The sequence below is a fragment of the Bubalus kerabau genome, chromosome 7 (assembly GCF_029407905.1).
Source record: "Bubalus kerabau isolate K-KA32 ecotype Philippines breed swamp buffalo chromosome 7, PCC_UOA_SB_1v2, whole genome shotgun sequence".
NCBI classification, from domain to species: domain Eukaryota; kingdom Metazoa; phylum Chordata; class Mammalia; order Artiodactyla; family Bovidae; genus Bubalus; species Bubalus kerabau.
Genome location: NC_073630.1, coordinates 121591572 through 121876112, shown reverse-complemented (window position 1 = coordinate 121876112; position 284541 = coordinate 121591572). Strand labels below are relative to the sequence as shown.

Here is a 284541-nt window from a genome sequence, read left to right as displayed (position 1 = left end):
AGAGCCGCCTTTCCCACCCGACCCCTACTCTGCACTCCGTCCCCCACCTTCTCGCGCGGCCCCTCATCCCCTACCACCGGAAAGGCCACTGGGCCCGACGCCCGCCCGGGGCGCGCCGCCTTCCAGACATTTTTCCCTCCCTACCTTCCCATCCCGCGCCGCACGCTTGGAGGAGAGGCTCACGAGGCGGGCAGGGAAAGGCGAGGCCGCGGGGCGGGGCGGGGCGGGGCGGGGCGGGGCGGTCCCACCGCGCCGCTCTCGGAGCCGACTACGTTAAAGATCCTTCCGCAGGTTGATCTACGGAAACCTTGTCAGCTGATCTGTCTATAATTCAGGGTTAGGGTTAGGAAAAGGGTTAGGGTTAGGGTTACAGAAATACAGATGACCTGACCTAGGATCGACATGATATTCTATAGAACCAGAGAAAATTGGTTAAAATAAAATTTTTTTTTTCTCTTGGAAACCGTAAAGCTGGTTCTTTTGCATATGCAATTAAAAACAATTAGCTTGTTAAAATGGCCTGCCTAGGGCAAAGCTTGAAGTTAACCCTTTCCTTGAAAAACACTGCCCACTTTACCTGAGACCTTCAGTTCAGTTCGGTCGCTCAGTCGTGTCCGACTCTTTGCGACCCCATGAATCACAGCACGCCAGGCCTCCCTGTCCATCACCAACTCCCGGAGTTCACTCAGACTCACATCCATTGAGTCAGTGATGCCATCCAGCCATCTCATCCTCTGTCGTCCCCTTCTCCTCCTGTCCCCAATCCCTCCCAGCATCAGAGTCTTTTCCAATGAGTCAACTCTTCGCATGAGGTGGCCAAAGTACTGGAGTTTCAGCTTTAGCATCATTCCTTCCAAAGAAATCCCAGGGCTGATCTCCTTCAGAATGGACTGGTTGGATCTCCTTGCAGTCCAAGGGACTCTCAAGAGTCTTCTCCAACACCTGAGACCTTAGCCTTCCGCAAATGAGAACTTCAAGCCCCCACACCCCAAAAGGGAGGTCAAAGAAATATTTTAAATCTTAGGCGGAAAACTAGATCTCTGTCTGTCTGTCTGTGTGGATTTATGTATGTCTCAGTGTGAGTCTTCTGTTTTTTGATAATATTGCTGAAGTTGTGAGTTCTTATTTAAATAATCGAAAGAAAAGGAAGCCCTTACAAACCAAACAATTCTAAATACAATTAAAAAATTGACCTAAATGATTTTTAGATTTATGTGAACTGGGAAATAATCAATATTAAATATATAGTATTTTTTTTCTAATATAGGCATTTCTGAGAGTCATTAACATTAAGCATAAAATTTTCATTGTGCCTAGGTTTATTATAAGTTAAATATTGCTGTATTGTTATATCTGTCACAAACTTGTCAACAAAATACCTCTAAAAACAAACAAAAAAAACTCCTAAAAAATGTAAATGCGATATGAGCTTTTAGATAAACTATTAAAAATAATTATACTTTAAAATATGTCTATAATAGTCTCGATTGAAGGCAGAGGAGAAGGGGACAACAGAGGATAGGATGGTTAGATGGCATCACTGACTCGATGGACATGAGTTTGAGCAAGCCCCTGGAGTTGGTGATGGACAGGGAAGCCTGGCGTCCTGCAGTCCATGGGGTTGCAAAGAGTCAGACACGACTGAGTAACTGAACTGAACTGAACTTACAGTAGTTTCTCCAGATTTTGGTTACCCAAGTTTCTATCCTTGTGCTAAACTAAGTGACGACAGTGTATTGAATAGCTAGGTCATTTCCAAATAAATTAAGGTTCTGAAACATTCACGACTTGACAGGACCTTCCTCTTACACAGAAACTAAAGAGATTTTTGACTATCCTGAATAGTGTCTGGTGCCATCCTAAGATGTTCACTATAAGAAAGCAATTTTTTTTCCGATATTATCACTGATGTGTATGTTCACCAACTTATAGAATGCCAATATAAAAGTCAGTTCTTGGTTGTTTAAGGAAAATGTATGTCTTGTTATTAAATAAGGTATGAGGAATGAAATCACATTTTATGAAGGAAAAAGAAGTAGTTCTGACTTACAGGTGGCAGTTTCAGGATGAGAGAAGCAAAGGAAGGGATACAGAAAGGGATAAGGAGGTTTTATGGAAAGTGGACCCCCAGAAAAGAGTTTTGTGCCTGCTACAAGCTTTCTTGAGATGTTGAACTGCCTTTGCTAATGGATTTTAAGTTTCTTTACCTCTTAAGTGATCTGTTCTAGGCTGACCTTTGAAATCTTGTGTTAACTTCGGCTAAGTGGAGAAGTTTTGTTTCACAGTAACTTATGTGATCCTATCTGACTGTTATAAACCCTTTTGATATTTATGAACAAACCTTCCTAAATAATTGACTTCTATCTAACTTTGGGATGCTTCAGAGGGCCCCTGAGACCTCCCAAAGAGAGATATTAAACAACTTGAGTTCATTTGGCATGTTAAACTACATGGGAAGTGTTGTCAGAAAGACTGATGAATCTTCTCAAGTTATATTGTATGGTTAATGATACAGATCATCAACCATATAGATATCCTAGTAATATAGATATAATATATACATATCCTAGATAGATAGATATCTCCTAATATAGATATCCTAGAAATTATGTGACATTCATGAAAATCTGATATGTTCTGGTAAAAGGCTGTCAGTTACATTTCTAATTATCATACTCAAGTGTTTCAGGGTACAGCAGTGACCAGATCACTTTGCCAATTTCAGTTTAATCAGGTTTTAAACATGCCGTCTATGGTTTCACACTGATGCCTTTCAAAAATACTGCTCCTTCAAGATATATGGAAAAGACTTTTCTAAGCTTACCCATAAACATTTTTGTTTGTTTGTTTGTTATCTGATAAGCTGGTCAGACTGGAATTTAGTCTACTCTCTAGGTTAAGAGAACACAGTTTTCTTAGAATGAAGCTGTCGACCACAGATTATGAATTTCTTTACCTTTCAGTGATTTATATTTGTTTTTATAATTTTTTTTTACTTTGGTAAAGTAAATAAGCATTATTTAAGATTATGGTACATGTAGGATGGACCAAGCTTTCCCCACTCCTGCAAATTCCCTTAACCCCTCAGATTCTTCTGATGGGACCAAGGTCTCACTTCCCTCCAGAGGGACAATCCAAGCTTTTTACCAGCTGATCTTCCCCTGATATCAGAATCAATCTGAGCATTATTTGGTCTATAATTTAGGCATGAAACTATGACTACATAAAGGAAAGATGACTTTTTGATGCAGGATGGCCATGATATTCCTTGGATTTCAGAGAAAATTGGTTAAAATGAAACTTTTTTTTTCTTGGAAACTGCAAAGCTGGTTCTTTTAGCATTTGCAGTTGAAAACCTCTAGGTTGTAAGGCCAGTTTTCATTCCAGTACCAAAAAAAGGCAATGACAAAGAATGTTCAAACTGCCTCACAGTTGCACTTATCTCACACGCTAGTAAAGTAATGCTCAAAATTCTCCAAGCCAGGCTTCAACAATATGTGAACAGTGAACTTCCAGATGTTCAAGCTGGATTTAGAAAAGGCAGAGGAACCACAGATCAAATTGTCAGCATCCACTGGATCAAGGAAAAAGCAAGAGAGTTGCAGAGAAACATCTATTTCTGCTTTATTGACTATGCCAAAGCCTTTGACTGTGTGATCACAATAAAGTGGGGGAAATTCTTAAAGAGATGGGAGTATCACACCACCTGACCTGCCTCTTGAGAAATCTGTATGCAGGTCAGGAAGAAACTGTTAGAACAGAACATGGAACAACAGACTGGTTCCAAATAGGAAAAGGAATATGTCAAGGCTGTATATTGTCACCCTGCTTATTTAACTTATATGCAGAGTACATCATGAGAAACGCTGGGTTGGATGAAGCACAAGCTGGAATCAAGATTGCCAGGAGAAATATTAATAACCTCAGATATGCAAATGACACCACCCTTATGGCAGAAAGGGAAGAACTAAAGAGCCTCTTGATGAAAGTGAAAAAGGAGAGTGTAAGAGCTACCTTAAAGCTCAACATTCAGAAAACTAAGATTATGGCATCTGGCCTCATCACTTCATGGCAAATAGATGGGAAAACAGTGGAAACAGCGGCAAACTTTATTTTGGGGGGCTCGGAAATCACTGCAGATGGTGACTGCAGCCGTGAAATTAAAAGAGGCTTGCTACTGCTGCTGCTAAGTCACTTCAGTCGTGTCTGACTCTGTGCGACCCCATAGACGGCAGCCCACCAGGCTCCCCTGTCCCTTGGATTCTCCAGGCAAGAACACTGGAGTGGGTTGCCATGTCCTTCTCCAATGCATGGAAGTGAAAAGTGAAAGTGAAGTCACTCAGTCGTATCCAACTCGTAGGGACCCCATGGACTGCAGCCCACCAGGCTCGTCCGTCCATGGGATTTTCCAGGCAAGAGTATTGGAGTGGGTTGGCATTGTCTTCTCCAAAGACACTTACGACTTGGAAAGAAAGTGATGACCAAACTAGACAGCATGCTAAAAAGCAGAGACGTTACTTTGCCAACAAAGATCTGTCTAGCAAGGCTATGGTTTATCCATGTGTCATGTATGGATGAGAAAATTGGACTATAAAGAAAGTTGACCACCAAAGATTTGATGCTTTTGAACTGTGGAGACCCAACCACTCCATCCTAAAGGAAATCAGGCCTGAATATACATTGGAAGGACAAATATGAAGCTGAAACTCCAATACTTTGGCCACTTGATGCAAAGAGCTTACTCATTTGGAGGTCACTTTGATTTGCCTGTGAGTGTTGGGAGCCCAACCTAGGTGCAGGGCCTCAGGGGCAATTGCTACTGAATAATGACATTAAAGCAAGTGCATTCCAGCCCTGTGTGACTCTCAGCACACAAGAGACTGGGAAAGCTATCTATCTTGGAGGAAGGAAAGGCAGGCCAGAGAATGTGTTTTCAGGGCCCTCCTCGCAGCTGGGGTTTGGTTCCTCAGGTCAGCCCACCAAGCCTGCTCCCAGGGCCCCAGTTCCCAGGTCGGGGCCGTGTGCCGCCTACACCTTCCGAGCCTTGCAAACACATTTCCAGGTCAGCGCAGCACTGCCCGTGGGGAAGGAGGCTTCCGGAATGTATCAGCACCACAGCGGGCTGCCATGCTGGGGTCACCTAGCCGAGGGCACCTGGCACCTCCCATGGGCGTGCCATGCTGGGGTCACCCAGCTGAGGGCACCTGGCACCTCCCATGGACGTGCCATGCTGGGGTCACCCAGCTGAGGGCACCTGGCACCTCCCATGGACGTGCCATGCTGGGGTCACCCAGCTGAGGGCACCTGGCACCTCCCATGGGCCCCTGGCAAAGAGTGGCAGGCAGAGCCCTGGCTTGCAAAAAACCGAAGCAGAGAGCACAGCTAGCTCTGATAGAAGGAAGCAAACAGCCACAGGAGGCCTTTGCAGGCAGTTGATGGGCCGCCCCGCGTTAGGGCTCCCCAGGCTAAAAATGCCAGTTGGGGCCCCTAGGCCCCAGCTCTAGGTGGGCGCCCAGGTTGTTCTGCCCACAGAAGACGAGCATGGTGCAGACAGGCCTAGGCTTGCAAGCTCACTCCTGCAGAGCAAATGTGATGGAACAGCCGTGTGGAGGTTGCCTGGACGTTCCCTGGGAGTGTGGGGGCCCTCCCTCTGCACGGGGCCCCAGGGACCATTCCCACTGCAAAATGACCTCCCAGCCAGCGCTTGGCAGCTGGGGGTGACTCTCAGCCCACAGGCAGCTGGGGACGCTAGCGTCCTTGGAGGCAGGAAAGTCAGCCCCAGAGAGTGGGTTTTCAGGCCTCTAGCGTGCAGCCAGTGTGGGGATCCTCAGACACCAGACCTCCGGGCCTGATCCCAGGGCCTCAATTCCCGAGTCAGGGCCAGGTGTCTGCCTGCACTCTGCAAGCCTTGCAAACACATTCCTAGGTAAGCGCAGTCCTGCTCCTAGGGAAGGAGGCTGCAGGAGTGCGTCTGAGGCGGCCAGGTGCCATGCTGGGGTCAGTTGGCTGAAGGTACCCAGCACCTCCCATGGGCCCCTGGTGAGGGGTGGCAGGCCAGCCCCTGGCACACCCAATGCCGGGGCAGGGAGCAAAGCTAGCTCTGGCAGAAGGAAGCAAACAGCCATGGGAGGCCTTTGCAAGCAGTTGCTGGGCCGCCCGGCATTAGGGCTCCCCAGGCAAAAAAATCACTAAAAATTTGTAACACCAATTTAGAAAGTATTCCTGATTATGTGTTGAAAATAATTAATGTAAAACTATTTGTTGCTGATCACTCACTCAGTCGTGTCTGGCTCTTTGTTGACCCCATGTGCTGCAGCATGCCAGCCTTCCCTGTCCTTCACTGTCCCCCGGAGATTGCTTAAACTCATGTCCATTGAGTAAATGATTACAAAGAACTCTACTTTTTAACGTATGTGTAGTCTAACTCTAACTACAAGTGTACTTTTTCACTTTTAGAAAGAAGTATTTGAAAATGAATAAATTACATAGGAATCCAAAACTTGCCTAATTCACAAATAGAAATATTTTATTTCCTCCACTTTTCTATCCATGGAATATCCTGTTTAGCTTTGTATTATATTTACCATAATGAACATTTGTTAAAATAAATGTCTATTAAAACAAATAAAATGTTACATATTAAAGTTTTACTTCACTGATAAGTAAATATGGGAGCAGGATATTTTAAAATGTCTTTATTCTATTATTTAATATAACTAAAAATAATCTACACCTAAAATATTACATATATTTATAAACATTATTTTTATCAAACCTCAATTTTTGGCTTCAGAAATTTATAAATAGTCAGACAGGAGAGTTTGAGATGGGGTATGTTTATTTGTTCTGATATTCTGCTTCAGAACTTCTGCAGAACTTCCCTGGTGGCTCAGACGGTAAAGCATCTGCCTGCAATGAAGGAGACCTGGGTTCAATCCCTGGGTCAGGAAGATCCCCTGGAGAAGGAAATGGCAACCCACTCCAGTACTCTTGCCTGGAAAATTCCATGGATGGAGGAGCCTGGTAGGCTATAGTCCATGGGGTCGCAAAGGGTCACACACAACTGAGCGACTTCACTTATTCTGCTTCAATGAGCAATACTTTCTCAAGTTAAAACACACACGTTTTGGCATCTGATGACAATTCCTTACTCCTGATTAACTTATCTGTCTTTAACTTGTCTCTTTTCAGCAGTTCAGAGACTAGAACACATTACTGAAGAGAACATTACCAGGGTGATCGAACTCATTCTTTTGGGTTTTTCAGTCCACAGAGAGATTGAAATGCTTCTCTTTCTTCTCATTTTAATGGTATATTCTCTAACTCTGGTGGGAAACATTGGCATCGTTTCCTTAATCCAGTTGGATCCTCACCTTCACACACCCATGTACTTTTTTTCTCAGTAATCTGGCCTTTGTAGACTTTTGTTACTCCTCATCATATTTGTTACTCCTCATATAGCCCCAAAGTTCCTGGAGACCCTCCTGACCAAGAATAGGTCCATATTTCTCTATGCATGTGCGCACAGCTGGGCTTTTTCCTGAACTTCTTGATTTTGGAGACGTTCCTTCTTGCAGTCATGGCTTATGACCGCTCTGTGGCCATCTGCGATCCTCTTCTCTACTTGGTGATCATGTCCCAAAAGGTGTGCATGCAGCTGGTAGCAGGCCCTTACTGATACAGCTTTTCTGTTGCTTTCCTTCACACAGCTGTTACTTTTCAATTGATCTACTATGGCCCCAATGTTATTAATCACTTCTATTGTGATGATGTTCCTTTGACAGCCCTTGCCTGCTCAGACACCAGCCTCAAAGAGATCTTGATTTTTATCTTTGCTGGATTCAATATAACCAGCTCTTTGACCATGGTCCTTATTTCTTACCTATACATTGTGGCTGCCATCCTGAGAATCCAATCTGCAGAAGGGAGACGCAAAGCATTCTCATCCTGTGGTTCTCATCTGACTGCTGTCACTATATTCCAAGGGACTCTGAGCTTCATGTATCTTCAGCCCAAATCAAACCATTCCCTTGACACAGACAAAATGGCCCCTGTCTTCTACACAATAGTCATTCCTATGTTGAATCCCATGATCTACAGCCTGAGGAACCAAGAGGTAAAAAATGCCTTGAGGAAAGCCTTTGAAAAATGTTATTTCCTGTCTCTAATAAACATTAAAATGTATCTTGTAACACTGACTGTCTTGGAACTATGCCACACGCAGATGTGTTGTTTTTATTATCTTTGATAGGTTAATTTTATTTCTACCATTTTTATATGAGCAAAATGACTTTTCACATGTGTTCTATTTTTCATATAATTTATAAGTAAGATAAAAGGTTTAAAAGATTATAACGCACATTTTTAACAAATCGCTACTATTTGCATCTGTGACACTTGATAGTTTTGGCCTGGATAATTTCTATTTAACTGATAATAAGATTTAGCCGCTGCTTTCAAAAATGCTTCTATTTTATACATTGTGGAGTCAAAAAAGGAAGGTGGTAAAGTAAATTTCTTGTCCATCCCCATGTCATTCCATGCAGTAGCTGTTCCTCAACTGCACCCTGTCTGCTAAAAATCATTCCTCTCTGCTTCTGACTCCCACTAGATTCACTGTCGGTCACTCTCTGTAATTCCATGGTTCTCGTGTTGTTTGAAAAGACGTCATTTTTAGACATGCAGATCTGGAAATCAGGGTCAGCTTTTGGAAAGTCATACTCTCTTTTTCTGTATCAAAACAAAAATGCAGACATACCCCTATATTCCCTCAGCAAAGCTTAAGATCCTTTTATATTTTAGGGATTTGAAGAAATTACAATGGTTTGACAGGAAGCGGTAGTTTAAAACCAAGTTATAAACATGATTGCTGTCAGATGTCAGGAATATTGTTCTATGTTGGGGTGGTTGTAAAGTGATGCAATCTAAGACCCACTTAAACCATCAACTGGAATTTTTTTTTTAATTCAGATTCAAATGTTTGGTGTCTACCATGGGGGTGATATTGTGAGCTATTCTCATAGGGCAAAATCAAAAACATTCCTGAATATGCTGAATAGTCTGCTATTTTGGAAAATACTGGCAAAAAATTGATTGTATAAGTTATTTAGAAACAGTTTAGCTTATTTTATCCAAGTTATCTTAGTAAACATTTTATTGTTAAATTAGGTTTCACATTTATGTGAAGACATCAATATTGCCATGTTAAATTATTTATGTTAAACTTTATTTTAATATATGCATCACCTAACCTCAACACCATTATTGAAGCAGCAACAAAGGTGTTTTAAGTGGATGTAAACTGTACAAATTCTGAAGAGAAGCAATGAATTGCAATCCTGATTTTCAAGTTCTTAAATCAACTTATTTTGGGGTCAGGGAGTACAGTTGCAGAGAAATTAATCTTGGAAATCATGATTGTCAATTGCCAAAGATAAAACTCAAGAGAGGAGAACATCTTTGTTGTTGCTATTTTTAAAATAATTCCAAAAGTATAATTTAAATAGTTAAAAGCAAAGCAGCGAGCTTCTATAGTAAACTACAGATTAAGGGCTGAACCTGAGATTGGCAATGTGAGAAGGGTTTAAAGGTTAGTGAATCTTTCTAAAGAAATCTGGTGCCCCTTCTGGATGGCACACTGGATTCAGGGGAGGTTGCTGCAAAACCACATGTTTACCAAAGAAACTTCAGATACATTTGAAGAGCTCTTAGAGCAGAAAGGATGATAGCCTGGGAGACTAAGAAAAGCTAAAGTAAAACCAAAGTTCTAACATTTAAACGATACTGTAAAGAAATATATTAGTTTCATCAGTCTACATTAACAAAGTACCACACACTCATTGACTTAGAACAACAAAAATTTATTTTCTCGCAGTTCTGGAGCCTACAAGTCTGAAGTCAAGGTATTATTGGAACCAGGCTCTCTATGAAGCTCTAGGGGAGGTTCCTTCCTTGTTTTTTCCAGCTTCTCATGATCCCAGGCATTCCTTGTCTTGTAAGCATCTTTCCAGTCTCTGCTGTCTTCTCATGGTCATCTTCCCTCTACATCTGTGTCCAAATTTCTTCATTCTTGTAAGGACATCACTTACACTGGACTAACGGTCCACCTTACTTCAGTATGACTTCATATTAACAATTGCATCTTCAACAACCCTATATCCAAATAATAACCCTATAACCCAATGATTCTATAACCAAACTCTGAAGTTCTTCAGGTTAGGAACTTAACACATCTTTTGGGGGAACAATTTCACTCATAATAAGTGCATGTAAGTGTGTGCGTGCTCAGTTGTGTTCAACTCTGTGTGACCCTATGGACTGTAACCCACCAGGCTCCTCTGTCCATGGGGTTTTCCAGGCAAGAATACTAGAGTAAGTTGCCATTTTCTTCTCCAGGGGATGTTCCCGCAGGGATTGAAATCATGTCTCTTGCCTTGCAGATGATTCTTTGCTGCTGAGCCCTTGGGGAAACCCCACTAATAAGTAAGGACAGTTAAAGATGTGCTGGCTCAAATGTGCAGACAAAAAACAGCTGAGATTTCCTAAGCTTAAGAGACCTGTAAGTACCTAAAAAGGCTAGCGAAATGGCCTAGATGACGGGTCAAAAGGGATCCAAAACCAGTTAATGTGACAACTGGAGTCTTAAAGGTCATAACAAGACCAAGGATTCATCAAGTAGTTAGGACAAAGGGATATATAACCTAATATCTAATATAGATCGGAAGCTTGAGTTTTTCTCCTTCTGGTTAAGACAGAAGACAAGATGCCCTTCTCTCAATACCAGAATAGTTTCTGAAGAGACTTGATCATTCTCAGATAAAAATTATCCTGGTGAGTGGTAAGATGCAGAGGTGAAGTGCCAAGGATATGTTTATGGAAAGTATTATAAGGGCAAATATAGCACTATGGCTAAGTGAACTCCCAAGATGCAGTAACTTAATAAAGTAATTTATTCCTTTCTCAGGCAGCAGTATGAGTTAAGGGGTTTGGGAAAGGCAATTAGACCCTCAATATGTGGTTTCCATCTTTGTCTAAAAAGTGGTCATTTCAGTGGCAACAGTTTTAAGTGGGAAGGAAGAGAAAAAAGTCCATATCTAATGGCTTTAACATAGAGAAGGTGGTCTCTAGGTTTCAGGCACTACTTTCTACTGACGGCTCATTGCCAGGACTTGACAGCATTCTGTCTCCCACTGACGGGGGCGATGGGGACGTGGTGAGCAGCTGGATGACAAAGGTTTTACTTATAAAATAAAACATAAAACAGTGGACACTGAGGTCTATGTCTGCCATAAGGATCACAGAAATGTGATCTTAAAGGGTCAAGTTATAATGATCTCTGTCCGTACGATTGTTTCTTGAGCAGCCTATCGTTTCATACTTGACACCAACTTGTTAGAAGCAAACTCGGGTGATTTGAAAACATTAAAAAAAATGTTAATGTAGTTTCCAATACTAATCAAATAGTACTTTTTCTTCCTGCTCAGAACCTTAAAGTTATGAAAAAGAACCCTCCTCCCACCATCTGCTTTTTCGGAGAACCAATCTGAGGGAATGTGGCTTGTGGGCAATTGGTAAATTAGCCTGAGTAACAATACTTTCTGTGCTTAAATGAATCCATCTTTCCAGTGATACTACCACAAGTAAGTGTTACTTCTCAGAGTCTTTCCACACATGTTCAACTGTGCAGCCCTCTTAATTGGATTAGCCCTTAAACAAGAATAAACTCATTCATGAGAAATTGCTTCTGCTTCTGATTTGCTTTTATGCTGGTATTATTAGCAAGAGTCAACAAGGACAAAAAATGGATTCCACTTATATTAAGAATGAAGGTAGATTAAGTGGACACCAATCAACATAAATTGAATCGCAAACGTGTAATCAGATCCCAATGGATACCAGTTTGAGCTGTGCTGATCACATTTTAACACATGTCCAGTGCAATGACATTTGGTTTCACACAGATTCTTATCTGGTTGATCCACTCTAGTTATTAAAAGCTTGACTTAAGGAGCTAAATACGGACCTAAGAATGTAATGTTAGTGACAAGAATTTGGAATCAAACAATACCTTCATCATAGCAATCAAATGTTTAACAGGACATTCTTCTGATCAAAAGTTAGATTTTAAATGACAAAAATCCATACTGCTTCATCTTTTTAAACTATAAGAGGACATGATAGGCTTTACTCATAAATTTTTCACCTATTTAAATTAATGAAGAGAAAAACAACTAGCCAAAATCCAAACCAAAGAGTAGAATTACGGTGAGTCAACAGATTGCTTGAAACACAGATAGTGTTAATTATAGAGCAATACATACTGAGAGCTAACCTTCTGATTGATTCATGACACTAGTTGAAGATTATGAATACATTTTTGTTTTCAAAAGTCCATGTATGTATGAATGTTATTGAAAGCTTTTTTGATAAATGAGGATCCACCAACTTTTATAATCATGGAAAAGTGATGAAGTCTTAATTTTTTCTCATGAAATTATGTATTACTTATAAAACAAGTGAAAAGCAATTATATATAGAAAATATCCTAAAGAAAGCATATTAAACTCTTACAAAGATACCTCCAAATTAACATGTGCTTGCTGCTGCTGCTGCTGCTAAGCCGCTTCAGTCGTGTCCAACTCTGTGCGACCCCACAGACAGCAGCCCACCAGGCTCCCCCGTCCCTGGGATTCTCCAGGCAAGAACACTGGAGTGGGTTGCCATTTCCTTCTCCAACATGTGCTTATGCAAATGTATTTATGAGTTATCCAATGACTACACCTAGCACAATTTTACATACACTGTGACTAACAGTAATAGGTCAGGGTTAGTATGTTTGCATATGTAGATAAAGGAGGCTTAGTCCTGAGAGTCCATTCATGGGGTAAACCATCACTGTGTTAGACTGGACCTCTTAGTACATTTAAATGTTGCCTGTATACAGTCTATTTTAAACAGAGAATTTATATGCCTGGACATTTATAGCAGGAAGCGGCATACACGGAATTAGGTACTGCAGGTTCACTGCCTCAAGTCTGCTTTGACGATTGCTCTGTTGACCACCTCTTTCACATCTTTGTTCCTCAAACTGTAGATTATGGGATTCAGCATGGGAATCACTGTGGTCTAAAACACAGCCACCATCTTCCCCTGCTCCACAGACTCTTCAGTGGGCCTCCTGAGATACATGAAGAGGAGAGCCCCATAAAACATGGTAACAGCTGTCAGGTGGGACCCACACATGGAGAATGCCTTCCTCCTGCCATCGGCAGAGCACATGTGCAGCACGGCCGCTATGATGAGTGTATAGGAAATGAGAACCACTGAGAGGGAATATGTGAAATTTATCCCAGCAATAACAATCATGGTGCATTCTTTACTGTGGACCCCTCCACAGGCAATCTTGATAAGAGCAGGGTCAGCACAATAGAAGTGGTTGATTTCAAAGTTTTCACAGAAGCACAGGCCATATGTCCACAGTGTGCAGATTAGGCTAACAGAGAATTCATTGATATATGTCACAGAGATGAGACGAGCACAGACAGTCCTGGACATTTTACTGCCATAAAGCAGAGGGTTGCAGACAGCCATGTAGCAATCAAAGGCCATCACAGCCAAGATATATACTTCCACGTGGACAAGGGCTGTGAAGAAGTAACACTGCACCAAACACCCCCACATAGGAAATGGTTTTTGTTTGATAGTAAGTTTTCCAGCATCTTCAGAGTGACATTGGAGGAGAACCACACATCCACAAAAGACAAATGACTCAAGAAAAAGTACATGGAGCTGTATACCTGTGGCGGATTCATTTTGATGTTTGGCAAAACTAATACAATTATGCAAAGTTTAAAAATAAAATAAAATTTTAAAAAATAAATTAATTAATTAAAAAATAATAATAATAATAATCATACCAATGTTCCCTATCAGAGTGATCATGTAAACTACTAGAAACACCACAAAAAAAGAGAACTTGAAGCTCCTGATGACTGGTCAACCTCAGAAGAACAAATTCTGTCACATCTGTGAAATTTGGCATTGCCTTCACTTAGACCCAGTCTGCATTGCCTATGGACAAATTAAAAGAAATGAATGGATTTATTTTATTCTTGAAAATTTTGAGTCATGTTTGTCAGTATTCTACTTCATATAATATAAAAATCAACGTAGACTTTGCACAAAGTTTAATATGAGTATATAATCACATTTATTTCCTTTAATAGGACTTATAGGTAATTATTACAATATTTATTAGTTTCTTAACGCTAGAACAGACAATTACATTCATATACTACTAGTATTAGACACTTATTTTTGCTAAATTATTTCAATGATGCTAACATAATAGAGTGCTAATAGAAGTAAAGCTAGACTGAGAGTCATCAGAGAATGACCAAATCCATTTCAACAAATTGTCTTATAGGAAATGACTTGAGACTCATAAATGTAAATATTCAATAAGTTCAGACAACTACTTTGTACTGAACAGGGAAGTAATAAGAGTGAATCATTGAAATTCTATTTCCATTGAATACTATTTGTGTGTATGATGGTAGCCTCTCATTTTCTATACTAATACAAATGCACATGTAATATTAACTTACTCATTTCCCTATGACTGGAAGATATCCTTTTTGAAAAATGTATTTATTTATTTTTGGCTGTGCTTGGGCGCCTCTTGGTTGGGGTGTGTGGGCTTCTCACTGCAGGGCTTCTCCTGTTGTGGAGCACTGACTCCAGGTGAGCAGGCTTCAATAGTTGTGGTTCACAGGTTCTAGAGCGCAGGCTCAGTAGTCGTGGCTCTCGGGCTTAGCTGTTCCATGGCATGTGGAATCCTCCTACAACCAGGTATCGAACTTATGTCCCCTACATTGGTAGGCATATTCTTATCCACTGAGCCACCAGGGAAGTCCAGAAGATATCTTCTTATATACTCGATTTTATGGGATGATTGTCTTAAACCTTGGTCTTACAATCTAGTCATTGACATAGTTTTCTACATTATGCCAGCATATGATGTAAAAAGCTTTAAACTTATGAAAACCCTAGTCATGTTTTATTTTATTTAGCTATATATTTCACTTGCTTGATTACTGCTGCTTGCAGGATGAGGTAAGCAGTATTTAACAACACAGACTGTATCAGTTTAACAGTTATCTCAGAAAAGTAAACCGCAAATAGATCAATCACCATATCAAAATTATATCAATAGATAAGTTCTATATACATATAAAATTCAGGTGCCATGCTTTTAAAATTATTGTCTTATTTCAGAGTCTACTGCTTTTCAGCAACAATCCATTTTATGTATAATTATTTATTTTCAAATGCAATGTCATTGCAATTAAAATGTCCACAAGGAATGTCTTCTCTGTTTAATACACTTCCCCAGATCAGTCTTCTGAGAAGTAAACTGCTCTGAGTACTTAGGGATGCATCTGTAGGATTAACATCATCTCAGGAATTTAAGATCCCCATAATAATATTGCTTGAAGGGAATATTATGACATAAAATGGGCTGTAGTTCTAATTTCTTATAAGAATTCCTTTACAAACATCAAAACCAATGTTATATCAAATATATTTGCTATATTATATTTATTATTTATTACATTATATCTAGAAGTAGTCTAAGTTTTGTAATATGAAATTGAACAAGCTACACGGGATTTTGGTTTGCATCATAATTGATTCTTTTTGAAAAGGAGTGAATGAAAAATACAGAAATGAGACAATCTAGGGAATGGAACCACTGTGAGATGAAAATGGAGCATGCTGATAAACACAGAAATAAGAAGAGGCAGGATGCACACAGAGTGGTCAAAGATCTCTTTGAGGATGTGACTTTTCAGTTACTGGCAAGTAGCCAGTTATGTAAAAGTATTGAGGAAAAAGAAAATAAAAATACAAAAAGTTAGAAGAGGAACTATTTTAAAAAGTGTATAAACTCTGATTGTATCATTGCTCCCTCCAACTAGTAGCAACTCACAATTTGGAAGTTGATTAATCTCTGTAAACACTCTTCCTACCCCTGAAATTATTCGTATGGGAATTAAATACACCATAGAGAAAATGATCTGGGCACGTAACATAGTCACTGATATTTCAGTTCTGGTCTGGGTTCACCTGTACCCTATATTTTCATGATCATAGATCTTCTGGCTTCTAAGTGCGGATAAACTAAACCAGATGAGAGTTACTGATTTTGACTGGGAGATAGAGCTAAGACCAAGAATTTTCATATATAAAAACTCTTATCTCTGCTTGGTGAACCCATAATTACCTAATTAACAGAGTTTGATTTGGATTATTGGTACAACTAATTATAAGAGGATGAGATCATTAGATAGCATCACCAACTCAGACATGAGTCTGAGCAAACTCTAGGACATAGTGAAGCACAGAGGAGCCTGGCATTCTGTAGTCCATGGAGTCTCAAATAGCCAAATATGACTTAGTGACTGAACAACAACAGCAACTAAATATATATAAAAAATAATCAAGGCACCTAAGAAACATAAAGTAATACTACTTCTCCAATTTCCCTTCCTGTGTGATATGTGGGTTTTTCTCCACTTTTCATAATCATTAGCTCTGTGATAGTAGAGTTTGTCTCATTCATTTTAGAACACTTCAAACTGACTACATTATATTACTGACTACGTTATATATTGTAGACATTCAGGGATATTCACACATTTTTTAAGCATCCTGATCTCCAGATCAGCTTCATAGAATGCATTACTGTGTCCATAACTAATAAAATCTCTATTTAAAAAATTGTTCTAGTGGCAACAGTCTCAGTTTTAAGGTAAGATAATAGCTAACTTTTGTTGAATCCTTACACAATCTTTTATAAATAAAGGTCCCATGAGAGAGGTTCTAATTAGCATATCTTTCTGAAAAATGAGAAAACTGAAGCACTGACAGACTAAGAGGCTCTCCTTGGATCCAACATCTGCAAACTGGCCAGATGGAAATGCAAACCAATTAACTGAAGTCTAGGGGTACACTCAATAACTTTATATCACTACTGCCTCTTTGATAACGTTTTCTAATATTCTATTTCTCTACATTTAAAATGCAGTTTGATTATCATCCAAAAAAGGGGAAAAGTTATCCTTTTGATAATTCATGCTTGATGAACCAGAAGAGCTTGACATGGCTATAGAGCCTGAAAAACAGAGTTCTTGGACCACCATTATCTATGCCTCTCAAGGTTAAGTGATCCCATAGTCCTAGGGCCAGATGACCAAAGTAACTTCTCATAGAGAGCCACTTTATTAGACAACTGTGCATCATCTTTTAAAGCAATTAAGCATATAGAATGTATAATTTATAAATTTTAAAAAATCACTTTCATTAACTTTTCAGGAATTTTACACACACACACACGATACAGCAAAGGTATAATTATTTCTTCAATATAGTGAAAGACAGGGAAGCATGGCATGCTACAGTCCATGGGATGGCAAAGAGTAGGACACAACTTAGTGACTGAACTGGGAATAACAATCATTCCCAATGACACAATACTTTCAATTCCATTCAGATACATTTTAAAACACAATGTGAAAATCACTGGGTTTGTAGGGAAGACATAAAAGGCAAAACCTAAAGAGCAAAAATTCTTGTAAGTCCCTATGGTAGCAAGATATTCTTATGAATTTTTATATCAACTATTAATATAAATAATAATATTTCCCAAGTATATAATTCCAGACAATAAAACACTGTGATAACAAATAGGTCCACAAGTAAGGTCTTAGTCTCTTCTTCAAAAAAGGGCTAAAAATTAAAGATGTGACTGCATTAATCTCTATTGCAAAGAGTATAAAATTTGCAGACCTGCCTTCAGCAGCAACAAGAAAACGATGATAATTCCTCACTATTTATAATAGAATCTTGAACACTGCACACATTGAGAGCATCTCCCCAAGGAACTATCCAGATAATGATGAAACACATTATAATTAAAATTATAGAAACATCTCAGGAGTAAGGGAAGTTAAGGACGTTTAATCAGAAGAATATCTTCTGATAACATTATGTGACCAGTATCCTTAATATCATGGGTATAATCTCTCCCATCTTTACATGGTATAATATCTGCCTCAGGAAAGCACCCTTGGTTTGCATTATACAATGTTGCTCAGTCACTTTGTTTTCTATTGTGCTTTTAGTTCTAATAAGCATTATCTTTCAGGCCAAACACAGCAATGCACACCCTATGCATCTCATGGCTGTTGAAGAGATCCCAGGTGCCTCAAAAGTACAGATCACATGGAAACATCTAGGGAGAATGAGTACAAGTAGAGGTCATCAGTGGAGAAGTTGACTGTAGTAGAACAATTTATCAGTGAACTTGGGCTCTTTTTGGAGTCAGTAGAGCATCAACTTCGATGTCAGTCAGATCGGAAATAAAATCTTCACTCTGCACCATAATTAACTGCCTGTCTTTGGAAAAGTAAGGATTCTCAGTTTCAAAGTTCATGTGTAGAAAAAGAAAACTGCTGTCTCACAGTGAGGTATGCGGATCACAGACAACATTGGGAAATTCCTAGCACAATGCCTGTCTCTGATGAGGCAGTCAAAAAATTGAAATGGGCTGTGAAGTTTCACCTATTAACAGTTCACAAGATCTCGCCACCTATTTGTGATCGTGATCACTATTATCTCTGTGTTGAAGGGTAAAATAAAAAAAAAAAATTTTTTTAAACCTATGTAAAATAATTCTGAGGTTCAGTTTCTTCACAAAATATGGATAGTAGGGGCTTCCCTGATGGCTCAGACTGAAAAGAATCTGCCTGTAATGCAGGAGACCCAGGTTTGATCCCTGAGTCCTGAAGATCCTCTGGAAAAAGGAATGGCTATCCACTCCAGTATTCTTGGTGCTTCTCTGGTAGCTCAGACATCAAAGATAGCTAGCAGATTAAATAATCTGAATGGAAACCAAGATTGTTCATAAACTCCCATTTGTACTACCTCAATTTTGCTGGAAAATCATGGACAGAATGATACTCAGGCCAAGTTTTCCTCTTCAGTGCCCAAGGATCCCAGACTCCTCCTTAGTTCCTTCTCACCTTTTATGGAGAAGCTACATAAGGCAAATTCATTGGCACCAGATTATTATAACTTAACTTGCACTCCCTCGAGAAAAAGGGAATTTAAAACAAGAAAGCACTGTGTGTGTGTGTGTGTGTGTGTCTGTACGTATGCGTGTGTGTGTTAAAGAGGGAGAGAGCAAGGAAGAGAGTCAAGGTTAAATACATTTTATACTAGAGATGCTTAACTATAAAAAAATTTATATATATATATATATAAAGGTATGAATGAGATCTATTTTTTAAAGTGCTTTACAGAACTATCCTGGATTTTCTGCAAATAGCAAAATTGCTTTAAATTCTCCAAAAGAATCAAGATTTGGAGAGATTATGAGCCAGAAGTGATCTTGGAGGTTAGATAATTCATCCTAAAAATTAACTGGATGAATGACACAAAATGAGTGGTTCAAGGTCACCCACAAATTGTTTTGAAAATTGGAAACTAAAACCAGGAACATAACTTAACCAAAAACCTTGACATCATCATTCTTCATGCAACACTGAAACAAATCTCAAAAAAGTAAAGAAAGTGGTTCATTGGAAAAAAAAAAAAAGAGAGAGAGATGACAAATATTATCCAAATCCATTTGCCAAATTCACTTGCTAAATTCAGACTTAAATTGGAGAAGGTAGGGACAACCACTAGACCATTCAGCTATGACCTAAGTCAAATCCCTTACAATCATACAGGGGAAGTGACAAATAGATTCAAGGGATTAGATCTGCTAGACAGAGTGCCTAAAGAAGTATGAACGGAGGTTCATGACATTGTACAGAAGGCAGGGATCAAGATGATACCCAAGAAAAAGAAGTGCAAAAAACACAAAATGGTTGTTTGAGAAGGCCTCACAAATAGCTGAAAAAAGAAGAGAAGTGAAAATCAAAGGAGAAAAGGAAAGATCAGTTCAGCTCAGTTCAGTTCAGTCGCTCAGTGGTGTCTGACTCTTTGCGACCCCATGAATTGCAGCACACCAGGCCTCCCTGTCCATCACCAACTCCTGGAGTTCACTCAGACTCACGTCCATCGAGTCAGTGATGCCATCCAGCCATCTCATCCTCTGTCGTCCCCTTCCCCTCCTGCCCCCAATCCCTCCCAGCATCAGAGTCTTTTCCAATGAGTCAACTCTTCGCATCAGGTGGCCAAAGTACTGCAGTTTCAGCTTTAGCATCATTCCTTCCAAAGAAAACCTGGGCTGATCTCCTTCAGAATGGACTGGTTGGATCTCCTTGCAGTCCAAGGGACTCTCAAGAGTCTTCTCCAACACCACAGTTCAAAAGCATCAATTCTTCTGCGCTCAGCTTTCTTCACAGTCCAACTCTCACATCCATACATGACCACAGGAAAAACCATAGCCTTGACTAGATGGACCTTTGTTGGCAAAGTAATGTCTCTGCTTTTGAATATGCTATCTAGGTTTGCCATAACTTTTCTTCCAAGGAGTAAGCATCTTTTAATTTCATGGCTGCAGTCACCATCTGCAGTGATTTTGGAGCCCAAAAAAATAAAGTCCCTCACTGCTTCCACTGTTTCCCCATCTATTTGCCAAGAAGTGATGGGACCAGATGCCATGATCTTCGTTTTCTGAATGTTGAGTTTTAAGCCAACTTTTTCACTCTCTTCTTTCACCTTCATTAAGAGGCTTTTTAGTTCCTCTTCACTTTCTGCCATAAGGGTGGTGTCATCTGCATATCTGAGGTTATCGATATTTCTCCCAGCAATCTAGATTCCAGCTTGTGTTTCTTCCAGCCCAGCATTTCTCACGATGTTCTCTGCACATAAGTTATAAGCAGGGTGATAATATACTGCCTTGACGTACTCCTTTTCCTATTTGGAACCAGTCTATCATTGCACGTCCAGTTCTAACTGATGCTTCCTGACCTGCATACAAATTTCTCAAGAGGCAGGTCAGGTGGTCTGGTATTCCCATCTCTTTCAGAATGTCCCACAGTTTATTGTGATCCACACAGTCAAAGGCTTTTGCATAGTCAACAAAGCAGAAATAGATGTTTTTCTGGCACTCTCCTGCTTTTTTGATGATTCAGCAGATGTTGGCAATTTGGTCTCTGTTTCTTCTGCCTTTTCTAAAACAAGCTTGAACATCTGGAAGTTCACGGTTCATGTATTGCTGAAGCCTGGCTTGGAGAATTTTGAGCATTACTTTACTAGCATGTGAGATGAGTGCAATTGTGCAGTAGTTTGAGCATTCTTTGGCATTGCCTTTCTTTGGGATTGGAATGAAAACTGACCTTTTCCAGTCCTGTGGCCACTGCTGAGTTTTCCAAATTTGCTGGCATATGGAGTGCAGCGCTTTCACAGCATCATCTTTCAGGATTTGAAATAGCTCAACTGGAATTCCATCACCTCCACTAGCTTTGTTCGTAGTGATGCTTTCTAAGGCCCACTTGACTTCACATTCTAGGATGTCTGGCTCTAGGTCAGTGATCACACCATCGTGATTATCTGGATCATGAAGATCTTTTTTGTACAGTTCTTCTGTGTGTTCTTGCCACCTCTTCTTAATGTCTTCTGCTTCTGTTAGGTCCATATCATTTCTGTCCTTTATCGAGCCCATCTTTGCATGAAATGTTCCCTTGGTATCTCTAATTTTCTTGAAGAAATCTCTAGTCTTTCCCATCCTATTGTTTTCCTCTATTTCTTTGCATTGACGGCTGAGGAAGGCTTTCTTATCTCTTCTTGCTATTCTTTGGAACTCTGCATTCAGATGCCTATATCTTTCCTTTTCTCCTTTGCTTTTTGCTTCTCTTCTTTTCACAGCTATTTGTAAGGCCTCCCCAGACAGCCATTTTGCTTTTTTGCATTTCTTTTCCATGGAGATGGTCTTGATCCTTGTCTCCTGTACAATGTCACAAACTTCAGTCCATAGTTCATCAGGCACTCTATCAGATCTAGTCCCTTAAATCTATTTCTCACTTCCATTGTATAATCATAAGGGATTTGATTTAGGTCATACCTGAATGGTCTAGTGGTTTTCCCTACTTTCTTCAGTTTCAGTCTGAATTTGGCAATAAGGAGTTCATGATCTGAGCCACAGTCAGCTCCTGGTCTTGTTTTTGTTGACTGTATAGAGCTTCTCCATCTTTGGCTGCAAAGAATATAATCAATCTGATTTCAGAGTTGACCATCTGGTGATGTCCATGTGTAGAATCTTCTCTTGTGTTGTTGGAAGAGGGTGTTTGCTATGACCTGTGCATTTTCTTGGCAAAACTCTATTAATCTTTGCCCTGCTTCATTCTGTATTCCAAGGCCAAATTTGCCTGTTACTCCAGGTGTTTCTTGACGTCCTACTTTTTATTCCAGTCCCCTATAATGAAAAGGACATCTTTTTTGGGTGTTAGTTCTAAAAGGTCTTGTAGGTCTTCATAGAACCATTCAACTTCAGCTTCTTCAGTGTTACTGGTTGGGGAGGGCCTAGAGGAGCTATTCCACGTTCAAGGTCAGAAGGGGTGGTGATGAGGAGATACCCCTCATCCAAGGTAAGGAACAGTGGCTGCACTTTGCTGGAGCAGCCGTGAAGAGATACCCTGCATACAAGGTAAGAGAAACCCAAGTAAGATGGTAGGTGTTGCAAGAGGGCATCAGAGGGCAGACACACTGAAACCATACTCACAGAAAACTAGTCAATCTAATCACACTAGGACCACAGCCTTGCCTAACTCAATGAAACTAGGCCATGCCCGTGGGGCCACCCAAGATGGGCAGGTCATGGTGGAGAGGTCTGACAGAATGTGGTCCACTGGAGAAGGGAATAGTAAACCACTTCAGTATTCTTGCCTTGAGAACCCCATGAACAGTATGAAAGGGCAAAATGATAGGATACTGAAAGAGGAACTCCCCAGGTCAGTAGATGCCCAGTATGCTACTGAAGATCAGTGGAGAAATAACTCCAGAAAGAATGAAGGGATGGAGCCAAAGCAAAAACAATACCCAGTTGTGGATGTGACTGGTGATAGAAGCAAGGTCTGATGCTGTAAAGAGCAATATTGCATAGGAACCTGGAATGTCAGGTCCATGAATCAAGGCAAATTGGAAGTGGTCAAACAAGAGATGGCAAGAGTGAATGTCTGCTGGGAGCCAGCATGGGAGTTCCCACCCATGACAAAGGTCATGTGGAGAGGATCTGACATGCAAAGGCGAATCAGAACTCAAGAGGCCCCCTGAACCTGCCCGAGCATCTACCCCAAAACCAAAATCTTTCTGTTTTACTATTTCATGACTTTCACCAACTCCTCTGACATTAACAGGGGGCTATCCCCGACCACCTTTCTCTGTAAAAAAGTCAATTTAAAACTCTAGTTAATAAGTCTCCTGGGCATAATAGGAGTGTTTCCATTCAAACCCCTCTGATGACTTTCTAGCTTGTCGGACAGGTTTGTTCAGATTCACAGCCTCCCAACCACGAGAGGCATGGGAAGCTTAAGATATTCCAACAATGCAGAGCTTCTCAGAGACTAAAAATTGTTAAATAGAACTAGTAGAGGATTTCTTTGTTGAGCTAATGCTTGCTGCCAAGTTTCCATATCCCTTACCTACTGTGTCCCTGGGAGTGTATTGGTTAATATAGTTGGTGTATAGAAATGCAAGTAGTAGTTTTAATGTTTGTAACCTTGGACCCTTGAGTTAATTCTTTTCTGTTATAGCCCACCACGCTTTTGCCCTATAGGAATGCAACTTTATCTAATGCTTTCGGAGGGTGGCACCTGACTTTAGAATAATCACCTTTAGAGAAAAATAAGTTTTCTGAAGAAAGGGTCATAAAATGTTAACAGGCCTCCTGGCCAAAACATGATGTAAATCACCTAAAGCTTTTGCATATGATAAGTTTGCAGAAAAAAAGCCTGGCTTCGATAAGGATCAAGGACTGCTGACATTGCATGACTCTTCCCCCATTATCCTCTATGCACAACTTAAGGTATAAAAACTACTTTGGAAAATAAAGTGCGGGCCTTGCTCACTGAAGCTCTTTCTCTTTCCTTTTCTTTTTCAGGCTGATTTCCCTGGAGTGCAGGGGCTCTCTGCATTCAGTTTCCTGCCTGAGCTTCTAAGACCCACTCAAGAAGGTGCCTAAGGTGGGGCACCTTCCGCGATTCGAGAGGGCGCCTGTGGCCTACGTGAACAGAGCAAGTCCCGTGCTGGGGCTTTATTGGCTTTCTGCATAAACCAAGGAATATAAGCCTCTTTTCTCTCCTCTATTTTCTTAACTGCAAAATTATTTCCTTATCTCTTTATCTATTCTTTTGCCAACGCCGTCTTCCGGAGGGAATCCCTGGATCCAACTGGGGCTGGTCCCCAGTAAACATCGACATTCTAGGAATCAGCAAACTACAATGGACTGGAATGGGTGAATTTAACTCAGATGATCATTATATCTACTACTACGGGCAGGAATCCCTCAGAAGAAATGGAGTAGCCATCAAGGTCAACAAAAGAATTTGAAATACAGTACTTGGATGCAATCTCAAAAACGACAGAATGATCTCTGTTCGTTTCCAAGGCAAACCATTCAAAGGAAAGATATACCCATTCAAATGCAGAGTTCCAAACAATAGCAAGGAGAGATAAGAAAACATTCCTCAGCCTTCCTTGGCAAAGAAATAGAGGAAAAAATAGAATGGGAAAGACTAGATATCACTTCAAGAAAATTAGAGATACCAAGAAAATGTTTCATGCAAAGAGGAGCATGATAAAGGACAGAAGTGGTATGGACCTAACAGAAGCAGAAGATATTGAAAAGAGGTGGCAAGAATACACAGAAGAGCTGTACAAAAAAGATCTTCATGACCCAGATAACCACGATGGTGTGATCACTCACCTAGAACCAGATATCCTGGAAGGCGAAGTCAAGTGGGCCTTAGGAAGCATCACTGTGAACAAAGCTAGTGGAGGTGATGGAATTCCAGTTGAGCTATTCCAAATCTTAAAAGATGATGCTGTGAAAGTGCTGCACTTAGCATGCCAGCAAATTTGGAAAACTCATCAGTGGCCACGGAACTGGAAAATGTCAGTTTTCATTCCAATCACAAAGAAAGGCAATGCCTAAGAATGCTCAAACTACTGCACAAGTGCACTCATCTCATTTGCGAGTTAAGTAATGCTCAAAATTCTCCAAGCCAGGCTTCAGCAGTACATGAACTTCCAGATGTTCAAGTTGGTTTTAGAAAAGGCAGAGGATCCAGAGATCAAATTGCCAACATCTGTTGGAAAAACATTGAAAAAAAAACAAGAAAGTTCCAGGAAAAAAATCTATTTCTGCTTTAATGACTATGCCAAAGCCTTTCACTGTGTGGATCACAATAAACTGTGGAAAAATTCTGAAAGAGATGGGAATACCAGACCACTTGACCTGCCTCTTGAGAAATCTATATGTAGGTCAGAAAGCAACAGTTAGAACAACAGTCTGGTTCCAAATCGGGAAAGGAGTCTGTCAAGGCTATCTTGTCATCCTGCTTATTTAACTGATACGCAGAGTACATCATGAGAAACACTGGGCTGGATGAAGCACAAGCTGGAATCAAGATTGCTGGGAGGAATATCAACATCCTCAGATATGCAAATGATACCACCCTTACGGCAGAAAGTGAAGAAGAACTAAAGAGCCTCTTGATGAAAGTGAAAGAGGAGAGTGAGAAGGTTGGCTTAAAGCTCAACATTCAGAAAACTAAGGTTATGTCATCTAGTCCCATCACTTCATAGCAACAAGATGGGAAAACAGTGGAAACAGTGATAGACTTTATTTTTGGAGCTCCAGAATCACTGCAGATGGTGACTGCAGCCATGAATGTAAAAGACACTTACCCTTTGGAAGGAAAGTTATTACCAACCTAGACAGCATATTAAAAAGCAGAGACGTTACTTTTCCAGAAAAGGTCCATCTAGTCAAGGCTATCATTTTTCCAGTAGTTATGTATGGATGTGAGAGTTGGACTATAAAGAAAGCTGAAAAAATAAAAAATAAAGAAAGCTGAGTGCCAAAGAATTGTTGCTTTTTAACTGTGGTGTTGGAGAAGACTCTTGAGAGTCCCTTGGACAGAAAGGAGATCCAACCAGTCCATCCTAAAGGAAATCAATCCTGAATATTCATTGGAAGGGCTAATGTTGAAGCTGAAACTCCAATACTTTGGCCACCTAATTTGAAGAACTGACTCATTTGAAAAGACCCTGATGCTGGGAAAGACTGAAGGTGGGAGGAGAAGGGGACAACAGAGGATGGGATGGTTGAATGGCATCACCAACTCAGTGGACATGAGTTTGAGTAAACTCCAGGAGTTGGTGATGAACATGGAGGCCTGACGTGCTGCAGTCTATGGGTTGCAAAGTGTCGGCCACGACTAAGTGACTGAACTGAACTGAGTAGAATTTACTGATAAAAACATGGGCTATGGCATGAACTTGTTGAATTCCCATTCTGGCTTTAACAATTTTGATCCATGCACTCTGGACAATGTTTCTTAATATTTCTGGGCTTCATCATTTTTTTTTTTTTTTTTTGGTCAAAATGGATTCCTTATACGGGTAGGTTCATTTTGAGGATTATGCAACAGAAAGTATGCACTATGGAACATACGGTTCTCCATACATGTCTGTGTGTGTTTGTGTGCATGCTCAGTCATTTCTGACACTTTGTACATTCATGGACTGGGCAGTCATCAATAAACGGTAGCTACGAGTCATTAGGAGAAGGCAATGGCACCCCACTCCAGTACTCTTGCCTGGAAAATCCCATGGGCGGAGGAGCCTGGTGGGCTGCTGTCTATGGGATCGCACAGAGTCGGACACAACTGAAGTGACTTCACTTTCACTTTTTGCTTTCCTGCATTGCAGAAGGAAATGGCAACCCACTCCAGTGTTCTTACCTGGAGAATCCCAGGGACGGGGGAGCCTGGTGGGCTGCTGTCTATGGGATCGCACAGAGTCAGACACAACTGAAGTGACTTAGCAGTAGCAGCATGAGTCATTAAGTAAAGAATCATAGAGAATGGCATTCAATATATTCCTTACCATCCACCTAAATGACTCAATGAATTATATAAGTAATAGTACCTAAAATAGTAAATATCCACATTTTTCTCATCATTGGTATTTGCTTTTTCTTTCTTGTCATTTATGAATCATAAGTCTAGTTTTGGCACATGATTGCCCAAATAAGAAAGCAGGGTTTTGATGGTTATAAATAAATGTATAATACAGAAGTCTACATACCTTTGAAGGAAGAGCCATTTTAGAAAGAGCATCAGTGTCATGGCTCTTCTGCTGAATAATGCAGGCAGGATTTATATATTTGTAGATTAATGCCATTTCCTTAAGAGATTATACATATAGGTGAGTATTAAGTAATTGCTTTGTTAGATAGTATTTTGCACTAAATGAGTTCTCTGGAGAAATAACAATTGGGTACAATGCAGATTTGCCATGGGGCCCAACTGGTTTCTAGTGCTTTTCTTTTTCAGATTCCGTGTCAATATTTTCCTTCACACATTAGGAAGTCTACATCATAATATTGATGTCTGCCATCGATACTCATGCCATATTCTGTTACCCATAACATTTGCTTAATCCAATTTAACACAATTTCTTCCACACAATTATCATAACTTTGTGCCACAACCTATTACCATCTCACTTTGGGTTATGAGTTGAAAAGTTTATTTAATACCCACATATCAAAATCTTGACTTCCAGTACTTCTGAATATGACTGAATTTGTAGATATAGTTTTTAAAGAGGAAATTAAATTGGAATCGGTTCAAATAGTGCATCCTAACCCAAGATGACTGGTATCTTTTTTAAGAAAGGAGATTAGAACACAAAAATGCACACAGGAAACACTGAGAGACACAGGAGTGATGGGTGTCTATAAGCCAGAGAGAAGCTTCAGGATGAAACCAACCCTACTAACATTTTGATCTTGAATTACTATCCTCCAAACTGGAAGGAAATCAGTCTCTTTTGTTTAAGCCACCCCAGTCTGTGGTACTTAGTTATAGCTGCTGCTGCTGCTGTTGCTGCTGCTAAGTCGCTTCAGTCGTGTCCGACTCTGTGAGACCCCACAGACAGCAGCCCACCCAGCTCTCCCGTCCCTGGGATTCTCCAGGCAAGAACACTGGAGTGGGTTGCCTTTTCCTTCTCCAAAGCATGAAAGTGAAAAGTGAAAGTGAAGTCTCTCCGTCATGTCCGACTCCGAGCGATCCCGTGGACTGCAGCCCACCAGGCTCCTCCATCCATGGGACCTTCCCCAAAAGAGTACTGGAGTGGGTTGCCATTGCAGCCCTCGCAAACTAGTATGTTCTGCCTTCAGTAGACAAAGAGACTGCTTTCATATTCAAAGGAGGTTTTGCTTCTTTGAAGAGTAGTATCATTTTAAATATATTTCAAACGTTTACAGTACACATTCAAAATGTGCACAAAACATAAGTTAACAATTTATTGAATTTTTTCAAAGTAAAAATGCCTTTATGACCAAACTTCTACACCAAGTAGAAGACCAACACTACATCAGACAAACTTCTCCTCTTCTCTCTGAGTCAGTATTCCTCAAGTTAGAGGAATCTTTACTTTTAGCACTCTACAAAGTTTGTGTCTTTTTCTGAATTTTACACAAGTGCAATCTAACAGAACACATTCTTTCATGTATAGTCTTCTGGTGAAAACTGTTGATATCTGAACATTATGTTAATGATTGCTTTAGCTTGTTTGGGCTGTTATAGTAATTATAACATAAGCATTTATTTATCACTGTTCTGAAAGCTGGAAGTTTAAGATTGGATTGGGTTATGATGAAAGCATTCTTCCTGGTTTGTAGATGGCTGTCTTTTTGCTGTGCCCACACATCACATGGGGCAAGGAAGTGCCCTGGGCTCTTTTATGAGGGCAATAATCCAGTTCATGGGCTTTCCTAGTAGCTCAGAAAGTAAAGAATATTCCTGCAGTGCAGGAGTCCTGAGTATGATCCTTGTGTAGGGAATGTTCCCTGGATCAGGAAATGGCAACCCACTCCAGTATTCCTGCCTGGAGAACCACATGGACAGAGGAGCCTGGCGGGTTACAGTCCATGGGGTCACAGAGTCGGACACGACTAAGCATGAGCAGGCACTAATTCAGTTCATGAGGGCAAAGCCAAGCCTTCGTGCCCTAGTGACCTCCCTAAAGCCCCGCTTCTAAATGGCAACGGTTCTGTTACTACTGTAAGTGTAGAGATCAAGCTGACAACCTTCACTGAATCATGGAGAAAGCAAAGGTGTCCCAAAAAACATCTACTTCTGGATTGTACTCCAACTATACCAAAAAATCTGGAACAAACAACCTCATTTAAAATGTATAAATCTGAACACCTGGCCAAAGAAAATATAAAGATAGTAAATCAGCATATCAAAAATACTCAAAATCATATATCATAAGGAAATTACAAACCAAAACAACAGTGAAGTAGCACTGCACACCTATTAGATCCAGTAAACTCAAAAAAGGGGGGCACAGGGTGGGACTTCTCTGGTGGCTCAGTGGTAAAGAATCTGCCTGATAATGCAAAACACTCAAGTTCGATCCCCTACCCAGGAAGATCCCACATGCCACAGAGAAACTTAACTGGATTTTTCCTCAGCTAAACAAGGCTCACCTGTGACCTGAACACTACATGTCTAGTACTTAGTAAACAGCTTTGAAAAAATGTCCAGACAAAAATTATCACACAATTATACACAGGAGCTCTACTTCTAATAGCTAAAAACTTTCAAATATCAGGATGTCTTCGGTAGATGACTGTGTAAGCAAACCGGGATACATCCAAAGTGAAGGGGAGCAAATGCTACCTCAAAATATACCCCTTCAGCGTGAGAATTAGTTGGACTTAATTAACTTTTTTTTTAAAGAGGGCACATGATCACCTCTGAAGCCCAAGTTCAAGATGGCTCTTCTGAGTCACATTTACAAGAGAAATCTCATTTCAAAGGAATTCTCTGTATATATCAGATAGAAGGATGACAGTCTTGTGAAACTCTTTTTTTATCAATAGAGAAAGCTAACGTGTAAATCTGTACAACAACCATACCCTTCCTTTCCTTTGGTTTTATTTTTTAATATTTATTTGTTTTTTTATTTGGATGAGCCAGGTTGACCTTCATTGAGGCAAGCCAGATATTTAGCTACAGCATGCAAACTCTTCGTTGTAGCATGGGAGATCTAGTTCTCTGATCAGGGATGGAACCTGGGCTTCCTTCTTAAGGAGTGTCCAGTCTTAGCCACTGGACCACCAGGAAGCCCCTGTTTTGTTTTTAGATGAAGACGGTATCTAAGGTGACATCTTGGGCCATTTCAGTCACTGACTCAGTTTCCTGAGTTTCTCCAAAGCATGTACAAGGTGCACATTATTAAACTGGTTTGCAAAACAAGTAAAGGTAGTTCATACTACAACACTGTATGTTTACAAATATGTAAATGGTAAATGGCATGTTATTTATTTTTAATTACTATGGGGGAAAAGAATGTAGTATTGATACATGTTACAAAATGAATAAACATTAAAAACATCTTTAGTGAAAAAAATCCATATAGAAAAGGCCGCCCAGATCCCATATTCACCATGTCTGCTTTACATCCACCAAGTTTGTCCAAATGTCTGAAAATCTCAGTAACAGTCTAAAAAAAAATTGGATGAGGATGGGAAAAAAGATACATTCATACAATTGGGCAATTGCTGAAAGTGGAAGTGGGGCTGTGGATTACATTATAATGTAGAAACTATATGACTTCCTGATTTTGGAGATTATGTGCTGGTTCCACAGGAGAATGCACCCGTTTTGGGTAAAACACATGGAGTATTTAAGGTGATGTGGCAAATGTGAGTTTTTCTTTTACCATTATTAAGAGTTTCCTGCACATTTTAAGTTACTGCAAAGTAAATTATTTTTCAAAACAACCATATCAATACCACAAAAGGAAATCAGATCAGACAGGCTTGAAACTTTCTTATAGAGGCCAAGACTTACCCAGACGAAGTTCAAGGGAAGTTGTGATGTTCATTGCCCTTGAAGGAGTCCAAATGGAATTTACAAATAAAATTTCCCACATAACTTCACAAAAAGTTGTTAGAATACATTCAGAAAAGTTGAATACTTTGGGATCAATTTACAATCATATAAAATACTACAATTTACCATCTGAATCAATATACAAAAATCAGTTGTGTTTCTATACACTAATAACAATCAGAAACAAAAATTAAGAAAAAAACTTAACCAAGGACATAAAAGACCAGTAGTCAGAAAACTAGAAAGTACTGATAAAGAAACGAAAGAAAACACAAATATTCCATGCTCATGCACTGGAAGAATGAGTTATTAAAATGTCCATTCCAACAAAAGCCATCAGCAAATGCACTGCAATCAAAATATAATATCCAACGGCATTTTTCATAGAAATATTCATAGAATATTCCTAATAATATTCTGCAACAACTAGGGACCCTGAATAGCCAAAAAGACTCTGAGAAAGAAGAATGAACCTGGAGGCATCTTCCTCTCTGACTTCAAACTACATCATGGAGCTGCAGTAACCACAACAGTGAGGGACTGGCACAAACACAGGCACAGGGACTCGAGGAAAGAATAGAGAGCCCAGGAATAAAGCCACATGTTTGTGGACAGTTCATGAAAAGCCAAGAACGTGTGAAGAGGAAAGGACAGTCCTTTCAAGAAACAGTGACAGGAAAACTGGCCACCTACACCAAAGAACATCACTGGCCATCCTCTAGATCATACAGAAATCTAACTAAAAACCCACCGTTTTGCACATGGAGCTCTTTCCTTCCTGAGTCCTCTGAGATGGACCTCCAGTCAGCATTCAGCTGGACACAGGAAACGTCTACTTCGTCCTCATTTCTCCCTCTTGCGGTGTTGCTGGTGGGCACTGAGGCAACCCCGCTCCTCTCAGCCTGGACGCAGCCCCGTTATCCAGAAGCCTGAGCCCTGGTGGTCCTGAGGAGACAAAGCTCCCGCCAGTTGGTCACCGAGCAGAGTCTGAAGGCAAAGCGTCCTGTGCCCACGGGTCAGAGCGGGGGTTGGCGCCCCCTGCAGGCCACCAGAGAAGAGTGGGCAGCCCCGCGCTCACAGACCTCAGAGGGCTCATCCAGAAGCAGCTCTGCTGTGAGCGCTCAGACTGAAAGCCCAAACTGAAACGGAGCCAAAAATCTCCAAGACACTGCTCAACACACGGCCAGGGAGCAATTGATTAAAAACCATACGGAATGAAAGGAACATAAACACAAACTTTGCAACGGACACCACATTTCAATTAAAAACTATAAACATTTTAGAAAACAACAAAAGATCTACATGGCCTTGAGACTGGTGATGAGTTCTAAAACACAACAAAAAAGCCAATATACAAAATGTTTTAAATAAATTAATTAAAACACTGACTTTTAAAAGTGTATACATTCACTCCCTTACTCAAGAAAACCAAGGGACAAAGTGTTAGGGGAACCACTAACCAAAACCACCCGCCCATCCTTGCCAGGCACCAGAGAAACCACTTGCAGGAGTCATCTTACAACAGGAGGTCCTGGGTAAGGAACAAGGAACTAACAAGCTACCACCAACCAGAAGAATTCAGGAAAGGTCAAAGGAGATAGGAGACTCCAATCTGTAGGTCTTACCAGCCTCCCAGGATCTTCCTTGCCATAATCCACCTTGGATGAGTGATGCATATGCCACCAGGAAGGACCCCAATTCAGAATGACTGGCCAGAGACAAACCAGAAACTAATCCAATGCCCATAAAGCCTGAGACTGTGAGCCACGTGGCAGAGCAGTTCTCTCAGCTTCCCTCACCCTCCCGCCCTCCACCCAGGCAGCCCTTCCCAATAAAATCTCTTGCTTTGACAGCACACATCTCCTCAGACAATTCATTTCCAAGTGTCAGATAAGAGCCTGCTCTCAGGCCATGGAAGGGGTCCCCGCTTCCTGCATCAAAACCACAAACCAGGAGAAAATATCTTCCAAATGTGTATCTGTGCAGAAGGAAATGGCACCTACTCCAGTATTCTTGTCTGGGCAATCCCATGGACAGAGGAGCCTGGCGGGCTACAGTCCAACAGCAGGGCATTTTTGAAAAGAGGAAACAGTCCCAGGAAATTTGAGGAGCTTACCAAAGGCCCCAAAGCTTTCGATGGCACAGCCAGAACTGTGGCTGAGCACCCCCAGCTCCCAGGCCTCTTGATACTGGCCTCTCTCATCAGATACAGGTGTGGCAAACTAGAATCTAAAACACGGCTGAGGGCTTCCCTGGTAGCTGAGTATTAAAAATCTTCATGCCAATGCGGAAGACGCAGGTTGGATCCCTGTGCATGCTGTGGAGCAGCTAAGCCCACGCACCGCAACCACTGAGCCTGTGTTCTAGATCCCGGAAGCTGCAACTACTGAGCCCATGAGCCCCAGATCCTGTGTCCCACAACAACAGGAGCCACCAGTGAGAAGACCACACACCACAACCAGCGTAGCCCCTGCTCGCCATAACTAGACAAAAGCCCACACGATGAAGACCCAGCACAGCCAAACATTAATAATTTTTTTAAAACAATGCATATCTGATAATTTGTACTCAAATTATACCAAGAACTCTAGAGCAAACAAACCCATTAATAATTAGTAAAGACTGAAACAGAAACCTGAACACAGAGGGTACACTGATAGTAAACAACCATGAAAAAACATACTCAAGATCCTGGTGGGATGCGTGCACAGCCACCTTTGGAAGACAGCCTGACAGTTTTTTCCAAAGCTAAACAGACTCATCTTAGGATGCAATGCTACACCTCTTGTATTTAGACAACAGCTTTGAAAAACTGTTCAAACAAAAACAAGCATAAAATAATGCACAGTAGCTCTATTCTGGGTTAAAAATTGGTTAAAAACTGAAAGACATCAGAATGTTCTTCTGTAAATGAATTCATAAGCAAATTAGGGCACATGTACATCAAGGGGAGCAGAATATGCCACCCCAAGTTGTGTCTTTTTGATATCAGGATCATTCTGTACTGACATTTAAAAAACAGCAGATTCAGGACAATGTTTGAAAATGCCCTTTTAGGAATTAAATTTATATTTATTAGGGAAATCTCCATTTGTAAGGCTGTCTCCACCTGAGTACCAGAAATGGAAGGATAACGAAGTCTTAAGAGAAGCTAGTCCATGGAGATGGCTTGGATGTAAATCTGCATACTATCCAGACCCTTGTTTACTGTGTTTTCCTTCCAAACCTCCCAAATCATTCCGTCTCCCCCACCAATATCTTTCTTTTGTTCTTAGCTAAAGACAGCATATAAGTTACAGGCTTGGGCCATTTCAGGTTTTCCTAGGTACCTTACAAGCATATAGGGGGTAGGCATGGTAATAAGCTTCTGTTTTCCTCCAGTTCATCTGCCCTTCATTGCAGGGGAAGGTCTCAATGAGGAAAAGAGAAATATAAAGGGAACATTATTTTTCCTCCAACACACATGAATAGTATTCAGAAATATAATGGAATTAACCGTCAAACCAAGCAAAAACCATGGATGAATCTTACATGTATATTGCTAAGTGAAAGAATCCAGTCTACACACTAATGACACCATTTATACGACATTCTGAAAAAGGCAAAACAGACTTAGAACAAGATTATGAGGTAGGAGGTTCAATATTCCATCTGATACACTACAGATGAGATGGTTGGATGGCATCACCGACTCCATGGACGTGAGTTTGAGTAAGCTCCAGGATTTGGTGATGGACAGGGAAGCTTGGTGTGCTGCAGTCCATGGGGTCGCAAACAGTCAGACACGACTGAGCGACTGAACTGAACTGACATTACAGATGAATATCTACCACTGTGCATTTGTGTAAACCCATAGAACTTTAGACCTCAGTTAGTAAATCATAATCTATTCAAATTTAGTTATTTAGGATATTAGAGTGTCACAGAATGGAACACAGAATGCAGCAGAGTCTAAATGACTCAGAAATGCATGGAAAAAACTGACTCTTTGTTGGTGGCAAGGACGGCATAGGCTGACAAAAGTAAACTTTGGAAATGAACATAATCTGCTGGTCAAAGGCAATCTATACCATAGATAAACAGTGCACTCTGAATCCTTTCCCAAGGGAAACAGGAGCTAACAGTACTGAAACTACTGTACCAATAATCACATGGAACAAGCACTGAATACAATCCATGACAAGTGGTGGAAGCCAGGCTTCTTACCACTGGAATGGGAAGTTACAGATAAACAAAAAGATTACAATATCCATGTCACAATGGACCAGGTTGGAGACATCTTCATAAATTACCTTTAGCTGAATACTTTTAATGATAAGCTGGAATGCATGTATATATTTCCATTAGGTTTAAATGTCAGCTGAGTACATTGGGTCCTATATGTCTGTTTTTAATATCATTCTCTAATAAAAGGGGAACAGGAAACTTCCCTGGTGGTCCAGTGGTAAAGAATCTGCCTACCAATGCAGGGAACACGAGTTCAATCCCCGGTCCTAGAAGATTCCACATGCCCAGGGGCAACTAAGCCTAGGTGCCACAACTGCTGGAGCCTGCAGGCTCTAGAGCCCAAGCTCCGGAACAAGAGGAGCCATCGCAATGAGAAGCCCAGGCACAGCAAACAGAGAGTAGCCTGTGCTCACTGCAACTAGAGAAACTCTGAATACAGCCACAAAGACTCAGCATAGCCAAAAATAAATTAATTAAAAAAAAATAAAAGAAGTTCTTTGAAGAAATGACTGAGACTAGGACTAAGACTAATTATATGAGCCAGAATAATCTTAAAGTATGAGAAAGTAAAGAAACACAAAGCAAAGAAACCCACAAAGAGAAATGTTAAATGAAAACAAGAGGCAATGGAAGTAGCTCTCAAAAGCCAAAACAAGAACAAGTAACCTAATGTACTGCTGGATTGTCACCAAAAGTTTAAATGAACTGTTAAGTTTTCCAAACTGATAAACATAAATGATTACATAGTTTTATCTGTATACACCAGCAAGTAATAATCAGAAAAGGAATTTAAAAAACAATTCCCTTTCAATAATATCAACATTAATAAAACAATTTCGAATAGATTTAATAGGATGCCAAGACTGGCACACTGGAAATTATACATGATTGCTGAAAAAAAAATCCTAAATAAATGTAAAGATATTCCAGTGATTGAAACACTTAAGATGGCAATAATGTGTAATGCAGCTTCAATCTGAAATGAAGATTCAATACAAAGATTCACTATGAATTTTAAAAGGTCTTTAGGAAGAAATACACAAGCTGACCCTAACATACAATTAAAGGAATTAAAAGGGACTCCAAAGAGCAAAAACAATCACATGAGTCTACAGTGCAAAGGTCCTCTGTGTGTGTGCTAAGTAGCTTCAGTTGTGTCTGAACTTTGTGACCCTATGGACTATAGCTCACCAGGCTCCTCTGCACAGGGCATTATCCAAACAAGAATACTAGAGTGGGTTGCCATGCCCTCCTCCAAGGGATCGTCCCAACCCAAGGATCAAACTCTTACCTCTTCTGCATTAGCAGGTAGGTTTTCACCACTAGCGCCACCTAGGGCAAAGGTGCCTAAATGGAGATTGGAAGTGAAACTGAAGTCGTGTCTGACTCTTCGTGACCCCATGGACTGTAGTCTACCAGGCTCCTCCCTCCATGGGATTCTCCAGGCAAGAGTACTGGAGTGGGTTTCAATTTCCTTCTCCAGGGGGTCTTCCCAACCCAGGGATCTAACCCGGGTCTCCTGAATTCCAGGCAGATGCTTTAACCTCTGAGCCAAGATTAGGGAAACCCAGTTAAGAGAAGGGACTCAGTCAGGATCAGGAAAGATCCTGATAATTCATTCCTGGAACCCAAGCCTCTTGATGGGGAGGGGAAATATCCCCCAGGCCTACTCTAAGGACTAGATTACAGACCAGATTAAAACAAAAACATGTCATTGCTGGTTTTCAGTCAAACAGACAGGTATAATGAAGGAAGCAACCCCTAGCCTTGCAGGATTCGTCTGGGACCTAGTCTGGGAAATTCTTACACATCAAGACACGTATCTGAACTGGATTTCCACAAAGAAGAGTATCCCATGCAAAGGACAACCCCGCAGAGTTCTGTGCCCATCAGACACAGGAAGAGACTGGCTGCAGGCTCCCAACAGCTCAGCATTTACAAGTGACCTCCCGGGGCCTTTGCCAGACTGCAGGGGCACCTCTGGGTTTTCAGCTTCCTTCCCTTTTCTGACTCTTTTCTCGAAAAACGCACACCTCTTAGAATGCCACAGTGGTAGGAAAAAAGGCCTTCAATTTTTAGACCTCAATTTACAAAAAACTGAGAAGTTCTAGGGGTTTTGTTTTTAAATTAAAGGACCACATAATTTAGAACTTTTAAACGTTCTAATTATTCAGTTCCAAGACACCAAACTCATTGCACAGAGTCTCCCCATGGAAAGGACCCTGTCAGCAGGACGGCCACTGATTCCACAATGAAAGAGCAGGAAACTGCCGTCCTCCCCTCTCTTATGCCCGGGTAACCAGGGTTTTTTAATCCATGCCAGGCTAAGGTGCAATCCTTCCCTTTCCCATTCCATCAGGTGGCCAAGGGCCGGCAGGACGGCAAAGGTGCAGGAGGCAGGGCTGGGCCGGCCGGCCAGAATGGGGGTTGGGGGTCCCAGCAGGTGACAGCACCATGCAGGATAATTCCCTTGGACTTCCCACAGGCTAAAGGTGACTCAGACCAACCGCTCTCAGGTTCTGCTTGCAGAGACCTCGCTGGGTGCAGTAGAACCGTGAGAGACTGAGCTTTTTGCGATGGAGTAGGTTCGGGAATGTCCTCAAAGCCTTTATTCCAAAGGCGAGCCCTTCCTGCGACCGCCAGGTTAGGGTTAAGGTTAGGGTTAGGAAGCTTCGGGACTGTGCCAAGGGAGGGTGTAATACGAGTTTCCCTGCTCCACCCTCCGCTTACCTGCGGTCCCCTTATCTGTGGTCCGCACCCGACCCTGCTCCGCACACAAAAGGGGCGCTCCCAGCCGCCTGGCTCAGGCTCCCAAGACCCCTGCCAGCACGCTGGGACCCAAGCTAAGAGCTGGGGAGAGGCGCACCAGGTGCGCTCCGCCCTGACGCCCACTTCCGGAAGAGGCCCCGGGCCTCGCTGCTGCGCCCAGGTGAGCCACAGCCAGTGCGAGCAAATCCAGCCCCGCCTGGGCCGCGCGTCCAGGTGGAGCCGCAGATTCCCCACCAGGGCGCCTGGGGCCTGGAGGCCCCTCTCCTGCAAGAGCCAGGGAGAAAGTGCAGCCCCTGCAACGCCGCTAGCGACCCCCGCCCCCTCCCACCGATCCCCAACTCCCGGTGCAAGGAGACCAGGCCAGGCTGGACTCACCAAGATCAATGCCACCAAGAGGACTGCCTAGCGGACCTGACTTGGGCCAGGGGGTGCTGCAAGCCCCTGTAAACAACTCAAATTTTCAAATGCAAAAAGAACTTGGATAGACCCTTCTCCAAATAAAACACAAATGGTCAACAAGCATGTAAGAAGTTGAGGTAGATGGTGAAAATATGTGTACAACAATGTGATTGTAGTTAGTGCCATAGAACTGTACACATGAAATGGTTTCCATGCTCAATGTTTTGTATTTTTAATTGCAATGAAAAATGAAAGAAGCAGTAATACAGGTTACAACATGGATGAACACTGAAGACATTAGGTCAAGTAAGTCACAGAAAAGGCCAACCAGGTCATAATCATCCTGTGTGCTTTTAATCCACAAGATTAATGGGGATCACTATGTCTTGGGTGCTGTGGAAGACATGGTCATAGTGGAAATTGGAATATCTGGAATCTAGTTTTCCACATCAAGCCAGCAAACAACTATTAGAATACATGGATTCGGTAACTCTGCCAGGTACAAAAATCAATACACAAAAATCTGTTGTCATTCTATACACTAATAAGGTGCCATTAGAAAGAGAAATTAAGCACTTCCCTGGTCAGTGGTTGAGAATCCGCCTACCAACGCATGGGAAGATTCCACACGTCACAGGGCAACGAAGCGCCTGTGCCGCAAACACCAGCACCTGCACGCTGGCGCACACGCTTCTCACCTATTTAGGTGGAGCACACGCGTCTCACCTATTTAGGTGGAGCACACGCGTCTCACCTATTTAGGTGGAGCACACGCGTCTCACCTATTTAGGTGGAGCACACGCCTCTCACCTATTTAGGTGGAGCACACGCGTCTCACCTATTTAGGTGGAGCACACGCGTCTCACCTATTTAGGTGGAGCACACGCGTCTCACCTATTTAGGTGGAGCACACGCGTCTCACCTATTTAGGTGGAGCACACGCGTCTCACCTATTTAGGTGGAGCACACGCGTCTCACCTAGGTGCGCCCCTCACACAGCTGCAGCACGCACGCACACAAAACCCAGCACGGCCAGCAGATAAACAAAATGTTTTAAAAGAAAGAGAAACTAGGAAAACAATCCTATTTACAACTGTATCGAAAAATACCTTGGAATAAATTTAATGCAGAGGACTTCCCTGGTGGTCTAGTGGTTGACACTCCATGCTTCCAATGCAGGGGGCCTGGCTTCCATCCCTGGTCAGGTAACTAGGTCCCACATGCTGCAACTAAGACCCAGTGCAGCCAAATAAATAAATAAAAATAGATATTAAAAAAAAAACAAACAAAAAAAAACTCAAAGCCCACAGGGCCTCCAGGCTGGGAAGAAGGCTTTTTAAAACTAAATAAATAACTTTAACTGAGGCCGTGAAAGCACACTGAAAGCTCTACGACAGGGATGAAAGAAACTTCACAGACACATAAATGAAAACTATCCTGTGCTTAGGGACACAAAGACAATTGTTAAAATACTGTCAGGAACCCAAGTTCAGTCGCTCAGTTGTGTCCGACTCTTTGCGACTCCATGGGCTGCAGCACGCCAGGCCTCCCTGTCCATCACCAATTCCCGGAGCCTACTCAAACTCACATCCATCGAGTCAGTGATGCCATCCAACCATCTCATCCTCTGTTGTCCCCTTCTCCTCCTGCCTTCAATCTTGCCCAGCATCAGGGTCTTTTCAAAAGAGTCTGTTTTTCACATCAGGTGGCCAAAGTATCAGAGTTTCAGCTTCAGCATCAGTCCTTCCAATGAATACCCAGACTGATTTCCTTTAGGATGGACTGGTTGGATCTCCTTGCAGTCCAAGGGACTCTCAAGAGTCTTCTCCAACACCACAGTTCAAAAGCATCAATTCTTCAGCACTCAGCTTTTTTTAGAGTCCAACTCTCACATCCATACATGACTACTGGGAAAATGATAGCTTTGACTAGACAGACCTTTGTTGGCAAAGTTATGTATCTGCTTTTTAATATGCTATCTAAATTGGTCATAACTTTTCTTCCAAGGAGCAAGCATCTTTTAATTTCATGGCTGCAGTTACCATCTGCAGTGATTTTGGAGCCCAAGAAAATAAAGTCGCTCACTGTTTCCATTGTTTCCCCATCTATTTGCCATGAAATGATGGGACCAGATGCCATGATCTTAGCTTTCAGAATGTTGAGTTTTAAGTCAACTTTTTCACTTTCCTCTTTCACGTTCATCAAGAGGCTCTTCAATTCCTCTTCACTTTCTGACATAAGGGTGGTGTCATCTGCATATCTGAGGTTATTGATGTTTCTCCCAGCAATATTGATTTCAGCTTGTGCTTCATCCAGCCCAGCATTTCTCACAATGTACTCTGCGTATAAGTTAAATAAGCAGAGTGACAATATACAGCCCTGACGTACTCCTTTCCCGATTTGGAACCAGTCTGTTGTTCCATGTCCGGTTCTAACTGTTGCTTCTTTACCTGCACACAGGTTTCTCAGCAGACAGGTCAGGGACCCAAAGAAATATTCAGATGCAAAGCAAGCTTCGTCAAAGCTCCAGTGGCATTTTCCACAGAAATAGAACAAACATTCTGAACACTTGTGTGGAAACACAAAGGACGCTGAATAGCCAAAGGCATCGAGAAAAGAGAGCAGACTGGAGGCATCTCCCTCGCAGACTTCACATGACATGATGCAGCTAGTTCACCAAGAAAATGTGGAATCGGCACAAAAATGGACACAGGGGCCCAAGGAACAGAACACAGAGCCCAACAACAGCGCTGGTCACATCCTCTCCCAATTTCTAGTAATGTCCCTACATTCAAGATTTTTCTTTTTGTACCCCCCAAATTCTATCTCTCAGATCTGCATTTATGCCAAATAATAAATATCTGGTAAGTTACAATTATATTAAACATTCCTGCCAAAACTTTTCTCATCTCCAAGAATTAGAACACGATGAAGCAAGAAGAATGGTTGTGATTTTAAATGATTTCTAGACCCTCTTAAAAAAATTAAACTGAGAACTTCTAGCACCTTTTCAGTTCAGTTCAGTTGCTCAGTTGTGTTCAACTCTTTGTGACCCCATGGGTCGCAGCACACCAGGCTTCCCTGTCCATCACCAACTCCCAGAGGTTGCTCAAACTCATGTCCATCAAGTCAGTGATGCCATCCAACCATCTCAACCTCTGTCATCCTCTTCTCCTCCTGAAAGAGGCTACACGAGTATGTACAGGCTGATACATACTTAAGTAGATAGCAACAAGTTGGTAAAGTGTAAACAAAGATGAAGCATTTATCTTTTTCTCTATATCTGATGCTTCCAGAACTTGGCTTCTCCAGTTGGCTCTCCTACAGGTTTGATGGTTTATTGTGACCAGATTTCAAGTAATTATACTAATCATTGCTTTGATTTGTTCTCCTTGTTTTAAAATTTTTAATGCTTTCTATCTCTCTCTCCTGAAGCATGGTTTGATTAATGTTACTAGCTGTAAGACTTATGCTATCTATTTTATAAGACTGTCACTTGAATTTTGCAATGTGTAACCAGACTTCCAGCAAAATGAATGATGATTAAAAGTCTTGAGGCAGTTGATACATTTATATCTATATGTATATAGATGTTTATAGTTAAATGTTTAGAGATATTTAGAGCTTTTCTGGGTGGCTCAGCAGTAAAGAATTCACCTGCAATGCAGGAGATGCAATTTCAATCCCTGGGTTGGGAAGATCCCTTGGAGGAGGAAATGGCAACTTACTCTAGTATTCTTGCCTGGGAAATCCCATGGACAGAGGAGCCTGGTAGGCTACAGGCCATGGGGTCACAAAAGTTCAGACATGACTTAGCAACAAAACAACAACATAGAGATATTTATATCTTTATGTATCAGTTCAGTTCAGTCCCTCAGTCGTGTCTGACTCTTTGCGACCCCATGAATCGCAGCATGCGGGGCCTCCCTATCCATCACCAACTCCCAAAGTTTACCCAAACTCATGTCCATCAAATCAGTGATGCCATCCAGCCATCTCATCCTCTGTCGTCCCCTTCCCCTCCTGCCCCCAAACCCTCCCAGCACCAGAGTCTTTTCCAATGAGTCAACTCTTCACATGAGGTGGCCAAAGTATTGGAGTTTCAGGTTCAGCATCAGTCCTTCCAATGAACACCCAGGACTGATCTCCTTTAGTGTAGGCTGGTTGGATCTCCTTGCAGTCCAAGGAACTCTCAAGAGTCTTCTCCAACACCACAGTTCAAAAGCATCAATTCTTTGGTGCTCAGCTATGTTCACAGTCCAATTCTCACATCCATACATGACCAGTGGGAAAACCATAGCCTTGACTAGATGGACCTTTGTTGGCAAAGTAATGTCTCTGCTTTTGAATATGCTATCTAGGTTGGTCATAACTTTCCTTCCAAGGAGTAAGTGTCTTTTAAATTCGTGGCTGAAATCACCATCTGCAGTGATTTTGGAGCCCCAAAAAATAAAGTCTGACACTGTTTCCACTGTTTCCCCATCTATTTCCCATGAAGTGATGGGACCAGATGCCATGATCTTCGTTTTCTGAATGTTGAGCTTTAAGCCAACTTTTTCACTCTCCACTTCCACTTTCATCAAGAGGCTCTTTAGTTCTTCTTCACTTTCTGCCATAAGGGTGGTGTCATCTGCATATCTGAGGTTATTGATATTTCTCCCAGCAATCTTGATTCCAGCTTGTGCTTCTTCCAGCCCAGCGTTCCTCATGATGTACTCTGCATACAAGTTAAACAAGCAGGGTGACAATATACAGCTTTGACATACTCCTTTTCCTATTTGGAACCAGTCTGTTGTTCCACGTCCAGTTCTAACTGTTGTTTCCTGACCTGCATATAGGTTTCTCAAGAGGCAGGTCAGGTGGTCTGGTATTCCCATCTCTTTCAGAGTTTTCCACAGTTTATTGTGGTCCACACAGTCAAAGGCTTTGGCATAGTCAATAAAACTTTATGTATAGAGATACTTATATCTTTTTGTAGGTGAAATATCTAGGGTGAGGAATAAAGCAGGTTGAGATTAATATATACACACTTACGTATAGAAGAATAGATTATCCACAAGGGCCTACTGTAAACAACGGGAACCCTAATCAACACTCTGAAATAACATATAGGGGCAAAGACTCCACAATAGACTGGATGTGGGTCTTTGTAAACCTTACTCTTGTTGCTGTATACCAGCAACAAACACAACATTGCAAATGAACTATAATCCAGCATGAAATAACTACTATACTGACAAATAAAATGAAACACTTACTATGTTCCCCCCAGGCATCAGTCGCCTGGGCGGGGGCCACATCTCAGGAACTTGAGCAGCACTATCCTGGGGACCAAGGCTGTGCCAGCAACTGAGCCCCTGATAGACCTTCAATAAGGCTTCTGTTGCAGGAGCACCAACAGTTATCTATGAGAGCATCCTGCTACCTGTGGCTATTCCCTGCAACAGCAACCTGAAATTTATTGCTTATGAGTTCTTAATATTCCAGCTTCCCAGGTGGTGCTAGTGGTAAAGAACTCGCCTGCCAATGCAGGAGACATAAGAGATTCAGTTTCAATACCTTGATTGGGAAGGTCCCCTGGAGGAGGGCATAGCAACCCACTCCAGTATTCTTGCCTGGAGAATCCCAGGAACAGAGGATCCTGGTGGGCTACAGACCATAGGGTCATGAAGAGTCAGACATGACTAAAGCGATTCAGCACACACTTAATATTCACAAAAATTGCTGGGCTCTCAATGATACCTGCTCTCCAAAAAAATTCCAGGTGTAACTAACCAAAAAATGTAAAACAGGGCAAAATATCACAAGATAATATCAATAGATATATCATACAGTATCACTTATCAGTATGAAGGAGAAATCAATCCAGATGAGCTCATTTATATTTTAAATAAACACATAGTCTTAGGAAATAAACTTATGGTGACCAAAAGAAAATAGTGGGACAAAGAAATAAATAAGGAGGTTAGGATTAAATTACACTAACAAATATATATATAATACAGGGTGGAAAGGAGGTTCAAGAGGTAGGAGATGTACGTATACTTGCAGCTGACTCACGATGTTGACTGGCAGAAAACAACACTACATTGTAAAGCAATTATCCTCCAATTAAAAATAATAAAAATAATCAAATAAAATAGCGTACCTAATCAACACAAGAGAAGACTCTACACATGGACATCACCAGATGGCCAACACCGAAATCAGATTGATTATATTCTTCCCAGCCAAAGATGGAGAAGCTCTATACAGTCAGCAAAAACAAGACCAGGAGCTGACTGTGGCTCAGATCATGAACTCCTGATTGCCAAATTCAGACTTAAATTGAAGAAAGTAGGGAAAACCACTAGACCATTCAGGTATGACCTAAATGAAATCCCTTACGATTATACAGTGGAAGTGACACATAGATTCAAGGGATTAGATCTGGTAGACAGAGTGCCTGATGAACTATGGACGGAGGTTCACGACATTGTACAGGAGACAGGAAGCAAGACCATCCCCAAGAAAAAGAAATGCAAAAAAAGCAAAATGGCTGTCTGAGGAGGCCTTACAAATAGCTGTGAAAAGAAGAGAAGCAAAAAGCAAAGGAGAAACGGAAAGATATACCCATTTGAATGCAGAGTTCGAAAGAATAGCAAGGAGAGATTAAAAAAAAAAAAAAAAGCCTTCCTCAGTGATCAATGCAAAGAAATAGAGGAAAACAATAGAATGGGAAAGACCAGAGATCTCTTCAAGAAAATTAGAGATACCAAGGCAACATATCATGCAAAGATGGGCTCAATAAAGGAGAGAAATGCTATGGACCTAACAGAAGCAGAAGATATTAAGAAGAGGTGGCAAGAATACACAGAAGAACTATACAAAAAAGATTTTAATGACCCAGATAACCATGATGGTATGATCACTCACCTGGAGACAGACATTCTGGATTCTAAGGGGAAGTGGGCCTTAGGAAGCATCACTATGAACAAAGCTAGTGGAGGTGATGGAATTCCAGTTGAGCTATTTCAAATCCTGAAAGATGATGCTGTGAAAGTGCTGCACTCAATATGCCAGCAAATTTGGAACACTCAGCAGTGGCCACAGGACTGGAAAAGGTCAGTTTTCATTCCAATCCCAAAGAAAGGCAATGCCAAAGAATGCTCAAACTACCACACAAGGAAAGTTATGACCAACCTAGACAGCATATTAAAAAGAAGAGACATCACTTTGCCAACAAAGGTCCATCTAGTCAAAGCTATGGTTTTTCCAGTAGTCATGTATTGATGTGAGAGTTAGACAATAAAGAAAGTGGAGCGCCAAAGAACTGATGCTTTTAAACTGTGGTGTTGGAGAAGACTCTTGAGAGTCCCCTGGACTATAAGGAGATCAAACCAGTCCATCCTAAAGGAGATCAGCCCTGAGTGTTCATTGGAAGGACTGATGCTGAGGCTGAAACTCCAATACTTTGGCCACCTGATGCACCTGCCCCAAACACAATATTGCAAGTCAAATTTACTCCAATAAAAATACACATTAACTTAAAAAGAAAAAGAAGTAATGAGACACAACCTTTTCTGGCTTCCCCTCATACATTCCACTCTACTTTACAACCAGGAACTAAGACTAACCCTAAGGCTCCAGTTACCATAGTAATAAGAGCAGGACATGAAGAAATGGTCTTGTGGCCATTTCCCAAAACAACATTACAACTTTTGTTCTTGGGCACTTCACATTCACAAGCACTGCTGGGCTCGACATGATCCCTGCATTTAAGAAATTTTCATGGCTTACTTCACTCTACAACAGGCTCTAGGTTCATCTACCTCACTACAACTGACTGAAATTCATTTCATTTTATGGCTGAGTAATATTCCATTGTCTGCAGACACACTGAAACCATACTCACAGAAAACTAGTCAATCTAATCACACTAGGACCACAGCCTTGTCTAACTCAATGAAACTAAGCCAGGCCCGTGGGGCAACGCAAGATTGGCAGGTCATGGTGGAGAGATCTGACAGAATGTGGTCCACTGGAGAAGGGAATGGCAAACCACTTCAGTATTCTTGCCTTGAGAACCCCATGAACAGTACAAAAAGGCAAAATGATAGGATACTGAAAGAGGAACTCCCCAGGTCAGTAGGTGCCCAATATGCTACTGGAGATCAGTGGAGAAATAACTCCAGAAAGAATGAAGGGATGGAGCCAAAGCAAAAAGAATACCCAGCTGTGGATGTGACTGGCGATAGAAGCAAGGTCCGATGCTGTAAAGAGCAATATTGCATAGGAACCTAGAATGTCAGGTCCATGAATCAAGGCAAATTGGGAGTGATCAAACAAGAGGTGGCAAGAGTGAATGTCGGCATTTTAGGAATCAGCGAACTAAAATGGACTGGAATGGGTGAATTTAACTCAGATGACCATTATATCCACTACTGCGGGCAGGAATCCCTCAGAAGACATGGAGTAGCCATAATGGTCAACAAAAGAGTCCAAAATGCAGTACTTGGATGCAATCTCAAAAATGACAGAATGATCTCTGTTCATATCCAAGGCAAACTATTCAATATCACAGTAATCCAAGTCTATGCCCCAACCAGTAATGCTGAAGAAGCTGAAGTTGAACGGTTCTATGAAGACCTACAAGACCTTTTAGAACTAACACCCAAAAAAGATGCCCTTTTCATTATAGGGGACTGGAATGCAAAAGTAGGAAGTCAAGAAACACCTGGAGTAACAGGCAAATTTGGCCTTGGAATACAGAATGAAGCAGGGCAAAGACTAATAGAGTTTTGCCAAGAAAATGCACTGGTCATAACAAACACCCTCTTCCAACAACACAAGAGAAGACTCTATACATGGACATCACCAGATGGTCAACACTGAAATCAGATTGATTATATTCTTTGCAGCCAAAGATGGAGAAGCTCTATACAGTCAGCAAAAACAAGACCAGGAGCTGACTGTGGCTCAGATCATGAACTCCTGATTGCCAAATTCAGACTTAAATTGAAGAAGGTAGGGAAAACCACGAGACCATTCAGGTATGACCTAAATCAAATCCCTTATGATTATACAGTGGAAGTGAGAAATAGATTTAAGGGCCTAGATCTGATAGATAGAGCTCCTGATGAACTATGGAACGAGGTTCGTGACATTGTACAGGAGACAGGGATCAAGACCATCCCCGTGGAAAAGAAATGCAAAAAAGCAAAATGGCTGTCTGGGGAGGCCTTACAAATAGCTGTGAAAAGAAGAGAAGCAAAAAGCAAAGGAGAAAAGGAAAGCTATAAGCATCTGAATGCAGAGTTCCAAAGAATAGCAAGAAGAGATAAGAAAGCCTTCCTCAGCGATCAGTGCAAAGAAATAGAGGAAAACAACACAATGGGAAAGGCTAGAGATCTCTTCAAGAAAATTAGAGATACCAAGGGAACATTTCATGCAAAGATGGGCTTGATAAAGGACAGAAATGGTATGGACCTAACAGAAGCAGAAGATATTAAGAAGAGGTGGCAAGAATACACAGAAGAACTGTACAAAAAAGATCTTCACGACCCAGATAATCACGATGGTGTGATCACTGACCTAGAGCCAGACATCCTGGAATGTGAAGTCAAGTGGGCCTTAGGAAGCATCACTATGAACAAAGCTAGTGGAGGTGATGGAATTCCAGTTGAGCTATTTCAAATCCTGAAAGATGATGCTGTGAAAGTGCTGCACTCAATATGCCAGCAAATTTGGAAAACTCAGCAGTGGCCAGAGGACTAGAAAAGGTCAGTTTTTATTCAAATCCCAAAGAAAGGCAATTCCAAAGAATGCTCAAACTACCGCACAATTGCACTCATCTCACACGCTAGTAAAGTAATGCTCAAAATTCTCCAAGCCAGGCTTCAGCAATATGTGAACCATGAACTTCCTGATGTTCAAGCTGGTTTTAGAAAAGGCAGAGGAACCAGAAATCAAATTGCCAACATTTGCTGGATCATCAAAAAAGCAAGAGAGTTCCAGAAAAACATCTATTTCTGCTTTATTGACTATGCCAAAGACTTTGACTGTGTGGATCACAATAAACTGTGGAAAATTCTGAAAGAGATGAGAATACCAGACCACCTGACCTGCCTCTTGAGAAATTTGTATGCAGGTCAGGAAGCATCAGTTAGAACTGGACATGGAACAACAGACTGGTTTCAAATAGGAAAAGGAGTACGTCAAGGCTGTGTCTTGTCATCCTGCTTATTTAACTTCTATGCAGAGTACATCATGAGAAACGCTGGGCTGGAAGAAGCACAAGCTGGAATCAAGATTGCTGGGAGAAATATCAATAACCTCAGATATGCAAATGACACCACCCTTATGGCAGAAAGTGAAGAGGAACTCAAAAGCCTCTTGATGAAAGTGAAAGTGGAGAGTGAAAAAGTTGGCTTAAAGCTCAACATTCAGAAAATGAAGATCATGGCATCCGGTCCCATCACTTCATGGCAAATAGATGGGGAAACAGTGGAAACAGTGTTAGACTTTATTTTTGGGGGCTCCGAAATCACTGCAGATGGTGACTGCAGCCATGAAATTAAAAGACACTTACTCCTTGGAAGCAAAGTTATGACCAGCCTAGATAGCATATTCACCAACCCAGATAGCATATTCAAAAGCAGAGACATTACTTTGCCAACAAAGGTCCGTCTAGTCAAGGCTATGGTTTTTCCTGTGGTCATGTATGGATGTGAGAGTTGGACTGTGAAGAAGGCTGAGCGCTGAAGAATTGATGCTTTTGAACTGTGGTGTTGGAGAAGACTCTTGAGAGTCCCTTGGACTTCAAGGAGATCCAACCAGTCCATTCTGAAGGAGATCAGCCCTGGGATTTCTTTGGAAAGAATGATCCTAAAGCTGAAACTCCAGTACTTTGGCCACCTCATGTGAAGAGTTGACTCATTGGAAAAGACCCTGATGCTGGGAGGGATTGGGGGCAGGAGGGGAAGGGGACGACAGAGGATGAGATGGCTGGATGGCATCACTGACTCGATGGACATGAGTCTGGGTGAACTCTGGGAGTTGGTGATGGACAGGGAGGCCTGGCGTGCTGCGATTCATGGGGTCGCAAAGATTCGGACACGACTGAGCGACTGAACTGAACTGAACTGGACTGAATATTCCATTGTAAATATGTATCCCAAATTCTTTATCCATTCATCTGTTGACCAACATCTAGGTTGCTTTCATATCCTGGCTATTATAAATAGTGCTGCAATGAACACTGGGGTACATGTGTCTTTTTCAATATGGCATCTATAATAATGGTACTAATGAACCTATTTGCAGGGCAGGAATAGAGAACAGACACAGATGTAGAGGACAGAAGTGTAGACACAGCAGGGGAAGGGGTGGGTGGGACAAAATGAGAGTAGCCTGGAAACATATACGTTACTATAATGGGAGATAGATAGCTAAAGGGACGTTGCTGTATAACACAGGGAGCTCAGCTGGCACTGTGACTAGAGGGGTTGGACGGGGTGGGGGGTGAGAAGGAGGTTCAAGAGGGAGGGGACATATGTCTACTTATAGCTGATTCACGCTGTTGTGTGACAGAAACCAAAACAACACTTATTCTCCAATTAAAATAAATTTTAAAAAAGAAATTTTCATGGGAAACAAATCAACAGTAATTAAAAAGTGGGCAGACTATCAAGATGAAAATTTCAACAATCAGTCCTACTCACAGTGTTTAAAAAATAATCTATAAAAAACGTGCTGAGCATTGTGAATCCTTACAGACAAGCAAATCAAAACCACAATAAGGGATCCCTCTGCACCAGTGTGAAAGACCATCATGAAATAGCTACAAAGAAGAAATGGTGGAAAAGGCATGGAGGAAAGGAAACCCTTTTATGGTGCTGGTGGCAAATAAATGGGAAGAATCACTAGAGAGAGGAGTATGGAACTGCCTTTAAGATACAAAAAGAGAGCTACCCTGAAACACTGCAGACCCACTCCAAAGGGTATTTGAGAGAAAATCAGATTTTGAAAAATTACGTGTAGCCTAGTGTGCACTGGACTACAATTTATAATAGCCAACAAATGGAAGCAAACAAAATGTTTATGGAGAGATGAACGGATAAAGAACAAGTGACACGTGTATACAAGGCAATATGACTCAGCTGGGAAAAAGAATGATGAAATTGTGTGATTTTCAAGAACAAAGATAAAACTAGGGATCAAAATAAGTGAAGAAAGTCAAAATCAGAAGAAGAACTATCATAAGATATCACTTACAAATCTAAACATGCAAACCCATGAATTAATTGAAAAAACATAAGCAGACTCAGAGACTTAAAAAAACAAACATATGGAGAAAGAAGAGGGTAAGGGATAAATTCCAAAGGTTAGATGCCACAAATATAATTATTCCATATAAAATAATCCACAAGGACCTAGATATACCAACGGAGTACTATCAACACTCTAATAATCTATATGGAAAAAATCCAAATGTGAATAGATACATGTATCAGGCTCAGGGGGCAGTGGCTGGTCCATCCCACACCTGGAAGTGTCTGGACCTCAAGGCCCAGCAGACCCTAAGACCTGTGTGTGGGCCCCTGGGAGGCAGATGTGACAGAAGGGCCTCCTCTGTGGCCCTCTTCCTGCCCCGAACATTCAAAGTCCAGGCCATCAGTAGGGAGAGGCAGGGATGGGGGCTGTCCCATGTGGGAAGGGGACATGGGGCAGCTTGTGTACATGGACACCCTCACCAGGAATGTGGGCTGGTGAGACGAGGGCACCAGCAGGGGCAGACAGTGGGCCTGAGTAAGCAGGGCAGGACCAGGGATACACTGGAGTGGGCGCATCAAGCTTGGCCCATGCCGAGCATTGTACTCCATGACCTTTCCCTCTCCTGGTCACTGCAGAGGAGGACTGAGCAGGGCTGTTTGAGTGACTGCTCTCATCCCCAGGCATTGCTATTACTGGCCCTTCAGGGCTCTGAGTCAAGGCGCCTGAGACTGTGGGTCCAGCTGTGCCCACCAGGGAGGCTTGGAGGGGTTGGGCAGGAAGCACTGCTGTGGTCATCACCTCTGCAGAAGCTTCCAAGCCATTGTCCAGTGGGAGATCTTGCCCTGCATGTGGGTTTCATGTCCACAGCTCACATCAACTTCTAACAGCACAGCTTGTTTTTTAGACACAAAGCAAAATCCTAATAACCAGCAGTGGAAAACTCAGCAGTGGCCACAGGACTGGAAAAGGTCAGTTTTCATTCCAGTCCCAAAGAAAGGCAATACCAAAGAATGTTCAAACTACCACACAATTGCATTCATCTCACACACTTGCAAAGTAATGCTCAAAATTCTCCAAGCCAAGCTTGAACAGTACATGAACCAAGAACTTCCAGAAGTTCAAGCTGGATTTAGAAATGGCAGAAGAACCAGAGATCAAATTGCCAACATCCATTGGATCGTAGAAAAAGCAAGGGAATTCCAGAAAAACATCTACTTCTGCTTCATTGACTACACTAAAGCCTTTGACTATATGGATCACAACAAACTGTGGAAAATTCTTAAAGAGATGAGAATACCAGACCACCTTACCTGCCTCCTGAGAAATCTGTATGCAGGTCAAGAAGCAACAGTTAGAACCAGACATGGAACAACAGACTGGTTCCAAATTGGCAAAGGAGTACATCAAGGCTGTATATTGTCTCCCTGTTTATTTAACTTACATGCAGAGTACATCATGTGAAATGCAAGGCTTGGTGAAGCACATGCTAGAATCAAGATTGCTGGGAGAAATATCATTAACCTCAAATATGCAGATGACACCACCCTTATGGCAGAAACCGAAGAGGAACTGAAAAGCCTCTTGATGAAAGTGAAAGAAGAAAGTGAAAAAGCTGGCTTAAACCTCAACATTCTAAAAACTAAGATCATGGCATCCCGTTCCATTGCTTCATGGAAAATAGATGGGGAAACAGTAAGAGACTTCATTTTCTTGGGCCCCAAAGTCACTGCAGATGGTGACTGCAACCATGAAATCAAAAGACGATTGCTCCTTGGAAGAAAAGTTATGACCAACATATACAGTATATTAAAAGGCAGATACATAACTTGGCCAACAAAGGTCCATCTAGTCAAAGCTATGGTTTTTCCAGTAGTCACGTATGAATGTGAAAGCTGGACTATAAAGAAAGCTGAGTGCCAAAGAACTGATGCTTCTGAACTGTGGTGTTGGAGAAGACTCTTGAGAGTCCCTTGGACTGCAAGCAGATCCAACCAGTCCATCCTAAAGGAAATCAGTCCTGAATATTCATTGGAAGGACTGATGCTGAAGCTGAAGCTCCAATACTTTGGCCACCTGATGCTAAGAGCTGATTCACTTGAAAAGACCCTGATGCAGGGAAAGATTGAAGGCAGGAGAAGGGGACAACAGAGGATGAGATGGTTGGATGGCATCACCGACTCGATGGACATGAGTTTGCGCAAGCTCCAGGAGTTGGTGGTGGACAGGGAAGCCTGGCATGCTGCAGCCCATGAGGTTGCAAAGAGTCGGACACTGAACTGAACTAATAACCAGTACATCCACTGCCTGTGAAAAAGCATATCTGGTCTATCTCTAGGTGCTGCTTCCGGGTCCCTCCTGACTGAACACCTGGCAGCCAGTGTCACTGAGTCCTGATTGTGTGCCAGGTGGTGTCGGTCGAGTGGGGGTCCAGGCCCACAAGGGGCCATGCTGTCTATGGAGCTAGTGCTGTGGCCATAGGTGTGCCCTCCACCCACCCCATGAGCAGAAACCACCATCCCCTCATGGATGAGGAGGCATAAGGTCAAGGAGGCTGTGTGTTTACACGGAAGATGTAAACATGGGTGCAAATGCAGAGTTGCCTATAGACACTGCTATGGAAACCCCTGATTCTTTCCTGAGAACATCAAGGAGGGGACATCAGGCCGCAGAGCAAACAGTTCTGTGCAGGGAGCACAGGCAGGGGCCCAACCCACAAAAACCTATAACCGCTCCCAGAATGGCAAGGGGAAGAGGCTCTTCCACCTACTAGACATGGAGGGAAGGGGTGAGGTCTGCTGGGCTGCTCTCATCTTCGGGGGCCTGCTGGGAGGCTCACATGGCTCAGCACAGCCTTGTGCACTCACAGCTGAGCTGGGTCACGGCACACCAAAAGGAGGCACCAGGCCACCCCTGCACCCACCCCCCCACCCACCCCCACCCCCGCCAAGGTGCCTTATGTTTCTCGTTGCAACTTGGCTGGGAGGAGTGGGAGGGGACACTGCTGGCTGACTTTCTGATCTTTCCAGGGATCACACCAAGGGGTCCTCCTGGGAGTGAGGGAGCATGGCCAGGGCTCCCCATGCACTCCACGCTGACACCTACATGGACTGGGCATCCCCGGTGGGCTGGACCAATCCCTGGATCACTGCACCTTCTACCACATTGAAATATGCACTGTGTGCGGGCCTACAACCATGATGCTTGGAAGGGCGAGACTGATGGGAACTGTCCTGCCTACTGTGTAGCCTCCAGTGGCCTGCACTATAGACTCTCCAGTCCTGCTGTGGACACTTCCATCCCATTAACCCCCAAGAGGCCTGCTGGGAGGGGTGAGAACCCTGTCACAAAGAGGAGACAGGGCAGGCTCTAACCACAGCAGATATAGGCAAGGACCACGGTTGCCAGGGTATTTGTCCCCCCAAAGCCCAGGACGTGAGTGTCTGAGCCACGAGAGCTCCAACTGGAGGGGTCCACCTCTGCCTGCAGTTTGGACTCACCTGGCGATCACAGCAGGGAGAGCCCATCCTTGGGTGATCTTCCAGCTCCCCTGGCCCTCCTTGGGATGGAGTTTCTCACCTACAGGCTAATCCTAGGAAAGGGCTTTAACACCGTGGGAGCCCTGTGGCCACCCTGTGTGCCCTGTGTGCCCCTGGAACCTGAGGAGCCCGCCGCACTGGGGCACCTCCAGCACTGGCACCCCCAGACCATTCACAGAAGCCAGAGGCCAGGCAGAGGGGAGGACCTGGCCCCTTCCTGATACATGGTAGCATGCCCATGTGCAGGAGGGCCCTGGGCCCAGCTTAACTACAACTGGGGTCTCCTACCCCTCCCCTGGCAGGGGGCCCTGCAGATTTCAGGGCCTGGAGATCCCTACTTCTGAACCTGACTGTGAGGTTGGGGCCCAACACCATCCTGGGGGTTTTTTGGAGGGTCCCAAGGCTTACTGAGCTGTATACTCAGGTGAAAGGACACAGATAAAATCAGCTGAGGACACAGGTCAGAAGTAGGGCTGGGCGTCCACTGGATGTGACCACTCAGGGTAGCCTGAGTCATGGCTGACCTTTGACGTCAGCCTCTGCTCAGGTCTCCAAAAGCCCCACTGTGCATCAAGCCATCAGCACAGACCAACATGGACCGAGGCCCAGGGAGCACGGACACTCCCATCAGACTCAGGTGACCTCCCGGAGCCGGGAGCAGAGGCCAGTCAGCATGAGCACAGGAGGGTCAGCCAGTGTCCGTGTGCCTCAGCCCGCAGCCACTGACCACATTGTCTTGCTCTGTTCATGACAAGAGCATGGCTGGTGGAGGAAAAACGGGGTGTGGGAACAAGGCCAGGTCATCATCAGGCTGGGTGAGAAAGTCTCTGGGAAGGGAGAATGCAGCTGCCCTCGCCTGGTGAGACAGGTGGTGACGTCCACCCTGTGGTCGGTCACACCTCCCCACGTCCCGGGGCGTGGCTGCTCCTTCCCAGGTCCTGAGGCAGGTTTACCCATTGCATGCAGCATGTCTGATGCCCACTCAAGCCCTGAAGGTGGGGATCGGTGTGAGTGGCCATCCCTGCACAACAGGGGGCCAACCCCAGGAGGATGTTGGGGTGAAGCACTTGGGAGCATCTGGAAGGAGCTCTCACCTGTCAGCACAGGTGGACTGAGGACCGGATGGAGGGTGAGCAAGTGGGGGAAGTGGGGGAGTCCAGGGAGGTCTGTGTCAGCCCTGAGGCTGGATGAGAAGTGTGGAGTTAGGGGCGATGGTGGTGAGGAGGTGCCTGGTTCCACCCCTAGGGCAGCTGGAAACCAAATCAGATCCAGCCAGACCCCAGCCCAGAAGAGAAAGGAAGCCAAGTCACTGCTAAAAACACCCATGTGGGGCATTCACCCTGTCTTCACTGAGGCAAGAATCCTGCAAATTTAATTGGACAGAGGGATGCAGTTGAGGTGGGAAAGTGGACACTTGGAGCCTAAAGGGTTTCCTGAGGGGAACAAGGCCATAGAGAGATGGGACGGACAAGGATGGAGGAGGACAGGGATGGATGGGGTCAGGGATGGACGGGGGTAGGGATGGACGGTGTCAGGGATGGACAGGGTCAGGGATGGGTGAGGGGCAGGGATGGACGGGGTCAGGGATGGGTGAGGGGCAGGGATGGACGGGGGCAGGGATGGATAGGGTCAGGGATGGATGGGGGCAGGGATGGACAGGGTCATGGACAGATGTGGGCTGCGCATGGGACGGGGTCAGGGATGGACAGGGGCAGGGATGGACAGGGTCACAGACGGATGAGAACATGAATGGACAGGGTCAGGGATGGATGGGGACATGGATGGACAGGGTCACAGATGGATGGGGGCTGGGCATGGGGCGGGGACAGCAATGCATGGGCTTGGACGGCAAGTCTCCAGAACTGGAGCACATCCATCTTTCTTCAAGCTGGACTATCCCCCCACCCCAAGGCTGGGCCTATAAATACCAGATACACTGAAATGGGATTTCCATCTGGCTGGTTCCCCGAGCCTGAACGTTGCTGGGGGAACGGTCACATTTTGAGGCTCTGGTGAAAACACTGCTTTCTCTGGGGGAGTGAGTTGGTGACTGGGCCCCAATCCGAGGATGCTCTACTCCTCTGGCTGTTACATCCCTTCCTGGGTATCAATGGGGCTCTGACCTCACTCCATGGAGGATGGGAGGGAGCAGTGTTGACTTCCTGGTCCAGCTGTGCCCTTGTCTCTTGGGGAGGATTTTCTTTGTCCAGATTCAAGGACCACACTCAACACCCCCAAACCAGGAACAATGACCTGTCCTGCGATATGGGATGCGTGCGGGGACTGGTGAATCAATTCTCAGGTGACTGCACTCAAGTCCAGGGGGTAGGATAGGGGTTGGCCTACAGCCACTCACACTGTGGCTCCTGGATGGGGCCTGGAATGCCCTGGGGATGGGGCTGATGGGGGCAGCTGGCAATGACAGGGATGTTCAAGGTGCAGGAATCCTGGGTCCTGGGTTTGTCTCCCCAAGGAAGAGTGGGGTTTGTGCTCAGAGAGGAGGCGGCCAGAGATGATCCTGGATTTCAACAAGCACAGGCCCCACTCCCCCACCCCAGGATCCCACGTCGTACTACATGACGGGCTGGAACATGACATGCTTACTCTTAGTCCTGGAGCCTGAGGTCAAAGTGTAGGGGGCCCACTCCTCCCGCAGGTTCTCAGAATGGTCAGTTCCATGACCCTCCCAGCTCCTGGGGCTCCATCACCCCATCTCCACTGCTGCTGTCACATCACTTTGTCCCCCATGTGTCTGTGTCCAGACTTCCCCTTGTGAGGACCCCGCCCCACCCACATACACACACACTCTGAACATGGCTCATCAAGTGACCTCATCTCAACCTAGACAGCTCAGGAGTGACCCACCTGTACATGAGGTTCATTCATCTTCCTGGGGGCCTCTTGGGGTGACAAATGCTAACGGTCAACGCAGTTCACAGCGGCAAGCTCCAAGGCAGGAATCCAGGAGCACTGTGGGGTGGGGGGGTGGGGAGCAGTGTCCTGATTCGGGGAAGACAGATGGACAGGCAGAGGTGGGAGAGACCAAGGGGCAGTAACCACGGCCCTCTGGGGATGATGGATCTCAAGAGGGCCAGGCAGGAGCCTGCAGGACGGGGACATTGGAGGCAGGCAGCCTCGTCTGTAATGTGTGGGTCACTCAGGAGTGGATGTGTGGTGGCCTCTGTATGCTCCTAGGAAGGTGACCAGACATGGGTTCCTTTAAAGACTGGTCCCTGGGTTGCCTTCAGGGAGAAAGGCCTTGGTTGTGTCTGGGGACAGACTCATCAGTCTGCTGGGAAATTGAGGACCTGCGGAGCTGGACATGCCTCCTACCAGTCTTGCCTGATCTGGGATGGAGAGTGACTGCCCAGGACCTCCTGCCACAGACACGGCCCTTGGTTGGGAGAAGCCAGCATGTCCCTTGGCCCATCTCTGTAGCTCTTTGTGACCCCATGGACTGCAGCACACTAGGCTTCCCTATCCTTCACTATCTCCAGGAGGTTGCTCAAATTCATGCCCATCAAGGCAGTGATGCCATCCAACCATCTCATCCTCTGTTGTCCCCTTCTCCTCCTGCCTTCAGTCTTTCCCAGCATCAAGGTCTTTTACAATGAGTCAGTTCTTTGCATTGATGGCCAATGTGATGTAACTTTAGCTTCAGCATCAATCCTTCCAGTCAATGTTCAGGGTTGATTTCTTTTAGGATTTGATCTCCTTGCTGTCCAAGGGACTGGCTTGATCTCCTTGCTGTCTATGGGATTCTCAAGAGCCTTCTCCAACACCACAGTTTGAAGGCATCATTCTTCAGCACTCAGCCTTTTTTATTGTCCAGTTTTCACATCCATACATGACCAGTGGGAAAACAATAGCATTGACCGTATGGATCTTTGTCAGCAAAGTAATGTCTCTGTTTTTTAATATGCTGTCTAGGTTTGTCACAGCTTCTCTTCCAAGGAACAAGCATCTTTTAATTTCATGGCTGCAATCACCATCTGCAGTTATTTTGGAGCCTAAAAAAATTAAGTTTCTCACTGTTTCCATTGTTTCCCCATCTGTTTGCCGTGAAGTGATGCGACGGGATGCCATGATCTTAGTTTTTTTAATGTTGAGTTTTAAGTCAGCTTTTTCACACTCCTCTTTGACCTTCATCAAGAGGCTCTTTAATTCCCCTTTGCTTTCTGCCATTAGGGTGCTATCATCTGCATATCCAAGGTTATTGATATTTCTCCCAGAAACCTTTATTCCAGCTTGTGCTTCATCCAGCCCAGCACTTTGCATGACGTACTCTGCATATAAGTTAAATAAACAGGTGACGATATACAGCCTTGACGTACTCCTTTCCTGATTTGGCATGACATAAAGATGATGGAGTAGAAAGACAAGCGCTCATCTTCTCCTGGGAGAACTCCAAAATTGAAACTCACTGCTGAACCACCATCGAAAGAAGATTGTTGGATCCCACCAAAAAAAAAAAAAAAAGATACCCCACATCCAAGGGCAATGGAGAAGCCCCAACAAAACAATAGGAGGGGCAAAAGACATTTTCTCCTTGGAAGAAAAGCTATGACAAATCTAGACGTCATATTAAAAGCAGAGACATTACTTTGCCAACAAAGGTCCATCTAGTCAAAGCTATGGTATTTCCAGTAGTCATGTACGAATGTGAGAGTTGGACTATAAAGAAAGCTGAGCACTGAAGAATTGATGCTTTTGAACTGTGGTGTTGGAGAAGACTCTTGAGAGTCCCTTGGACTATAAGGAGATCAAACCTGTCACTCTTAAAGGAAATCAACTCTGAATATTCATTGGAAGGACTGATGCTGAAGCTCCAATACTTTGGCCACCTGATGCGAAGAACTGACTCATTGGGAAAGACCCTGATGCTGGGAAAGACTAAAAGCAGGAGGAGAAAGGGATGACAAAGGATGAGATGGTTGGAGGGCATCACCGACTCAATGGACATGAGTTCAAGCAAGCTCTGGGAGTTGGTGATGGACAGGGAAGCCTGGGGTGCTGCAGTCCATGGGGTCACAAAGACTCAGACACGACTGAGTGATTGAACTGAACTGCACTTTCCCAATTTGGAACCAGTTCATTGTTCCATGTCCGGTTCTAACTGTTCCTTCTTTACTTGCATACAGATTTCTCAGGAGGCAGGTAAGGTGGTCTGAGAGCCCCATCTCTTTAAGAATTTTCCGCAGTTTGTTTGCTCCACACAGTCAAAGGCTTTAGTGTAGTCAGCGAAGCAGATGTTTTCCCTTGCTTTTTCTATGATCCAACGGATGTTGGCAATGTTATCTCTGGTTCCTCTGCCTTCTCCAAATCCAGCTTGTACATCTGGAAGTTCTCAGTTCACATACTGTTGAAGCCTAGCTTGAAGGATTTTTGAGCATTACCTTGCCAGCAAGTGAAATGAGGGCAATTGTGCGATAGTTTGAACATTCTTTGGCATAGCCCTTCTTGAATGAAAACTGACCTTTTCCAACGCTGTGGGCACTGCTGAGTTCTCCACATGTGCTGGCACGCTGAGTGCAGCTCTTTCACAGCACCAACCTGGAGCGCACCGGAAGTGCAGTCTGAGCCCGGGGCCGCCTCTCCTGAAGCGGCTGGCTCCTGGTGCGTATTTCCGGCGCGACGGCGGACGCGGAAAGGACGCAGGGACTCTGTCAGGCGCTCCGGCTCTCGCCTGCTCGGCGGCGGTGGAGTCGAGAGCCTCTACTCCTGGGCGAGAAGTGACCCGGTGCCCGGGAATCCGGATCTCGGCGCGGAGGGTGGGCACGATGCGGCTGGGCTCCGGGACCTTCGCTGCCGGCTGCGTCGTGATCGAGGTCCTCGGCGTCGCGCTCTTCCTCCGGGGCTTCTTCCCGGCTCCCGTCTTTTCCGGAGCGGAGCGGCAAGCAGAGTCCCCGGCGCCCGAACCCTCTGCTGGTACGACTGCGCCCTCCTCCCCACAGCGTCTCTGCTCCCCGGGCCCTACTGTGCCCTTACGAGCCTCGCCTCTTCATCTTCTTCCCGGGGTTCCCGGGGGGTCTCTTCCATTCTGATCCCGACCTCCTAGGATCCCCTTCTTGCCGCTCCAGCCTCCTTTTCTGTATCCTGCAACTTGGTGGCCAGCACCAGTACCAGCCCCACTAAGATCTTCGTCCCTGGTCACCGCAAAGTAAGCTCTCTGTACCCGTAAAAAGTAAGACTCTGCCCAGCTGTACTCAATCCAGTGAACCACAACCCCCTTCCCTGAGCAGATGTTTGGGTCACTCCCTGTTCCAGGCATCCTTTTTGCTCAGTAAGACACAGCAGGTAAGATTCCTGCGACCTCTCGTGTTTTCTTCTGTGGCATTCCTCCAAGGGCCCGTTTTTTCCAGTAAAGACCTCCCTGCGTAGAGCCCTCAAATACCCAGCAATAAATATTAGGTAAAAGAACTCGCGTTTTGTAACTATGGAAAGACAGTTTGTAAATGCTCTCCCATCCGTTCCCTGCAGCACTGTTTGTATCAAGCTCCCTGATATCCCGTTGTAGGACTCGCAAGAAGGAACTCCCCAGTGTCAGTACACCCCACAATGCTAAGGACAATTCTCTCCTCGATACGGGGGCTCCTGAGCCTACTTGTCACCCATCCTCTGACCCCAGCGTTGTTTCCCAAGAACAGGCCCTTTCCTTTGGGTCAGAATGTGTAGATGTGACAGAGTATGTGCTGGAGAAGTAGGGAGAAACCAGATTATAAAGTTCCTGGATACTAAAAAAGAGTTTAAAATTCAATTTCCTTTTTCTTTTTCAAACACTTTAGGAGCCAGTTCCAACTGGACCGAGCTTCCACCACCTCTCTTCAGTAAAGTTGTTATTCTGCTGATAGATGCCTTGAGAGATGATTTTGTGTTTGGATCAAAAGGTGTGAAATTTATGCCCTACACAAATTATCTTGTGGAAAAAGGATCATCTCTCAGTTTTGTGGCTGAAGCAAAGCCACCTACAGTTACTATGCCTCGAATCAAGGTAAACAGTTTGACTTAATGTATTATAGATCATGGTTTGGCTCTTTGAGAGCTTTAGAAGAATGTTCTATTGTCTTTTACTTGGAGTCCCAGTTTTAGCTAAGTGGAAACTACTTTGGTGCTGTCCTCCTGGCTGGGGCAATAGAATGCTGATGAAGCCTTCCAGATAGACTGGAACTAAGACTCATGATTTATGCCCTCTGTCAGGTAGCCAGAGCTCATGCTTCATGGGAAGCATAACAGATTTAGAGCCAGATCTTCTCGGCCAGTCTAATCCAAGAGATACCATCTTCTTTGCTAGCCTGCTGCTTTTAATCATCAGTGAGTCAGTCAGAATTCTGAGAGGAGCCTCTAGGGTTATCTACTTCAACCTCTTGATTTTATGGATGAGGAAGCAAACTCAAATAAATTAAATGACTCATCCAGTATCTTAGTATATACAGTGACCAAATCAGCATGCCCTGGCCTCAGCAGATATCTCTGCTTTTACTGTATAAACCACCTTCAGGTGTTCAGCCTAGTGGGCGAGACTTGACATGCATAGTGCTTTACTCAAGAACTATAGAGAAAGGAAAGGATAAAGCTTTATTTATTGGCTCAAAAATTTTTTCTGAATCCCTTCATGGGATTCAGTGAAGAACAAGACAGCAACTATCCTAAACTCATGAAGCTTACTTTCTAATTGAGGGGACAGAAAATATGTAAGTATACAAATAAATAGTCAGAGCAGTTTCAGTAAGTGGCAAGTGCTACGGAAGAAATTGAGGAGGAGAACATGAGGAGAGTGATGGGCAGTGGCAGAGGCCCCCTCTAGTTAGGTTGCTCAGGAACAGCTTCTCAGCGAGCAGACATTCTGCTGAAGAGTCCCTTGCAAGCTGAAAGAAAGGCATCCAGGCTCATGACCATCAGGATCATTGATTCTCTGTCTGTCCTGTCAGCAGAAGTGTGGAAGGAACTCATTCCTCTGTCATTTTGATAGGAAAAGTGTCATTAGGAATCTGGGCAGTTTTGCAAGGAAAAGTATCTGAGCATGCCTGCCCTAGGTTCTGTTCAGTCCTGCATATCGACCAGTGTGGTCCTCCTTTCTCCAGGTTGCTTCATTTCACCAAACCAGTGTTTTGTGTTGGGTCCTTGTAGGTTCTTGTTCCTCATCCTTCACCAGTGAGGAAATAGTATACAGGAACTCCATCCTGGAGTTAGGGGTTTACAGCTCTGGAATTGATAGGATCAGGTAAGGCACAAACTAAAGAGTGTGTCCCCTGCCCTGCTTCCACTTAAGGAAGGGACTTAGTTCATCTGGAGGTGCTGATACAATTGTCATGAAACACAGTTTTAAAATTTCAAGACTGATGTCTCTAGTGAAAAGTGAAAGTGAAGTCGCTCAGTCGTGTCCGACTCTTTGCGACCCCATGGACTGTAGCCTACCAGGCTCCTCTGTCCATGGGATTTTCCAGGCAAGAGTACTGGAATGGGGTGCCATTTCCTTCTCCAGGGGATCTTCCTGACCCAGGGCTTGAACCCAGGTCTTCCACCTTGCAGGCAGACGCTTTACTGTCTGAGCCACCAGGGAAGTTCCTAGCAGCATGTTCAAATTCTATTCTGTGTTAAGATTATACAGTCAGTGAAAGTAAAAGTAGCTCAGTCGTGTCCAACTCTTTGTGACTCCATGGACCATACAGTCCATGGAATTCTCTAGGCCAGAATACTCAAGTGAGTAGCCTTTCCCTTCTCCAGGGGATCTTCCCAACCCAGGAATCAAACCAGGATCTCCTGCATTGCAGGTGGATTCTTTAGGAACTGAGCTATCAGGGCAGCCACGATTATACAGTAGCTTCTTCTATGACGTTGTAGCTAACTCATGAATCCTTTCCTTTCGGGGGCATTTGCAGTTGTTATAATGAGCAGTTACCACTGGCTGCGGCGTGCCCATGGTGCGGGCACTGTTTTCTGCCCTCTGACCACAGCCCACGGACGAGGCTCCGTGACGTCGGCGCCACTCTCTTCGTTTCCTGGATGAGGAAGCAGGATTTAAGTGGTGAAAATCTCACAGCTGACATTAGAAACCGAGCATGAGCCTGTGCTTGTCTGCTTCCAGAGCCTCTGCTGGTCACACGTGTTCTCAGTGACACTGCAGAATGAGGTGGCCAGGCCAGATTCTCTTTCAGTCGTCCCTGCAGAGCCCTCCTTAATTCTCAAAAGACAAGAAACTACTGCTCCCAAGACCACAGCAACCCCGGGAAGGCCTCCAAAGAGCTGACAGAAGGGCGCTCACTCAAAGTTCCGAGGCTCTCAGCTGTAACTTGGTTGCTGCTTGCGTGTGTCCTGGGTTGAAGGGGATCCCAGCTAGTCCCGCCCTTCTTGAAAATGTCCGTGTGAGCTCAGACTAGTGGGAGGAGGAGGGAAGTGTCTTATGAAAGCCCAGAGGGAGGGATGGACAGATTCGACCCTAAGTGGTAGAAGACATCATAAACAAAAGTCCACTGACGATAAAGGAGGGAAATCATTTACAGTTAACACAGCAAACAAGATGTAAATCCCAGGATATGTCAGGAAGGTCTGGTCAGAGGCGACAGTGTGCTGGCGGCTGGACAAAGGGTGTGACGCGTCCACAGGAAGAGACAAGGCCGTCAGCGGGAGTGCCTAACTCTGCTGGTGATCGGCTCAGAGGCGCCTGAACAGTCTGTCCAGCACACTGTAGACCCCAAAAGGCTAATTATAACACTCTTCACAAGAAGTGAGACGAACAGATCTCTTTACACTATTCATGTGACTGAATTAGACTCAGCCTGGACTACTCCCACCCTCATCCAGTCTGCTATGATCTCAGCCTGTAAAACCCTTGCCAGCACCTCTTCTCACCCAGAACCTGTCCGAACAGATAGGTCGCTCTGCTCCACTCCCAACAACCCCCCGCGGCTCACACTGTGTCTCCTAACTCAGGCCTCAGGGTGCGTGGTCCTGCCTTTGTTCTCTCTTCAGCCTCATCTAAGCCCGTTTCCCTGTCCTGTGTCTTTTATCCAGCAGATCACACGTTCCCCACGTGTGCCACCCCCTTTCACGGTGGGGTTTTCACAGTTTGCTGTGTTTCGCTCTGGAAAGCCCCACTCTGCCTCACCTAGACGACACCATGCCCTCACACCGCGGCTCCAATGGCACTTCCCAACGGGAAGCTTTTCAAAAGCAGTGGTCATTGAACCAGTCTTGGATAAATACACTGTACCTCCAAACTCTGGAGTACTGCAGCTGTTTAAAAAAAAAAAAAGGTGAAATACCTGTATGCTTTCTGCAGAAAGATTTAAGTGAAAAAAGCAGGTTGCAGAATTATTTATATAGTTACCATTTTCATAAAATGTGTACTTTATATATTTGTGATTATATACATACAGAACAAAAGGATGAAAAGATATTCATTCAAAGTAACTGGTTGCCTTTAGAGAGCAGATTTTTAGGATGAAAAGGTCAAGTTTTAAAAAATAACCTCATTGATGCCAGCACAAGCCACGCTTCACCACCAAGAGGCCCAACACCTTCTTTTAGGTTCAGGCCCTCTGTCCCCGGGGCTGCACAAATAAAACTTAGTGGGAAAAGCGAAAAAAAAAAAAAAAAAAAAAAAACATAAAAAATAACCTCATTGAGACAGAATTTTCATACAGTACAGTATAACATAATTTGTTGAGATTTAACAGCTGTATACATCTGTGTAACTCCCACCTCAGCTCTGGGTTCTGATCCCCATCCCAGGAGTGGTGGCGGTTGTCACTGTTGTTTTGGTGGCTTGCTGAAGCTAGTTCTAGAGTCTGTTTCTCATGAGGTCCTGAGATGTACACTCACAGATGTCTCTGCTCTTGTTTGTTTTTTTAAAGCTAGTCTTCCTGAGGGGCAGCCAGGTGAGCATGGCTGAGTGGTGACCCAATGACTGGTCAGAGGTTGTGCTTAAACACACATGTGATGTGGCCTCTGCCCTCGGCAAAGGGACCGGTGTGTGGTTTGGGCCACACGCTCATCTTCAGTCAGTTTATGCATCTCCCTAACTCTTACTGTCTGTCTGAGCAAGTCTCAAACAGCTGGAAGGAACAGATAGCTCTCTCAGTTATCCGAACAGTGCTCTCTGTTCTCTCCTGGGTGTACCCTCACCCCATGTATGCACACAGCCTTCCAGATTCCAGGAATGTGTGGGAGCTCACAGAGGTCTGCAGCAATCATCCCATACCCCAGACTCCATTTCTGCGTTTTCTGTTCTGTGTTTCTACAACCAGCATTGAAGCCTCAGAGAGCCATGACGGCCTTCCCCATTTTCAGTTTGTCCCTGGCATGGGACTTTTCGATGGAGCACTGAATTGGGTGGGCCCCTCCTGGTACTCATGGCTAAGTGTGCAAGAGAGGAACTTGTTTTTCAGTCACTAAGTCATGCCTGACTCTTTTCAACCCTGTGGACTGCAACACACCAGGCTCATCTGTCCTCGACTATTTCCCAGGGTTTGCTCAGATTCATGTCTGTTGAGTCAGTGATGCTATCTAACCATCTCATCCTCTGCTGCCCCCTTCTCCTTTTGCTTTCAATCTTTCCCAGCATCAGAGTCTTTTCTAATGAGTTGGCTCTTTGCATCAGGTGGCCAAAGTGTTGGAGCCTCAGCATCAGTCCTTCCAGCGAATATTCAGGTTGATTTCCTTTAGGATTGACTGGTCTGATCTCCTTGCAGTCCAAGGGACTCTCAGAAGTCTTCTCCAGCACCACAGTTCGAAAGCATCAATTCTTCGGCTCTCAGTCTTCTTTATGGTCCAACTCTCATATCCATACAGGACTACTGGAAAAACCATAGCTCTGACTATATGGACCTTTGTTGGCAAAGTCACTGTCTGCAGTGATTTTGGAGCCCAAGAAAATAAAATCTACCACTATGTACAGTTTTTCCCCTTCTATTTGCCATAAAGTGATGGGACTGGATGCCATGATCTTAGTTTTTTTAATGTTGAATTTCAAGCCAGCTTTTTCACTCTCTTTCACCTTCATCAGGAGGCTCTTTAGTTCCTCTTCACTTTCTGCCATTAGAGTGATATCATCTGCATATTTGAGGTTATTGATATTTTTCCTGGCAGTCTTGATTCCAGCTTGTGATTCATCCAGTCGGGCATTTCACATGATGTACTCTACATAGAAGTTAAATAAGCAGGTGACAATATATAGCCTTGGCGTACTCCTTTCCCAATTTTGAACCAGTCCAGGTTTCTCAGAAGGCTAGTAAGGTGGTACTCTCATCTCTTTAAGAATTTTCCACGGTTTTTTGTGATCCACACAGTCAAAGTCTTTTGTGTACTCAGTAAAGGAGTAGATGGGGTTTTTTTGTGTTTGTTTTTGTTTTTTTGGTTTGTTTGTTTGTTTTTGGAATTCTCTTGCTTTTCTCCATGATCCAGTGATTGTTGGCAATTTGATCTCTGGTTCCTCTGCCTTTTTTAAACCCGGACTGTACATCTGAAAGTTCTCAGTTCATGTACTGCTGAAGGCTAGCTTGAAGGATTGTGAGTATAACCTTGCTAGCATGTGAAATGAACACAACTGTGCAGTAGTTTGAACATTCTTTGGCATTGACCTTCTTTGGGATTGGGATGAAAACTGACCCTTTCTAGTCCTATGGCCACTGCTGAGTTTTCCAAATTTGCAGGCATATTGAGTGCAGCACTTTAACAACATCATCTTTTAGGATTTTAAATAGCTCAGCTGGAATTCTGTCACCTCGGCCCATGATAAAACGCCACAAGTACTCACAGCTTCTACTGGAATTTGAAAGTTTGTTTTGAACAAGAATGTTTCGGTGTGTATATCCTTACTGAGTTTTTAAAGTCCTATAGTGGTTGTTTTTGACAGTTATATCCAGATTTATCGTTGCTCTTGGGGGAGAGGATTTGCCAAGTTCCTCACTCTCCAAGTCGAAGATTAATTCATTTTTGTTAATTTGCTGATAGAGAGGTCTTGGCAGAATTGTTACACTGTTCACATTGTCCAGATTCCTATTTATTTTTTATCACACAGGTCCCTGGATGCCAGTGTTGTGGGTTGCAAGCTCACTCCAGATCCCAAAGACCCGTGACCCATTTAGACTCTGCTCAAGTGCAGGGGTGGGGTGGGGGAGTGATTGACTTAATTCTGTATCAGAAAGTTGTGAGGACATGTTACACCCACCCACTTTTTCAATAATTACGGTGTGTTGGCAGTGGGTTGGGGGGGGGGGGGGCGCGGAATGTGTCCTACCAGCATCCCTGGGCCAGTTTACTGTGAGATAATTCTTGTTTAAAGGCTGCTTTCCTCCCTGGGTGAGTGGGAAGCTATTCTTTCTCAGGGGTGGACAATAGAATTGCTGGATTTTAGGGTCAGGAGTTTGCTTGTTGCATGAGGCAGATCTGAAGCTTAGGTGAGGACCAGTCAGTGGGTTTGGATATACAGAGTTCTTCCCGCCCTTTGCCATCTGCTTCAGTTCTTAAAATCCATCACTGCCTTTTTGACCACAGCTATCATCTGGCTACCCCACAGCCGCCTCCTTTATCCTCTCATTAACTGAAATATGGTCAGTTCTTCACTACTTAGTTTGCTGGTTTTGCCCAGAATCTGTGCCCTGCTTTGTCTTAACACTGACCCAGCCTTCAGTACTGGGGTCACTTTAGCTTTATGCTTGCCTCTTTTAGTCATCAAGTCATTTCCGTCCCTGATCACCACACCACACTTGGACACCATGGGCAGATTCCATGGACTGACTCCTGAGTGCTCCCTCCTGCAGGCGTTGCTGACAGGGAGCCTCCCTGGCTTCATCGATGTCGTCAGGAACCTCAATTCTCCTACGTTGCTGGAAGACAATGTGATCACACGAGCCAAAGCTGCTGGGAAAAGAATCATCTTTTATGGAGATGAAACATGGGTGAAATTATTTCCAAAGCATTTTGTGGAATATGATGGAACAACCTCTTTTTTTGTATCAGATTATACAGAGGTCAGTTTTTAAGAAAAATATATCCAATGAGACAGCCTGGTACCCTGTTCTTAGCAAGGGGCAACATTGCATTGTATGTGGCTTTTAATAATACAATAAGAATAGTATGGAGAGATTGAAAAACTTGTTCCTTCCCATTATCAGCTCCAAGCCAGAAATATAAACCCTGACACAGGTGTGAGCTTAGTTCTCTGACCCTAAAGCCCAGATGGATACCTGTCAATGGGTACCAACAGTCAGGAAGGGCTTCCCAGGAGGAGTCCCTCGGCCTGAGTTTGACAGCATCTGTGCATGGCAGAGCCCGAGGTCTCCATGGTCTGCCAGGGATCATGCCTCACAGCTGTTTTATGGGGTTGGCAGCATGAGTGTGCTGGGTGAGCCTGGTCCCAAGAGGCATCGACCCCGGGCTGGGTGTGCAGCCTCCAAAGAGGAAAAGGGCATAATTAGACCCACAGTGAGAAAGCTGGCCCTTGGGGCAGAGGCACCACAAGTCTGAGCTGGCGTTGGATGGGTCCACTTGCTTGGCCTTGTGGAGTGTCTGCCTCACTGAAGGTGACCTGTGTAGACAGCAGTTACTGCCCTTCCTGTGTATGACCACTCAAAAGTACTTCTCTTCATGGTAGATTCTTCAGTGAAAGGGAGAAGGGCCATCTGAGGAGTCAGGGCTCTGCAGGCTAATGGGTCTTTCGGGGGCTGTTTGAGTGGGAACCACTGAGTGTGTGTCTCTTTCCTCCCTGAATAGCGTTCTTACAGGACACACATGCCCTCAGCTTCACTCCGCTGGTTTCTTGAACTCTGGGTACTGCTCTGTCTTACCCAGCTGCCCTTAGCCCTGTTGAACTTGGTCACCTGGTCAGCTTGGTTTATGCTCCAGTAGCGATCTTACAGAATTGTTTTATTTATTTATTTATTTAGTTTACGCTCCAGTAGTGATCTTACAGAATTGTTTTGTCAGAACAGCCCTTGTGCATTTAAATTATAATATGTTGTGTTTATAACTTAGAGACAGAAATATTAATGAAAGCTTGATCTAATGCAAACATTTTTTAAGACAGTTTTTATTTTGGAGGTTTGTTTTGTTTTGTGGTCTTTGCAAACTCCCACGAATCTGAGTACCTAAAAAAAACCACTAGAGTTGAAAATAACCATGTCACTTTTCATTGAAGAGTGAACACAAAGGAAATTAGGGAAGCTATTGATACGTGCTTTTTTCCCTTTAAAGGTGGATAATAATGTTACAAGGCACTTGGATAAAGTACTAAAAAGGCAGGATTGGGACATGTTAATCCTGCACTACCTCGGGCTGGACCACATCGGCCACATTTCTGGGCCCAGCAGCCCCCTGGTTGGGCACAAGCTCAGTGAGATGGACAGCATCCTGATGAAGATCCACACCGCACTGCTGGCAGAGGTGAGCCTGTCAAGGTGCCAGTGTTTCCTGGGGGAAATGGAGCTTCCGAAGTGAACTCGGGCGACCTTGCGTGAGCTTCATGCCCACCAGCACTCAGGCAACCTTCACCTACAGTAGCACCTGCCGTGTGCTGGGCGCTGTACCCAGCGGCCCTGCCGAAGAGTGGCTCTTAGTATCTCCACCTGTTCATCCAGATAATTTCTCCTGAATGCCTTGTGTCACTGTGCCTGTACAGACACTTGAGGAGCTTAGCCTCTAGCCAGGAGGGAACACAGGGAGCGTAATCAGTGAGTCAGAGGTGTCCCAGACAGAAGTTGATACTGTAGCAGAACATAGGGCGGGAGGAGTGTACGTGTGAGAGAAAGGCCGAAAGTTTAAACTGCATAATCAGAGCAGTCTTTGAGGACATGTGAGTGGTGAGTAGAGGCTTGAAGCGGGTGGGAGTGCCAGTAAGCCATGTATGAAGGTATGTTCCAGGCAGAGAAGCAGCACGGGCAATTCGGAGCCTGTCGGGTCCATCCCAGGGGCAGCAGGAGCCACTGGCCACAGCCCTAGGGGCAGAGGGCAGCTGTGTGTGACAGATAAGAAGACTGCCCTGTGCTCTGTGACCTCCATTTAATCCCATTTGTCTTAAGACAGTACTGTTGTTAGTTTTGGGGGTGTTTTTGGCCGTGCGTGGCATCTAGTTACCTGACCACGGATCACACCCAAGCCCCCTGCAGTGGAAGGGCAGAGTCCTAATCACTGGACTGCCAGAAAGTGAAAGTGAACGTCGCCTAGTCGTGTCCGACTCTTTGTGACCCCATGGACTATTCAGTCCACAGAATTCTCCAGGCCAGAATACTGGAGTGGGTAGCCTTTCCCTTCTCCAGGGGATCTTCCCAACCCAGGGATCGAACCCAGGCCTCCTGCATTGCAGGCACATTCTTTACCAGCTGAGCCACCAGGGAAGCCCCTGGACTGCCAGTGAAGTCCCTATTTATGACATTACTTGACCTTGACCCTTTAATCTGACTGTAAGTTCATAGGTTGGAAAAAATAATAAAAGTAACTCATTTAGAAAGAGCTACTATTTACAAAGCAAAGCTGAAATCTGAAGTAGTTTTCTTAACAAGATCATGTGTTCTCCCCAGTCTGGGTACAGTTGAAATGCCTTCCCTTTGCCTCACAGGAGAGAGATCCTCTGTTGCCCAGTCTGCTGGTTCTCTGTGGTGATCATGGCATGTCTGAAGCTGGAGGCCATGGAGCCTCTTCCATGGAGGAAGTAAGCACTGCTCTGGTCTTGGTTAGCTCTGCATTCGAAAGGAAGCCTGGTGAGATTTGGGTGTTTAACAGTTTTAAACCTGTACTTTATTTCTTTGTTTTCTATACTTTGATTTTAATTTTAAAAACCATTTTTAGAAGCTGTATAAGTTTGAAAAACCCTGAATAATGAGAATGAAAATTAATGGGGCAAGGACCAGTCAGGATTTGGAGTGTATGTTTCCTGCCCTGATTCCTAAAATACAGATGTTCCTTTTGTGAATTGTGTGGTATGAATGTCACTGCCTGGAAATCTAAATAATAAAAAGTGCCAGAGGCTTAGGGACATCTGAACTGCATGTATGAATTGAGAGAAACATAAAAAATTAAACTTAAGAAAAAGAATCTATTATTTGAGACTATGTTGAATAGATAGCAATGTTAGCTAGAGTCGTAGGGCCAGTCAGAGTAGAACTGTCTGAAAGCCCATTGTCAGCATTGCGACACACCTCAGCTCTCCAACCCAGGCGCACCGGGCCCCTCACTCAGCACAGGCCTGCACAAGACCCCTGCCTCCTCCCTTTAGGACATGCAGGCCGTCAGCTCACGGCTGTTTCCACGCTGGACACTGGTACTTTTCAGCACCATTGGCCCTGCTGACCCCTGGTCCTGGAACTTCCCACCTGTTTGGGTCCCCTCCACCTCTCACTCTGCTGTCCAGTCCTCTTGGCTGGCTCAGCAACCTTGCCCTAGCCTTTTTTCTGGACTGCCTCTGTTTGATTCTGCATTTACCCCTGAGATGATCGCATGCTCTTCCATGGTTTTAAGTGCCATGAATGGGCTCACACCTGTTGGATTTATCCTCCAGCTGTGCCTCTTTCTCGCCCTCCAAACTGTCAGCCCCACTTCCTACTGACGCCCTCTTGGATCTCCCACAAGGAGAGCAGATGAGACGCCCGCACCTGCAGTCAGCCCTCCCTGTGTCCCCATCAGCGGATGGTGCCATTCACACAGTTCTTCAGGTTGGAAACCTGGATGTCTGCCTTAGTCTGCCCTCTCCCTGCTCCTCACCTGTGCCAGTCTGTCCCAGGCTCCCATACATATCACCTTTTATAAGCTGAACCTCGGATAAAGTAAAAACCCCATGTGAGGCTTCTTGCCTCCCTCACAGCCTTGTCTGGAGGCACATCCCCATTCCTCATCGTATCCTGGCCTCTCCCACACGTCCTCCAGGTGTTAAGCTCTTCCTCACATGCCCTGACCCGTCCTCAGCCCCTCAGCCTGCTCATACGCTCGTCCTTGGTCACCTTCCCTGAAGTCGTCTCTCACAGCACCCGTCCACTCCACCATCATCCTTATCATGGTTTATAACCACAGAATGAACTGTGTGACTCATGAACATCTGCCTTCTCACTGTGAGTTAGAGTGGGGCAGGGCCAGGTCTGTTTTATGCATCACTGTATGCCTTGGGCCTCAGCATTGCCTGGTGTTTAATGGATACTGAAAATATTGAATGAACGAATCTTCCACTTGAGCAGGGACTGGCTGGGGAAGAAGCTCCACCTGTTTCCTTTTGTCTGTTTACAGCACTACCTCCTGTTAGACGTCTGACTCCAAAGGCGTCGGTATTGGCTCCCCTGAGCCTTTACTGGGTGCCCAGCTGGAGCCTGCCTTCCAGTGAGTGTGCACAGCACCCACGGGAGCACTGGCCTCTGACACATGCACACCCGGAGCAGGGTCCCGTGGGGCTCGTCTACCTCAGTGAGAGCCCCGGGCCAGATGCACCCTCTGCATCCATCTGTCCCCCACTCCTGCAGACGACACTGAGCACCCGCAGTCAGCTGGGCGCTGTGCTGGCGCTGTACAGGGAGCTTATAGTCTGAGGAAGAGCAGGGACAGGGAGGCTGCCCTGTTGTCATTAATATTATAGGAATCTTAGGGTTATTTTTAACTTAACTGCTGATGTTTCAAGGCTCAGATGGGCATTTAGGGATATCCTCCCTGGGAAGTCTGACACGTCTTTAGGAAGGGCCAGGGTGGCTGTGCCTAGGGACTGCCTGCGTGGGCTGCTCACATGGCTGACCTCAGTGCCCTCAGTAAGCTCTTCCTTGTTTTGTTGACTTGTTTGTTTGCTTTGAGAGTAGCTATAGTCTGTGTTCTTATCAAGCTTATTTTTTGAGCCAGGACTCCACACCTGCCGTTTAGTTCATTCAGAGTTGGTTAGCCATCGTTAGTGTCAATTTTGGGATATAGCGTCACCTCTTTACTGGTCACCTCCACTTCCTCCAACCCACTGTCATCCCCATCCTCAGCCACCACCAAGCACTAATCTTCCTGTCTCTACAGATTTGCCTTTTCTGGACGTTCCATACACATAGAGCCCTGTAATAAACGGTCTTATGTGACTGCGGTGCTGCAGAAGACTCCTGAGAGGCCCTTGGACTGCAAGGAGATCAAACCAGTCAATCTTAAAGGAAATCAACCCCGAATATTCATTGGAAGGACTGATGCTGAAGCTCCAACACTTTGGTCACCTGATGGGAAGAGCCAGCTCACTGGAAAAGACCCCGATGCTGGGAAGGATTGAGGGCAGGAGAAGGCGCAACAGAGGACGAGATGGTTTGATGGCATCACCAATTCAATGGACATGAACTTGGGCAAACTCCGGGAAATGGTGAGGGACAGGTAAGCCTGGTGTGCTGCAGTCCATGGGGTCACAAAGAATCAGACACTACTTGGCAACTGAACAAAACAACAACAATAAATGGTCTTGTGTGACCAACTTCTTTTACTGGGATAATGTTTTCCGGGTTCATTCATCCTGTAGCAGGTGTCAGGACTTCATTCCTTTCTTTTGCTGAATAGTATTCCATTGTATATATGTTCTACATTTGTTTATCCACCCATCAACCGATAGATGTTTGGGTTGTTTCCACTTTTTGGAAACATTCCATGCCATTTCTATATGTTGTAGGCTGACAATGTATATACATGGTTTGATACATACATACAGTTTTATATAATTGTTTTGGAATTTAAGAGAAAAATACATTTTATGCTATCTTTTATGCAGTCCATGGGGTCGCTAAGAGTCAGCCATGACTGAGCGACTTTACTTTCACTTTTCATTTTCATGCACTGGAGAAGGAAATGGCAACCCACTCCAGTGTTCTTGCCTGGAGAATCCCAGGGACGGGGGAGCCTGGTGGGCTGCCGTCTACGGGGTCGCACAGAGTCGGACACGACTGAAGCGACTTAGCAGCAGCATAACTATATAGTTACCTTTACTGATACTCTTTACCTTTTTTTTTTTAAGTGGATCCAGGTTACCACCTGGAGTCAGTAGCTTTCAGTGTGAAGAACTTCCTTTAGTATTTCTTGTAAGGCAGGTTTATTGTTGTTCAGTCGCTAAGTCGTGTCCCACGCTTTGTGACCCCATAGACTGCAGTACGGAGAAGGAAATGGCAACCCACTCCAGTATTCTTGCCTTGAGAATCCCAGGGACAGAGGAGCCTGGTGGGCTGCCATCTACAGGGTGGCACAGAGTCGGACACGACTGAAGCGACTTAACAGCAGCAGCAGACTGCAGTACACCAGGCTTCCCTGTTGTTCAGTATCTCCCCAAGTTTGCTCAAACTCATGTCCATTGATTCGGTGATGCCATGCAACTTTCTAATCCTCTGCTTCCCTCTTCTCCTTTTGCCTTCAATCTTTCCAAACATCAGGGTCTTTTCTAATGAGTTGGCTCTTTGCATCAGGTAGCCAAAGTGTTGGAGCTTCAGCATCAGTCCTTCCAATGAATGTTCAAGGTTGATTTCTTTTAGGATTGACTGATTTGATCTCCTTACAGTCCAAGCAACTCTCAAGAGTCATCTCCAGCACCACAGTTCAAAAGCATCAATTCTTTGGCACTCAGCCTTTATGGTCCACCTCTCACATATGTATATGACTACTGGAAAAACTGTAGCTTTGACTATGTGGGTCTTTGTAGGCAAAGTGATGTCTTTGCTTTTTAATACACTGTCTAGGTTTGTCATAGCTTTCCTTCCAAGGAGTAAGCACCTTTTTAATTTCATGGCTGCAGTCACCATCCACAGTGATTTTAGAGCCCAAGAAAATAAAATCCACTTTTTCCTCATCTGTTTACCATGAACTGATGGGACCATAGGCCATGATCTTAGTTTTTTGAGTCCTGAGTTTGTTAATACTGAATTGTTTGTTTTGCTTTTTCCGTCTCAGGATGTCTTCATTTCCCCTTGCTTTCTGAAAGGCAGTTTTGCTGGGTATAGCATTCTGGTTCTTTCAGCTCTTTGCACATGCTGTCCTGCTGCCTTCTGGCCTCTGTGGTTCTGATGAGAAATCAACCATTAATCTAATTAGTTTCACTTCACTCCTTGTAGTTTGTATTTGTCCAACTTGGAGTTCATTGAGCTTCTTGGATGTGTAAATTAATGTTTCTTGTCAAATTTGGGAGATTTTCTGTTTCTCGGATTGTATAATTGTTTATTGTATAATTATTTAATTTTTATCAATCTGTCTTTGCTGATTCTTCTGCCAGTTGAAAATCTGCTATTGAGCCTTCATAGTAAATTCTTCACTTCAGTTATACTTCTCACCTTCAAAGTTTCCATCTAATTCCTAACCGTTTATTGATAACCTCTGAAGGATGGGACCCTGCCATCATACCTGCCTTTACTACCTCCCTAGGCAAGGAGATCTGCCTGTTCCCTGTAGTTCTTTGACCACATTTGCAGTGACTGCTTGGAAGACTTTGTCTGTTAACTCTGACATATGGACCCTTCCCAAGACGCTTGTACAGCCTGCTTTTTTTTCTCTCTCTTTCAGCTATACTTTCCTGTTTCTTTGTATAATTGCATGTAGTTTTTGATGAAAACCAAACATTAAATGCTATATTGCAGTAACTCTAGCCCTCCTCACAGGGCCTGTTGTCATTGTTTTATTTTTGTTGTTCAGTTGCTCAGTCATGTCTGAGTCTTTGTGACCCCACGGACTGCAGCACGCCAGGCTTCCCTGTCCTTCACCATCTTCCAGAGCTTGCTCAAACTCATGTCCATTGAGTCGATGATGCCATCCCACCATCTCATCCTCTGTCGTCCCCTTCTCCTCCTGCCTTCAAACTCTCAACTTCAGGGTCTTTTCTAATGAGTCAGCTGTTTGCATTAGGTGGCCAAAGTATTGGAGCTTCAGCTTTAGTATCAGCCCGTCCAATGCACATTCAGGGCTGATTTCCTTTAGGATTGACTGGTTTGATCTCCTTATAGTCCAAGGGGCTCTCAAGAGTCTTCTCCAACACCACAGTTCAAAAGCATCAATTCTTCTGCACTCAGCTTTCTTTATAGTCCAACTCTCATATCCATACATGACCACTGGAAAAACCATAGCTTTGACTAGGCGGACCTTTGTCAGCATAGTAATGTCTCTGTTTTTTAATATGCTATCTAGGTTTGTCATAGCTTTTCTTCCAAGGAGCAAGCGTCTTTTAATTTCGTGGCTGCAGTTACCATCTGCAGTGATTTTGAAGCCCCAAAAAATAAAGTCTCTCACTGTTTCTATTGTTTCCCCATCTATTTGCCACGAAGTGATGGGACCAGATGCCATGATCTTAGTTTTTTGAATGTTGAGTTTTAAACCAGCTTTTTCACGCTTCTCTTTCACACTCATCAAGAGGTTGTTAGGGCTTGCCTGGTGGCTCAGGGGTTAAAGTGTCTGCCTGCAAGGCAGGTTCGATCAACACAGGTTCGATCCCTGGATCGGGAAGATCCCTTGGGGAAGGAAATGGCAACCCACTCCAGCATTCTCACCTGGAGAATCCCATGGACGGAGGATGCTGGTAGACTACAGTCCACAGAGTCGCAAAGAGTCGGACACGACTGAGCGACTTCACTTTCACTTTTGCTTTCTGCCATAAGGGTAGTGTCATCTGCATATCTGAGATTATTGACATTTCTCCCGACAATCTTTTGATTCCAACTTGTACTTAATCAGCCCAGCATATAAGTTAAATAAGCAAGGTGACAATAAACAGCCTTGATGTACTCCTTTCCCAATTTGGAACCAGTCTGCTGTTCCATATCTGGTTCTAACTGTTGTTTCTTGACTTGCATACAGGTTTGTCAGGAGGCAGGTAAGGTGGTCTGGTATTCTCATCTCTTTAAGAATTTTCCACAGTTTGTTGTGATCCACACAATCAAGGACTTTGGCATAATCAATGAAGCAGCTGTTTTTTTCTGGAATTCTCTTGCTTTTTCTATGATCCAGCAGATGTTGGCAATTTGATCTCTGGTTCCTCTGCCTTTTCTAAATCCAGCTTGAACATCTGGAAGTTCTTGGTTCATGTACTGTTGAAGCCTAGCTTGGTTGATTTATTGAGTACTTTGACTAGACCGCTCCAATGAAACCTTGACCCCCACACATGCAATCTCTGGCATCATCCCTGTGAGGGCACTGCAGCCTGGGAATTGGCGGAGCCAGCAGAGCTCTATGATGGTCACTTTCCATGGCGACCCTGAAATGTTGCCTCTCTTGCTGTCAGACCCACCCAGCTGTTGGCTCCACTCACTGCAGGCTGACTGCACCCTCGTTTTTGACAGTTGATAATCAGTGTTCTCCGCGGCCTGATCTCATCACGTTTGGGCAACTTTGCAAGAGTCTTTCTCAAGGCCAGTCTTTAAAGTTGTTCTGATACCAGGGGAGCCCTTCTTGACTGATACACTTGCAGCCGGCCTGTGGTTCAGCTTGTTGCTCTCAGGAAGCTGCCAGCTTCCTCTTAGTTACTTACCTCCAAAACCTCCATAGTTTTCAAGAGCACCCTTAGGCTTGAATTGCTCACATTCTTCTTAAAATAATTTCAGTTGTTGTTGACATGTCTCTAGGTCTCCTCTGACTTACAAGTCTCCATCCCCATCCTGTTTTATCGTGATTATTTGTTGAGGAATTTGGTTAGTTGTCCTGTGGAGTCTCTTTCTGCATTGTCAGTTAACATGTCCTCTGTTCACCTGGTAAATCCCACCTGACCTGGAGGCATGAGTAGATTCAGATCCTGTGGTTTTTATTGTTTTAGGCCAGGTTGTGGTTAGTAGGAAGCACACAGGGTGATTTGATTAACATTACTTGTAGAAGGTCAGATTTAAGAATGACTACCATCACACACGTCCTAGAGCCTGTCACCTAAACCGTTTTCTTTTTTCTAGGTGATGTCAGACATCCAACTCGCGTTCAACAGACTGATTTGGCTGCAACGCTCTCAATAGGCCTGGGTCTGCCGATTCCGAAGAGCAACACCGGCAGTCTTATGTTCCCTGTTGTAGAAGGAAGACCAATGCGGGAACAGCTGAGGTTTTTACATTTAAATACAGTACAGCTTAGCAAGTTGTTGCAGGAGAATGTTCCATCATATAACAAAGGTAAGCCAGTTAGCAGCTGCCAGTATGTGCGTCCTGCTGTATGCATCCATGGTGCTGGGTGTTGTCCTGCTGCTCTCGTGATGGGCACTGCAGTGGTCCTTGTGCGTTACTTCTTATTAGTCAGTTCTTCTCATCAGGTGGCCAAAGTATTGGAGCTTCAGCTTCAGCATCATTCCTTCCAATGAATATTCAGGACTGATTTCCTTTAGGATTGACTGGTTGGGTCTCCTTGCAGTCCAAGGGACTCTCAAGAGTCTTCTCCAACACCACAGTTCACAAGCATCAGTTCTTCAGTGCTCAGCTTTCTTTATGGTCCAACTCTGTCATCCATACATGACCACTGGAAAAACAGTAGCTTTGACTAGACAGACCTTTGTTGGCAAAGTTATGTTTCTGTTTTTTAATATGCTGTCTAGGTTGGTCATAGATTTTCTTCCAAGGAGCAAGGGGCAAAATCGCATTTAGAATCAAACCCCATATCTGCCAGAGGCGCTTGGAGGGCTCAGACAAAACCTTGGGTGCACCAGGACCGAGAGACCCCACAGAGACTGAGCCAGACCTTCTTTTTAGTGCGTCTCCTGTGGAGGCATGGATCAGCAGTGGCCTGCTGCAGGGGCAGGGGCTCTGACCACAGCAGATGTGGGTCATGGAGCATGTGGCATAAGCCCTGTTGGAGGAGGTCGCCATTGGCCCCACTATAGAGCTGCCGAGCAGACGACCCACAGCTGCAGAACAATTAAACCAAAGAAATGCTCGCACTGTTAAGAAAGTTCTAGGACCTACGACAGGTTTCCCAATCTGGGGATCTGGCAAAGGGACTGAGAACCCCCAGGCAATTTGACTTTAGAGGCCAGTGCAGTTTGATTACAGAACTTGCACAGGACTGGGGAAACAGACTCTTGGCACAAACAAAACCTTGTGTGTAACAGGAGCAAGGATGAAGAAACAATGTCCCCACAAGAGACTGAGCCAGCCCTGTCTGTGAGTGTGCAGGCATCTCCGGCAGAGGCCTGGTCTGATGCAGGGTCGGGGCACTGAATCCAACAGTGGTGCTCAAACCCTTTTGAAGGAAGAGTCTTCATTGTCTTCACTCAGTCGCTCAGCTCAGTTCAGTCGCTCAGTCGTGTTCGACTCTTTGCGACCCCATGGACTGCAGCATGCCAGGCCTCTCTGTCCATCACCAACTCCCAGAGTTTACTCAAACTCATGTCCATCAAGTCAGTGATGCCATCCAGCCATCTCATCCTCTGTCGTCCCCTTCTCCTCCTGCCCCCAACCCCTCCCAGCATCAGAGTCTTTTCCAATGAGTCAACTCTTCGCATCAGGTGGCCAAAGTACTGGAGTTTCAGCTTTAGCATCCTTCCTTCCAAAGAAATCCCAGGGCCGATCTCCTTCAGAATGGACTGGTTGGATCTCCTTGCAGTCCAAGGGACTCTCAAGAGTCTTCTCCAACACCACACTTCAAAAGCATCAATTCTTCGGCGCTCAGCCTTCTTCACAGTCCAACTCTCACATCCATACATGACCACAGGAAAAACCATAGCCTTGACTAGACGAAACTTTGTTGGCAAAGTAATGTCTCTGCTTTTGAATATGCTATCTAGGTTGGTCATAACTTTCCTTCCAAGGAGTAAGCGTCTTTTAATTTCATGGCTGCAGTCACCATCTGTAGTGATTTTGGAGCCCAGAAAAATAAAGTCTGACACCGTTTCCACTGTTTCCCCATCTATTTCCCAAGAAGTGTTGGGACCACCTGCCATGATCTTCGTTTTCTGAATGTTTGAGCTTTAAGCCAACTTTTTCACTCTCCACTTTGACTTTCATCAAGAGGCTTTTGAGTTCCTCTTCACTTTCTGCCATAAGGGTGGTGTCATCTGCATATCTGAGGTTATTGATATTTCTCTTGGCAATCTTGATTCCAGTTTGTGTTTCTTCCAGTCCAGCGTTTCTCATGATGCACTCTGCATAGAAGTTAAATAAGCAGGGTGACAAGGTACAGCCTTGATGAACTCCTTTTCCTATTTGGAACCAGTCTGCTGTTCCATGTCCAGTTCTAACTGTTGCTTCCTGACCTGCATACAAATTTCTCAAGAGGCAGATCAGGCGGTCTGGTATTCCCATCTCTTTCAGAATTTTCCACAGTTTGTTGTGATCCACACAGTCAAAGGCTTTGGCATAGTCAATGAAGCAGAAATAGATGTTTTTCTGGAACTCTTTTGCTTTTTCCATGATCCAGCGGATGTTGGCAATTTGATCCCTGGTTCCTCTGCCTTTTCTAAAACCACCTGGAGTAACAGGCAAATTTGGCCTTGGAATACGGAATGAAGCAGGGCAAAGGCTAATAGAGTTTTGCCAAGAAAATGCACCGGTCATAACAAACACCCTCTTCCAACAACACAAGAGAAGACTCTATACATGGACATCACCAGATGGTCAACACCGAAATCAGATTGATTATATTCTTTGCAGCCAAAGATGGAGAAGCTCTATACAGTCAGCAAAAACAAGACCAGGAGCTGACTGTGGCTCAGACCATGAACTCCTTATTGCCAAATTCAGACTTAAATTGAAGAAAGTAGGGAAAACCACTAGACCATTCAGGTATGACCTAAATCAAATCCCTTATGATTATACAGTAGAAGTGAGAAATAGATTTAAGGGCCTAGATCTGATAGATAGAGTGCCTGATGAACTATGGAATGAGGGTTAGGGTTAGGGTTAGTTCGTGACATTGTACAGGAGACAGGGATCAAGACCATTCCCATAGAAAAGAAATGCAAAAAAGCAAAATGGCTGTCTGGGGAGGCCTTACAAATAGCTGTGAAAAGAAGAGAAGCGAAAAGCAAAGGAGAAAAGGAAAAATATAAACATCTGAATGCAGTGTTCCAAAGAATAGCAAGAAGAGATAAGAAAGCCTTTTTCAGCGATCACTGCAGAGAAATAGAGGAAAACAACAGAATGGGAAAGACTAGGGATCTCTTCAAGAAAATCAGAGATACCAAAGGAACATTTCATGCAAAGATGAGCTCAATAAAGGACAGAAATGGTATGGATCTAACGGAAGCAGAAGATATTAAGAAGAGATGGCAAGAATACACAGAAGAACTGTACAGAAAAGATCTTCACGACCCAGATAATCATGATGGTGTGATCACTGACCTAGAGCCAGGCATCCTGGAATGTGAAGTCAAGTGGGCCTTAGAAAGCATCACTACGAACAAAGCTAGTGGAGATGATGGAATTCCAGTTGAGCTATTCCAAATCCTGAAAGATGATGCTGTCAAAGTGCTGCAGTCAATATGCCAGCAAATTTGGAAAACTCAGCAGTGGCCAGAGGACTAGAAAAGGTCAGTTTTCATTCCCATCCCAAAATAATAAAGTCTGCCAATCTTCATTACTCCTACAGTAGTTTGGCTTCAGGCCAAACAACAGGGAGGGAACACAGCCCCGCCCATCAACAGAAAATTGGATTAAAGATTTACTGAGCACGGCCCCACCCATCAGAACAAGACCCAGTTTTCCCCAAAGTCAGTGTCTCCTGTCAGGAAGCTTCCACAAGCCTCTTATTATTATCTATCAGAGGGCAGACGAATGAGAACCACAAGCACAGAAAACTAACCAAACATTACTTTGCCATGACAAAGGTCCGTCTAGTCAAAGCTTTGGTTTTTCCAGTAGTCATGTATGGATGTGAGAGTTGGACTATAAAGAAAGCTGAGCGCCAAAGAATTGATGCTTTTGAACTGTGGTATTGGAGAAGACTCTTGAGAGTCCCTTGGACTACAAGGAGACCCAACCAGTCCATTGTAATGGAAATCAGTCCTGAATATTCATTGGAGGGACTGATGCTGAAGCTGAAGCTCCAGTATTTTGGCCACCTAATGCAAAGACCTGACTCATTGGAAAAGACCGTGATGCTGGGAAAGATTGAAGGCAGGAGGAGAAGGGGACAACAGAGGATGAGCTGAATGGATGGCATCACTGACTCGATGGACATGAGTTTGAGCAAGCTCCAAGAGTTGGTGATGGACAGGGAGGCCTGGCATGCTGCAGTCCATGGGGTCGCAAAGAGTCGGACACGACTGAGTGACTGAACTGAACCAAACTGATCACGTGGACCATAGCCTTGTCTAACTCAATAAAACTATGAGCCACGCCATGTAGGCCAGCCAAAACAGATGGGTCGTAGTGGAGAGTTCTGACAAAACAGTCCAGTGGAGAACGGAATGTCAAACCACTTCAGTATTCTTGCTTTGAGAACCCCATGAACAGTATGAAAATGTCATAAATTTATTTATTTAGCAAATGCTGAATTTTCTCACTATGTTCCTCTTCAGCCAGGGGCTGTTGAGAGCACTAGAGGCACAGCAGGAGAGCTCTGCCCTCATGGAGCTTCTCATCCAGAGAGGGAAAAAGAGAAAGATGGCCAGGAAAGGGTGCCAGGTGGTGATGGGCGCCTTAGGAAAAGGCTGAACCAGGGAAGGGTGGGCATGCAGGTGAGTGAGGGCCATGGGGCACATGGCCTGGGAGGGAGCCTTGTGCCAGGCAGGGTCCTGTGGTGAGGACGTGCCCACACAGTCAAGGAGTGACCAGGGGCCAGCGTGGCTGGAGCAGTGAACCGAGGGGAGCCAGAAGGAGATGAGGGCCGAGGGCCTTGTAGGCGTTCCAGTGGCTCTTGCTTCCATTCTGAGTAAGTGGAGAGCTCCTGCAGGGTGTCATGCAGAGCCTGGAATCTTCCCCTTGCGTTTTCAGAGGCCGTCTCAGGTGCCCGTGCCGAGGGCTCTCTGCTGCACCGTAGGAGGGTGCGGTGGATGGTGTGAGACCCTCCTCTGTAGGAGGGCGAGGTGCTCAGTGCAGGTGGAGGGCGAGGGCCCAGGCAGCAGAATCCAGGACAGAGGGGTGCTTCTGGGTCTGCTTTGAAGGCAGTGCAAAGAGGACTAGCCAGTGGCATAAAAAGCAACTTTGGTTTTCAGCTGAACACTGTAAGGAAGCAGTGACCATCACTGAGGTGGGCAAGGCTGTGTAAAGAGCAAGTTTGTAAGGCAGGGCGCTTGTGTATGTGCTGGAGGGCCAGGGTGGGACTGGTGTTGACAAAGCCAAGTAAAGAAAGAACTTCAAGAAGGAGGGAGTGAGTGAATGTGTTGAATAGGGTTCAAGGTAAAATAAAGTGAGGAACTGAGGAGAATTCCCCGGCATTCCAGTGGCTAGGACCCCTCACTTCCACTGCAGGAGCACAGGTTGAATCCCTTATCGGGGAACTAAGATCTTGCGAGCCGCAGGGCGTGGGCAAAAGTAAAATGAGGAATTGAGAACTGACCACTTCTCTTGTAGGTGAGATCTCAGCAGCTTTGTTGACAGAGTAGGTCACATGCCTGGCTGGCGTGGGTGCAGATACGGGCTGTCGTCGGAGCCGAATGGGCGCCAAGAGGGGGGTATTCTTGTTTTTGAGCTGGGAGGAAGAACACGGTATTTATAGCTTGGTAGGGATGACACCGACTGGATGGACATGAGTTTGCACAAGCTCCGGGAGTTGGTGATGGACAGGGAGGCCTGGTGCTGCAGTCCATGGGGTCGCAAAGAGTCAGACACGACTGAGCGACTGACCTGAACTGAGGGATGACACAGAACAGAAGGATCATGGCTTTAGAGATTTCATTCTGGCCCATCCAGGTATGTCAAGGCTGGTGTTTAACGCTGGGGCTGGGCTTGTTTGGATGCCGAGAAGGTCACTTCCCGGTTTGAGGCAACATTCAATGGGATGTGGGCGTGTTTTCCTACTTGAAGTAGTGGGGTACCGCCAAGTAGAGTGAGTGCCATGAGTTTGTGCTGAGATATAATCTGACCTTGGGTTGGGTGTGGAAGACACATCCTTCCAGCAGGGAGTGGTTGGGAACCAGACATCCTGAATGGCAAGAGGACTTGGGGAGCGTCAGCTCTTAGATCATGAGACCCCCCTGTGGGTAGCTCTGTCAGAGATGAGGCCTGGCTGCGTGCATGTTTCAGTCTGGACCAGAAGCAAATAACTTGCAAATCAGTTGCTGCTGGCACCATGCATCCCTTCTCATATACCAAGAACTAATAAAGAGGAAACCAAAAACGGGATAGCGAACTGAGCGCTGCAGTGGATGTGGCCATAATGAGCCTGCGAGACGAACTGAGGCCAGTCCCCGGGGTGAGAAGGCCACCCAGGGCCTCGCACCTCCAGGGTGCCCATCGTCTGCCCCGTCGGTGACAGCGTTTCCTGAAACAGAGCTGGGCACGTGTCTGACGGTGAGACAGGTCTCGAGGCCTGCTGTGACGTCCAGCCAAGTCTGAAGCAGCGCGCTCACCTGACTGTCATTCGGTCGTAGTGGGGGCTTTGCTCGCCTCAGGGCCTTTGCATGTGCTGTTCCTGTGCATGCTGCTCTCCCTGCTCACCTGGGTGGTTCCTGGGCGTCCATCACATTTTCAGTTCACTGAAATGTCAGACCGCCCTTGTCCCCCACACTTAACCTCAGTCTTATGTCAGTTCCCTTTGTGTTACCAGAGTCTCTCGCTATTCCCTCTACTTTCCCTCCACAGCATTTCTCACTGTGCGTGGTTTTGCACGTGTGTGACAACGCAGCTGGACCACAGGCCCACACTGGCAGGACCTGAACCTGATGCACCTAGCATGTAGTCAGTGCTCAGTTTTTGTTTGGGTGCGTGCATAGGTCCCCCATTTCTCTGTGACTCCAGGCAGTAGGGTCCCAACACGGATGCACCCATGTCTGTGACTTCGGGGTGGTAGAGGGTAGCAAGTAAGGGAGACAGCTTGGATCCAGACTTAGCCCAGCTCTCACTGCCAGCCCATGAGCTGGTGTCTGAGTCGCCTCCTCTCTGAAATACGCATGTAGTCATTCCAGTCCCACTGGTCCTGGGGAGAGGACCGAGTGGGCTTGGGGTCATGCCTGCCCCCAGCACTTGGTGCAGGTCCCCTGGCTCCAGTGGCAGTGGGGGGGCTGCAGACATCTGAGCCCACACTCGGTTGTGCAGCAAGGATGCCAGCCTGTGATTGGGGAAGGCTGGAGTGGGCACGCTGCTGGTGGTTTGGGCCAAGGCCCCTGAAAGGCATGGTGCAGACCACCTTGAAACAGTTCTGCTTTTAAGTTGGAAAAGCATGTTAAGTACCAGGGAGCCTCAGAAAAGAAGTTCTTGCTCTGCCGGCCAATCGAGTCACAACTGAGTCTGGTTCAGCCCTGAAAGGAAGCAGGCAGCCCCCGGCCTTGGGCAGCCTGCCACCACCGTCCCAGGGGGAGCCCACCGCAGCCAGGGCTGGGGCCCACTGATGGGCTGTTTCGCCGCCCTGGCTTTGCATCAGCCATGGATCATCTAGCAGGTGGGGCACGTCAGCCTTGTGGCAGGAGGGACTGGGAGACTGCATCCCTTCCCAGAGAGGGTCTGTGAAGAAGGGGAGCAAGTAAAAGGGGAGCTGACAGTGAAAAGCAGGGGTGCCCACCGGCCTTGGGGAAAGGGCCGCAGTGGCGCAGGCATCAGGTACTTCCTGTTCCGTCATCACACAGAGCCTGAGGGTTGGGGGGAATTCTGTAGAACTGAGGGCCTCTTAGTACTCTGCTTTTATGGCTGTCACACTCTTGCACCATGAGGAAGAAGAGTGGACAGAGAGGACAGGGAGGAGGCGGCAAGCAGGAGGCCGAGAAGGAGGGGCTTCTGTCCGTGCGAGTGGGGCAGTGGAAGGAAGGACGGGACGGGGACAGGCCGGCGTCACCGCGGTGGGGGTTTTCCTGAGGGGCGGCCACCCCTCTCGGGAGTTCGTCTTGATGAGTGTCAGGCTCTGCCACATGCCATCAGTAGCAGGACTCGCAGATTACACGTGTGTGTGCGTGTCGGTGATTTGTGTGTGTGGCCTTTCTTCTTAGAGCCTGGATTTGAGCAGTTTAAAGTGTCGGAAAGATCGCACAGAAACTGGATCAGATTGTACTTGGAGGAAAATAACTCAGAAGTCGTTTTCAACCTGGGAGCCAAGGTTCGCAGGCAGTACCTGGACGCACTGAGGACGCTGAAGCTGTCGCTGAGCAGACGAGCGGCCCAGTATGACGTCTACTCCATGGCGGTGGGGACCGTCCTGGTCCTGGAGGTACGGTTCCCCGGGCAGGGTCGCTGCGTCGCTGGGCGGACAGCTCCGCCAGCGTTTGGTAGTCAAAGGACATGGAGATTCGGTGTTTCTGGAAGGGGACAGGAGCGCGCCCTGTTTGCGCAGTCGTGGACACCCGCTGTTCCTGTTCCAGGCCCTCGTCCTGCTCCTGTTCAGTGTCCCGCAGGCGCTGAGCAGCAGGGCTGAGCTGGACATCCCCCTGCTGTCGCCCGTGTGCTCTCTGCTCTTCTACCTGCTGCTCCTGGCACTCGCAGCGCTCCACGTCGTCGTGTGCACCGCCGCTGACAGCTCGTGCTACCTGTGCGGCCTCCCGTGGCTGGCTGCGGGCGGAGTGATGACGCTGGTCGCCGCACTGCTCTGCGCGGGCGTGTCTGCTCTCACCAGGGTTTTTGCCGGTGGGAAGTGTCTGAGTCAGGTAGGACTGGCTTTCCAGGTGGGCTGCTCTTGTTGCTGCACTGATGAGATGTGGGTTAGACCCCTAGTGTGTAGCAGGCACGGTGCTGGTGGGAGCTGAGGGAAGGGCCCACACTTGGTGGGAGCTGACAGGACACACTCTCAGCGACGAGCCTCCCAGGCCCTGACCATCCCAACTTCACACACTCACCTGTGTTGTCAGGCCTCATGCCTTCTTTCTGAGCTGGAAGGACGGGGTCCCTGGGACTGTGACCAGGGGCCTCTCTAGAGTGGCTGCACAGAGGAGCAAGCAGCTGACTGATGGAGATCGAGAAGAAACTCAGACCTCATCCTCATTCTGCCTCGGAAAATGCCGTTTCCTGTTCTAGACTTCCTTGCAGCTTTTGGCCTCTGACGCCTTCTTTCATCAGCTGGTTGTGGTGGCGGGCTGGTGAGAGAGACACGGGCAGTCCTGGTTGGTTCACAGTGCCCAGGGCCTGAGGGACCCAGGGCAATGACTCCAGGCCCCAGAGGGCAGCTCCTGGTCATGGGGCCATAGACACCCACCCCTCCTCATGTGCTGGTGGCTGAGGGAACATGTATGTTGTCATTTCCCACACATTTCCATACCTACTCAAGCGTGGGGTTTCCCAGAGGAGTTGATTCTCCAGGGCTTGACCAGGTTCACCACGTCGCCATCATGTACTAGGTGCACGCAGGTAACGGAATGAATGCCAGCAGTATTAAGTGAGAGCCATTGAGTCCTCATCTTAACTTAAAATGCTTTATATTAGTCTATTTAAGGGCTAGTACTATGATACCCTACCATTGTAACGGAAACTCTCTGGACTTCAGCAAGTTCATGGAAAAGCTAGACGTCTGGCTTGGTGGAGTATGCCCTTGGGGTTCCTTGGTCTCGAGTGGTCGAGTGGTGGGCCGTGGCTGTGAGAGGCAAGGATGGGGTGTGAAGGACGGGCTGAGAGCTCTGGCACTGCCGAGAAGCGGGGTCCAGACGTCTTCAGTCTCCTTGTCCCTCAGCTGCAGGCTTGCCGTCCAGGGCAGGGTCGCCGTGCTGTCCCCACGTCCTCTGGTTCACCGGGGGGGGGGGGTGAAGTGGGTGCGGGGCGTGAGGAGCAGCAAGTTATCTCCTGTGAGTGAGCACTGTACGCTCGTGCAGCAAGAAGGAGAACTGTTCAGATTCTTCCTTACAAAATGCATTTTCCTTTTCACAGAATCCACCTCAGTCCACCTCAAGGTGGTCAGAGTTAGATCTTCTCAGCTTCTTGGGAACCGTGGGCCATGTGTTGAGTCTGGGCGCAAGCAGCTTCATCGAAGAGGAGCACCAGACCTGGTACTTCCTTGTCAACACACTGTGTTTAGCTCTGTGCCACCAGATCTACAGAAACTGCTTTCTGGGAGACGACCATGCCCCTCAGCGTTGCCCACACACGGGAGAGGAGTTTGACGGGGTCGCGGTGGCCCTGCAGGGCAAGCGTGCTGGCCCTGAGGGGTGGGAGCTCAGCCGAGCGCCCGCAGACACCTCCTCCCTGGAAGCCCTCAGAGGCCCTGAGCGGTGGATGGTGCTGGCGAGCCCCTGGCTGGTTCTGGCCTGCTGCCGGCTGCTGCGGTCCCTGAACCAGACCGGTGTGCAGTGGGCCCACCGGCCCGACCTGGGGCACTGGCTCACCAGGTGAGGGCATGAGTTGTGGCCTTGGGCCAGACGCTCCAAACACCTGTTTTTCCTACTCAGGATAGAAATGGTATTTGAAATCTGAAGAAATAGAAGACTGACCCATGAATTGAGTTGAAAGGTGAATTTATTTGAGGCTAGCCTGGTAGTTTGGTTTTTCATTGCCAAATCACTGTAAGTGTTCCTGTTTGAAAACCAGTGAGTTTTATAATGATCACTGCAGCAGGATATAGTTCTTCACTCGCTGCCCTGTGCCCCATGGTGCAGGGCTGGGGTGACAGGCTGACCAGGAGCCCTGTGCCCCCACCCCTCTCTGTCCCCCTGCCTCCCCCACACCCCACCCCCAGAGGGGCAGCTGCCTTGGCTGGAGCCTGGAGGTGTGTCTTCAGCTGCTTCTGCGGCCTCTCACAGGTGGCCAGGTGACCCAGTGGAAAGTATGGCAAATATAGAGGACTGAAGTGAAGAGAAGAAACTAGGGTAGAAAAGACCAAGATTTGGCTGTATCATCAATTTTACTGTCAACGAAGTCTTAAAAAACAACTAAAGTAAGAGCACAGCAAGATGAAAAAATATTTCCAAGAGAGACCAACAGAGGTCACTGTCGTGTCACTGGGGAGAGCCTCTTGAGAACTGTTGGCAGAACGCAAGACTCACAACTGTAGTAGACACACTCCTAAGGGAGGGAGTCCCAGAGGAAAGAGCAGGGAAAGGCGCGCTCCCACTGGTGATTTGGGAGCGTCAAATCACAAAGTGCAGTTTTATACCTGGTGAGGGCTTGGTGAGCATCAGTGCATCCTGGGACCACATACTGGCACAGTCCTTTTGGATAAGTCCCGCTGGAACTGTACACCAAAGGCTGTAAGACTTATTCCTCTGGCCAAATAATTCTTATGGTAAATTTCTCCCCAGTGGTAACAGCACTAGCAAATCTTTGGCAACCACGGTCACCCAGGTAGCAATTTTCAGGTGCCTGCTGTGTGCCCACTCATTCCGTTTTCACAGCAGCCTTGAAAAGAGTGTCCTGGCCTGTCCCCGTGTGGAGTGCAAAAGCAGAGGGGAGCTGAGGCGTGGCAGGCAGAGCCAGAGCGTGTGAGGGCGAGAGCGCGGGAGCAGCACAATGACCTTCTAATTCTCCTGGGGCGTGACAGCGCTGCAGGAGGGCTTGGTGGTTTCCACCCCCAGATGCACTAGCAGGCGAGCGTGCAAGGGCACCCCCACTGCCCCTGCCCCTCTCCAGGCTGTGCCCACGCCTCAGTCTGGACCCTCCCTCAGCACACTGGCCCCCTGCGCCTTTCCATCAGGGCATGACTCTCCCAGTCCATTTGTGAGGAGGCTGCAGTTTCGGTGATTCCTGCTCCAGGACAGAGCCTTCAAGAGGCACCCAGAGACACCCGAAATTGCCTCCTCTATGCTCTGCTTTCCATCCAGTGAGCCAGGGTCCGCATAAAGCGCAGCTTGCAGAGCAGCAGTGGCGGCCCCAGTGTAACCCTGTCGCCGCCCCCAGGACCCACCTGGCACTGGCCTCCTCTCCCCTGCATCTTGCCTAGTATTTTCTCCGTGTGGGGTGTGTGTATCTTGACTCACCCACTTCACAGGTATTGAGTGTTTGGGCTTCATGACCACGAGCTGCAGTGAACTAAACGGGAAAGCCCTGCCGCCCAGGACAGCTCACCGAGGTAGCAGGGCGCAGGCAAAGGCCACAGAGACACAGCCATGTGCCCGGCCTCTCTGCGGGGCACCTGCGAGGGGGCAGACACTCCATGTGATTCCCTCTGCACTGACAAGTGAATGGAAGATGATGGTGCCAGGACATGTCTCCTTTGCCCAGAACCTCCTCACCTGTGGTTGAGGAAAGCGAGGCAGCCCCAGAAAGGAGAGCCAGCAGGCAGTGTTGCCCTGACCCATGCAGAGCTGATGGTGGGGACCAGTTGGGAATGAGCAGTGAGAGTTTGGGTTAACAGCCCTTTATTTGTTCCATTCTTAGAAAGCCACATGTGTAGATCCATAACATCACTAGTTGTCCTTGGTAGTAATTTCGTGCATCTTACATTTCATTCCAGCTCTGATCATAAGGCTGAACTCTCTGTTCTGGCCGCACTTTCCCTCACCATGATTTTTGTGTTGGTTCAGAAGAGGTGCTCCCTCACATCAAAAGTGGCCATGGCGTTTGGCCTGCTGGGCATCTATTGCTACCGGGCGGCCATTGGAAATGTGCTGTTCCCATGGCAACCAGACAACAAAGACATTTCAAAGTAAGTGTACCAGCAGACACAAGCACTTGGTTTTAGACCTGTTGTAAGTTTTATGTACTAACAATGCCATGCAGGCTTGAGAACATTAGAGTTGGGCTTTTGTGAATTGTGATTTTATCAATAGTTACTGAGAACACTTCAGTGAGCCAGTTCTGTTAGCCTCTTTTTTTGGTAGGAGAGAGACAAATAACTTGGAAGTAAGGTCACCAGGGTGGGTTTTTTTTTGTTTTTTTAATAAGGGATTGTTTAAAAATAAAGAATTTAAAGTATTTCATTTTGCTCCACTAAGAAGTAACTAGTAATGAGGATAATAATGAGTGGATACTCCTAGCGGTTGGGGGTGAAGCATGGCAGAAAGCCCAACTTTCCCATAATTTACATGAGCTCCTGCAGCTGGCTCCTGCAAATTGTCAATACCACTTTCTGCACGTCACAGGGCTTTCTCTGTTTTTAACAGTCACAGGGTTGGGGTGAGCAGACCCTATTTTGGAAGGCTGTTCATTAAATGTGTTAAGAATCTTGATCTTGTCCAACCCTCTGACTTGGGTGTACTCTTACAGAATTCATCTCAAGATACAACCAGACATGAAGCAAGAGACTGGGATATGGGTGTTCTCTGAAGCATTATTTATGGTTGCACATAGTAAAAAATGAGGTGCTTGGCCAGCAGTTTTGGATGAGTCTCTGAGGTCTATGGTTTCAGGTCTTTAATCCGTTTTGAATTTATGTTTGTGTGTGGTATGAGAGAGTTGTCCAGTTTGATTCATTTGCGTGTAGCTTTCTAGTTTTCCCAGCACCACTTACTGAACAGACTGTCTTCCCTCCATTGTATCTTGTTGCTTCCTATGTCGTCAGTTAATTCCCCACGTAAGTGTGGGTTCATCTTGGGTCTACATTCCATTCCATCAGTCTATGTGTGTGTGATGTGTGTGTTTGTGCCTGTTCCATACTGTTTAGATTAGTGTAGCTATGGAGTATGGTTTAAAGTTAAGGCTTGTGATACCTCCAGCTTTGTTCTTTCTCAAGATTGTTTTGGCTAGTTGAAATCTTTTGTGTTTCCTTACAAGTTTTAAAATTTTAGAATTACCTGTTCTAGTTCTGTGAAAAATGCCATTTGTATTTTGATAAGGATTACATGAATATGTAGACTGCCTTGAGTAGATGATTGTTTTAACAATATTAACTTTTCCAATCCGGGAACGTGGTATGTCTAAACATGTCTTTACATCAGTTTATGCTGTCTTCAGTTTCTTTCATGAGTATCTTACAGTTTTCTGAGTACAGTTCTTTTATCTCCTACTTAGATTTATTTCTAAGTGTTTTATTACTTTGATGTGGTCGTCCGTGGGATTGTTTTCTTACTTTTTATTTATGATAATTTGTTGTTAGTTATAGAAATGTAGAATATTTCTGTATATTAATTTTGTATTTTTCAGCTGTACTGAACTCACTGATGGGCTCTCGTGGCATTTTGGATTTTCTGTGTATTATATCATGGCATCTGCAAACAGTGACAGTTGTATTTCTTCCTTTCCAGTTTGGAGCCCTTTTATTTATTTTTCTTATCTGACTGCTATGGCTAGGACTTCCAATTTTATGCTGAATAAAAGTGGTGAGTGGACATCCTTGTCTTGTTCTTAGTCTAGATCCTTCCACCACTGAGTATGATGTTAGCTGTGGGCTTATCACACATGGCCTTTATTATGTTGAGGTATGCTCCCTCTATACCCACTTTCTGGAGAATTTTTTAAATCATAAATGGATGTTGAATTTTATCAGAAGCTTTTTACACCATCTGTTGAGGAGGATCATGTGGTTTTTATTCTTCAGTTTGTTAACTTGGTATATAACTTTGATTGATTTTTGGATATTGAACCATCTTTGCATCCCTGGGATAAATCCCACTTCATCACAGTGTATGATCCTTTTAATGTTTTGTTGAATTTGTTTTGCTACTATTTTGTTGACGATTTATTATCTGCGTTCATCATTGATGTTGGCTTATAATTTTTTGTGTGCAATATCTTTGTCTGGTTTTGATATCAGGGTTATGCTGGCCTCATAATGTGACTTTGGAAGCATTCCTTCCTCTGCAATTTTTTTGGAATAGTTTGAGAAGGATAGGTTTTCTCTAAATGTTTGGTGTTGCTTTGCTAGTCAAAGAAAGAAAAGCAAGTGTTGCCCTCTCTGAAAGCATGTCAGGGTGAGTTCTGAGAGCTGTGGCCAGATTGTCTGGGTGGCTGAGAGGCACAGGGGGCACTCCTGGGAACAGGGCCTGTCACCTGGTGTGGGGGATCGAGATGGTGCTGAGGGCCTGGCTGAGGTGACAGCCCAGTGGCAGGCCTTAACCTGCGGAAGGAAGGTCAGGTAGGGTGGGCATGGTGGGGAGACACCTTAAAGGCCGTTTACCTCAAAGTCGGAGTTCTGTGCAGATGTCAAGACTGAATGTCACATGTGAGGGCATGCAATTCAGAGCTGTTTGTTTAAATCTCAAAGTGTATGTTGCTTATATGTAGGATCTAAAAAATGATACAAATGAACTTATTTACAAATCAAAGGGTGATACATGAGTAAATTCCGCTTTCCTCTTGGATGCGCCTTATTTCAGCATCACTCACGTCAAGATATGGATCTCTTCCTTACCTTTCGTGGAGACGACAGTATGTACTTTGTTGGTGTCCAAAACATAGACCAGCACACCCTTTCGTCAGCCCGCACTGCCTGGCTCCCATTGTTTCTGTGAAATGCTTCCACTCCCCACCCCATTTATCCTGATTCTCGATGCATCCTGGTTCCAGGTCCATCCTGATTCTAGACTCCCTCCTGGTTCTATGTCTGCCCTGATTCTAAAGCTGTCCCGATTCTAGATTTCCCTAAAAGCTGTTTCTCTCCTTTCAGTGCCCGCAGGTGCTGCTGTCCATCGGTGTTCTGGAACCCTCTACATTTAACTCCTGACTTTCTTCTCCACTCTGAAGCCCGGACCTGGCTGGGGTGGAAGGCCTGGTTTCAGTGGTTCTGGATGTCCAGGCACAGCTGGGTGGTCAGGGCAAGAGGGGCCCCTTAAGGACGTCAGTGGTGCTCCCCTTCCTGTTCACTGTCAGCCTGTCCAGCGTCCTCCTTGATACAGGTCCCAGCCCCTTTCTTCTTGAAATGTCTCTGCTTACTTGGGCCTTTGCGGATTTCTCCCTCTTTGACCTTATCCTACTCCAGCAGTTTTTCAAATTAACTATGCAAAGCAGGTGGACAGATCTTTTGGCCACAAGTGATGGTTCTGATCTTTCACCCAGGTGATCCTTGGCCACGTGAGCACGATTTCCTGTCAGCCAGCTCTGTCAGAGAAGTGCACACATAAAGGACAGGCCTGCCGGCCTCTGGGGGTCCTGGGGGTCTGATGTGCACAGGCAGACACCCCTACTTCCACACAGCCCCCCACAGTGAGTGGGTCCTGAAGCTTGTATTGTCAGCTCAGCTCAGTAGACACATACGTGGGAAAATACATATTTGATTTTTTTGTAGCTGGTGCTAATGAATCTGACTTGTTTTGCTTTCTTTAGGGGCATTACCGAGGCTCGTTTTGTTTATGTCTTTGTCCTTGGCATTCTGTTCACGGGCACCAAAGACTTGCTTAAATCTCAAATCATTGCTGCAGACTTCACGGCCAGGACTGTGGGCCTCTGGGAGATATACAGCGGCTTAGTTCTCCTGGCAGCACTGCTCCTCAGACCCCACAATCTTCCCGTCTTGGTGCTGAGCCTCGCAATCCAGACCATCATGACTCAGTTCATCTGGAGGCCCCTGAGGCATGACGTAGCTGAGGTCACTGTGATGCATTACTGGTTTGGTCAAGCATTCTTCTATTTTCAGGTAGGTTTTCATCATTATCATGGGTAGAAGACTATTAATTTTTATGTTGTTTATCTTTTAGTTTTTCTTTAAGAATATTTTACCATAAGCCAGGAAGTTTAGTGAAAGAACTATTGGCATGGCAAGGTGACTTATGCTTAAATCATGCATATGTTTATCAAATAAAGTACAGTTAGTTATTTAAGACAGGCACGCTTGGTGCCAGCATGCAGCTTCTCTGTGGGTCTACTTCCTACGGGCGGTCAGGGGAGTGAAGTGCTTGGCTCTGTCAGCTTGGCTGGTGACTGCTCTCCCTGCTCCCTGGCTCTCAGCACTGGGCGCTGCTGGGGCTCCCGCTTGGCTGTTACTCTCTTGGGACCCGTGCTTGTCGCATCTCCTCTTCAGTGTTGAGGAGCCCATAGAGGCAGACCCAGCCACCTCCAGGGTAGACCTCAGGGTGCAACTGTGTACTCGGGACTGCACTGGACAGGTGGACAGAGCATCCAGCTCCTGGCCCTGGAGGGACCAAGTTCCACCTCAGCCTTCAGCTCACCAGAGTCTCCCACTTGCCCCCGGTGGCGCAGCAGACCCTGCCGCCTCTTCAGGAAGGTGCCCATAGGCTCCCTGTGAACTGAACAGTTCTGCCCAACGCTGAGGCCTCAGTGTCAGGAAGACTGACTGCAGTCACGCCCCCAAGCAAGGAGACAGTCTCTGACGTTCTGTTTGCTTCTCTGCCGCATGTGGCCTCATCCCACAGCAGGACACGAAGCTTCCATGACAGTTTGTGATATTGGCACATCTCAGGCACTGCCCAGAGGCAGCCAGAGCACATGTGTCTGACAGCCACGGGTGCACCTGCAGCAGGCACTGTCAGACAAGCTGCAGGTCCCCAAGGAGCAAAACCAACGCCGGTCAGCCCTCACACGGCAGGCCCTATGACATGTCAGACGAGTGGGCAGCTGTGTGGCCTTAGGAGCACAGTGGGCCCCCGGGGCCTCTCTCATCTCCCCTCCCACAGCCCTTCCCTTGGGATGTCCTTTTCTCACTGTTGGGTTTCCTGGCAGGAGGCTCACAGGCTCACTGACCCTTTCCCCAGCCCTCAGCTCACCGACTCCTCATGGTACAGGGTCAGGAGCATGGTGCCCAGTTGGTATCCACAGCCCTCCATGGGCCCCTCAGTCTCTCTCTGCCTCTAGACCACCCCTTCTCCCCCAACCCACACACACAGCATCAGACTGTTGAGGACCTAGTGACCTAACGCAAGGGAAGCCCCAGAGTGTGCGGGCCACACCTTAGGCCAGCCCTCCCTGACCGCGGAGTCAGCTTTGGCAGCACCTCCAGCGACCGCCTGGGGTCAGAGCCACTTTTCTGTCGTCAGCCTGCCTCCCTTCGCCATGATGTTTGAGATTCTTGTTCTTCCTTCTCCTCTCAGCAGCTCCGAGGTCTCCTCAGTCTCTAGGGAGGGAATCATACAGTCAGGGAGAGCCCAGACGGACGTGAGCAGAGAGGGTCATGGGGAAGCTGCAGAAAGGAGGTTGTTGTCAAGGGATGAGCCAGCGGTGGACAGTGAACGCACGGGGAGTAGGCATGGCCTGAGATGTTTGGGGGTCGGCACCACCACCCAGTGATGGCCCAGGATGGCATACAGCCAGCGGAGGAGGCAGTGGGCTTCACCTAGCTTGGACCCATGTCCTTGGGCCATCAGGTAAAAAGTTCCTGGGAAGGGCCTTCACTGTGCTGGGACTTCACTGTGCTGGGACAGACATTTGTGCTGTCAGGCCTGTAAACAGCGCGAGTGTCTTAGAAAAGGCCACCAGCGTCAGTGAAGACTGAAAGGTGGGGGGCCAAACTTCGGGAGAGCCTCGCTTGGATTCAAATCCCCGCCCTCCCTGGTGGGACGAGCTGTCCTGTTAGTGGCCAGGATCTTGGGCCTGAGACTCCCTGACAGCAATGTCCTGCTGCTCCTGTAAGCCATGTGGCAACACCGCCCTTAACCCCTCAGACAGGGTCCCCAAGGAGGGAGGAGGGAGGTTGGTATTGTCTGCCTGAAGTTGACAGATAGAAGTTTGGGGCTTTTCACACTCCATCAGCAGACTTACATTGTATAGTTTCTCAAAGGTAAAAAACATTCCACTTGCTCCCCAAGCCTGGGAGTGAGGCAGGCAGGTAGAGGGCCAACATCCAGGGTCAGCCCCGGAGCCGGGAGTGAACGGGCAGCGGGCTCCTGGGGCCATGTCCCCACACCGGCTCTCGTGGGCCCTCGTGGCCGTGGTGCAGGACCAGCCGCGTCAGCACTGCTTCTGCCCTCGTCCAGGGAAACTCCAACAGCATCGCCACTGTGGACATCTCAGCAGGCTTCGTGGGCCTGGATGCCTACATGGAGATCCCAGCCATGTTCCTGACGGCATTTGCGACATACTCGGGGCCTGTGCTGTGGGCCAGCCACCTGGTGAACTTCCTGACCTCAGAAGCCAGCAGGTGAGGCTCCTCATCTTTAATCTGATGGCGGGTTGACTCCTGCTCCCAATAACTCAGAGGTCTTTTTCATCAGTTTTCTTTTCCTTAAATAAGAATGAACAGTCCACAGTGCGTGGCCAGCGTGGGGTGTGGGGCAGGTCTGTGAAGGGACAGCTCAGACCTCCCTGCTGGCTTCTTCTAGATCATACCAAATTGGGTCTCCAGATGGACAGGATGGAAAGCCCCTTCTCATCTCATCTAGCTGCTGGGGACCTGGTGGGCGCCCAGGGAGGGGGTGTCCACTGGGGATAAGAAAGTAGGAGTTCTCTCGTTCTCACAGGAGCTAGTTCTCACCTCCAGGGTCCCTGCTGGAGAGGGGAGCCTGGACGGTCCCAAGGGGCTCCCCATGGGGCTGTGACTCTGTCAGCCTGTCCTGCCCCCATGGAAGCCGGCGGTCACCAGCCCCAAAGGCTCCTTCCTATCAGAATGACGGGCCAGCCCACCATGCTGTCCTGCCCAGCATGACCATCCATCCATCCTTCCCCTCCCCGTTTACTCCACAGAGTTCCCACCGCCTCACATTACATGCTTCCTTCCTTGTTTCTACACCACTCCCCTCGGAAAGGGACTTCGTGAGGAAGGGCCTCCAGCTTCCGTCCACATGCTCACCTGGGTGCCCAGGCCACTTGGCAGTGTGCGGCCTGAGTGGTGTGTGGCAGCCTGCCACTGGGCCGCCCTCATCAGTCAGACAGGGTGCTGGTGTTGCTGCCGTGGGCTGTGGACCCCTGTGAGGTGCTGGAGTGGGAGGAGTGCAGTGTCTGTATGTCAGGGCTCCCTCAGCGCCTCTGAACCCCTCACATGCTCCCCTTCACACACTGGGCGGTTGTGATGGTCAGGAAGGCCCCAGGAGGACCCTTCCAGCCCAGGGGAAGGTGAGCTTCCTGTCTCTGCCTGCCTCGGCGCCCCCACTTCTCTACCCCAGAGAGTAACGCCTTACTGGGGTGACTGCTGACCCGACGTCTGAACCCCACTTCTTTGGCCTCCATCACGGGTTCTTCTCAGTCCCATAGGTTCACCCCCAGACCAGGTCCTGAGACACAGGCCTCAGGGAGCCTTGCCCTCCACCCCCACACTCGTGTCCCTGTGGACATTCAAGGTGAAGGTGAGCATCAGTGTGAGGCTGGCGGGACTCGAGTCGGACTTTGGGGAGGCTCCTGCCGAGGAGAGAGCTCCTGCTCTGAGGTCGCAGGCTTCCCGAGGACGGGAAGTCCCTTCAGGTGGCCTTTGGGACGTCTGTGGACAGACGTCCCCCAATTCGCAGCCACTGCTGGTCTGGTCGTCCGCGCCTGAGAGCCGGGTGCCTGCCGGCGGCCGTGGAAGGACATGGGGTGGGTGTGTGGCCTGGGATGCCCTTCCATTATTCATACTGCACGTGAACCCTCCCTGGCTATGAGATCGCCCCTGAGCTGTGGGTTTGGTTGGGAAAGGAAGCTGGCAGGTCCCTTCACACATCTGGACCGTGAGCAGGTGAGGTGGGCACTCCCTGCCCTGGAGGGCTGCCTGCTGTGGTACCTGCTCGGCACACACCACGTCTGTGACTGCAGCCAGCCAAGCAGGTGGGCAGGGCAGGTGAAGGCCAGGCTATGAGAGCCCAGTTGTCTGTGAAGAGCAGCTTCCCTGGAGCTAAAATCACGGCTTGATTTTCCTGGCCCTTGACATCTGTTACACTTGTATTGGGGAGAAAAAAAAGATGTTAGCATGTTTTTTAAGTGAGTTGAAAGCATTTTAGTCAGTTGGGGAGTGTTGTATATGTTTTCCCTAATTAAGGAATGTTCTCTTTTATTTTAGAAAAGGTTTTTCTCCTTCATTTTCAGTCAAGTTTCATGCATTGTTTCTGTCTTTATTTTTCCAGTAAAATCAGAAAACTATAATCAGACTAAAGTGGTAGAAAAAGAAAATGTCTTTTCTTTTTTGATTCCTGGGTCAGGAAGATCCCCTGGAGAAGGAATGGCAGCCCACTCCAGTATTCATGCCTGGAGAATCACATGGACAGAGGATCCTGGGGCGCTGCTGTCCATAGGGTCGCAAAGAGTTGGACACAACTGAGCAGCTAACGCTTTTTTTTTTTTTAAGAGGGAGATGATTTTTCTAAATTTTTTATTTTTTGTATTTTTGGCTGTGTCTGGTCTTAGTTGAGGTACATGAGCTCTTCACTGCAGCGTGCGGGCTCCTCTCTGACTGTGGCACATGGGCTCTGTAGTTTTCTGCAGGCAGGCTCTCCAGTTGAGGTGCGGGGTCTTCCTACCCTGCAGCATGTAGGATTTTAGTTCCCCAACCAGGGATCTAAGCCATGTCCCCTACATTGGAAGTCTACATTCTCAACCACTGGGCCACCAAGGAAGCTCTGAAAATGTATTTCTAATGGCTCAAAAACTAGGCCATGGGTAGACCGTGCACCTCTACTGAGGAGCTGGCATCTGTTCTGGAGCTTAGCAGTGGGGACAGACAGCCTAGCTGCAGGGCCTCCATTCATCCCCTCAATTGCAAATTATCTTATGCTGAGGTTTTACAGGAACTGCCTCCTCACTGGGGCTGTCACTGTGGAAGGAACCCAGTCAGAGTCTCCACATGGGTCACGTTCCCCATCCATGACGTTGAAACCCAAGCAAGGCAGTGTCCTGAGTTTCCCTACCTCCCTGTCGGGTCGAGAGGGCCATGGGGTCGGCAGGCGCCCTCTGAGCACAGATGCCCTGGCACCCCAAGAGGGCAGCGGAACCGAGGCCTGTCCACCAGGCCCATCTCCAGGGGTTTCCTAGGCTGGGTGTTGGGGCCGAGGCCCCAAGAGGGGAGAAGGCGATGCCTCAGGCCCAGCTCTCCCAGAACCCCTGCCTGAGGGACTGGATCCCAAGTGGAACACAAGGCTGGGCTTGAGGACTCACTCCAGGGCTTGTGCTCTGGTGATTACATGTGTATTCATGACTTACACGATCCAGAGTGGCATGCTCTAATGCATGTTTCCCTTTTTGTTGACAGCGGCTCGGCACTGAGTCATGCTTGCTTCTGCTACGCGCTCATTTGTTCTATTCCAGTTTCCGTCTATATCATTTTGGTGACGTCCCTGCGTTATCACTTATTTATATGGAGTGTGTTTTCTCCAAAACTTCTCTATGAGGGAATGCATCTACTCATCACAGCTGCTGTCTGTATATTCTTCACAGCCATGGACCAAACCAACACAAAGTCTTAGACGGAGCTATTAAGACACTGGAAAAATTATATATTTTTAAACTCTTTTGTTTACTTCATGGGTTTGTGTCATGAAGGATATCTGTTTAAATGCAAGATTATTCTTTAAAAAAAAGATGTTAATTCTATAAGGTTGATGAATAGCTTCAATTTCTTTGATTACTATACTTGAATTTAGATTGAGTAGTAAGTAGTTTAAAAAGCTCATTTTAAAATACTTGGTTTGGATATGCATCATATTTCCCTGTTGACAATCACTCTGGGAACTTCTGAGCTTTAAATTTCCTCTGGATAAGTTACCCGAATATATGTGTTTAAATTGAAGAATACAGTTTCCAGATTTGTTAGTGTCCAGGGATTCTGTGGGACGAGGCTCACACGCTGCCAGGGTCCCCTTGCAAAGCTCAGGGCCTTTATGATCCAGGAACCACCAGGGGTCCCAGAAGCTTGGGTTTATGTGGGCTATACCTGTCAGCATTTATGGCATTTAAAATTAAAACTAAGACATTTAAAATAAATATATTCAATTAAAAATAAAGATATAAATCATTTGCGACACCAAGTACTGTAGCCCACCAGGCTCCTCTGTCATGGGATTCTCCGGCAAGAATACTGGAGTGGGTTGCCATTCCCTTCTCCAGGGGATCTTCCCGACCCAGGGATCGAACCTGGGTCTCTCACATTGCAGGCAGATTGTTTACCATCTGAACCACCAGGGAAGCCCCTATTGCATGTTAATATACCATTTTAAAGAAAAATAAAGGAACCAGTGCTGAATATTCATTGGAAGGACTGATGCTGAAGCTGAAGCTCCAATACTTTGGCCACCTGACTTGAATTGCTGACTCATTGGAAAAGACCCTGATCCTGGGAAAAATTGAAGACAGGAGGAGAAGGGGGCAACAGAAGATGAGAGGCTTGGTTGGCATCACCGACTCAATGGACTTGAGTTTGAGCAAACTCCAGGAGATAGTAAAGGACAGGGAAGCCTGGCGTGCTGCAATCCATGAGGTTACAAGAGTCAGACATGACTGAGCAACTGAACAACAACCAGGATGGAGGCTTGTTACAAGGAGAACCAGCCCGGTTATTAGAGAGCTGGAACTTTCAGGCCTGCCCCCTGATTCCTGGTGAGTCAATCACTATTGACCAGTGACTTAGTCAATCATGACTATATAATGAATCCTCCCATAAAAAAAAAAAAGTGCTTTCTTACCCTTTTTGAGAATTCCCAAGTCAGGGAACCAGGAAGGTTCTATGTGCCAGCATGCTGGGCCCTCAGCTCCACAAAAAAAAAGAAGGCCTTTGTTCAGGACTTTGCCCTGCCTGTCTGTTCATCTGCTTCTTAATTCATATCCGTTAATTTTCTTTCATAGTAAGTCACTAAACTAGTGAGTAAACATGTTTCCCTGAACCCTGCCAGCTATTCTATCCAATTAGGGGGATGCCAGAGGACAGGCTCTTGGACGCCTCTGAGGACAGTCAGTTAGTCAGAGGCATGGGCAGCAACCTGGCCCTGGGTTTGGTGTTGTCGAAAGTGGAGGCTGGGATCTGATTCTATCTCTGGGTTGATAGCATCAGGACTGAGTGGGATTCATGGATTCCATACTGCCACAGAGAGCTGCTTGGTCAGGAGAAGCCTCCACATGCAGTCATTGGAACTGGGTCCAGCAACTCTTCTCAGTATGAGACCATTGAGTAAGGTTAAAAATGTGTACCCCTATGTTAGTAGCAGCACTGTTCACAATAGCCAAGACACGGAAGCAATCTGAATGTCCACCAAGAGATGAATGAATCAAGAGGATGTGGCACATACACACAATGGAATATTACTCAGCCATAAAAAGAAATGAATTTGACTCCATTCTAGTGAGGTGGAAAGAACCTAAAGACTTATACAGAGTGAAGTAAGTCAGAAAAATAAAAACAAATATTGTATATTAATGCATATATACAGAATCTAGAAAAATAGTACTGGTGAACCTATTTGCAGGGAAGGAATGGAAATGCAAATATAGAGATGGACTTGTGGACACGGTGGGGGAAGGAGAGAGTGGGACGAATGGAGAAAGTGGCATCAACATATATACACTATCATGAGCACTGGTGAGAAGTTGCTGTAAAACACAGGGAGCCCAGTCTGGCACTCTGATGACCTAGAGGCGTGGGATGGGAGAGGGGAGGGAGACTCAACAGGGAGGTGAGATATATATCACTGGAGAAGGGAATGGCAAACAACTTCAGCATTCTTGCCTTGAGAACAGTATGAAAAGGCAAAAAGATAGGACACTGAAAGATGAACTCCTCAGGTCAGTAGGTGCCCAATATGCTACTGGAGATCAGTGGAGAAATGACTCCAAAAAGAATGAATAGATGGAGCCAAAGCAAAAACAACACCCAGCTGTGGATGTGACTGGTGATGGAAGCAAGGTCTGATGCTATAAAGAGCAATATTGCATAGGAACCTGGAATGTTAAGTCCATGAATCAAGGCAAATTGGAAGTGATCAAACAAGAGATGGCAAGATTGAATGTCGACATTTTAGGAGTCAGCAAACTAAAATGGACTTGAATGGGTGAATTTAACTCAGATAGCCATTATATCTACTACTGTGAGCAAGAATCCGTTAGAAGAAATGGAGTAGCCATCATAGTTAACAAGAGTCCAAAATGCAGTACTTAGATGCAGTCTCAAAAACGACAGAATGATCTCTTCGTTTCCATGACAAACCATTCAGTATCATGATAATCCAAAGCTATGTCCCAACCAGTAATGCTGAAGAAGCTGAACGATTCTATGAAGACCTACAAGACCTTTTAGAACTAACACCCAAAAAAGATGTCCTTTTCATTATAGGGGACTGGAATGCAAAAGTAGGAAGTCAAGAAACACCTGGAGTAACAGGCAAATTTGGCCTTGGAGTACAGAATGAAGCAGGGCAAAGGCTAATAGGGTTTTGCCAAGAGAATGCACTGGTCATAGCAAACACCCTCTTCCAACAACACAAGAGAAGACTCTACACATGGACATCACCAGATGGTCAACACCGAAATCAGACTGATTATATTCTTTGCAGCCAAAGATGGAGAAGCTGTATACAGTCAGCAAAAACAAGACCAGGAGCTGACTGTGGCTCAGATCATGAACTCCTGATTGCCAAATTCAGACTTAAATTGAAGAAGGTAGGGAAAACCACTAGACCATTCAGGTATGACCTAAATGAAATCCCTTATGATTATACAGTGGAAGTGACACATAGACTCAAGGGATTAGATCTGGTAGACAGAGTGCCTGAAGAACAATGGACAGAGGTTCGTGACATTGTACAGGAGACAGGAAGCAAGACCATCCCCAAGAAAAAGAAATGCAAAAAAGCAAAATGGCTGTCGCAGGAGGCCTTACAAATAGCTGTGAAAAGAAGAGAAGTGAAAAGCAAAAGAGAAAAGGAAAGATATACCCATTTGAATGCATAGTTCCAAAGAATAGCAAGGAGAGATAAGAAAGCCTTCCTCATTGATCAGTGCAAAGAAATAGAGGAAAACAGTAGAATGGGAAAGACTAGAGATCTCTTCAAGAAAATTTGAGATACCAAGGGAACATTTCATGCAAAGATGAGTTCAATAAAGGACAGAAATGGCATGTACCAAACAGAAGCAGAAGATATTAAGAAGGGGTGGCAGGAATACATAGAAGAGCTGTACAAAACAGATCTTCATGACCCAGATAATCAGGATGGTGTGATCACTGACCTAGAGCCAGACATCCTGGGATGTGAAGTCAAGTGGCCCTTAGGAAGCATCACTATGAACAAAGCTAGTGGAAGTGATGGAATTCCAGTTGAGCTATTTCAAATCCTGAAAGATGATGCTGTGAAAGCACTGCACTCAATACGCCAGCAAATTTGGAAAACTCAGCAGTGGCCACAGGACTGGAAAAGGTCAGCTTTCATTCCAGCCCCAAAGAAAGGCAATGCCAAAGAATGCTCAAACTAGTGCACAATTGCACTCATCTCACACACTAGTAAAGTAATTCTCCAAGCCAGTCTTCAGCAATATGTAAACCGTGAACTTCCAGACGTTCAAGCTGATTTTAGAAAAGGCAGAGGAACCAGAGATCAAATTGCCAACATCCACTGGATCATCGAAAAAGCAAGAGTTCCAGAAAAACATCTGCTTTATTGACTATGCCAAAGCCTTTGACTGTGTGGCTCACAATAAACTTTGGAAAATTCTGAAAGAGATGGGAATGAATGCCAGACCACCTGACCTGCCTCTTGAGAAGCCTATATGCAGGTCAGGAAGCAACAGTTAGAACTGGACATGGAACAACAGACGATCCAAATAGGAAAAGGAATATATCAAGACTGTATATTGTCACCCTGCTTATTTAACTTATATGCAGAGTACATCATGAGAAACACTGGGCTGGATGAAGCACAAGCTGGAATCAAGGTTGCAGGAAGAAATATCAGCAACTTCAGATATGCAGATGACACCACCCTTATGGCAGTGTCATAAGGGTGACACCTTTTGACAAAATGTCATAAGTGAAGAAGAACTAAAGAAAGTGAAGAAGAACTAAAGAGCCTCTTGATGAAAGTGAAAGTGGAGAGTGAAAAGTTGGCTTAAAGCTCAACATTCAGAAAACTAAGATGATGGCATCCGGTCCCATCACTTCATGGCAAATATATGGGGAAACAGTGGAAACAGTGGCTGACTGTATTTTGGGGGACTCCAAAATCACTGCAGATGGTGATTGCAGCAATGACATTAAAAGACGCTTGCTCCTTGGAAGTAAAGTTATGACCAACCTAGACAGCATATTAAAAAGCAGAGACATTACAACAAAGGTCCATCTAGTCAAGGCTATGGTTTTTCCAGTAGTCACGTATGGATGTGAGAGTTGGACTATAAAGAAAGCTGAGTGCCAAAGAATTGATGCTTTTAAACTGTGGTGTTGGAGAAGACTCTTGAGAGTCCCTTGGACTGCAAGGAGATCCAACCAGTCCATCGTAAAAGAAATCAGTCCTGAATATTCATTGGAAGGACTGATGCTGAAGCTGAAGCTCCAATACTTTGGCCACCTGATGTGAAGAGCTGACTCATTGGAAAAGACCCTGATGCTGGGAAAGATTGAAGGCGGGAGGAGAAGGGGACGACAGAGGATGAGATGGCTGGATGGCATCACTGACTCAATGGACATGAGTTTGAGCAAGCTCTAGGAGTTGGTGATGGACAGTGAGGCCTGGCGTGCTGCAGTCCATGGGGTTGCAACCAACTAAGTCAGACACAACTGAGCAACTGAATTGAACTGATATATATATATATATAATTATGGCTGATTCAAGTTGTTATACAGCAGAAACCAACACAACATTTTAAATATTTAAAACAACAGACATTTTTTTAAAAAGAATGAAATGATGTTATTTGCAGCAACATGGATGAAACTAGAGATTATCATGCTAAGTGAGGTAAGTCAGACAAAGACAAATACCATATGATATCACTTACATGTGGAATCTAAAATATGACACAAATGAACTTACTTACAAAACAGAAATAGACTCACAGACATAAAGAACAGACTTGTGGTTGCCGAGTGGGGGCAGGTGGGTGGAGGAGGGATGGACTGGCTGTTTGAGATTAGCAGATTCAAACTCCTATATATAGGATGAAGAAACAACAAGGTCCTACTGTAGAACACAGGGAAGTGTATTCGATATCCTATGATAAACCGTAGTGGAAAAGCATATAAAGAAAGAATATGTATAACGGAATCACTTTGCTGTACAGCAGAAATTAACACAGTGTTGTAAGTCAACGATATTTCAATTTTTAGAAAACATGCAGGCAACACTATAATGTGCACAGACACATACTTTTGTTGTGGAAGCACAAAAGCACTCCAGGTGTGACCTACGATGAGCAAGAGGTAAGGGTAACCCAGATGGTGAGGGGGTGTCACCTTGCACCAAGGCCACAGAAGCAGGGCCCAGAACCAAGGCCATTTCCAGAACTTACTGAAACCCTTTGTAACCATTGCCAAAAGTACCCTCGATCATCACTTAACAGGCTTCCTAACTCCAAAATAGGCAAAGAGGCCCAATCCAGTAGTCACCATATAATGCCCTAACCCATCACTTAATGCCACCCTTCCAGCAGGAATTTTTTTTTTGTCTTGAGGCAATAAAAATTGGCTACTAACCCATGAAAAGGGCTTCCCTCATAACTCCGTTGGTAAAGAATCTGACTGCAATGGAGGAGACCCCAGTTCGATTCCTGGGTCAGGAAGATCCACTGGAGAAGGGCTAGGCTACCCACTCCAGTATTCTTGGGCTTTCCTTGTGGCTCAGCTAGTAAAGAATTCGCCTGTGAGGCGGGAGACCTGGCTTCCATCCCTGGGTTGGAAAGACCCCCTAGAGAAGGGAAAGGCTACCCACTCCAGTATTCTGGCCTGGAGAATTCCATGGGCTGTAGAGTCCATGGGGTCGCAAAGAGTCAGACACGACTGAGCACCTTTCACTTCACAACCCATGAAAAGCATCAGCTCTCCCTGGCCTGTCAGGAGGTCGGCTGCTGTGCTCTCAGGGCCCTCATTGTCTCTGCTGTCTGCTCTCAATAAACTCAGTCCTTTCTTAAATGCTCTGTGTCTGTAAACTCTTTTCCAACCTGAGCTTGGACTGCCATGACACTAAGTTAGACCACTCTGCAGCAACTCACCACCGCAGCTATCAAGTCTTTGAATGGCGGCCGGTCTACTTTGAGATGTGCCTTATGTATAATATACAACCAGATTTCTGCACTTAGTATGGAAAAGATATACAAAAATCTCTTTACCCTCCCGTCTCCCAAGAGTGGCACTTGCGTTTGCATCAGGGCAAGTGACAGGATGGAGCATGGGGCACCCTCTGAAATTCCCGACATCCAGTCCCCGGGGTGGCCACTGAATGAACACAGAGATGAATTAGCATAGGCTGAATTGACAGCCCTGGTGACCGGCATAGGGGCGGGGCCCCTCAATGAAGAACAAGAAGAGGCTGAGTTTTGGCAAAAGTCTGAGTTTAGGGTCCTAAGGGACCCTGAGGAGGGCAGTGAGCAGGCTGTTTGCTGAAAGCACAGAGGTCTGCAGAGAGCTGGAGGTTGCTACATTGCCAAACCTGGGCTCACAAAACTCCTACAAATGCCACTTGAAAAAAGAGCCTTGGTCCCACTTGTGGCTAGAACAAGGCAAGGGGTCCAGGCACAGTGAAGAACTGAGTTCAGACCCCTGTTCTCACACCAGCTCCATCCCAGGCACACAGCCCATTCCCTAAGCTTAGGTTTTCCTACCTTTGAAGTACTGTTTCCAGGATTAAGGGAGGCAGCAATCTTAAAGTGCTTGTCACACAGGGCCTGGCCCATAAAGAGCTCGCAACACAAACTAGCCATTGGTCAGATGACACCACACTGACAGAGATGGTGGTGGGCATAGGATTCAGGCTGGTGTGGGCTTGGGCAAGGCTAATTGGTTGCTCAGGTGAGGGTGGGGTTTCAGGAAACTCCTGGAGCTTTTCTCTGCCTCCAGGAAGGGTTGGTGATGGCAAGAGGTGAAGGAGGCAGGAGGTGGCAGAGCTTACAGCTCTGGGCGGCTCCACGGTGGTAGACGAAGGAGAACTGAAGTCTTGCATTTAAGGAAAAATAACCTGAGCTACGCTCAAAGGCAGAAGGGGCTCCTGGGGCTAGCCCACTGCACGGGAGCAGGGGGCACTGCCTCCAAGGCCGATGGTTCAGACGGCCCTGCAGGTGCACTTGGAAGAGGCTCCCAGCAAAGATGATGTCCCAGCAGGGCCAGGACACGAGATGGGGGTGAGGGTCCAGGGATGGACACAGGTGTTGAGGGGACTGTGTGAGCCAAGGCTGGGAGGAGAAGGAGCAGGTGGAGAAAAAGTCCTTAAAATGAGCAAAGTTGAGGCCACTGCTGAGTCTACGCTGCCCCAGGCAGAGAGACCCCTTGAGAGAACATAGTCTTGGGCCTTTCACTGGATGAGAGTGGAGTCTCCAGCGGAACTCTAGCCTCTGACACAGAGGCCACGCCTACCCCCACCTCCCCAAGCTGCTGAGAAGAGGAAGTAACGTGCCAGGCGGGATTTATGAAATAACACAGTCACTGGCGCTCTTATATGCAAACGTTTGCAAATATGCCAAATGTTCAGAAATTTTCCCCCTTTGGGTGATTAATCTCACTGTTTCAGCTTTTTTTTAATGTTCATCTGACAGATGGCAAGGGCACCACCAGCTTCACCCCTGCGCCCTGGCTCAGAGAAGGGGTGCCCTCCCCGGGTATCCTCAACAGCTGGCCCCAGGCAGGAAGGAGGGCACAGACCACGCACCAGAGTTCTGTACCAGGTTCAAAAGTGTTCAATGCAGTCCCCCAAATTCTTATTCACCTAGAACATGACCTTATCTGCAAATAGGGTCTTTACAGATCACTCTGGACTAGAGAGGGACCAAAAGCCAACAAAGTCCTTATAAGAAGCAGAGAGGGCACACAGAGAGAGCCGGAGGACACCAAAAGTGGGATCAGGTATAACGTGGTATGTATGTCCATGGGCCAGGTATGCCTGGTACTGCTGGCTCCCAGAGCCTAGAGGGAGGAAGAGAATGAGTTCTTTAGGGCTTCAAGAAGGAGCCAACCCTGCCAACTACCTGACCTTAGACTTCTGGCCTCCAGACTGTGAGATAATATATATTTGTTGTTTTAATCCATGAAGTGTGACAGCAGTCCAGGAAACTAAGACAAGCTCCTACAATGTCCAGGTCAATTAGATGGTCCAGGTCCCTGAGATAATACAGGCCCCTGAGATGGTCCAGGTCACCAAGATGGTCCAGGTCACTGAGATGGTCCAGGTCCCTGCAATGGTCCAGGTCCCTGAGATGGTCAAGGCCCCTGAGATGGTCCAGGCCTCTGAGATGGTCCATGATCCTGAGATGGTCCCAGCCTCTGAGATGGTTCCAGACTCTGAGATGGTCCCGTCCACTGAGATGGTCCAGGCCCCTGAGATGCTCCACGCCTTGATATGGTCCACCCCCTGAGATGGTCCAGGCGCCTGAGATAGTACAGGTCCCTGAGATGGTCCAGGCCTCTGAGATGATCCCGGGCTCTGAGATGGTCCAGGCCTCTGAGATGGTCGATGCCCTGAGATAGTCCAGGCCCCTGAGATGGTCCAGGCCTCTGAGATTGTCCCAGCCCCTGAGATGGTCCATGCCATGAGATTGTCCATGCCCCTGAATGGTCCAGGCCCTGAGATGGTCCAGGTCCCTGAGATGGTCCAGGTCACTGAGATGGTCCAGGTCCCTGATTTGGTCCCAGCATCTGAGATGGTCCTGGCCCCTGAGATGCTCCATGCCCTGAGATGGTCCATACCCCTGAGATGGTCCAGGCCCTGAGATAGTCCAGGTCCCTGAGATGTTCCGGGGCCCTGAGATGGGCCAGGTCCCGGATGTGGTCCCAGCCACTGAGATGGTCCTAGCCCCTGAGATGCTCCATGCCCTGAGATGGTCCATACCCCTGAGATGGTCCAGGTCACCAAGATGGTCCAGATCCCTGCAATGGTCCAGGTCCCTGAGATGGTCAAGGCCCCTGAGATGGTCCATGATCCTGAGATGGTCCCAGCCTCTGAGATGGTTCCAGACTCTGAGATGGTCCCGTCCGCTGAGATGGTCCAGGCCCCTGAGATGCTCCACACCTTGATATGGTCTACCCCCTGAGATGGTCCAGGCGCCTGAGATGGTCCAGGTCCCTGAGATGGTCCAAGTCCCTGATATGATCCAGGCCCCTGAGATGGTCCAGGCCTCTGAGATAGTCAAGGTCCCTAGATGGTCCAGGTCCTGAGATGGCCCAGGATCCTGAGATGGTCCCAGAACCTGAGATGGTCCCGGCCCCTGAGATGTTCCCAGCCTCTGAGATGGTCCCAGCCTCTGAGATGGTCAAGGCCCCTGTATGGTCGAGACCCTGAGATGGTCCAGGCCCCTGAGATGGTCCAGGTCCCTGAGATGATCCAGGCCCCTGAGATGGTCCAGGCCCCTGAGATGCTCCATGCTCCTGAGATGGTCCCAGCCTCTGAGATGGTTCCAGACTCTGAGATGGTCCAGGTCACTGAGATGGTCCACACACCTGACATGCTCCCAGCCTCTGAGATGTTCCCAGCCTCTGAGATGGTCCAGGCCCCTGAGATGGTTCAGGTCCTGAGATGGTTCAGGTCCTGAGATGGTCCAGGCTCCTGAGGTGGTCCTGGCCTCTGAGATGGTCCCAGCCTCTGAGATGGTCCAGGCCCCTGGGATAGTCCAGGTCACCAAGATGGTCCAGGCCCCTGAGATGGTCCAGGTGCCCTAGATGGTCCCGGCCTCTGAGATGGTCCTGAACTCTGAGATGGTCCAGGCCTCTGAGGTGGTCCAGGCCCCTGAGATGGTCCAGGTCACCGTGATGGTCCAGGCCTCTGAGATGGTCCAGGCGCCTGATGGTCCAGACCCTGCGATGGTTCAGGTCCCTGAGATGGTCCAGATCCCTGAGATGGTCCAGGCCCCTGAAATGGTCCACTGCCTGAGATGGTCCAGGCCCCTGAGATGGTCCCAGCCTCTGAGATGGTCCATGCCCTTGATTGGTCCACGCCCTGAGATGGTTCGTGCCCCTGAGATGGTCCAGGCCCTGAGATGTCCAGGTCCCTGAGATGGTCCAGGCCCCTGAGATGGTCCAGGTCCCTGAGATGGTCCAGCCCCCTGAGATGGTGCAGGTCCCTGAGATGGTCCAGGTCACCAAGATGGTCCATGCCCTGAGATGGTCCAGGCCCCTGAGATGGTCCAAACCCTGAGTTGGTCCAGGTCACTGAGATGGTCCAGGTCCCTGAGATGTCCTGGCCCCTGAGATGGTCTAGGTCCCTGAAATCATCCAGGTCACCGAGATGGCCCAGATCCCTGCGATGGTCCAGGTCTCTGAGATGGTCCAGGCCCCTGAGATGGTCCAGGCCTCTGAGAGGGTCCAGCCCCCTGAGATGGTCCAGGTCCCCGAGATGGTCCAGGTCACCAAGATGGTCCATGCCCTGAGATGGTCCAAACCCTGAGTTGGTCCAGGTCACTAAGATGGTCCAGGTCCCTGAGATGTCCTGGCCCCTGAGATGGTCCAGGTCACCGAGATGGTCCAGGTCACCGAGATGGTCCAGATCCCTGAGATGGTCCAGATCCCTGAGATGGTCCAGGCCCGAGATGGTACAGGCCTCTGAGAGGGTCCAGGCCTCTGAGATGGTCCATGCTCCTGAGATGGTCCAAGCCTCTGAGATGGTTCCAGACTCTGAGATGGTCCAGGTCACTGAGATGGTCCAGGCCCCTGAGATGCTCCAGGTCCATGAGATGGTCCCAGCCCCTGAGATGATCCAGGTCACCGAGATGGTCCATTCCCTGAGACAGTCCCAGCCTCTGAGATGGTCCAGGCCCCTGAGATGTTACATGCCCTGAGATGGTCCATGTCCCTGAGATTGTCCAGGCCCTGAGATGGTCCAGGCCCCTGAGATGGTCCAGGTCCCTGAGATGCTTCAGGTCACCGAGATGGTCTAGGTCCCTGAGATGGTCCTGGTCCCTGAGATGATCCATGCCCCTGAGATAGTCCTGGCCTCTGAGATGGTCCAGGCCTCTGAGATGGTCCTGACCTCTGAGATGGTCCAGGCCCCTGAGACGGTCCAGGCCTCTGAGATGGTCCCATCCCCTGAGATTGTCCGGTTCCCTGAGATGGCCCAGGTCCCTGAAATGGTCGAGGCCCTGAGATGGTCCAGGTTACTTAGGTGGTCCACACCCCTGAGATGGTCCCATCCTCTGAGATGGTCCAGGCACCTGGAATGGTCTATGCCCTGAGATGGTCCAGGGCCCTGAATTGATCCAGACCCTGAGATGGTCCAGGTCCATGAGATGGTCCCAGCCCCTGAGATGATCCAGGCCCCTGAGGTGGTCAAGGCCTCTGAGATGGTCCAGGCCTCTGAGATGGTCCATGCTCCTGAGATGGTCCAAGCCTCTGAGATGGTTCCAGACTCTGAGATGGTCCAGGTCACTGAGATGGTCCAGGCCCCTGAGATGGTCCAGGTCCATGAGATGGTCCCAGCCCCTGAGATGATCCAGGCCCCTGAGATGGTTCAGGCCTCTGAGATGGTCCAGGCCTCTGAAATGTTCCTGGCCTACATCCTGGTACTCCATATCATCTTCCCTGCTCAGCGACACCCGTGGGTTTGCCTCCCCACTGTACACCCTCCTCCTGACATGTCCATGGTGCACACCAGCTTCAGTCTCCACACCTACTTATTCTCTGGGCCCCAGACAAGAGCCCCCTGTGTCCCACAGAGAAGGCTGAAAGGTCAGACTGGGTCAGGTCCATGAGGTTTTACTTTTTCTTCAGAAAAGGTAGTTCTTGAAAGTTCCTGGGAAGGACAACAATCCGACACATGTTTTAGAAGAAAGTTTTATCAGAAGTGGAGCTGATAAAGGACCCAGGCCGGTGTTGTAGGAATAGTGTGAGCACACAGCAGGTGCACAGGTCAAAGCTGGGCCTGGGTGTCGGGAGAAGGGCCCCCTCCTGCAGCCACAGGTGGCACAGGGAAGGGCCACAGTGGCCTCCATCCCTGACTGGCCTGTTTGGCGCTCCTGCCCTTGATGTAGCCCAGGTGGCTTGACCACACAGTCTGCTGGACCAGGACCAGAGTCACCCAGAGACAGAGAGGAAGTGACCGTTGTGTGGAAAGTGTTTTGCTCTAACACAGACTTCATCAATTCAAAAGGAACAGGATTTCTGTTGGCATTCTGCAGAGGAGCGATGGTAGATGAAAAGGCAGAGACAGAACTTCTCTAGAGGAAACTCACCTGTGTGAGGATGACCCTCCAGATGTGGAGATTTTGAGAAAACCATTAAAAACAGTGACAGGAACCCCCAGGCTTTCTCCCACCATCCCCAGGAAGTCCTTAGAATTCAAACTGGGGGTGTAAGGATGTATGGGCACTACTTTTCAAAGTTAGATTTTTATTTTCCATTTTGGTGAGTTTTTTCCTGTAATTACTGTGCTGAAAAGTGGCAAATTAAACAAAGATATCATATCATCCAGAAAATGAACCACCTAACATTAGGCTGCTGGCTCCCTCTCCTATAAAAAGAAGTTCACAGGTATATAATTTCTACTTATTTATGTGCCAGAATTCATTTTGCTTAGAGTCTCTTATTTATTTTCATTCATATTTTGGTGAGAAAATGGTGCTTTGAGGCAATAACATTGAGAGCTTGCAAGGGGCCTGTGCCCAGAGCAGGGCTCCCTGGAGGTCACTCAGAGGTCTCTGCAACACTGCTGCCCTGGAGCCTGGGAACTTGACCTGCGCACTCCCACCAATGCTGGCCCCAACCTCAACGCTGCCCTGGTGTGGCTGGCTGTGCTGTGCTGGCATCTTGGTGAGGAGCCATCCCACCAGCGTATCCCACCCGGATATGACAGGGTGTGCAGGCTGACATGCAGCTCAGCACCCACAAAATCCTCCAAGGAGTGCTCCCCACGAGCATGCTCCACGATGCCTCAGCCAGGCGTACCAGCCCACAGCCAGGCCACTCCACTGACACATGGCACCTAGAGCTCCTGGTGTCCCAGGCAGGCCACTGGCCTGGCCCTCAGACACCAGGAGTCAGTGTGTGTGTGTGTGTGTGTGTGTGTGTGTGTGTGTGTGTGTTCATGCACTGGTGCATGTGCCTGCAAACGTTATGTCTGGGAGTGTAAACACAGGTATATGTGTGCACAGATGCATGTGTTCATTTGTGTGCATTCCTATGTGCTGGCACACTCATGTAATGTGTGCACATGATCATATGTGCATGCATCTGTCACAAATGTATTCCTGCATGTACAATCATATGTATGTGCATATACTCATACCCACGCATATGCACACATGTGCACGTGTGGTTTTGTGTACACTGCATGCACATGTATGCATGTACACGTATGTGCATGTGTGTGCATTTGCACATATTTGAGGTTCCCACCTGTATGGCATCATGACACTAACCAAGAGTAAAAACATTGATAACCAGCAGTTTGATCTTCACCACAAGCATCATTTACTAACTTTTTAAATGAAATTATTGCTTAATTATATCAGTCAAAAATTCAGTTTTGAAGTCGAGATTTGTGTGGCCAGGAGCACCTCCTCTGCCTGAGGAAGGCATGTGAGCCCTGGCACCCTAGGAGCACTTGTTCATCAACATTAAGAAAACAGGTTTGTCTGGTGACTGTGTCATGTGTTGTTAATTAAGTCATTCTTTTAAATGTAAACAAACTTTATGTCTAAAATAACTTACAAAGAGCATTAAACAAAGTAAAAACACAAAAATGTGTTTATTTAATTTTGGTATTTCACCATGATATAAACTCTTGGTTTGGCCTCCACCAGACCAAGAGTTTATTATTATTCTGAAAAGTAGAATAAGACCCATATTTCAAGAACGCTCCAAGAGCTGGCATTATTTTCCAAGGAGCATAAGAATCAATTCTAAACAACTAATATAAATTTTCAAAAAGGAGAAAAAGCATGAGTGAGCTGGCTAACTCCCAGGGCTCTGGAGCCATCACAAGCCATTAGAAGGAAGCGAGGTGGTGAGTCTCCACTGCCTCCCTGAGTGCTAGTCTTCAGAACAATTTGAGTGAAGGGATATTGAAGATTTTATTTCTTTAGCAAACTTTCAAAAATAAAGCCCTGGGATCCCATATCATTATATCAGCCTCTATAAAGCGGACTTAACCATATTCTGGAGTTAGAAACACATCTTTAAAAATCTCATCTAGCTTCTTGGTCACACGTACATTTGACAGGGGGAAGCCACTGTCTGTACCCCCAGATGCCCTCAGTTGCCCCATCCCATTCTGCCTTCTGTCCCATCCCAATGAAAGTCTGAAACTTGAGAGAGGTCATTGATTTTGCCTGCATGTTTGAAAGACAAATCGTGTAAGACAGAACCTCAGGAAACCGGAAGGATACAGGAAGGTCTGACATCAGATGTCCACGCTGTTCAAGAGTTTGCTCCGTTCCAGTGTTCCCTGCCCAGCAGCCTTCCGCAAGAGCTCACCTTGTGCCCACTCACTGGGCACACCCTGGCTTGGCTGCCTCCTCATGTGGTTCTGGGAACTCAGCCTTGCAGCTGCCCCTGAGGTCTGTGCTCCATGAGTGGCGAGCAGCCCTGCCTTATTGATTTGATCTAGGTAGATGGGGAAAAGCTTTTCAAAAGTCTCTTTTGCTGCCACTTATCACTTTTTCTGCTTAGGTTGATGGCCAGTGGGCTGGTGGTGTGGGGGCCGGGGCGGGGGGTCAGGTGATAAGGACCATCAGGGGAACTAGTTGGGCTGAGCCCTCAGCCTGGCTGAATCTCAAGGCCTAGTATGGACCACTATGTGAAGAGGTCTGGGTATGAGGACCTGGGAGATTGGCCCGGAATGATTCTTTTTTCTTGGATGGCATCAACATAACAAGGAGAAGTCACTGCCCAAGGCCCCTTTGATCAGAATCCCCAAGTCTCTAAGTAATTGTCCCAGCATCAGCATAACAGCTTTGCCACCTCCACTGAATGGTGGCAGGTCTCCACTTCTCTGCGTGGATAGCGGGCCTCTCCTCTCTAGCAGCCTCTGCTGCAGCTGGGCAGCCCTGCCGGTCATGGTTAGATGCTGGACTCGGTCACCTGGGGTACAGAGGAACTCTGGCCTTGGGCAGGGCAGCTGGTCTCATCCCAGAGCCCACACCTGGAAACCACATCTCCAACACCAAGTCTGCCTGTTTTTCCACAATTAGAAGTGGACCCCTATACACTTTAGAGAGATTACACATTATTTCCTTAGCTTTTCTCACTTCAAGTGTCCTGTGCTGTGCTCACCCTAGCAGAGCACAGGGTGAATCCTCAACTCCTTTTGCAGGACGGTCACACCATTTGGGCCAAAGTGGGACTCTGCTTACAGCATGTTCAGAATTAGCAGCACACCTGCCTGGCGCCACAATTCCAGCACACGGTTGCTGGATCACCTTTCCCCAAGATCCAGAGCCTACCTGGATCCCAGTCAGAACCACAGGACTGGGCAGAAACACATTTCACCACTGTTCGGAACACGTTTCACGTTGTGTTTAAATAGGCACACACAAGTTTATCCTAATGATTTAAAAGTATGATCTTCACATCAATTAAGGCTATTTAAGGGGTATATTTCAAATGAAATGCTATAATATCCAAAATTACCAGATTACTGAATTAACCAACAGGATAATAATCTTTGCCAGAAAAACTATGACTGTGATTTCCAAAATAGGATTGGATTGTTCATATGTATTAACCAAAATAAGCTCAGTTTTACCATAAAAACCCAATCTCCAGTTTCCAGAAAAAGAAATGTATGGGACCTGATATACAGACAGAAATTTAGCCTCAGAAAGAGGTTGGACTTAGCCAACCATCTAGCATAATACAACTGTTCAAACTCATATCTGTCAACCAAATTCAATCATTTTCCCCCAAAATTGATTTGTGTGTTGACATTCTCTAACCCCAATTTGATGAATATCTCCAATAACATAGCAATTAATTTAATAAAGGAACTCACCAATTTTAAATCGCAATAAATGTACCAAACATTTTCACTGTTTATGGAGAGCTTTACAGTAAGAAAGTTATCAACAAAAGCAGGCACATCCGTGTACAAAGTGTTGCTGTGGGTGCTTCTTCACGTCTTCCATTCCGACAGTATCAGCCGCTCCGTCTTTCTGTCCTCTCAGTCAGCGTTCTTCCCGCTCGCTGGGTGAGCTTTCACCCGGGCCTGGGCCTCGGGGGCGCCCAGGGAACGGACTTGCCAAAGAGAAGTGCGGTGGGGGCGAGCCAACCCCAAAACATTTATTGTAAACTTTAAAATGGAGTCCGGATACGAGCAGACACAGAAAAGAAGAGAAACCTCCCAAACACAGAAATAATAGTACTGGAGGACCAGTCTCGCGGCGGGGAGCCCCAGAGGCGCTGGGCCAGACCGCCCTGAAGCTGCGGCGCCACGGAGAGGCTTGGCTTTGCGCCCCGCCAGCCCCCCACCTCCCTCGCCGCCGCGGCAGGGCAGGGAGACGGGCACGGCCGTCCGCACAGGCCCAGGGGCTCAGCAGGCCCGGCCCGGCTCCCAGGGGCGCGCCGCCTCGCAGGGCGGGCGGCAGCAGTAGGGGTAGGAGGCGTTGAGGTCGGGGTCCGAGGGCGCGTACCCCGGCAGCTCCACAGACGGGTGCCCCCCGCAGCACACCTCCACGCCCGCCTCGTCAAACGCGTGGAAGACGCCCACGTTGATGTAGGAGACCGCGTGGTGCGTCGCGAAGCCCTCGCAGTCCCCCGGGGCGGCGAAGTCCGACTCCTCCGGAGACAGGATGGAAGCCTCGCTGGGCCGCGGCTGCAGCCTCCGCCCCCGCCGGCCCCGCCGGCCCCGCCGCGACCGGGAGGCGGGCGGCTGCGCGCGGAGCCCCGGGCCGCCGCGGGGCCGCGCCAGGGCCCGTCCTCCCTTCCGCCGGCCGCGCCGGCCTCGCCGGGCCTGCGACGACTTGTAGTTCTTGACCAGCAGGAGACTGAGCAGGCCCAGGAGGCACTCGAGCGAGTTGAAGACGGTGGAGAGCACCAGGCCGCGCTGGTAGTCCTTCAGCTGGCGACACTTGGCGGAGGTGGCGCTGTCCAGGGTGCCGCGGGTGCGCGGCGCGCCGGGTGCCGGGCCGGGGCCGGCGGCTGCAGGGCCCGGGGCCGGGCCGGGGGCCGCGGCCGGCGCGCGCGGCGGCAGGCAGTAGTGGGAATACTTGCGCTCCACCAGGGACACGGTGTCGCCGTCGATCACGGCGCCCGCGAAGGCGCTGAGGACCCCGAGCATGAAGACGAGGACGCCGAGCAGGAGCAGGTTCTGGCTGCTCACCGGCCCCGAGGGCCCGGCGGCGCCCCCCGGGTCGCCCGGCGCGGCCTCCGCAGCCCCCGCGGAGCCGGCGGCGACCCCTAGCCCCGGGCCCGGGCCCGGCCCCGCGAGGGGCGCGTCCCGGGGCCCGCAGCAGAGCAGGGCGGCGCCGAGCAGCGAGAGGCCGGCGGCCAGCAGCAGCCCCGAATAGAAGGCGCCGGCGGCCGCCCCCAGCCGGAACGGCTCCCCGCGCAGCTCCGAGCCCAGCGAGAAGCACTTGAGGCCGACGGCGGCGGCGCTGAGCGCGCAGGCGAGCAGGAGGCAGGAGGAGAGCGCGGCGCAGGCCCCGCGGACGCTCCACTTCATCCTCCGCGCCCGAGCCGGCCCGCACCCCGCGCGCCCGCCGCCGCCCGCCGCCGCCCCCGCCGCCTGCGCCTCCTCCCGGCGCCGCGCGGCCGGACCGCCGGCCTCCTCCTCATCCTCCCGCGTCCTCCCGGGCCCGCGCCGCCGCCGCCGCCGCCGCCGCAGTCGGAGCCCGCATCCTCCACCTCCCGCCGCCGCCGCCGCGGCCCCGCGCAGGGAACCGATGCGGCGCGGAGGACCGCAGGGCGCGCGCGCCCCCTCCCCAGCCCGCGGCGCCCCTCCCAGGACGCTCAGCTCCCCCCACCGCCCGCGGCCCTGCGCGCCCGGCCCAGGCACCGCCCTCCCCCGCCCCCCCAACCCGCGTCGCCCCTCGGACACCCCTCGGACACCCCCGCAAGGAGAAGCCCCCCGCGCCGCGTCTCTCCGCCTTTTTCCCCCGAGTAGCGCCCCGGCCTCTCTGGGCACGCCGCTCCCCACCCCTGGGCGCCCTCCCCTGACGCCCCCAGGCCCCACCCCCAGCGCCTCCCACCTCTCGGGCCCCCGCGGGGGCGCTCCGCAGGCCACAGGGCTGGGGTCTCACTCCTCGCCCCCCGCCTGTCAGAGATCAGGAAGCCTGAGGAAGTTGGCTTGGAGTGCGGGAACAGAGGACCCTCGAGCTGAGGGCTACGGGGAACGCCTGAGTGTGGGCGGGGAGGGGCGAGTCCGGGGCGAAGGGAAGAAAGAAGACCCCGGAGCAGGGGTTTGCGTGCGGGGGGTGGCGGGCGGGACGGAAGGCAAGAGAGGAGCCCGGGCAGGGGTGAGCCGGCTACTCGCGGGAGGAGGGCGGGAGTCCGGCTGCGGGGTGGAGGGGAGGGCTCGGAGGAGGCGCTCGGGTGCCGGGACCCTCGGGCGCCGCCGGGGAGCGCGGGGCCCAGTGCGGGGGCGGGGGCGGGTGAGGCCTCGGGGAGCCCTGGAGGAGTCTCGTCCGAGCCCTCAGGGATTCTCAGGGATCATGCGGGACTTCCCCGCAGATGCGGGTGCGAGTGAGTTAATTCATCGGAAGGCGGCTCACGGCCTGAGAGCAACGCGGGAGACTGCGGGGGGGGGGAGGGGGGGGTGCCGCGTGGGGGAGGGTAAATCGCCTCCTTCCGACCGACGCGGCGCTCTCGGTGGGAGAGGAAGGCGTGGGGCCGAGCACAGCGTGGAGATGGCCTTGCCCGGGCCTCTCGGGCACCCAGCCTGCTGAAACGAGGCCTGGGAACGCGTCTCCGGCAAGCCCTCTGAGGTCCCACCGCGCCGAGCGCCCTCGGTTCTTTCCACACCGGCTCTGCCGCTTCTGCAGCGAGGCCCGGGGACCGATGACTCACCCTGCCGGCTAATTACAGCGTTAAATAACTTCGCACTGGATCCCGGGGAAGCGGGCGGCGCAGCAGCTAGGGAACGCGATGCGGGAGGAGGGGCCGGGGGAGATGCAGGGGTGCTTTGAGAACACACCCCCGTTCCTGCCGCCCGCTCGGCAAGTTCTGGCCCGTGGAGGCTCCCCCAGAGCTCACAGCGTCGGGCCCTTTCCCACACAATGTCCTGCGGTGGCCGGTGAGCAGGGGCACCAGCCCCCAGGGGGCCCTCCCGTCTGGAGGAAGCCTCATCCGCATTCGCCAGGCAGCCCGCGCAAGGGGACCCTCGCCCACGTTTCACGGAAACCATCTGCCCAGTGAATATATGCGAAGGCCTTTCGTGCGTCTCTCTGGACAGTTGCGTGGGACGGACGTGAACGGCGGTGGCTGCGCGGAGAAGGAGCAGGTTTCGCTGTATTTTTAGCAGGGAGTGCAGATTTTAGAGCGTCAGCTGAACCTTCTCGTTCAGTCCTCTCCTCATGCAGGACGACTTGCCAGAAAAGTAGGGATAGTGAGCTTTCTTTCACATTTATGGGGTATAGGTTTTAAAGGACAGTGTGTAAATCAGCTTGTATAATAATCGTGGCACCCACGCGTGTGAGCGGAGTTGCCATGAGCTGACTTCCAATGATTATTTCTGTTTCCAGGGAGACGAGGTTTGCAGCCACCTCCGTGGAGGATGGAGCAGCTTCTCCATTCCCTACGCTGTGCTGCGGCAGCCAGATTGATGAGGCTTTGCTGGAGGAAGTGAGCTGCCTTGGCTGGTTCTGAGCCCGGCCTGGATGGAGGCCTGAGTCGGCCTGCGCACGCTGCGGGCTGCCGTGCAGCAGCCTCTCAAGTCCGAGGACCCAGGCTGGCTAGTGGTTTAGGATTTCTCCAGGATCTGGCCTCCTCTCTCCTCCAGAGCCTGCTTCTGCCAGCACTTCACTCGACCCCTGACCACCATTCCTTAAATGAGTGGTGCCTCTTACCAAAGCAAGCCCTTGGCATATGCTGTTCCCGTTTCTGCTTTATGTTCCCCGGGCCACATCCTCACCTAGCTTCTGCTGTCTCCTTTCTTAGACCTTAGCTTCAGCTCCCTTAATTGCCCTCTCTTCTGTTGGGTGCCCACTGTCCTTTGAACAGTGAAAAGAGTGCTCCCAAAGACTTTCCCGTTTAGTCCTGGCAACGAACCCTGAGGCAGGTGGCTCTGCTCTCCTCACAGAGGTGTTCCATCCCAAACCCAGACTCTGCCCACCTCCCTGGTCCCCACCTCCCTGCACCCCTGCCTCCCTGCACCCCACTGCCTCCCTGCCCCTCAGCTCCTGGCCAAAGTTCCCCATAACAGGCAGGATCTCCCAGTGGTCTAAATGTCTGTCTTCCCAACCATACTGGGGGCTCAGTGCAACCAGGGTCCATGTCCAGCTTGTCCCCACCCCCTCCCCATCAGGACTCCCCATCAGGCCCCATCCTGGCCATGTGGAATGGACAAGTGAGCAGATGAATGAATGGGTAAACTGCTGCCAACCTGGGGTTGCTCTGTCCTGTGACAGCATCTAATGTCAGTCCAGTTTTGCTCACAAGGAGAACAGGGCCAAGTAACACAGACCAGGCCCGCAGGACGGCGAGGACCACCTCCCTGCTGCAGTGAGGGAGGGCACTCTGGCCAGGAGCCAGAAGCAGCACGTGTGGAGCCCTGCAGGCAGTGACCAGCAGGTGTCCTGTCATGAAGGGCCTTGAGCTGTGCAAGTTCGGACTTTGTCCTGAGGGTGAGGAGACCTTAGAAGGGCCCGGTACTGTGGGGTGTTCTAGACGCACTGCTGTGAGAAAACTGGGCTGGGGGCTGGAAGCATGTAGGGGTCGGGGCAGGTGGAGGGTCCTGCCCCATCACGGTGCTCATAGAACATACTCTTGGGCTCCTGTCCCAAAGCCTGGCAGATGGCCGACTGGCCATCTCTTTTGGCTGCTCCGCTGGAACGCGGACAGTGGTCAGCTATCTTGATGAGTGTGTCTGTATCCCCTCTGTGTCTGCAGGAGGAAGGGACAGCAGTCTGCAGGCCCTGCCACACAAAGCTCCCAGGGACCCTGTAACCGCGCCACTCTCACCTCTGCAACCCATGCATAGTTTGAAAGTTAATTCCACTGCTTTTTTTTTTAATGGCTGTGCTGGGTCTTTGTTGCTGCTCGTGGGCTTTCTCCAGTTGTGGCAAGCGGGGCCTACTCTCTAGGTGTGGTGTTGGGGGCTCACTGCTGTGGTTTTCAGGGTGCAGAGCACGGGCTCTAGTGCTCGCGGGCTTCGGCAGTTGCGGCTCAGGCTTGGTAGTTGTGGCTCATGGGCTGTGTTGTCCCGAGGTGTGTAGGATCTTCTCAGACCAGGACTCGAACCCATGTCCCCTGCATTGGCAGGTGGATTCTTTACCGCTGAGCCACCAGAGAGGCCCTCCCCTGCTTTCTGGCAGAGTCCTTTCCCCCAGCCCCCAACAGGCTCACCTGTGAAGCTTGTCCCCCCCACAGCCCCTGGCACAGTGGGGTCCAGGGGGTGACTTGAGGGCTGTGGTGAACTCTGAGGCAGGGAGCTCATGCCAGAAAAAAGCAGCACCCTCATGAGAAATGACTCTACGTGGGGAGGGGTGGGTGGCAAGGAGTGATTTTAAGAATCACAAAGCCTACCACATACCAAGCGAACTCACAGGGACCCTTGTGGCGCCTCTGTGTGGGACACATCACTGTCACAATCTAAAAGCAGAACCAGAGAGGACAGTGGTTTTAAAACGTCGTGTGTTTTTTGTTGTTGTTGTTATAGCAGTAATCATGCGTCAAGTGAAGACTGTTTTTCCTATTAACGTTAAATTTCAATATTTGCATATTTATTAGCATGTAAAATCCAATTTCCTACAGTGTTTACTTCAATTAATTTGGCTGATTCTAATTATTTTTTCTAATTTGTTTTTCATTTTACTTTTCAGTATTTCCTCCTTTATCTTTTTAACTGGCTAAGTGCTCAGATTTTTCTTTCATTATTAATTCTAAGCCCCTTTTTTAGGGAATAATCAGTATAGATCTTCCTGTACAAGTGCGGCCATCTCCGCACAGGTGATGGTTAATCTGAAGACCTCAGTCTCACAAATCAGAGCCTGTGAATTCTTGGAGACACAGAATGTACCTTATCATTTTATAAGTTTTTGTCTTATAAAATATAATAGAGCCACAGAAAAACCCATAAAACATGCATGTAACGGTTTAATGACATAAACGAGCATCTGTGTCCTTGCCACCAAATCAGGAAACAGAACACTGCAGACTCAAGGGTGCAGCTCACCTCAGCCTCCCCCAGAGGTCCTGCTGACCTCATCGAACTGCTTCCTTCTGTTTACTTGTACTTTAATCACCTAAGTATACATCCCTGAACATTTTAGTTTGGCTTTGCCCGTTTTTTTTTTTTTATTATACAAGTGGAATCATAGAGCCTGACTGTTGCACATCTTGTTTCTTTCGTCCAACTTGATGCCTCCTGCTGTGTCTCTAGTTTATCTCTGTCAAAGCTGGTACTAAGCCATTGTGTAAATGTGCCACAGTTTATCCACGTTACTGTTGATGAGCATTGGATTGTTTCTAGTTTGGGAGATTATGAATAAAGCTGTTGTGAACTTTCTTATGCTTGTGCACTGATGCACTTGAGGGTGGATTTTATCTGATCATGAGTAATATAATGTATATGCTGAGCTTTTTGTGCCCATTTTTATTGAGATACAATTTATGTGCAATAACAATCACTGATTTTAAGTGTTTGACTCAGTGACTTTAGACAACCGTACACGTTGGTGTGAGTCTCCACCACAGCACGACACAGGAATAGTCCAAACACCCCCAAAGTTCCCCTTTCCGGCAATGCTCTGCTCCACTCAAGGCCCTACAGAACTGCTCATCTGCTTTCTCGTGCTATAGTTTTGGTCAACTATAAAATTTCAGATACTTGCAGTCATAAAGTATATTGTCTTTCATGTTTGGTTTCTTTCACTTGACAATGCTTCGTTTTTATTGTTGAGAAGAATTCCACCAAAATTTATTTATAATTCATAAAATGATGGACTTTAGTTTGTCCATATGGAGTTATTATGAATTAATATGTTAATGCACGTTAATAACGTGCATGCACAAGTTAATAACATTAATTAACAAATCAACAAGTTAATCAACACGTTAATTAATAACCTTCATGCACAAGTCTTTTGTGAAGGTGTGTTTTAATTTTTCTTGGAGTGGAATTTCTAGGTTTTGTCTTAAGTTTATATTAATTTTATAAGAAGCTGACCAGTTGTTTTCCACAGTGGCTGTACTGTCCTGCATTCCCCTGCGCTGTGTATGAAAGTTCCCCACACGCCATCCCTTCACCAAACCTTGGTGTTACCAGCAGTCTTCTTAGTAATGTTGACCATATGATTTTGATTGGAATCATATTGAACCTGTAGATTAATTTGAGCATAACTGATATGTTAGCAATATTGAATCTTCTGCTCCAGGAACACAGTTTATCTCTACATTTACTTAGATCTTCATTAATTTCTCTCAATATTTTATAGTTTTCAGTATAAAGGACTTGCACACATTTTGTTAAATCTACCTTTAAGTATTTTATATACTTAATCTTTTTTTAATTATTACTTTAAATAACCTTTTGTTGTCCAATTGTTTGTTACAAGGATATGGAGATATATTTGACTTTTAAGTTGCCTTTTAAACCTGCAACCTTGCTAGATTGACTTATACTACCAGCTATTTTATAGATTTCTTAACATTTTCTATATAAACAATCATATCACAGGTAAGTAGAAACAATTTTAATGCTTCCTTCCCCACCTGCATGCCTTTTATTTCTATTTCTTACTTTATTGTATGGGCTAGACCCTATTTCCTATGCATAGTAGCAAATAGAAGTTACAGGAGTAAAAATCCTTGCCTTATTCCTGATTTTTTAAGCTGTGCCATGGCATGTGGGGTCTTAGTTCTCTGACCAGGGGCAGCTTGGGGTCCTAATCACTAGACAGCCAGGGAAGTTCCTATTGTTCCTGATTTTAGTGGGAAATCATTTTTATCTTTCATCCTTAAGTATGATGTATGTTCTAGCTTCTGAGGAGAAAATTTTCACTGGGTTGAAATCTATTTCTAGTTCTGAGAGTCTTTTTTTTTTTAATCATGAACAAGTGATGAGTTTTCTCAACTTCTTGTTGTTGCTGCTGTTGTATTTGCTGAGATTATTATATGGTTTTTCCTTTTCAGTCTGTTAGTGTGGTAAATTACACTCATTGTATTCTTGAGCTAAATTCCACTTGGTTTTTCTCACGCAAGTAGCATCTGGTACCTATTATCAGGAATACAAATACTTCTGCTCACTATATCTTGGTTTAGGCATCACCAGGGAAAACACGATGGCACCCCACTCCAGTGCTCTTGCCTGGAAAATCCCATGGACGGAGGAGCCTGGTGGGCTGCAGTCCATGGGGTCGCTAAGAGTCGGGCACGACTGAGCGACTTCACTTTCATGCATTGGAGAAGGGAATGGCAACCCACTCCAGTGTTCTTGCCTGGAGAATCCCAGGGACGGGGGAGCCTGGTGGGCTGCCGTCTCTGGGGTCGCACAGAGTCGGACACGACTGAGGCGATGCAGCAGCAGGGAAAACATGAAGTAGTCAAGCACTGGGTGGAGCAAGCTTTACTCACACAGGGAGTGACAGTGCGCGGGGGCAGCCGCACGGCGCTGGAGCTCCCGCGGCCGGAGGGCCCTGCCGGTTGCGTGTGGCCCAGAGCGCACACCGCTTGTGCTGCAGCACAGGACCCTGCCTCCCCCGGCGGGGAACAGATACGGGCTTGGTCAGGGGCCCATGGCGCACACACTGTTGGGCAGAAAAAAGGAACATACTGTGAGCCTGAAAGAGGGGAAAATATTCAAGCGATCAGCAAAGTGCAGTCTGAAACTCTTTACTTCTTGGTGAGGAGATGCTCCTGGGGCCCACTCTCGTGCTGCCAAGGCAGAGGTTAAAATGACTGCCTTTCCCAGCAGTCACAATGTTCCGTCCTTTTCATGCTGGGCTCGCGTGACTTGCTATTATTTTGTTGAAGATTTTTGCGGCTAGGCTAATAAGGGATATTATTTTTAGCTTCCTTGTAATATTTTGTCCTGTCTAGTGTCAGAGTGATGCTAACTTCACTAAATGAGTTGGGAAGTACTCCCTTGCCTTCTCTGTTCTGAAGAATCTGTGTAGAACTGGTATTATTTCTTCCTTCAGTGTTTGGTAGAATTCACTTGTGAAGCCATGTGGAGTTAAGGTTTTCTTTCTGGGATGATTTTAACTGTAAGTTCAATTTTTAAAAGCGGTTGTAGGGCTATTCAGGTTATATAATTTTCTTGAATAAGCATTAGTAATTTGTGTCTTTTGTCTATTACAATAAAATTTTCAGATTTGTTGGCATAAAGTTGTCCACAATATTCCCTTAAAAGTTGTGATTTTTATTGTATGTAAAATATATCTCAATAAAGCTGAAAGAGTAAAAGTTTTAAATTTTTTTAAGTTTTTTTTTATGTCTGTAGGATCTTTAGTGAAATTCCCTCTTTCATTCCTAATATTGATACTCTGCATTTTTTTTTCTAGGCAGTTACCAGACTGCAGTCGATCTTTTATTACAAATAATTAAATCTCCCCACAAGGTCTTAAACAGTATCAAACACCATTTCATATCTCTTAACACAGAGCAGACCAGGCATTCAGTACTGGAACCAAGTAAGAAGTGTTCAATTTCAAGCTTCTGATCACATCACATGGTGACCAAAGCCTGGGTCATTTTCTCATGTTATCCAACTGTGTATCTCACACTGTTTGTCCTCTGAGTGGAGACAAAAGTTTCTAGTTCATGTTCTAAGTGCAGGAAGTTGAGAGAGACAAACTCCAGTGAAAACACATCAATCTCAATTCAACTCAGTTAAAAAAAAAAAGCAAACTTAAATTATTTGTTTTGAGGAGACAAAGGGAAAGGAAGGCATGAGGCTAAGAGTAAACACTGTGACAAAGACCAGACGCTACACATGGCATGTCGTGGTTCTGGAAACTACCTGTTGTATGATATTTTTAAATAAAGTGGCTTTTGTGGATTTTTTTTCTCTTTTGGTATTGTAAACATATGCTGTTTAATAGTACCTGAATTTAACAGTTTCTTTTTTTTGCAAACAAAGCAAAATTGAAAGCCTTTAAGGCAAACGAACTCCTAAGGAAAAAAGAAAGTCATTTGTTATAAAACTGTGAGAATACCCAAGCAAGATCCCACTTAAGATTCATCAGCATGAACTTGAGAGCTTTTGTCCACTGTTCCTCAGAGTTAAACTGAGTTTTGATGTAATAGGAGCACCACTGCCTCCTATGTCTTCAATTTTGCCTTTCTCCACATCTGTCCTGCAGGTGAACACACCAGAACTCATTAGTAACTGAGATCTAAGTTAGGTCAGTTCAGGCAAATGGGCAGGGACTTGATCGTGGGACCATTCACGTCATTTTATCTATTAACTCTTGGCAAGGGGCAGCAGTGTGTTTTGGATGTGCTTGAAAGCCCAGCATCGAGAAGGCTGTCACAAGCGCCTCGCTGTCATTGCGGAGTGCAGGGACAGGAGACACACCCTACCAGATGAGAAGCCTGGAGCAGAGGGTAGGTGAGGGCGGCAGCACTCTGCACTGTTTTCCTAGGCAGGCCTCACTCGTGGGGAGGGGAGGCGGGCAGAAGAAAAGAAACGCTTTGTTTTGGGGTGATGGAAGCAGCTCAGCCTTACTCTCTTAAGTAAGGTGCCCATCTGTCTCTGGGCTCCTACAAAATTTGATCAAAGAAAGCATTCCTATATCTTTCCAAGGACATAAGGGAACACCTCCCTGAGACTGGAGAGCAGGCTTGAGCTCTGCACCAAGAAAGTCCCCCACACCATCAGAGTCAGCATTTTCTCCAGGGAGCAGGTGGTCACTCTGTCTTGCTTGCAGTGTTGGGTCCATCCTGCCCATCAGTGTTGTGGGATCTTGCTCCATTTTCAGCTTTCCCACGTGCACACTAGTTTTGCTTCCATTCTTACCGTCCCTTCCATTCTGCTCACTTTGGTCCTACTTCAGGTTCATTCAGCACTGGGGAATACTGACCTCAGATTTGTCTGTCAGAGACTCCAGATATGAATGGTTTCCAGAGGGAACAAGTCGACACCTCTGAGATTTCAGCCCCATCTTATTGGCCAGGGCGTGGAGCAGCAACACTGTCTGGTCCCAAGCAGCATTAATCTCATTCCATTCCACAGCAACACTGGGCCGCTGACCCAGTCTGAAGTTATTGATTGTACCAAACTGTCCACTATGCCAAATGTGGAAGGTTGCATTAAAGATATTAGTTCTCTTCAGCTTGTCCAGCTGCATCTGGGTATAACACATCTGGTTTTCTACACTCCAGCTCATTATCCAGTTCTAGCTGTTGTCTTTTAACTTCACTGTATTCCCTTTGATACTGAGCTTCCCCCTGATCCAATCTCTCAGCCTCAGCCTGGACCTTCTTGAGATTTTCCGCCACTATCTTCCGGTTCTTTTCCACATCTTCCAGCTCTTGGATCAGCCTCGCCTCCTCTAATGCCAGCTCCTTTAGCTCCAACCCAAGCTGTTCGCTGTCATCTTCATTCACTTGCTCTAAGATCTCCAAACAGCGTTTGTAGTTCTGACACTCATTTTCAGTGACGTTGAGCTGAGTGTCCAGCTGGTCTAAGCGAGTGTCTGTGCGGTCCTCACACAGGGGGTGATCCACAACCGTCTGGCCTGACATGATGTCAAAAAGGTCCCCAGTGACCTTTAGTCTTCAGCTGAGGTTCTCCATGGTGCCGCCATCGGATGCCTCCCCAATCAGACTGAAGCTTTTGGCACTTTCTGTGGACATCATCCTAGCTGGGGGGATGAATCTGCAAGAGACACCATCCTGGCGAGTTTCAATAAATGGCTCTTCTCCTGAGTTAGCCTCTTCCTCCTGGGTCTCTCCTGGTTTCAGCTGGGCTGTGGCAGGTAATGGAGCTGTGAGCTCCTGGATGGTGACAGGGTCCAGGATCTTGAAGCTCGTGTCCAGTTTCAGAGGCTGAGTGCAGCGCTGACACACGAGGGTCACCTGCGGTGCTCCAGCCTCAGGACCCGGGGCCCACCACCCCGATCCACCCTCAGGACCAGAGCCCACCACCCCGATCCAGCCTCAGGACCCGGGGCCCACCACCCCGATCCAGCCTCAGGACCGGAGCCCACCACCCCGATCCAGCCTCAGGACCCGGGGCCCACCACCCCGATCCCACCACCCCGATCCAGCCTCAGGACCCGGGGCCCACCACCCCGATCCAGCCTCAGGACCCGGGGCCCACCACCCCGATCCAGCCTCAGGACCCGGGGCCCACCACCCCGATCCACCCTCAGGACCGGAGCCCACCACCCCGATCCACCCTCAGGACCGGAGCCCACCACCCCGATCCCACCACCCCGATCCAGCCTCAGGACCCGGGGCCCACCACCCCGATCCAGCCTCAGGACCCGGGGCCCACCACCCCGATCCAGCCTCAGGACCCGGGGCCCACCACCCCGATCCAGCCTCAGGACCCAGGGCCCACCACCCCAATCCCACCACCCCGATCCAGCCTCAGGACCCGGAGCCCACCACCCCGATCCAGCCTCAGGACCCGGACCCCACCACCCCGATCCCACCACCCCGATCCAGCCTCAGAACCTGGGGCCCACCACCCCAATCCCACCACCCCGATCCAGCCTCAGGACCTGGGGCCCACCACCCCGATCCAGCCTCAGGACCCAGGGCCCACCACCCCAATCCCACCACCCCGATCCAGCCTCAGGACCCGGAGCCCACCACCCCGATCCCACCACCCCGATCCAGCCTCAGGACCTGGGGCCCACGACCCCGATCCCACCACCCCGATCCAGCCTCAGGACCCAGGGCCCACCACCCCGATCCAGCCTCAGGACCCGGGGCCCACCACCCCGATCCCACCACCCTGATCCAGCCTCAGGACCCGGGGCCCACCACCCCGATCCCACCACCCCGATCCAGCCTCAGGACCCGGGGCCCACCACCCCGATCCAGCCTCAGGACCCGGAGCCCACCACCCCGATCCAGCCTCAGGACCCGGAGCCCACCACCCCGATCCCACCACCCCGATCCAGCCTCAGGACCCGGAGCCCACCACCCCGATCCAGCCTCAGGACCCGGGGCCCACCACCCCGATCCAGCCTCAGGATCCGGGGCCCACCACCCCGACCCACCCCTCAGGACCCGGGGCCCACCACCCCGACCCACCCCTCAGGACCCGGGGCCCACCACCCCGACCCACCCCTCAGGACCCGGGGCCCACCACCCCGACCCACCCCTCAGGACCCGGGGCCCACCACCCCAATCTAGTCTACCACGGGGATACCACGGCCTCAGGTCTGTCTGCAAGCGGGCCTTCCAAGACTGCCATCGCCCAGCCTTCACTGCATTTTTTTTTTCTTGATCAGTTTGGCTAGAGGTTTGTCAGTTTTTGGTCATTTCCAGAAACTACATTCTAATTTATTTTCTTTATTTTTGGTTTTATATTCATTGATTCTGCTCTTTTATTTTCCCCTCTTTTTTCTGCTTACTTTGGCTTTAGTTTGCTCTTTCTTTTCTAGTTCTGACTTGAGACCTTTCTTATTTTGTTATCAGAGAAAGCAATGGCAACCCACTCCAGTACTCTTGCCTGGAAAATCCCGTGGATGGAGGAGCCTGGTAGGCTGCAGTCCATGGGGTTGCGAAGACTTGGACATGACTGAGCGACTTCACTTTCACTTTTCACTTTCATGCATTGGAGAAGGAAATGGCAGCCCACTCCAGTGTTCTTGCCTGGAGACTCCCAGGAATGGGGGACCCCTTATACAATCTTTTAACGCATTAATTTCCCTTTAAACATTGATAAGTGGCTTACATCGACAATGAGTGAATTGATTCCCTTAATTTGAACTTGAATTCATTTAAAAAATTCATTTTTTCTTTATATGCCCCCATAACTTTTTAAGGTGCTACCTGATGGAAGATACTAGAAGATAGTACTCAAACTGGAAGACAGGAGCTGAGGGAGCAGATGGGTGGTGGGTGGGTAGATAGGTGGATAAATAGGACATGTGGATAAGATAAAATACAAGAGGGACTTAGACCAATGGTGATAATGTGTCATGAACTGGGGAACAAGATTAACCCCACTCTGATCTGTGGTTAGAAAAGAAGTTAACTTCCTGTGCTGTGCTGCGATAATAATCAGACTCAGATGAGTGTGGCTTACAACAGTCAAAGTATCCCTCACTCATACTTCACCCGTCACAGGTCTGTCTTCTTCATTCTAGGACCCAAACAGCCCCTTTGGGGATGTGATGTGTTGAGCAAAGAGGGAGAAAAGGCAGTGGAGCCCACGGCTGCTTAGAAGGGCCTTTCTTGCTTCCTCCTGAGACAGGCTGGGACCTGGGCCCCTTCGCTTCCGCACGTGCACCTGACACACCTCCTCCAGCAACAAAATACAAACAAACTCATAGGAAAAAATAGCCGCATACCTGCTCAACTGGGCCAAATTCTGAGCAGACAGTCAGTCAGTTCAGTCACCCAGTCGCATCCTACTCTGTGACCCCATGAATTGCAGCACGCCAGGCCTCCCTGTCCATCACCAGCTCCCGGATTTTACCCACACTCATGTCCATCGAGTCGGTGATGCCATCCAGCCATCTCATCCTCTGTCATCCCCTTCTCCTTCTGCCCTCAATCTTTCCCAGCATCAGGGGCTTTCCCAATAAGTCAGTTATTCGCATCACGTGGCCAAAGTAGTAGAGCTTCAGCTTCAGCATCAGTCCTTCCAATGAATATTCAGGACTGATTTCCTTTAGGATGGACTGGTTGGATCTCCTTGCTGTCCAAGAGACTCTCAAGAGTCTTCTCCAACACCACAGTTCAAAAGCATCAATTCTTTGGTGCTCAGCCTTTTTTGTGGTCCAACTCTCACATCCATACATGACCACTGGAAAAACCACAGCTTTGACTAGATGGATGTTTGTCAACAAAGTGATGTCTCTGCTTTTTAATATGCTGTCTAGGTTGGTCATAGCTTTTCTTCCAAGGAGCAAGCGTCTTTTAATTTCATGGCTGCAGTCACCATCTGCAGTGATTTTGGAGCTCAAAAAAATAAAGTCAGCCACTGTTTCCACTGTTTCCCCATTTATTTGCCATGAAGTGATGGGACCAGATGCCATTATCTTAGTTTTCTGAATGTTGAGTTTTAAGCCAGATTTTTCGCTCTCCTCTTTCACGTTCATCAAGAGGCTCTTTAATTCCTCTTCATTTTCTGCCATAAGGGTGGTGTCATCTGCATATCTGAGGTTATTGATATTTCTCCCAGCAATCTTGATTCCAGCTTCTACTTCATCCAGCCAGGCATTTCACGTGATGTATTCTGCATAGAAAGGAGACAATATACAGCCTTGTCGTACTCTTTTCCCAATTTGGAACAAGTACGTTGTTCCATGTCCGGTTCTAACTATTGCTCTTGACCTGCATACAGATTTTTCAAGAGGTAGGTAAGGTGGTCTGGTATTCCCATCTCTTTAAGAATTCTCCAGTTTGTTGTGATCCACACAGCCAAAAGCTTTGGAATAGTCAATAAAACAGAAGTAGATGTTTTTCTGGAACTCTCTCGCTTTTTGAATGATCCAATGGATGTTGGCAATTTGAACTCTGGTTCCTCTGCCTTTTCTAAATCCAACTTGAACATCTGGAAGTTCTTGGTTCATATACTGCTGAAGCCTCACTTGGAGAATTTTGATCATTACTTTGCTAACATTTGAGATGAGTGCAATTGTGTGGTAGTTTGAGCATTCTCTGGCATTGCCTTTCTTTGGGATTGGAATGAAAATGGACCTTTTCCAGTCCTGTGGCCACTGCTGAGTTTTCCAAATTTGCTGGCATATTGAGTGCAGCACTTTCACAGCATCATCTTTCAGGATTTGAAATAGCTCAACTGGAATTTCATCACCTCCACTAGCTTTGTTCATAGTGATACTTCCTAAGGCCCACTTGACTTCAGACTCCAGAATGTCTTGCTCTAGGTGAGTGATCATACCATCATGGTTATCTGGGTCATTAAAATCTTTTTTGTACAGTTCTTATGTGTATTCTTGCCACCTCTTCTTAATATCTTCTGCTTCTGTTAGGTCCATACCATTTCTGTCCTTTATTGTGCCCATCTTTGCATAAAATGTTCCCTTGGTATCTCTAATTTTCCTGAAGAGATCTCTAGTCTTTCCCTTTCTATTGTCTTCCTCTATTTCTTTGCATTGATCACTTAGGAAGGCTTTCTTATGTCCCCTTACTATTCTTTGGAACTCTGCATTCGGATGGGTTTATCTTTCCTTCTCTCCTTTGCCTTTAGCGTTTCTTCTTTTCTCAGCTATTTGTAAGGCGTCCTCAGACAGCCATTTTTCTTTTTTGCATTTCTTTTTCTTGAGAACTTGTTTGTCTTCACTCCCCTCTGCTGCAGCAAGGACCCCAGTAAAGCCTTGCCTGAACTTCTTGTCTGGCCTCTGTTGGTAGGGGAAGGCCAAGCACCCTGGTATCACTCCCACATTCCATTAGCCAAAGCCACAGGTCAGTTGCCTGAGGTCAATTGCAGGGATGGAGCTGATGAAGTTTAATCCTCTTACCAGACCGTCAGCCACTGCTTTATGACCCCCGCTGGCAGTGGTATTTTATCCCAACTCCGTACTTGTTACCTAACTTGCAGTCAGTTTCTTCTGGGCAGACAAATCCTTTGAACCAGAATATTTGGTCACAGGACTTTTCAGTATCCTCTTGGCCCTTGCGTCTGTGGTCATCGCCTGAGTTTTCTGTCTCAATCAGTCTCATATCCCCTCTGAAGTCAGGGCCCATCCTTTTAGCTTGTTCTCTGTTCATGCGGACACTGCCCATGGTGGCCCCACTCTGAGAGTCACACTCAGGCCCCAGAAACCACTGGTCTGTTTCTCTGGGGAGCCCTGGTTCATACAATAACAGTTGAACATCCCCTATAGGTTGAGAAAAGCTGCTCAAAGGGCTGCATCAACACCTGTTGAGGAGGGTGGGCTCCAGGTTCCCTTCACATTCTTGGCTCTTTCCTCCTGCGGCCTTGACCCTGCCCTCACACTTGCCTGTCCCAGGACAGCCAGGTCCGGGCAGCCACTGTACATGCTCAAGAGGAGGGAGTCGTGACTGACCGGCATGGCCCGGCTGCCTCCCTCTCACCAGCAGCAGCCGTCAGTGGCTCCAAGCTGATCCCTGCCAGCCTCTGGCCCTAGGATGAGGCTGTGGCTGGTTTAGGCCAGCTCCATCCACGAATGTCCTTCTCCTCTGTACCTTTTCTTATAAAGACAACACCTAATCCAGTAGAAAAGGAGTACAGCAAGGCTGTATATTGTCACCCTGCTTATTTAACTTATATGCAGAGTACATCATGAGAAATGCTGGGCCGGATGAAGCAAAAGCTGGAATCAAGATTGCCGGGAGAAATATCAATAACCTCAGATATGTAGATGACACCACCCTTATGGCAGAAAATGAAGAGGAATTAAAGAGCCTTCTGATGAACGTGAAAGAGAAGAGAGAAAAAGTTGGCTTAAAGCTCAACATTCAGAAAACTCAGATCATGGCATCTGGTCCCATCACTTTATGGCAAATAGATGAGGAAAGAGTGGCAGACTTTATGTTTTTGGGGGGCTCCAAAATTGCTGCAGATGGTGACTGCAGCCATGAAATTAAAAGTTGCTTGCTCCCTGGAAGAAAAGCTATGACCAACCTATGCTATGCTAAGTCACTTCAGTCGTATCCGACTCTGTGCAATCCCATAGACAGCAGCCCACCAGGCTCCCCCGTCCCTGGGATTCTCCAGGCAAGAACACTGGAGTGGGCTGCCATTTCCTTCTCCAATGCATGAAAGTGAAGTCGCTCAGTCATGTCCGACTCTTAGCGACCCCATGGATTGCAGCCTAATAGGCTCCTCCGTCCATGGGATTTTCCAAGCAAGAGTACTGGAGTGGGGTGCCATTGCCTTCTCCAATGTCCAACCTAGACAGCATATTAAAAAGCAGAGACATTACTTTGCCAACAAAGGTCCATCTAGTCAAGGCTATGGTTTTTCCAGTAGTCAGGAATGGATGTGAGAGGTGGACTATAAAGAAAGCTGAGCACCAAAGAAGGGATGCTTTTGAACTGTGGTGTTGGAGAAGACTCTTGAGAGTCCCTTGGACAGCAAGGAGATCCAACCAGTCCATCCTAAAGGAAATCAGTCCTGAATATTCATTGGAAGGACTGATGTTGAAGCTGAAACTCCAATACTTTGGCCACCTGATGCAAAGAGCTGACTCATTTGAAAAGATCCTGATGCTGGGAAAGATCGAGGGTGGGAGGAGAAGTGGATGACAGATGATGAGATGGTTAGATGGCATCACTGACTCAATGGACATGAGTTTGGGTGAACTCCAGGAGTTGGTGATGGACAGGGAGGCCTGGCGTGCTGCAGTCCATGGGGTCACAAAGAGTCAGACATGACTGAGTGACTGAACTGAACTGAATCCGGTAGACCTCATCTTAACTAGGTTACATCTACAAAGACTGTAGGGGGCTTCGCTGATGACCCAGAGAGTAAAGAATTTTCTGCCAATGCAAGAGACCCAGGTTCAATCCCTAGGTTGGGAAGATCCCCTGGAGGAGGAAATGGCAACCCACTCCAGTATTCTTGCCTGGAGAATTCTATGGACACAGGAGCCTGGCAGGCCACAGTTCATGGGGTCACAAAGAGTCAGACACAACTGAGCAATTACCACTGTGAAGACTATTTCCAAATAGATTCCCTTTCACAGATTCCAGGCTAAAAAAACAAAAGGCAGAAGTTGATCCACCAGGACCTTCTTTACAGTTTTAAAACAGATCAAGCCCCATGGTGCCATGGGGATGCCTGCCCCTACTTCCCTGCCCCCAAAGCTCTCCTATGACCCCCCAACCCACCCCATGGAGGCGGAATGCCACTTGGTTGCAGTCATAGCCACAGGTCCTTTTCTGATTGAGTTAAGCGAAGCTATTAAAATTCTGTAAGCTTGAAGGATTCCATCTCTTCTGCCCTCTGCCCCTGGATCCATGTAGGTAACGGCCTGAGTGAGTGTGGGCTGCTCCCAGCTCTGGCCAGGGAGGCAGGCAGTGTTAGCAAGGCCTCCTGCCAGCACCCGAAGTCACGCCTTCTCTGTAGGGCTGGCAGCAAAGGTGACGCTCCCTCCATCTGAGCCCTCTGCTGTTCCAGGACTGGGGTGGAGAACTGACAGCGTTTCGATCAGTTCAGTTCAGTCACTCAGTCGTGTCCTACTCTGTGACCCCATGGACTGCAGCACGCCAGGCCTCCCCGTCGCTTCTAGAGCTTACTCAAACTCATGTCCATAGAGTTGGTGATGCCATCCAACCATCTCATCCTCTGTTGTCCCTTCTCTTCCTGCCCTCAATCTTTCCCAGCATCAGGGTCTTTTCAAATGAGCCAGTTCTTCACATCAGGTGGTCAAAGTATTGGAATTTCAGCTTCAGTATCAGTCCTTCCAATGAATATTCAAGATTGATTTCCTTTAGGATGAACTGGTTTGATCTACTTGCTGTCCAAGGGACTCTCAAGAGCCTTCTCCAACACCACAGTTCAGAAGCATCAGTTCTTCGGCACTCAGCTTTCTTTATGGTCCAACTCTCACATCCATACATGACTACTGGAAAAACCATAGCTTTGACTTGACAGACCTTTGTTGGCAAAGTAATGTCTCTGCTTTTTAATATGCTGTCCAGGTTGGTTATAGCTCTTCTTCCAAGGAGCAAGCATCTTTTAGGTTCATGGCTGCAATCACCGTCTGCAGCATTTACCTCCCTCAAAACCCAAACAGAAACATTCTAAGTGTCCATGAACAGGAGACTAAGTAAGTAAATCAGGGAAGCTCCACAAAATGGAATTGTGTGCAGCCCCTGCAAAGTGATGGAAGGCCAGAAATGACCCATGCCCTGGGTCTGGGTACAGAATCGCTGCCTTGGACATGTGTGCAGAGAGGAGGCAGTCTGGAGGGAGCGACATCGCCAGCAAGGGCAAAGCTCCTGGCACAGTATGGCTCTAGCGAGTGCAGCTGCGTCTCCACTAGACCCACCAGCCCCTCCAGGGAGGTGGCAGCATGATTCTCGGCGTTGCTGGCTCTCCAAGGATGTCACTTCTTACATGCTCAGTGTCAGTTGGAGAGCTGCCTCCTGTTCGGTGCTGACCCATGGGATCATTGCCTCAGACCCCGCTGTGGCCCCGCGGTTGTGCCCCAGGCCCTGCCTCCCGTCCACCTCAGCCCCCCAACCACCCGCCTGGTGCTGGGGGCAGGCACAGTCCCCCTTGGCTGCTTCCCCTGCCACTTCTGCCACCCTGGTGGGCAGGAGGCCACCCAGGTTTCTGAGTGGCCGCCCCTGCAGGCTGGGACATGCCTGCGGGCTGGGGCGCCCATGCCCCGTGGGGCAATCCGTAGCCAGTGGGGAGGGGAGGTTGGAGGGGAGGCCCCAACTGCGTCTCCGTTCCTCTCCTCCCTCCTTCCTCAGCTGTGCCGGGGCCCGGGGCCAAGTGGTCGCACCTGCTGCCTGGCTAGCTGCGTCTCTGGCTCCTGGTGAATGAGGGTGTGCTCTCTGCCCAGCATGCTGACCCAGGACTGCGACTCTCCTGTGAGGTGTTTGCCCCGGGCTCTCCTCAGCGAATCAGCCACACAGGACAGGACCAGGTGCCCCAGATCTTGGTGGCCTAAACAGCTTCCATGTCTCATGGTCTGTGGGTCAAGTCATTTGGGCTGGGCTGAGCTGGGCACTTCTGCCAGTCTTGCCCATGGTCACATTGCAGCCATGGTCAGCTGGCAGGTGACTGAGGCTGGAAGGCCAGCCCCTGGCCCACCCGGGAGACTCAGCCACTCCATGGGCACCACCACTGCCCCTGCGGGTGGGCTCACAAAGGACCGCAGTCATCCTTAGTCTCCCTGGGGGCTCTGCAGACCCTGCAGGGCGGGGCCCGGGGTGTCCCGATCATCTTCGGAGGAAGCAATCCTGCCTCCTGCTGCTGTGCCTGCCCTCTGCGTACCACACAGCTCATGCTACTGCCCTCCAGCCACACCCCTGGAAGGGTGTAGGTCCCCACTCCATGCTGCAGGCTCCAGGGCATCAAGACCCAAGTCTACGCTACTCTGAAGATTATGGCAGCAGAGAGGGAAGAGGTTTCAGCTTCTGACACCACGGCCCAGACCAGCACAGACTCAGAGGGGCTCCCTCACCCCACCCACTCTTCCAGCTCCGCACCCGCTCCCTCCAGGCCCCCGAGGGTGACCTCTGTTCCCTCCATGTCCCCACCTCCCCTGCCCTGTGCACCACAGCTGAGCCACATACCTCCTGGTTCCATTTCCAAGAGGCTTGCTGGCCAGAGTCTGCCCTGGTGTCGGGCAGTGGGTGGGGGCAGGGGTGCATGTCCACCCCAGCCTGGGTCTGAGCCCCTGAAGCTCCCCTCTGCCCCCCACATTACCACTTCCCCCTCATCCCTCCAGTGACACATCCTGTGGAAGGACAAGGTCCTAATGGACGTGTCCATTTTCTGCACCACAGAGTAAATGATATTTCGGAACGCGAACTCCGATTTCCTCACCCTTTCCAGCCTCTTGCCTGGTTCATTTTAATTTCAGGGCACTTGCTCCTTATGAAACTGCATCCTCTCCACAGTTCGGGACAAGGACCTAGAATTCTCTCCATGCGATAGCTATCCAGACACGCCTTGTCAACAGCTCCCCGGGCGGACTTGCTGATAAAATCCCACACTGTGATGAGGTAAAATTAGCAGGAACCTGGTGAAGTGGCAATCCCACATCTCCTCAAACACTTTCCAAGTTCACCTGGAGAAGTTACCTGCTGTGCCTGATGGACCCTTGAACACCAAAAAAATTGAAGATCATGGCATCAAGTCCCGTCACTTCATGGAAAATAGATGGGGAAAAAAGGGAAACAGTGAGGGACTTTATTTTCTTGGGGTCCAAAATCACTGCAGATGGTGGCTGCAGCCATGAAATTAAAAGACATTTGCTCCTTGGAAGAAAAACCATGACCAACCCAAACAGCATATTAAAAAACAGACATCACTTTGCTGACAAAGGTCCATCTAGTCAAAGCTATGGTTTTTCCAGTGGTCACGTATGGATGTGAGAGGTGGACCGTAAAGGAGGCTGAGCACCAAAGAACTGATGCTTTTGAACTGTGGTGTTGGAGAAGATTCTTGAGAGTCCCTTAGACAACAAGAAGATCCAACCAGTCCATCCTAAAGGAAATCAGTCCTGAGTATTCATTGGAAGGACTGATGCTGAAGCTGAAGCTCCAATACTTTGGCCACCTGATGTGAAGAGCCAACTCACTGGAAAAGACCCTGATGCTGGGAAAGATTGAGGGCAGGAGGAGAAGGGCAGGACAGAAGATGAGATGGTTGGATGGCATCATTGACTCAATGGACATGAGTTTGAGCAAGCTCCAGGAGATGGTGAAGGATAGGGAAGCCTGGCGTGCTGCAGTCCATGGGGTCACAGAGTCGGACACGACTGAGCGACTGAACAGCAACATGTGTGCACTGCACAGGCGCATCTCAAAGGTGACGCTCACAGGTGCACCCCACAGGAGCCTCTCAGACACCCCTCTCTGCACACCTTAAAGGCACCCCTAAATGGAACATATAATTGCATCGAGTCCACCCCTGGGACTGCTCAAGAGCCTGGGACCCACTAGTGGGCACGTTGAGAAGTGACTGGGGAGGAGCCCCCCTGCAGGTGAGGTGGCCAGGCGTTTAAACCATGTGCCCAGGGCTCCTCAGGGCACTAACACCTCAGTTCCCATACCTATGAGCACTTCAGGGGGCAGCAAAACCCACCAGCAAGTCACTGTGGGCCCCCTTCACGCCCACCCACGGCCACCAGGGGTCTCACATGGGTGCTCTGCCCCAAGCCCAGGGCCAGGCCCTCTGCCCCCACACAGGGGAGAATCACTCCTCCTTCCCTCAGCCCTGCAGAGGCAGAGAGAGGAAAAGCAGAAACAGGGAAGGTGGCCCCCGGCGGGGTGAGCACAGGGCCTGGGAAACGCACACCCAGAAATCCGGCTCTTCTGGGGCGTTTGGCCGGATGGCCACCTCGTCACGGGCACGGCCCTCACATGCAGCACGGGCTGGACTCCGGCTCATGGTGGGAGGGGGCCCTGGAAGCTTCCCAGGGCTGGATTTAGAGCGAGGTGACCCTCAGCCTGGGCCCCAGTCCAAGCTCTGCAGCTCTGGCCCACGGCACCTGTGCCCCCGCCCCACCTCTCGCTGCCCCCGGCTGTGGCCATGCTCCCTAATCTGGGAAAGCGGGGCCCTCAGTGCAGCCCTGAAAGGCCTCTGCTGCGTGAAGAAGCGGAGGCGGGACAGAGCGGCTCCAGGCCAGCGCCCTAAGCTCGGCCAGCTGGGCCTTTGTGGCTGATGCAGCTGCCGGGCACCCGCCCAGGGCCCACACGGAAGGCCCCCCGAACGGAGACCGGTGCTGAGCAAGCTTGTGCAACCGCGGAGGTGCTAGTGCCACACTCCCACACGCATGTGCACAGATGGACGCCCACACATGCATGTCACGTCCACACATTTCCACCAGCTCAGTCACACAGCCCTGCCTCCTAGTTACGAGCGTGATGACGACATAGACACGGTAGCATAAGAAAGACAAAGAGACGAGGCCCTTCTCCTCCCGGCCCTCCATGACTTGGTCTCCAGCTAAACCTCTCCTCTTCCGCCTCTGGCCAGGGTGCTCAGCACCCCTCTGGCTGCTGCAGAAGGTGAGCCCAGAACACCAGCCCCCCGACCTCGCTGAGTGATGTGCACGCTGGTGGGCAGAGCTCCCACCCTTAACCGCGCTGTGGTCCCCGAGCACACATGCACACTCACATGCATGCATCCTCACGCACACCCAGCGTATGCACTCACATGCATGTACACACATCTGCACACGGTTTCTTGTGTGAAGGGAAGTGAAGGGAACTCCTGCAACTGGAGAGTCAGGCAGACCTGGGGTGAGTCCTCCAGCTGTAACCCAAGCTTTTTCATCTCATCTCAGCTCAAAGGGAGGTTGGGATCAGACCTTGAGGAGGGAGGGTGGCACAGTGCTCAGCCGGAGGCCCCCGCTGCTGTCTGGGCCCACGGGTCCCTGTGTGAGGCTGACGCTCAGGTGTGATCTTGTCCGTAACACCGGGTACTGCTGGCAGAGCCACCCTGGGCTCTGTGTGAGCAGAGGGCCTGGCAGCCTGAGTAAGGGTCCCAACAAGTAGGGGCTGGGCCGAGAAGAGAGGAGTGTGGTGGGCGCTCGTGGAGACCACTCCTAACTAGAGATGCAGGCTCTTGACAGAGAATAGCCCCCTCCTCGATGCAAAGCGAAGGGGAGGCGGTGCAGAGCCCCTCCTGGGGCCCTGCCTCCACCCTTCCTCCCCTCTCCCCACTTCCCTCCTCAAGGTGGGCAGCGCAGTCAGGGGTCCACCCCCACCCCCCGAGCAGAGCTCTGCCCCGCCGCCCAGCACACCTGAGCCGGGTCTGGGGGCCCAGGAGACCTGGGGCTGCTGCTGGACCATCCCCGATCCTTGGGTGGCCCCTCATGGCATTTGCGCCATCACCTCTCCCTGGGCGGGGGTGGGAGGGCCTGCCCCCATGCCAGGACCTCTGCCACAGGCAGAAGGCCCTGAGCTATTACCCCGCAGCCCCCAGCCCAGGGGGTCTGATGTTCCCAGGAAGCAGGCGGCCCGGGCCCCACAGGGAGGGAGGGCAGGCGTGGGCGGGTCAGCTGGCGTGGTAATCATCACTAAGACAGGCTTTGCTGATGACAGGGTTTGCTGGAGGGCCCTGTGCGCAGGGGCGGGTGCTGCTCTCGGACGGGCGGCCGGACACCATGAGCCTCAGCGAGGGGCAGGTGCACAGGTTCCTGGACCAGAACCCCGGCTTCGCGGACCAGTACTTTGGGAGGAAGCTGAGCCCGGAGGATGTGGCCAGTGCCTGCGAGGACGGGTGCCCCGAGGGCTGCACCAGCTTCCGAGAGCTGTGCCAGGTGGAGGAGAGCGCGGCCCTGTTCGAGCTGGTGCAGGACATGCAGGAGAATGTGAACATGGAGCGCGTGGTTTTCAAGATCCTGCGGCGCCTCTGCTCCATCCTGCATGCCGACCGCTGCAGCCTCTTTATGTACCGCCAGCGCAACGGTGTGGCCGAGCTCGCCACCCGCCTCTTCAGCGTGCAGCCCGACAGTGTCCTGGAGGACTGCCTGGTGCCTCCTGACTCCGAGATCGTCTTCCCACTGGACATCGGGGTTGTGGGCCACGTGGCGCAGACCAAGAAGATGGTGAACGTCCAGGACGTGATGGAGGTGGGGTCTGCAGGCCCCAGGGGTGCTCAGGTTTTAGGGGGTAGTGAGCGGAGCGGGGGCAGCGAGCGGAGCAGAGCCAGCTCAGAGCTTGCCGGGGGAGGCCTGAGGTGGCAGGGAGGACTCCTGCTGCACCTTGAGGCACGACTCCTGGGGCAGGGTTAGGGCAGGAAGAGCTCTGGGCAGAGACCAGTGCGGAGGCCCAGAAAGGCGGGGCCGCTGGACCCCAGAGCCCTGAGCTCACAGCCTCGTCAGAGACCGCACCGCCTGCCGGGCTGGGCAAGCTTGGAGGTTCAGAAGTTGGTCCAGGTTCCCTGCTGGCCTAGTGGTTAGAACTCTGCGCTTTCTCTGCCGTGGCCTGAGATTCAGTCCCTGGTAGGGGAGGAGATCCAAAAGTGTCCTGGCCAGAAAAAAAAAAAAACAAAAAATAAAGAAGCTGGCCCAGGGCACCCAGGGGCCGAGGGGCGGGACTGGGGTCAACACCTGCGGGGCATGTGGGTAGGGGCCCACGATGGGCACAGGCAGAGCTGGCCGCCTCTTCCGTCCTCCCCACCCCTCGGGAGAGTCACAGGCCTCGCCTGGGAGCGGCTCCGCCCCCTCCCTGCTGCAACGGGTCCAGAGGGAGGCACCCACAGGGGCAGGCCGCTGCCACACCAGCCGCAAGCCCTTGTCCCTCGAGACAAAAACAGACTTTTGGACAGACCCCCAGGCCTCTGACTCCGGACTGCAATCCTCTTAAACTTATCTCTTCAAACAAGCCTCTGTCCAGCGACCTGAATATGCTAATCTCTGGGATTAGCTTCATCTTCACTTCGTTTTTAGGAAATGGGTCACCCAAGAATCGGAGGGTCCAGAGCGTAAATAACCAGGAAAACATCCTGCAGAAGTTGGGGGGCTGCACCGAGAGCCCCCCCTGCCCCTCCCTCCCCCTCCCCCCACTTCATCCCACCCCTCCCTTCTGTGAGCCTCCACCCCCCACCCCCCAACCCAAACCTGTGCTGTTGGTTCTGAGGTTCTGGTCCAAGAGGCTGGAGGGGGTGCCGCCAGGTGGCCGCTGAGAACCGAGGGCTCGTGGGGAGACAGTGGGCAGAGGTCAAACGCAGAGGAGAGTGGTGGTGCCTGGCAATGCCAGGGTCTCTGAACCCGCGTCACTGAGGCATCTAGACTGTCGTGGGGAGCAGTTGCTGTGTGCAGGTGGGCCAGGAGGCAGGCGGGCCCAGGCCTGGGCAGTAGGCACAGAGTTGGGGGCACTTTAAAGAAGTCAAAGGGCTTGGCTGGGTCTGAGGGACAGGGAGACAAGGCCCAGGTTCCCTCTCTGGGGTGGTGTGTGGATGCCAATCCTTGGAAAGGGTACAGGCGGGGAGGTGTTTCTGGGCATGAGGTCCAGTTTGCAAGGGGCAACTGGACCAGGACAAAGCTCAGATGAGCTGTTTTCTTCAACTGGCCCCTGACCAGGGAGAGGCCCTGAAGAGCAACTCCGAAACCAGGGGAACCTGCCCTGGGGGCCAGACATGGACAGAGGTCTCATCGTGGGGGCAAGAAACCCCGTGGAGCAGATGCCTGCTGGAGCAGGGGCCCAGTAGGTCCGCGGGGCTGGCAGACAAGTTCTGAGCATGGAAGCAGGCTCAGGGCGGCTGAGGGCAGGAGGAGACTGCAGCCTGGACCAGGAGGAGCTTGGGGACACGTGGACTAGACAGACTCCAGAGGCATCTGGAAGGCCAGTTAGCCAGACGGCAGCAGAGTGGAGGTGCTGGGCCTGCTTGTAGCCAAGCTCTGCAGTCTGAGGTTCGAGAGCTGGGGGTCGCTGGCTCTGAGATGGGGTGATAAGGACTGAGCCAAGCTGGAACCTCCAGCACAGGCCATGGGCTGTGTCTGCGTATGCTTCCCAGGCTCCTGATACCCAGGGCGTGGCCCCCTGGGTCTTAGCACTGGCCTGGGCAGCTTAGCCGTGACCCCCAGGGACAAGGGGGACCAGGACTCCGGGTCCACAGAGCGATGGCCTCTGCCTTCTCTCCTCTCGTCTCGTAGTGCCCCCACTTCAGCTCCTTCGCGGATGAGCTGACCGACTATGTGACGAGGAACATCCTGGCCACACCCATCATGAACGGCAAAGATGTCGTGGCTGTGATCATGGCTGTGAACAAGCTGGATGGCCCATGTTTCACAAGTGAAGATGAAGACGTGAGTGTCTGGGGACCCTGCAGGCGCGCACGCCTGTGCCTGGGGGCGGTGTCTACGTGGCCCTCCTCGCGTGGCCCGGGGGCTCACCTGCTGCACGTCGGCCCACAGGCGCGGTCGCTGCAGCGTGTGCGGCCCGCCCAGCCGCCGGGCGTCTCCTCTGCGAGCGCAGGCCTGGGCGCCTGGGAGCCGGGCTTCACTGCTGCTGCCACAACCTCTGTTTCAGGTCTTCCTGAAATACCTGAACTTCGGGACATTAAACCTGAAGATCTACCACTTGAGCTACCTGCACAACTGCGAGACTCGCCGTGGCCAGGTACCCTCACGCGCCGCTGGCCGGGGCGCCCCAGCCGGCTCCCCGCCCGCCCTCCAGGGTGACTGCACGTGCCCAGGCGTCTCTCAGGACAGAGGCACGAGGTGCCGTGGGCACGTGGGTACCTTGAGGGAGAGGGCCCAGGGATTTGTGCTTGTGGGTCAGAGCTGTGAGTATGCGGAGCTGAGGGCACGGAAGCCAGGGCCCTGTGGAGGCCGGGGGCCTTGCCTTCGGGCCCAGGGCTGTGACCACCTGCAAGCCTGGTGTCACCACTGCGCCTCAGAAGCCGCCTCCAGCCTTCTCTAGAGGGAGCAGGGGCGGATCCTGAAGGTACAGCAGGGTCAGAGTCCCGGCACTCTTTAGCCAAGCCTGTAGGTGGACTCTGCCCCGGCCACACAGGAGAGAAATTGCCTCCAGGACTGGAGTCTGCTTTGTCCCTGAGCGAGGAGGCCTCGGGGCCTCAGCGGGGTCCGGCCCACCTTCCTCTGTGCAGAGGGGGAGGTGGAGGGACGCTCGGGGGAGGGAGGGGGTGAGAGGGGGCCCGGCGGGGCTGGAGGCCAGCAGCGCTGGACTGCAGTGTGGGGCTGAGAGCAAGGCCAGGCGTGGGGCCGGCAGAGCCCACCGAGAGCTGCAAAGTGCTGTTAGAAGAGCCGCTGGGTGGACGTGGGCTCCACGCTGTGGGGACGGGGCTGCGCCAGAGATTGATGCCTACTTCCTTCTTTCTGTTATCATTTGTCCATTAGTCTGGACACAGGGGTATTCTTTATGCTTTAGTGTAACCCAGCATGACTAGACTGATTATGTTGTTCAGCTCCTTTTCCCAGTGGCTCCTGTGCCCTCTGCCATGCCCACCGACCCCATCACTCTGTGTGGCTTTTGTTCAGCTGGTGGGCGGCTGGGTGGGTTTTTCGTTTCGGGCTTCTGTGCATCCTTGGTGCTTGCCACGTAACTTCCTTACTCTCGCGCATCCTTACTCTCTACAAAATGCTCCTGTCTCCTTTGCATTTTTCTGCCCAGTCCTGGAATTACCCTTTCCTCAAGGGGACTGGCTCCTTTTGTTGGAGATAGTCTTAGAAACAAAGTCCAGAGCACCAGGTGTGACCTTGGCGTGGCTTCCAGGCCCTCCGTCGGCGGAGCACAGAGGCCTGGGCACGTGCGCACAGCTGAGCCGGTTTCTGCCGGTTAGCCACCTGCGTCTACACTGTGAGGCCCGCGCTCCTGCTGATGTCTCCCGCCGCCCCTCGCGAGTCATTCAGGCCCCTCCCCCGGCTCCCAGCTCTGCTCTGGGTTTGGGCTGTCCAGGCTCGGTGCGCGTGTGCGGCAGGGTCACAGCTGGAACCTGGGACCCACAGGAGGCAAGTGCATCACCAGAGCCCAGAGCGTGTACACTCTGGCTTTGCTCTTGCAGACGCCATCATTTCCAAAATGCTGAGGGCGGCGCCTCTCCCTGCCCCTTCCGTGAGGAGGTCTCTTGCATTCCCTTGTCACAGTCTGCATTCTTTCCTGGAATCCTCCAATCTACTAAATGATTTTTTATTTGCAAACATTACAGTTCATTCTTTGTGCTGTAGCTTTTTATAGATCTCGACAAGTGCATCATGGCATGTATCTACCCTTACAGTGTCATAAAGAATCATTTCACCACCCTAAAAACCCCCACCTCCACCAAAGCCCTGACAACTGATATTTTCACTGTCTCCTTAGTTTTGCCTTTTGCTGACTGTCATACAGTATGGAGGGTGTCAGGACTGGCTGCTTTCACTTGGTAATATGCACTTAGGGTTCCTGCATGTCTTTTCATGGCTTGGTAGCCCAGTTCTTTTCATTGTTGAATAATATACCAAAGACTGGATGCACCACAATTTATTTATCGATTCACCCATGGAAGGACATCTTGATTGCTTCCAGTTTGGGGCAATCATGAATAAAACTGCTATAAACATTTGTAGACAGGTTTTTGTGTGGGCATGAATTTTCAATTCGATTGAGTAAATACCAAAGAGTGTGATTGCTGGATAATATGGTATATAATTGTGTTTGACTTTGTGAGAAACTGTCCCAAAGTGGTTGTCCTGCTTTACATCCCCACCAACAATGAACGAAAGTCCCTGTGGCTCTGTCTGCATCTCTTCCAGTGTTTCAGATTTTGCTCATTCTTAATGTTGCTTTAATTCACAGCTCTAATGACAAGTGACTTTGGACATCTTTTCATATACTTATTTGTCAACTGTATTTCCTACTCTTTGGTGAGGTGTCTGTTCAGATCTTTTGCCCGTTTGAAATCAGATTGGTTTTTTCTTATTGTTTAGTTTCAAGAGTTTTTTGTAACATTGGGTTTTAAGTCCTTTATCAGATATGTATTTTGCAAATATTTTCTCCAGTGGTATAGCTTGTCTTTTCATTCTCTTACCAGTACATTTGGAAAAAAAGTTTTATATTCTCTTTTTTTAAATTGAAGTATAGTTGATTTACAATGTTATGTTAATTTCTGCTATATAACCAAGTTATTCAGTTATATATATGTATACATTGTTTTTCAAATACTCTTTCACATTATAGTTTACCATAGGGTATTGACTCGGAGAAGGCAATGGCACCCCACTCCAGTAAAATCCCATGGATGGAGGAGCCTGGTAGGCTACAGTCCTTGGGGTCGCTAGGAGTCGGACACGACTGAGTGACTTCACTTTCACATTTCACTTTCCTGCATTGGAGAAGGAAATGACAACCCACTCCAATGGTCTTGCCTAGAGAATCCCAGGGACGGGGGAGCCTGGTGGGCTGCCGTCTATGGGGTCGCACAGAGTCGGACACGACTGAAGCGCCTTAGCAGCAGCAGCAGCAGGGTATTGACTATAGTTCCCTGTGCTACACAGGAGGATCTTGCTGTTTATCCACCCTATATATAGTGACGTACATCTGCTAACCCCACCCTCCCACTCCACCCCTCTGCAACCCCCTTCCCCTTGGTAACCACTGTCCATGAGTCTGAAAACATAAGTTTTTAATTTTAATAAATGTATTTAATGTAAATTGATATATTAAGTATAATATATATGGTAAAATATTAATAATCAATGTTAATTTAAATATAATATTAATTATAATATATTTAATTGTATTAATAAACATAATATATTAAATAACTTTACTAGGATGGATTGTAGTTGAGTGTTACACCTTAAAACTCCTCATCAAACTCAGAGTCATCTGACTTCTGTCCTATGCCACCTTCTAGCAGCTTTATACTCTGCACTTTACACTCAGGTCTATGAGTTAATCTCAAGAAAGGTGCAAGGCTTGTGTCTACATACCATTTTTTGCATATGATATCCAGTTGTTCCAGCAACAGTCAGTGAAAAGGCCAGCCTTTTCCTACTGAATTTCTTTGTTTCTTTGTCAAACTGCAGTTGACTGGTTTGTGTGCATCTATTTCTGGGCTTTCTGTTCAGTTCCCTTGATCTGTGTTCCTACCTTTCACCAATACCATGCTGTACTGATCACTATAGCTTCATAGTCTTGAAGATGGGAATATCAACTCTCCAACTTTTTTTTTCCTGCAGTATTGTACTGGCTATTTTGTGGGTTTTGCCTTTCCATATAAATTTTAAAATCAGTTTGTCCATATGCACAAAATAGCTCGCTGACATTTTAACTGGTTCTAGAGTAGATCTGCACATTAGGTTGAGAAGTGGCGTCTTAACAGTAAGGAGTTTCCAGTTCATGAATGGAGAATATCTGTTTACTTAGATTGTCCTTGATTTCTTCAGGGTTTTCTCAGTGTTGCATATGGATTCAGTACATATTGAGTTACTTTGTACCTAAGTATTTAATTTTATGCTGATGTAAGTGGTATTGTGTTTTTAATTTCAAGTGCCAGCTGTTCACTGCTCATATAAAGGGAAGCAACCGACTTTCGTCACATGTCAACTTTGTTATCTTATAACCTTAAGACAATAATTAGTTCCAGGAAGTTTTAAAAATTGATCCCTTGGTATTTTCCCATGAATGATCATGTCATCTGCAAGCAAAGACAGTTTTATTCCTTCCTTCCCCATCTCTCTCCGTTGTTCTTTCTCTCTGTCTTAGCGTACCTGCTAGGGCTTTCAGTACGATGCTGCCGTGAGTGGTGACATGGCCATCCTTGCCTTGCTTCTGATGTTAGGGAAAGAACCAGTTTCTCACCATCAGATACGACATTCGCTGAAGGGTTTTTGTAGAATTTTTTCTAGTTGACAAATTTGCCCTCTATTTACACTTTGCTTAGAGATTTTATTCCGAATGAGGGTTGGATTTTGTCAGTACTTTTCTCCACCAATCGATATGGTCATGTTAATGCTTTCCTCTCTTGCCCAATAATGTGGCGGTCTACATTAACTGGTCGTCCAATGCTGGACCAGCTTGCACACCTGGGAGGTATGCTGTCACTCGGTTCTGGAGCACAATTATTTTAATGTGCTATTGAGTTGTTTTGCTAATATTTCATGAAGAATTTTTGTACCTATGTTCATGAGAAATTTTGGCCTATAGTTTTCTTTCTTGTAATGTCTTTATCTGGTTTGGATATTAGGGTAATGCTGGCCTCAAAGAATAGTTTTAGAGGTTTTCCTTCTGCTTCTATATTCAGGAAAAGATTGCTGTGAATTGGCATAATTTCATCACTAAATGTTTTGTACAATTCACCAGTGAAACTGTCAGAGACTGGTGCTTTCTTTTGGAAGATTATTAATTATTGATCCAGTATCTTTAATACTTACAGGTCCATTCAGATCATTCTGTTCTCCTTGCGTTGGTGTTGGTGCTTTGTGTCTTTCAAAGCACTGAAACATTCATTTGATCTAAACTACTTAATCGAGATTATCAAATTGGGGGGCATACGGTGGTTTTTAATATTTGTTACTTACTAGTCATTTCCTTCTGCTTGCTTTAGGCTTAAAATAATCTTTTTTTCTAGTTTCCTAGGATTAAGTTACTGATTTTAGACTGTTTTTCTTCTCTAATACATGCAATTAATGCTATAGATTTCACTCCAAGCCCTGCTTTCATGGTATCCCACGAACTTTGATAAGTTGTATTTTCACTTAGTTTAAAATCTTTCAAAATTTCTCTTGAGACTGCTTTTTCTATCCATATATTAATTAGAAGTGTATTGTTTAATCTACTTTGGAATTTTCCAACTATCTTTCTGTTAATGATTTCTAGTTTATCGCCTGTGGTATGACAATGTATTCTTATGATTTTTAATTCTCTTAAATGTGTTAAGACATGTTTTGTGGCCCAGAATGTGGTTTATGTTGGTGACTGTTCCGTGTGACCTTGAGAGAAATGTGTGTTCTGCTCCTGTCGGATGAAGTTGTCTGCAGACATTCGTTGTAGCCACTGCTGTTTAGTTCAGCTATTTTCTTACTCAGTTTCTGCCTGCAGGATCTATCAATTAACTGAAAAAAGAACACTGAAGTCTCCAACTATAATAATGGACTTATCTATGTGTCTTGCAGTTCCATTAGTTTTTACTTTATACAATCTGATGCTCTGCTGTTAGGTGTATACACATTAAGGATTAATGTCTCCTTGGAGAAATGACCGCTTTATCATTATGTAATGTCCCTCTTTCAGTTCAGTTCAGTTCAGTCGCTCAGTCGTGTCCAACTCCTTGCGACCCCATGAATCGCAGCACGCCAGGCCTCCCTGTCCATCACCAATTCCCAGAGTTCACTCAAACTCATGTCCATCGAGTCAGTGATGCCATCCAGCCATCTCATCCTCTGTCGTCCCCTTCTCCTCCTGCCCCCAATCCCTCCCAGCATCAGAGTCTTTTCCAATGAGTCAACTCTTCGCATCAGGTGGCCAAAGTACTGGAGTTTCAGCTTTAGGATCATTCCTTCCAAAGAAATCCCAGGGCTGATCTCCTTCAGAATGGACTGGTTGGATCTCCTTGCAGTCCAAGGGACTCTCAAGAGTCTCCTCCAAACCACAGTTCAAAAGCATCAATTCTTTGGCGCTCAGCTTTCTTCACAGTCCAACTCTCACATCCATACATGACCACCGGAAAAACCATAGCCTTGACTACACGGACCTTTGTTGGCAATGTCTCTGCTTTTTAATATGCTATCTAGGTTGGTCATAACTTTCCTTCCAAGGAGTAAGCGTCTTTTAATTTCATGGCTGCAGTCACCATCTGCAGTGATTTTGAAGTCCCGAGAAATAAAGTCTGACACTGTTTCCACTGTTTCCCCATCTATTTCCCATGAAGTGATGGGACCAGATGCCATGATCTTCGTTTTCTGAATGTTGAGCTTTAAGCCAACTTTTTCACTCTCCTCTTTCACTTTCATCAAGAGGCTTTTGAGTTCCTCTTCCCTTTCGGCCATAAGGGTGGTGTCATCTGCATATCTGAGGTTATTGATATTTCTTCCGGCAATCTTGATTCCAGCTTGTGCTGTCCCTCTTTACTCCTGATAATTTTTCTTCTGCAGAAGAAAAATCTTTTCTTCTGCTTTGTAGAAACTTAACATAGCTCCTTCAGTTTCCTTTTGATTGGTGTTAGCATGGTATATATTTTTCCATTCTTTTACTTTTTTCCCAATTATTTTCCTTGTGATAAAATACACATAAAAAAATTACTACCTCAATCATACTTTGCTTGTTTGTTTGTTTGGTTTTGTTTTTTGAATGACAATGGATTACATTATGTTTATTTCTCTACAATCACATTACTGGTTTTGGTAACAGACGGGATGCCCATAGTAATGTTATGCTCTTCTTGAATGTTTGGACTTAACGTGTAAAGACAGCATGGGGCCAATTTGTTACACGTTTTTTTTTTGACAAAGCAAGAGAATTTGTTGGGAAAGGGCACCCGCAGAGAGCAGCAGGGTAAGGGAAAGCAGGAGGACTGCTCCGCCACGTGGCTCTCAGTCTCGGGTTCTATGGGGAAGGGATTAGTTTCCAGGTGGTCTTTGGCCAATCATTGTGACTTAGAGTTCTCCCTGGTGGTGCACGCGTTGCTCAGCCAGGATGAATGCCAGCCTTCTGAGAGGGGCTCAGACACACGGTGTCTCTTTCCGACCTTTCCCAATCTCTTCTAGTTGTGGCTTATTAGTTCTGTGTTCATTACCAGGGCCTCCTGTCATAAAATAACTCATGTGCGTGGTGACTATGTTGCTTGGCCAGGGTGGCGGTTTCAGTCCGTGCGCTTCCCTCGACAGTTCCCCCCGAGAGACTTTATACTCAAGATACTTTTGGGAACTGGGGCCGAGGTCTCTTCCTTCTGTAACTACTTCCTGCTGTGTGTGGGCATAGTCCTGCCTAGCAGAGCAGAAGTCTCTCTCTACCCAATCTAACTTGATGAGGTATTCTGTATCTGTATACAGGTTTCTGTATCTGAAATCTGTATCTGTATCAGAATTGTGTATGCTGTATCCTTGTAGTAACAGCAATTTAATCTGAAACTGCTCGACCCTGTCAGAGATGAAACAGGGGCCAAACAGGAGGCCTAACAGAATAGTCATCACCAGTCCCCAGAAAAGGAAGACAAAATCTGGGGTGAGGGCTGCAGGCTGTGTGTGCAACTGTCTTAATAATTTTTAATCTACAGTTCAGCGGCATTAAGTACATTCATATCAGGCAACCACCACCACCATCCATCTTCAGAACTCTGTACAGATTCCCAAATTGGAACTCTATCCTCTTTAAACACCAACTCCCCAGATCTCCCATCCCAGCCCCTGGAAACCACATTCTGTTCTCTGTTTCTATGATTTTAGCTCCTATAAGTGGGATCCTGTAGTATTTGTCTTTTTGTGACTAGCTTATTGCACCAAGCATGATGTCCTCGAGGTTCATCCGTGGCGGAGCATGTTCAGACTTTTATTCCTTTTTAGAGCTGAATAGTATACCGTTGTCAGAGAAGGCAATGGCACCCCACTCCAGTACTCTTGCCTGGAAAATCCCATGGACGGCAGAGCCTGGTAGGCTGCAGTCCGTGGGGTCGCTAAGAGTCGGACACGACTGAGTGACTTCCCTTTCACTTTTCACTTTCACGCATTGGAGAAGGAAATGGCAACCCACTCCAGTGTTCTTGCCTGGAGAATCCCAGGGATGGGGGAGCCTGGTGAGCCCACCAGGGGTCTATGGGGTCGCACAGAGTCAGACACGACTGAAGCGACTTAGCAGCAGCAGTATACCATTGTATGTATATACCACAATTTTGCTTCTCTATTCATCTGTTGATGGACACTTTTGTTGCTCCAGCATTTTAGCTATTATGAATAATGCTGCTGTGAACATGGGTGCACAGATATCTCTTTGAAATCCAGCTTTTGATTCTTTTGAGTATATGGCCAGAAGTGGAAATGTTGGATCATACGGTAATTCCGTATAATTTTTTTAAAAAACCTCCATATTATTTTCCAAAGTGTCTGTGCCATTTTCCATTCCCATCAACAGTGCAAAAGGGTCCCAATTTCTCCACTTCCTTGCCAATACTCATTTTCTGTTTTGGTTTTAACAGTAGTCATCCTAACAGGTGTTAGTTGTGAGTGTGGTTCTGATTCGCATTCCCCAAATGCAGAAAAGCAAAACGGCTGTCGGGGGAGGCCTTACAAACAGCTGTGAAAAGAAGAGAAGTGAAAAGCAAAGGAGAAGAGGAAACATATAAGCATCTGAATGCAGAGTTCCAAAAAATAGCAAGAAGAGATAAGAAAGCCTTCCTCAGCGACCAATGCAAAGAAATAGAGGAAAACAACAGAATGGGAAAGACTAGAGATCTCTTCAAGAAAATTTGAGATACCAAGGGAACATTTCATGCAAAGATGGGCTCGATAAAGGACAGAAATGGTATGGACCTAACAGAAGCAGAAGATATTAAGAAGAGATGGCAAGAATACACAGAAGAACTGTACAAAAAAGATCTTCACGACCCAGATAATCACGATGGTGTGATCACTCACCTAGAGCCAGACATCTTGGATTGTGAAGTCAAGTGGGCCTTAGAAAGCATCACTACGAACAAAGCTAGTGGAGGTGATGGAATTCCAGTTGAGCTATTTCAGATCCTGAAAGATGATGCTGTGAAAGTGCTGCACTCAATATGCCAGCAAATTTGGAAAACTCAGGAGCGGCCACAGGACTGGAAAAGGTCAGTTTTCATTCCAATCCCAAAGAAAGGCAATGCCAAAGAATGTTCAAACTACCACACAATTGCACTCATCTCACACGCTAGTAAAGTAATGCTCAAAATTCTCCAAGCCAGGCTTCAGCAATACGTGAACCATGGAATTCCAGATGTTCAAGCTGGTTTTAGAAAAGGCAGAGGAACCAGAGATCAAATTGCCAACATCTGCTGGATCATTGAAAAAGCAAGAGAGTTCCAGAAAAACATCTATTTCTGCTTTATTGACTATGCCAAAGCCTTTGACTGTGTGGATCACAATAAACTGTGGAAAATTCTGAAAGAGATGGGAATACCAGACCACCTGACCTGCCTGTTGAGAAACCTGTATGCAGGTCAGGAAGCATCAGTTAGAACTGGACATGGAACAACAGACTGGTTCCAAATAGGAAAAGGAGTACGTCAAGGCTGTATATTGTCACCCTGCTTATTTAACTTCTATGCTGAGTACATCATGAGAAACTCTAGGCTGGAAGAAGCACAAGCTGGAATCAAAATTGCCAGAAGAAATATCAATAAGCTCAGATATGCAGATGACACCACCCTTATGGCAGAAAATGAAGAGGAACTAAAAAGCCTCTTGATGAAAGTGAAAGTGGAGAGTGAAAAAGTTGGCTTAAAGCTCAACATTCAGAAAACGAAGATCATGGCATCTGGTCCCATCACTTCATGGGAAATAGATGGGGAAACAGTGGAAACGGTGTCAGACTTTATTTTGGGGGGCTCCAAAATCACTGGAGATGGTGATTGCAGCCATGAAATTAAAAGATGCTTACTCCTTGGAAGGAAAGTTATGACCAACCTAGATAGCATATTCAAAAGCAGAGACATTACTTTGCCAACAAAAGTCCGACTAGTCAAGGCTATAGTTTTTCCGGTGGTCATGTATGGATGTGAGAGTTGGACTGTGAAGAAAGCTGAGCGCCAAAGAATTCATGCTTTTGAACTGTGGTGTTGGAGAAGACTCTTGAGAGTCCCTTGGACTGCAAGGAGATCCAACCAGTCCATTCTGAAGGAGATCGGCCCTGGGATTTCTTTGGAAAGAATGATCCTAAAGCTGAAACTCCAGTACTTTGGCCACCTGATGCGAAGAGTTGACTCATTGGAAAAGACTCTGATGCTGGGAGGGATTGGGGGCAGGAGGAGAAGGGGACGACAGAGGATGAGATGGCTGGATGGCATCACTGACTCAATGGACGTGAGTCTGAGTGAACTCTGGGAGTTGGTGATGGACAGGGAGGCCTGGCGTGCTGCAGTTCATGGGGTCTCAAAGAGTCGGACATGACTGAGCAACTGAACTAACTAATGATTACTGATATTGATCATCTTTTCATGTTTATTGGCCATTTGTATTTCTTCTTTGGAGAAATGTCTATTCAAGTTCTTTGCCCATTTTTTAATCTGGTTGTTTGTTTTTGTTGTTGAATTTTAGTAGTTCTCTACATAATCTTTGTATTAATCTCTTACCAGATGTGTGATTTGCAAATATTTTCTCCCATTGTGGAGATATTTTCTCCCTCCCTTTTGACTCTGTTAACGGTGTCTTTCAATGCACAAAAGTTTTTAATTTTCAGGAAGTCCAGTTTGTCTATTTTTTCTTTTGTTGTCAGTCAAAATGTTATATCTAAGCAATCAGATATAACCAAGAAGACTCTTGAGAGTCCCTTGGACTGCAAGGAGATCCAACCAGTCCATCCTAAAGGAGATCAGTCCTGGGTGTTCATTGGAAGGACTGATATTGAAGCTGAAACCCCAATACTTTGGCCACCTAATGTGAAGAGTTGACTCATTTGAAAAGACCCTGATGCTGGGAAAGATTGAGGGCAGGAGGAGAAGGGGATGACAGAGGATGAGATGGTTCGATGGCATCACCGACTCAATGGACATGGGTTTGGGTGGACTCTGGGAGTTGGTGATGGACAGGGAGGCCTGGCGTGCTGCAGTTCATGGGGTCGCAAAGAGTCAGACACGACTGAGTGACTGAACTGAACTGAACTGAACTCTTTCCCCATTGAATGGTCTTGGATTTTTTGTCAAAAATAATTTGACCATATATGCCAGGGTTTATTTTTGGACTCTGAAAGCTTTCCACTGGTCTATATGGCTGTCTTTATGCCAGTATCATGTTTGGATTAACACAGGTTTGTACTATGCTTTCAAATCAGGTAATATGAGTCCTCCAGCTTTAGTTGTTCTCAATATTGTTTAACTAGTCACGATCCCTTGAGCTGCTATATGAACTCCAGAATGTGTTTTTATACTTCTGCAAAGGCACCATTGAGATTTTGATAGGGATTAATTGAACTTGTAGGTTACTTTGGGTAGTATTGACATTGTAACAACATTGAGTCTTCTACTTCATAAGCAAAGACTGTCTTTCTAACTATTTATGTCTTCTCTAATTTATTTCAGCAATATTTTAGTTTTTGTTGTTATAATAATTCTAGTTCTGAGGTCCTTTCATTTTACCTGGAGGGCATTTCTTGCTGGGAAATTGTAGTGGTCATTTACTCCCTCAACTTTTGTTTTTCTGGAGATGTCTTAATTTCTCCCTCACTCTTAAAGGGCAGTTTTCCCAGATACAAGATTCTCGATTGACAGTTGTTGTTTTTTTTTAATTTTAGCACTTTGAATACACCAGATTGGGCTTCCCTGGTGGCCCAGTTGGCAAAGAATCTGCCTGCAACATGGGAGAGCTGGGTTTATGCCTGGATTAGGAAGACCAGCTCAATCAGTAAATAATCTGCCTGCAATGCAGGAGACCCAGGCTCGATTTCTGGGATGGGAAGATCCCCTGGAGAAGGAAATGGTAACCCACTCCAGTGGAGTGGAGTTGCCTGGAGAATCCCGTGGACAGAGGAGACTGGCAGGCTACAGTCCATGGGGTTGCAAGAGTCGGACATGAGTTAGCAACTAAACCACCATACACCAGGTCACTGCCTTCTAGTCCCCAAAGTTTCAGCAGATTCTGTGCTGAAATGAGAGCAGATGAGAAATCTGCTGATACACTTAGTGAGGATCCCCTGTATGTGATGAGTCTCTTCTCTCACTGTTTTCAAGGGTCTCTCCATCTTTCGACAGCTTGATTATAGTCTGGGTGTCTTTGAATTCATCCCATCTGGTGTGTGTTGAACCTCCTGGATGGTAGTATTCAAGTATTTCATTAAATTCCAGCCCTTATTTCTTCCCATATGCTCACCGCGTGCTCCTCTGCCCTTGGTGAGGCCTAGCCGTCCCCCTGGGAGGGATTCTGAGTGGCTTTCCTCCTACCCTGGCTTTGAGGCTGCCTTTCTCTCAGCTTGCTCTCAGCCAGGCCCCTTAACCTAACTGCTGTGAGGACATTTCCCCAGATTCTTATCTGCAGCTTCAAGCAGTGGCCTCAGGCCAAGATGCAAACCCACCCCACACAGCCCAGGTGTGGGCCTGGGAGGCAAGTCTGGGAGCATCTTCTGGACTCTGCCCCACCACACACACCTTCCCCCAGCACATCTCACCCAGGGGCTGTGTTCCTTCCGGGGAAGTTGGATCTCAGGAGAAGCCTAGAGTTTCTAATTCTAATTCTCTGCCTGTCATGTTCTGAGCCCCTAGCCCTTGCTTTGGATACCCTCACTTTTCAGCTCCTCTTCCTGCATACTGTCTCAGGGTCCCGCTCCTTCTGCCTCCCTCATTAGCCACCCCAACTCAACTCAGTCAGAGCCACACTTTGAAAACTTAAGCCCTATCACTGGGGGGGGCCCTCAGGGCCTCTCCTGCAGCCCCTGCCCACTTCTCCATACGCCACCATCCTGCCCCAGCCATGCTCCTCTCAAGGGCTTATGGACTTGCTGGTCCCTCTGCCAAGAACACTGCCCTACACATCCTACACATGGCTCCTTTGTAGACAGGTCTCCCCTGACCTGAGCACCTCCTCACTCTAGCCCTGCATCCCCCCCCCACCTCTACCTGCTGGACCCCCTGCATTTGCTCATCTCCCCATGACAAGCCATCTAGTTGCTTTGTTTGTTTATGTTCTAGCCTGCACTCCCCACATTAGAAAATGAATCTAAGAGTCAAGGATTTTTGTCTGTTCTATCGTCCAGTTATACCAGTCCTAAGGCAGGCAGTAAATATCATTCCCCCAAATGAATCCCTGACACTTAGGAAACATGACCATCCAGAGACCCAATGTTTCCAGCTCTTCAGACCACATTCATGTACAGATGTGAGAGTTATAAAGGGGACTTCCAACAATGGGTGTTCATGTCTCAATTAAATACTTTGATTTCCACTCAGATATCGCCTAACCCCAGTAGAAAGCCACCTCTGAGACCTTACACTCTGAACAGCATTTTAAAGAACTCTAATTACTTCACAACTCTACCTCACAGCTCTCTTTGAAAAGAAAAGACTGAAATGAACAAAGCCTGGCTCCCACATTGCCTGCAATTCAGTCTGGTGCCCACTTCTTCCTCACACTGTAGGGGAGCCCCAATTGCAAATTAAAGCATTTCTCTGCACAGGGCCTGCCCCTCCCTCGCATAGATCTTAGCAATCCTCCAGGGTCCTAGGCCCCCTCCCTGGTCAAGAATCACTGTCGATCAGCCCTGGTCACTCTTCCCATGGACTCCGCCTCAGGGGCTCCCATCAACCCCTTTTTGAAGGTGTCTTGGCCACTTTAGTCAGAGGCAAGAGAAACAACAAAGAAATCATAGACTTGGCCCTGGGATGTGGGAATTTCAGATCTGCTGCGTGAAGCTGACTGGCCAGCTGTAGCTGCGGTTCCCACGGCCCATGTTGCAGCACCAGCTGGACGAGAGGCCCCAGGGGTACAGAACTTTGGCTCCACGCTGCCCGGGCCATGCTTTTGTCCACAACCCGTTGGCTGGTATAAAAACAGAGCGTGTGCACTGCCGCTCCCAGGATGAGGTGGGAGGCGCCCCAACTCACAAGGCTACATAAAGAGCACCCAGGCTCAAAGCTATCTCGTATTCCTGATCTGTGAACATGTGGAAGTATTTGGAAGTCAGGACATGTGAGTGGAAGCAGCAAGGCGGGGCAGGCTCACCCCCCTGGGCAGTGCAGGCCGATTTCTGTCCCTGCAGCTCCCACTCTGATGTCGCTGGACACGTGGCTGGGAGAAGTATCATAGGGTGACCCTTCTTTCCACTGTCAGAAGCCATAAGCATACGGATAACAGTCACCTGTAGTGAAACGGGGAAACATGCATTTGCATATTTATTATTTTTGCCTTAATGTAATTTCTTTCTTTTTTTTTCTTTCCGTTCTTTGGCCATGTGGCCTGTGGGATCTTAGTTCCCTGACCAGGGATCAAACCCAAACCCTCAGCACTGACAGTACAGAGTCCCAACCAGTGAGGGGCTAGGGAATTCCCTAATTTTCTTAATTTTTAAGTTAACATTATTTAACTTGAATAATGGCTGTGTTTAACAAGTGATTCTCAAAATTCTTTAAGATTCAAGAACTTGCCCCTAAATAAGGGCCTTGGGAGCTCAAGCTGCCCAGGGCCTCTGGGTCACCTTTCCCATCTGCCTCCTGCCCTCCCAGCAGCCTGATATCCCCTGCATAGTATGAGCATGAGCTTAGGCCTCACAGGCCAGCCTCCCCACCCCAGGGGCAGCGCAGGCCTCTGCATTATCTGTCCCCAGATGCAACTGGATGCCCCTCACTTCCAGGGTCACCAAGTGGCCCCTCCCAGATTTCATCTTGGAACATTAAAGAGGAGTGCCCCTGATGAATCTGTCAAGGGCTACACTGCAGCTCCTGCCAACCACAGGCTCCTGGTCACTCAGACAGAGAAGGGGCTCCAGGAGCACCACCGAGTGCCGGGGTCCAGCCCTGGCTAATCCAGAGTATTCGAAGGAGAGACGGCTTCGGCGAGGATCAGGAAACAATTGCTTAATTAAACGTTAATTAAGGATATAAAGAGTGGTTAAATAAGGATAGCTCAGTGAAGAAATTCAGTGGAGAAAAGAGGCTGAAATAAGGATAGCTCAGTGAGGAAATTCAGTGGAGAAAAGAGGCTGAATAATTCAGCCAGAAGGTGAGAGAAAGAACGACATGGGGAGACCAAGTTTCAGTGAGCAAGGCCCGCACTTTATTTTCCAAAGTAGTTTTTATACCTTAAGTTATGCATAGAGGATAATGGGGGAAGGGGTAGAGTCATGCAGTAAGCCAGGCTTTCTTCCTGCAAACTTATCATATGCAAAAGTTTAGGTGATTTGCATCATCTTCTGGCCCGGAGGCCTGTTAACATTTTAAGACCCTTTCTTCAGAAAACTTATTTTTCTCTAAAGGTGATTAGTCAGGTGCCACCCTCCAAAGCATTAAAGTTGCATTCCTATAGGGCAAAGGTGTGGTGGGCTATAACAAGAAAAAGAATTAACTCAAGGGTCCAAGGTTACAAACATTAAAGCTACTACTTACACCAATCATATTAATCAATACACTGCCAGGGACACAGCACGTAAGGGATATGGAGACTTAGCAGCAAACATTGGCCCAACAAGTGAAAATCCCTTCACCAATACAATTTCTAATCAATCTTTTAACTGCTCAAAGGAATCTGAATTTAGACAGTTTAGAACATCTCATGCCTCTCACAGTTGGGAGGCTCTGAGCAATCACATGTGGCCGGAAAAACCTATTCAGGCAGGCTAGAGGACTTCCAAAGGAGTTTGTAGGTTGAAACACTATCACACCCAGGAACTTTATTAACTGGAGCTGTAAGTTAACTCTTTTTTTAGAGAGAGGTAGTGGGGGACAGCCCCCCGTAAAGTCAGAGGTGTAGGTGAGAGCACAAAGCAGAAAGTAGGCAGACTCTGGTTTTGGGGGTAGATGCTCGAGAATTTCCAGGGGGACTCCTGAGGCTCGATCCCGCCTTTGCGTATGCCGAGCCTCCTTCCTCATGACCTTTGCCACGGGCGGAGTTTCTCACGCTGGCTCCAGACAGTGATAGAATTCCAGTTGAGCTATTCCAGATCCTGAAAGATGATGCTGTGAAAGTGCTGCACTCAATATGCAATATGCCGGGAGATGGCTCCCGGCAACCGAGACAGCACAGTTTGCCGCAGTCGAGACAAGCAGTCCAAGGGCCCACAGAGGCAGGAGGGCAGACTGGTCTGGGAAGAGCCGCCCCAGACAGATGTGGGACAGGCAGAAGGGGGCGGGCGTGGGACAGGCACTGCATGAATCCATTTAGACGAAGTTCTAGAACACTCAGCAGTCAGTGGGGCAGTTCGAGGAGGGATCGGGGTGTTGGCTTGGGGCTGAGGACCTTCTGGCTGGGGGATCGGGGTGTTGGCTGGGGGCTGGAATGCTCTAAAACCTGGTATGGCAGTGGCTACAGGTAACCCCTAAGATGCCCTCATCCCATCAGACGGTACCCCAGACTCAAGTCAGAGAAAAAAAGGAAGGGGAAGGCAGAGGCCTGGAGTGGGCCTCACACCTGGCTTCAAACCACAGTGGACATGCTGCCTGATCCGCTGAGCGCCCATTTCCTTGGGGCCAAGATAGCCTGCTTCAGAGCAGCGTCCAGTGTGGGGACTGGCCCTTGGTCCGGCTGTGGCACTGGAGGGGCAAGGTGGAGTTGGAGGGAGGCCTGCCCTAGAGGCTGTGCTGTGATGCCCGCGCCCTTTCCTCCTCACTCCATCCCTCTCCTAGAGGACAGGTTTGGGGACTGAAGTACTCAGATGGCTCAAAAATAAGGCTTGCAGCCCAGACACCCCCACCCCCAAGCTCAGCTGTCCATGACTACCTGGACACCCGACTGCCCACCCCTCGACATTTGTGACATGGGTTCTGCTCTCACCAGGACTGGTACCAACGAACTCAGCAGGCCTCTGGGGGTAGAGGCACAGGTGACTGACGTGCATACACTCACTCTCAGATACACACATTGTCACACATGCTCACAAACTGGCAGGAAGGGAGCCAGGCAAGGAGGCCGGCTCCTCATGGTGGAGGAGGAGGGACCGGGCACCAGACCACCCTCCTTACAGGTCAGAAGGCGGGGAGGCGGTGAGTGTGTGTGAAGGGGTGGGGCCTAGAGGGTCCGGCCCAGGGCCGCTGCTGAGGAGGTCGGAGGGAGGCTGACCCTGCACAGCAGCCGGCCTGGCTGGGGGCTGATGTCCCGGGCAGGGTCTGGCCAGGCCCTCCTAGAGTGTGTCAGTGCATTCTCGCTCTCAACTTGCTTTGCAGAGACCACAAAAGTGCCTGACGTCCAGAAAACAACAAATTCATGTCCTCAAGCCCCAGCTTCTCACAGGCTAGTTATGGAGGGCTGGCTGGTCAGAGCTCTGCCTTTCAAGCTCATGGCAATAGATCTAAACTTTCATCCACTCACCACCACAGCCTGAGGCCAGCACCGAGGAGTGAGTGGCAGGGATGTGGCCAAACCCTGGAGAACTTACCTGCCAAGAAGCTTCCGGGGACCCTGAGGCAGGGAGCCGAGGGCCACATACTGGATCAAACCTCGGGCGCGGCACCCTGCAGAGACGCCGGGAGAGGCAACACTGTCCGCGTCCCGGGCTCCCTGTGCGTGTGTGCAAGTGCGTGTCTCAGGGTGGCAGCCCTCACCGAGGTGCTGCTGTGCCGATGGGCGGGTGTGGCCACGGACGCAGCGGTGTGTCCCCCCCAGGTGCTGCTGTGGTCGGCCAACAAGGTGTTTGAGGAGCTGACAGACATCGAGAGGCAGTTTCACAAGGCCTTCTACACTGTACGGGCCTATCTGAACTGTGACCGGTACTCGGTGGGCCTCCTGGACATGACCAAGGAGAAGGTGAGGCCCCAGCGCCCACAGGCCCCTGGCCGCCTCGTCCTGCTCCGCCGCTGAGTTGGTGCCCCGCTCCCTTCTCTTCTCTTCCAGGAATTCTTTGACGTGTGGCCCGTGCTGATGGGAGAGGCCCAGGCGTACTCGGGCCCCCGCACACCTGACGGCCGGGTAAGTCGCAGGCAGGGTGACAGGCCTGCCCTGCACCCGGCTTCCTGGCCCAGCTCCACCATGGGGAGGGGTCGCCCCAGCTGACCCGGGTGGGAGGGAAGGCTCGGGAGGCTGTGGCGAGGCGAGGACGGGGTGGAGGGCTGCCTGGCCCTCTGACCGCTCCAGAGGGCAGGCCCCTGAGGACGTCTCCCCAGCGCCAGCCCCCTGCAGTGCTCTGGGGCCAAGGTCCAAGCCTGGTCCTGATAAGGGCTGTCAGCCTGGTTTACTGAGCAACATCTGCTCTGGCTGAGCAGACCTGCTGCCCTAGTCTTAAATCGCTCTAACATCTGCCTGAGCAGGGCCACGTAGGAATGCGAGTCGGGTAGGGACGTGTGCAGATACCTCAGCCACACGTTGTGCATCCGACTGGGGTCACACGTCAGAGCCGTGACCCAATCTCCCCTCTTGTCAAGTGGGGTGGCAACAGGCTGTCTCAGGGACTCCACGGGTTCTGTGTGCCAAGTGGGAATCTCTGCACAGAGGCCGGCTGTGACCACAACTTGTCCCAGTTATATGAGAGGACAGGTGTGTGTGTGAAAGATAGACACACGGGCCTGGCTCAGCTGCACGCACTTGTGTGACAGATACGGGCCAGTGTGTGGGTGGGGGACGAGGCTGGAGGGAAGACAAACGTGTGTCCCAGGACAGTCAGTGATGGTCCACGCATGTGCACAGTCCACGTGTGTGCCTGCGAGTCATTATGTGGGCTTATGTGGTGTGTCATGTGTGTGGGTGTGGTGTGTGTGGTGGGGTTCCCATCGGGGAGCCCCTCATGCCTTCTGCGGTCTGCTTCTCAGGAAATCCTCTTCTACAAAGTCATAGACTACATCCTCCACGGCAAGGAAGACATCAAGGTCATCCCGTAAGTGTCAGGGTTCTGAGAAGTGTTACCCGAGGGCCCGGGCTGGACGGGGCTGAGGGCCCGTCACGGCAGAGTCCGCAGCCCCTGGCTCGCCCCCACACCCTTTGACACTCCGTGCGCCGCGGGTTGAGGCAGGACAGAGTACAGACGGAGGCTGACTCAATGGTCTGGGAGGAAATGCATGGGGTCACGAGGAGGCCTGACGTCCCACAAACATTGATGTGGACTCAAGGCTCAGCGGGGCTGTCCGGGTGGCCCTCTCAGCAGCGACTGGCCTTTGAGGCCTTTAGGGTCTCATCTTAGTTCACCCAGCCAGCCCGCAGGCGGAGTCTCCAGGGAGGCCCGACACTGCACAGCTGGGGCCGGCGGGGGGGGGGGGGGGTGCGGGCGGTGGGACTGGAGGGACCAGCCCAGTGGGCAGCAGAACCAACAGAGCTGAGGGCAGCCTGGAGAGAGGGGGCGGCAGCTGGCCACTTCCAGCCCCACAGCCGCACAGCTGTACAAGCCCCAGAGCCCATCAGGACCCCACCCTGCGGGGCCCATGCAGCGAGCAGGACCCAGAGCCAGGCCTGCCTGGGGGAAGCCTGTGGCTCCCAGGAAGAGGGGGCCTCTTCACGGGCAGAGAAGGAGGCACGACACAGCTCAGGTGTCCCCAGACCCAGCCCTGGCCTGCCCTCCCCTTCTTCAAGTCTTTGCCAGCTTTCCACACCCACCCAGAGCCCGGGGAAGGGAATCAGCACACACACACCCGAGCGCCTGCCCACCGCCCTTTGCTTCTCTCCCCACAGCTCACCCCCGGCTGACCACTGGGCCCTTGCCAGCGGCCTTCCAACCTACGTGGCAGAAAGCGGTTTTGTGAGTCCCCCAGCCCTTCCCAGAGGCCTGTGTGACCCAGCTTTGCCTACGTAGAAGCTCATCAGACTGGACAGTCTATTTTAGAATCATACTCTATATTTGGCCGCTTCAAGTGAAATTGTGTTTCTGATCCTTTTTCAGATCTGTAATATTATGAATGCCCCTGCCGATGAAATGTTCAATTTTCAGGTATCTGTCTATTCATTAATGGAATGTGTACTTTACTTTAGGAAAAAAAATGTTGTGGTTCAGAAATGATGACTGAATTCGTTTTTGCTGCTTAAGAAACCACCTCAGACCTCACAGGCTAACGGCAGCACAGCATGTTCCGTGCACACAGGTCTGCTGCTTGGGTGGTTGCGGCTGCACCCGGCGAGGGTTCACATCTGCTCCCTCTGGGGACACACTACCAGGGTGGGCTCTTTTCCAAAGGAGGTCCAGGCCACGTGGACGGGTGGACCTGCACTTTATCTTTCAGGGCCCCCTCCAGGAACTGGCCTGGGTCCACATTTCACTGGCCAACCATGAGTGGAATGTGAGCGGGGACCCACCACGCCGTCTGTGGGGCCCGGGGGAGCGCCAGGCCCCTCGTTCGGCAATTATTGGGAACTTAGCAGCAGAGCATCCAGTCAAGCGCGGGGACAGGCGGGGAGTGGGGGGGCCTCCAAGAGCGGGAACCGATGTGCCCACAGCGCTCGCACGGTGAGGCGCCTCGGCGGACGTCTTCCCTCGTCCAGGAAGAGGTCACCGCCGGCTCGCGGGCATGGTGGGCCGCCAGACGGGAGCAGGGGCCCAGCCTCTGCCCTTTGAGGGCAGAAGAAGTGAGGTTCACGCTCCCTGGGTGACGAGCAGGCCCAGGCCAGGGTCAGACCCAGGGCAGCGGTCAGCTCTGAACAACTCTCCCGGCAGGAGGGGCCTCTGGACGACTCTGGGTGGATCGTCAAGAACGTCCTCTCCATGCCCATCGTCAACAAGAAGGAGGAGATCGTGGGGGTCGCGACATTTTACAACAGGAAGGACGGGAAGCCCTTCGATGAGCAGGATGAAGTCCTGATGGAGGTAACACCTGTCACAGGCGGGGTTCCGGAGGCGACCCCGGGGGGTGTGGGACCCAGGCCTGGGAGCCGCCCCGGGGGCACCCATGGGGGTGACGTGCGCCTGCAGTCTCTCACACAGTTCCTGGGCTGGTCGGTGCTGAACACTGACACCTACGACAAGATGAACAAGCTGGAGAACCGCAAGGACATCGCCCAAGACGTGGTCCTGTACCACGTGAGATGTGACAGAGAGGAGATCCAGCTGATCCTGGTGCGTGCGGCACTCCCACGGGGAGCAGGGGTGTGGCCTAGACCTGCACACGCTGCACCATCCGGGGCTCCCTGCCTGGCCACAGGCCCCTAGCAGTGGCCCCAGCCCCTCTGGTAGTGCTGCGTGAGGGCTCCACCATCGCCATCCAGGCAGGGGGCGTGGACTGGTGTGGAGGGAACAAGAGCCGGCCCGAGGCCACCGCCACCGTTTCTGAGGCCAGAGGCTCCGGCTGGGGCTCCCCGAGGGATCACTCAGTCCCACAGCCACGCAGGGTGCAGTTGACACCATCACCGTCTCATAGCACGTCTTCTCTCCCAGCCAACCAGAGAACGCCTCGGGAAGGAGCCCGCCGACTGCGAGGAGGACGAGCTGGGGAAAATCCTGGTCAGAGTCGGGCCCCGCCCCGGGGGCCGGAGGAGTCCTGAGCGAGGGGAGGTGCCACCCCAGGTGGCAGAGGGAGGTCCTGCGGTGTCTGTGCTGAATACGCCCGCCCATCCCTGTGACCGTGTGCGTCCGTGTATCCTTCCACCTGCCTGTGTATTCACAGGTCCTTGCCGATATCGGCGTGTGCCCACGCATGTGTGTATCTGTGTTTCCCTCACAACTTCATTTGCCCAGCGGGCAAATTCTTGCTGCTGGGCCACTGGCGGGAGAAGGGGAGAGAAAAGGGTTGAACCAGGAGGGACTGAGAGCGCCTCAGGCTGCAGCCAAAGTTAAGAGACACCTGGCGTGTCTGAGGCTGGACAGAGGATCCCAAGAGGAGCTGAGGAGCAGGCGGGGCTCCGGCGGGCCTGCCCCTCAGCCCCACCGTCCCTCCCACAGAAGGAAGTGCTGCCGGGGCCCACCAAGTTCGACATCTATGAGTTCCACTTCTCGGACCTGGAGTGCACGGAACTGGAGCTGGTCAAATGCGGTATCCAGATGTACTATGAGCTGGGTGTGGTTCGAAAGTTCCAGATCCCCCAGGAGGTGAGGGCTCATTTGTGATCCAGGGTCCCAGCTTTCCCAGGAGGTCAGAGAGAGATGATCGGGATCCCAGTTCCTGCAAGAAGTCTGGGGGCAAGCCATGTCCGCACAGAATGGACACTGTGGGCTGGCAGAACACACACGGCAAGTGTGTGGAGCCTACGTGGCTGGACAGACGGACGGACGGAGAGCGTGATACCAGGGGCTGCAGGCAGTCTGATCACACACACCACGGGGCAGCAGCAGGGGTAAAAACTAAGGGAAAACACACAAAAAACCACATTGTAGAAAATACTAACAGAATGCAAGAATTCCAAATAATTTCTGGCCCTAAAAACGGCTGTGGAAGCAGTGGTTGAGCCCGTGTTCTATCATCCAAACTCAACTGCCCATCAGAAGAAGGCTCACCCTCCTGCTGCCCCTCAGCCTCTGGACCTTCAGCAACCACCTTTTTCTCCACCACTGTGTGCCCGGGTGCCCACACATCCTGCCCCACTCAGACGCCCACGGCTGAAATGGACATTTTCTTCTAAAGTATCCCAGGCCCCTCGCCTGGGGTCCTTTCCCGACTTGAGGTTTGGCAACAGGATGGAGGCCCCAGGCATCCTGTGGACGTTGGAGGTGTTCTCGGCCTCAGCTCCACTCCTCCGGCTCCCTGCCGCCCCGCGTCCGCCCCGCGTCCACTTCCGTCCGCCCCTCGTCCGCCCCTCTTTCGCCCTGAGTCCACCGTCGTCCCCCCCGCCCCCCGGCCCGCCCCCCCATGCGCCCCTCCTCCACCCCCTGCCCGCCCCTCTTCCGTGCCCCCCGTCCACACCCCTTCCACCCCTCCTCCACCCCCCGCCCCGTCCACCCCAAGGTGCCACCCAGGAAGGCAGCTGGAGGCCAGTGGACAGGAGGGCCGCGGGATGGGCAGGGACGTGAGCCTTTCGCACTGCCGTCAGCTGGAAATGCGTCGCTGGGACCGGGCACTGCGGTGCCTGGACCCCGTGTCTCACCTCCCGCAGGTCCTGGTGCGGTTCCTGTTCTCCGTGAGCAAGGGCTACAGGAGAATCACCTACCACAACTGGCGCCACGGCTTCAACGTGGCCCAGACCATGTTCACGCTGCTCATGGTGCGTGGCCGGGGCAGGGGTGGGGAGAGGGCACCCTGTCTGACGGGGCTGGGAGGAGCCTGGAGGTGGGGCCTTCAAGGGCCCGGAAGCGGGTGGCAGGCACTCGAGCTGGGGAGGGGCGGCGGGCTCCGCTGAGCTCCGCGGGGGCCAGGCAGGGCAGGAATCTGGGCACCTGTCTCTGCAGACAGGCAAGCTGAAGAGCTACTACACGGACCTGGAGGCCTTCGCCATGGTGACCGCCGGCCTGTGCCACGACATTGACCATCGGGGCACCAACAACCTGTACCAGATGAAGTAGGCGCACGTCCTGGGCCCTCTGAGGGTGCCGCCCCTTCCCTGGAGTGCTGGGCACACAGGCTGCCCTGGGGCCTCTGCCCGCTGCTTGTTCTTAGCCAAACCTCTGTGACAGGTCCCAGAACCCTTTAGCCAAGCTCCACGGCTCCTCGATTTTGGAGCGACACCACCTGGAGTTCGGGAAGTTCCTGCTCTCCGAGGAGGTCCGTGTCCTCCCCTCACTCTCCCGTAGGCCCTGGCCAGCTGACCTGCGCCCACTCCCCTGAACCTCCACCGCCAGCAACCACACCACATCGCTCTGGGCTGGAGAAGGGAGGCAGGCTCTGAAGCGATGGGGGCGATGGCACCCCTGGTGGTTCCAGTTTGGAAATGCCCCCTGAGGACGGGGGCTCATATTCCGGGTGTTGAGGGGAGGTGGGCGTTAGATGCCCCCCAGTGCAATACGGGGCCATCGGTGTCTGGGGCCCATGACCCTTGGGTAGAAGATGGCCAGCGACATGGGGAGGGACAGATGGATGGCCTCCAGGAGGGAGTGGGGGACAGGCACAGAAGGGGGCGCGGCTGTGACGGGAGCACCCCCCGCACCCCCGCAGACCCTGAACATCTACCAGAACCTGAACCGGCGGCAGCACGAGCACGTGATCCATCTCATGGACATCGCCATCATCGCCACAGACCTGGCGCTCTACTTCAAGTGGGTGCCGCCCGCCGCCCCGCTGGTGCCCCAGGGCCCTGCTGGGAAGGAGCCGGTAGAGGGGTACCTGGGGCCCCAGACAGAAGTGCCCCGCCCCGGGGCCCCAGGCCTGGACGGATCCTCTCTTGGAGGGTGGGTGGGGCTCAGACCAAGGAGGACACGTTGGCGGGGTCCTGCGTGGGTGGGGGGTAGGGGTTGACTCCCTCCCTTTGTCCTTTGGGTTCAGAAAGAGGACGATGTTCCAGAAGATTGTGGATGAGTCCAAGAACTACGAGGACAGGAAGAGCTGGGTGGAGTACCTGTCCCTGGAGACCACGAGGAAGGAGATTGTAATGTGAGCAGGCACGCGGCTCTGCCCCTCGATTGCAGCGCCTCCTGCAAAGCTCAGCGGGCGGGACTGGGAGCCCAGAGCTGGGCAGCTCACTTCCGGACAGCGCCCATGCCCCCACCCCAGCCGCTCTCCTTTCGGGGGAGGCTGCAGGATTTGGGACCAGACAGCCCGAGTCCACAGTTAAATAATTTGCTCACGTTATGAGCCTCCACTCTTTCATCTGCAAAGTGGAGATTCAGAACTAGTCCAGCCCCAGGCCTGTCCCAGTGGCCCAGTGTGGCCGCTGCTGCTGCTGCTAAGTCACTTCAGTCGTGTCCGACTCTGTGCGACCCCATAGACGGCAGCCCACCAGGCTCCCCCGTCCCTGGGATTCTCCAGGCGAGAGTACTGGAGTGGGTTGCCATTTCCTTCTCCAATACATGAAACTGAAAAGTGAAAGTGAAGTCGCTCAGTGGTGTCCGACTCTCAGTGACCCCATGGACTGCAGCCCACCAGGCTCCTCCGTCCATGGGATTTTCCAGGCAAGAGTACTGGAGTGGGGTGCCTTCGCCTTCTCAGGGCCCAATGAGGAGCTATGTGTAAATCACGGGCCCCCAGGAAACACTTGCTGACTCATCCCTGGCGGCCTGGGGTGACAGGGGAGGGCTGGAGTGGTGCACAGGGTGGGACGCCCACTACTGCAGACACTGGCGCTTGGCTCTGTGCCCCCAGAGACACCAGGCCTTGCAGGGGTGGGGCAGGGAGGGAGGCCAGGCTGGGCACACCTGGAGCTCCATCTGCCCACAGGGCCATGATGATGACGGCGTGTGACCTGTCTGCCATCACCAAGCCCTGGGAAGTCCAAAGCAAGGTCAGAGTCATGTGGGTCCCCAGACGTCTTGCCAGTCCCCATGGGGTTGCATCTAAGTGGGGCCTGGGATAGGGAAGCAGCCCCACTTGTCTGCAAGGTGAGGCGAGGGCAGCTGCCCAGCTCTGGGGCCCAGCTAGAGCCGCCACCCTGGAGGAGGCTGCTGCGCTGCTGGGCACCACAGCAGTGTAGCCTCAGGAGTTGGGCCACCAGAGTCTGGGACACAGAAGGCTGAGGGCCCCGGCCATCCTGGCAGGATCTCAGGACAGTATCTGAGCAAGCGCTGAGCCCACCGGCGCTTGCCTTCTGTGTGCCTTTCAGGTCGCTCTGCTGGTGGCAGCTGAGTTCTGGGAGCAAGGGGACTTGGAGAGGACGGTTCTGGATCAGCAGCCCATCGTGAGTGTCGCCTCCAATATCCTCCACACCTGTCCCGGCCCTTGGGAGCTCAGGCCTGGCTGGGCCCAGACTGGGGGCCCCCGGGGGTTCTGGAATCCTGGAGCCTAACTCTCACTTTGTGGGGTCATGTGACGTGAGCCTGGATCTGGGTAAAGTTGTGGAAATACAGGGATTGGATAAAGATGTGATCCCCCGCAGAGGTGGAAAGCTGTTGCCAAAGCTGCAGAGCCAGGCTGCAGCTCCTGGCCGAAAGCCCCCATGGGCCCAGGCAGCTCTGGGGTGAGCCCCTGTGTGGCTGCGAGCTGCTCCAGGGAGGCTCAGGGTGTGGCAGGCCTGGCCCATGGGAAGAGTGCTGGGAGGGGGAGTGGTGGCCAGAGTCCAGGGCTCACCTGGACATGGCTGTGGCCATGGAGAGAGTAGCCAAGGTGGGGAGTGTGCAGCAGGGCTGGGGTGGTATGAAGAGCAGGACTGCCCACTACTGGAAGGACACGGGGGCTTGGACCCGTGTCCGCAGTCACCAGGCCTCACAGGAGTGGAGGTGAGAGAGGGAGGCAGTCTTGGTGTACCTGGAGCTCCATCTGCCCACAGGCCCACAGGATGCCAGGATCTTTGGGTCAGCAATGTGGGGGTCAGGAATCTGTTGCTAGACCAAACTGGTACCTGCATGGGGATAAGGACACGAGCACTGCCCAACAATGACCAGAAGAGACGGAGGGAGGTTTGGTCTCACAGGCCAACTCCAGCCTCTGAAGAGCTCTCTGAGCATGGGCCTGTGCAGACCGGGGGCCAGGTGCAGACTGCAGGAAAAAGGGTGCTCTGACCAACCCCGCATCTTGACGGGAGGACAGGCAGCCTCTCTCTCCGGGCTAGGCTGCTGGGGTCCTGCATGACTCACTCCAGCACGCTGAGCTCCAGACAACGGGCAGCTGTGAGGAAGAGACCACCAGGAGGCAGCTCAGGGGGGCAGTCCAGAGGCTGGACACTAAATCAGCTCCTTCAGAGAATCTGGGCTTTGCCCCTTAGGAGTTGGGGACCAGGTCTCGGGTCAGGACCATGGATAGCTCATGGGGGAGCTGGAGGAACTTGGCTCCAAGCTCCACACCAGGGCTGGCGTGGCAGGGGCCCAGCACCACCTAGGGCAGCTCCCCAGAATGGCACAGTGTCTTGGAGGGGAGTGGGGGCTCCTGGGTTTCCCTTCCAAGGTGAGCCCTACATGGACAGGCTCATCAGGTGGGGGGTGGAGCTGAGTCCTGAGGCTCAGGGAGGTGTCGGAGGCCTCACGGTGTCCCTGCTCCCACTTAAGCCAATGATGGACCGGAACAAGGCGGCTGAGCTCCCCAAGCTGCAGGTCGGCTTCATCGACTTCGTGTGCACGTTTGTGTACAAGGTGAGTAGGGCAGCCCAGGGCCTGGCTGGGTTTGCAGGGGAGGGGTGAGGCGGGGGCTGCTGTGGGGCTCCTCCCCGCTCAAATCTGCACTGAAACTCAAAACCGTCAGTCTCACCCCAAGGGGGTCCCCTCCCTGTCAGTTCCTCAGAAGGATCATGAAATTTCCCACCCCAATCTCTCCCTCCCAGAACGTCCTCCTGCACACCCTGATGTCACACCCCAAACATCCCTTCCCGAACCCCATCTAAAGGCACCCCCATGCAGGGCCTGCACAGTGTGGTCAAGGCACCGACTGCAGGGTATGTGCGGTGCATCCATTCAGGCTCTGAGCCCCAGGAAGATGGGGGTGGTCCAGCCTCCAGCTGGGTGCGCCCGGCCCCGCAAACAGCTGAGCAGAGCCAGGGGCAGTGGGATGCGAGCCAGGGACCTGGGGCAGGTGCTGGACCTCGGCTCTGGGGACTGGCCAAGGGGTGGGTGCAGAGCCCTCCCAAAGGTCAGCCGCCATGACTGTTGGCTGCAGTCTCAGGGGCAGCCCCATACTCCAAGAAGGGTGTTGGGTTCTGACTACCTTGTCCCACTCCCCACCTCAGCCCCCAAGGCCTTGTGCTTCCCTTTACTGAAGCACCAGCTCCCTTTTCTGCCTCCACCAGGGGGCTGGAGTCTGTGAGTGCTGGGAGGAAGGCGGGACCAGGACGCACGTGCTGGTCCTCAGGTTCACTGCCGGGGCCCACCAGGCACTGCCCCACTGCGCCTTCCCCGCCTCCATCTACCCGCACAGCTTGTGTGTCCACACATGTGCATGTGTGAGCATGTGCTCTGTGTGACATGCGATGTCTGAGAGGGTGAAGGAGCCCCAGGACCCGCACATCTGCCCAGCTTTCTCAGCCCCCTTGCTAGGGAATGTCCTTTCTGCTTGGATGTTTTCTGTTCTTCAGGACCTCACCCCGTAGCTCCTGTTCCAACCTCAAGGACACAAACCACAAGGCCTTCTCCCTTTTTAGGTCTTTGCTGGGGATGTGGCATCTCTAACCACCCCACCTCTGGCCCAGCCCACCCAGGAGCCACTAGGGATGTGGTCTGACTTCTGTTTCCTTTCCAGGAGTTCTCCCGCTTCCACGAGGAGATCCTGCCCATGTTTGACCGGCTGCAGAACAACAGGAAGGAGTGGAAGGCCTTGGCCGATGAGTACGAAGCCAAGGTGAAGGCCCTGGAGGAGGACCAGAAGAAAGAGACGACGGCCAAGAAAGGTCTGGGCTCCACTCCAGCCTCAACCAAGGCCACGCAGCCTGGCCCTGGCCTGCAGGGGGCGGGTGTGAGGCAACACTCATCTGGACAAGGCAGGCTTCGGGTGGCCCTGTGGTCAGGGTGCCTGGACTCCGGGTTGCACAGATGGCCACCCTTCCAGAGGGAGGCCCATCCCCTAGGAACAGGCTGGTTGACTCAGGGTGGCTGATGAGCCCAGTCTGAAAGGGCCTGCTCGGGGTCCAAGTCAAGGGATTCTGGAGGGAAGTCACCTTTATAAAGGGGAGGAAAGCCAACTCAGGTCCTCTGTTCCCATCATCAATCGGCAGTTCCCTCTTAAGTAGGTCATAAACTCTATCTACGCTCCCACGCCAGCCTCAGAGCTGAAGCAGCAGACCCATGGAACCTAAGAAGCAGGCTAGGGGCAGCACGCATGGCTTGTCCACCTCCCCACCCCACCCGCAGCACGGCGGGCGCACGGCCGCCCTGGCTGCAGCCGGCGCCCCACGCCCGCGTCCTCGAGCCTTGCGTGCTCTGCAGTGTCCCCACCACTCTGAAACGTCCGCAGGAGAGAGAACCAACAGAAACCAGCCGGCTGCGAGGCCACTGCCTCAGCACCACCAGGAACTATATGAGGATCGCAGGGCTAATCGGCTTAGGCAGACCAGCCCCTGCCCTGCCCTTCCCCCTGCAGGGCGAGTGGAGGCGCCGGGCCACTCGTGGTGCTCGCTCACCGTCTTGTCTTCTCTTGCAGCGGGCACAGAAATCTGCAATGGCGGCCCGGCACCCCAGTCTTCTACTTGCCGCATCCTCTGAGGCGGTCCGCGGGCCCCCTGCCCCACACCCCACCCCCACCCTGGGACCCCGCCTCTAACCACTGGTACAAGAGGTTAGGGAGCCTGAGAAAATGACTGAAGACCATTTTGGATCCTTTGAGCTTTTTTAAGGCTTGTGTTTTTATGAACTACAGCCAATGACGAATGATCTGATCAGTGTAGCCTACCCTACCCTCATCCAACTTTTGGATACATAATCACACCACCAGAGATCTGTGAGCTGTGTGTCCGAGAGCACTGGGTGAATATGTTCACAACTGCACATGTATTTATGTGTATACAGGGGGAGAAATGGATACATGGACACCAATTCTCATCTGGTTTAGGAACAAATATATGAATAGAAATTTAGAATAAAATCAAAAGAAAACATGCTGCTCTTTTTTATGTGGCAGAGGACATTCATTTGTGACCAACCAGAAATCCTGCCAGAAAGGTCCAGGTTGTGAGACCACTGATCAGAGCTCAGTGATCTGTGCAGAAATAATCTGTTAATAAATGCTGCCCGGGGAGCTGGTCTGAACCTTGCTGAGGGACCCGCACCTGTGGCCTGCCCAAGTCCTCCTGCACCCCTGAGGTTTCCTTCATGGAAGCAACCACACGCCTCTAAGAACCAAATGGTGCTTAGCCGGGAAGAAAAGCCAAGTCAGACCCAGACAGAAAACACAACTCACACTTGAAATGGGTGCTAAATATCTGATAGAAATAAAGGACTTTAACTTGTAATGTTAGTTTCAAAGCAATTGTTTCCAGACACTGGAAATTCCCCTTGGCTACAGCCACGAACGGTGCTGCAAGGTCACGTGGGTGAAAGCTGGTTCAGATGCCGCCTTCTTCCAGCGCTCCCGGCAGCAGCGGGCAGGGGACCCACAGGCCCCACACAACCTTCAGCTCACAGCGACACCTGGGGACAAGAGCGTGGGACTGGGGTCCCCCCCAGTTCCCAGGGAGACCCAGTGCCAGCCACCCACCAACCTCAGGATCTCCTAGGGGGTGTGCACTCCAGCCTCACCTTTACTGAAAACAGGGAAAACAAATGAACTGGGGCTCGAAGCCTAGGAAGTCCACTCCAGGCACAAAGCTGGAATAGCGACTTTTGACACCAGGCCTCATGCGCGCTTATTATATATATAACATTTGTGGGCTTTCCAAGTGGCGTCAGTGGTAAAGAACTCTCCTGCCAACACAGAAGATCTAAGAGACAAGGGTTCATTCCCTGGGTCGGGAAGATCCCTTGGGGAGGGGGAGGGCACAGCAACCCACTCTGGTGTTCTTTTCCTGGAGAATCCCATGGACAGAGGAGCCTGGCAGGCTGCAGTCCATAGTGTCACAGAGTTGGACATGACTGGAGCAACTTGGCATGCACGCACTGGGCTTGAAGAGGCACAGCTGGCAGGGGCAGAGTCTGCTGCCCTCTCAGGCACAAAGGCCCAAGCCCACTGAAGAGCTAGCTGCACCCCAGCAAAGTCCTCAGGAGGCCACATCCCCTACCTGGGGGCAGGAGGAAGATGTGCAAAAGGAGAAAAGAAATCCAAGTTCTACCTTAAAGGGCATCAGGACACCCCCACTCCTCCCACATGGCGAAGCCTGCCCCCTTTCCTGCCTGTCCAAGGGTCTGAGCCAGGGATGAGCGGAGAAGCTCAGCAGCACCCATGATGCTTGGGCAAGCTGCGCCTCTGCTGCAAACTGCATCCTTAGGGGCTCCCATCCTCATTCCCACCCCCAGCCCCCAGAGCAAGTGATCAAGTTTCTCTCTGTTCCACCATGTTTATGCACCCATCACTGAATCACTGATTAGTTTTTCTGGAATCCCTCTCCACTCACACTGCACATAATCTGAGAAGGATGGCATACAGCTGAGTCTGAGTCCAGAAACCAAACTACTGGGGACAATAAAGTCAAGTCAGAGACTCACAGAGCACAGAAAACTTTATTCAGCCACACTGCTCTGGAGAAGGGCAGGCTCACTTCAATATGGTATCCTCTTGGGCTGGAAAGTTAGAAGGAAAACACACCATTACACAGGCCCGCCACCCCAAAGGGCCACCTTAGATTTTGGGGGTTAAACCATCCAGCGTCTCGTCTCATGGAGCCTGGCTATGCTCTGTTTCCACCATGTCCTCTGCCTTCCTTGACCTGCGGGTCCTCCCTCACCGGGACCTGTCGCCCGCAGTCAGGGAGGGTGGAGCCTGGCTCTGGTGGCGTGGCCTCTAAGGCTGAGACAGTCCACCTCTAAGGTCCAGGGGCTGAGCCTCACTAAAGGCAGGTTAGCACCCGCCCCCAGCAACGGCTCTCCTTCCCCACCCCAACCCCACTCAGCAGAGGATGGCCCAGGGGCCAGTGGAAATGGAGAAGGCAGCCTTTCCTCTCCACTTGCTGCTCCGTATGAAGCAGCAGCTGTTTCTGAAAACCCCGCGGGGCTGGGGACAAATCTAGGAGAGGCAAACGCATGAGCACCTTCCGCCAGCTCCCGCTCGATGCGCTTCTGCTCGTCCCGCTTCTTCTTCTCCTCGGCTGCAAGCCTCCTCTCCTCCTCTGCCCGAGGTTTCAGGTAATCTGTCAAAGGGAAGGCGGGGCGGGGGCGTCCAGTGAACGCTCCCACTGAAGGAATTCAGTTCACAGGCAAAGCCATCCTCAGGTACACTGAGTGCCAGGGGCGCCCGATTCCCACTCTCCTTTACCTGGATGTAGGTAAAGGCCTGATACCCACCTCCTGACGGAGAACCCGACCCGGAGGGCAGCTACAGGATGCCCGCGGCCACCCCAGGCACCCAGCCGCCCCGCACTCAGTCCTCTGCGGCAAGGTGCTGCCCGGCCAACCTCCAACCGGCCGCGCGCGGGGGTCCGGCCCTTTCGGGTCTCAGGTCAGGGGCCTCCCACGCCGCCCCTCTCTCGCCCCGGCCGGGGGGCCGCAGACGCCCGCGAACACTCACTGTAGCGCTTGGCGCCGTAGGCCATGCCGAGAAACAGGGCGGAGTAACGGCCGAGCTGCGGGGAAAAGCGGTCAGGGTCGGCAGGGGGGACAGCGCCTGGGGGGTCTCAGCCCACAGGGTCGGGGTCCGGGGCGCTGAGAGAGGGGACGGGGTGGAGGTCACGCCCGCGGCGTCGGGGCCCGATTGGGCTGGGGGCGGGGGGGGGCGCGGGGCGACGTTCTCAGCCCACAGGGTCGGGGTCCGGGGCGCGGAGCGGGGTAGGGGGAGCGGGGGTCACACCCGCGGCGTCGCGGCCCGATGGGGGGTCGCAGCCTCCGGGTCAGGGCAGGGGGTGCTGAGAGTCGGGGGCGCCGGGCCGGGGCCTTGAGCCCCGCCAAGGCGCTCACGCGCTTTGCCCACGCAGAGCGGATCAGCGGCGGCGGCTGCGGAGCCTGGTTCACCTTGATGAGCGGAGAGACCTGCACCGGCGGAACCATATTGTCCGTGACCCTCGCGCCGGAAGCACAATTCGGACCGAAGAGGATGCCGCAAGGCCCTGAACACCGCGGGGACGCAGACGCAGAGGCGCGGCCGGGCGTGCGCATGCGCCGCCCACAGTGCGAGGACGCCGAGTGCCGACCCCTGGCGGCCGGAGGGCGAACGGCCCGCGCGCACGCCCGGGTGACGTCATCAGGCGCGGCGCGCGGCGGCTTCCGCATGGGCAGTGGCCGGGCAGCGAGTTCGCGTTCTGTGCAGCAAGTGCGACCCTCCTGTCCCCTGACATTTTCGAACTAGGTTGAGCACAAATCGAGGCCCGCACACCTTGGGTACAAATATTTGAAAAGTGTGAGTCCACTGTACAAAGTGAAAAACCGAGCTCTCTCCTGCCTGTCCCGCCCCGCCCGCGGCTCCAGTGCGGCCGCAGCCACACCCAGGCCTGTCCGGGCCGCGGTCCCCCCAGACCAGCCCTGGGGACGGCCCGGGAAGGGGCTCGAGGCTTGGGCAGGGAATCCGGGGTCCGGGTACAAAGTGTAGCCTGAGTGCAGGCTGGCTCCCAGCGGAGGGGATGGCCATGTCCGGCTCCTCTGGACTCACAGGCCAGGTCTACCGTGTGGCCCGAGCCCCTTCCTGGGGCGGCACGGCCGTGGGTGCCCCTCTGCCCACCACCGGCCCCATTCCCAGCCCCCCGCAGAGCTAGAGTTTCCTCATCCCTGGAGCCTCCCCGGCAGAAAGGGGCACAGGTCCTCCCGAGAAGGCCGGCCTAGCAGAGTCTGCTCCCTCGGTATCCCGACTCCAGCCCTCAGGACTTTGCAGCCCCAAGTTTCAAGGTCCACGTCAGAGAGGCCCTCACCCTCGTTTCTGGGAGGAAATGAGAAGCAGGGATCACGCTGGTGGGGTATTCTGTCCCCCAGCTCTGTGGTCAGCGCAAGGGAAGACACAGCTGACCCAGCCCAGGTGTGCAGAGAGGCTGCGCAGAGGTGGGCAGTGGTGGCCAGTCTCCCAACTGAACCTGCTGTGCTTACACACAGTTCCCATGGCAACGGGGGTTGGGGACACCTGTAGAATGACAGAGCGGGGCAGCCCCGGGGTGCCTGTACCAACCACAAGGCCACCAGGGCAGCTGATACTCCTGCCCCGTGACCCCCCACCCCCACCCCCCATTCCCGCAACAGGCAAGATCAAAGTCAAGGATGACAAGCTGGATGCCACGTTCAAGGAGGCCTCGGGGCCCACGACTTCACCGTGTTCCTGAACGTGCTGGGGAGCAGCTGAGGGTGAGCACCAGGCCAGCTGCAGGCCTGCCGGCACTGTGTGCACTTACTCAACACCTCATGTCTGCACATCTCACATAAAACCCAAATCTGCAGACCTCTTCAAAGTCTCTAGGACCTGGCATTCCGGGACCCACATCTGGGGGGCCCTGTCGGCCCCCAGCCCAGGCCCACCTCTCCTCCACCGGCTGGTGGGGCCTCTGTCCCTCACTGAGAAATCGCTCACCTCTGGGCCTGGCAGGACCAAGGGGACTCCAAGAACAGTACCCTGGGGTGGGAGCTGAGGGTCTCTCAGGCGCTCGGAGTGGGAAGGCCACTGAGAGCATCAAGTGGGCAAGGACATGGAGCCCTGGGTGGTGAGGGGCAGGACTAGCACCTGAGACGCCCAAGGCTCGAGGCTTCCTGTGGGCAGGCACGGACCCCGAGGAGACTCTCCTCAGCACATTGAAGATGCTGGACCCCGATGGCAAGGGCAGCGCCAACAAGGACTAGTGAGCATGATCATGGGCACCAGGGCGGGAGGAAGCCAGGCCCACCCCACCTGCCCCAGCTTTCAGGTCTTGATCAGCCTGCCCAGGATCCTGAGTCCCTCAGGGAAACCCAGGGCAGGATCACCCATACCCTCGTGGGGCCAGCAGTCACTGCCATTCAGACCATCACTGGGTTTTTAGCCCCTCTGGGGGCTACTTCAGCCTCATGAACAGGTTGCTCCAGGGATGTGGGAGTCAGGGATGGCTCCCTGTGGTCCCCCCTAGTGCCCAGGACTCACCCAGGGACAGGCTCTCAAGAGGTACCTGCCCTGTGAGCAGGTGGGATTGAAGGGGGCAGACCTGCTCCCATGAGGACCCATCAGAGGGCTCCCCTGGGGCCAGCGCTCCAGCTCAGGGCCAGTCCTTCCCCAGAACAGCCTAACCTGGCCCCTCCCTGCTGTCCTCAGCAGCAGGCGGCAGCTCGCGTCCCAGGCCAACAACATGACTGCTGAAGAGGCTTGGCCCCTGGCGCCCTACGTCATTCCCCAAGGCCCTCTGTGAGGCCCAAGCATGGCCCTCGGGGCTCCGGGGGGATGTGCCTCAGCCCCTAGAAGCTGCAGCATCAGGAGGGTGGGACGCCCAGTGTCCAGGAAGGGGGACGCCAGCCCCAGCCCCACCCCTTTCCCTGCAGGGTCTCCCCCAGCTTCCTTCCCGCCATGCACAGAAACAAGACAGAGCCTGGAGTCCAGTTCCTGTAATTCACCTGCTGGCTGCAGCCTTGGGGACCCTCCACTCCCTCCATGCCATCCTGGGCCTGACACCCCCCACACCAAACTTGCAGGTCGACCAGATGTTCCAGTTCTCCACCAGCAATACTGTACATAGCCTGGGCTACAAGGTGCTGGGCCACGTGTTTGCCCATGGGAAGAGGAGTGAGAGGCACCCCACCCCACGGGGCTGTGGCCAGTTGAATAAATGTGAACCCACCAACCTTCCTGCCCACAAACAGTGTCTCTGTTGGGCGGAGGTGTCCTCCTGGGGGTGGGAGTGTCCGTGGGGTGGAGGAGGTCTGGGGTAGGGGTAACCCCCTGGGGGCAGGCGGGTCTTCAGGGAATAGCAGCGTCTGCCTGGGGCCCAGCCTCCACCTCCTGCCCAGCCTGGCCCCACCTGCTCTGCCCATCTATGCTGGCAGCAGGCTGGAGGGCTGGTCATTGAGTGGTCAGCAGAGGTGGGACACAGGTGGCCCCAGGACGGGCTCCTTCAAGGAAGGCCTGCCTCACACCTGTCCACCCCACACTCAGCCATGCTGGGGCCTTCGGAATCCCACACCCACTCAGTTCCCCCTCACCCTGGCCCCCCGGTGCCAGGCCAGCCCCTGCAGTAGCCACCCTGGGCCTGGTGTGGCCACTGGGGTACCCCTGGTCAGTGGCCTCTTGTCTGCACAGCAGCAGCTCTTCTTGCTACGGCCACAGAGAATCCCCTGGGCCCCCCTGCCACAACCCTGGGTCCCCCCAGGATGCCAACGTCGTCCTAGCCTCAGTCGTAACAGGTCCAGCCAAAGAGACCAGAGCCCACGTCCCTGCCTCCCCTTCGCATCCCCAGGTCCTCTTTTTCTCATGCCAACTGCTCTCCAGCCTCTGGCCCTCTACAGGGCCCCTGAGATGTCTTGGAGGGCTCCCAGGAGGAAGGAGCCAGGGCCAGGAGCACCAGTTCCAGGAAGGGGCTGCTGGGGACCAGGGTGCTACAGTGGAGCCTCAGGGCATGGCTGCCAGGTAGGGCGCGTGGTCCAGGTCCAGGGCTGCTGCGGTTGCTGGGCGTTCATCCTCCTGAATGGAGGGGCTGGCCTCGGCCTCAGCCTGCAGGCGCCGGTACGGTGTGTGGAAAAGGAGCACAAAGAGGCAGCTGAAGAGGACGCAGAGGCCGGCCATCAGCAGCATGGGCGCTGGGGAGACATGGCCCAGCACTGCCTGAGGCGCCCCAAGCGGCTGGGCACTCGCCCAGGCGCAAGGGACCCCACAGCAGCCTTGGGCACAGATCCCTGCCCGGCCCCAAGAGGCAGGTTTGCAGACCCAGGGGCCGTGAGCCCCAGGGTCACCCACCAGGTCTGAGGACGTGGGTGTGCAGCACGACCACACTCCTGTCTCTCTGGCTTTCTGTCTCCATCTCTGTCTTTCTCTGCGTCTCTTACTCTCTCTCCTGTCTGTGATCTCACTTCAAAACCGCTCACGTGGGGTCACAGGTGGGCTCCCTTGAGGGCTGCTCCCACCAGGCTGCGCTCCAGGTTCTGCCTGCTGCCCTCGGTCCGCCCCAACCCACCTCACCCCTCAGTGGGCGCCCTGCACCCACCCGCCAGGACAGTGGAGGTTGCCAAGAGAAAGAGGCCAGTGGAAGGGAGACTCCAGGGCTGGGTGGGGTCAGCCTCCTGGCCTGGGCCTCACCCTTCCAGTCCAGTGGGCCCTGGCCATCCTGGCAGGTGGAGACAGACGGCTCCGCGTGGCGCACGGTCAGGGAAGTCAGCAGCACCATGATGAGAACACCCTCGGCCTGCCTGCACAGCCACGAAGCCCTCAGCCCTGCCTCAGTGCTGTCCCGGGGACCCCAAGGGCAGCACGCAGTAGGCATTCAGGTCGTCCGTGGTGTGTCCTGGGGGTGGGGGCAAGGGGAGGGTCCCTGGGTCCCTGGAAAGCCATGGGAATGGGCACTTACCCCAGCACAAAGACCAGGCCCGCGGCTGCGCCCTCACCCACGGGGAAGGAGCACTCGACCGCCAGCTCCATGGCAACGGGCGCCACCGAGAAGCCAAAGAACCCCAGCAGCGAGCAGATGGCGGCCAGCATGACGGTCTGTCCCTGCAGCTGAGACACCTGGGCAGCAAGCCGCACAGACCGGCAGGGCAGGGGTCAGAAGTGCCCCAGCCTGGACCCCAGGCCCCGCCGAGCCCTGTCGGGGGCAGGGCAGTGCCAGAGCTGGAGAGGCCACGGCGCCCACACCACTCCAGGGACACCCCGGCGGGGGCACCTGGATCTGAGTGGGTCTGGGTGTCTGTTATGGCCAACCTGCCAGCTGCCCCACCCCTGGGGCACCCCACTCTCACCCTCTGCAAGGTGGTCTCAGCTCAAGAGGACTCTTACCACAGCAAAGGCCACGCAGGCCAGAGACGTCAGACAGAGGCCGATCTTGATGGCCTCAGTGAAGTGCTTGGTCCTGTCCACATACAGGCCCAGAGCCACTGCCCCCAAGACTCCAAACACAATGAAGAGAGCCCCGCAGAGGCCCGCAAATTCCTGGAGGGTAGGGGGCACCTTGTCCATTATCTGAGCCCATCTGTTCCCAGGTGTACCCCACCACCAGGGAACCCACGGCAGGGTCACCGAGCAGCACCCGAGGCCCAAGGAGGACCACGTGGAAGGCTCAGGGGTGGGAGGTGTCCTCCCTGGGTGTGCCACGTCCTTGTCTCACCTCCACCCAGGAACTGGACAAGTCCTAGAGAAAGGGCCTGGCTTCTGCAGACGCCCTCGATGCCTGTCACCTCTGAGAAACTGGGAACACTCGGGGCCTGAACCCCACACCCAGTGCTGAAGCCAGACCACAGCGGGCACAGCCGAGATGCTGTGAGTCCAATACCAGACGGACCCACAGGGCTGGCGGAGGGCTGTGGGAGCAGGCGGGCTCTGCCAGCACCCCAGCCCATGGCTGCCACCCACTGTCTGCAGACCCAGACTCATACAGCATCTCAGGAGCACCCTAACAGGAGGTCACCCCAACCAGGTGTGGAGACAGCACTTGGGAAGTTCGTGGGCCACTCCACAGCCACCAGCAGGTCAACAGGCCCCCAAGGCTGTGTCCGGGTGGGGAGCCCCCAGGTCGGGGCCAGCACTCACGCTGGAGTAGCCGTTCACACAGAGGACCTGCTCCAGGAGGGCTGAGAAGCTGGAGAAGATGCCAATGCCGCCCCCAAAGCACACAGCCAGGACCATGTAGGCCTTGTTCCTTGTGAGCTAAAGGGGAGGGGCCACTCAGTCCAGAGCCTCGAAGCACAGGCGGGGGCTCCAGGGGTGGCCTGCCCCTCCCCCTCCTCGCCCCCACCCCCCGGGCCCACAGCACGTGCAGCACTAACCAGCTTCAGCCCAGCTAGGAATGACAGCGAGGTGGACTGGGCAGCCCCCACAGAGGGCGGGGTGGGGGGCACACTCTCCCAGAGGCACGCAGTGGCCAGCAGGAATGTGAGGCCGGCAGGGATGATGTAGGTGCCTAGCTGTGGGGAGAGTGTGCATGAGTACACGCACACAGGTCCCCGTGGATGCACGCACACAGGCATGACTGCACTCATACAGGTCCCCGTGGATACATGCACACAGGCGTGAGTGCACACACACACAGGTCCCTGTGGATACACGCACACAGGCATGAGTGCACACACACACACAGGTCCCCGTGGATACATGCACACAGGCGTGAGTGCACACACACAGGTCCCCGTGGATACATGCACACAGGCGTGAGTGCACACACACACAGGTCCCCGTGGATACATGCACACAGGCGTGAGTGCACACACACAGGTCCCCGTGGATACACGCACACAGGCGTGAGTGCACACACACACAGGTCCCCATGGATACATGCACACAGGCATGAGTGCACACACACACACAAGTCCCCATGGATACACGCACACTGGCGTGATTGCACTCACACAGGTCCCCATGGATACACGCACACAGGCGTGAGTGCACACACACACAGGTCCCCATGGATACATGCACACTGGCGTGATTGCACTCACACAGGTCCCCATGGATACACGCACACAGGCGTGAGTGCACATGCACAGGTCCCTGTGGATGCACACACATGCACACGGGCGTGATTGCACTCACACAGGTGGCCTTGGATGCACCCACATGCACATGGGCAGTGCACGCACACACAGGTCCTTGTGGATACACGCACATGGGCGTGACTGCACACACACACACAGGTCCCCGTGGATACACGCACACAGGCGTGACTGCACACACACACACAGGTCCTTGTGGATACACGCACACGGGCATGACTGCACGTGCACAGGTCCCCGTGGATGCACGCACACACACACAGGCACCTAAAGTCTGCTCCCTAGGCTCCAGATGAGCTGCTGCCTCTTCACTGCCCGCCTCGCCTGTCGTTCCAGGTGGACACCAGCAAGCCCAGGCAGGGCCCGTTCGGGGCCTCCTCTGCTTTGCTGCATTCAGAAACCTGGCTTTCAAAATTTCACCCAAGGGTGACCAACAATGATGGCCTCAGCTGGACCATCTCTGGGAGCTCTATCCAACTGTCACCTGGACCCCCTCTCCCACCTCTGCGAGTGACCCCAAGCATCCCCCAGCTAGAAGCCACTCGCTCATCAGTGCACCCCACTCCCCAGCTGAGTCACAGCCCAGGCTCTCCCTGGACATTCCGGGCACACCTTTCGTTCCCTGAGCTGTTCTGGACCAGATGGAATCACTCTCCCTTCAGATCCCCCCAGGGTGTCCATCACATCAAGCCAACAGCATGCCACCTAGATTGACGCTTCCCTCCGCCCTCCCCTTGCTCAGCAGACACACACTTCTGGCTGCAGCCGCACCCCTCAGTCTCACCTCCACCTCAGCGCCTTTCTCTCTGGTCCCGCATCCTCCTCCCCACCCCCACAGCGCCGCATCCTGCCGCAGCCAGCCTCTCGCCGCCCTGGTGCTCTCTCCCCTCCAAGGAAAACACCCGGCAGTCTGGGGCTGTGCCTGACGCTCGGAAGGTGCCCAGTACTTGCAACGGAGGAAGCCCCATGTACACGGGGTGCACTCAGCCGTGTCCACAGAAGATGCAGGTGCACACTCGCACGGGCAGCGTGGGTGCAGGAGCCCACCAGCCCCGCACACGTGCACCAGCACACACAGCCCAGGAACATGCACACACATGCACACACACAGCCACTCAAGCACAACCACACACTCTACGTCATACACAGAGGTGCACACACGCGCGCACCTGTGAGCTCCCTCACCATCAAGGGGATGTCCTCCTCCGTCTTCACCAGAGTGGGAGACAGCAGGTTGGCCACCAGAATACCCAGGGGATTTGCTAGATGGACAGGGATGTGCGTCAGCTCAGGAAGGCAGGCTGGGCCCCCATCCACGGAGGAGCCCTCACCCCCCAGAGCGGGGAGCGCACAGAGGCGCCCGGCCACACGCTGAGCCAGAGGGGACGCCGGCCTCACCGAGACTCACACATGGTGCCGATCATGTTGGCTGTGGCTCGCTGGTGCTCAGGGAACCACAAGGCAGCCAGCTTGGCTGGAGAGAAGATGACCAGGGTCTGGGCCAGGGCGCAGAAGCTCTGCCCACCCAGGAGGAAGACAAACGGGTCCTGGATGCCAAGGGCCATGCAAGGCATGGAGCGGATCACGCTCCCCCAGAAGTTCAGGAACGCGCCGAGGGTGGTCTGCAAGGGTGGGGTCAGAAGAGCTGCCCAGCAGCCAGGATGCCCCCCACCGCCCCAGCCTCCACTCGCCACCCAGTGGCTCTGCCTGAGGACTCGGATCTTGGGAGGAGGGGGTGGCTCTCGATCCCATGCTTGGGGACCCGCCTGTCCCAGAGCAGGCCCTGGTGTGTGGTCTGACTCACCGCCCTGCAGAGTCCAACGGAGTCCAGAACCCAGATGGCCACCACACCGGATGGGATGGACACCACGAGGTAGACCAGTGACAGCCAGTTGATCTGCTCCGTGGAGAGGAGGAAGTGCCGGGCGATCGTGTCAGCCACGGGCGCGAAGCTGAGCCACAGCTGTGAGACACAGGCTGGCATCAGCCCAGGGCAGGCACCGCAGACACTGCGGCTGCTGGCTGCCCTGGGCATGGCCGGCTGGTCTGAGGGAGAGAAAGGGTCCAGGGGTCCCGTCAGGGCTGGGATCTTCACTTGGTCAGGCCAGAGGGGAGGCACCAGCTGGGGTCTCAGACAGCATGTCGGGGCAGAGGACCGGAACCATCCTTGCAGACATGGTCCCGGGGCAGACAGAGGCAGACAACCTGGCTGGACCCTGCAGGACAGCGAGGCCCCCAGGACTGACCCTCCGAGGAGAAGGCCTGGGGCTAATGGCAGAAGAGAGATGGCCACCATGCTGGGGTGGGGGGCACCTAGACTGGGTGCTGGCCAAAGCTGGAGTGCCGGGAGGTGGGAGAGGGTCCCCCGGCTCCCTGTCACGTGGGCGTGTAGTTTGCCTGGATGGGACAGGCCGAGGAGCACATTGTGGGGGCCACTCCGTGGACACTTGGTGCCCGTGGAGGACACGCCAGTGCACCAGGGCTTACTGCAGGAGGGAGTGGGGAAGCTTCCTGGCCTGGTCCAGAAATGAAGGTGTCACAAATCAAAGCCCACGGACTCCACCTCTGAGAGGGCACAGCAAGGCGGGAGCTCACCCAGGCCTCACACCCTGCCCCCACGGCAGAGGCCGCAGGATCCAGCCTTCCTAACCCGAACAGAGCTCTGACCACAGAGCCCCACATGACAGCGACCTTGGGCAACAGCTGCCTTTTCTTCCCTTTTCTCAGGACAGAGCTTCTAGGTTCAGGAAGAGCTTGGTGCAGGCCACCTGCTTCCCGCCCAGCTGATCCAGTGGTGAGAAACCCTGGCTCTGGCTGCCACGCCTTCTGAGCGCAGCCCACCTTTGCCAGCCTCGCTCCTCGGTCCTCCCCAGAACCGGTGGCCAGCGGGGCAGAGACAGGTCTGAAACACACACAGCAACGTGGGGGGAACTGTGTGCCCAGGACGCGGACTTGCTCCATGTGTTCCCAGCCTGCCGGGAGGCCCTGTGTGTGCTTTGAAAACGTAGGTGGCTGTCCCCCACGCTGTCCCTCACCCAGACCACTCCAGGGCCACTGAGGCTTCATTGCAACCACCACCCACGTGCCCTTCATGCTGCCCACCCCGCCCGGGACTGAGGGCCCTGCGCATTTGGCCACGGGAGGAGTAAGCGAGGGTGCACCTCTTTACCCAAGCTCCCTGCCGCGACCCCCGTGGGGACCGTGACAAGTCCTGGTGTGATTCCTGTCTGCTCCATGACAACTTGTGGACGAGACAAGTGCAGAAACAGCCTCGGCCTCCAACATCCACCCCCAGACACTGAAGCAGCTGGAGGGGGCTGAGAGAGACCCCCGTTCTGCGTTCTCAAACCACTGCACCCAAACCCATCCTGGCTTCACAGTGTTCAGACGCAGACCACCGACTGCTGCAGAGAAAAACGTCTCTGAAGTCCCAGGCTGGGCATGCCACTTGTCCCAGCACAGGGCTGGCCAGCAAGCAGAGGAGGAAAGAGGTCCCAAAGAGTTTGCAGTAGCGTCCAAGAGGGGCTGTCGCCCAAGAACCTCTCCAAGGTGGTACCTTTCAGGGCTGCCCTCACCTGCCAGCCCCTCCTTATCACAGTCTCTTCATCTGACCTCCCTCTGCCACTCGGGGCTTCCCTGAGCGTCGGGCCCCACTGCCCCCCTCCCCGGGCACTTTGCGTTTCATGATTGTGGCCACCCCTCACTGCCCAACTCCCTGAGGTCCAGTGTGAGGCTGAACGGTGTTCTTTCAGGCAGCCTACAGGAGGAGACCCGGGGGCCCCATAGCTCTGCAGCCTGACCGCTCGATAGGCAGCCACTAGCCTCAGGTCGGGAAGAGCATGCAGTCCAGGGCACGCAGGATGGCACAGCCCGGAGCTGGAGGAGCAGAGAAAGGTCTGCTGGCTGAGCCGTGGCACGTGCTGGGTCGGCAGAGGGCCTCAGCCCTCAAGGGGCGAGTCTCGGGTAGCAGCAGGTTGGGAGAGTTGGGGCCCTGGAACCGGCAGACCTGGTTCTCGCGGGGGCTTCTCTGGTCTCAGGGGCTGTGATGATGAGCATTGTCCCTGCCAGCAGTGGGGTCAGTTCTAGAACAGCTGAAGTGTCTCTGCTGACCCCAGCTGGGTGGCTGTGAAGAAAGGGACTGAGTGGGCAGGCAAGAAAGGCCTCTGGTGAGGGACCTTGGAAGTGAGCCATAAACCCTGGGAGGGCGGTCAGGGCCCAGGGAAGAGAGGCAGGTAGGGGCGCAGAGGGTGCCCAGGCTGCAGTGGGTGCGCACTTGGCAGAGAAGGGAGACTGCGGGAGGATCCCTCCGTGGCCGTGGACAGTGACTCTTTCGGAGGCAGGAGCGGCATCCTGTCGAAACCACCGCGGGTCTCAGGCCCCCGAGGACAGACAGGTCACCCGCTCTACCTGCGCAGCCTCGGCCAAGGAAGGGGCTCTCCGCCCCCGTCCTGCGCTGAGCTCGCGGGCGGCCCTCCCCCGCGGTTCCGCCGTCGCGCGACAGGAGGGCTGCGTCCCGGGACTGGCCGAGCGAGTTCTCAGCGGCCGATTCTCCCACGGGAAGCGGCGCTCGGCGCGCACCGGAGGTCGACGGGCCGGGCTCGGCAAGGTCCCGCCCTGTCCCGCAGCCCTGCCCCGCCGCCCGTCCCCGGCCCAGCCCCTACCGTGGCGTTGGAGCAGCTGAGCAGACTGATCACCAGCAGGAAGACCCATCGACGGGCGTAGGCGCGGTAGCCCCCCAGCGCGCTCCGGACCGAGGTCGCCGCGGCGGCCTCTGGCCAGTCCCCCGCTGGCCCCGCCATTGCCGCTGCACCCGGGCCGCCGACTTTTGGAACCGCGCTGATAGGCCAGGACCGCCCTCGGAGGTGGGGTCGGGTCAGAACCCGCCCCACAGGCAGGGGTTACCACTGGTCAGGCTGAAAGGGGACCAAAATGCCCTCGCGAGGCCCCGCGATGGATGCGCTCACGCACGTGGGTCAGGAGCGGCTCCGGGAAGTCACTGCCTCGCGGAAAGGCCGCACTTCCTGAAAGGGGTGTGGAAAGAACCCCGCCGCCACCCCCACCCACCAATTTCCTGAGGTCCAAACAAGTAACAGCTGGAGGCTGGAGGCCGACCTGGAGGAGGAGGCTGGAGTCAGTTTGCAAAGCGCCTCCAATCAATGCTCTAGACTCCACTAGATGCTCTTGACTCCACTCGAGTCAGCCCTGCAGAGAAGCAGGACTGAGGGAGGACGGGCAGAGGGGGAGGTGGAGACTAGCCTGTCCTCACGCCCAGGGAAAGGGCTGTGCCAGAGCACGGGACCGTGGGCCAGGGAGGAGCAGGTGACCGCCCCCTACCTGGAAATCTGAAGTTTGCAGCTGAGAAAACACGAGATATAGATTTCTATGGGTTTCAACACAGGGATCCCAAGGGAACAATTCGAGCAAAGAACAAATAAAGGACAAAAACGTAAGAACCTAGCAGATGCAGAGAAGTGGCAGATATACACAGAGGAACTACTGAAAATGTCTTAATGATCTGTATATACATGATGGTGTCATCACTCACCTAAGAGCCAAACATCCTGGAGTGTGAAGTCAAGTGCGCCTTAGGAAGCATTACTATGAACAAAGCTAGTGGAGGTAATGGAATTCCAGCTGAGCTACTTCAAATCCTAAAAGATGATGCTGTTAAAGTGCTGCACTCAGTATGCCAGCAAATTTGGAAAACTCAACAGTGGACACAGGACTGGAAAAGGTCAGTTTTCATTCCATCCCAAAGAAAGGCAATGCCAAAGAATGTTGAAAGTACTGAACAATTGCACTCATCTCACATGCTAGCAAGGTAATGCTCAAAATCCTTCAACACGGGCTTCAGCAGTATGTGAACCATGAACTTCCAGATGTTCAAGCTGGATTTAGAAACGGTAGAGAAACCAGAGATCGAATTGCCAACATCTGTTGGATCATAGAAAAAGCAAGGGAATTCCAGGAAAACATCTACTTCTGCTTCATTGAATGCGCTAAAGCCTTTGACTGTGTGGATCAAACTGTAGAAAAACAAACTGTAGAAAATTCTTAAAGAGATGGGAATACCACACCACTTTACCTGCCTTCTGAGAAACATGTATTCAGATCAAACTGGACATGGAACAACTGATTGTTCAAAATTGGGAAAGGGCTACGTCAGGGCTGTATACGGTCACCCTGCTTATTTAACTTCCATGCAGAGTACATCATATAAAATGCCAGGCTAGATGAAACACAAGCTGGAATCAAGATTGCTGGGAGAAATATCAATAACCTCAGATATGCATATGACACCACCCTAATGGGAAAAAGTGAAGAGCTAAAGAGCCTCTTGATGAAAGTGAAAGAGGAGAGTGAAAATCTGGCTTAAAACTCAACCCTCAAGAAACTAAGATCATGGCATCCAGTCCCCTTACTTCATGACAAATAGATGGTGAAACAATGGAAACAGTGACAGATTTTATTTTCTTGGACTCCAAAATCACTGCAGATGGTGACTGCCATGAAATTTAAAGACAACTGCTCCTTGGAAGAAAAGCTATGACCCACCTAGACAAGAGTCATCACTTTGCTGACAAATGCCTGTCTAGTCAAGGCTATGGTTTTTCCAGTAGTCCATGTATGGATGTGAGAGTTGGATCATAAAGAAGGCTGAGTGCTGAAAAATTGAAGCTTTTGAACTGTGGTGTTGGAGGAGACTCTTGAGAGTCCTTTGGACTGCAAAGAGATAAAACAAGTCAATCTTAAAGGAAATCAGCCCTGAATAATCATTGCAAGGACTGGTGCTGAAGCTGAAGTGCTAATACTTGGGCCACCTGATGTGAAGAGCTGACTCATTTGAAAAGACCCTGATGCTGGGAAAGATTGAGGGCAGGAAGAGAAGGGGACAACAGAGGATGAGATGGTTGAATGGCATCACCAACTCAATGGACATGAGTTTGAGCAAGGTCCGGCAGTTGGTGATGGACAGGGAGGCCTGGCGTGCTGCAACCCATGGGGTCGCAAAGAGTCAGACACAACTGAGCAACTGAACTGAACTGAAGGCCGGAAGGAGAGAAGGGCCACCTCCTCTCTCCCACAAGAGCTCTCCTGTGAGCGGGCAGTCTCCTGTCCAGCTTCCTTCCTCCCCTGAGGGCCACACCTCTCCTGATTCCCTGCAGTCCTCCTCCTGAGGGCCCCTGCAGGCAGGAGGCTGGCTTGTGCTCTCCCTCCTCTCCTCCTCTCCACCCCCTGCACTGCCGCAGGGCTTTCCTCCCTCTCCAGAGGGCTCTGGTGGAGTAGGCAGCACAGAATCATCAATCACCTTTCTATACATCAACTTCAAACATGTGGAAACCAAAACTGAAGACTCATGCTTTACAGTTACATCAGTTCAATTTAGTCATTCGATCGTGTCCAGCTCTTTGTGACACCATGGACTGCAGCACGCCAGGCCTCCCTGTCTATCACCAACTCCCAGAGTTTGCTCAAACTCGTGTTCATTGAGTCCATGATGCCATCCAACCATCTGATCCTCTGTCATCCCCTTCTCCACCTGCCCTCAACTTTCCCAGCATCAGAGTCTTTTCCAGTAAGTCAGCTCATCAAATCAGGTGGCCAAACTATTGGAGTTTCAGCTTCAACATCAGTCCTTCCAATGAACACTCTCGTTGATCACCTTTAGGATGGACTGGTTGGATCTCCTTGAAGTCCAAGGGGCTCTCAAGATCTCCTCCAACACCACAGTCTGAAAGCTTCAATTTTTCAGCACTCAGCCTTCTTTATGGTTCAACTCTCACATCCATACATGACCACTGCAAAAACCATAGCCTTGACTAGACAGACCTTTGCTGGCAAAGTAATGTCTCTGCTTTTTAATATGCTATCTAGGTTGGTCATAACTTTCCTTCCAAGGAGTAAGCATCTTTTAATTTCATGGCTGCAGTCACCATCTCCAGTGATTTTGGAGCCCCAAAAATATAAAAGTCAGCCACTGTTTCCACTGTTTTCCCATCTATTTACCATGAAGTGATGGGACCGGATGCCATGATCTTAGTTTTCTGAACGTTGAGCTTTAAACCAACCTTTTTACTCTTCCTCTTTCACTTTCATCAGGTGGCTCTTTAGTTCTTCTTCACTTTCTGCCATAAGGGTGGTGTCATCTTCATATCTAAGTTATTGATATTTCTCCCAGCAATCTTGATTCCAGCTTGTGCTTCATCCAGCCCAGCATTTTGCATAATGTACTCTGCATATAAGTTAAATAAGCAGGGTGACAATATACAGCCTTGTCGTACTCCTTTTCCTATTTGGAACCAGTCTGTTGTTCCATGTCCAGTTCTAACTGTTGCTTCCTGACCTGCATATAGGCTTCTCAAGAGGCAGGTCAGGTAGTCTAGTATTCCCATCTTTGAAGAATTTTCCACAGTTTATTGTGATCCACACAGTCAAAGGCTTTGGCATAGTCAATAAAGCAGAAATAGATGTTTTTCTGGAACTCTTGTTTTTTTGATGATCCAGCAGATGTTGGCAATTTGATCTCTGGTTCCTCTGCCTTTTCTAAAACCAGCTTGAACATCTGGAAGTTCACGGTTCATGTATTGCTGAAGCCTGGCTTGGAGAATTTTGAGCATTACTTTACTAGCGTGTGAGATAAGTGCAATTGTGTGGTAGTTTGAGCATTTTTTGGCATTGCCTTTCTTTGGGATTAGAATGAAAACTGACTTTTTCCAGTCCCATGGCCACTGCCGAGTGTTCCAAATTTGCTGGCATATTGAGTGCAGCACTTTCACAGCATCATCTTTTAGAAATTGAAATAGCTCAACTGGAATTCCATCACCTCCACTAGCTTTGTTCGTAGTGATGCTGTCTAAGGCCCACTTGCCTTCACATTCCAGGATGTCTGGCTCGAGGTGAGCCATCACACCATCGTGATTATCTGGGTCATGAAGATTTTTTTTACAGTTCTTCTGTGTATTCTTGCCACCTCTTCTTAATATCTTCTGCTTCTGTTAGATCCATGCCATTTCTGTCCTTTATTGAGCCCATCTTTGCATGATATGTTCCCTTGGTATTTCTAATTTTCTTGAAGAGATCTCTAGTCTTTCCCATTCTATTATTTTCCTCTATTTCTTTGTAATCACTGAGGAAGGCTTTCTTATCTCTCCCTGCTATTCTTTGGAACTCTGCATTCAAATTGGTATATCTTTCCTTTTCTTCTTTGCTTTTAGCTTCTCTTCTTTTCACAGCAAGGCCTCCTCAGACAGCCATTTTGCTTTTTTGCATTTCTTTTTCTTGGGGATGGCCTTGATCCCTGCCTCCTGTACAATGTCACAAACCTCCATCCATAGTTCATCAGGCACTCTATCAGATCTAGCCCTTTAAGTCTATTTCTCACTTCCACTGTATAATCATAAGGGATCTGATATAGGTCATACCTGAATGGTCTAGTGGTTTTCCCCCTTTCTTCAATTTAAATCTGAATTTGGCAATAAGGAGTTCATTATCTGAGCCAGCCAGTCAGCTCCTGGTCTTGTTTTTGCTGACTGTATAGAGCTTCTCCATCTTTGGCTGCAAAGAATATAATCAATCTGATTTCGGTGTCTACTGTCTGGTGGTGTCCATGTATAGAGTCTTCTCCTGTTGTTGGAAGAGGGTGTTTGCTATGACCAGTGCATTCTGTTGGCAAAACTCTATTAGCCTTTGCCCTGCTTCATTCCGTATTCCAAGGCCAAATTTGCCTGTTACTCCAGGTGTTTCTTGACTTCCTACTTTTGCATTCCAGTCCCCTGTAATGAAAAGCACATCTTTTTGGGGTGTTAGTTCTAAAAGGTCTTGTAGGTCTTTGTAGAACCTTTCAACTTCAGCTTCTTCAGCGTTACTGGTCGGGGCATAGACTTGGATTACCCTGATATTGAATGGTTTGCCTTGGAAACGAACAGAGATCATTCTGTCGTTTATGAGATTGCATCCAAGTACTGCATTTCAGATTCTTTTGTTGACTATGATGGTTACTCCATTTCTTCTAAGGGATTCTTGCCCAGAGTAGTATATGTAATGGTCATCTGAGATAAATTCACCCATTCCAGTCCATTTTAGTTCACTGGACCTAAGATTCCTTGACGTTAGGTCCTTGATTCATGGACCTAACATTCCAGGTTCCTATGCAATATTGCTCTTTACAGCATCGGACCTTGCTTCTATCACCAGTCTCATCCACAACTGGGTGTTGTTTTTGCTTTGGCTCCATCCCTTCATTCTTTCTGGAGTTACTTCTCCACTGATCTCCAGTAGCATATTGGGCACCTACCGACCTGGGGAGGTCATCTTTCAGTGTCCTATCTTTTTGCCTTTTCATACTGTTCATAGGGTTCTCAAGGCAAGAATGCTGAAGTGGTTTGCCATTCCCTTCTCCAGTGGACCATGCTTTGTCAGAACTCTCCATGACCAGTCTTGGGTGGCCCTACACACATGGCTTAGTTTCATTGAGTTAGACAAGGCTGTGGTCCATGTGATCAGATTGGCTAGTTCTCTGTGATTGTGGTTTCAGTCTGTCTGCCCTCTGATGCTCTCTCTCAGCGCCTACTGTCTTACTGGGGTGTCTCTTACCTTGGACATGGGGTATCTCTTCACGGCTCCTCCAGCAAAGCGCAGCCACTGTTCCTGACCTTGGACGTGGGGTATCTCCTCACAGCCGCCGCTCCTGACCTTGGACGTGGGGTAGCTCCTCACAGCCACTGCTCCTGACCTTGGATGTGGGGTATCTCCTCACAGCCGCCGCTCCTGACCTTGGACGTGGGGTAGCTCCTCACAGCCACTGCTCCTGACCTTGGATGTGGGGTATCTCCTCTCAGCCGCTCGCCGCTCCAGCACCACGCAGCCGCTGCTCACCGCAGTTACATCAAAGAAAAGTAGATACTTGGGTGTAAGCTTGGCAGAGTGTACAGAGAATCTGTGCACTAAACACATGATGCAACAGTGAGGAAAGAAACCAGTGAAGTCCTGGAAAAATGGAGCATATACTATGTTCGTGGATCAGAGGACTCAGCATAGTAAATATGTCAAATATTTTCAGAGTGATCTGTAGGCTTAATGCAATTCCCATCCAAGGTATTTTTGTAGACATAGACAGAGAGAAAATATTTGCAAGCCATGTACCCAACAAAGGACTGGTATCTAGAATATATAAAGAGGCTTCAAAACTCAACAGAAAAAAAAGTGTAGTTAGAATATGGACAGAAGACACAAAAGGACACGTGCGTCTTGGCTGTGGCTGGACACCCTTGTGTCAGGCACACACTCATAGTGAATGCGAGTGAGACTGGAAGCAAAGATCACGGATTGCATGCATGTCTGTGTTATGGCTGTAATTGTGGACATCCGTGTTTTGCAAGAAGTTAGATTGGGGGGAAACTGGGCAAAGTGTACAAGGAATCTTGGTATTATTTCTCACAACTGCATTTGAACCTATACCTCAAAATAAGAAGCTTAGCTTTTAAAACTTACATAATGTGGAAAGTACATTCATTTGGAAACAATGACTTTTTCTACTCACATTTAATGAGAGAGTTTGTTTAAATTCTGGACAAGTTTCTTAGGGTAAGTACTTCCGCTGTTCAGGTTTGACTCACGCTGCACCAGCGTGCACACACGTGTCTCTCTGTGCCTGGAATCCCGGTGCACAGGGCTGGAGCCATCACACCTTGGAAACACACACCCTTTGATCTCCACACAAACCCACCTTGCATGCTGCTTCTGAAAATTACGTAGAAATGCTTATTTAAAATAACATTCAACACACAGGATTATAACCAAAACTGAGTTTCTATTTCTTTTTTTCTGAATCAAAGACAGACTCCTATCAGCATCCCACACAGCCATTCACTGAAGCTTCTCCAGGCCAGCGTGTCTTTCTTAAACTGTCTCTTGCTCATAATTAGGCAACTGAAGGGGGTCTCTGCCAGCCTGGAGCAAAGGCAGCGTAATCAGTCGGGGAAGAGGCCTCGCGTCACACGAGGAGCTGCCCCTTCTTGTTTGTTGGGCGTTTACTTGGTTTTTATCTTCTCCCCTCAGGAGACTGCCAGCTATATGAGGGTGAGAACCAGTCTGTCCACACCCAAAGCCCTGGAGGGGATGGGGCCAGCAGGCGGCTGGGACTGAGAACCCTGAGGGGCGGTGCATTTTCTCCCTGTGTCCCCCACCGGCAGCCCCTGAGTCTCCAGGCCCTAGCCTGCCTGGCAGGTTCTCCAAGGGGGCCCACAAGCTCACCGATGGGGCAGCACCTGCCAGACCATCTGGTCCTGAAACACAGCATCCCCTCTCCTGGAGTCTGAGCCCCTGCTGCACACACACCCTAATACCACACGCCTATGTACCACCCTGGCAGGGACTGAGTAAGCAAATCAGAATCCGGATTCTCCAGCTCCTCAAAAGGACAGTGACTTCCGTGTGGGAGGCCGAGCAGGGGTCTGTCTGCTGAGAACTTATTACAAAACTGCCCTGGAACATGGGCTTATTTACTTAAATGCAGAAAGGCTCTGACTGCCCAGAAAGAAGCCCTCAGGGGCCACCCCCCATCTACCCCCCTCTCTCTCCAGTGTAGCTGGGGGAGGTCAGCACAGGGTCACATACACCCCAAAGTCCTGGCAAAAGTATCTGGGACCCAGCTTGCCAGCTCTTACCACAGAGGACCCTGGGGCCCCCCACCTGTGCTTCTCAGAACCATTCAGCCTGTTGAAGAAATGACAGCTGGTTTTCTCACTTTTGTATGTGTCTGTACAAGATGGGCAACTTTTTGTGTATGCATGGTGTGAGGTCATATCGTGTTGGAGTGGGCAGAGGAAGAGGGAGAGAGGGAAGTAGGTAAGTGATGCCATGCGTGGCCGGATGTCCATCTATTCCGTGCGTCTGGTCTGAGATGGTATCCAGTGTGTGTGCGCACGGTGTATTATGTAAGGCTGCATGGAGAGCAGCTACTAAGGTATGCAAGGTGTGAGATGGGTTTTGTCTTTTGTGTGTATATAGTACGTAAAAGGGTCACTTAATTTTTCTGCCTGAATGGGAAAAATGGGCATCTCATTCTTTGATGTAAAATGAGCAACTAGATCAGGAACGGTGAAGGGTCTGAGACAGCTCTCCCTGCAGCTAACAGGTGGCCCAGCATGGTCTCCCATCTCTGGGAGCAACACCCGGGTCAGAGGCAAAGAGTGTTATTTCCTTGCAGCAGCGGTAACGCCCAGACCAGCTCCTCCAGCTCCTCCCCACCGGCATGCAGAGGTGTGTGTTTCAGAAGGACCTTGAAATTAGGAAGACTAATCTCATATGGGATGGCTTGGGGACCTCTCATCCTGCCTTCCAGACAGAGAGAAATGTTCATTTACTCTGGAATGTAAGCAGATCTTCCCCTGGAGGGGACATTCCTGTCTACCCTGGAATGTCTCTGAGATAGACCTTCCTGACTTGGCTGTAAATAGCCTTGCTCGGAGTGCCTGGACCACACAGAAACAGAAACATGAGATTTTCATGGAGAGCTGCTGGGATCTATTTTTTTTTTTAATACTTATAGATGGATATCTAATTTTCTTACTGTTGATATAGCGTGATGAATATTTTAGCATGGTGTTCTGAGTTGGAAAAGTATGGGGTGGGTGTGTGTGTGTGTGTGTGACTAATTTATTTGCTTAAAGTGTGAGATGGATGTCTAACTTTTTTCTCTATATGACTGAAATTCATACTCATATTTCTGTCCATTGTATGGCATGATGTTTTGTGTATGGGATGAGACAGTTATCAAATTTTCTGATACATTGGAAACGGTATCTTTTTGAGTGTGTGCTGTAATTGAATATTTAATATTTTGTATGATATGAAATAAAGATGGAGAACGAACTGGCAACCCACTCTAGAATTCTTGCCTGGGCAAGCCCATGGTCAGAGGAGCCTGGCAGGCTACAGTCCATGGGGTCGCAAAGAGTCAGACACAACTGAGTGACTAACACACTCACATGAAATAAAGATCTCATTTTTTATACATATGGTGGGACAGGGTATCTAACCTTTCATATGTGTTTCTGAGATGGATATATAACTGTTTTGTGTATCATGTGAGATGGTCATTTATGTAAATCTGTGTGTGTATTTGTGGCGTGTTATCTAATTTCATATTTTTACCATGGAGATAAACATGTAGCACTTTAATTTCTATCAGTTCTAAGTATTTAATACTTTCTTTTGTAATCCTATTTTTTAAAATAACAGCTGTATTGAGATATTTTTTTGACATGATATATCCCCATGTTGACATGAGATATCCCCATGTCAATACTCCTGTCACAGCCTTGTCATGGTGAGGGGGCTTGTGTAACTGAATGAAGCTCTGAGCCATGTTGTCTAGGGCCACCGGCGACAGACAGGTCATGGTGGAGAGTTCTGACAAAACACGGTCCCCTGGAGGAGGGAATGACAGACTGCCCCAGTATTCTTGCCGCAAGAAACCCAAGAAGCGCATGGAAAGGCAAAAGGATACGACACGAGAAGATGACCAGCCCAGGGCAGAAGGCTGTCCAGTACGCTACTGGAGAAAAGCGGAGGGCAACCACCAATAGCTTCAGAAAGAATGAAGAAGCTGGGCCAAAGTGGAAATGAGGCTCAGTTGTGTATGTGTCTGGTGGTGAAAGTACAGTCCAGTGCTGTAAAGAACAATATTGCATAGGAACCTGGAATGTTAGGTCCATCAAATAAGGTAAATTGGACGTGGTCAACCAGGAAAAGGCAAAAGTGAACACCGACATCTTAGGAATCAGTTAATTAAAACTGATGGGAATAGGCTAATTTAATTCGGATGACCATTATATCTACTACTGTGGGCAAGTATCCCTTAGAAGAAATGGAGTAGCCCTCATAGTCAACAGTTCAGTTCAGTTCAGTCGCTCAGTTATGTCTGACTCTTTGTGACCCCATGAACTGCAGCACGCCAGGCCTCCCTATCCATCACCAACTCCCAGAGTTTACCCAAAATCATGTCCATTGAGTCGGTGATGCCATCCAACCATTTCATCCTCTGTCGTCCCCTTCTCCTCCTGCCCCCAATCCCTCCCAGCATCAGAGTCTTTTCCAATGAGTCAACTCTTCCTATCAGGTGGCCAAAGTACTGGAATTTCAGCTTTAGCATCATTTCTTCCAAAGAAATCCCAGGGCTGATCTCCTTCAGAATGGACTGGTTGGATCTCCTTGCAGTCCAAGGGGCTCTCAAAAGTCTTCTCCAACAATTCAAAAGCATCAATTCTTCGGCGCTCAGCTTTCTTCACAGTCCAACTCTCACATCCATACATGACCACTAGAAAAACCATAGCCTTGAGTAGACGGACCTGTGTTGGCAAAGTAATGTCTCTGCTTTTTAATATGCTGTCTAGGTTGGTCATAACTTTCCTTCCAAGGAGTAAGCATTTTTTAATTTCATGGCTGCAATCACCATCTGCAGTGATTTTGGAGGCCAGAAAAATAAAGTCAGCCACTGTTTCCACTGTTTCCCCATCTATTTGCCATTAAGTGATGGGACCGGATGCCATGATCTTAGTTTTCTGAATGTTGAGCTTTAAGCCAACTTTTTGACTCTCTTCTTTCACTTTCATGAAGAGGCTCTTTAGTTCTTCTTCACTTCATAGTAAACAAAAGAATCTGAAATGCAGTAGTTGGTACAACATCAAAAACGACAGAATGATCTCAATTCATTTCCAAGGCAAACCATTCAACATTACAGTAATCCAAGTCTACACCCCAATCACTAATGCCCAAGAAGCTGAAGTTGACCACTTCTATGAAGCTCTACAACACCTTCTAGAATTAACACCAAAAAAAAGATGTCCTTTTCATCATAAGGGATTGGAATGCAAATAGTAGGAAGTCAAGAGATACCTGGAGTAACAGGCAAGTTTATCCTTGGAGTACAAAACAAAGCAGGGCAAAGGTTAACAGAGTTTTGTCAAGAGAACGCACTGCTCACAGCAAACACCTTCCAACAACACAAGAGACAAGCCTCATACAGACATCACCAGATGGTCAACACTGAAATCAGACTGATTATATTATATTTTTTGCAGCTGAAGTTGGAGAGGCTCTATACAGTCAGCAGAAACAAGACCTGGAGCTGACTGTGGCTCAGATCATGAACTCCTTATTGCAAAACTCAGACTTAAATTGAAGAAAGTAGGGAGAACCACTAGGCCATTCAGGTATGACCTAAATCAAATCCTTTATGATTATATGGTGGAGGTGATGAATACATTCAAGGGATTAGATCTAGCAGACAAAGTGCTGGAAGAAGTATGGATGGAGGTTTGTTAACATTGTACAGGAGGCAGTGAACAAAACCATCGCAAAGAGAAAGAAGGCAAGAAGACAAAGTGGTTGTCTGAGGAGGTTTGACAAATAGTTGAGGAAAGAAGAGAAGTGAAAGGTAAGGGGGAAAGGGAAAGATACACCCAACTGAATGCAGAGTTCCAGAAAACAGCAAGGAGACATAAGAAGGCCTTCTTAAATGAACAATGCAAAGAAAGAGAGGAAAATAATAGAATGGGAAAGACTAGAGAGCTATTCAAGAAAATTGGAGATATCAAGGGAACATTCCAAGCAAGGATGGGCACAATAAAGGACAGAAATGGTAAGGACCTAAAAGAAGCAGTAAAGATTAAGAAGAGGTGGCAAGAGTACACAGAAGAACTATACAAGAAAAGTCTTAATGACCTGGATAACCACAATGCTGTGGTCACTCATCTAGAGCCAGACATCCTGTAATATGAAGACAAGTGAGCCTTAGCAAGCATTACTACAAGCAAAGCTAGAGGATGCAATGAAATTCTGGCTGAGTTGTTTCAAATTCTAAAAGATGATGCTGTTAAAGTGCTGCATTCCGTATGTCAACAAATTTTCAGAACTCAGCAGTGGCCACAGGACTGGAAAAGGTCAGTTTTCATTATAATCCCAAAGGAGGTTAATGCCAAAGATGTTCAAACTACTGCCCAATTGTGCTTATTTCACATGCTAGCAAGGTTATGCCCCAATCTCTCAAGCTAGGCTTCAGCAGTACTTGAATCAAGAACTTCCAGATATACAAGCTGGATTTAGAAAAGGCAGAGGAACCAGAAATCAAATTGCCAACATTTGCTGGATGATAGAGAAAGCAAGGGAATTCCAGAAAAACATCTATTTCTGCTTCATTGATTGTGCTAAAGCTTTTGACTGTGTGGATCACAACAAACTGTAGAAAATTCTTAACGAGATAGGAGTACCAGACCACCTTACCCACCTTCTGAGAAACCTGTATGCAGGTCAAGAAGCAACAGTTAGAACCAGACTTGGAACAACTGACTGGTTCAAAATCGGAAAGAAGTATGACAAGGCTGTATATTGTCACCCTGCTTATTTAAGTTACATGCAGAGTACATCATGCAAAATACCCCAGGCTGGATGAATCACAAACTGGAATCCAGATTGCCAGGAGAAATGTCAACAACTTCAGATATACAGATGATACCACCCTAATGGCAGAAAGTGAGGAGGAACTGAAGAGCCTTTTGATGAGGGTGAGAGAGGGGAGTGAAAACGCTGACTTATAACTCAACATTCAAAGAACGAAGATCATGGCATCTGGTCCCATTGCTTCATGGCAAACAGATGCAGGAAAAGTGGAGACAGTGATAGATTTTATTTTCTTTGGCTCAAAAAATGACTGTGGATGGTGATTGCAGCCACAAAACTAAAGGATGCTTGCTTCTTGGAAGGAAAGCTATGACCAACCTAGACAGCATATTAAAGAGCAGCGACAAAACTTTGCTGACAAAGGGCCATATAGTCAAAGCTATTTTTTTCCAGTAGCCATGTATGGATGTAAGAGCTGGACCATAAAGAAAGCTGAGTGCCCAAGAATTGATGCTTTTGAACTGTAGTGCTGAGAAGACTCTTAAAAAATCTCTTGGACTGTAAGGAGATCCAACCAGCCCATCCTAAAGGAAATCAACCCTGAGTACTCATTGGAAGGACTGATGCTGAAGCCAAAGCTCCAATACTTTGGCCACCTGATGCGAAGAACTGACTCATTGGCAAAGACCCTGATGCTGGAAAAGATTGAGGGCAGGAGAAGGGGACAACAGAGGAAGAGATGGTTAGATAGAATCGTCAACTCAACCGACATGAGTTTGAGTGAACTCCAGATGGTGGAGGACAGGGAAGCCTAGTGTGTTGCAGTCCATGGGGTCCCAAGAGTTGGACAGGACTGAGCAACAGCAACGAGCGTCTCTTGTGACTGCCCTCTTCACTGAGAGCAACGTCTTCAAGGTTCATCTATGTTTCTGCACGTTAGCTCTGCCTTTCTATTGTCAAATGATATTTCATTCATTATATGGATTTACCACATTATCCAGTCATCAGCTGATGGAATTGGACTGTTTCCACCTTGAGACTTTTATCAAGAATAGACACTTATATGTCAATTTTGGGCGGACATTTGTTTTCATTTCTCTTGGGTCTGTACCTAGGTGTGGAACTGCTGGGTCATATGCTAACTTCACATTTAATTTTTTTGAGTAACTGCCAGACTGTTTTCCAAAGTGGCTGCACCATTTTACATTCCCATCAACAGTGCCTGAGGATTCCAATTTCTTTACATCCTTGGCAACACTTGTTTTTGCCTTTCTCTTTTTGGCCTCACCACGCAGCATGTGGGATCTTAGTTCCCTGACTAGGGATTGAACCCCTTCCCTTCCTACAGTGGAAGCATGGAGTCTTAACCACCAGACCACCAGGTTAGTCCCTTGCCTGTCCCTCTGACTCTAGCCATTCTAGTAGGTGAGAAGTGGTATCTGTGGTTTTGGTTTGCATTTCCCTATAGGCTAATCATGTTGAGCATCTTTACCTCTGACTCTAGCTATTCTGGCGGGTGAGAAGTGGTATCTGTGGTTTTGGTTTGCATTTCCCTATAGGCTAATGATGTAAAGCTATAGGGAAATGGCTTATTGGCCAATTGTGTATCTTTAGACAAATATCTATTCAGATAATTTTTCACTTTTTTAATTGTTTGTCTTTTTATTGTTGAGTTATAAGTGTTTATGCATTGCTTGTATTCTTATATATTCTTTTCTCGAGGAAGATTTTTGGTTATTTCTTTGTTTATTTTTGGTCATGCTGGGTCTTGGTTGCTGTGTGCAGGCTTTCTGTAGTTGCAGGGAGCAGGGCCCACTCTTCCTCGCGGTACAGGGGCTTCTCATCGTGGGGGCTTTTCCTGTTGCAGAGCACAGGAAGGAAACATACGCGCTACTGGGCTTCAGTAGTTGCGCAGGTCGGCCTGGTGGTTGTGCAAATACAGGATGAGTTCCCTCCGGCGTGTGGGATCGTCCCAGACCAGGTACCTACCTGCGTACCCTGCATTGGCAGGCAGATTCCTATCCACTGTACCACCAGGGAAGTCCTCTTACATATCGTTTATGTGTTCTAGGTACAGATCTCTTATCAGATTATGATTTGCAAAAATTTGAGTTTCTCTTTGTCTTCCTGATGGTGTCCTCTGAAATGCATGTGTCTTTCACTTTGACGATGTTCAACTTATCCATTCTTCCTGTGTGGTTTGTGCCTGTATCCTGTCTAAGGCACCATTGCCTAATCCAGGATTTATACCCATGCTTTTTCTAAGAGTTTAAAAGTTTGAGCTCTCACATTTAGGCCTTTGGTGCCTTTGAGTTAATTTTTTATATACATATGCGATAGCAGTCCAATTTCATTCTTTTGCATGTGAATATTCAGTTTTCCCAGCGCCATTTCTTAAAAAGACTATGCTTTCTCCATTGACTTGTCTTGGCATCCTTTTTGAAAACCAGTTGATCATAAATGTGAGGGCTCATTTTTGGACTCTCAGTTCTAGTCCATTGATCTGGATTTCTGTCCTTACTCCAGTACTGTCTTGATTACTGTAGCTTTGTAGTAAATTTTGAAATCAGGAAATGGGAGTATTCCAACCTTGTTCTTTTTCAAGATTGTTTTGGCTATTCTGGGTCTTGTGATTTTCCACACACATTTTAGGGTCACATTATCAGTATCTGTGAGGAAGCCATCTGGGTTTTGATATGGGTTGTAGATTAGCTGTGAGAACATTCACATCTTAACAACTTTGTCTCTGATCCCTGAACATGGATGTCTCCCCATTCCTTCAGGTCGTCTTCAATTTCCTTCAAAAATGTTTCCTAGCTTTCGGAATGTAAGTATCATACTCTTTCATTACATTGATTAGTAATTTGTTTTTTAATTAACACACTATACTTTTTAGAGCAGACTTAGGTTTACAGAAAAATTGGTCACAAAATACAGAGTTCTCACATGTCCCGTGTCTTCCAGCCCCTACACATTACGTCCCCTATTATTAACATCGGTATGTTTGTTATAATTGCTGAACCAATATCAATACATTGGTATGTACTGATACTACACAAAGTTCGTAGTTGACACAGCTTACATTCTGTGGGTGTGACAAATGTGTGATGATGTGTGTCCACCATCATAGCCTCACACAGAGCTGTCTCACTGCCCTGAAGGCCATCTGTGCTCCACCTGCTCGCCCCTCCCCACCCAGACCCCTGGCGACCACTCATTCTTCATCTCCACAGTTTTGCCTTTTCCAGAATGTCATAAAGTTGTAATCATATAGTACGTGGCCTTTCCCACTGGCATCTTTTACTTAGAAATACACATTTAAGGTTTCTCCATGTCTTTTCAGGGTGGCTCAGAGGGTAAAGAATCTGCATGTCTTTTTATGGCTTGATAACTCATTTCTTTTTAATGCTGAGTAATATTCCATTGTCTGGATGGACCACACTTTATCCATTTACTGAGGACATTTTGCTTGCTTCCAGTTTGGGCAACTATCATTAAAACTGCTATAAATATTTCTGCGCAATTTTCAACTCCTTTGGGTAAATACCAAGGAGCACGACTATTGAATCTAATGGTAAGAAAATCTTTATTTTCTAAGAAATTGCCACACTGTCTTCCAACATGACTGCACCGTTTTGCATTCCCACCAGCAATGATGAGAGCTCCTGGCAGTCCGTGTACTCACCCGCGATTGATGGCATCAGCGTTCTGGGTTTGGGCCGTTCTGTTGGGTATGCAGTGCTACCAGAATGCTGCTTTGGTTCGCACTTCCCTGGTGACGTATGACGTGGTCTCTCTTTTCTCGTGCTTGTTTGCCATCGGTAAGTCACTTGGTGAGGTGTTTGTTCAGGTCTTCTGCCCACTTCAAACCTTGGCTCCCAGAGGTATAGACCCACTGAGGCCCCACCACTGGGGGCCCGGCTCCCTCTCAGGGGCTCATGCGGGCTCCTCTTCCCCCTTGCTGGAGACGACCTGGGACAGAGACTGGACAGACTCTGCTGCCCACTTGAGAGTGCTCACGGGGGTGGTCAGCAGTGGACACATGGGCGTGGGGTGAGGCACAGAGCACCTGCTGCAGTTGGATTGAGCTTGGGTTTTTAGGCGGCACTGCCTTTGATCGGGAGGCACGGGTGTCTGGCCATCTCTCTTCTAGGCTGGCATTACCGCTGCTGTTGCTGCTCAATCACTAAGTCATGTCAGACTCTTTGTGACCCCCTAGACTGCAGCACGCCAGGCTTCCCTGTCCTTTATTATCTCCTGGAGTTTGCTCAAACTCATGTCCATTGAATCAATGATGCCGTTCAACCATCTCATCCTCTGTCGTCCCCTTCTCCTCCCGTCCTCAATCTTTTCCAGCATCAGGGTTTTTTCCAATGAGTCAGTTATTCACATAATGTGACCAAAGTATTGGTGCTTCAGCTTCAGCATCAGTCCTTCCAATGAATATTCAGGACTGATTTCCTTTAGGATTGACTAGTTTGATCACCTGGCAGTCCAAGGGACTCTCAAGAGTCTTCTCCAACACCACAGTTCAAACGCATCAATTCTTTGGTGCTCAGCCTTCTTTACGGTCCAGCTCTCACATCTATACGTGACTACTGGAAAAACCATAGCTTTGACTGTATGGATCTTTGTCGGCACAGTGATGTCTCTGATTTTTAATATGCTGCCTAGGTTTGTCATAGCTCTTCTTCCAAGGAGCAAGCATCCTTTAATTTTGTGCCTCCAATCACTGTCTGTTTTGGAGTTCACGAACATAAACTCTGTTACTGTTTCCACTTTTTCTTCCATCTATTTGCCATGAAGCAATAGGACCAGATGCCATGATCTTGGTTCTTTGAATGTTGAGTTTTAAACAAGCTTTTTCACTCTCCTCTTTCACCCTCATCAAGAGGCTCTTTAGTTCCTCCTCACTTTCTGCCATTAGAGTGGTATCATCCATCCAGTTCTAACTGTTGCTTCCTGAATTTCATACGTTTCTCAGGAGGCAGGTAAGGTGGTCTAGTACTCCCATTTCTTTAAGAATTTTCCACAGTGTGTTGTGATCCAGACATGGAACGATGGACTGGTTCCAAATTGGGAAAGGAGTACGTCAAGGCTGTATATTGTCACCCTGCTTATTTAACTTCTATGCAGAGGACATCATGGGAAACGCTGGGCTGGATGAAGCCCAGGCTGGAATCAAGATGACACCACCCTTATGGCAGAAAGTGAAGAGGAACTAAAAAGCCTCTTGATGAAAGTGAAAGGGAAGAGTGGAAATGTTGCTTAAAGCTCAACATTCAGAAAACTAAGATCATGGCATCTGGTCCCATCACTTCCTGGGAAACAGATGGGGAAACAGTGGAAAAACAGTGTCAGACTTTATTTTAGGGGGCTCCAAATCACAGCAGATGGTGAGTGATTGCAGCCATGAAATTAAAAGATGCTTACTCCTTGGAAGGAAAGTTATGACCAACCTAGATAGCATATTGAAAAGCAGAGACATTACTTTGCCAACACAGGTCCGTCTAGTCAAGGCTATGGTTTTTCCAGTGGTCATGTATGGATGTGAGAGTTGGACTGTGAAGAAAGCTGAGCGCCGAAGAATTGATGCTTTTGAACTGTTGGAGAAGACTTTTGAGAGCCCCTTGGACTGCAAGGAGATCCAACCAGTCCATCCTAAAGAAGGCCAGTCCTGGGTGTTCACTGGAAGGGCTGATGCTAAAGCTGAAACTCCAATACTTTGGCCATTTCATGCAAAGAGTTGACTCATTGGAAAAGACTCTGATGCTGGGTGGGATTGGGGGCAGGAGGAGACGGGGACGACAGAGGATGAGATGGCTGGATGGCATCACCGACTCAATGGACGTGAGTTTGAGTGAACTCCAAGAGTTGGTGATGGACAGGGAGGCCTGGCGTGCTGCGATTCATGGGGTCGCAAAGAGTCAGACACGACTGAGCGACTGAGCTGAATTGAATTGAGAGCCCATGTTCAGGGGGCGAGTAATGCTGAGGAAACAGGAGGATGAAGGGGGCAGATAAAAACAGAAGTGACTCCATCACAAGGCTGTGGCAAGGCAGGTGCTAGTTTCATAGCATTCATTTTCGTTTTCCATCAAAGTAACAGAAGAAAAAAAGCAGAGAGAATGGAACAGACTGGTGAAAGGCAGACGTGGGTTTTCTACTACAAGAGATACTTGTTTCCCCAAAGCCCCTCCAAATTAAGAATAAAGATGATGAAAGGCAACAGGGGGTAAGCTCTCGGCCAGCTTCCCTCAGCAAAGCCACACAGCAGGGGTGCTCATTCAGCCCCGAGCCCAGAGGTCACAGCCCCCAGTGGCTCCGGGGCAGGCCCTTCCTGTCCTTTGGCTTCCAGGTGCCTGGCAGCCTGAGGCAATGCTGGGCTTGCAGACATGGCCTTCCTGTCTCCGCCTCCCTCGCCATGTGGCTGCTCTGTGTCTGTGTCCACGTTTCCTTCTGCTCATAAGGACGTCTGTCAGCTTGGCTCAAGCCCACCTAAGGACCTCGTTTTAACTTGACATCTGCAGAGACTCCCGCTTCCAAAGCAGGTTGCACCCGCCAGATGGCATTAGGTAGAACACGCCTTTGGGCAGGACGCAGGTCCACGCGCACCAGTCATTCTGGGTCCCTCTCAGAGCGAGTTTCTGGTGTGAGCCAGCGCCTTCCACACTGCCTGGAACCCGCACCCCGAGCCCCGTCACCCCCACCCCCTCCTGCGGTCTGCGCTCTTTCTCATTTGCCTGTGCCTGCGCCGCCCCCCGCCGCGTGGCAGCTCTCTGCCTTTGGTTCTGTGCCTGAGGGTTTGCACCACAGTCTGCTCCTGATGACTCCTGGGCCTGGAGATCCTGAGCTGATCCAGGCCTGCAGGGCCTCCCTGCGGCCCTGGGGAGAACAAGCTTCCCGCCCCTGGTGGGTCTGGGGGTTCCTGGGGCACCTGTGCTGGGAGAGGAGCTTTGCTCGCTGAGCCGAGGCCCTGGTGACTCGGGTCGGCTGGGCTCTGAGGAGGCCCCTGCTTCGGCTGCCACCGCCCAGTTCTCTGCAAACACCACCTCACTAGGAAACGCACTTTCCTTCCCTTTGGATGAGCCGTGCCAGAGGAGGCACAGCTGTTGCTGTGGGGACTGTGCTCGCTCCTCCGCCCTGCAGGCAGGATCGTCCACGAGTCAACTGTCTTCAGAGCCGCAGTGCTGGGGCGCTCATACACCCCAAACTCCTGTCACAGAGGGAGGGAGAGCAGAAGGGAGGCAGGAAGACGGGAGGCAGAGGGGGAGGAGGGGTGGGAGGAGGGGACATATTTAGCATGATTTTTGTAAAAAATAAAAACGGAGTAGCTATGATCCAGGTTGGAGGAGGAAATGGCAACCCGCTGCAGTATTCTTGCCTGGAGAATCCCATAGACAGAGGAACCTGGAGGGCTGAAGCCCATGGGGTCACAAAGGGTCAGACAAGACTGAAGCGACTGAGCACAAGCACACACAGGGTCCAGGCACCCACAGCACAGCCAGGAGTCCAGTGTGGATGTGGTTCAGACACTTCCTGCATCGCTGAGAGCTTGCAGTTCTCTAACTGCATCAAACTCAAGGACATCACCGGCCCTGTTCAAAACAACACCTGTGAGCAGCGGCCACCTGCAACCTTGCAGCTTCAAAGTCCCCCACCCATACTCACTTAGCTTCTTCCAGCTCCGATCTGGATCCTTGGGAAGCATTTTCTGTCAGCAAGCCACGTGCTGCCTCTCTAAGCCCGCACCTTGTAGGCTGCAGCTCACAGGTCCAGTGCTTGGATCTGGGCTGCACACCCCAACCAACCCCCGATAAATGCCTCCTTATCACAACCAGGTCTTCACTCTTGGGCACCGGAGGGAAGAAGCAAGCAACCAATAGGGCTTTCGGTCCCGGGGGCTGACAGCTCTGGCCTCGTCCTGCCTTCTTTCTGGCGCTGGGCTGTTTGCCATGGACATGCGTGACCCTGTGTGGGGTTGAGATTTGACGTCAGATGATGAAGGAAGTGCATCAGAGAGGCCCCTCCTCCCCTTCCGCACCCTGACCCTGGCCCTGGGAGGACCCCGTGGTCCACACACTTGTGATCTGTGACAAAAACAACATACGGGGGTGGGGATGGGACTAAGTGGGAGCAAAGTTTTGTAAGCTATTGAAACTGTGCATATTAATTCAGACTAGATTATTATAAATTGTTACTTGTAATACACAGAACAACCAATAAGATAATAAAAAATATATGTATATATTCCCTCCTCCCCAGAACAAAAATACTTAAGACAAATAGAAAACAAGCAGCAAAGTCGGTGGAAGGAAGTCCTTGTTTATCAGTAATTACACTAAACATAAGTGTACTGAATTCTCTAATAAAATACGCCAAAAAAGTGGAGACCACTCAAATGTCTATCAACTGAGGAAGATAACAAAATGTGTATCTATACAGTGGAATTTTATCCAGCCAAAAAAGGAATGATGCACTGACATATGCTGCAGGATGGATGGACGTTGAACACATTATGCTAAGTGAAAAAAATAGACACAAAGAGCTATGCATTGCATGACTGCATTTAGATACGTTATTAAATAGGCCATGAAAGCCGTACGGCCTATATTAGGTTATTGGGCCATAAAGAAGGCTGAGCGCCGAAGAATTGATGCTTTTGAACTGTGGTGTTGGAGAAGACTCTTGACAGTCCCTTGGACTGCAAGGAGATCCAACCAGTCCATTCTAAAGGAGACCAGTCCTGATTATTCACTGGAAGGACTGATGCTGAAGCTGAAGCTCCAATACTTTGGCCACCTGATGCAAAGAGCCAGCTCACTAGAAAAGACCGTGATGCTGGGAAAGATGGAAGGCAGGAGGATAAGGGGACGACAGAGGATGAGATGGCTGGATGGCATCACCAACTCGATGGACATGAGTTTAAACAAGTTCTGGGAGATGGTGAAGGACCGGAAGCCTGGTATGTTGCAGTCCATGGGGTCACAAAGTCCATGGGGTCCATGGGGTCAGACACAATTGAGTGAACAACATCATTAATATAGGCAAATTCATGGAGATATTAACCTGCAGATTAATCTGAAGCTGTCAGAGTCTGAGAGGAGAGGGAAATGTGGAGTGCCTGCTAAATGGACACAGGGTTCCTTATCAGTTCGGTTCAGTTGTTCAGTTGTGTCTGACTCTTTGCGACCCCATGGACTGCAGCACACCATGCTTCCTTGTCTATCACCAACTCCCGGAGCTTGCTCAAAGTCATGTCCACTGAGTCGGTGATGCTATCCAATCACCTCATCCTGCCTTCAATCTTTCCCAGATTCAGGGTCTTTTCTAATGAGTCAGTTCTTCGGATCAGGTGGCCAAAGTTTTGGAGCTTCAGCTTCAGCATCAGTCCTTCCAGTGAATATTCAGGACTGATTTCCTTTAGGATTGACTGGTTTGATCTCCTTGGAGTCCAGGGGACTCCCAAGTGTCTTCTCCAACACCACAGTTCAAAAGCATCAGCTTCTCAGACAGATGTGTCTGACACCAGGGGAAAAACGACAGTTGTGTGGCCCCTTACTCCACCTGCTGGCTCTCCATCCTCACCCTGTGCTCACCCCTGGCTCTGGCTGGCTGTCCACAAGCCCCGTGGCTGCGGGTTCCCTATTCCAGCACCAGGACGGTCTTCCAGGATTACGGCCTTAATCTTGGCCGGAACCATGGCTCTTCAAAGGGACCCCAGGAGAAGACTGATTCCACTGCTTTTACAGAGAAGCACATCGGAATGCTGGACACTGGGTGGATGGCCTAGGCCTGAAGTGAGGCTGCCAGATTTATGTTCTTTCCAGATGAAATGTGGAGCCGCTAGCAACAGGAGACCGGAGATCAAGCCGTGAGCCTTTGGACTGGGAACACTGACTCCAGGACCCGAGACTACCAGAGAACTCCTAACCCTAGGGAATATTAAATAGTGAGCACTCCCACCAAGCAAACCACTTCAATACAAGACCCGGCATCACACAGCTACCAGCAGTACCCTGTGCAGGACACCTCATCCAAACAACAAATAAGACAAAAATACACACCTGATCATCAGCAGACAGGATTACCACCTCACTCAGCCCTGCCCATCAGAGGAAAAGCAAAGAAACTCAGCACAAATCTCACCCCGTGCGAAGCTTACACAAGCCACTGGACCAACCTTATGAGGGCAGAAACCAGAAGGAAGAAAGATTTCAATCTTAAAGCCTGGGAAAAGGAGACTTCAAACACAATAAGTTTTAAAAATAATAATAATGAACAGGCAGAGAAATATTGAACAAATGAAGGAAAAAACTAGAAACACAGAAGTCCAAATAAATGAAGGGGAAATAGGCGAACCACCTGAAAAAGAATTCACAAGCATGATAGTAAAGATGATCAAAAACCTTGCAAACAGAATGAAGAAAACACAAGAATTGATTAACAAAGACCTAGAAGAACTAAAGAATAAACGTACAGAGACAAACATACAATTACTAAAATTAAACATACTCTAGAAGGAATCCATAGCAGGATATCTGAAGCAAAGAACAGATCAGTGAGCTGGAAGATAAAATGGTGGAAATAACTGCTGAAGAGCAGAATACAGTAAAAAGAATGAAAAGAACTGAGGCTAGTCTCAGAGACCTCTGGAACAAAATTAAATGTGCCAACATTTGAGTTATAGGGATCCCAGAAGAAGAAGAGAAAAAGAAAGGGTATGAGAAAAATTTTGAAGAGATTATAGTAGAAAATTTTCCCAATAGGGAAAAGGAAATAGTCAATCAAGTCCAAGAGGTGCAAAGAGTCCCACACAGGATAAATGCAAGGAGAAACACACCATGCAAATGGAAAGCAAAAGAAAGCTGGAGAAGCAATCCTCATATCAGGCAAAACAGACCTTAAAATAAAAATATTATAAGAGACAAGGACACTACATAATGATCAAGGGATCAATCCAAAAGGAAGACATAACAATTGTAAATATCTATGCACCCAACATAGGAGTACCTCAATACATAAGACAAACACTAATAAGACATAAAAGGAGAAGTTGACAGTAACCCGAATAATGGTAGGAGACTCTAACACCCGACTCACACCAATGGACAGATCATCAAAACAGAAAGTTAATAAGGAAACACAAGTCCTAAATGATATATATTAGATGAGATGGATCTCACCGAAATCTTCAGGACGTTCCATCCAAACGCAGAAGAATACACCTTCTTCTCAAGTGCACATGGAACATTCTCCAAGACAGACCACATCTGGAGTCACAAATCAAACCTCAGTAAATTTAAGAAAACTGAAATCGTATCAGGCATCTTTTCCAGCCACAACGCTATGAGACTAGGTATCAATTACAAGAAAAAAACTGTAAAAAAAACAAACACATGCAGATGAAACAATAGATTTCCAAGTAACCAACAGGTTACTGAAGGAATCTAAAGGGAAATCAAAAACTTTCTAGAAAGAAATGACAATGAAAACACGACAAATCAAAACCTATGGGATGCAGCAAAAGCAGTTCCAAGAAGGAAGTTTATAGCAATACAATCCTCCCTCAAGAAACAAGAAAAACCTCAAACAGACAACCTAAATTTACACCTAAAACAATTGGGAAAAGAACAACAACAACAAAAAAAACTCCAAAATTAGCAGAAAGAAAGAAATCATGAAGATGAGAGCAGAAATAAATGAAATGAAAGAAACAATAGTAAAGATTAATAAAACTAAAAGCTGCTTCTTTGAAAAGATAAAATTGACAAACCTTTAGCCAGGCTCGTCAAGGAAAAAAAAGAATCAAGTCAACAAAATTAGAAATGATAAAGGAGAGGTTACAATAGACAATGGAAAAATACAAAGGATTATAAGAGACTATTATGAACAACTACATGGCAATAAAATGGACAGATTCTTAGAAAAGTTCAATCTTCCGAGACTGAACCAGGAAGAAATAGAAATTATGAACAACCCAATTACAAGCACTGAAATTGAAGCTGTGATCCAAAATCTCCCCCCCCCCAAAAAAAAACAAAAGCCCAGGAGCAGATGGCTTCACAGGAGAATTCTGTCAAACATTTAGAGAAGAGCTGATGCCTATCCTTCTAAATTTATTCCAAAAAATTGCAGCAGAAGGAGTACTTCTAAACTCATTCTACAAGACCACCATCACCCTGATACCAAAATCAGACAAAGACAACACACAAAAAAACTACAGGCCAATATCACTGATGAACATAGATGCAAAAATCCTCAACAAAACTTTAGCAAACAGAATTCAACAACACATTAAAAAGCTCATACACCATGATCAAGTTGGATTTACTCCAGGGATGCAAGGATTCTTCAATATGTGCAAATCAATCAATGTGATACACCATATTAACAAACTGAAAGATGAAAACCATATGATAATCTTAATAGATGCACAAAAAGCCTTTGACAAAACTCAGCACCCATTTATGATTAAAACTCTTCAAAAAATGGGCACAGAAGGAACCTACCTCAACATAGTAAAGGCCATATATGATAAGCCTATAGCAAACATTCTTCTCAATGGTGAAAAGCTGAAAGTATTCCCCCTAAGATCAGGAGGAAGACGAGGGTGTCCACTCTCACCACTATTATTTAACATAGTTCTGGAAGTCCTAGCTACAGCAATCAGAGAAGAAAAAGAAATAAAAGGAATCCAGATCAGAAAAGAAGTAAAGCTCTGTTTGCAGATGACATGATACTGTACATAGAAAACCCTAAGGATACTATCAGAAATTTCCTAGAGCTAATCAGTGAATTTAGCAGTCACAGGATACAAAATCAATACACAGAAATCACTCGCATTTCCATACACTAACAATGAAAAACCAGAAAGGGAAATTAAGAAATCAATCCCATTCACCATTACAACAAAAAGAATAAAATACCTAGGAATAAACTTACCTAAGAAGACAAAAGAACTGTACACAGAAAATTATAAGACACTGATGAAAGAAATCCAAGATGACATAAACAGATGGAGAGATATTCCATGTTCCTGGGTAGGAAGAATCAATATTGTGAAAATGACTATACTACTAAACGCAATCTACAGATTCAATGCGATCCCTATCAAATTACCAATGGCATTTTTCACAGACCTAGAACAAAAAATTTCACAATTCACATGGAAACACAAAAGACCCCAAACAGCCAAAGCAGTCTTGAAAAAGAAGAATGGAGGTGGAGGAAGCAACCTTCCTGACTTCGGATTATACTACAAAGCTACAGTGATCAAGACAGTACGGTACTGGGACACCAACAGACATATAGACCAATGGAACAAGACAGAAAGCCCAGAAATAAACCCATACACCTATGGATACCTTATTTTTGACAAAGGAGGCAAGAATATACAATGGGGCAAAGACAGCCTCTTCAATAAATGGTGCTGGGAAAACTAGACAGTTACATGTGAAAGAATGAAATTAGAACACTTAGTAACACCATACACAAGGATCAACTCAAAATGGATTAAAGATCTAAATGTAAGACCAGATACTATAAAACTCTTAGATGAAAATGTAGGCAGAACACTCGATGACATAAATCAAAGCAAGATCCTCTATGACCCACCTCCTAGAATAATGGAAATAAAAACTAAAGCAAACAAGTGGGACCTGATTAAACTTAAAAGCCTTTTGCACTGCAAAGGAAACTATAAGCAAGGCAAAAAGACAACCCTCAGAATGGGAGAAAATAGCCAATGAAACAACTGACAAAGGATTAATTTCCAAAATATACAAGTAGCTCATACAACTCAATACAAGAAAAACAACCAACCAATCAAAAAGTGGGAAAAGACCTAAAAACACATTTCTCCAAAGAAGACATACAGATGGCTAACACACACATGAAGAGAGCTCAACATCTCTCATTATTAAAGAAATGCAAATCAAAAGCACAATGAGATATCACCTCACACCAGTCAGAATGGCCACCAACAAAAAGTCTACAAACAATAAATGCTGGAGAGGGTGTGGAGAAAAGGAACACTCTTGCACTGCTGGTGGGTATGGAAATTGATACAGCCACTAAGGAAGACGGTGTGGAGGGTCCATAAAAAAACAGAAATAAAACCACCATATGTTCCAGCAATCCCACTCCTAGGCATATACCCTAGGAAACCAAAATTGAAAAGACACATGTATTCCATTGTTCACTGCAGCACTATTTACAACAGCCAGAACACGGAGGCAACCTAGATATCCACCGACAGATGAATGGATAAAGAAGCCGCAGTACATATACACAATGCAATAGTCAACATGAAGTCACTCAGTCGATTCTTCGAGACCCCATGGACTTTAGTCCACCAGGCTCCTCCATCCATGGGATTCTCCAGGCAAGAGTCCTGGAGTGGGTTGCCATTTCCTTCTTCAGGGGATCTTCCTGACCCAGGGATCAAACCCTGGTCTCCCGCATTGTAGGCAGATGCTTTACCATCTGAGCCACCAGGGAAGTCAATGGAATAGTACTCAGCCATAAAAAGGAATGCATTTGAGCCAGTTCTACTGAAGTGGATGAACCTTCACATCAGCAAAAATAACATTAAGAAGATGATTTAGTTTATTTAGCTGAGATTCAACTTGATGAAACTGCTCCGTTAACTCCTAAAAGGAAAATAATAATGCTTTTTAATTCAAAATCTCTACTCATAATATCAATCATAAATCTTAAATGTAATTTACATAGGAAGAATCTAAATGATATAATGATTATTCCCACAACCTCAACAATAAAAGACCTCAATTAAAAATCCATAGCAGGATTAACAAAAAGTCTATGTAAGGTCCATTGAAACAACTTCTGCAGGCAAGTTTAAGTGATTCAAAGCAAACTCCTACTCCCTGAAGAGTATTTGATAGGCAAACTGTTCTGCATATTTATACGTTCAACAAGTATTCTGAATGCCTACCTCATACCATGCACTGTTTTAGAGTCTACAACTATAAAAATGAACACCAAAAAAAAAAAAAAAAAAAGAACACCATTTCCTTCATGGAACTTAACACTCTGCCAAAGTAATCAAACCTTGTTTTAGCCTAACCTGTTTACTCCAGACATCAGAGGTACTGATAAAACCTTGAAATGAAGCAATTACCAATATAAAGTAATTGTCTTAATCTGGATTTTTCTTTTTTCACACTGTTACAGAAGATGGAATTACATGTAACATTCAACAATCCTGATTTACCATGTAATTCTTCTCAAAAACCTAAACATTCTGGACCCCCCCACATTTAATAACTGAAATTCCTCACTTCTTAACATTAAAAGCAGCTTAGGTTTTCTAACCATCAGCCAGTAGTATCAAAGAGGTTCTCAGACAATCTGTAGCTATAACTACACCTCAACCTTCGACCACTTCTCAGAATGATCCACAGTATGGTAATCACCTGATGCTTGCTGTGAATAGATTCCTATACCTCACTCCACACTAAATCACTCTGCAACAAAGCCAGAAGCCACATTTCAACAGGCTCCCTGGTGATTTTAATGTACAAGTTCAAGAGTACTAGCTTCACACATGTCATAAATGCCAGCTCCAAAGAGCAGTACTTCTTAAACTACAGTAAAAAAAAAAAAAGAAAGAAAATCAAGTGGTATCTACAGTAAGTGGCCTCTGAGGAAAAACCCTGTAAACTGGAAAACAGTGAGAAATATCTCACCTTTAACTCCAATACTAAAGATCTTAATAGTTACTAAAATAATACTACAAATACTGAAAAATATTCAACTTCATTAATAAAAATGCAAGTTAAAATTCATATGGATGACATTTTATATCTCACTGGGCTAGGAAAAAACATAAAATAATGATACCCAATGACATTATAGTAAAATCACCATACTTCAGTGATTTTAGAATGGATTCTTTCACACTTTAATATAACTGAAATCAATATGCACTGTATAATTAAGAGCATCATGTAACTGTTATTGACCAGACAGTCATAAGAAGCACTTTATCATATATATAACACCCCACACTGCTTCCCTAGTGGCTCAGATGGTAAAGTGTCTGTCTGCAATGCAGGAGACCCGGGTTCAATCCCTGGGTTGGGAAGATTCCCAGGAGAAGGAAATGGCAGCCCACTCCAGTATTCTTGCCTGGAAAATCCCATGGACCGCGGAGCCCAGTAGGTTATTGTTCATGGGGTCGCAAAGAGTCGGACACGACTGAGCGACTTCACTTCACTTCACTGCAAGACTTGCAGGGTCTTAGTTCCCCAACCAGGGATCAAAGCCATGCCCCTGCACTGGAAGCGTGGAGTCCTAACCACTGCCACGCCGGGGGATTCCAGCACCGTTTTTGAAAATTCTTACTGTGGTTAAGAACACACAGCACGAGGTGTCCCCTCCTAACGAACCCAAGGGCGCAGCACTGCACTGTTAGCTGTTAGCACAATGTTGCATAGCAGATGCTAGGACGTGTTCCCTTTGCCTGAAGTGAGACTTGATGCCCACTGGTTAACAACTCTCCGTCACCGGCAACCGCCACTGTACTCGGTGCTTCTAATGAGTCTATTTCAGATAGCCCACAGTAAGTGGAATCATGCGCTGTTTCTTGGGACTAGCTTATTTTCACTTATAGCATAATCTCCTCAAGGTTCATTCCTGTTGTGGTATTTTGAGGTTTTTTTAAGGCTGAATAATATTTCGCTGTATGTATATACTACTGTATTTTCTCTTTCCATTCCTCCATAGATGGACGTTTAGGTTTTTTCTACAGCTTAGCTATTACAAGTAGGGCTGCGATGAACATGTGAGTGGAGACATTTCTTTAATATCCTATTTTTATTTCCTCGGGATGAATACCCAGAAGGAGGATTACAGGATCATACAGTAGTTCTATTTTAATTTTTTTGAGGAAATTCCATACCGTTTTCCACAGCAGCTTCACCGTTTTGCACTCCCACCGATAATGTACCAGGGCTCCAATGTCCCCACACCCTCACTAACACTACTCTTTCGGTTTTTTGATAACAGTCATAAATTGTAAGGTGATATCTCAACTGTGGTTTTCCTTTGCATTTCTCTGATAATTAGTGATGTCGAGCAACTACTCATAAACCTGTTGGCCATTTATATATCTTCTTTAGATAAATGTCTATTCAAGTCCTTAGCCCATTTTAAAATTAGGTCATTTAGTTTTTTGCCTTTTCATACTGTTCATGGGGTTCTTGAGGCAAGAATACTGGAGTGGTCTGCCATTCCCATTTCACGTGGACCACATTTTATCAGTCAAAGTAAAGAGGAACTAAAGAGCCTCTTGAGGAGGGTGAAAGAAGAGAATGAAAAAGCTGGCTTAAAATTCAACATTCAAAAAACTAAGATCATGGCATAAGCCCCCATCACTTCATGGCAAATAGAAGAGGAAAAAAAGGAAATTGGCAGATTTTATTTTCTTGGGCTCCAAAATCACTGCAGATGGTGACCACAGCCAAGAAATGAAAAGACCCTTGCTCCTTGGAAGGAAAGCTATGACAAACCTAGAGAGCATATTAAAAAGCAGAGACATCACTTGGCCGATCAAAGTCCATATAGTCAAAGCTATGGTTTTTCCAGTAGTCATGCACAGATGTGAGAGTTGGACCATAAAGAAAGCTGAGCGCCGAAGAATTGATGCTTTCGAATTGTGGTGCTGGAGAAGACTCTTGAGAGTCCTTGGTCAGCAAGGAGATCAAACCAGTCCACCCTGAAGAAAATCATCTGTGACTATTCACTGGAAGGATTGATGCTGAAACTATAGCTCCTATACTCTGGCCACTTGATGTGAAGAGCCGACTCACTGGAAAAGACCCTGATGCTGGAAAGACTGAGGGCAGGAGAAGTGGGAGACAGAGAATGAGATGGCTGGATAGCATCACTGACTCAATGGACATGAATTTGAGCAAATTCCTGGAGACAGCTGAGGGCAGAGGAGTCTGGTGTGCCGTAGTCCATGGGGTTGCAGAGTCAGAAACGACTTACCAACTGAACAATAAGTTTTTTGCTATCACCAACATTGTCTATGTACAGTGTGGAAAAACACAAAAAATACTTTGAGTCAAGAAATAACATAGAAATGGACACTGAATGTGAAGTTTCAGAAATACCTTAATCATTTTAATTGGCTTTTTCCTTTTAATGTATATTCCTAAGGCATGGAGAAGGCAATGGCACCCCACTCCAGTACTCTTGCCTGGAAAATCCCATGGATGGAGAAGCCTGGTAGGCTGCAGTCCATGGGGTCGCTAAGAGTTGGGCACGACTGAGCGACTTCACTTTCATTTTTCACTTTCATGCATTGGAGAAGGAAATGGCAACCCACTCCAGTGTTTTGCCTGGAGAATCCCAGGGACGGGGGAGCCTAGTAAGCTGCCGTCTATGGGGTCTCACAGAGTCGGACACGACTGAAGCGACTTAGCAGCAGTAGCAGCCTAAGGCATATGATAAAAACCTATGTCTATCACACCTAAAAGATATCTTCTAATAGGTATGAAATAAAAATTCTAAATAAGAAAGTACTGTGTCAGTTTTCTTTCTTAGAAACTCGTGAAATTATGGTGTATCATATGATAAATGGTGTCTATTAGACATTCAAATAGCTGGTGACATGTTAAGTAGGTAAACTCCTTTGAAAAGCAATATGGCAGTATCAAAAGCTAAAAAATAATGTGTATAACCCAAGAAACCTCATAATTCTATACTATCTCTAAGAGTTCATCCAAATGGTGGACTGGTTACAGAAATTATGACACAGTAATTAAATCAATAGAGTATTATAAACATTAAAAATTAAAATTATGTAGCATGGAAATGTTTATTTCAAAATGCTAAATAAAAAGGAAAATATAAAAAATACATAAGTAAAGGAAAAAAGCATCTACTTTGCAAATACTAACCAAAAGAAAAATAGCATAGGAATATTAATATTGGACAAGAGAAAATTAAGACAAAAAGCACAATACAGGGTCATTATATAATGCTAAACAGTTAAATCACTGCAATTTAAATCTACCAGGATAATAATTCACTGCAATTTTAAACTTGGATGTAACTTATAAAATAGACTCAAATATAAATAAAAAACTGATAGAACTACAATGAGAAATTTTCAAATCCACCATCATAGGATTTTTACATAATTATTTAAAAGATCAAGAAGATAGAATCAGTAATAGGAGACTTTAAAAAACTAATCACAAGTATCACTTCATATCCATGAGGATGACTATTACATACTTTTTTAAAAGGGAAAATAACAACTGTAGGTGAGGACATGTAGAAACTAGAACCCTGGTACAGCTGCTGGGTAATGTCAGACAGATACTCAAAAAGCTAAACACAGGCTTACCATGATTCAGCATTCACTCGTAGGCATATACGCAAAAGGAATGAAAACAGGGACTCAAATTCGTGTACAACGTTCACAGCAGCATTATATACAACAGATAAAAGGTGTAAACAACTCAAGTGTCTATGAACAGATGAACAGTTAAACAGATAAAATGCGATGATAAAACACAGATGAACGGATAAAATGTGGTATATACACACAACAGAATACTCAGCACCAAAAAGGAATGAAATTCTCACACCTGATGCAATATGGATGATACTTAAGGATATTATGCTGAGATAAGCCAAAGACAAAAGGACAAATATTATTTTATGATTCTACTTTTATAAGATAACTATAGTAGGCAAATTTATAGAGACAGAAAATGGAATAGAGATTACCAGGGATGGGGAAAAGAAGGAATGGAGAATTAATATTTAACAGGCACAGAGTTTAGCCCATGTGGGATGAGAAAAGTTCTGGAAGTAAATGGTGACATGGCTGCATGACACTGCAAATGTTAACGTCATCATAATTGCACACATTAAAATAGTTAAAACTGTAAATTTTACATTTGTATATTTTATAATAAAAAATTATTTTAAAAACTAATCATAAGCTGTCTTATTTCAAGAAAAGATAAGGTAGTTATTCAGATCAATTCTTCCATAGGAAAAAATGTAAAAAGTGAAATGAAGTATTTAAAGAGTCAAACAAAGCAAAATCTTCTAGGACTTCCCTGGTGGTCCAGTGATTAAAAATCCACCTTACAATGCAGGGGACACAGATTCGATGCCAGGTCAGGGAACTAAGATCCCACATGCCACGGGGCAACTAGAGAGTCCATGCCACAACTAAAGAGCCTCTGTTTACCGCAACGAGGGAAAGCCCACGCACCACAACAGAAGACCCAGCGCAGCAACAACAACAAAAAACAAAACCCCAAAGCTTCCTAAAACCAACAAAGAGAGAACAAGACTTTAAAAGACTACAAATCCATAAAGCAATGCAGACTGGTAAGAGACCCCAGAAGCTGCTTTACTCAATCGCTAATCTTGAAAAAACAGAATCCATTGATTCCTGACACTGACAAGAGGAGTGGTGAAGTCCAAGGTCCATAGAAGGTAGGAAGTCAAACAGGAGACTGTCTTTGTAATAAACTAAGGACACCAACAATCTTGAGATCAGGATGGCCGGAGCAGGAAGAGCCCTTGGTTAGAATCACAGTCCAGACAGGAATCATCTGTTGTTGTTCAGTCACTCAGTCGTGTCAAATTCCTTGCAACCCAAGGGACTGTAGCATGCCAGGCTTCCCTGTCCTTCACCATTTCTCCCAGAGCTTACTCAAACTCATGTCCATTGAGTCGGTGATGCCATCCAACCATCTTGTCCTCCAAAACAGACTTTGAACCCAGCTTATGGTTCAGAACGGGCAGTGCTCTTAATATCTAAGCGAGCATACACGAAGGCAAAAGACATTTAAGGAGGGTCTTTTATGTATTTTAATGTATGAGGGTCCTTTCACCAGAAAGATACTGATTTTAAATTTGGATGCCTCAATAAGTGGTAATGGGACAATCTGGTTATTCATGGGGAAAAAATAACAGTAAAATTAGAACTATTTCTCATGTCATAAACTCCTGATGGATTAAAGAACTGAACTAGAACAGCATACACTTTTAAGATAAAGTAAAAGGGACTGTCATTACTATGTTAAGGGCAAACTTTCACAAGATATAAAAAAGGGCAAACTATAAGAGTGATAAATTACATCAAAATTGAAATCTTAAAAAAAAAGTCAAAAACTAACAGGTAACAATAAAAAAGAAAAAAACGAGACACAAATAGGGAGCAAACACATGCAGCACACATCACTGACAAATGGCTGGCGTCTGAAATCCGAGAAGGAACTCCCACCCGAAGGGGGCTCAACCGCCATGATCACCAGAGAAATGCAAATCGTAACCTCAACGGGACGCTATTTTATATCTATGCAGAGTGAGAAAACTATAAATGCAAACAGCACTATGTGATGAAAAAAACATGGTAAAAGAGCATCTCTTAAACACTGCTTGTACAATATGGTACAACCACTTCTAAAATCAGTTTGATGTATTATGTAAAACAGAACCTGTTATTCAGCAATTCCACTCCTATGTGAGGTGACAGAGAGAGAAAGAGAGACATGCATCTGTAAGACATGCAGCAAGGCTATCCACATCAGTATAATCTACAACAGCAAGAACTGGAAATAATCTAAATGTCTGTCAACAGAACAGGTAATTAAATTGTGGAATTTCACATAAGGGAATACTAACTATACAAAAGAGAAAACTATAAATGAGCTACTATAAATGAGCTAAGTTTTACAAATACCCACATGGATAAAACCCAAAATCATATTAAGAAACAAGCAAGTTACTGAATATATATAATACAATCCATATAAAGTTCAGAAACATACAAAACTAAATAACACACAGTCTGTATTATAAATAAAAGAAAGCAAATGACAAATCTTAGCATGGTTCCTCCCTGAAAAAAGAGAGGGGAATGCTATTAGAAAGTGAAAGTGAAGTCACTCGGTCATGTCCGACTCTTTGCGACCCCATGGACTGTAGCCTATCAGGCTCCTCCGTCCATGGGATTTTCCAGGCAAGAGTGCTGGAGTGGACTGCCATTTCCTTCTCCAGGGGATCTTCCCAACAACCCAGGAATCAAACCTGGGTCCCCTGCATTGCAGGCAGACGCTTTACCGTCTGAGCCACCAGGGAAGCCTATTAGAAGAAGCTGCTATTACTAAGGGTACACAGAATTTTAAAGATATAAGAGCAATCCTCTGTGTGTTAAAATAGGTGAAAAAAAATACAGGGATGGTGTTTGTTTTTTTTTTAATTCTTACCATAAACATTACATATCCTTTCATATCTGAAATATTTAATAAATTTTAAAAACTGACCAAAACTACTGGAAAAATATATTTATATGTGAATAAAAATGAGATATAAAAATGTTACTATCAGGGAAATGGGATAGTATTTTCTTCATGTTAACATTTTCTTTAGTATCTTTTACAATGAACATTATTTTTTTTTAAGTATTTTTAATTACCAGGGTAAGCACCTACCTGATCACTAAGCAAAAGCTGATTTCCTCCTTGATACAAAGCTTCACAAAGCATGTTCACATCACTGTTTAGTTTGGACAGAAAGAAAGAATGTTCTTGAACAGATACAGCCAACTGCTCTTGTACTAAAGAAACCTCCTGTTTTACTTTTTCAGCTACTTCTTCCAGGTTTCCATGGGTTATAAACAATTCTTTTTTCTTATTCTCTCCTTCTAAATGTTGATAAAGCCTAAAATGTGGAAATAAAAATTAGAAAAATTTCTTAAGTCAGTACAGTTTTCAAAATTATAACCCACTATATTGGGGCATCTTTGGGAAAGCTAACAATTTGTAAATATTAATCAAACAATTAAAAACTTTCCAACTACAATACTATCTCATTACAGAAATACATATTCTAATTATTGTATCTGAATTCCCAGTTTTCCCATCTTCCAAGTTTTAGACATAAAATTCTTTTTGACTTTAACTGCTATTAACCTACTTCAATTAAAGTACATTTCAGAGATACCGCCCCAGAGAACACTTCTTTCACAGAACACAACTATGATGTAGCAAAATCGGCGAAGAACTTGAAACAGAAGACAGGTCTGAGTGCTGGCTGTCATGTAAGACCTAAGTCAAGTCAACCTTTGAGATTTAATTTTCACGTCTAACATCTACCTAATTTTAAAGGACTGTGGTAGACTTAAAAGAGAAAAATTGAAAATACAAGCTACATAAATATTAATAGTAAACTTGCTACTCCAGTCATGTCTACATTTGCTTGACAAATTAAATTCCTAATGAGCCAAGAGGCCATTGTAATACTTCAAACATTAATGGCAGAAAAATTCTACAGTACAAACGGAAAAATGTGAGGCGGCGGCACCTTCTACACATATATGACAAAAGTATCTGCTCTTAGAGTCTTCCTGAAACTGGTTCAAAGTGAAAAGTAGTGAAAGTGTTAGTTGCTGAGTTGTATCCAACTCTTCTTGACTCCATGGACTCAGCCTACCAAGTTCCTATGTCCATGGAATTCACAAAAATATGGGAGTAAGAAGCCATTCCCGTCTCCAAGGGATCTTGAGAGTGTGCGCAGCCAGTGTGGGATCCAGGAGGCCTGAGGGTCCCCTGCGCTCTGATTCTCGGTGCCCGATCTCCCGCTGCGGGAGGGGAACACCAAGGCGAGGAGTGGGGCCAGCTCCAAGGGGCTGGAGTCCAAGGGGACCTTGGTTTTAAGGTCCCTTGGTGGGTGACCACAGAAGAGCCTGTGGCCGCTGGTCTGTGGCTGCCCTCGGCTCTGCGGGGAGCCCACTGAGACGTTTGCTGGCTGTGGGCAGGAGTCCCGGGAACTCTACCTATGAGTCAGCGGCGGTACTAGGTGGAGCAGGACGCCCCAGGTGGGGACCCTGTGAAGGAGGAAACATAAGGGGCTCTATCTTGAAAGCAGGACTCCATCGTGGGTCGGACTGTGGACTTTGAGCTATATGCCCAGTATCCATGGAAATGGCATACCAATGGAAAACCAGACCCCTGGATGAAGGAGCCTCGGGACTCGTACCTAGACTGTTCCTCGCCTAAACGAATATGCTAATTATCACTAACAGAACAAAGTTGTAAACCCCATTACGCTTAGTGCGGTATGACCAGAGGTCTATTGATCAATGTCCACTGTTCAACTATCTAGGCTTATGACACATGAATCATGGCTTAACTTCGATGGTATCTCTCTTTTACCTTGTCCAGACTAGTTTCAAGGAATTTGGGGAGGTGGGTTTGGGCACGTACACTTAGGGTATCTAAGGTTTTCACAAAACTGGTCGGGGTCCTTGGCTAAGAGGAGACTCTGCCTTGGGCCTGCCAGTGTAATAATCTGCCCTCCGCCATCTGCACTGTCCTTCTAAGTTGAGTTGTTTCCCGGAACGCGTGGCTACAACACCTGGACCTGTTGTACGGCGCTGCTCCAAGGTCGACGAGCGTCCGAGTGGGGTTGGAGGCCACCCTTTGCTCAGCGCTGATCTGGAGGCCAGGCGCGTTTCGGGGGCGCTCCGCTGGAGTGTGCGCAGCCAGTGTGGGTCGGGCCAGCTCTGTCCGCGGGAGCAGGTGCGCCAGGCGCCGCGTGCGGGTGAGCGGACTCGCAAGCCCATAGAGCGGAGCGAAAGTGGCCGCGAACATGTTCGTGGAGTGGACTGTATGGGCCAGAGGCCCGGGGTAGGAAGAATGTGCGTTGGTTGCCAGAAGGGCAGCCAAAGAGGCGGTGAGGAGAAGCAGAAGCGGCAGCAGCCGCGGCAAAACCACCACCTACTCTCTTAGCTCTCCTCTCTCTGCGAGACCGCGGCGGCGCCCGGCCTTTATAGGCGCCCCGTGCGTCACCCCGCCTCTCTGTGACGTCACGGGCACCTCCGGCCAGTCGCCAGGCGGATTTCACCGCTGCGCGCCGCGGGCCAATTGCGGGGCGGTTCTCTCCATCTCCCTCCAATCTGGCCCCGCCCCGGTCCCCGCGGGGTCCCTGAGGCCCTGGGGGGGCGGGGCGGTGCATCTGAGAACGGGTCTGGGGAGGGCGCTCCAGGGGTTGCCATGGTGACATTGAACCTGCCTGGATCCTAACGCTCCAAGGGCTCCCTTGGCGTCTCAGCCTCCGATAGCGTCTGATAGCGGATGGAGTACAGGCGGTCCGCGAAAGCGAGGCGGTGTGCAGGAGGATGGGATGCAGGAGATGTGGAGAAGGATAGAGGAGGTGAGATACTGGGAAGGGGGCGGGGGCTCCCATCAGAGGGTCGGGGCAGCAGAGGAAATGGGCGGCCGCCCTCTGCTGGTTTCCCTCCCGTCAGAGTGGCACCCGGCGCTGGCCGTTAGCCTGGGCGATCTGCAGTTCAGACTCGGCTGGCTGGAGGGCGAGGACACGTGTGGGTGGAGCAGTCCTCGATCCCGGAGCCACCATCAGGGGGGGAGCCACCATCAGGGGACACTGTCTTCCGACACTACTATTCAGAACTCATACACATGGTGAAGGTCAGGCCAGCTCCGCCCCCGCTTCCAGGCCCCCTTCCCGGGGTTGGGGGGCACTCGGACGACCGGCCTTCGTACTGTGAACCTGTCAGGCTTCCAGGAAGCCCCGGAAGTTGAGGAAGAAGCTCTCCAGCTCCTGAACCCGCGCCTCCTGCCGCCCCAGGTGCTCGGCGTTTTCTTGTGGTGCCTCCACCTCCCCCTCCAGGTGGGACAACCTGTCCCCGAGCAGCTCCAGCTCAGCCAATGAGTCCTCTGTGCGTGGGGCCTGGGGCTCTCCTGGGACATGGCCACGGGTGCCCTGCTCAACGTCAGCCATTCCACTTGGCAGCTCTTTCAGCCTCTCCTGTCCGAAGGCAGGGCATCCCTCTCGCCCTCTGGAGAGAACTCTCCAGAAGACCAAGACACCCCAGCACTGGAAGAGCCAGCTAAACCTGGTCCCAGGCCAGCGGTCTCCAGGCCCACGGCCCATCAGTACCTCAGCACTGAGACCCACCAGGGGGACCACACCCTGCACGGCTCCAAGCACCAGCCACGAGACGCTGGCGTTTCCGAGCCTGTCTCCCAGGAACGCAGCCACCACCAAAGCCTGCAGAGACAGCCCCCTACCCGGCCCCCGCGATGGAAGGCCGAGGCCCGCCGGGGCCAGGGGTCTCGGGTTGGTCCCCACTGGGTGAGGACGCCTTGCTTCTTTGGATGCAGGTGGCTCTCCCGCCCCCATTTCCCGGTCTCCCGCCAGCCTCACCGAGTGATTGAACTGCTGCTGGGGGTGAGGGGCTGCTGGAGCCGGCCCTTCCCTTTCTGGGGGTCGGGGAGCCACCGGGGCGTCAGGGAGCCAGTTGGGGCCAAGGTTGCCTGGCTGCTTTGGGAGGGTTCCGAGGCCAACCTCCTCACCCTCTGCAGGCTCTGGGCGCTGCTTCTGGGAGAAGTACGCAGAGGTGGGGCACACACTGACAGGAGTGAAATTTTTCTCTTCCACCAGGTAGCAGCCCCTTCCAGCCAGCTCCCCTGGGCTGAACAAAGGCATCGAGGCCACAGGCAGACAAGGACTCAGGTGTCATCATGGGAAAGCTCTGGGCTGGGTTTCCGGCCGGCATGTGGGAAGGTTCCTGAATGAGGGGGTGCGGGGGATGGCCGCTGCCCTTGAGGGGGAGAAGGGTCAGTGCTGAAAGGCCTGGAGGGAGGGTCTGCAGGGCTGTGGAGATGGGCACGTACACTTAGGGCCTGTGGCTGCCCTCGGCTCTGCGGGGAGCTGGAGGCCAGGCGCGTTTCGGGGGCGTTCCGCTGGAGTGTGCGCAGCCAGTGTGCGGCCCCGGAGGCCTGAGGGTCCCCTGCGCTCCGGTTCCCGGCGCCCGATCCCCCGCTGCGGGAGGGGAACACCAAGGCGAGGAGTCGGGCCAGCTCCGTCCGCGGGAGCGGGTGCGCCAGGCGCCGCGTGCGGGTGCGCGGACTCGCAGGCCCACAGAGCGGAGCGAAAGTGGCACGAATACGAACGTGGAATGCACGGTATGGCCAGAGGCCCGGGGCAGGAAGAATGGGCGTTGATCGCCAGAAGAGCGGTCGAAGAGGCGGCGAGGAGGAGAAGCAGAAGCGGCAGGAGCCGCGGCAAAGCCGCCATCTCGCCTCTCCGCTCTCTTCTGCGAGACCGCGGCAGCGCCCGGCCTTTATACGCGGCTCCTCCAATCTGGCCCCGCCCCCCTCCCCGCGGGGTCCCTGAGGCCCTGGGGGGCGGGGCGGTGCATCTTGAGAGCTGGTCGGGGGAGGGCGCTCCAGGGGTTGCCATGGTGACGTTAAACCTGCCTGGATCCTAAGGCTCCAAAGGCTCCCTTTAGTGTCTCAACTTCGGATAGCCTCTGATAGCGGATGGAGGACAGGCGGTCAGCGAAGGAGAGGTGGTGTGTAAGGGGGATGGGCTGCAGGAGATGTGGAGAAGGATAGAGGAGGTGAGATGCTGGGAAGGGGGCGGGGGCTCCCACCAGAGGGTCCGGGCAGCAGAGGAAAGGGGCGGCCCATCTGGTCAGGCGGGTGTGTGCTCCCTAGACGGATCCCAGCACTCCTGTGCGGGTGAGTCTGCGTGCCACTGGCACAGCGAGGCCAAACGATACTGGATCCTCGGAATCTAGAGCAGAGAAAGGTTTATTGCTGCACGATGCGAGGAGACGCGTGGCTCCCACCTTAAAAACCCCAAACTCCCCAAAGGTTTCAGCAAAGCCCTTTCCTGGGAAAAGTGAGGTGAAGCGTGGTAAGTCGTTGCAAACTTCCTGGTGTCAAATTCTTTGTTCTTGAGGTCAGGTCATGGTCAGGTAACAGTGTTCCTGTAAATGTCTCTAAATGAATGCCATTCTCTGTTCTGACAAGAAAAGACAAGGTCTCAAGGCTCAACTTTCACTCTCCAAGGTCCACCTTCCTGGCTAAGGCCTTGAGGGGGGGCGGGGTTGGCGCTCCCTGCTAGGGCCAGTCAGCCTGCCCAGGAGTCTTTGTCCAGCACCCAGTCTGGGTCCTCCCACTAGCACCCAGGCCGGGCTGAGGAGGCAGATCTCAGTTGGTGGCGCCCTTGGAGCCAGGTCCCCAGACCCTGTCCAGCTGTTATCTCGGAGGCAGCTAGGCGCCCAGGACCCAACTGGCCCTCAGTCTCCTCAGGCCCTCCAAACAGCAGGGGGTCAGGTCCCTCCCACGGCAGCCAGGCAAACCGCTGCTGCCTTAGGTCCCAGTGTGGGGACTGGGGAGACCTTCACTGCGGCCTCTCGGCCTGGGCCCGGCCAGCGGGCAGCATTGGCAAGGGCTGTGGAGCCCAGCAGGACAGAGCCCCTAGCCTGTCCCCCCACCCCCATCCACTGGCCTGAGGCCGGGTGAGCAGGAGGGCTCCGGGGTGAAGGCTGGGGTCCGCCTCTTACCTCCCTCTCTGCCTGACCACCACCACTCCCCTGACCGCTGGCCTAACAGGCCTTTAATCACCACCCTGGCAGTTTCTCAGTAGTGGCTGCCTGGTAACGGTAGCTGTACTGGCCGCTGCACCCATGCCTGTCCCCACCACGCACTTGTCCTTTCTCTGTCACGCACTCATCCCTGGAGACGTCAGCCCCACTTGCTGGCACCGCGACCCTCCTGTCTGTATTTTCCACCGGACAGTCTGTTTTGTCCTTCGGCTACTGGTGCTTGAATTTCTTGCCTCCCGTTGCAAACACTGCTGCTCTTTTCCCCAGCAGCTGTTTCTTCTATGCCGAATACAATAAATACGAATACATAAAATGTCAGCTGTCCTGGTCTCCTGATGAAATGGGCTCACAGAAAGTAGGCCCATCCCCAGGGGATAAATCTTGACTGGAGGAAAGCAGGCATGGCCCTCTCTTTCCTCTGCTGGAATGGTGGGGGTGGGGAGAACACATGACCCAGTTCTGCCCAATAGAGCTGAGAGGAGCCCTGTTTAGGAGGCAGGTGGTGTTTGGGAAAGTCTCATCTCTTTAAAGGAAGGCGGGTGGTGGAAATCAATCATCACTGTTTTCCTTCGACCTGGTAGGGGGAATGTGATGGGAGGAGATGTAGCAGTCAACGTGATGCTGTGAGGAAAGAGATAAGGAGAATCCCAGAGGAGCTGGTTCAAAGACCTGCCCTTGCTGACCAAATAAACTAATCAACCCCATAGCCTCCGGACTCCGGGCTCTTGGTAAGATCATCACCGCCTGCACTGAAGCCATGTTGGGCCAGAAGTTCTGTTATGGGATCCATTTCATTCATTAATTCAGAATAATTAAGTACCTTATTAAATATTTCTTGTGCTGATTCCACTTTCTAATCAGCAAAATCTGACATGCACAGAGATGATGAGGGCCAGTGGAGAGGATGAAGGCGCAAGGAAGAGGTCCCAGAGTGGACAGACTGTAGACAGAGCCTGAGGACACGCGGACCTGGGGCGCCACAACCGCCCTGCAGTCCACCCCAGTGGGCTTGTCCACAGCTTGCTAGCGGGTGGGAGAGACATTGGGGATTGCTAGGCGGCCTAGAGGTGGTGCTGGGGTGATGCACCCTTGGAGAGAGACCAGGGAGGGTCACCAGGTGGCCCTGGAGACCGGTCCAAAGGCAGAAGAGGGGCAGCCTCAGGGCCGACCCTTCAGGGCGCAGGTGAGGTTCTCCTTGGTAATAAGCCCTTTCCAAGTCCGCCCTGTAAACACTCCTGCTGGTATTTCAAACCAATGCAGGAGCGCTCCTCCCTGCCCTCCCAACACTATGCCCTCCAGGCATATCAGCCTGGTCCTCTGTAGACCCCACATAGGGTCTAGCGGGGGTCAGATGACTACATTCTGCCCACCACTGCTGATCTCTGGCTAGGAAGAGGCAAGGGTTCATAGCCTCCATTTTCCATCGCCATTTCACCCCCTCCTGTTCCCCTCCCCCTGGCTCCATTCAAAAAACTAAGATCATGGCATCCAGTCCCATCACTTCGTGGCAAATAGATGGGAAAAAAATGGAAACAGTGGCAGATTTTATTTTCTTGGGCTCCAAAATCACTATGGACAGTGACTGCAGCCATGAAATTAAAAGATGCTCGTTCCTTGGAAGAAAAGCTATGACAAACCTAGACAGCATATTAAAAAGCAGAGACATCACTTTGCCGACAAAAGTCCATGTAGTCAAAACTATGGTTTTTCCAGTAGTCATGTACGAATGTGAGAGTCTGGGAGCCCTGTTGGTTGGGTTGGCAAGTTTCTGTCTGTCCGCGGCGCCCCCGTTCCTGCCTGTTGCTGATTCCCAGGAAAACAGGAATGCAAGAACCAGACTGCCTCCCTCGGAGGAAACCCCAGGTCTGGGGGCGGGGTCCTAACGCCTGCTGCCTGCAGGACCCGAAGTTCCGCAAGCCGCGCCTCCGCCCCGCCCCGGCCCTGTCCGGCCCCCGCCCCGCCCCCGGCCCCCGGCCCGGCCCCGCCCCACGCCCCGCAAGGCCACGCCCCATCTCTGGCCCCGCCTCCTCAGCCCCTCAGGCGTCTCACGACCCAGCTTAGTCTCTGCGGGGAGCCCGGCTCCGAGGCTCCCTCTGACCCCGCCCTCCATCCCCACCCACAACCTCCCACCACGCCCCCGTCCTGGGTTCCGCGGCCGGCAACCCTCTCCTCTTCAGGCCCCAGAGCCGCCCTAGCCCGGACGCGCCTGCGCCCTCTGGCCCCGCCCTTGCCACGCCCCCAGGACCGCCCCCTCCAGGCCCCGCCCCTGCCCCGGCCGCCGGGTGGGAGCCGGGCCGCGCAACGCGCATGCTCCAGGCGCGGCGCCCCCGACTCTGCGGTCGGCTCCGCTCGGGCATTTCCGCCTCTTTGTTTTAAACTCCGGACGGGTTTTTTTCTCCTGCTCTTGGGGGGGACCCGGAGGGAGCGGCGCCCCCTCCCCCTGCCCGCTCTGCCCCCGCGTGCGCCCAGCTCGCCCGCAGCTGAGACGGCAGGTCAGTGAGTCCGCGCCCCGCCTGGCCTGGCCCGTGGCGCCCGCTCCACAGGCCGAGGCCTCGGCCCGTGTCCGGGCCCGGAAGGCTCCGAACCCCGGCCCGCGCCCCTGCACCCTCGTCGGCCCGGCCTGCAGCTCCCCGACTCCGCTCGGCAGGCCCAGGCCCGGGCCGGACCCACAGGGGCCGGACCTAGGGCAGGGCCCGACCTCGGGACGGGTCTTCGGGGAGCGACCGGGGGTGACTGGATCCCAGGACCGGCCACTGGGGGGGACCAGACCCTTGGACAGGTCACCGGGGAGGGACCGGGGAGGACCGGACTCCTGGACGGGCCACCGCAGAGGGGCCAGGGAGGACCAGACCCCAGGACGGGTCACCAGGGAGGACCGGACCCCTGGACGGGGCCACTGCAGCGGGGCCAGAGAGTATCTAACCCCAGGATGGGTCATCAGGGAGGACTGGACCTTAGGACCCACGGAGAAAAGACTAGGAAATACTGGATGCCAAGACAGATCTCCTAAGAGAGCCCAACCCCGATATGGGTCATGGAGGAGGGCTGGACCTTAAGACTCAGCAAGAATCAGCAGGACCCCGAGACAGGTCACCGAGGATGGCCAGGACTTAGGAACAGTTAGGACTAGGACAAGTCACTGAGGAGCCATGGACCTTAGGATGGGTCACCTGGGGGCGGTCTGGACCCCAGGACTGGCCCATAGAAAGATCAGGACTTGAGTAAACCCGCTAGAGAGGACTGAGACCCCAGGACTGGTCTCCAGTAGGGCCAGGATTTCAAAACTGTCCTGTGAGCACTTCTGGGAGCCTGGAACAGCCCGTCTTTCCCAGGAGCCAGGACCCTGGGGCTGTGCCATGTGGAGGGCTCTGTCTTGTGACAGGCTGCAGGGATGACCCAGGTAGGTCGTGAAGGAGAGTTGGACGCTGGGCAGTCCTGGAGAAGGCTGGCTCTCAGACAGGACCAGGACTGTGGTGAGAGCTGAAACTTGGAGACAGGCCCCCAGGAAGGCTGCGACTCTTGAATGAGTCACTGAGAAGCACCCAGGCCTCAAGGGTGGTCTCTGAGGAGTGCTGGGACCCCAGCCTGGACCCCCAGGGGCCTGGGCCCTGGGGCAGTTTCCAGAGTGCCTGGAATCCACTCAGCTCACTCGGCTGGACCCCAGCTGCTGTAAAGGTCTGGAGCATCAGGGATCCTGGGTGTGTAAGGCCCACAGGTGCAAACCAGCCCTCTCTGTGAGGCCCCTGAGTGCCTGGGCCCCACAAACCTGACCTTCAGCAGTTGCTGCCTGGACTGGCCCCCGGGGTTAGGCTCGGTTGAGACTGATGGAGATCCTACTCCACATTTGGCTCCGTGCCCCGAGCCAGCAGGGTGCCCCTCCCCAGACCCAGGAAGCTGCCCCCACCCTGCTCTCCCAGTCTCTGCTCCAGGGCTGCCATTGCCTGCACTCTGGTCAGTGTGGGTCATCTTCAGTCACTTCTACCCTCCCCGCCCTCTGGTGGTGTCACCAAAAGCGCCCCGTTCTCTAGGTCTGGAGGTGTTTTCGGTGTCCACGAACTTCCAGGAGGGATGGGATCCACATGGCCGTGTGGGTTGCGGGAGGGGTTTGGGGGCCATTGGTCCAGTGTGTGTCAAGTGAGCCATCAGGCGCCTTTTCCACTCCAGGAAGAGACCCTGGGCTGGGGGCTCTGCTTCTCCAAAACCTTGCCATCTGACCTCACCCAGATCTTGCCTGCGGTGTCCTTTACTTTGAAAGTAGGGATGGAGACTTGCTGCCTTTGGGCCAGGGAAGGCTCCAGAGTGTCCACTGCATGAGGCTGCCCAGCAGGGCACTGTCTGCCTGGCGTGGGGCCAGCATGCAGCGCGTTCACTGTATGGACAAGAGGCAGGAGTACATTCAGAGAGGTTGCCCTGTGTTAGGATGGGGCGTGACTCTAAAACCCAAGGGAGATGCTTGAATGATCAGGTCACTGTTTCATTTTGTGCCATAACTTCTCTTCTCGGTTACTTAGAAGAAACCCCCTTTGAGTTTTCAGTGTAACATTTCATAGGACCTAATCTTAAATGGAGTCCATGAATAGTCCAGCCTAGAAAGTTTTATTTGTCAAACGTAACCACGCTTGGGACCTTCTTGCTCAGTGCTGGCTTCTGATTTTGTTCGTTTGTTTAAACATACACTTTACTTTGTAAAAAACTTAATTTTCTTTGAAGTTTTGGAAAAGACTTGTGAAACTGGGCATTCAAGTTTGATTAGGCTCTTTATTTTCTCATTTTTGGATTTTTGAAGGTGTGAAAGCACTGGATGGTTGTATTATTTATATATTACTGTCCTGCAAGTTACCCCAAAATGTAGTGCCTTAAGACCACATCAGTTATCTCACTGTCTGAGGTCAGGAGTCTAGGCACAGCTTAGCTGCGTCCCCAGCCTCAAGAGTCTCCCAAGGCTGCAGACAGGGTGCTGGCTGGGGCTGTGGTATCTGTAGGCTCAGCTGCGGGTATCTGCTTCCAGGCTGCTTGCTGGAGACATCCATAGAGCAGCTTGAGGGAGCCAGTGACTGAATGGGAGAGTGGAGGAGGCCACAGTGTGTGTGACCTAATCTCGGCTGGAATGTCCCATCCCTTTTGCCATGTTCTTTGTTACCATGTTCTGTGTTTCTTAGTTGCCAGGCCCTGCCCACGCTTGAACCGGAGGAGCGCCACAGGTGACTCCTGGGAGGGGCTGGGGGCCACCGGCCATCCTAATGCCTGGCCTCCATTAGGTGTTAGCTCCTGAGAAGTGCCCTGCAGGGTGAATGAACAGGGCTGTGCGGAGCAGTGAGGTCAGCCCGAGGGTACAGCATCTCAGCTGTCTCTTGAGTTACAGAGGTTGCTCTGATGTCACCATTGCGCTGATGCAGTGATGCTGGAGCTTGCGCATGATGGGAGAGAAGTTACAAATAGGAAAGATTTTTAGGAGTTAGCCTAGAACACTTGCAGCAAACCATAAGCCCCCACCCCACACGTAGTTAAATTGTAGGCATGTGTGTCAGAGATGTAGAGTTGTTTGAAGCTTCAAGTGCAGTGATTTTAGTTGTTTCTGAAACTTTGATTCCTGCCAGTTATTTTGCTCTGGGAATTATAAACTGATGTTTCTAAGACATTTTTGAAGTGAGAGATCCAAGATGTTTTGCATATTTGACCCTCGAAGGGAAGAATGCTCCAGGAACCTGTGTGCTGGGGCCTGGTTCTCAGCCCACGCCTCCCCTCCTGGGTGCCTGGGCTTGCTGGTGCCGGGGCAGCGCTGCAGCACCGTGAAGGCTATGAAGGGCACCCACGTGGGGCCCGCTGCCCTTGACTGGGTCCCACGTGTAGGGGGCGTCCTCTCCTGCCACCCTGCTGTCTGGAGCTGCTAGGTCTCCACCTTGCTGGGTGAAGCAGGGTCCTTCCCAGTGATTACACTTCCTTATTTGGGTTATAAGCAAAGTTTGTGTTAGCCTTACTATTACTCTTTAATTTACTGAATGACAGGATTTGTTATTTCATAGTTTTATTTGGCTAATGGTCAGAATCGAATTTGAAGTTGAAAGGTAATTTTCTTTTCTATTGCAATATGTTGAGGTTTGAGGACAATTTCTTACTACCTTTCTGATATTTGCTGTTGCTATTGCAAACATGCTGCACAATTCATTATGCTTCAAAAAATGGAACTGTTCCTCAGTTCTGCAAGTTGATAGTTTTTCACTGTTGTAAAAAAGTGAGCTATTTTAAAAGTAACTAGACTGTCTTTAAAAACTAGGTATTAGGCTTATTTTCTTTTTTTGAAGAGAACTTCTAATGCTTAGGTGAATTTTTTTTTGCCAACACATCAATATTTGCTGGACATTCCCACACTAACAGCAAATTCCAGGTGTTTGACACGAGAAAGCAAAGAGTAGGAAGGTGTCCACAGCTCTCCCTGAAGTTCCTGGCCAACTTGTGGGTCCTCTGTGCGTCTCGTGGCGGCCCAGTAGGTTTCGTTGCGGGGGGTCTTGTCAGCTGTTATGTTTGCTGATTTTCAGCAGGGCCTGGCACGTAGAAGGTGCTCAGCTAGCTAAAAGCTGACCTGCTTCCTTCTGCGGCCCTGTTCTGGAGCTGATGTGTGCATTAATGCCTTCCGTGGATCACCCAGGACTACCTGCTCGCCTGCAGCTGCCTGGTGAGAACACGCAGGTGCAGGGCGCAGTCACAGGTGATGAGGGGCTGAGAAGGGTCAGCCTCTTCTGCTTTTGTTTTAAGTTAGTTTTACTTTAAAAAAAATTATTTATTTACGTATGGCTGTACTGGGTCTTTGTTGCTACGCAGGCTGTTCTCTGGTTGTGAGTGGGGCCCGCTCTCCCGTTGTGGGGCGCGGGGCCCGCTGTCCCGTCATGGAGACTGAGGACCGTTCTCCCGCAGTGGGGCTCGGGGCCCGCTTGCCCATCGTGGAGATTGAGGCCTGCTCTCCCGTCGTGGAGACTGAGGACCGCTCTCCCGTCGTGGGGCGTGGGGCCTGCACTCCCATCGTGGAGATTGAGGACTGCTCTCCCACTGTGGGGCGCGGGGCCCGCTGTCCCGTCATGGAGACTGAGGACCATTCTCCCGCCGTGGGGCGCGGGGCCTGCTCGCCCATCGTGGAGATTGAGGCCCGCTCTCCCGTCGTGGAGACTGAGGACCGCTCTCCTGTCGTGGGCCGCGGGGCCTGCACTCCCATCGTGGAGATTGAGGCCCGCTCTCCTGTCATGGAGACTGAGGCCCGCTCTCCCGTCATGGGGCACGGGGCCTGCTCTCCTGTCATGGAGACTGAGGCCCGCTCTCCCGTCGTGGGGTGCAGGGCCTGCTCTCCTGTCATGGAGACTGAGGACCGCTCTCCCGTCATGGGGCGCGGGGCCTGCTCTCCCGTCGTGGGATGAGGGCTTCTCAGTGCAGGGGCCTCTCGCTGGGGACCATCGTCTCCAGAGCACAGGTCCAGCAGGTGTGGTGCATGAGCCTAAGCTGCTCCAGGGTGTGGAATCCTCCCAGATCAAGGGTCAAACCCATGTCTCCCGCGGTGGCAGGTAGATTCTTTACCACTGAGCCACCAGCAAAGCCCCTTTTAGTTTTTTACCAAAGTTTCTGAGGAAAAAAAAAGAACACAGTGGAGAAAACAGGAATGAGACAATGAGCACCCGCCGCCCTAACCCTGGACTCAGCACTTGTGTGTGTTTTGCCACATTTGCTTATTGGTTTCTCCAAACACACAGTTATGGTTGAATCATCTGAAGTAGCTGCAGACCGCCTGCCTCGTTCCGTAGGTGATTCACAGCACGTGACGCTGGTGAGAAGACAGTCTGCACACAACTGCGCCATCGTGGTCACACTGAGAAGTGGACGCTACGCCACGTACGGGCTCATTTCCTGTCCACTCTCAGCTCGCCCCGCGTGGCTCAGGAAGGTCTTCCTGGGCGTTTTCCGTCTGAGAGGCGGGTGGCTCCCCGCGTGGCACTGGGGTCCTCCCACCCTTTCGGGCTCCCCACAGCAGAAACTTCCAGGCCAGCCATCACTTGTGAGTTTTTCTGATTCTTCACTCAGGGTGCTGTCCACCTTTGTCTGTGTCCCCTGTTTACCCTGAGGACGGGGGTGCTGGGCCCCTCCTGGGTGAGAGACGCCTCGCGGAGGCTGTGGGGACTCCGTGCTGTGCTGGCAGGCCGTGCGTCCCGCACTCAGTGCTGCCCTCGCTCCTGTGCCGTGGGCTGGGCCGAGGCTCCGGGGAGCCCGAGGAGCCGAGCTGCCCTGGGAGCGGCGCCGCTCTCGCCGGGGGCTGCCTCAGCCGCCCCGCCTGTGTGTGACAGGCGTCCGGGGACGCTTTCTCGTCGTCACAGGCGCACGGAGGCGAGTCCCACTCGGGTCAGCTGTGTTGCTTTTAGCGGACTTTATAAAAGGTTTAGTGGGTAGAAAGTTTTTGACATTGTCAGGGAAAATATGAGTTCTGCTGTGGAGTAGCATTTCCTCTGGGTGGAATAACTTCCTCTGTACCCTGGAGACGGGAACTACGAGAGGCAATTGTCTTCCCTGCTTTGCAGCAGCCACCCCGAGAAGGAACTGGGAGACGGGGTCTCCGCACCGCTGCCGGGATGAGACCCCCACAGATAGGGCGGTTCAGGGAGGCTGAGGTCCAAGCTCAGGGTGCCAGTGGGCTTGGTTCCTGGCCTGGACGGGCCTTCTCGCCCTCACAGGCAGACTGGTAGCAGTCTGGCCCCTTCCCGGCAGGGTGCTCACCCGTCAGCCCCGACGCATGAGTCAGCCTCACAGAGGCCCCGTGTGTGGAGACGGGATTGGGGCTTGAACACGTGCGCTTGAGGGGCACAGTTCAGTCCATACCAAGGGGTTCTTGCCTCCTCCACGTGTTTATTAGCCTGACTCTTGTCTCTGGAGCTGTGAGAATGGGGGCCGGATGAGAGCATTTCCAGAGGTGGTGGCTACTTTGTTTTCGACTTGTTTGGGAAACTCGCCCTTTCTTCTAGAAGCTAGCAGCTTTCATTTCCCCAGACCTTGTTGTCTCATTTTCTTTTGCTGGAAAACGAATGGCCACACACGTAGTGGCTTGAAAGGGCGCCCACTTACGTGTCAGAGCTCCGTGGGTCAGAAGCCCGGCAGCGTGGCTGACTCCACTGCCCGGGGCTCCAGGCCGAGGTCGGTGTGCGGGGCGGCCCTTGTCAGGGAGTCACCAGCGGGCCCGCTCTGGCCCTGAAGCCCTGCGGTTCTTTGCCTGGGGGCCGAGGGCCGTCGAGGCATGTTGCCTTCTGCTGTGACCTGCTCTTCTGCCACTAGCTGAGAAAACAGCTCTGAAAGACGGTGCAGTTTGGTCAGGCTTCTGGATGCTTGCCCTGCTGTAAGGTCAGCTGATTTAAGACCTTAATTACATCTTCAAAAACCCCTTTAGCAGTAGGTGGGATGGTGAGAGCAGAGGTGTGTGTCCGGTAGGGCCCAGGGCCTTGCGACCATCTCAGAATTCTGCCTTTGATCGTCTTCCCTCTGGCCCCCCCAGATTCATACTCCCCAAACGCGAAACCCACTTGCCCCTCCCTTCCAAGGCTCCCGGAGTCTCAGCCCCTGAATCCCCTGTTTGGTGTGACCCCCCAGGGGCACCTGCGAACCGAGTGAGGTGGTGTTCTCCCTGGGGCTTCCCGGCACCACGGCCAGGCCAGCCGGCTGTTGTAGCTCAGACGTGGGCTGGGGGTGACGAGGAGAAGTGTTGAGGCACAGATCTGAGACCCCTTGGGGAGCCCAGCCGGGTCCCTGGTTCTGCCTGAGTCGGTCTCTTTGGTGGAGGGCTCGTGTGTCTGCCCCTGGGCAGGGTTTACAGCAGCCGCCTGCAGCGGGGTCTTGGGGCCTCAGCCCTTTCGCTGTGTTTTCTGTGCTTCTTCGAAGCTTGGACCTGAGTGGGAAGTGGGTGAGGCTGTGAGTCAAGCCTGCTCTCTGGCCGCACTTCCCTCCTGCCTCACTTTGCCTGCTGCCCCCCCACGCCCTGTGCCCTCCTTGGTCCTCTGTCCGCGTCCCTGGTCCCAGCTGGAGGCCTCATGCTGGGCTTGTGGGGCCCCTGCCCCTGTCTGCACGGCAGCCCCCGCCCAGGTCGGAGTGGGGACATCTCTCCACACGTCGTTCCTCGGTCACCGCTGGAGTGGCCGGCCTGCCAGCGCCCCGCACTCACTGCACCTGTGCGCCCACCCGGCTCGTGCGCCTCAGGGTGTCCTGTGCGCCCACCCAGCTCGTGCCGCGCTTCAGGGTGTCCTGTGCGCCCACCTGGCTCATGCCTCAGGGTGTCCTGTGCGCCCACCCGGCTCATGTGCCTCAGGGTGTCCTGTGCGCCCACCCGGCTCATGTGCCTCAGGGTGTCCTGTGCGCCCACCTGGCTCGTGTGCCTCAGGGTGTCCTGTGCGCCCACCCGGCTCGTGTGCCTCAGGGTGTCCTGTGCGCCCACCCAGCTCGTGCCGCGCTTCAGGGTGTCCTGTGCACCCACCTGGCTCATGCCTCAGGGTGTCCTGTGCGCCCACCCGGCTCGTGCGCCTCAGGGTGTCCTGTGCGCCCACCCGGCTCGTGCGCCTCAGGGTGTCCTGTGCGCCCACACGGCTCGTGTGCCTCAGGGTGTCCTGTGCGCCCACCCGGCTCGTGTGCCTCAGGGTGTCCTGTGTGCCCACCTGGCTCGTGCCGTGCCTCAGGGTGCCCTGTGCGCCCACCCGGCTCGTGTGCCTCAGGGTGTCCTGTGCGCGTATCCCGAGGCCTCTGCCAGTTGTCTGGGTCAGTCGTCTGGCTGGATGTAGAATCCTACGTCCCAGGTGTCTTTCCTTGGACTCCTTGGAGTCGGGCGCTGCAGGTGAGGAGGCTGGTGCAGGCGATCCCTCCCTCCGGCTCCTCCTGCCCCAGAGCCTTCAGGACTCTCACTCGCGCCCTTGATGTCTTCAGGTTCGGGGACCTGCGTGGACGTGGGCAGCACCAGGGCCCTTGCCGTCTGGCTCTCCCAGCTGGAGACACACAAATCATTTTCTCCAGGTCATGAAGTGTCGCCTGTGAATGAGTGCGCGCAATGCGTGTGCTCCCAGCCCGGCTCGACTGTCTGGCAGAGCTTCTTGTCTGTTTTCCCTTTTCTGGAGCACCTGTTGGTTGGATGTGGCATTTCTTCTATATCCCGTCTTTTCTAGCCTTTGGACAGATTTTCTCAATTTTATCATACAGCCTGTCTGTTGAATTTTCAGCGTTCCCGGTCACATGCCTGACAGTGTAATCTAGGTGCCAGTAATAACAAAGTGGTCAGTTAAGGGTTGGAGGGGGAAGGCTCGGAGTCATTCACGTGGGTGTGGACCTTAGGATGGTCTCAAAGAGCTCACTGGGGAGGGGATGCTCGAGACAAGACTTGCTGGGAGTGAGCCAGCAAGTGGGCCCGGAGCGGGAATAGTCCGGCTGAGAGTACAGTCCTGCAAGGACCCCAGGTGGGACTGCAGGTAGAATGTCCTAGAACTGCAGGGCCCACGGGGGCTGTGGAGCTCCCTGAGCTTCACAGGACTTCACAGTGGAGGTCCCCCGAGCTGCGCCGAGCGGGGCGCAGGCACCATGGACGACCTGGGCTAGCAGCGCCGCTCTGAGTGCAGAGCCCCAGGCTGGCTGTGCTCCGGGACTCCTGCAGACACCTTGCTGCCGCCAGACAACGTTTGGGTCCCATGACCCGACACGCGCTTGCCTGGTGAGCAGGACAGGGCAGACGCCCACGACAGCTGTGTGAGCGAGGTCACCGGGGCCCGGCGTGGACAGGCCAGCTGCAAGGAGAAGGACTCGGAGGGCCCAACAGAGCAGGGCTTTTCCCAGGCACCTGCTGGGGACTCGGTGCGGGCGGCCTGGCCCGCTCCCCCAGGCGGAGGGGCAGGAGCTGAGTGTGGACCTCTGCTTGGCGTGGCTGGTCAGGAGAAGAGGGCATGTGCAGGGAGCAGGGGCCACACTTCGTCAGCTCTGCGTGAAAATAAACGGATAGGTTTCCTGGAGTTCTTAGAGGGCGTCAGGAGTATCTCAGGTTGACTGGACACCGGCTCTGGGGTGGGCCCCCTGCTGGACGTGGCATGCTGACCCCTGTGGGGTCGCAGGGCACAGACCCTGGGCAGCTGACAGCTGGGGACAAGACGACGAATGGGCTCAGACTCGAGCTCGGGTGACTCGTCCAGAGTCTCGCTGCTGTCTGATGGCCCTTTGAGGATGGATTGCCGGGTGTGTACACAGCCGAGAGGTGAGTGAGGCCACGGGGGACGGAGCTGGACGCGGATGGGCCCCGCCGTGGACGGAGGCGCTGGCGTGAACGGGGAGACTGACGGGGAGCGTGGGGAGGGCTCGGCTCATCCGCGGTCAGGGCCCTGCGATTGGTTTCTCGGGGGCATCGGGGTTGCTTTTCTGAGGTGGTCAGGCTCACAGTGTCTGTGGAGAAAGAATTGGTGGTACACGTGGTTGGGGGCGTCCTGGTGGCTCTGCCATCCATTTGGGAGCCACGGTGATGTCCAGGGAAGGCCTGTGGGCACAGAGGCTGGTGGGGGCTCTGGTGTTGGGGCGAGGATGAAGTGAAGGGGCGGAAGGCTGGCCCCCAGGGCAGCGGAGGCTCACACGGGGCGGGCGGGCACAGGTGATGTCCTCAGTGGGCGTTTCCCCAGCGGGCCATCCACACAGTGCTGTGGCCACCGCTCCTCACGGCACCCTCGTTCCCGCAACCCTGAGGGACAGAGGCAGGTGTCTGTCTGTGGGCAAGGGGGCTGAGAGTCAGGGTGGGGACCACTCAGAACAGAAGGGGTGAGCTGCCCATCCACGTGGCCGCTCGGTGAGTCTCAGGAGGCTGCCTGGCCCTGTCTACACAGCATCCAGAACCAGGGCCCAAGGGGCCCTTTAAAGTATGTGTCACTTGTCAGATGTTCCCCAGTGAAGCTGTTTAATACGTTTTCAGGCTACTCTGAGCAATTCTGTGACAATAAATTTGATGACCGGTTTCCTAGGAAAATAAAGTTTAGCAGCACTAACTGCAAAATAAATCAAAAACAGTAAGGTTCTCCTAAGATACGTCGATAGAAGGAAGCATGACCAGGGTGGGCTTGTGTGGGGAGGTAGTTCTTTCTCAGGGTTCCTGAGGGCAGGGAGCGGGGACTGGCTGTGGACCATGGAGCTGGAGCCACTGGCTGGAGCCATGGGGCCCCCTGGTCACACCTGGCCACAGCCACAGGCAGAGAGCCCGGACTGTGCCTGGTTCTCGGCACTGGTGTGGGGAGGCGTCCTCACAGCAGCTGAGGGTCTGAGGATGCCTGTGAGTGTGAGGATGCCTGTGAGTGTGAACGAGGCTGTGTGTGTTTGCAGTGTCGGTGGAAGTGAGGCCAGTGCACGTGCGCGGCACGCAGGGAGCAGCAGTGAGTGTCGCAGGTTAACACTGAGAAGGCTTTCTCCTTAGCTGCGTTCAGTGAGGAATTCCAGCTGTGGTTAGTGACTGTGTCTACTACTTTTATGCAGCACAAGCCTGGTGTGTTTTCCTGGAGGAGGAAAGGGGGTGTGTGTGTCACACAAGTGTGTCACGTGGGGCTGTGGCGTCCAGGGTGTTGCACACAGGTGGACAGGGTTCTGGACAGGGCAGTGGTCCGAGATGCATGGACAGAAGAAGGGCCTCTTCATGCAGGAGTGAATGCCGCTGAGTTCTGGAGTGACCCTGAGAGGCGTGCGGCGTGCGGCGTGCGGCCTGGCCCTTCTGCAGCGTCCGGGGCTGAGGCCAGTGTTTGGCCCCTGCTGCACCCCCCGGTGGCGGGAGGGGTCAGCGGGGCTGCAGGTGGGCAGTGGCCTTATATCTTGGGGGGCTGATGATGTCCTTGTCACCGGGACTTTGTGGAGTAGAAGACAGAAGACTGGGCGGGGGGTGACTGAGTCGTGGGGTGGGGTGTCCTGTGGAGGCAGGCTGTGTCAGGAGGGAGGTGTGGAAGGTTCCAGATGAGAAGAGCTTGCTGGGCCGTCAGAGCCCTTGAGAAGCAGGAGCAGGAGGGTGGGGCCTGGATCAGCCTGGAGCCCAGGGAAGGGGGTAGAGGTGCCACGGTGCCCTGGGGGAGCAGCAGAGGGGACGAGGCCGCAGCAGGGTCAGGGCCCCCAGGGCAGCCAGGCCTCAGTCACCGTCTCTGGCCCAGACGGGCTTGTCTGGGCAGACATGTAGAGGCCCGGCAGGCCCGGGGCGTCGAGAGGCTGAGGGGTGTGCCCCAGGTGCGCAGGTGCACGGATGGACTCCTCATGCGCAGGCCTGTGGGTTATTTCAGTCAAAGGTCACAGCAGAATCTGTGAAGGAGGCGGCAGATGGGACAAGCCTTAGGGGACCCGGCACCGCGTCCAGAGCCCTCTCCCCAAGGAGTCAGGATGGATGCGCTCAGCGACAGGAAGGGCTGTTGCCCCAGAGACCAGGGCCCACGGGGCTCTCACGGAGGCTCCTGCCTGGCAGGCCCTCAGCTCCCGAGTACCCCGCTGAGCTTTCAGGGAAGCTTTAAGTCACCGGTGGAAACTGTCACCAGCCAGGTTCCCAGGCACCAGCCACGGCCATCCCCACTGGCCTCTCCGCCAAGTCTCAGCCATCAGCCTGGTAGCAGTAGGGGTCAGTGCTCGGCCATGCTGCCTCCGCGTGGGACGGCCTAGTGGACGGCGCTGGTGTCGAGGGTTGTGGGGCCAAAGGATGGTGCCCCCAGGCCTCTGGCGCAAGGAGGGGCAACCGACTGTCTGAAGTGTTGCATTATTGTTTGGTTTCATTTTTTAAAATTAAAGATCTTGTGTACACATATATGGCATTGTATCTGCCACTCAGGACACCCTGACACATCAGACTCAGGAGGTGTCAGCAAGATGGGGTCAGGGCAGGGGCCGTGCCCCGCAGCGGAGCTGCCCGACAGGACCGCAGGGCTGGTGACGGCCAAGCAGGGTGCGTGTGTCCTCCCCAGCTCGCGTCGTGCCTCACACATCTGGTCTCCATCTGCCTGGAATCAGCTGTTCGGGGATGCTTGTCAGGAGATGCCTGGGATAAGGGAGAATTCTCCCCACTAGAGTGATGCTCGTGTTCGGTGGGTTTTTTGGTGAAGTACGCTGTTTAGGGTGGTGGTGTTTACACGCGCGGAAGTGCCCAGCGTCATGGAGCAGTTGCTGTCTCGGAGCACCTGTCCGGTCATGCGTCCCGCTGGCGCTGACCTCTGGTTGCCTCTGCGTCCAGGAGACACACAGCTGCAGCTGCTCCCTGCAGGCGGCTGCTGGGAAGAGAGCTCTGCAGTCAGGCGTGAACCTTCCAGGGGATGGAAGTGTTAGTGTCTCTTAGATGCAGAGCTTTGTTCCGGTGGGGAAGTTCCTTCTGCTCTTAACTTGCTGAGAGTGTGTGTCTCTGGGGAGATCTTAGCCTCTCTGCCCTTTTAGCTTTTGTCGTAGACGGCATTCGTTTCTTAGGCGCAGCCCCTCAGGTTCCAGGGTGCCTCCTGCACGCTCTGCAGGCGGTGCTGCAGCTGCTGCTGGTCTGCGTCCCCCGGGCCTCCTGGCCTGTGCTGTGCAGCCTCGCCCACAGTCGGGAACACCACCCACTGTGTGCTCGGACGTGTCTGTCTGGGGCAGGCTGCCACACGCAGGTTTGGCAGAACCCGCCTGGCTTAGTGTCCTTAGGGGTCCAGAACTCTCGATTCTGTTTCCATTCACCTCACTTCTTGTGAGCTGTTTTCAAGCAGTTTGTCAAATTCCTTAGGAGTTTTCAGCTCTGTTGGCATGAAGTTATTCCTGACATTCTAATGTTGCTCACATGTGACTTTAGGGAGGTGTTCTGGGCCCCCTGTTCTCCCGACCTCCTCTGCTGCTCTGGTTTGTCCTGTCACCTGCGGTGTCTGAACGGCATGCCTGCTCATGGCGTTTATCACTTCCTGTCCATCTTCTCTTTGAGAACGTTGGCTCTGGGGATCTGTGTCCCCTGCTCCCTGACCTCTGAGGTCGCACGTGCAGCGTCTGTGCCTGTGTCACTGGCCAGGTCCCAGCGACGCTGAGTGCAGGCCCCCTCCCCGCCTCCCCCCGGAGCTCTGGGAACGTCTCCCTGACGGTGGCTGAGTCCTGCAGGGGCCTGGTTGCCTGCTTCTCTGCTGCCGCTTGCCCCAGCCCTGCACTGTGCTCGCTGGCCACAGGCCTGGCGCCGCCATCCGCGCACACACGTGCCCGTTGGCATGTCTGTCCCCTGCGGTGGCCCAGAACCCGCACGGAGCCTGCAGGAGTCCTCGTGTGGCTTCCCTGGGTGAGCTGCCCTGGGGACACCTTCCAGGGCAGGAACTGCGAAAGCAGTCCAGGAGTCACATGGCTGCTCTCTCAGCCTCCTGCCAGGTCACCCAAAGCCCACCGCCTCCCCGGGAGCTTCTCTGGGCCCCCGGGCATGTGGGGCAGCCGCAGCTGTCCTCAGCCTCCCCACCACCACCAGCCCCCGGGCCTCGAGCCACCAGGCTCCTGTCGGGGCTGCCCGTCGCCATGGCTCCTGCGGGTGCTTCACCGTCAACCAAGCTTGCTTTTCTTTTTGTTCCGAGTAGGTAAAGGAAGAGACCTGTGGACCTGAGCAGCTGAAGCTGCCTGTGCGAGGGCGGGCTCCGTGGAACGGCGCGCGTGGGTGACACCCCGTCCCTGTGTCTCCACGGGCTTCAAAATGTAGCAGAAGACTGGCTCTGTGTACAGGTAACGCAGTGCATGTGAGTGGATTAAGCTTACCTCGAATTACACTTTGTTTTCCACTTACTCTGTTGTAGCCGTAGAAAAAGTCAGTGCCTTGTAGCTCCTTTAAAATTTCATCTCTGATGGCTCCAGAGCAGGTTCGAACACAGTTACTGACATGTATTCCAGTTTTTTCTGATTAGTCTTTCTGATCAGCTCCATTTCACTGTCTGCTACATGGGGTTCTTCATAGCTTCTACAAGAAACGTAACTGCAGGGCTGTGTATGTCACACAAGTGACGTGACCTTGAACAGCAGGTGCCATTTCTGTGCTAGAAAATGGAAACACCGCGAGAGACGCAAGGAAGGCGCAGACGTGAGGAGCCAGAGCACGGAGGGCGCAGCAGACGAGGCGTGAGCGCAGCGCACCCGTAGACGCGGCGGCCGATGCAGAGGCAGCAGGAGCGACGACGGCCTCGAGGAGGTGGGCACGGGCTTCCCGCGCAGGCCCCCGGGTCCTGGCCGAGGTGGGGCGACAGCGGGCGTTGGCTGCTTGCAAGCATGGCTGGTCACGCACCTGACTGGCGTGGGGGGCCGTGTGGGCAGAGCTGGAGGCCGGGCCCCCCGTGGGGCTCAGGCTTTGGTAGGGGCGCCCCTGCATAGGGGCCCTTGCCTGGGTGTCACCCGTCATGCCGTTGGGGACGCACAGGGCTTTCTTCCTGAGGACCCTGCCCTCCTCGGGGCTGCTGAGTGTGTGGAGACCTCGTGCACCTTCGCTTCCTCGGTGAAGTCGCCCCCCCGCTGACCCCCACCGAGGCTTCCCGAGTCAGCGTCCCTGCGGTTGTCCTTGGGTGGCGACCCTTGCTGCCAGCCTGCCTTCCATTTACCAGCTCACGTTCTGTGAGAAAGGGTGCCCCTTCCTTGCCTGTCTGTCCGTGTGGCCTCATAGGCTCCTGTGTTGCTCCGCTGGCCGCCAGCAGTGATGGTTGCTGTCTCGGCTGGAAGCACAGAGGCCCACCGGGTCCTCGCCCGGCCAGGGCTGCCCCACAGCGGTCACTCCCAGGGGCCAGGGCTGGCGGAGCGCCCAGCGGTGCTGGCTCCTGCAGCAGAGGCGGTGCAGGCCCTCGGCCCAGGGCTACCCCACAGCGGTCACTCCCAGGGGGCAGAGCTGAGGGCGAGTGCGCGTGCCCACACGGGCACACGCGTCTGTAGAGTGGGCGTGCCCACACGGGCACACACGTCTGTAGAGTGGGCGTGCCACACTCATGTGCACACACGTCTGTAGAATGGGTATGCCCACACTCATGTGCACAGACATCTGTAGAGTGGGCGTGCACACACATGCACACACGTCTGTAGAGTGGGCGTGCCCACACTCGTGCACACACGTCTGTAGAGTGGGCGTGCACATACTCGTGCACACACGTCTGTAGAGTGGGTGTGCCCACACTCATGCACACACGTCTGTAGAGTGGGCGTGCCACACTCATGTGCACACACGTCTGTAGAGTGGGCGTGCCACACTCACGTGCACACACGTCTGTAGAGTGGGCGTGCACACACGTGCACACACGTCTGTAGAATGGGTATGCCCACACTCGTGTGCACAGACATCTGTAGAGTGGGCGTGCACACACATGCACACACGTCTGTAGAGTGGGCGTGCACACACGTCTGTAGAGTGGGCGTGCACATACTCGTGCACACACGTCTGTAGAGTGCGTGTGCCCACACTCATGCACACACGTCTGTAGAGTGGGCGTGCCACACTCACGTGCACACACGTCTGTAGAGTGGGCGTGCCACACTCACGTGCACACACGTCTGTAGAGTGGGCGTGCACACTCGTGCACACACGTCTGTAGAGTGGGCGTGCACACACTCGTGCACACACGTCTGTAGAGTGGGCGTGCATGTACTCGTGCACACACATCTGTAGAGTGGGCATGCACACACGTCTGTAGAGCGAGTGGGCGTGTCCACATTCGTGCACACGCGTCTATCTGTTTGCCTGCTGCCTCTAAAGATGAGTTCACACCGACCTTGACCCTGGTCTGTGTGATTGGGAGCCGGTTTTGGCCTGGCGGTCGGGCTGGTGGCAAGTGTGAGCCTGTTGGGTGTGTGAACAGTGCCCAGTGAGTCTAGGGCATGGTGCTGGGCTCCGTCGGGCAGGTGGTAGATCGCACCCCAGGCCCCAGCGTCCAGTGGACTTCTCAGTTGGTGCCCTCCCATCTCTGCTTCACTTCGCTGGGCGAAGAATCGGGTTCCTCCCGCCTTGCGTTACCGCCTGTCTCTTCCGGGTCCACGGGGCGCACAGGCCCTTCTTCACGGCGCCGGTCTCAGCAGTCCGAGCAGTCAGGCAGGCTGCGCACAGCGCCTGCTGACTGTGACGCCGCGTGTCTTGCTCCTCAGACTTAGGTTTGCTTCCCAGGGCCCACGGAGCCCCTGTGGGAGTGACCTCGTCTCTCCTGACAGCTCGGGGCCGCGGGAAAGGGCTCTCTGGTGGGGACCCTGTGCTGGCTCATGCCTGCGAGCCTCCCGTCCTACTTGCTGTGACCATCACGGGCGTCCTTGCCGGCATAGCGGCCCTCGCGTTTCCAGGTGGCCTGTGCCCAGCGCCGTACTGGGTGCCTCAGTCTGTGCTGATGGTCGCTTCTGGGTGTGTAAGGTGATGGTTTAGTCTGGTTGGGGCCTCCCCGGGGTCTGATGCGGCATCATCGGCCCGCTCAGCCGTCTCCTTCCCTCTGCCTATCCTCAGACAGCACTGAGCCGGGAACATCTGTGCGGGAGCCAGGAGCCGTGTACACTGGTCTGCAGGTGAGGCCTCACTGTGCCAGGCCAGCCCAGTGCCCAGGGCTGCCGTGGGCCTCCTGGGCCTTGGCCTCCATCTCCCGGGGCGTTTCTGCCTCTGGGCAGAGTTGTCAGTGATCCTGGTTGTGGAAGCTCCTTGCACCCTGCACAGTGTAGCATCCAGATGAGTGTCCTGCTCGAACCACAGCAAGTGTCCCGGAAGCTGGTGGCTGAGTGAAGCCTCAGGGTCTCACTGGCTGGTGCTGCCGGCTGGGCGTCCAGGGCTGCGGACCAGGTGTGGGCGGCGCTGCTCGTCTCAGAGCTTCCCGCTGCTGGAGCCCTTCTCACTCATAGCCTGCAGGCAGCTTCTCCCACATCTTCTCTAAGCCTCCTGCGCCCCAGAAGGGCCCTGTGGCGACACGGTCACCCGGGCATTCCAGCGGGGATGCCGTCTCAGGAGCCTTTTGCTCTGTGAGGTGACACATAGGTTTTGGGGAGGACGTAGCATCTTAGGGGCTGTTTCTCCTGCACAGCCTTCTATTAGGGCGGTGATAACTGCCCTTGAGAGCCCACAGCACTGGGGCAGAGGCAGCACGTCCACACTCCGAGTACGGTGACAGACGTTTGGACTTAAGATGCTGCTGTGTGCTGTGCTTCCTGGGGGGCGCGGGCCCCGACTGCTTACCTGTGTTATTTTATCGGAGGAGCCAGAGCTCCAAACGGACCCTGTCCTGCCCAGCACAGCCTGCCGGCTCCCTGGCCTCCCCTCCTGTAGCTCCAAAAACCTCTCCTGCACCACCTCACTGGCTGACCTCGCGGGTTCTGAGCAGGAGGAGCAGGCGGGCGGCCTGGGAGGAGGGGAGGAGCAGCAGCGTGTGTGCAGCCTGGTGCTGCCCCGGGGCGGGTGACCTGGTCCACTGGGGGTGACTGCCTGTCTCATGGTGGAAGCAGGGTTGCAGGGTGCAGTCCTGGCCTGGTGGGAGCAGAGGGACCTGACCTGGTGAGAACTGGGGGACCTGGCCTGGTGGGAGCTGAGGGGGGGGACCTGGCCTGGTGGGAGCAGTGGGGGGACCTGGCCTCAGTCCTCCTCGTGTTGAGCTCCTCCTGGCCACACCGGAGCTGGATTTATGTTGAATCTGAACCTTTGATTAAACATCAGACTACATCATACTTTGGTTAATATGCTTTTTTCTGTTGCAGAAGCCAAAGATGTTGACCAGAAAGATTAAACTCTGGGACATAAACGCCCACATCACCTGCCGCCTGTGTAGTGGATACCTCATCGACGCGACCACGGTGACCGAGTGTCTGCACACATGTGCGTGCAGAGTGTTCGTCCTCTAACACTTGGGCTTCTTTCCCCAGAGCATTTACTCAAGCACAGAGCAAGACCCAGCAGCAGAAATAAAGGAGATCCTGAAGATAAATGAGAAAAGTTATCTGAAGTTAAAACACTAGGGGTAATTTCAGTATAAGAGGTATCATTTGAGAAAGCTAAATAAATGCAAGAAAAACTTAGTTATTTGTATGTAACAGCTAAAGCATTACATGTGGTGTGACAGAATATTGGTTTCTAGTGGCCCAAAGTGTTTCTTTTTGCCATTTGCAAATGAATTCCTTAAACTTTGTGCTCCCTGCCCACCACGGCCGCTGGCCTGTTGCAGGCTTTAGCTTGCAGCTGGTGCTGAGCTTGGGTGTCCTGCTCCTTCAAGCGCCGCCCCCCTCCCCCCCGCCAGCCTTTACCAGCAGGCTGGGTCCTGGGGAGCTGGCCCAGGGTGCTGAGGGCACTTCCTAAGGTTAAGCGAATCCTCTGACAGTGAGGATCTTTGATCTTATATTTCTCACTTTAGAAGATGCTTGCCAGTTTTGATAAAAATTTTGTTTTGAAGGTAATTGTATTTTAGATATTGGCTGACTGTTTTGTGTTACATTCACTGAATCTTATCCCATTTGGTCATGCAGAGAAGTTCTGGCGCTCTCTTAGGCCAACGTAGAATTTATCTGGTCACTGCTGTGACAGGCGCCCCGTGATGGGCGTGAGGGCGCCTGCCCCTCCGGTCTGTGTCCCCCGTGGGAGGTGGGCCCAGGTGACGGGCCTGTCCCGGGTGGCCCGGGGCAGGGGGCCAGCGGGAGGAGTGCCCCTGCCTGCTGTTGATGCCCGCCCCCCCCTTCAGTCTGCCGCAGCTGCCTGGTGAAGTACCTGGAGGAGAACAACACCTGCCCCACCTGCAGGATCGTCATCCACCAGAGCCACCCCCTGCAGTACATCGGGTGAGCGCCTCGGGGTGGGGGCCATGCCGGAAGGGCCCTGCAGGAGGCATGTCGGGCCCATTCCGCCCCCATCCTGTCCTTGCGGCTCCATAGAGCTTTAGGAGAAGGTGTGGGGCTGGGGAGTAGGAAGTACAGAGGGTGTCGTGGGTACTGGAGGCCGGCTCTGTTGTGTGCATGGATGCGTGTGTGTGTGTGTGTGTGAGTGTGAGTGATCCACACATTCACATCAACATGAGTGTCCAGACATGAGAGGTGCTCCTTGCACAGGTCCTGGTCAGGGATGTTTGAGAAACCCCCTCTGGTCTGGTGCAGCCCGAGACTGCCTGACTGACCCCTGCAGGACTTGAGAAGCCCAGCGGGCGAGGGCCGCTGGTCGCCAAGGGGTCTTGCCTGTGTCCTTCTCTGAATGTTCACCAGCATCTGGAGTCCACACTCTGATGTGTCAGCTCGGATCCTGTGTCACTCTTGCTGGCACAGACGTTTTTATAAGTACAAACTAGAAGCAAAATTCAACTAAAATTCCAGTTTGCGATTGTGGAGCGTGTTATTGTTACATGGAAAAGGTTTGAGAATTTGAGGATTGACGTTTCTGGCTAACCCACCTGTTCTGTTCTTTTGCCAGTCATGACAGAACCATGCAGGATATTGTTTACAAATTGGTCCCAGGCCTCCAAGAGGGTAAGCGTCAGAACCTCCCCCTGGACCCCTGTGTCTTCAGTAGGGCTTCCAAGGGTCTTTTCGCTTGGGGGTCCTGGCTTGGGACATCTCGCTTGGCCCGCCCTGAGCTCCCTGCCATCTGCTCGCTGGTCTCGTCCACCCTGGCTCACGTGTCTCTCTGCGTTCAGGGGCACCCGGTGCCCGGCACGTGTGCAGCCCTGGCCAGGCCCCGGGGGCGGAGCGGGGGCGCCTCCTGCTTGTGCAGCCCGGAGGTGACGCCGGGAGCCCTGGTCGGCCAAGTCTAACGGGATTTAAACTTTAAATACAAGCTTTAAGTCAATCTTATGAGGCTTGAGAAGAAATACTGTGTGGTACAAGTATCCTGAGAGTGGATGTTCTCTCCGCAGTTCTGAGCCCTGAGACTGTCCTGTCCTTGGTGAAGGGTGGTCCACTCAGAGTGGGTGCTGGCTGGTGGGGCGGTGCCAGCTGATGAAACACAACTTTCTTTGCAAGATAAGAGGCAGCAGTTCATTTGGGAGTGTTCTCTCAACACTGTTAGCTCAGTAGATGTCACATCTGACTTTTAAGACACAACTTAAGGAGTAATACTGTTAAAGTCTTCTTTCACTGTTCACAGAATTCATTCAAGAAAGAAGAATTTAAATTTTCTGAGTAAATATTTGTAGAAACTGTCATATCTTGATATTTGAAGGGTTTTCTACTTCCATGGTGGCTCAGATATCTGGTAAGGAATCTGCCTGCAATGCGGGAGACCCGGTTCCAATTCGTGGATCAGGAAGATCCCCTGGAGAAGGGAATGGCCACCCACTCCAGTATTCTTACCTGGAGAATCCCATGGACAGAGGAGCCTGGCGGCTGCCGTCCATAAGGTCACAAACAGTCGGACATGACTGAGCAACTAATACTTTATTTTCTAGTGCTGGGGAAAGGCAAAGAATACATGGAAATAAAATACTGATAGGGTTAAACATTATTCTAGGGTGTCTTAAACATGCTAAGATCTCACAAAGTACCCGGTGTGCTTACGACCTGGAGTCCAGAGCTGCCGGCTTGGCCCCCTTCCCTGTTGTTTCATCTAGAGATGTTGCCATTTGTTCCCCAAAGAGGAGTCTTCTTGAAGCAGGGACTTCAGCACCTCTGTAAGCTGGGAGGGTGGTGCTGACTCCGTGTCAGCGTCAGGAGCTTCTGGGCGGGGCCGTCCCGTCTCTCACGGTTTGGCTGATCCCAGGCCCTCGGTCCCCAGGTTCCCGGGTGCAGGTGGGAGGGAGAGGGCCCGTGCGATTCTGGCCCCTCCCGGGTGGGACAGTCCACAGGACTTCACGGGTGTGGTCCCGCGGAGCCACAGCTCATGAGTCCCGGTGTCCCAGCCTGTGTCCCTGCATGTCACCAGCGTGTGTCACCAGCGTGTGTCCCTGCATGTCACCAGCCTGTGTCCCTGCGTGTGTCCCTGCATGTCACCAGTGTGTGTCCCTGCGTGTGTCCCTGCATGTCACCAGTGTGTGTCCTGGCATGTGTCCCAGCATGTGTCACCAGTGTGTGTCCCTGCGTGTGTCCCTGCGTGTCACTGGCGTGTCCCTGCGTGTGTCACCAGCGTGTGTCCCTGCGTGTGTCCCTGCGTGTCACTGGCGTGTCCCTGCGTGTGTCACCAGCGTGTGTCCCTGCGTGTGTCCCTGCGTGTCACTGGCGTGTCCCTGCGTGTGTCACCAGCGTGTGTCCCTGCGTGTGTCACCAGCGTGTGTCACCAGTGTGTCCCTGCGTGTCACTGGCGTGTCCCTGCGTGTGTCACCAGCGTGTGTCCCTGCGTGTGTCACCAGCGTGTGTCACCAGTGTGTCCCTGCGTGTCACTGGCGTGTCCCAGCGTGTGTCACCAGCGTGTGTCCCTGCGTGTCACCAGTGTGTGTCCCTGCGTGTCCCAGCGTGTGTCCCTGCGTGTCACCAGTGTGTGTCCCTGCATGTGTCCCTGCGTGTGTCACCAGCGTGTGTCCCTGCGTGTCCCAGCGTGTGTCCCTGCGTGTCACCAGTGTGTGTCCCTGCATGTGTCCCTGTGTGTCACTGGCGTGTTCCAGCGTGTGTCACCAGTGTGTGTCCCTGCATGTGTCCCTGCGTGTGTCACCAGCGTGTGTCCCTGCGTGTGTCACCAGTGTGTCCCTGCGTGTCACCAGTGTGTGTCCCTGCGTGTCACCAGCGTGTGTCCCGGCATGTGTCCCTGCGTGTGTCACCAGCGTGTGTCCCTGCGTGTCCCAGCGTGTGTCCCTGCGTGTCACCAGTGTGTGTCCCTGCGTGTCACCAGCGTGTGTCCCGGCATGTGTCCCTGCGTGTGTCACCAGCGTGTGTCCCTGCGTGTCCCAGCGTGTGTCCCTGCGTGTCACCAGTGTGTGTCCCTGCGTGTCACCAGTGTGTGTCCTTGCGTGTCACCAGCGTGTGTCCCGGCGTGTGTCCCTGCGTGTGTCACCAGTGTGTGTCCCGGCATGTGTCCCTGCGTGTGTCACCAGCGTGTGTCCCTGCGTGTGTCACCAGTGTGTCCCTGCGTGTCACCAGTGTGTGTCCCTGCGTGTCACCAGCGTGTGTCCCGGCATGTGTCCCTGCGTGTGTCACCAGCGTGTGTCCCTGCGTGTCCCAGCGTGTGTCCCTGCGTGTCACCAGTGTGTGTCCCTGCATGTGTCCGTGTGTCACTGGCGTGTTCCAGCGTGTGTCACCAGTGTGTGTCCCTGCGTGTCACTAGCGTGTGTCCCTGCGTGTGTCACCGGTGTGTGTCCCAGCACAGCAGTTAGGTTAGATTTTTCTTGTTCACCCATGGTTGGGAGGGGGTGGTGTGTCTCATGTGTGCTGTTGAGCGGGGTTCTGAGGCTCTGCGGTCCCATCTGGACATGTCTGCTGGACAGGAGGAGGCTGGCAGGGAGGCACGCTTCTGATTGGCCTAGCCCACATTACCCAGTGCTAAGTATGCAGGTGGTTTCTGATACTTCAGTGTTGGAAATAAGGCTTTATTTCCTTAGACACTTACTGGTTATTTCCTTGGGATACATTACTAGCAGTTTATGTAAGTCACCTTGATGCTGGAAAATATTGAGGACAGGAGAAGAAGGAGGCAACAGAGAATGAGATGGTTGGATGGCATCACCGACTCAATGGACATGAGTTTGAGCAAGTTCCAGGAGGTAGTGAAGGACGGGAAGCCCACGTGCTGCAGTCCATGGGGTCATAAACAGTTGGACACGGGTTAGCTACTGAACGACAACCTTCCTGAAAAGTTATCCCCATTGACATTTCTATACCTGTGTGTATCTGACATCGAGTATTGTTATTTTCCATTCTTTTTCATTTTGATAGGTAAAAATTAAAGAAATAGGAATTAAAACTAGGTACAGGCAGACCTCAGAAATACCGCAGGTTCAGCCTCAGACCGTCGCAATAAAGCAAGTATCACAATAGGGTGAATCACATCAATCTTTTGGTTTCCCAATGCATATAAAAGTTGTGTTCACGTTATACTGGGGGCTACTGAGTGTACAATAACACTATGGCTAAAAAGTAGTGTATATCTCTTAGTTAAAAACACAAAATGAAAAAAAAAACTAAAATAATAACATCAAAGTTCCCTGATCACAGATATCATAACAAATACAATAACAATGAACAAGTTGGAAATATTGTGAGTATTACCAAAACGTGGCGCAAACTGGGCTTTGCGTGTTTGGGTCCGGTGCCCCCCAGCTCTGCGCTGGCTCTCGTGCGTCAGGCAGTTCTGAGAGGCCTCCCTGCTTCCGTTTTAGCCCGCTGTCTCACGCGTTCGTTTTTTTCCTGCACAGTCAGGTATTTCGCAGCATCTGCCTGGGTCTAGGACATGACCGGGGCATGTTCCTGGCCTTCACAGAGCTTGTGGTATTTAGGGGGAGAGATGTGCAGTGACTCGAGCTTTACCAGGTCGCCTGCCCACAGGTCTTTCCACAGTGTGCCTTGCGGTTACTGGTCTGGGTTAGATTTCCTTTGCTCCCTGCCACGTGGCCCTGAGCAGCGACTGCCGCTTTGTTACCTGGGTGTGAGCTGCCCCTCGGTAGCCACCTGTGTCAGAGAGTCGGCCCTTCCCAGGGGCGTGCGAGGACCCAGCCTGGACAGCTGTCCTCTCGCCGCCTGGCCCCACTCGTGTCTGAGGCCGACGACTGGGCAGGAGGCTGCGTGCTGCCCGACTCCATCGCCTCCATCCGGTAGAGACCCCTCCCCTGTGGTGGGCGGCTCCAGCCCCCCAGGACTAATGAGCCGTGGTTGCCAGCCGTGGACACCACGAGCACTCTTCTGTCAGGCACACCTGGAGGCCTGTCCTGGGGGAGCCAGTGGCACCTACACGCACGGGGCCCGGGCCGCACCCTGGCACATGCACCCTGGCACATGCACCCTGGTACACGCACCCTGGCACACGCACCCTGGTACACACACCCTGGCACATGCACCCTGGTACACACACCCTGGCACACGCACCCTGGCACACGCACCCTGGTACATGCAACCTGGTACACGGCCCAAGTCACACAGCTGGCAGCCGCTCTGAAATTCCAGAGGGCACGGTCTAAAGTTGTCATTTCTCATGGGCAGCAGCCTTCAGACCTTTTCAGCAAACCTGCCCTTTTTTTCACGTGATTGTGTGCAGAATTTTAAGATAATCCATCACCTGCCTAAGATTAAGGATTACATATTAATTTTTCATAGCGGAAATGAGAAAGCAGAGGGAATTCTACCACAAGTTAGGCCTGGAAGTGCCTGGAGACATCAAGGGGGAGACGTGTTCTGCAAAGCAGCACCTAGACCCCCACCGGAATGGTGAGTGGCTGTGTTTCACACGCACGAGCCCCTGCAGGTTCCCAATGGGCCTGGTGGGCGTCAGCGTCCTTGCAGAGCTGACAGGAGTGGGGGATGCTGAGAAGCAGGGTCCCGGTCCCAGGGCTTACGTGGCGGGCCGTAGCGGGGGCCTGCGGGGGCCCCGGAGCTGCCTGGAGGTGGGGTGTGCAGGGACCACATGTGCACAATGGGCCCTCCCAGGCCTCTTCTCCCAGTTTGCCTGTTTTCTTGCAGAAAGGCCAACTTCTCCTTGGCTTTGATGGAAAATTAATGGTGCTTTGAATCTGTACATATTGTAACAGTTTATTCAAACCTTTGACTCCATGGGCCACGCAGGTTCCTAAGCACTCTGGTCTGTTCTGTGCATCTCTGAACATCTGAGAAGGGGAGGCCTTGGTTGCCAGCCTAGAGGAGCGGGGGCTATATACCTGCAGGCTCAGGGCCTGGAGGTGAGGCCCGGAGGCAGCTCGGGAGCCTGGAATCCTGTCTTTGCTGAGCTGGAGGCCTGACTTTTAAAGCCGTGTGGGACCAGCGCGAGCTCTGGGAGCCGTGCTGTTGGGCAGAGTTGAGGTGTGACACCCTGGTGGTACCCAGCTGATGGCCCCCTGCCCGGGAGCCCCCGGACACACCCGCCCCCGCCGCAGCCTTGCGAGTGCTGCGACTGAAGCCCTGTCGACCAGTGCTCCTCCGACTCTTACGTGTGTGAACTCCTGTCACCCTGGGATTCCATAGCATTTGAGTGTTCTGTGGGGGGAAAATAACAGTTTAACACTTTGGATATCGTGATACAGTCTTTTCTGTTTTTGCTAAAAGGAGAAACCAAAGCGGACGACAGTTCAAACAAAGAGGCAGCGGAGGAGAAGCAGGAGGAAGACGGTGATTACCACCGGAGTGACGAGCAGGTGGGCGCACGGCCGGGCCTCGGGGGCTCTCCCCTGACAGGAAGGGCCGGGAGGAAGGGACCAGATGGGCTGTCCCTGACAGGAAGGGCCAGGCGGAAAGGACCAGATGGGCTCTCCCCTGACAGGAAGGGCCGGGCGGAAAGGACCAGATGGGCTCTCCCCTGACAGGAAGGGCCGGGCGGAAAGGACCAGATGGGCTGTCCCTGACAGGAAGGGCCAGGCGGAAAGGACCAGATGGGCTGTCCCTGACAGGAAGGGCCAGGCGGAAAGGACCAGATGGGCTCTCCCCTGACAGGAAGGGCCGGGCGGAAAGGACCAGATGGGCTCTCCCCTGACAGGAAGGGCCGGGCGGAAAGGACCAGATGGGCTCTCCCTGACAGGAAGGGCCGGGAGGAAGGGACCAGATGGGCTCTCCCCTGACAGGAAGGGCCGGGAGGAAGGGACCAGATGGGCTCTCCCCTGACAGGAAGGGCCGGGCGGAAAGGACCAGATGGGCTCTCCCCTGACAGGAAGGGCCGGGCGGAAAGGACCAGATGGGCTCTCCCCTGACAGGAAGGGCCGGGCGGAAAGGACCAGATGGGCTCTCCCCTGACAGGAAGGGCCGGGCGGAAAGGACCAGATGGGCTCTCCCTGACAGGAAGGGCCGGGAGGAAGGGACCAGATGGGCTCTCCCCTGACAGGAAGGGCCGGGAGAAAGGACCAGATGGGCTCTCCCCTGACAGGAAGGGCCGGGAGGAAGGGAGCAGGTGGGCACGTGGCCCGGGCCTGGGCCGGGAGGAAGGCACAGCAGAGATGGTCGCGTGCCAGCAGCTCTCTGAGTCTCTCCCGACCGTTCTCCTCCCCTTTCTCCTCCTTCTCCTCCTGGCTGCACAGCTGGTGGCATCTTAGTTTCTAGGGGCTGAACCCGCACCCTCAGCGATGAGAGCACCACCTTGCAACCCCTGGATGGCCGGGAGCTTCCCTTCTATGGCTAATTGCCAGAGTGACCCCTACCCACTGCAGAGTGCTTTAGGAAAGAAAAGGTTAAAGCAGGTGTCTTCAGCGGGGAGTAGGGGGATGGCGTCTTCCATGCAGACTGCAGTGAGAATAGCCAGGACAGAGCCCGCTGTTGGTGCCACTCACTGTCAGGAATCAAGGGAGAATCACTGGGCCCGCACGGCGATGCTGCTGGGAACGTGGCGGGGTCGCACCTCCCCATCTGCGGGCTTCTCTTAGCGCACCTTGACTTGGTGCCTCCAGTGGTCCTCACACTCCCTGATGGAACAGTTGTCTCGTCGGCGTCAAAAGAAGAAAATGTCAGCCCTTGGCTGTCACTCAGCGTGATTTGGGAGGTCCTGGCCCCAACATTCAGGAGACGGGAACGCGAGCTGGGCGTGTGATGGCTCTTGGGCACACGCATGTGACTCAGCTCCTTGAGGTGCTGAGACCCCTTTTCCAGTGGTAGGACCAGCGTGTCAGAGTCAGAGGGTGGGCGGCTTTGTTCAGAAAATTAATAAGATCTTTAAGGCAGCCTAGCAATAAATGTGAGAGACCGAAGCAAAGATACCAGAACCTTCTGGAAGAACACAGAGAAAATTGCATAATTGGGTGTTACTGGGTGGAAGGTTGACTTTAGGATTCGAGTTCTCCCGAAATTAATCTCAGTGGTTGTGATTGTAATCAATTTTATAAATAGGAATGTAACCAACTGCTTCTGAAGGCTCATCTGAAAGAGGAGAAAGTCAGTAGTAGCCATGAGAACTTCGGGTCTTGGCTGTGGCAGAATATATGTGTAACATATCCACGCACACACATTTATACATATAGGCCCCTTAGGAGACACTGAGATTCAGTTCCAGACCATTGTAGCGAAACAAGTCATGAGTTTATTTCCCAGTGCGTATAGAAGTTATGCTTCCGCTCTGTTGTGGTCTGTCAAGTGTGAGGTTTTGTTATATCTAAAAAACAACATTGTTTAGTGGCTAAGTTGTGCCCAAGTCTTTTGCAACCCCATGGACTGTAACCCTCAAGGCTCCTCTGTCCATAGGATCTCCTAGGCAAGAATACTGCAGTGAGTTGCCGTTTCCTTCTCCAGGGGATCTTCCCAACCCAGGGATCAAACCCACATCTCGTGCATCTCCCACATTACAGGCAGATTCTTTACCACTGAGCCACCAGGGAAGCCCTCAGAAAAAAATAAATAAATAAATAAGGTACATTCCTTAATTAAAAGATACTGTATTGCCAAACAATGCTAGCCATCATCTACCACAAACATTCAATTCATAAAAAACGCAGTATCTGTGAAGTGCAATAAAGCAAAGTCTGCCTATATATATATTCTGACATATGGCAGCTCAGTGGTGAAGAACCTGTCTGCAGTGCAGGAGATGCACAAGACCTGGGTTTGATCCCTGGCTTGGGAAGATCCCCTGGAGAAGGAAATGGTGACCCACTCCAGTGTTCTTGCCTGGGAAATCCCATGGACAAAGGAGCCTGGCGGGCTGCACTCTGTAGGGTTGAAAAGAGTCGGATACTGCTGAGCAACTAAACACACATACGTATTTAATAAGTAAAATATATGTGTATATACAACACTGACGTTTATTCCAGACGTGATTAGCGTAGTGTGGATGCAGGGATAGAATAGCGGAACCCTAATTTTCCAGTTTATACGCTTCCGTGTTGTTGGAAACTTTCCCCGGGTGCTGCAGGAAGAGGAACGTCTCTGGCACGTGGGAGTGTGCTCATGTGTGTCTCAGTGAACGAACACTGGGCTGCAGGACACCTCCCGGGGCCCACATCTCCGCCTGTCTGGGCTCTGAGAGTTAACCTCCTGCTGGACTTGGAGGTCTCGCTGCGGCCTGGGTCAGGCCGCTGGCTCGGCCTCTTCAGGTGCAGGGTGGGCCGTCCTGCTAACCCCTGTTCTGTCAGTTTTAAACCTCCAGCGTTTATCTTTATTGTTTCTAAATTTTGCCTTTTTTATCACAAACATGCCAAAAAGATGTCTGTGTGATTGGCTGCTTTCAGAAGAGCCAGCAGGCTGTCCCGGGAACGGGGGAACGGGCCCCACTGTGCCCCTTTGAGGCCACAAGTCCACCCCAGGCTGAGCTTTGTGCGCTGGTCTGTTGTTGGCCCCAAGAAAGGTAGGGCAGGGGTGGCTGTGGCCCGAGACGGGCCTGCTGGGGCCCCAGGTGTGAGGAGCAGGGGCGGGGCAGGGCCTGCAGGGAGGGGAGGCTGGGGGCAGGGTGGCCAGGCTGGAGCCTGGGGTGGGCGGGGACCGGGCGGCAGGGCTTTGGGCAGGTGGTGGTGCAGCTGCCCGGGGACGCACTCGAGAGCAAACCCGGGGGACTTGCTGAGCTCTGCCGACCTGGGTCCTGAGTCTTCATGTTTATGATGCAGCCACAAGCCATAGACACTGCAAAACAGGCGTCTTTGTGCAGCCTCCTTTCCTCAGTTAAAATCGCCTTTTGAGGTTGTTTTTGAGGTGTGCCATGTGGCCACTTCCTACGGTTGCCATTTGACGTGGTGCCACGATGGGCCCTGTGGTGTGTCCTGGGCGCGTGCATGGCTCAGGCCTCAGAACAAGTATTCTGCTGTTTTCTGCCTGGTGTTCTGTCTATTGCAGCCCTCACAGACTCCTGGGTGCTGGCCTTGGTCTTCCTGGCACGTCTCCACGCGCTGTTCGTGCCAGACTCCGGGGTCTGTGGTCTGTTTTGTTGCCCGTCTGCCTCCAGCTCCTGGGGCGGCCCTTGGTCCTTCACACGCAGATTCTTGCTGTGTTCGTGGACATGTGTTGCATGTTCTGATGTAATCATTTCACAGGAACTGTATGTATCTGTTTAGCTTTGGTGTCAAGGGGAGAAGTCTCAGAGCTGAAAGTAGTCTCTCTCTCCCATTTTTATTCTCTAGGAAAGTTTGTATAAGATTGAGAACATCCGTTTTATTGAATATTTTGTTTAAACTTCCCACAAAGCCATCAGATCTTAGTTAATTTTTTTGAAGATGGGTAGGAAGATTTTAAATTATAAATTTCCTTAATGATTTTAATCCTACTCGAATCTTTTGTTTGTTTTTAAGATTATTTGATAAATTATATTTTTTCTAGGAAAGTTTCTATGCGGACTTAGGTTTTCACAGAATTCTTTTGTCTGTCTGTGGGCTTTGCCAAGTGTCTGGTGATTTCTCCATTGCTCTTGCTAGTATCCCACTGGTGCCTCCTGCTTTTTTGGTCATTCTTGCCAGAGATGGAGCCACATTCTTTTCTGTTAATCATTTCTTCTTTCTGCTCTGTGTTCCTTTTGTTCCTTCTCTACTTTCTTGAGTTGAACATTCTTTAATATATGCATTGGAAATTTTGAACATCAAATCTTACAAACAAGGCTGCAGTAATCAAGACATTGTGTTGCAGGTGTTAAGGTAGATTTTTTTAATCATTGTGGAGTGTGGAAATAAGCCCTTAGATTCAAGATCATTTGGTTCCAGCACAGGTGCCATGGCCCTTCCTGAGGAAAGAACAGTGTCTTGGACGGTGCTGGGACAGCTGGACACCCACGTGCATAAGATTCACTCATGCCCCTGCCTCTCACGACAGGGAAGGTAAAAGTGAAAGTCGCTCAGTTGCACCCAGCTCTTTGCGACCCCATGGACTATACAGTCTGTGGAATTCTCCAGGCCAGAATACTGGAGTGGGTAGCCTTTTCCTTTTCCACGGGATCTTCCCAACCCAGGGATCGAATCCAGGTCTCCTGCATTGCAGGCAGAGTCTTTACCAACTGAGCTATCAGGGAAGCCCAGGTTAACTCAAAATATAAGGGCTCAAACCGGGAAACTTTGCAGGAAAACATGAAAGAAGCTCCTTAGCATCTTGGGTTAGGCTTGTAGTTCTCAAATCCAAAACCAAGAACACAACTCAGGAAAGAAAACTGATGAAAGAAAATTCATCAGATGAAGAAATACTGCTCTTGGGACTCCCTGGCCGTCCAGTGGCTAAGATTCTGTGCTTCCCCTGTGAGGCGCAGCTCAGCCACTGGTCAGGGAGCTGAGATCCCTCAAGCCACGTGGCACAGCCAAAAGGAGTTGCTGCTCTTCAAAAGACACCATTGAGAAAAATTTTAAAAACCACAGACTGGGAGAAAATATTAGCAAATGACATTTCTAAAAAGGACTTTTATCTAGAACATGTAACTCAACTAAGAAGGTTAGGGTTAGGGTTAACAAATTGGCAGACATTTCATCAAAGAAGAAATACAAATGTTTAATACTCACATTCCCTGGTAGCTCAGCTGGTAAAGAATCTGCCTGCAATGCGGGAGACCTAGGTTCAATTCCTGGGTTGGGAAGATCCCCTGGAGAAGGGAAGGGCTACCCACTCCAGTATTCAGGCCTGGAGAATTCCATGGACAGAGGAGCCTGGCAGGCTACAGTCCATGGGGTCTCAAAGAGTCAGATTTGACTGAGCAACTTTCACTAATAGTCACATGAAAATGTGTTCAACATCATTCATTAGTCATTAGGAAAATACAAATTAAAACTATAATGAAATAGCATTTTACACTCACCAAGATGACTGTAAGCAAAAAAATGGTGACAGGTGTTGGCAAGGAGGCGGAGGAGCGGGTCAGCATGTAAGGTGCTGCCACGCACTTGAGTCTCCCCACTTGACTGTATGAAAGAAGTCAGATGGGAGGACTGTGTTGTACGATCCCATCTGTAGACCATCCAGGAGAGGCTGGTCCACAGACGCAGGCCAAGGGTGGCTGGGGCGGATTGACCACCAAAGCCACGAGGGTCTTTATGAGGTGATGGGTCTGAGCTCAGACTGGGTGGCGTGGTGGTTGCACAAGTCTTAAGTTGACTAAAAATTACTGCATTGTATACTTAAAACATACATGTAAATTATACTGCAATGGAGCTGTTAAAAAATTACAAACATGCTTTTAACTTAGTGTATTTAAATAGGTAATACATTTGGGGACTTCCTGGTGGTTCAGTGGCTAAGACTGCCCTGTAGGGGGCCCGGGTTCAATCCCTGGTCTGGGAAATAAGGTCCTGCATGTGGTACAGTGTGATCAAAAACATAGGTAGGTAATACATTACACGGTCCAGAGGGCAGTGGTACGTGAGAGGGTTATGTGTTACTGTCCCGAATTCCCCTTCATAGGGGTGCACCTTGTGGTCACTCCCGTGTTCACACAGACTGGGCTTTCCAGAGTCCTGTGCAGCTCTGTGCTCCCTCCTCCCTGGTGGCCCAGCCCACGGCCTCCTGCTTCTGTTGTTGGGGGGCCTGTGCCTTCTTTCTCTGGTCGACACCTCTGCGTTTTTTAAAAGTCCAAAATAAATACGAGTCTCTTGTTGTCTCCTCTGAACAGCAGCAGGGCTTTCCCACTGCCTGGGCGCCTCCTTAACACCCCAGCTAGTCCGTCTGCTTCGGGCTCTTTCTTCCTGTGCTGCCGCTTCTCGCTTCTCAAATTGTGTTCTGTCTTCGTTTGCTGGTGACTTCATTCCACTTCCTCTCTGAATGATGGTTTAGCTCTTCCTTTCTGGCGGCTCGGTGGGAAGCCCCGGGCCTGGGCTCAGCGCCTGAGCACCAGCCCCTCATGCAGCCCTGCCCAGCCCCCGGGCCTCGGTCCCCGGTGCTCAGAGGGGCCGCCGTGTCTGGGTGCCGGTTTCCACTGATTTCCTTTGCGTCAGGTCCTTTTGCTTCCTGGAGTTGAGGAGTTAATGTCTTGCATCATTTGGGGGGGCCCTTCTGCCTTTATTTTCTCTTTTTCTTCTGGTCTCTTGTGATTTTCAGACTCTGTGGTCTGTCTTCATGTGTCTTACCTTTCCTTTGTTTTCTTATTTTAACTGATGCCTTTTATTGTGTCTAAACTTCTTTTGGGTAATTTACTCCCATTGATCTTTCAGAAAATTGATCTGCGTTCAGCTGAGACTAATCTGTGGTTTGACCATCCATTGAGTTTTTAATTTGAATGAATATGTTTTTTATTTTTAGAAGTTATATTTGAATATCTTTTATACCTGCCTGTTCTTTATTCATAGTGTTATATTTTTAATTCCTTCTTTCATATCTAATAATTTTAGACATATATTTCAGTTATTAATGATTCTTTTTGGGGGTTTGAGTTTTGGGGGGTCTGGTTTTTTGGCACACCCTAACCATCCCTGGAGAAAGACTTACCCCTGAGTGAGGCGAGGCATCTCAGGTGGGGCCAGCTCGGCAGTGCAGCGTGGCCAGGCTGTCCCTCCGCTGCGTCTGCCATCCGGAGTCACTTTACTCAGCTTGTTGTCTTGAAGTTCCTTGTCACACACTGAGTACTCTGACCCATTGGACTCTTGATCTCATGAAAGGTAACTGTGAACTTGAGACTTTGTGCCTTTGCTCAGAGTCCTCTGCCCTCTAGTGAGCTGGACCAGCGTGATGTGCCCCTTGGTGACCCTTCCTGGGTTTGGGGGCCGTGGTGCCTGCCTTGTGATGTCTTTTCTCATCGTTCCTGCGGAACACTTGGCCTCTAGGCGACGTGTGTGTGTCCCACCGGCTAGAGCGTTTACAACAGGATTTCCACCTTTCTCGGTTTAACTCTGAGGCTAGCATGTACTGCCATAGTAAGTAAGTAATTCTCGGGTTTACTTTAAAGAACTGCATTAGTAAAACAATTAATGTAATGTTAGATTGTTTTTCACAAAATGGCAAAAATAAACAGATTTTAAGGTAGTGTGTTTAGTCAAAACAGATTTATGATTTCCAAAACGTCTGCAGTCTTAGATGTAACGGGATTGGTAGATGGCTGAGGAAGCCTCCAGGGAGCAGCGCCGTGGCGACCCTCGGTGCACCTCCCCAGCTGAGCCCTTCTTTCTCCCGCAGGTGAGCATCTGTCTGGAATGCAACAGCAGCAAACTGCGGGGCTTGAAGCGAAAATGGATCCGCTGCTCAGCCCAGGCCACAGTCCTGCATCTGAAGAAGTTCATTGCCAAAAAACTTAACCTCTCGTCTTTCAACGAGGTACACAGAAACTGTGGCGAGTCACTCTTTTCTGTAGAAGTGACGCTTCTGAAGCTCTTTGGGTTTGTTTGCTTTTTACAATTTTGTTTGGAGATTTTCAGTCAGAAAAAACAGTCTTGTGTGTTGCCTCCTCCCAGTTAGTGTGATAGTAAATAGTGGTGAAGGCAGTGGAGGCCCAGAGCCCATGAACATGGAGGCCACTGCTAAATGAAGAGGAAATGCCAATGGGATGGCAGCGAGATACGTTACAGATTTTCACAAGCGAGATTCTGGTCTTTAATTTCACAAACAGATGGATGGGTATGGATGGAATGGGTGGGTAGACAGAGAAGATACTTCCAAGTTTCTGATGAATGCTGAGACTAAAATAAAATCTGTGCTTTAGTGTGCAGAGCAGGGTGGTCCCAGAGGGAGAGCGAACATGCTCAGTAGGGGTGTCGGACGCCCTCCTGAGGGCATTCGCTTCTGCTCAAGCATGGCTTGCCCGCGTCATGTAGACATGTCAGGAGAAGGCACTGTGGGATGTAAAGCCAAGGACTCATGATGCGAACAGCCCTCAGGCTGCAAGGAAAGTGGTGTCATGGTCCGTAAAAGGAGGCAGGAGAGGCCAGTTGGGGAGAGTCTGGCAGAAGACCCAGGAGAGCAGGCCAGTGAGGACAGAGAGAGGAGGCCAGCTCCTGAGATGTGTGTCACAGAAGAGTGGGGTGGACGTGGCCCCCCACAGAGCTGTGTCCACACCCCAATCCCACAACCTATAATCATGATCTTTTTGGAAAAAAGATCTTTCCAGATGTAATGAAGTTAAGGGTCTTTAGAGGAACTAATCCTGGATTGACCCTAAATCCAATGACGGGCCCGTACAAATGTGAGGCAGAGGGAAACATGAGACACACAAAGAGGAGAAGACGGTGTGAAGATGGAGATAAGATTGGGGTGATGTGACCACAAGCCAAGGGATGCCTGGAGGCCCCAGAAGCTGGTCTAGTTTCTTCTTGGTGCCGATAATAAAATGTTAGAGGAGAGGGATGAATTCAAGAATGAACTGCCAAACAAAAAGGAACCTACAGCCTATCCAGGTTGTAAAAAAATGGTAATATTAGGAATTTGACTGTTAGAAAAACACTCTAGAGAGAAGGCCAAGTGTGTAGCTGTTCAACCTTTTGCTAAAGGGTTTAGTTGTTTGACTCATGGTGGCTCAGCTGTCTCATGGGAGGAGTAGAGAGAGGAGTTATCCGAGAGAGATCTACAAAGGATTTTCATGTCAGTGGCCTGAATCTGGGACATACCTGGGAGACCCACAGTGCTTTTAACAATGTGGTATCGGCAGAACCACCACCAACTTGGGCTGAAGGGGACAGAGACAGGAAGAAAGGAGAGAAGGCTATCAGACTTGCAAAATTCTACCAGCAGGAAATAGGCTGTTAAGAGCTGCTCAGCTGCCTAGGTGAGCCACCCCAGAGGGTGAGGCCAACACGGGCCCAAGAGAGCAGAGCCTTGACCTGCAGTGATGTGTTCCCAGATCTTGAGACCAAATGGGATTTCCGTACTGGATTTCCAATGTTTTGGAGACCAGTGATGTCTCTATGCCTTCTAATATATCTCCCTTTTGAACTAAGAATACCTATCCTGTCCCACACTTGGATTTTGGAAGCAAATAATGTGTTTTCTAGTTTCATAGATCTGCAGTTGGAGAGGAATTTTTCCTCGGAATGCATCATACTCAGAGTCTCACCCATAGCTGATTCCTATGATTTAGAAAATAAGCTCTGAGACTTTGAACTGATGATGTGAAGATGAGATTTGGGGATCTGGAGTTGATGCTAGAGTGGCTTGAGTCTCTTTGAGCTAAAAAAACGCATTCAGGGTGGATGTGGATTTTATGGGGTCAGAAGGCAGACGTGTAGTAGGTTCAGTGGTGACCCCGCAAAAAAAATACGATCACTTTGTAATCCTGAGAACATCTGAATACATCTTTATTTGAAAAAAGGTCTTTGTAGACATGCAAAGAATGTTGGAGTGAAGAGACCTCCTGGATTATCCAGGCAGGCTGTAAGTCCAGCCACTGGTGTCTTTAGAAGAGCAGACACAAATTGTCTCAGTAGATTTTAAAGGATGTTATACAAAGTATCTTCTCATACCACAGCTGCATGAGGTTAGAAATCAGTAACCAAAGGAAAACTGGAAAATTCACAAAATTGTGGAAATTAAACAACCAGTGGATCAAATGAGAAATCAAAGAGTGATTAAAAAATACTTAGAGACAAATAAAAACAAAAATCCAACATATCCAAACTAATGATGCAGTGAAAGCAGTACTAAGGGGGAGGTTTATAGCTGTAAACACATTAAAACAAGGAAGATCTCAAATCAACAGCCTCAGTTTACAACTTAAGGACCTAGAAAAAGACTAAGCTCAACCCAAAGCTAGCAGAAAAAAAAGAATAATAAGAATTAGAGCAGAAATAAAATTGACAATAGAAAAATGATAGAGAAGATCAACGGTTTTTCAAAAAGATCAACAGTATTGACAGACTCTGAGCTAGAGGGACTAAGAAAGAGGACTTGAGTCACATCATCTGAGATGGAAGCAGGGACATCACTTCTGATTCTTCAGATACAGATTTTCAGAGAGCACTCTGAGCAGTTGTATGCCAGCAAATCGGATGACCTAGATGAGATGGACAGATGCCTAGAAAAACAAAGCCTAACATGACAGTCACAAAGAAATAGGAAATTTGAATAGACCTGTAACTGGTAAGGAGATTGAATCACCAATCAGAAAATCTTGCAATAAAAAAAAAGTCCTGGACCTCATGGCTTCCCTGAACTCTACCAAGCATTTAAAAAACTAGTATCAATCCTTCTCAAACTTTTCTAAAAGGTTGAAGAGGAGGACCACTTCCTAACTCATTTCATGAGATCAGCATAACCCTGAGAAAGCCAGATAAAGACACTACAAGAAAACTGCACAATATCCCTTGTTAACATTGATGCAAAAAATCCTCAACAAAATAGTAATAAACAGAATTCAACATATTAAAAGGATTTACACACTGTACCTAAGTGGGTTTCAAGGGATTAGATTTGATAGAGTGCCTGAAGAACTATGGATGGAGGTTTGTGACATTGTACAGGAGGCAGTGATCAAGACCATCCCCAAGAAAAAGGAATGCAAAAAGGCAAAATGGCTGTCTGAGGAGGCCTTACAAATAGCTGAGAAAAGAAGAGAGGCTAAAGGCAAAGGAGAAAAGGAAAGATACACCCATCTGAATGCAGAGTTCCAAAGAATAGCAAGGAGAGATAAGAAAGCCTTTCTCAGTGATCAGTGCAAAGAAATAGAGGAAAACAATAGACTGGGAAAGACTAGAGATCTCTTCAAGAAAATTAGAGATACCAAGGGAACATTTCATGTACAGATGGGCACAATAAAGGACAGAAATGGTATGGACCGAACAGAAGCAAAAGTTATTAAGCAGAGGTGGCAAGAATACACAGAAGAACTATACGAAAAGATCTTCATGACCCAGATAACCATGATGGTGTGATCATTGACCTAGAGCCAGATATCCTGGAATGCAAAGTCAAGTGGGCCTTAGGAAGCACCACTACGAACAAAGCTAGTGGAGGTCATGGAATTCCAGTTGACGTATTTCAAATCCTAAAAGACTTGCTGTGAACGCTGCACTCAATATGCCAGAAATTTTGGAAAACTCAGCAGTGGCCACAGGACTGGAAAAGGTCAGTTTTCATTCCAATCCCAAAGAAAGGCAATGCCAAAGAAAGTTCAAACTACCGCACAATTGTACTCATCTCACAGGCTAGCAAAGTAATGCTCAAAATTCTCCAAGCCAGGCTTCAACAGTACATGATCCATGAACTTCCAGATGTTCAAGCTGGATTTAGAAAAGGCAGAGGAACCAGACAGAGTTCAAATTGCCAACATCTCTTGGATCATCAAAAAAGCAAGAGAATTTCAGAAAAAAAATCTGCTTTGTTGACTACGCCAAAGCCTTTGACTTTGTGGATCGCAACAAAATGTGGAAAATTCTTCAAGAGATGGGAATACCAGACCACCTTACCTGCCTCCTGAGAAATCTGCATGCAGGTCAAGAAGCAACAATTAGAACCAGGCATGGAACAAAGGACTGGTTCCGTACTGGGAAAGAAGTACATCAAGGCTGTATATTGTCACCCGGCTTCTTTAACTTATATGCAGAGTATATCATGAGAAACACTGGGCTGGATGAAACACAAGCTGGAATCAGGATTGCCAGGAGACACGTCAATAACCTCAGATGTGCAGATGACACCACCCTTATGGCAGAAAGTGAAGAAGAACTAAAGAGCCTTTTGATGAAAGTGAAAGAGGAGAGTGAAAAAGCTGGCTTACAACTCAACATTCAGAAAACGAAGATCATGGCATCTGGTCCCATCACTTCATGGCAAATAAATGGGGAAAAAGTGGACACAGTGAGAGACTTTATTGTCTTGGGCTCCAAAATCACTGCAGATGGTGACTGCAGTCATGAAATTAAAAGATGCTTGCTCCTTGGAAGAAAAGCTATGACCAACCTAGACAGCATATTGAAAAGCAGAGACATTACTTTGCCGAAAAAGGTCAATCTAGTCAAAGCTGTGGTTTTTCCAGGAGTCATGTATGGATGTGAGAGATGGACTGTAAAGAAAGCTGAGTGCCGAAGAATTGATACCTTTGAACTGTGGTGCTGGGGAAGACTCTTGAGAGTCCCTTGGACTGCAAGGAGATCCAACCAGTCCATCCTAAAGGAAATCAGTCCTGAATATTCATTGGAAGGACTGATGCTGAAGCTGAAGGTCCAATACTTTGGCCACCTGATGCAAAGAGCTGACTCATTGGAAAAGACTCTGATGCTGGGAGGGATTGAAGGCAGGAAGAGAAGGGGACGACAGACGATGAGATGCTTGGATGGCATCACTGACACGATGGACATGAGTTTGAGTAAATTCCAGGAGTTGGTTGATGGACAGGGAAGCCTGGCGTGCTACAGTCCATGGGGTCGCAAAGAGTCATACACAACTGAGCGACTGAACTGAAGAGTGAGGAAGAATATGTAGAAAGTTCTAAAAATTCCACAGAAAGACCCTGTCAGAACTAACTGCAAGGTAGCAAAATGCAAAGTGAGCAGAGGAATCAGATGTGTTTTTGTTCATGAGCGAAGAGCAGCTGAAGAGCAGATTATAAAACGGAATACATTTATAATAGCCCCGAAAAGAATAATAAACTCAGCCATAGAAAGTAATGAAATTAAGTCATTTGCAGACACATGGATAGACGCAAAGACTGTCACACAAAGTGAAGTGTCAGAAAACAAATATATTAACACATATGTGTGGAATGTAGAGAAATGGTTTAGATGATGCTATGTGCAAAGCAGAAATAGAGACACAAGCATAGAGAACAAACATGGACATCAAGAGAGGAAAGCTGGGGATGGGTGTATTGGGAGCTTGAGGTTGGCACGTGCACTGTGGATGCTACACATAAAGTAAGCGGCTGATGGGAGCGACTGCAGCTCAGAGAGCTCGGCTCACTGCTCTGTGCTGACGTAAACGGGAGGGTCCAAAAAGGAGAGCATGTATGTGTATGTATAGCTTATTCACTTTGCGGTACAGTAGAAACTAACACTGGAGAAGGCAATGGCACCCCACTCCAGCGCTCTTGCCTGGAGAATCCCAGGGACGGCGGAGCCTGGTGGGCTGCCGTCTATGGGGTCTCACAGAGTTGGACACAACTGAAGCGACTTAGCAGCAGCAGCAGCAGCAGAAACTAACACACTATTATAAAGCAACTATAGCCCAATAAAAATAATTTTAAAAAATGAAAGACTTAGGAATTAAGTTAACAAAGGAAGTGAAAGACTCGTACAGTGAAAATTACAGAAAATGCTGAAGAAATGAAAGACAGAAGCACGTGGAAACGTGTGCCACATTCAGGGACTAGAAGACTGAACATTGTTTAAAATGTCAGCATTACCCAAATGAACTACAGATTCAATAGAATTTCTATCAAAATCCCAAAGATATTTCTTGCAGAAATAAAAAAAAAATGCATCCTGATTTTTTTATGGACTCTCAAAGAACCCAAATAGCCAAACAACCTTGAAAAAGAAGAACAAAAGTAGAGGACTCAAAGCTTCGCAGTGTACTAGAGAGACACTAACCAAAACTGTGGTGGGGGCGCCGAGGCCGACAGAAGAGAGGAAAGCCTCACATGTGGTCAACTGACAAGGTCCTGAGACCCTCCAATGAGGAAAGGACAGCCTTTCAACAGGTGGTGCTGAGAAAACTGGGTATCCACGTACCAAAGAATGAAATTTGACCCTTACCTAACACAGCATACAAAAATCAACTCAAAGTGTATCAGGGACGTAAATGTAGAACCTGAAACAATAAAACTCTTAAAAGAAAACATAGGACAAAACCTTGGCATTGGATTTGGCGATCGCCTGGGTAGAATATCCAAGGAACAGGCAACAAAAGAAAAATTAGACAATTTGGACTTCGTTGACTTGAAAGAAAAAGAAATTGTATGGAATGGAAGGAGATATTTATAAATCATATATCTGACAAGTCTATCCAGAATAGATAGACTGTTTCTAAAATTGAGCACAAAAAAACTCAACTCAGTTACAAAATGAGCACCGGACTTGAGTAGACATTTCTCCAGAGACGTACAAGTGCCAATAAGCACGAGAGAATGCACTTGACATCACTAATCACTGGAGAAATGCAGCCAGAACTGTGACGAGACCTCAGATCCAGAGGATGGCTCCTGCAGAACGTAAGAGCCAAGTGCTGGGAGGCTGGGGAGAACCTGGAACACTGCGCACTGCTGATGGGGCATAGAGGGTGCGGCCACCGTGGAAAACACTATGACGATGCCTCAGAAACTAAACAGAACCACCATGAGCTCCAGCAGCGCCTTCTGCGGAACACCCAGAGGACCCGGAGGAAGCATCTGTACCCCCCCGCTTACAGCGGCGTTGCTGACAGTGGGCAGAAGCTGGAAGCAACCAAGTGTCCATCAGTGGGTGATGGATAAGCAAAATGTGGTCCGTCCATACAGTGGGATATTCTGCTTTAAACAGGAAGGAAATTCTAACGCCTGCTACAACATAGATGAATCTTGAGGAGACTATGCTAAATGAAGTAAGCCAAACACAAAAGGCCAAATACTGTCCGATTCCACTGATACTAGGTCCCCAGAGGCATCAGAATCACAGACAGAAAGCAGAATAGGAGTGGCCGGCGCTGGGGCGGGGACGGGCGGTTATTGACTAAGCAGGCAGTTACAGGTTTACACACGCAGAGTCCGTGGATGGGCGTGGCAAGCTGCACATCATGGAAGCAGTCAGCACCGCTGAGCTGCACTTGAAAACGGCTGAGCTGGTAAATCTCACGTGCGCCTGACCCCAGTTATGTCAGTGATAAATAAGTGAACTACTGATGTGCACACGGAAGAGAGTAGAGGGGGTTTGGGGCCATCTAAGGACGGAAGCAGGGTTGGGAGGACGCTGCCCTGTGCCGGGGAGTCCTGGCGCCTCTAGAGGGCCTGAGCCTGTGGGCTCCCAGACAGAACTCTGAGGACTGCACTCCTGGCACTCTCTGTCCTGATGCAGCTGTGCTGTTTCCATGGCAGACACAGGAAGCACACATTGGGACCCTTCCTCCCCTGCCTTGAGAGAGAAGTTTTAAAGACCATCTGGGAATTCCTGGTGGCCCAGTGGTCAAGACTCGGTGTTTTCACTGCAGTGGCCTGGGTTCAGTACCCTGGTCAGGGAACTACAATCCTGCAAGCTGCATGGCACTGCCAAAAATAATAATAATAAAAAGACCATCTAGGTAACATCATTTGTCAGCAGGGAAATGCAAATTAAAACAGTGAGATCCCACTCCAGACCTACAGAATGTCCAGAATCCAGGACCCCGACACCACCATATGCTGGCAAGGACGTGGAGCAATAGAAACTTCACTGCCAGTGGAAGTGCAAAATGGTGCAGCCATTTAGGGAAACAGCTCAGCAGTCAAGCCCCTTGGTACTTACCCAAAGGAGCTGAGAACTTAGGTCCACAAGGAAACTTACACACGGATGTTTATAGCAGCTTAGTCATAGTCGCCAAACCTTGGAAGCCACCTCCTTCAGAAGGTGAGTGGATAAGTAAACTGTGGTCCATCCAGACAGTGGAGCATCACTCAGCCACGAGAAAAGAGCTGACAGGGCGTGAGAGACGTGGAGGAACCGTCAGCGCGTACAACGGTGGAAGAAGCCGATCCAGAAGCCCCGCATGCTGTGATCCACGCCTGTGAAGTCTGGAGAAACCCGTGCAGACGGCGCAAGGAGCAGCAGTTGCCAGGGGCGGAGGGCGAGAGGGACAGGCCCCCCAAGGAGTCCTAGGGCCGTGAGCCTGCTCTGAGTGATGCTGTCCTGGAGGACACTCGTCACTGTGTGTCTGTCCAGGCCCCCGGGAGGCACAGCGCCGGTCCCGAGCCTCGTGGAGGCCGTGGCTATGGGAGGCGAGGAGGCGCTGACTGAGGCTCATCAGGTGTGACGTGTTTGCATCAGGGATGCTGGTGGCGGGGAGAGGCTGTGGGGTGGGGCCAGGAGAAAGATGCGGGCTCTGTACCTTGTGCTAAATTTTCCTGTGAACCTAAAACTGCTCTGAAAAGTCTTTATGGAAAAAAAGGGAAGAATTGTCTGTGGAGCCCATAACCTTTTTCCACTGAGGTGAGAGGGACAAACCTGACCAAGACGGACTGAAGCTGGGGCACAAGGTGCTTTTTGGGCAGAGTAGCCTGGAGGCTGCCGTCCCACAACAGGGCTGCTGCCTTGCCGTGTGTGGACAGAGGCCCCTGCGTGCTCTCCACCCTTGGGTGGGGCGGGGGGGGCGGCCTTCCAAAGCCCTGCTTCCCGCCGGTGCTGCCCCAGAAGGAAAGCAGGTAGCTCTTCGCTGACGGGCGTGACTGCCTGGACCAGAGGCCCTGCATCCTGAGCACTGGGCCCTTGGCCCCGCTGACTAAGGTCTTGTTCTTCCGGCAGCTGGACATTTTATGCAACGAGGAGATCCTTGGCAAGGACCATACACTCAAATTCGTCGTTGTCACGAGGTGGAGATTCAAGGTGAGACTTTGCTGTGATTGTGTGTGGTTTATTTCAGAGCTTAGGAGTAACAGCCCACCGTGGGCCTGTCAGCAGTGTGGGTGCCCTGGAGTCATCAGCCCCAGAGTGGCCATGGGCAGTGCAGTCCCCAGGCCCCCACTTGTCTCATCTCTCCTGATCAGGGTGACTGACGTCCTGGGGAGGGAGGGGCCACTGCAACCAGAACGCACCCTTCCAGCCACGCTGCCTCTCTGGAGCAGGAAACAGACGGGCACGACCCCCAGGGTCTGCCTGAGAGCAGGAGAGAGACAGGCCGGCCGCCGCTGGCCAGGGCCGGGGCAGGCGGGGGCTCCCTCCGCAGCTGACCCCCGCGGGGTCCTGGCCCCTCCCTCCTTGTCTTGCAGAAGGCGCCCCTCCTGTTGCACTACAGACCCAAGATGGACCTGCTGTGAGCACAGCGGAGACTCGGCGCCCAGGCGCCCGAGGGCACGCGCCAGGCGGGGCCACAGCACACGGGTGCTGCCCTGGGCGTCGTGTGGACCGGACCTCGAACAGAGTATTTATCACTTTTGTATGAGAGAGAATTCGCACGCGACGAGACGCTCGGCACAGGGTTACAGACGTGACGCGCGGGGACCAGCGTGAGGACGGCGAGGTGGCGGCCTTCATTCCAACACGTGACCTTTGCTTGCTTTCCAGGTCTTGAAAATCTGTCACTTCCGTTCAGTTTATGGATTAGGTTTCACGATAGCCCCCAATACTGTACGTTTATTGAATCCTTCCTAAGTTATTGAAAAAATGTCTTTTCCCGGTGAATGACGATATTTATGTTGCCTTTAGCTTCCTGAAGACTTAGAAGATATATAAAAATTTAATTTAAAAGCAACCAAAAGAGGTTTCCATGAGTATCGTGAGTTAACCATGGTAGTTCAATTTCCACGTTAGGGAATGTGAAGCCGGGGAGCTCTGAGCCCTGGGGGACCCAGAGCCCAGCGCAGGGTGAAGCCGGGGGGGCTCTGAGCCCTGGGGGACCCAGAGCCCAGCGCAGGGAGCTGCACCCCTCACCACTGCAGCTGCTCAGCAGAGTGGACTGGACCAGTCAACGCTGGTTCTCAGAACAGTTCTTCCCAAAACTTGCTTTTATTAAACAGGGCACAAGTTGCTCACTGCCGCCGGTTAACTTCACGCTGATTCTTTTCCTTTTTCGTTTTGCTGAAGGAACTGATGGTGGTTGCGGGGGTGGGGCTGGCACCCGGGGGTATGTCTCCACTGAAGCCCCAGGAGTGCAGACCCCAGGGCCCACCTGGTCCACCCTCGGCAGCGGGCACGTCCGCCCTGCCCACCCCTCTCTCCCAGAGCAGACAGTGGGGCCGGCGGGGTCCTGTGCGTCAGAAGAGCTGTCCTCAGTTACCTAGGACCTAAAACCCGGCAAAGGCAGCACACCCTCTGTTAACCTTTCTCCTCCCAAATGTTCGTATTTTTGTGGAATTTGAGAATAAACTCTTTGCCAGCACATCCATCTTTGTTCTTTCAAGGTCGTAGTTTGGAATGTGTGGAGGCAGGAGCGAGGCGAGGGCCCTTCCTGGGTGCGAGCGTGTCCCGGCTGCGTGTCTGTCCCCGTGCGCGTCCGGCGGCTTTTGCCTGAGCTTCGGGCTCTTCCCTGCCGTCACCTCGGCACCCTAGGGTCCTGGGGCCGCCTCGTTCGGTAGGTAGTCTTGATGGTCTCCTGAGAGCTGGGTTTTCCGTGAAGAACTTCACCTTGGTGACTAGAATTCTTCCTGAACTTGCTTTGGCAGTGGTGGTCAGGCTCATTGACTCTCAAGTTTGTTTGTTTTCTTTTACTCCGTGTTGCATATGCATAAACATCAGAAGCAGCTCCTTAGTGATGAGTACAACAAAGTAGCTCAGTCCAAGTGATTTTAATCTGAGGCCTTTCAGAAACATAAAGCCAAGTTTTCCCTGGGAGTCGGTCACAGTTCGCCTCTTTATTTAAGCCCATTACTCCCAGACTGTTTGAATTATTAGTTACCTAAGCTCATTTTTCATCCAAATCATTTTTTAAGAGTTCCTATTCAAGGGTTTAATGAGTAGATGTGTATGAGTAAATATTACCTGTCTACCTCAGATACACATTTCTGCTGAAACGTTCTATAAAACCATGTGCTCTCAATGCAGTTGAAGTATAAGATTAGAATTTAGGTATTCTGTGTGGTCAAGGTAAGGAAAGATTAAACAGTATGAGCGTCAAAATTCAAATACCATTAATTCAGGGTCAGACTAACAGGAGCCTGACTGTGTGATCTCATGGTGTGTGCCTGTAACCTTGCTCTGTCTTTGTGATCACTTGAATTTGCTATGGTGCTAAGTTGATGTACTTAATACACACAGAGGTGGAGGCAGGTGAGCCGGTGCCCCTGTCCCCCTGGGCCCCGAGCACCCCGGGTTCTGCGTGTGTAACGTGTGGCCCTGATGAAACCTCAGCAGCAGAAGTACCTATTTTTCTAAGATGTCCCCGTGCAGACTGTCTTCACTGCAGGAGAGTCCGGTCCTGCCACCTCTGGTCCGTCGCAGCCTTAAGGGCCGGCACTGGGGGCCTTTCAGCAGAGGGAAGCCTGCCCTGTCCTCGCACGTCTGCTTAACATCAAAGGGAGACTCTCACCCTTTCCAGCATGAAAGCCGGGGTCAGTTAGTGATTGGATCCTGCCACTGTTTTTCCTTAAACAGATGGAGCTACTGTGAAGCAGTTTTCACAGCTGTTGATGCTGGTAAAACAGACGCCGTCAGCAGCAGCAGCAGCGAGCTCGTCACCGTGCAGGGCCTCACTAGACACAGGCGTCGTGAAAATAGAAGATTCAGAGAGAATATATAATATTGAGTTTAAGATTTGGGGGGTGAACAAGAAGAAAACCTAAGTTTATAGAATTATTTATTCTATTTTAAGCCCTTTATCATATTTTCCCATCCAATTGTTTGTTTTCAGTGGTCCAGCTTTATTTACAGGCATATAAAATGAAATTGTGAGGTGTTTTGCAAGCTTCTTCTTTTTACTTTGAGTAGCTTTGATTTGTGTGTTTTGTCTCGTGGACGAAGCGCGGTTTGTGCGTCTGTGCAGCAGGCTCCAGCGCGTGCGCTAGAGTTACGTTGAGTGGTCCGCAGCATCTGTCTGCTGACTTGAAGGAGGTGCAGGGGGCCCTCCGAACGTGTACGCTCAGCTCAGATTCTTCCTGTCCATCGTGGTCCTCACGAGAATGCTGTTGTCGCGAGTGTGTGGGGGCCTGCGTGGGGGAGTCGGCCATCGGTGAGAGTAAGGGACCACGTGGCCGAGACTGGCCTCGTGCCTTGGGCCCACGTGCTGGCGGCCCAGGACAAGCCCCCTGCTGACCACAGCTGAGACGGTGCTACTTCCCACCCGGGCTCCGGAGCCCTGCAGGGCGTGCGGCCTCCACGCCCCCTCGTGATATTAGAAGTCTTTAGAAATTCATTTGTTTTTTTTCTCAAAGCCCACAGGCTGTATTTTACAGTGATTTTTGAAATGTGTCATTGGATTGAATATTCTAGGAACGAGCCAACTGATTTCTTCTTTGTATGTGAATATTTGATGTGCTCTCAGAACACTGAAAATACATTTAGTGCAGATAAATCACGAAAAGCTCAGTTTCTCTATTTCCTCAGGAAATCATTTACACTCCGGCACATCACGTGTGACCTTCACGTGATATACCAATGTGTTTCTTGCCTTGGTGTTTAAACTAAATAGGTTGGGATAAGTTGTTAAGAAACGATTCGGACGACACCGAAGTCATCGCTGAGATTCTGCCCCTGCTGGGGAGCTGCCCATCTCATCAGCTCACGAGTCTCCACATCTGGGGGCGTGTCTGAGGGCCTAAAATTTTGTGTGTCCCTGAGCACGTGTGTAGCATTCGTGTAAATGTCTATTCCAACAGCTTCGTCAGGTGCAATAAAACCGATTTTCCTGAAAGATGTAGTGTTCGGGGGCGAGAGCCCTTGCCGACCCTGGTGTCCCACGTGGAGCTTGAGGGCTGTGGGGGGCTGTGGAGGTGACGCTGCACACACACGTTTCTGACTGTTTAGTTTGGAAGTTTACATTTTTTATGCTTTGTGTTGGTGTGTAATTTTTTTGTACTATTGGTGGCTAGATTTTAATCTAAAAATCTTTTTTGGAATATTGCTTAAATGTTTTGATTTTATGATAGTGAAGCTTGTATTCAGTGTTTTGCCAATTGATATTATATGCTTGTAATAAAAGCAAAAGGAAAACCTACCTAGTTCTCTGAAGCTGGATGTTTGTTACCTAAGATGTTTGTAAAAGTGTAAGATAGGTGCCCTCTTAGGGTGATCCAGTGCCCTGTGTATCGGTGAGGATGCACACGCACCGCGCCAGGCCCAACCTCCCGGCCTGGACCCTCTGCCCCACGCGGCATCCGTGGCCATGACCTTGGATGCCGGTTCATTGGGCTGGGCTGGTGTTTGGCGCCAGAGGTTAATGGGGACTCTGGGAGCCCACGCTTGTCTGTTTGCCTGGAGAGGGAACTGTCTTTGGTTTGGAGCTGTGTGTGCCAGGGGAGCCGTGTTAAAGAAAACCTCTGATTCCTGTTACCGGCAGACAGCCAGCAGATTGGCACCCTCTTCTCGTGTTAGCTGGGCTTCCCCAGAGCACAGGCCCCACAGGACACATACACACACACATTTCTTGTGAGGAGGCCCTCAAGGGGGCTGAGTGATGCCCATCCCCACGGGAGGAAGCAGACTGCCCATTCTAAGGCTCGTCTCACCTGAGACACCCTCACACACACACACCAGAATAATCTTAACTTGGGCACTGGGGCCCCGTCAGGTTGACATGTGAAATCAGCCATTGCAGACAGTTCAAGGGGAAAAGTACTATGCCCAAAACTTAATTTCCAAAGGTTAAGTAATTTACAGCAACCTTGAAAATCTGAGAAAGCTAGAATTGAAAAAAGGAGAATATATTGACCAAAATCATGCTCCTTGCGTTTCAGATCAGTGACCTTGGAGGTAATGGCTCCACAACGTTGTGTTAGCTTCTGCTGCGCGCCACGGGGACTCAGCCGTGACTATGCATGTGTCCCCTCTGCCTTGACCCTTCCCCGCCCCCGCCCCCCAGATCATCCGGGAGCCCGGGGCTGAGCTCCCTGTGTTACACAGCGGCTCCCCACTCCAGCTGTTCTACGCATCACAGTGTATATATGTCAGTCTCCCTGTCTGTCCCCCTTCCCTCCCCCCACCGCTGTTCTCTGTCTGCGTCTCTGTCCCTGCTGTACAGCTGGGCTCATCTGTGCCATTGTTTCTAGCTTCCATATATATGAGTTAATACATGCAGATCAGTAAACTTTAAAGATAAATTTAGCCTTAAGAAATTAGTTGTACCTATTCTACTTACTTTTGGTAAGTCATTTACCCCATCTCATGAGTGTCAAGATGCCAAAGCCACATGTAAACGCTCACTGAGGTGCTGGGCGCACGATTAGGTCCCGCTTGTTGGTCTCCACGAGGACAGCAAGCCGCCAGGCAGGTGCCTGGGGAAGGCGAGTACGGGAAAAAGCCAGAAGGTGACAGGCCAGGCCCCCGAGCCAGGAGGACGCGCTTCGAGGGAGGGACGGATGATCTGCTCCGCCTGGAGCTCTGGCAGGAGGTTCACTTCTCCAGCGAGAAGCGGGCAAGTCCCGATTTCACCGCCAGCGCCGTACCCACCACGGCCACGATCCTGAGCTAGGCGGAGCGCTGGCCGGGAAAGGAGTGCAGCGTGCACCAGGAGCCTTCCGCCCCTCCTGCTGCCCGTCCAGGTTGTCTCCTCTGACTCTTGGTTCCTAAGGATAAACCCCTGGTGGGGCAGCTGAGGATAGGTCTGGGGGCGGGCCCTCCTGCTCTGTCAGTTCCCCGGAGCACGGCTGTGCTCTCATAACAGGACGCACCACCACGTCCATCCAGGAGGACGCACACCCAGGGCTTTGTGTTGTGGCGGGTGGCCCGAGAGACGCTTCCCCATCCTTGAGGCCTGTCTGTCTCCACCACCAACAGGCTGATGTGTCCGTAGGACTCTCACTACAGCCTCATTGTCTCTGGATTTTATTGGGATGTGAAAATATTAATCATTTGACCATTACATTGAATCCTATGGGGGGGTGTGTGAGTGTGTGTGTGTTTCGGGTACTACGATACAAAGTTACTTCTTTAGGAACATTTTTAGTCAAAAATCTTTTGAAGCATAGAGAGATCTGGCCTTTATAACAAATAGACTAAGTCTGAAAATGCACCAAATAAGAATATATTGTTGGTGGGAAATGGTTTCTCTACTAACATCCTGGGCAACACAAAGAAGCTGTTATTCCAGCTTCTCGGAAGCACTTCTGGTGATTCTGCGGCTCATAGTCTGCTGTCGTAGGACCCCTAGGCTTGGGCAGGGGCATCCTGGAACCCCAGGGCTCTGGAAGGAGGGTGTGGTCCTGGGACCCTGGGGTTCTGCAGAGAGGTGAGAGGTGTGGTCCCGGGACAGCCAGGGCTCCTGAGAGTCAGGGGTCCCAGGGACCCACACTTCTTTCTCTTCCTGCTCCTATGTGGTCCTGAGGCTCTGCAGGTTTTACAAGTTCACCTCCTCCTGCCCCGTGTCTGTCTCTGACCCCACACCCAGGCAGCTGGAGGGGCGCAGAGCCTGCCCCTTCCCAAGATTGCAGCCAAGAGGGGCTGACTGCTCCCCATGGAGCTGTGGCTGGTCTAGTCCACCTGCTCCCCCAGCACCCCGGTTGGCCCCTGCAAGGGTTCATTTCATTTCAGGGACTTGCTTAGCGATACTCATGGGTGAGGGGCCCCCTGGGGCCTGCCAGAATCTCAGGGTGTGTGTTCTGTTTGTCATCCGGCGTGGAAAGCACCTCCTCCTGTTGTGTCCGTGTTGGCTTTTCGCCCACAACATGCCACGTTCATGTGCTTAGACTTCCTTCAGGGTCTCGCAGAAGCTTTTCCACGTTTTCTTCATGCAGTTCACACACATTCCTCGTTTGGTTTATTTCATGTATTTTCTCCGGGAGGTGGGAGCACCTGGTATTGTGGGGTAGAGAAAACACAGGTATTTGTGCTCAGTCTGCCGGTTCTGACTGTGACTGGTAGACATCCTTGATGCCCACCCCGGCGACAGCCTCAGAACCACACGGTCCCACTGCTCCTCACCCAGAAGAACATCAATGGGCAGAGACCTGCTGTGCAACCCGACTTAAGTGGGGATGTTCTTAACATCGCCATTTAAGCACAATTGTTGTGGGGGGTTGATAAATACCAGTTATTAAGTCAAGAAATTTCCTTCTTTTAAAGCTTACTGGACATTTCAGGCTGGAATATGTGATTCCCATTTTATTTTTTAAGTTAAAGTTTTTCAGTAACCTTCCTGTTCTGCTTTTGAATTTTTAACACATATGGATTCATGCAGCCACCATGACAGTCAGGACACAGAGTGGCTCCATCACCCCAAAGACGACCTGGTGCCAACCCTTTTTTCACCACCCCCTGGAACTCCTGGCAGCCACTGACCTCCAGCATTATAATTTTGCCTTCTCAAAAATGTCGTGTAAGTAGAATTATATACATCACTTTAGAGACTGGCTTCCTTGCCTCCACGTGCTGCCAGGTGGCCACATCTTTTACCTTTCCTGAGACATGGGTGAACCACAGTTTGTCTGCCAGTTCACCTGGTGAAAGGCGTTTGTATTTTCAGTGTTTGACGATTGTGAACTTCACATACAGATTTCCATGTGGGTGTAAGATTTCTCTACAAAGCAGGATTGCTGGGTCATATTTTCACTTTAAGAAAGGAGTAAGCCGTCTGTTTTCATTCCAGTCCCAAAGACAATGCCAAAGAATGTTCAAAATACCACACAATTGCAGTCATCTCACACACTAGCAAAGTAATGCTCACAATTCTCCAAGCCAGGCTTCAACAGTATGTGAACCAAGAACTTTAAGATGTTCAAGCTGGATTTGAAACCAGAGAAACCAGAGGAAACCAGAGATCAAATTGCCAACATCCATTGGATCATAGAAAAAGCAAGAGAATTCCAGAAGAACATCTGCTTCATTGACTATGGCAAAGCCTTTGACTGTGTGGATCACAACAAACTATGGAAAATTCTTCAAAAGATGGGAATATCAGACCACTTTACCTGCCTCTTGAGAAATTTGTATGCAGGTCAGAAAGCAACAGATAGAACTGGACATGGAACAACAGAATGGTTCAAAATTGGGAAAGGAGTACGTCAAGGCTGTATCTTGTCATCCTGCTTATTTAACTTATATGCAGAGTACATCATGCGAAGTGCCAGGCTGGATGAAGCACAAGCTGGAATCAATATTCCCAGGAGAAATGTCAGCAACCTCAAATATGTGGATGACACCACCTTTATGGCAGAAAGCAAAGAGGAACTAAAGAACCTCTTGATGAAAATGAAAGAGTGAAAAAGCTGGCGTAAAACTCAACATTCAGAAAGCTAGGATCATGGCATCCAGTCCCATCACTTCAAGGCAATTAGATGGAGAAACAATGGAAACAGTGACAGACTTTGTTTTGAGGGGGCTCCAAAATCACAGCGAATGGTGACTGCAGCCATGAAATTAAAAGGTGCTTGCTCCTTGGAAGAAACGCTATGACAAACCTAGACAGCATATTAAAAAGTAGAGACATTACTTTGCCGACAAAGGTCCGTCTAGTAAAAACTATGGCTTTTCCAGTGGTCATGTATGGATGTGAGAGTTGGACCATAAAGAAAGCTAAGCCCCAAAGAATTGATGCTTTTGAACTGTGGTGCTGGAGAAGACTCTTAAGAGTCCCTTGGACTGCAAGGAGATCAAACCTGTCAGTCCAGAGGAAATTAGTCCTGAATATTCATTGGGAGGTTTGATGCTGAAGCTCAAATACTTGGGCCACTTGATGCGAAGAACTGACTCACTGGAAAAGACCCTGATGCTGGGAAAGATTGAGTGCAGGAGAAGGGGACGACAGAGGATGAGATGGTTGGGTGGCATCATCAACTCAATGGACATGAGTTTGAGTTGAACTCTGGGAGTCGGTGATGAACAGGGAGGCCTGGTGTGCT

At 49.8% G+C, this 284541-nt stretch overlaps 6 protein-coding genes, 1 long non-coding RNA gene and 1 pseudogene across 25 annotated transcripts; 3 read left to right on the top strand and 5 right to left on the bottom strand.

The window, feature by feature from the left end:
• Positions 1–13020: 13020 nt before the first annotated feature.
• Positions 13021–38269, bottom strand: LOC129657349 (olfactory receptor 5M9-like; annotated as a pseudogene).
• Positions 38270–59958: 21689 nt separating this feature from the next.
• Positions 59959–102452, top strand: PIGG (phosphatidylinositol glycan anchor biosynthesis class G (EMM blood group)). Of its 12 annotated transcripts, none has more exons than XM_055589349.1 (13): positions 59959–60262; positions 61120–61325; positions 68095–68304; positions 69527–69715; positions 70887–71028; positions 78169–78381; positions 86280–86497; positions 86649–86930; positions 88141–88259; positions 90659–90850; positions 94405–94714; positions 97008–97171; positions 100184–102449. In XM_055589349.1, exons 1-13 carry the CDS (start codon positions 60115–60117, stop codon positions 100395–100397), a joined length of 2607 nt encoding a protein of 868 aa, XP_055445324.1. In that variant the 5' UTR covers positions 59959–60114; the 3' UTR covers positions 100398–102449. The 12 variants fall into 12 exon arrangements, 10 of the variants coding, with proteins under 10 accessions (XP_055445324.1, XP_055445319.1, XP_055445320.1 ...); XM_055589344.1 differs by having other exon boundaries at positions 88141–88598; positions 100184–102448; XM_055589345.1 differs by lacking the exon at positions 100184–102449 and adding an exon at positions 99138–100175 and having other exon boundaries at positions 88141–88598.
• Positions 102453–117001: 14549 nt separating this feature from the next.
• TMEM271 (transmembrane protein 271) lies at positions 117002–118700 on the bottom strand. The gene has a single exon (XM_055587549.1). The coding sequence runs from the start codon at positions 118698–118700 to the stop codon at positions 117570–117572; it is 1131 nt and encodes a 376-aa protein (XP_055443524.1). The 3' UTR covers positions 117002–117569.
• A 23401-nt stretch (positions 118701–142101) lies between these two features.
• Positions 142102–174316, top strand: PDE6B (phosphodiesterase 6B). The gene is made up of 22 exons (XM_055587548.1): positions 142102–142569; positions 144595–144747; positions 144971–145060; positions 162865–163005; positions 163093–163167; positions 164004–164068; positions 164857–164923; positions 165065–165112; positions 165833–165982; positions 166088–166231; positions 166550–166615; positions 167054–167200; positions 168202–168309; positions 168494–168603; positions 168719–168806; positions 169197–169297; positions 169524–169631; positions 170415–170478; positions 170797–170871; positions 172175–172258; positions 173358–173505; positions 174255–174316. Exons 1-22 carry the CDS (start codon positions 142102–142104, stop codon positions 174314–174316), a joined length of 2562 nt encoding a protein of 853 aa, XP_055443523.1.
• A 1931-nt stretch (positions 174317–176247) lies between these two features.
• Positions 176248–185296, bottom strand: ATP5ME (ATP synthase membrane subunit e). Of its 2 annotated transcripts, XM_055589343.1 has the most exons (5): positions 185293–185296; positions 177710–177772; positions 177270–177324; positions 176794–176892; positions 176248–176326 (listed from the first exon to the last, which is right to left on the bottom strand). In XM_055589343.1, the coding sequence occupies exons 2-5, from the start codon at positions 177743–177745 to the stop codon at positions 176301–176303; spliced, it is 216 nt and encodes a 71-aa protein (XP_055445318.1). In that variant the 5' UTR covers positions 177746–177772; positions 185293–185296; the 3' UTR covers positions 176248–176300. The 2 variants fall into 2 exon arrangements, with proteins under 2 accessions (XP_055445318.1, XP_055445317.1); XM_055589342.1 differs by lacking the exon at positions 185293–185296 and having other exon boundaries at positions 177710–177869.
• Positions 180230–189319, bottom strand: SLC49A3 (solute carrier family 49 member 3). Of its 5 annotated transcripts, none has more exons than XM_055589337.1 (10): positions 188992–189319; positions 186135–186293; positions 185739–185952; positions 185516–185592; positions 183608–183745; positions 183372–183488; positions 182622–182774; positions 182197–182354; positions 181929–182074; positions 180230–181392 (listed from the first exon to the last, which is right to left on the bottom strand). In XM_055589337.1, the coding sequence occupies exons 1-10, from the start codon at positions 189127–189129 to the stop codon at positions 181232–181234; spliced, it is 1461 nt and encodes a 486-aa protein (XP_055445312.1). In that variant the 5' UTR covers positions 189130–189319; the 3' UTR covers positions 180230–181231. The 5 variants fall into 5 exon arrangements, with proteins under 5 accessions (XP_055445312.1, XP_055445311.1, XP_055445313.1 ...); XM_055589336.1 differs by having other exon boundaries at positions 180230–181432; positions 188992–189318; XM_055589338.1 differs by having other exon boundaries at positions 180230–181432; positions 181929–182038; positions 188992–189317.
• Positions 189320–213650: 24331 nt separating this feature from the next.
• LOC129658197 (uncharacterized) lies at positions 213651–226547 on the bottom strand. The gene is made up of 3 exons (XR_008717304.1): positions 226151–226547; positions 224227–224455; positions 213651–216384 (listed from the first exon to the last, which is right to left on the bottom strand). It is a non-coding gene; the product is annotated as an uncharacterized LOC129658197 (long non-coding RNA).
• Positions 226548–232437: 5890 nt separating this feature from the next.
• PCGF3 (polycomb group ring finger 3) lies at positions 232438–279704 on the top strand. 3 transcript variants are annotated; one of them, XM_055589332.1, is made up of 12 exons: positions 232438–232645; positions 246710–246851; positions 247164–247311; positions 249586–249644; positions 250818–250935; positions 251792–251888; positions 252511–252566; positions 257271–257381; positions 258213–258301; positions 266148–266285; positions 275363–275443; positions 275827–279704. In XM_055589332.1, exons 3-12 carry the CDS (start codon positions 247275–247277, stop codon positions 275872–275874), a joined length of 834 nt encoding a protein of 277 aa, XP_055445307.1. In that variant the 5' UTR covers positions 232438–232645; positions 246710–246851; positions 247164–247274; the 3' UTR covers positions 275875–279704. The 3 variants fall into 3 exon arrangements, with proteins under 3 accessions (XP_055445307.1, XP_055445308.1, XP_055445309.1); XM_055589333.1 differs by having other exon boundaries at positions 246710–246865; XM_055589334.1 differs by lacking the exons at positions 232438–232645; positions 246710–246851; positions 249586–249644 and having other exon boundaries at positions 247173–247311.
• The last annotated feature ends 4837 nt before the right edge of the window (positions 279705–284541 follow it).

Coding starts and splice junctions, on each gene's coding strand:
- PIGG (XM_055589344.1), top strand. CDS start 60,115: ATGCGGCTGGGCTCCGGGACCTTCGCTGCCGGCTGCGTCGTGATCGAG. Junction 71,029..78,168: donor TGCATTCGAAAGGAAGCCTG/GTGAGATTTGGG, acceptor TCTTTTTTCTAG/GTGATGTCAGACATCCAACT. Junction 88,599..90,658: donor CTGGGGCACTGGCTCACCAG/GTGAGGGCATGA, acceptor ATTTCATTCCAG/CTCTGATCATAAGGCTGAAC.
- TMEM271 (XM_055587549.1), bottom strand. CDS start 118,700: ATGAAGTGGAGCGTCCGCGGGGCCTGCGCCGCGCTCTCCTCCTGCCTC.
- PDE6B (XM_055587548.1), top strand. CDS start 142,102: ATGAGCCTCAGCGAGGGGCAGGTGCACAGGTTCCTGGACCAGAACCCC. Junction 169,298..169,523: donor GACCTGGCGCTCTACTTCAA/GTGGGTGCCGCC, acceptor CTTTGGGTTCAG/AAAGAGGACGATGTTCCAGA. Junction 173,506..174,254: donor AGAGACGACGGCCAAGAAAG/GTCTGGGCTCCA, acceptor CTTCTCTTGCAG/CGGGCACAGAAATCTGCAAT.
- ATP5ME (XM_055589342.1), bottom strand. CDS start 177,853: ATGCGCACGCCCGGCCGCGCCTCTGCGTCTGCGTCCCCGCGGTGTTCA. Junction 177,325..177,709: donor AGGTCTCTCCGCTCATCAAG/GTGAACCAGGCT, acceptor TTTTCCCCGCAG/CTCGGCCGTTACTCCGCCCT. Junction 176,893..177,269: donor CTACGGCGCCAAGCGCTACA/GTGAGTGTTCGC, acceptor TCCCTTTGACAG/ATTACCTGAAACCTCGGGCA.
- SLC49A3 (XM_055589336.1), bottom strand. CDS start 189,129: ATGGCGGGGCCAGCGGGGGACTGGCCAGAGGCCGCCGCGGCGACCTCG. Junction 183,489..183,607: donor TCCTAGCTGGGCTGAAGCTG/GTTAGTGCTGCA, acceptor CCTCCCCTTTAG/CTCACAAGGAACAAGGCCTA. Junction 181,433..181,928: donor GGGCCCACTGGACTGGAAGG/GTGAGGCCCAGG, acceptor ATGTCTCCCCAG/CGCCCATGCTGCTGATGGCC.
- PCGF3 (XM_055589332.1), top strand. CDS start 247,275: ATGCAGAGGCAGCAGGAGCGACGACGGCCTCGAGGAG. Junction 247,312..249,585: donor GCGACGACGGCCTCGAGGAG/GTGGGCACGGGC, acceptor GCCTATCCTCAG/ACAGCACTGAGCCGGGAACA. Junction 257,382..258,212: donor CCTAGACCCCCACCGGAATG/GTGAGTGGCTGT, acceptor TTTTGCTAAAAG/GAGAAACCAAAGCGGACGAC.